This window comes from Drosophila grimshawi, unplaced genomic scaffold, assembly GCF_018153295.1.
Source record: "Drosophila grimshawi isolate 15287-2541.00 unplaced genomic scaffold, ASM1815329v1 contig_1367, whole genome shotgun sequence".
In the NCBI taxonomy this organism is placed as follows: domain Eukaryota; kingdom Metazoa; phylum Arthropoda; class Insecta; order Diptera; family Drosophilidae; genus Drosophila; species Drosophila grimshawi.
The window spans coordinates 11,386,714-11,615,785 of NW_025062889.1; the positions used below are offsets into that span (position 1 = coordinate 11,386,714).

Genomic DNA, 229,072 nt, shown 5'->3' on the forward strand with positions numbered 1-229,072 from the left:
TGCTGTTCTACAAAGTAGCAATCTCCCTGCCCCACCATTTACCATTTGATCTGTGCAGCGTCAATTTGTAGTAAAAACACGCGCGCTTTTATTATTCCATCAGGGCAAGGGCAGCTCGACAAAAAGAAAAAAACCAAGACGAAGACGAAGAAGCAAACGCAAGAAGAAGAAGAAGCCAAGAACAACAACAACAACAATATGCAGAGGGTTGAAAATAAAGGACCAGGCACAGACACTCCCTTGTGTGCCATCAGCAAATTAGAAACGTTTAGAGAGACGACCCTAAGGGTTGCTGCTGCTGCTGCTGCTCTGCTGCTGCTGGCCATGACGTTAGACACGATGTGTTGATGATGACGGCAACGCGATGGCGCAGGATAATAGCCGGGGGCTGTTTTCCCCTAACTCCTGTTGGTTGGGTGAATTTTAAGGGTCTTCCGTCCAAAACTAGTGGCCATATTGGCAGTGAAAAACGCGTAAAGCGTAAAAAGCGAAAAGCGCTTTATTGAATTAAATTTTAATTGAAAGACATGCGCGTGAATATATTTCAGCCAAATGATGATTTTTAGCTGAGGGGATTAGCCATCTATTTTCATGTGATATACCTTTGAAGTGCTTGTTAAATAATTGGCTATAAATAGTAAGCAGTAAGTAATCAATTACATCATTTTTTTGCGCTCTTGTTAACTCGAATCCAGTCATCAACTTAGTCATTAAGCTACTATCTTGAGAAAATTAAGAAAACATATATCAACACCTATGGAATGTTTATTAACTTAGTTAAACTAGTTATAAAAGCTGCTCAAGCACATTTTTGTGCAAATTGAAATGCTTTTATTCATTAATTCCTAATAAGCAATTGCAATTGCATCTTTTCTATAACTTATTTTAAAAGCAAACTTGTCACCAAACTTTATTTATTTCAAAAGTATTTCGAGTTCTGAAACACTGAGTATTAATATTAAAAAATCTTGTTACAAATCAGAATCGTACATGAAGTGCACACAAATGGCAGCCAAGTGCAGTTAGACTGCCTTTGATCAAGTTTTTATGGCTGTATTTATTGGCTTAGTTGTTGTTGTTTTAGTTGTTGCTGTTGTCGCTGTTGGTGTTGCTGCAAATAACAACTGTATGGCGACCATATAGGGAAGCAGTTATGAGCAGCAGCAGCAGCCACTGCCACAGCCACAGATCTCGATCGTAATTATGAATGATTATGCGCATGCGCTTGATGATCATGTCGAGGAACAGGAGAATGGATAGAGTGGATGGGTTGGGGAGGGGAGGGTAGGGGAATGGGTGTGGAGTGTGGAGTCGTTCGAAACCGGATCGAAGCGAGTCGGCCTCGTTGATTAGCTGTCAATAATGACAGCCGCTGACCGCCGTCGATTGACGACAATTATTTTATTGTCCGATGACAAAATATAAACGGCAATTGCAGAAATGCCAACAACTTGTTGGGGCTCCGCGATGTTAGCTGGACAACCATGTTTGGGCTAGCGTTTAACAAGTGGTAACATATTTTAGCCATAATATGCTGCTGCGACTGTCACTGTTACTTTTTTTTTGATCGTTTTATGCCCCGGCCACCCAAAGCGCCAATTGTCACAACAATTGAGCCGCCTTGCAAGACTTGGCACAAAAGAATAAGCCAAAGATCTATGGCACAATCTGCTTAAAGCAATTGGGCCAGGCCAGTATGTATAAGTGTATGTGTGTGTGTGTGTGTGTGTGTCTAAATATTTACAGGACAACAATCAGTGTTTGGCCAACAGCATGTTGCGGTCACTTCAAAAGATTGACAGTTACAGATACAGATACTCGTAGTTTGTCAACTCACAAATTGCCTGTGCACTGGGCTCATCCTTTTGTTATCCTGCCGAGCCTTATTTATGGGGTGCAAGCGCACTGCTCACTTCTAAGTCGCCGCCGGCATCGCTCGGGCCACCCGCACGTAGCAGCAACAACAACAACAACAACAACTGCAGCAGCATCAGCAGCAGCGTGAGAATATCTCTTTCCCGGAATTTTATGAACATTGCCTCTAAGCGGCGCTTGTACAGCTCGGACGTGAGCTGCAGCACTTGGTTGGGATTGGAATTGGGCCCGAGAGCTGGAATCTGGGTGAGAGAGGGAGATTGAGATTGAGCACATACAAACATTTATGGTGCTTGGCGCATGGCGTCCAGTTGGAAAACTTTGGCACTTAAATGGGCTCGAGAGCTTCATTTATGATTTCTATTATGGCCATAAATGGGACTGCCAACTGCGTGATCTGTGTGATCTGTGCGCGCCAATTTTATTAATGTTTAACCCTATCAAGTCCGGTGAATGGGCCATTATCAACGTCTCTTGATGATACTACAATCGCTGGGGGGAAGGACGTGCTGGCTGAGGGCAATTTCCTTGAGTCGAAATCCCATTGGGTAACTGTTAAGCATCTCGTGTCAGAAGGCTATCAAAATTATTACACCAAGCTTAAAGAAAAAGCTACGCCGACCCGCACCCCTCTCCAACATTTCAACAGACATAACAGCAACGCCCCTAAAAAAGCTAACTTATGGCTCAAAAAAACAACAAAAACCATAAATGAATACTGTAAACTGCAAGAGTTCGAAACTGAACTCAACTGCAGAATACCTGGTATCTCAAAATAAATGCAATTTGAATAAGATTTTTAATATACTGTGAGATTAACTGGCAACAGATTTCAAAGTTTATTTATTCATAACAGATTCTTTAATATATTCTGTGTTTTTTCGATGATTATTAAAAATAGTTAGTGATATTTTTCTAGCTCACTTAAACACTTATAAAAAGAAAATTCAGACAAATTTTTAAGAAAGTTTCTCCATTTCTGTATTAATAATGTAAATGAAAATAAGTATGAGAGTTGCTTCCAATTAAAATGAAGAGACTTCATTGGTTGCACAAATAAGTGAGGGTATACAAATTAAAACCTTTGCCGAAAAATCAAAAAGAACACCCAACAACATCACGCGCTGGCGATTCGACGAAAAACGTGAAGTTCAGATTGGGATTGGTTGGGGATTCGCAGTTAAAAAGCTGATACTCAGGAGGGGCCTCAGCTGAGCTGGAGAAGGAGACGGATACTGCATGACAGGAGGCTGGCAGTAGGTGCAGGACATGCCCCCTATAATAATAATAACACAGCACTTGTGTATTATGGGCAAAAGTAAAGGCTGCTGATGCGATGATGATGATTATAATGGAAACTGGCCACAAACCTAATAAAGCAACAAATTTTCATTTCTTAATAACATCTCAGCTGCCTTTATTGTTGTTGCTGTTGTTGTTGTTGTTGTTGCTGTTGTTGTTGTTGTTCCTGTTGCTGTTATTATTGTGTGGAATTTCAACTTATTAACCTTATGAAAAATGAAAAATCAACAAGTGCCGAACACAGACGCAATTAGCCTGATTGGTTTATGTTGGCAGAAATTGTGCAGAAATTGTGCAGAAATTGGTGAATAGTTTGACCAAAACGTGATCCCAATTTGAGTAGTTAAATGGTACAACAGTTTTGTGGGCATGAACTAACCTTAATTGACCCCCAAAAGTCATATTTTCCAATTAATCAAATAAATTAGTTTTGGCTAATCCAATTGCTTACATTTATTACTCTCGAATGATTCAGTTGCTTACCTCCAAATCAAGCAAATGCTTCAAATAATTACTTTCTTGTTGCAGGCTAATTTAATATAATTTTCATTAATAACGACTTTATAGAAAGTAAAGTGTCATTCAACTAATTGCCTTATGTAGAATGTAATTTGTTTAAAAGGTATTTATATTTTAGCTGGAAGCAACTTTTTAACTTAATGACAAATTTAATTCTCCAATTTCCACAGATTATTTTCTGTTGTTTTCGAAAAACAAAAATCAAAAACACTGAAAAGAAACCCGCTTAAATTGACTTGCCCATATGGCTAATGAAAATTTCAGCCCCTCTCGCCAAATGTCCAATTATGTGTGTGGCCATAATTCCAAGAATAGTGCTGAACATGCAGCTGGAGTCCAGGTAACGTGCAGCATGTAGCATGCAGCATGCAGCATCCACAAGCAAAAGTAAGTTATTTCCTGGCGCTGCGTTTGCTCTGTGCCCCCACATCGCCTCCCCCTGCCCATGTTAACCCTTTGCGCGCCATTTCAAATCGCTGGCGGTCAGCAGCAGGCAGAGAACATGCAACATGGAACATTCAAACGTGAATGGGCGGCAACGAGCCAAACTTGAACGCGACTACAAATGCGAACGTGAACGTGAACGATTGCAGGCCCTAAATATGAGTATATACAAGTAGTAGTCGTAGTCGTAGTGGTTGTAGTGGTAGTGGGGCAACATGGCCATTTTAAGCAGCAAGTTGGTGGTCGAGGTGGAGTTCGAGTCTGGGCCTTAAATGGGCCTCGGTTCTTTTGGCTGCCTAAGTAAGTTATAAATAATAACTGGCATGTTGTAAATCAAAATTATCAGTTTGCAAAACTGGCTCTGCGTAGCAATTGTTCGAATTGTTCTTCGTCGTCGGTTGCTCTGTCTGGGCCCAAAATGGCTGGCTGGCCGGGGTTGGCCAGCGAATTCAAATTATGGCCAGCTGGACGGCAATGCCAGACGCTGTCTGCCGTTCTGCACTGCACTGGCCTGGCATGGCCTGATTGCACCTCTAGATGCGACTGTAATTATGAGGCACTGTTCGGCAGACAACGCCTCAGGGCCGGGGAAGTAGAGGGTGCAGTTTAGATTGGGGAGTACTCAAGCAAAAGCGTTTAGCTGAGCTTTGAGGCTGATGCGTTTCTTATTGCATTTTAAATGAGACACGGGCCAATGGCTGGCATCCTTGCTCCTCCTTTCCCTCCTCCTTTGTACCTTTCTCTCTTTTCCCTACTATTAGCCATTTGATTTGGGTCGCTTATTTTGGCCACAAATCTCTCTCACAAATCTGTGTGTTTGAATCTGTGAACCTGGCTATGAGCTCATGGGCCATGACTCAAATGCAGCCTCGTTATACGTTTATTATTCGCTTATTGGCTTATTCCTTTACAGCTGTTGTTTTTCTTGTTGTTGTTGTTTTTCTTGTTGTTGTTGTTGTTGTTGTTGTTGTTAGCCATGTTGCGCATGCAATTGAGCCATGTTCGATTAATCTCTTTGATTTATGCTCACGTGCGCCGCCATCGGACCAAGCACCCCTCAACAACAACAACAACAAAAACATTAACAAATGTCGCCTGTCTGCGGCTTGCCCCCAGCACAGTCACCCAACAGTCACCCCCTCTTCATCTTCCTAGACACTGCTGCATATGTTATGCGACTTTAATTGGCGTTTATTGTGTGTGAGAGAGAGAGAGAGGGGAAGAGAGAGTGAGAGAGAGGGAGAGAGAAAGAGGGCGAAACGAGACGCCTGACTGTGCAGCGGCCTCGACACCAACCAGGCGAGCCTCAGGCTTCGAATCGCATTGGAAGAGCAGCGGGTAGGTTAGCTGGAGTGCAACTCCAAAGCTAATCCTCCACTCAAAATACATATTTATTTATATTTTAATACAAACAACACATTTATATTTACATATAATATTCCAATTAGTAATCCAAGTTCAAATTTGGCTCAAGGTCGACGTTATTTCATTGCCATAAACCAAATTCGAAAATAATATTATTACATATATGCATTTAATATGAAATCGTTTAGTATCATATTGCTATTGACAACTTTATAATGGATAGATAATTGTGGCCAACTCAAAACTGATTTCCAAACTAATAAAATACGAATCAATAAGTGATTAGCAAAATCGACTGGCTAAATGCAAAATGAAATAACATCGCAGACTTTAAATTTATTATAATTTATTTATAATTAAAGCTATTATCTCATCTTTCGAAGTTAGTAAAAATATAAATTATTTAAAAGTCTTCAAAATGTGCATTGTTGAGGGTACCTCAAAGTCAAGAATTAAAAGCTATTTCTGAATAAGTTGACAAGAAATAATTTTATTATTGTTATTATATTTACTATTATAATAATTATTTCTGTCTTCCAGTGAAGCAAGAAGTATCTCTCAATCAATTAAAAGCATTTTATAATCATTTTATTGAGTGCTAGATGGACTTTACAGAAAATACCCCTTCCATCTATTAAGTAGAGGATATAACTAGTTAACAAAACTAAGAGCAACAAGCCTTCTGAAGCTGCCCTGCTGACTTCACTTTTGCTATTTGGGAGAGCATATGAAATTTCAACACCAACGCCAGCGACTCCTTGAGTTGAACTGTGGCCAACTGGCTAGCACTCCTCTGTGCTCTGTCCTCTGTCCTCTGTCCACAATCCACAGTCCTCCCTCCTGCGTCGTCGTCATCGACTTGTACAAATGTTGTGCCATTCGAACTCGCTTCTTCGACTTGGTGTATTATATATATATATATAAATATATATTTTTTATTTTTTTTCGTTATGGAATTATGAAGCCATAAATATGAAATTCAGCACATTTATTAGCGTTGTCAAATGTCGTGGCCCAAGTTGTTATGGTTGTTAGTATTCGGATATTTGTGGTTGTTGTTGTTGTAGCCATTAGTGTTGCATATATTTTTTGTTTTTGTTTTTGTTTTAGGTCTGGCTAATGGCCCCACAGAGGCAGCCAACCAACATTGTGCCTAGGGTTAGTCACTCTCGACTCTGGAGCTTGGCGTCTATTTCTTGGGCCGAGGAAGACTCGACAGCATTTTGGGCAGCCGGCGTTCAACTTGCTTCATACAGCTCCAAGTTGAGCTTGTTTTGGCTTGTATCTACAGCAGTTTATTATTTGTTTTTTATTTTGTTTTCTTCTGTATCTTCCTCTCTTTATACACCTATCGTTTTCTGTTTTGTTTTTTACGTTGACATCAAATTGATTGTGTGTAATTTGTGGGCTGTGAAAATATATTGAAGGTAGTCGATAGTCGGTAGTGAAGAGAGCTTACCTGGAACCACACATGTCACACTTGCAGCTAATACTATTAATTTATAGATTGCATAATGTAATTGTTATTCACAAAGACTCAATGTTTTTCACATGTCATTGGAAAGTGGCTTTTGTACTTTAAAAATAATATGCTTAATGTTATAAATTTGCTTTCGATCTAAGCTATGCCTTCAGGCTGTTGCAATACATTTGATATATGAGATACAAAAAAAAACTTTTCTTTAATAATGATCAATAAAATTTACCAACAAATTTTATATTTATTCACCCACAAGCGACATTTGGATATTGTGAAAACGACGGGATAGATTTTATAAATCAAAATGAATTTACATATTTTTCATATATCGTTTTGAAAAACTTTACTTTTTGTACAGATATATGTGTATTTTTATATTAGTACTATTCGTAGCTTTCACTTCTTGAATGAACAATGAACAATTAAATGAAATGAAAAACTCCTACGCATTTTGAACGGCAAACGGAGCAATCGTTAATTCATAAAATGCAATGGCCAATAAATTATTATTATTTCACACTCGTAATGCGATAATTAAGTACATATGTGGCTACTTATAATTAGAATGTCCACTGCCCGCATTCCATGCCCAATTCCAATTCCAATTCCGCGACTCCCTTGGCAGCTCGGCTAGAATGTTAGCCAGCCAGTCAGTCAGTCAGTCAGTCAGTCAGTCAGTCAGTCAGTCAGTCATTCGAGCGTGCAGTTCTTTATGGCCAATTAAAGCAAAAGTCCGAGCCACACATAAATTGAAATTGATAAAAACAATATTGAGACTAATATTTGTTAATGAACCAAAGACGAGACAATCAGAAAGAGACAAAGGCGGAGACTGAGACTGAGACTGAGACAAAGACAAACCCGCACAATGGCCACAACTCAACTAAGAACTGGAAACTACACTCAGAAAAAGCAAAGCGCTGCAAGTCACACATTATTTAGCTTTTCCATAAACACAGTTGCAAAAAATAATAAATAATAGTAATAAAAATAATGGAAAAGTTGTAACTCAAACAGTTATCAAACATTTTCAGAAACATTCAAAACAGTTCAAAAAATTATACATTTTCTTGTTATTTCCTATTCTTACATAATTAACAACTTTGACTTATTACTTATAGACATTATTATTACAGAAAAATCTACCCTTTAAGCCAGACTTATTTAAAATTCACTGCCTATTGAATTTTTAGGTTGCGTCATCAGTTTTTTTTTTCCAAGTGTAAAGCGTGAGACTTGCAACTGATTCAATTCCGAGAGTAAAGTCGAGTCGAAGGCGTTCAGCAATTGATTGAAATCAAAGTGTAAATTGCAATTACCGCCGCAGCAATGCCAATGTCCATTGTCAATCAACGTAACAACAACAGCAGCAACAGCAGCAGCAACAGCAACAACAGCAACAACAACAGCAACAACAACAGCAGCAACAGCAGCAGCAGCAACATTAAAATGGCTGCATTTAATTGTCTCATGCGTATCTATGAGATACATCGATTGGACCTGTAACGCCGTTGCTAATGGCGATTTATGTTGGTTGGTTTGCTTGTTAATAACTTGGCTGCGCTTTGACAGTGACTGTGGCAGTTGCAAGCGTCCGTTGCGGTTCATTAGGCTCATTAAAAAGACGGCCACAATTGGAGCTGTGATCATCATTAAAACTAAATTGAGCCCGAACAGCTGACCAATGAAGTTGTAGCCCATTAGCGCGAGCAGCCATCGTTGAATCAGTCTTAGAACCGGACAACAGTGCCTGCCAGCAAGCAGCGAACCAAGCCAATTAACGCAATTGTGCGAAATGTGGGCACGTAACTGAAATCGCATCAAAATCAGATCAAAACCAACAGCCCCAAACCCCCTTATAGTTTTGTTTGCTTTCAAGCTGCATCATTAAATGCAATTAAAGACTTGCGAATCACAATTGAGTATATATATATATATATATGTATATAGATATATATGTGTGTGTGTGTGTATCTATGTTTGTTATGTGGCAATGTGCAATTTGATTTTAGCTGCGCTCATTAATTGTATTTAGCATTATTAAAGCCGCAAACGGAATTGCGTGCTCAACACTTTCGACGCACAATTGCAATGCGAATATTTTGTATATATATATATATATATATATATATATATATATATATATATATATATAGATATTTGTTTGGCTCAGTTGCTGCCAACTTACGTAGTCGCCAATTGTTAGAGTCGAACAATGGCATTTCAGTCGGTTTTCAGTTACGATATTCCCACTCAAGGCTCTCAGCCATTTAACATAGCTTCGAGTGCGGAAATCACCAGTTAGTGGAATGCCACCATTCGAAAGTTTGTATTATTTATCTGGTTTTCTTGTTAGGCCTTGTTTCTGATCAACTCAGCTGCTACTTATTTAATACAATTATTGCCACTGGCTTATTCAATACAATACTTAGAACAAATAAGCTTAGAAAACAACAGAGAACTTTGTACTTGAAAGTGTTAGAACCCAAACAGCCTCAAGGATGGGAAACTTCTGCATAACTTTAAGGAAACGAACATTAAATAAATAAATAAATTTAAATAGATTTTTAGAGTTTAGTCTACATTTTTGGAAAGGTATTTTTAAGTACTTTGGAATATTGTAATAAAATTAATGCAATTAATCTATAAAAAAAACTGACAAATTTCACATGTGGAATTAAGGATACAGTTTTACAATATTTTCCTGCTTTGCAGTATGCTTCAGTCACCACAGGAAATATTCCTTATGATTAATATCATTAATTACAGCAATTATTAGTGAAACAATGGTGTCAATATATATTGGTATTTTCCAGGTTTACTTTAATTGCTTTTCACAGCCTTCAATTGCCATCGCACATTAACATTCTCGAGCTATAAATTAGTGTTATTATTCCCAATTGAGCTTGAGCTAGAACTGGTAATTACTAATTACTAATTAGTAATTACTTCTTAGTTTGATATCGATTCAATTATGCATTGATTGCTGCAGGCATGTTGCATGTTTGGGGCCCTGTGCTTCTTGGTGCTTCTTCCAAAATCATTACCACAAACAAATCCTGATTGCCAAAGCTCTACAAATTGGATGGCAATTACGGGATTTCCTGCCAAAACAGCTGCAAAAGAGCAAAAATAGCCAGTCCAATAATCATAATTACAATTCAGACAATCGAGTTTACACGAATAACTCGCAAACTGTGCGCAATCAAAGCGAGCAATTCAAAATGCTGTGGGAAAGGCTTCTCTAATAATTTCCATTAGTGGCTCGCCTAAGTGCCCTACACCTGTCTCTCTCTCCTTAAGTGTGTATATATATATGTATATGTGTGTGTGTGTGTGTGTTTATAATATGCCATATATCATCATTATCAGGCTAAAAACATTCCAATACGCGATGGCTGATGACTTTGCACATGTGATGCAGCTCAAAGCAGTCAACACGACAGGGCCCAGTACCATGCTATGTCAAATTACCAAGTTACCATTTTGAACAGACCTACACTCAGAGAAATTCTTAGTGCACCTCGTAATCAACTCAATTAGAAAGCCTACAAGGAATCCAAAAAGCTGAATATCAAATTTAAGACTGTTTTAAGAATAGTTGATTCCTGATAACATTTACAAATATTAATTAAATTAGCGTAAAAATTGTATTTCAGTTGCAAAATGATATAAATGTTTCCAAGAGTTGAAAACTGTGCTTTATAATATTTTAATTTGAATTTATTTGCGATTTTTCTGTGAGTGTAGACGCAGCCGCACAGTGCTGGCCATGGGATTAGTAACAAACGAATCAACCTCAATATGTCGACAACTTTGTACAAACGGGGGCTGCGGCTGCCATTTTACACGCAGCCAGCGCTAATGACCAAAGCAGCAGCAGCAACAACAACAACAGCAACAACCACAGAACGGGGCAAAGCAAAGAGCAGCAAAATCCCACGAAAAGGGCCAAGTTAAGTTGGTGTTTGACGGTTGTTGTTGTTGTTGCTGTTGCTTTTGTTGTTGGCCAACCAGCCACGCAAAAGGTGGCAATTAAAATCGAATGAGCGCCGAAGCTTCCATGTTGAGCACTAATGGGTGCTCCCCGCTTCAACTGCTAACCCGACACGTTCCCCACCCTATCCCGCCCGACTCCCAGACTCTCAGCACGGAGTTTAATCGGTCCAACTGCGAGTCGGAGTCAGAGTCAGAGTCGTCGAAGTCGAAGTTGTCGTCGTGGTCGTGGTCGGAATCCGAAATGCGTCTGCCCGTCTCCGCCTCCATCTCCATCTCCGCCACGGTTAGTTTTGGAAAATGTGTAGAACTGTTTTAATGGCCGACAATATGGCCGACGAAGTTGGGAAGACTAATGCACTGCGATTAGCTGGCGGCCGAGCCGAGCACAGCAGCTTCGTCAGAAATCGAGCATTAAATTTTTTAATTAAAAATTATTCGCCGCCATTTCCCCATTTTGAAACTACTCCTCAGACATATTGCTACGCATAAATCAAGTGTCTGTTTGCTGCAATTTCTTTAGAATAACCCAAGAGACAATTACACTTTAGATCTGGTAACTTGAAACTCGCCGGCATCTGCAAGCCGAAATCTGAAAACTCAAAACTCAAAACTTGAAACAAACTGAGCCGCCAAGCAGAGGGAGATCTCTCTGAGATTTGATTTGATCTCTGCCAGAGCAGAGAATAGTGCGAGCGGAAGTCATGATTAGCTGCCCCATTATAAACACACACACAAATCTTCGACTTAACCCAAAAGTCGCTTGCCACTTATATACAATAATGGGCCACAACTTTGAGGATTATTGCGACTACTCCGCTGTATGCCTTATGTTCTCCTTAGTTTCAAGTTTAGATTCAGAGGGTTGTTGTTAGTTGAATTTTATACTGAATACTTAACTTAATTCCTAACGTTTCATTCCACATAAAAATGCTTTAAATCTGGTATTGAACAGTCTTAGATAAGTATTCATTATTTTCCATCCACTTTATATTTAAAATGAGTGTAAAACGTGTTAGTTTCTTATTCAGGTATTAACATATTTGTTTTTATAATAGTTGTGATTTAAGAGCTTGAGTACCCAAAACTTCCTCATTAACTTGGCTTGAGTACCCAAAACTTCTTCATTAGCTTTACAGTAATACAAAATAAATAAGTTTAAAGAAAGGCTTAAAGAAATATCTAGCCAAGTTTTAAGAACACATCTGAAATGAATTGTTTAACTTTTAGAAGCTTTCGAGTTTCAAATTTCGTTCTTTAGTCTAGGAAAATCCAAATCATAAAGATCTTCACAAGGTTTCTGCTTGATTTAAGTACAAAACTGGCTTCTACTTGTCCGAGTCTGAGTGTGGCTTAGGTGCAGAGACACGCCTGATGTTTTCATTTGCCGATAAGTAAGCCAACCGGCAAACAGCAACCCAACCAAAAGTGGACCTTCCTTGGACTTGGCTATTTTCCACGTAGTAGCAAATTAAAAAGGGCAAAAAAATAAACTTATGCAAATTGTGGCAACCACAACAACTGCCATGAGCCAAGAGACAATTGCAACACTGGCAACACAGCCAAGTTTATGGAGTGCTCCTCCTTTTGCTAGCCTTGTGTCCATGTGTCACCAGTCAACAGTCAGCCAACCAATATATGATGTTGTTGCTCTGCCCGACAACAACGACGACGATCAAGACGCGACGATAATAGAGAGAGAGTGCAACAGCAGCAACAACGAACAACAACAACAACCACAACAACGGCAGCAGCATTTGGGCTTCTACAAGCAAAACCCATGTCGGACTCAGGTTGAGAGCCAGAGGACTTTGGACACTGTTTGGTGTCTGCTGTGCACATCGAGAACAGATGGCATCATTTTCATCATCAGATCCGTGACTACTGCTGCTGTTGCTGCCGTTGCTTCTGTTGCTGCAACACGCACGGCCTTGCAACATCGCGCTGCGTAACTAGAAGCTCAACAATAGTTGCGAACTGGAATTGCAACTGAAAGTGGACCAACACCTTAACCAACTTCTCTGATTTTCTATACCCTCGCAGGTGATATTATAATTTTGAAAGGAGACTTCTTCGACTCCAAAGTCTATTTACATATTCCAGATTCGCATCGCTGTTGTTAGAATAAGCCAAATGGTCATGCTCCCAATTAGCTGTTATTCTTGCATGTGGTAATAAAAAATTGTAAGCTTTTTGTAGTCCAAATAACTTGATGGGTTTTTTTTGGTTCAGCTCAATGCGTTTTCTCATTTAATAAGCCCTCATGCATATTGATTAAGCCACATTTAAGCTCAGAAACAAGAAAACTCTTTACAAAACAAGTTTCCTGAAGAAATATCTTCATCAGTCTGCTCGTTTAAATAATACTTGATAAGATTTATGTGCTTAAAAAAAACTAGTTAGTTCTGTGAACCGTTGACCCAGCTTTCCATTAAAACTTGATCATAAAATATTTATAAAAATCAGCTTAGATTCAAATTCCTTTTAGAACCTTCGAAAGTTGTGCAACTTGAAACTAGAGGCAACCAAATTGCTGCTACCAAAATATATATTTAACTTTCTTTAAACAATAATTGAACTTTAGAGCTGCAAGCTGCCAGCGACTTATTCATTTGTATTCTGAGCATTTGTTATCCAAAGAGGAGTCTTAATTGGCGCTGACATATTTAAGGAGCGATCATATTATTGGCTACATTGTGTTTTATTTTTGGTTACATTGTGAAGACAGCCATTGAGCTGTCATTAAATTATGCATATTCATGAGTGCCTGGAATATTCATGACTAATCGAGGCATTTACGCACCCATTGTTTTTGTTGCTGTTGTTTTTAATGGCATTTTGTGTCTTAATTAATGTCCCAATCACAAAAGCGAACTTCCCAAATGGCTGCAACTAAGTATTTTCAAAACTCCATTTTGGGCCCGACCAGCACATCTATATACTTATGCATATATGTATAAGACAGCCTCCGGGCCCATGCCCCATTCCCTGTGCCCTACCCCTGCCTCTGCCCCTGCCTCTGACTCTGCCCCCGCCCCTGTGTCTGTCGCTCGCCCAGTTGGAGACAACTCCATGAAACTCGTTTCGTTGCACAGCACTAAATTAGTTTGCTGCAGCCTCCACCTCCGCCAGCTTCTCCACCTCCTCCTCCTTCAGCTGCCCCTTCCACAGCGACTGCAGTTCCACAAAAGATTTTTCAATACATTTTTCGTTCTTAATTTCGAATGGAGGCAATTTTATTGCCCGCCATCGACAGACGAGGATTCTGAAACTCTTCTTTTTGTTGTTGCTGTTGTTGTTGTTGTGCGGGGCACAGTTAATTTGGTCATCTTGCATGATGTTTTGATAATGCTGCTGCTGCTGCTGCTGCTGCTGCTGCTGCTGCTGCAGCTGCCTCATCTTGTCGTGGCTCTTGCCGTTGTCGTCGTCGTCGCCTTAATACCCTTTGCTGCTGATGGTTTGTTATATGGGATATGCTTCCCTGAATGAGAGAAGGCAAGTAAGTCAACAAAATGCACCAAGAAAATCGATGAAAATATGAAATTATGTTTCCAATATTTTGGCAAACAATTGATCAACAACTGACTTCTCTGACTATTCAGCTAGCTTATGGAAATAAGATAAATCTTTCGGTTTATTTATTTTAGAATCGCCAAGAATATTTGGCATATCTAAAGAACTGTTAATTAAAATATTTCATTTTTATTTTCTGGCTCAAAATAAAGTTTTTGCTTAGTTGTTAAACGGTATTTTCGAGTTGAGCATTACAGCTAAAAAAATCGATGTTGTTTTTGTTGATGGCCCTTTTGAGAAGAGCAACAACAATAACAATAACAATAAGAATAACTACAATAATGCAGACGCTGCACGAAATGCTTGTCGCCCCGAATAATTACATAAATCAGTGAATTTTAAAGCGTTTCGACTTTCAAGTTTTCAATCTGTCAATGGCAAGCGTAGATCTCCAGCTCCATCTCCACATGTATACCCCTTATATATATATATATATATATCTACTACGGGTTTAATGAGTCGTTTGCGTGCGCAGGTTCTCGGCTTTTTAACGCTGATTGTTCCGGATTTGTTGGCTGTTGGTTTATATGTGTATTTGTGTGCTTTGTTGTCTTGGGGTCATAAGAAAGGGCACAGTATTAACACCTTAAGAGAGGCCGCTGTTCCCACACACCACACAACACATCTGACGAGCATCCCACACTAACATTTTATATTTTTATGTCCGGCCAATTTCACAGTAAAAATCGCACCTACATAAAAATTGCTGCCAATCTGTCAGCGTTGCCCCAAAACGAGATTTATTAGCCAAAAAAAAATGACTTAAGCCAAGTTGATTGATTTTGTTCGTTTTGCAAATTCTCCAATAAGTATTTAGATATATATATATTTTTTTTTTTTTTTTCAGCAACATGCCACATGCAACGCAGCACATGCCACATTTCACAACCGATGTAACTGTGTGATTATTGGCCAGGTCAGCCAGCCAATCGACCAGTTGCAAGACCTGACCTGATATGGCCACTGAACAGGGCCAAAAGGCAGTTGTGGTAAGTTTTTAATGCGCTTTAAAGCCACCAACAACATGCAAATTTGTAATTGCATTGCACTCAATTTTGATTACAGTCATTCAACCATATATTGTCCAACAGATATCCGACATACCTTCAACGGTAAATGAGCTTGGTAATATCCAAGCAATGACTGCCATCAGCTGACCCCAAATCGAACGAAAGCTTGAGATGGAGACAAGGGTTGGTCTTGTGGTTGGGCTGGTTAAGGCTTATTTAATCTCTCATTTAATTGCAGAACGAAGTTAAGGAAGGAGGCAAGCAATTTCGACGCCAAATCATGTTTTCAAATTTAAAATGGTCAAACGCATTTGCTTGTTAAAATCACTTCAGCTTTGGCAAAGTTATCTTAATATCGACAACCAATTCTGTTTCGACGTTAATTCATTATTTGTTTAGAAATTCTCCCTGTCCATCTTAAGCATTTCTCATAAGTTAAAACATCTTAAATTCAGAAACAAAGAATCATGCGACATTCTCAAATCTTCAGCCAGCTCGAAAATTAGTCAAATTAAAGCATACTTTTAGGCAGAGAAACAAATGCAATACTAAAATACTGTTTGACTAAATGAAAACTTGTATTGCATACTTTTAGGATGAACAAAAAATATATCGTGCATGGCAGTCAGACAAGTTGGTCTAGCATTTTTGATTTATCTCATTTCGAATCCTGGAAATATTTGAATGCCAATCAATAGCCCTGTTTCAAAATATGTATTCAAGCGAGTTTCTAAAAACATAACCGATATATGGCTGAAAATAAAGTGCCCTGAAATAGTTAATAAAAGACAGATTTATTTCATTTATTTACTTTTATTTGTTTCCATGAGTGCACAAATGTCGAAAGTACTTTTTATGATTTGACCTTCAGTTTAGAGAATTTTTGTTAATCGTAATTTCTGTTTTTTTTTTTTTTTTGGGGGGGGGGGGGTTTGTTATTCGATTTCAATTTGTATGTTTTTATTTTTTGCTCACAATCATATGTTTAATATTCCGTCATTAAATATGTTGTATATGTAAGATATCATTATTAATTAATTATTAGTTAAATACGCTTTAAAAATAAATGTATTTCTGTTTATGTATCACCAAAAAAACAACAACACACATGCGAATTAGTTATTGTTTTTTGTTTTATTTATTTTTTACTGCCAACAGCTTCAAGTTGATTTCCTGGGCATCGAAAAGGAGGCGAAAGCGCTAAAAACTTCGAATTAACTTGAAGGATATTTGTTCGTCATAAGCGCTACATAATTACTACTATAGATACAGGGTTAAAGACTTTCGATATAGTTTCGTATTTGAATGAATTGATCAACTAAACCCAACTATCATCTCTCGTTGTGTGTGTGTGTTAGTATGTGTGTGTGTGTGTGATATGAGGACTCCAAAGTGGTGTTCTTCAGTTATGTACAAAAGAGTGGATTGATTGGGATCGAGTCTGAAGCATTCTATTTACAGAAGCAATTCGTCAACTTTGCTGCAGTATCAACTATTGCATTGCGACTAACACACATTCTATAAATATATAATACATATACATATATATATATGTATGTATGTATATATCAGTTATATAATGGCATAACATATAGTGTATAAATATGTACTGTGGTACTGGGTATTACTGGGTACTTTATACAAATCTATTATTATTATTATTAATGTCCTTTTAACCAATTCTGCGTTTCTGTTGCTTTTGTAGGTAGTTCGATTGTTGAGGTTCTCTGTCTATGTCGGGTTTGTTATGGGTTCTTTTCTTTTAGCATTTTCATATTTATTGCCACACAATCCAAATACAAGCAATTTGAACAAATTAGCAATCGCCGATCATATTGTTTTTGAAAAGATTCCATTTGATTTGTTGTATTTAAATGCGCTTGGTGAACTTTTTGTTTGTGTGTTTTTCTTTTTCAATTCGATTCGATTTGTGATTTGCGTTAGTTTTTTCTCTGTCAATTATTGTGCTGCACTGCAAATGATTTTTTTGTTTAAATTTATTCAAAAATTGTCATTATGTAAATATTTCGTATTTTGGTGTGTACTTTAATATCATGTGATTAACAACACTCTCTTTATTTGCATATATATATACATATATATATCAATGTATATATATACATATATATATATATATATAAGTATGTGTATATATGTGTATTGTATACGGTGAAATTTAATTTTGCGCTTGGTGTTCGATTATGTAAGTTGTTTTAAATATTAATTCATTTATGTCGATTTTTTGTTTTTATTTTTTTTTTGTTTTTTTTTGCATTTTTGTTTTGTATTTACAGCTAAAAAAATGGTGCAATTTTGCAGTTTCCTAATATGCCACATACATTTTTGTTTTTTTTTTTTGTGTTTTTTGTTTGTAATCATTTCTAAGCTAAGCTGTAAAATTGCCTTAAATTTCTCCGATTGTTATTTTAACCATAAGTATTTAGTTAGATGTGTGTGTGTGTGTGTGTTAATGCGTGTGTGTGTTGGTGTGTGTGTGCTTCCTTTAATACTGTATCTCTATTCGCTTCAATTTGTCAACGTTTTGTGTTTGAACTGCTCTCTAAAAATGTTGTTTCTCTTGAAATGTACACTCGCGGCAAATAATTGATTTGATTTGAATTGAATTAAAATTGTAAATTCATTTACAAAACATTGCTGCCGTCGTCTGCCTTCTTGTTGAGTATGTTATAGGTAAGTTTTAGTTTTTTGTTTTTGTTTTTGTTTTTTAGTTTTTAGTTTTTTAGGTAATACATATAAATACAATCAATGCTTGCGTACAGCTGCAAACAGCTTACTATATATAGTATATATAGAATATATATATAAGTACAGATACAGATTAAAACTTAAATGAGCGCTTCGTGATTTCTAACAAATCAAGTACAAGTAAAGTATATCGATTTAGAGTTAAGATTTATAGTTACGCGTTACAGTTTACAGTTTATAAAGTAAATTACTATTTAAAATATCTATTAAAAAAATATAATATATATATATATATGTGTGTGTGTGTGTGTATGTATGTATATACGTGTAAATCGAAATAATATATATGTGTAAGCAAAAGCAAAAGCAGCTTTGTGCACAAAATACTGTTCAAATTGTTGCATTAACAGACACAAATTGTTTATTAGACTCTCTTCTCCTTTCTTCTCTTTTCTTCTGCTGTCCACAACTTAGTCGAGCTGCTCATTTCTTAGTTGTTGTCTAAATAGTTAGTTAGTTGCTGCTACTGCTTGCAGAAGAACCAAAATAATTATAAAAAATATTATAAAATAATGAAAACATTTATCTCTCTCTTGGCAAAGGACACACACTCATTTCAATTAGGTTTACAGTTGATCTCAAACCTAGGACGTTGAATACTCTCTTCTCTATATATATATATACATATATATATATGTATGTGCATTGGATGTGTGTGTGTGTGTGTTTGGTGTGTGTATAGATGTGTATAAATATAATAATGCGTAATAATACAAACTACAGCTACGTTCTCTTAATGCTTAGACTTCTTCTGCAACTGCCTCTGCACACTGCTCTCCCTCTTTAACATATATATGATACTATATACAATATTCTATAGCTATATAGCTGCTGCCTGCCTGTTCTCTACCAAAATTGTGCTGCTGCTGCTGCTGCTGTTGCGCTTGTCTGTGGCGGCATTGTCGTTGTTGTTGCTATTGCTGTTGTTGCTACTGTTGCTGGTGTTGTTGCTGCTGTTGTACTTCCAGTTGTTGCTGTGGTTTCTTCAGCTGCTGCTGCTGCTGCTGTACTTGGTTGGGTATATCAGGAGTGTTTGTCGGTGAGTTCGGTCCAACGGGACTCGAAGAACTTGCGCATGCCATGCCCCGCCTTGCCCACAGGTGAATCATCCTCGTTGAACATCTCGCAGTTGTCAAAGATTTGGCGCACATCCACGCAAAAGTCCTCGCGACTCTTGTAGCTGCAACAACAACAACAACAAACTAAAGATTCCATACGATAATATTTGAATATGATTCACTCACCTCAAATCGTGCAGTTTCTTTTTGATTGTGGACAGATCCATGGGCGTCTTAATGATCTTGCGATATGTGGGAAACTGTTTGGTGTTCACCGGCAACAGAAATGGCCACGAATCCTCATGAAGCTAACAAAAATAGAAACCAATTACATCAATTAAACTTTAGCAATTTGTGTATTTGTTTGGCAAGGTTTACCTCCATTTCGCCGAGCAGCGTCTTGCAGACGTTGAGCTCCTTGATCAGCTTCTTGGTGGCATGCTTCTCCTTCTTCTCCTGCTTCAGCTTCTCCTTGGCCTCCTGTATGGCATGTATATTGATGGGTGGCGGCGACATTTGCGTTACACCCGCTGGCGGCGTTGGTGTGCATGTCCTTGGCGATGGCATTGCCATCAGCTGTGCCTGCTGCTGCTGTTGCTGCTGTTGCGGTGGCGATTGACAGGCCACATTGAGCAGCGCTGTTGGCGACGCCTGCAACAGCACTGGCTGCATGGGCGCCGGCAACACCACTGGCAACGTGGCTGTTGGTGGCGGTGGTGCTGGCGGTGCTGTTGGCGTCGCCACTGGCGTCGGTGTTGCTGCCAGCGTTGGCGTCGGTGTCCTTGTCGGTGTCACTGCACGCGGCGACGACATTGCTGCCACAAATTGCATCGCCTGTGCTGGCTGAGTGGGCAACACACCAAAGTTGCCACTGCTGCTGCTACTGCTGGGCGTTGCATAGTTTGTGGCAAACGTGGCGCTGCCGCCATCCTCCAGTTGCACAGCGCCAACAACGTTGTTGCTGCTGCTGCCCAGATGCGAGGCAAAGCGGCTGCCATCGATGGAGTTGTTGTGATGCTGCTCATCGTACGTGGCAGAGGCAATCGAATGCGCCGGACTGCAAAATTAACAACATTTTCAATTACAAATGATGTAAATATTATTTGTATTAATACAATTCAAATTAAACTAAATACGAACTCTTATTTGTACTTCAAATTAAACTTGGAAAATGGATCTTATTAGCTATTTATGTTGATTAAATGTAAAGTTTTCTTTTTTGTTTAGTTTTTTTTCTGTTGCACTAAAACACATTTGAAAATCTGCTTTTCATTTTGAGTTTATTTTTAAGCAATACTTCAATGGCTATTTTTATCAGTATTCAGTTTATTTAATATTTATTAATGTAGTTATAAATACTATTATATATTTGGCTACAAATCAATCCAGGATATCTGAGTAGGAATTGAAGCTCACCTAAGCGGCGCTGGCAGAGATGTCATCGACTCATCGTGCGAGGAGTTCAGCGACTGCTGCGAGCTGTGCAACAATATTTGTTGCTGCTGCTGTTGCTGGTGTTGCTGCTGCTGCTGCTGTTGGTGTGGATCGATGGGGCACAATTGTTCGAGACTGCCACTAGCTGTGGCCATCATCAGTTGATGCTTATCGTTGCCTCTGCGCTTGGCAGCTGTGCTCGCATCGCGATCCCGTCGCGATTTGCTGCTGCTGCCACCACCACCGCCACCTGCACCGCCACCAGCTGCGCCACCACCACCACCACCGCCGCTGCTGCTGCTGGCCGCGCTGCGTTTCTTGGGTGGCGGGGCACGAGTGATGCAGCCGTGGCAATACCACTTGCCACGCGGCACCTTCAATAGCGGCGGAATGTAGCAGTCGGCGTGATAGGCACGCGGACACAGATCACAGTAGATCATCTTGCCAACGGGCGAGGGACGATGTCCGCCACAAACGATGCACTTGCGCTCATTGGTCGCCTTGTTGACGCACTCGTAGCAGTACCTGAAAGCAGCCACAAGAAGCCACAATTAGTTGACACATAAATATATACACAGAAGGAACCTAGAGCGGGGTGGGGCAGGGATCTGGGTCGAGGTGGGCGGGGGGCAGGGCACAGTGCATGGCAAGAAAAACAAGATACAAGAAAACGAAAACACGACAAAAAATATGTGTGCGAGAGAGAGAGAGATGATGAGAGTGGATGAGCAGAGATGTTGATAAAGGACATTGGACATGGAGTGGAGTGAAGTAATGGATTCAGTTAAAGATTAATATTGAATTGAACTCACCAATCGCCATCGGGTATGTTGTCCATTTTGGGCTTGAAGCAGTAGGTGTGATAGCCCTTGTCGCAGCCATCGCAGAGCAGTAGCTTGTCCTCGTTCTCGCCGGACGTGCAAAACTGGCAGTTCTGTAAGGAGTTTGAATATTTGCAAGAGTTTGTAGTAGTGCCGGAACGTCGTCCATGTCTTTTACGTTTGCCGTTCGCATTCGTTTTGCCGTCACTGTCCCCGTCCGTGTCCGAGTTGCAGTCCGAGTTCGTTGTCATGTTCGAGTTCGTGTTCGTATTGGAGTTGGAGTTGCAACCGTTTTGCGCCAATGCTTTCAAATTGATTTTAATGGTAACTGCAGCTTTTGCTGGTTGCGTCTCTTTCGTATTTTCCTTTTGCTTCTGCTTCGATTTGATTGGCGTTGTTTTACTGTTGGACTGCTGCTTCTTATCTTTCTCCTTTTTGGACGATTGCTTTTGTTTAGAGTCTTGTGGTGTTTGCTGTTGCTGCTGTTGCTTCTTCTTTGGTGTTGCTTGCTTTTTGGCATTGCTCTTCCTCTTGCTAGACTTGTTGTTGTTCTTTGCGGGCGTTGCATACTTTTGTAAGTAGTTCGAGTTGGAGTTCGAGTTGGAGTTCGAGTTGAAGTTTGGGTTGCGTTGCGTTCAAAGTCACAGTTTGGTGGAGATAGAAGTTGCGTTCGTTGTAGCGGGTAAAACGGGTAAACGGATAACGGTAGCGGGTAAGGCAACAAAAGCATTCGATTTGTGAAAACAAATGGCGTGTTTATGTTTGCATGTGTTTGTGTGTGTGTGTGTGTGCGTATGTTTATGTGTGTGATTGTGATTTTGGATGTTGTGTGTATGTATGCATGTGTGTTTGGGTGTGTATGTGTGTGAGTATGAAAGCGTTAATTTCGTATTTGATTTTTGTTGGAACAAGAGAAACACCATTGAACACCACAAACAACAAACAAGTCGAAACATTCAGGCGAAAAGTGTTAAGAAAGAAAAAAAGAACAAACAATAAAAACATCGAATTAATTTCATCAAGGCAGTCAATAAATTTCTCGTTTAAAAAGACGGTTGCAAATAGCAAATAGAATTTCAACTACAGCAAACACAACTTTCTAAAAAAAAGCATGCAACTAAAAAATAAATCAAAGCTCTAAAAATTATTCAAATTATATAAAAAAAAAACACTACTTGGGGGAAAAGTTGAATGATCTTTGAAAGTTATTCAACTGAAACTATTTATTTCAATAACAAATTGTTGATCTCACATATCTCAGTGAACAGTTATACAAATTGAGAAGATTTTCTCATTTGAATTGCAGAAAAATTGCAATGAATATTAAAAAAAAAAGACTGCAGATTTTATATGAATCCATATGAAATATGTTCCCATATATAACTATATATCTTCTGCACGACTAGCAGATATCATGAACTAAACTTTGAAATACATATTAGACTTGTTAATGACAGTTGGCAGTTTAATATGAAAATAAGTTTTCTTTCTGAAAATCTGTGCTTATTAAACTTGCACTATCTGAGATCGGCTTCTTATTGCAGACGGACAGCATATCTTTGTTGTTCCCAAAGTTCACTTTAGGGAAGGTTGACTGTATTTTCGCTTAAGCCTATTGCTTAAAACTACTCACAAACTGTTTGCTTTCTTCTTTCTAACAAGAAATTAGGCAGACGATTAAAGTGAATGATTAGTGCACCTGTATATGTATATATGCGTGTGTGTGTGTGTATCTGTGTGTGTGTACATGTGTGTGTTAAGTATTTGGATGAGTACAAGTGAGTTCATTAGCGTGTTGAATGAAAACCCAAAACAAAATGACAAATCAATGAAAATGGTGATTAAAAGGTTTCCCAAACGCAATTCCAATTTTTGTTCTATTTTTTCTTTTTTTTCTTGTGTTTAATTGTTGGGTAAATAGATATAGTAGTAACAGTGGCGGATATAGGTGGTATATAGGTATAGGTATAGGGTGCCAAAGCTAAGAGATAAGCAAAAGCAGAAAACGAAACAAAAAGCAAAAGAAAAGCTGAATAAAGAAAGAGTAGAAAGTAAACTTACCGCCTTCATGATGCTCTTGTCCCATGCCACGCAGGACTCGAGCACGTAGAGAGCCATTGCCAGTTGTGCCGTGGTGTGGGAGCGAGCGACTGCGTCTCGCCACTGGACGAGACCCTTGGGTATATTCTCCACCTTCTCATCCTTGTCGCTGTCGCCGCAGTTGCTCGACGGCGACGCAGCACCCGAACAGGCCTCAACACTGCCAGCCACGCCTCCTCCAACGCCCCATGCTGCTGCCGCTGCCGCCGCTGCTGCTGCTGTTTCGCAGGCTGCGCTGTTTGGCGCTGCTGCTGCCGCCGCCGCTGCTGCTGCTGCTGCTGCCAAAGCCATGGTGCGCTCATTGAAAACGGATGCGTTGAGGTTGCCACTGTTGTTGAGGTTGCCAGACTGCTGCTGTTGCTGCTGCTGCGTCTGATGTTGCTGTGCCATCAGCTGCTGCTGCTGTTGCTGCTGCTGCTGTTGCATTTGCAACAGATAGGCAGCGGCAGAGGCAGAGTTCTGCGTTTGCGTCGACGTCTGCTGATTCTGGGCAATGACGGCGAGATGAGCATCACCCGTCTGGGAGCCGAGTGGCGGCTTCAGATAGCGTCGCTCAATGTTCGCCTCCAGATCAATGATGCGTTCCCTTATCATGGGTATGATGCTGACAAAGTCGGCCTCCGACAGCTCTTCGAGTTCGGCGAGATTCACTTCGTTCTCGCTGCGCGTCGGCAGCTGCCAGTTCTTTAGCTGCATGGAGGCACTGGCTATCTTATCCTCCAGCGATTCCAATTGCTCCAACAGTGCCAGCTCCACACGCCTGGCCACATTCGGATTCCAATCGGCTGGTCTGTCGGGCAGCATATAGTCGGCCAGTTCGCATTGGTTGTCGCTGCTCGCCGCCTTCAGCTGATAGTTGACGCCCAGCGGCTGCTCGAGTCCCAGGAATCGCATCAGATTCTCCTGGAGTTCGCGTTCCCGCAAACCGGATGGATTTAGCGTCTTCAGCAGTTGTCGCAGCTTCTGTTCGTCGTTCAGTTGCCACCAGCCGTAGCGTTGCCGTCGCGGCACATACACACCATGCACCTTATCCGGAAATCCGGCCAGTTTTACCTGCTCCAACAGACGATGCTCATCCGGGGTCATCGAGAGTGGCAATGGGATGTCGATGGGTATGTAGGTCTGCACCGAACTCAGCGACATGTTGGCTATGTTGTGATAGTAGGCCTGGGACAGTGCCTCATCCAGACGCAGCTCAATCTTGGGCTTTATCTCCACAGTTGCTGCTGCTGCTGCCGTTGCTGCTGTTGCAACAACGCTGCTGTCACTCCCCCCGCCCGTGTCCGGTGCGGCATCAGTGCGCAAACGAAAAAACGCATCCGGTTCGGTTTTGGAAAGCTGCTTCGGCTGCGGCTGCTGCTGCTCCTCATCAGTTGGCTGGCAACGATGAGGAGAACCCAGACCGTTTTTTGACACTGTTGTTTCGTTGACTTTTGCTGCAGCTGCTTTGGCTGTTAACTTGGCCAACTCGTACTCATCGAGCTTGGCCTGCATCTGTTTCTCATCGAGGCCGGACAGCGTAAAGATGCACTCCTGACTGAACTTCGTGGGATCCACCTTGCACTCCTCCATGGGTATGCTGTAGTACTGCATGTTGTTGATCAGATCCCAGGGATGCCCCTGCAACTGCAGCTGGGCACTGCAGTGCTGATAGCTGGCGTAGCTGTGCTGCAGTTCCATTGCCACACAGCCACCCTCCTCCGGCGGCAGCTCACTGATCAGCGGCACCTCGCGCTTCACTATCGAGAACCATTTGGGTGTGGTATCTTCGCTGGGATGCGTTGCTGACACTATGATGCAGTCATCCTCCTTCTTCAGATCATCCAAACCCACTGGCTCAAGCTTATCACAGTTGCCGTTGCTGCCAATGTTGCTGTTGTTGTCGTTGTTATTGTTGTTGTTGCTCATGTTGTTGTTATTGTTGTTGTTGTTGCTGAGGGTGGGTATCATCAGGCCGGGTATGGTGGGTATCTTGATCTCGGCCTCGAAGTCCGTTTTCGTCGAGATGACGGTGGGCGGTGGTCCCATCAGTTCCATTTCCGATTTGACCTTAATCTCGGGCCTTGCCACAATTGGTGGCTCTGCGGGTGGCAACACGACCTCGTCATCATCATCATCATCGCCCAGATCGACAATTTCAGGCTCCACTTTGTTAATCTCCGTCACATCGTCATCATCATCGTCATCCTCATCCTCGACTGGATTGACCGCCTGATGATTCGTTGGCTCCTGCTTGGTGGCTTCCACCAACTCGGCATCATCACTTCCATTGGCTCTGCGGCGGCTGCTGCTCCTTCTGCGCCTGCTGTTGGATTCGCTGACTGTGGCTCTTCATCTGGAACATCCTTGTCGTCCATCTTCTGCTCATTGTTTAATTTCTCATGCTTCTCATCGTCCATGGACTCGAGTGCCTCTTGATAGCCACAGATGTCATTCTGTGCCGATTCCAGGGCCTCAGTAGCGTCGTCAGAACCGATCCTGTCCAAAGCAGGCGGCCCTCAAGTGATTGGTGCTCTTCTCCAGCGCCTCCTTACAGTTGAGCGAGGCGCGCACAATCTTGTCGAGCTTCTTTTGCAACTCGTCGGCATTCAGGCGATTATCCTCGTCCTCCTCGACGTTGGTGATCTCCGAGTCCAGATCGGAGAGATCATCCTCAATGATGCTCACATCGTGGCTCTGCGTGTGTCCATCCTCATTGATCGAGTTGCGTGCGCTGCTCTTCTTGGCCTGTGGCAGCAATGACGTCATACTTGCATCACCCCCCACTACTGTTGTTTTTGTTGGAGCAGGTGTTGTGATTGCTTCAACTACTGTTGCAGTTGCAGTTGCAGCTACTCCTGCAATACCTGCTCCATTCAGCACTGGACACTCGTCCATTTTGGTGGGGCTCACTTCGGAGTTTGGAGCAGCAGCTACAGATTCAGTGTTGCCACTGTTGCTGGTCAACAATGGAGCATCTGCATCCACTTCCATGGGCTGCGTTGCCTGCTCCGTGTCAGCAGTTGTGGTTGCTGCTGCTGCCCCCGTCAACTGCTGATCCTGCTTGCTGTGCTCTTCGAGAGATTTCTCCTCGCTACTGTTCAAATCAACGCTGCAGATGCCATCCGTTGGAGCAGCTGTGCCATCAGTTGTCGCCTCATTCGAGGCGGCATTTGCCAGTTGTTTGCAGGCCTCCGCTTCGGCTGCTTCGGCCTCGGCCAACTTGGCGAGACGTTCCTGTTCCCGTTCCGCGTCGAGCTTCTGTTGGGCGAACAGAGCTTGCATGGTGGCCTCCCGTTCCGCTTGGGCCTTCTCGTAGGCCTCGATGCGCGCCTTGCGCTGATGGAGCGCCTTGTATTTGCGCACCTTCATGTCCGTCATGTACTTCTCCTTGCGCATCTGGGCGCATGTCTCCAGACTGCCATCGATCTGTCGCAGCACCGCCTTGTTCATCAGCAGATCATTGCAGAGGTAGGCCAATATCTGTGCCTTCCTCGTCGGATTCCGTGCGACAAAGGGCAGATCCTTCAACGCATGTGATAACTTCCACGTATCGTTCTCGTGCAGCAGCTTGTAGTACTCGTGATTCTTGGCCGAATGCGTCGCCGTGTCGGCATCCACCTGATGATGGTCGGGCACACGACGCTCTCGCTCTCTGTCCACGGTGATGCCGTGCATCTGACGTATCTCGCCGGTGGCCGTGGCATACAGATAGATGCGCAGTATTTCCGATACATTCGAATTGGTGATGTCCGCATTGCGCAGAGATTGACCCAGCAGCGTGGTGTGGCGTCCCGGATTCGGTACACCCGGATCCTCGATGGCACAGACCAACAGGTGGGTCATCACCGACAACAGCTCCTCCTCGGCGTCCGCATTGCTGTCGCTGATGAGGGCGTCGTGCAGATTCTGCAGCGATGGCAGCGATTCCATATCAAAGCCGAGCGTCTCACCGAAATTGTGAAGGAACTCAAAGACCATCAGGAGATCGGCCATTGCCTGGCCGGGTAGACGATTGCCAGCAATGCGCTCCAGTTCCGGCACAGACAACTCCTGCGGCAACTCCGAATCCTCGTTCGGTTTGCGTATCAACTGGAGAATCTCTGCGTCTCGTTTACGCTCCGCCATGCGACGCTCTCGCAGTATCAGGCGATCCAATACCAACTGATGCTTCTTCTTCTCACGCTCCTCGAATTTGCGACGCAACTCGAGCATTCGAATGAGGTTCATGTGCTGGCGACGACGTTCCCGTTCCTTTTGACAGAGTTGTGATTAGTGATAGGCACAAGGATTACTTAAAGGAAGATGTGGCACTTACCATTTCAGCAGCCAGCAGCAGCTCCTTTTGCTTCTGGAGTTCCTGTTGAGCACGAAAGACAAGATTAGATACAATTAATCAGCGAGAAAAGAGAAAGACAGAGAGGAAGAGTACTTTGGGCGTGCTCTGGGATTATAGGGATTGGAAACTAACCGAAGCGCAAATAGTCAGAAAGTAAAAACTAATTCAATAGTTACGAAAAGTTTTCAATAAATACATATCTAGAATATGTGTAGAATATATATTGTTATATATATTATTTACAAACTATGGAGAGTCCCCAAAAAAATATTCATAATCAAAGTATTTACAAAAAAAAAGTTTCTTTTGTGAACCAAGTCGGGACTCTAACAAAATGCAACCCACAAACCAAAAAGAGGAACTAAAATAATAAAAAAATCAATCAATTTGGCAAATTTAAAATTAATATTTGGGTCTGTAACAAACCAAATAATCTTAACTATCTGTAAAAACATTTTGCTTGTTTTTAGGTTAAGATTGACTTATAATTCCGATTGTTTAGAAACAAATATCAAATGAAATTCATTTTCAAATATAATGGACTATTTAATTATTTAATAATTAGTTTTACAATCAATCAATTAGTCCATTATATCAATGAAAGCACATCATATGCTCTATCTAAGCTTTCTTAAAATGTTTCAAAAACCAACTGCAATCGGAACTCAAACTGTAATTATAAACCAAAGATAAGCAACAGAATTACATCTATTCGAGAATCTGTTTACATATATAGCAATAGTAAAATATCCAAGGACGAAACGTAATAAAATACTACGTGAGAAGAAAGTAGAAGCACAGCGAGAGAGTGGTTGGTTGGTTGGTTGATTGGGTGGGGGAGGGTTGAGAATATGAATCTTGTTGTACCTGTTCTTTAGCTAGAATTGCTTCCTGACGTCGCTTCTCTTTCTCCTATTTAAAAAATATTACAAAGAAAATGCCAATTTCAAAAGTGAGCGAAGACTAAGACGCAAAAGACAAAAAAGAGCCTTGAATTGAATTGCCAACTGACCTGCTGCTTCTTGAGCAACTCCTCCTGTTTGAGACGATCCAGCTCCTCCTGACGCTTCTTGCGCTCCTGCAAAAGGCATGTTATTTAATAATTAAATCATACTGAATTGTTTTGGCATTTAGCTCACCTCGATGGCCTGTTGATTTTTGAGTTCCTTCTCCTTGCGCTGCTGCTCCAGTTTGGCGTTCTTCTCCTGGCGCGCCTTCTCCTTGTTGCGTGCCAACTCCTCCTTCTGCTGTTTCTTGGCATCGCGCATCGCCTGCTGCTGCTTGGCAATCTCGATGCGCTGCTCCACGTTGAGCGTTTGGCGCGTGAACACCTTCAGATCCTCCAGCCGCTTGGCCACATCCTCGTCCGTCATCCGTATGTATTCGCCATCGTTGGCATAAGGCGGCGGCGCTGGCTGCAAAAATGAACCAACAATCGCCCTTGCCGAGAAACTGAAATTCTCACGCGTCAAACTCGACGGCTGCTGCTCCAACAACTGGGGAGAGAAGGGGCAGAGAGGCAAAGGGGTTTGTTTGTTTAATATATAAAAACTTTAGTTGTTTGTTTAAAGTTGTGCAAATTTGTTGAGTGTTGTTTTGGGAGAAGAAAACTCGTTGCATGTTAAAAAAAAAAACACCTATTGACTGATTAATAACAAATTAATTTGATATAAAATTTGAAATGCCATTAATATGTTTATAGCATAATCTGTATATATATCATTTTATGGATTATATATATAAATTTTAGGCAAACAAACTGAATGTCAACAAGAATTCTGATTAATTTTTGCAAGTTGTACTGTGTCTGAAACTGGATTTAATATTTGATCTGACCTTGAACAAGAAGATAAAAAGGCTCTTGAAATGCTGTACAAACAACTAGAGCACTTTTTGTTTGTCTGCTGCTTTATCATCTTTACATGGTTATTAACAACTAAATATAAACAAAGAAATCCTCAACAAAGTTAACAAAAATCACAAGATAAGAAACTAATTCAATAAAGGGTTAGTAAACATCTTCCCAGGAATCGTGTCGAGTTTCGAGTGTGTTGAGCGTGTTGAATGTCTCAAAGTGAGCAGATCTCAAAAAATTGCTTTAAATGATCCCTACAAACTCACAGCAAACACTTGGCCAATGGTCTTCAGGGGCAGGGTGCTGCCCGGCGCATAGTAGGTGACCTCGCCACGTATCTGGCCCTGTTTGGTTAAGCCCCTGATGACGGTGTCCCGCTTCCAGCCGAGCTCCAGTGGCACCCGCAACTCGGCCACATTCAAGATGTTGGCATCCTCGCTCTCCGACTCGGAGAGACCACTCTCAGCGGCCACACTCTCCGAATCCGTTGACGTTTCCATGTGGGCATTCGCCTCGCTGAGCGCCAGTCGTATCTTCTCCTGTAAGTGATAAAGTTGTTTTTGAAACATATGCAAAGTTGACAAAAAATCACTATATCCTCTTACGATATCGGCGCCCTGTTGCAGCAGCTGCTGTGTCGCCAGCATCGGCTTCAGGCCAACGGCTCGCGATTGGGCGAGCAGCGAGGCAACCGTATTCTTCTTGGGCTTGGAGACGCCACGACCCAAATTCCGTGGACGGCCCTCCTTGTACGCCGCCGATGAAGAACCCGAACCGGAACCCGAGCCCGAATTCGATGTGCCGCCCGAGCCGATGCCGGGCATGCCACCAACACCTAAACCGGGTGATGGTGAAGCACCGCCAGCACCGCTACCGCTGCCCGAAATGCTACCACCGGGCATGCCACCATTGCCACCCAAGGCGGCCGTAATGGAGCTCAAGCTCTGCAGACTATTGACGCCATTGCCACCGCTCTGCTGTGCCTGATAATCACCAGGCAGGCCCAGCGACGATGAGCCGGCAACGGAGGAGCCAGTTGCTCCAGTTGGATTGAGAGTGTTGCTATTGTTATTGCTGCTGCTGCTGGTGCTGCTCTTGTCCGAGGGTTTCATTGACAGATTGAGTGGCGCATCGAAATCATCGATGGTTATGGGATTCGAGGCCGAGCCAATGGCACCGCTGGCCGGCATCGCACTCGACTTCAAGCTGAGATTGACGCCGGAGGCAAGCGATGGATCTGTGGTGAGGTCATGCAACTCCTTGCCGCCGCAACCCTTGCTGGACAGATTGTAGGCGCCATTCGAGGTGATTGTCGGTGGCAACTTGATCACCTCCACCCGATCACTGCTGGACTGCTGGGTATTCTGACCACTGCTGTGACCAGCACCGCCACTGCTGTGACTGCTGCTGCCGCCGCTGTGACTCTGGCCAGCGCTGCTCGTTACCATCGATGCTGCCGACGTTGCGCAGGCGGTGGCCGCTGCCTGTGCCGCCTTCGACACCTGACTCAACTGATCCATGGTGGTCATGCCCAAACCCATGCCCGACATCCCGGCTGCTGCACCCAGCATGCCGTGCAGATGTTGTTGCTGTTGTGCGGCGGCTGCCATTGCGGCGTATTCCATTTCCAGACGGGCACGCTTCGCCGGACTGAGCCCTGAATATGAAAGCAGAGAAGAAATTGCATTTGTTGTTTGCATTTCTAAATCCTTCTGCTGTTGTTGTTGTGTAAGGTGTTGTTGTTGTTGTTGCTGTTGTTCTGCTTGGTGTTGTTGTTGTTGTTTCTGTGTGGCTTGTTGTTGTTGTTGTTCTGTTTCAGAAATGGTCTTCTTGCGACCACGAGAAGTACTACCAGGTATCTTGGGTCCCACGATGGAGGACGTATATTTAATGATCTCCGTATCCGGCGGCAGACGCACACCCAACAGCGATGGATGTTCACTGCTGTCAAGAAGCGATAAAAGAGATTAATCATTGCTATTACTTAATCCTTCATCCATTTCACTTACCTGCTCATCATGGCCGCATTGCTCATGTAATCCTTGCTACTATTTTTAGAGCCATTGCCACTGCCACCAGCCAGCGTTGTGATGGGCAATTGTTGCTGTTGCTGCTGCTGTTGCTGCTGTTGTTGCTGCTGCTGCTGCTGTTGGGAGGGATGTGCGGATGAGGTGACCGTGGCACTGGGTGAGACACCCGTACTCGCTGCAAATGCATTCATTGCCGCCTGCATGCTCTGCTGTGGCGTCATTCCCAGTGCACCGAACTGTGACAGCGAGTTGAGCGCATTCAGCGAGGGATTATTCTTGTCACGATCTCGATCCCGATCGCGATCCTTGCCCGAGCCGCTGCCCGAAATGCTGGCATGCGGGGACATCGACATTCCTGGATGGATGCCGGCCAACGAACTGGAACTGGAGCTGACATTGGTCGATGACTTGCTGCTGGACATGAGGCCAGCACCACTGTTGTTGCCACCACCGCTGCCACTGTTGCCCACTGTTGCACCCAAACTCATGGCCAAATTGGATAGACCGTGAGCGTGACCGCCGCCGCCGCCGCCAGCACCGCTCGACTTTTTGCTCGAGGAACTGTTGGAGCCACTGCCGCCGCCCAGACCCGACATGCCACCCACTCCTCCCGAGCCGGAGGCCGCTGCTGCAACGGCCTGCATGGCCAACAGCTCCTTGTGCAGCGTGACCGGATCGTAAGCGGATCCCGGATTGCTGCCAATACTGCTAATACTCCCCCCACCGCTGCTCGTCATCGTCGATGGTTTCCCATATGCACTCGCCGTGCTCTGCAAAGAACAAGTATTCAAATTGAGATGGGAATTGCAAATTGAGAGAATTGAATGCAGATGATGACAAACAAAGTTAGATAAATGCCCAAGGGAAGAGTGAATATACCTGGACAGTAAATTAGATGTGAAGAAAATAACTTGTGCATTTTTTGATTTTCATGTCCAAAACACAATATATTCATTTGAAAAATCAGAAGTTTCTGGCATAAAATTAAGAAAACATTAGTTTACCTATTGATTCTAATTTGCAACAGTTAAGATTTGAGCATATGGCAAATGGAAATTCAACTGAAGACACACAATGTGGAGAAATCACTCAAGACTCACCTTGTAGCCACCATGGCTGGCGCTGCTCGTTGAAATGGAGGCGCTGCTCACCGATTGGGACATGCTGCTGGTGCCGGGCAGTCCAAAGCCATGCATGCTGGCCAACGCTGCGGCGGGATTATTGGCAGCTGCTGCGGCTGCTGCTGCTGCCGCTGCATTCAGACTGTTGGCCAGATTCTGTTGCTGTTGTTGCTGCTGTTGCTGTTGCTGCTGTTGTTGCTGCTGCTGCTGGGCGGCCCTTTTCTCCTTGCGCGATTTGTTCGACTTGCTGCTGGAGCTGTTGCTGCTGCCGCCACCACCGCCACCTCCACTGCCAGCACCAACGCCAACCATGCCAGCAGCACCACCCGCACCGCCAGTGGAGCCAGTGCCGCCGGCGCCCATGGCCATGGCGGCGGGTCCAAAAGCAGCGGCCAGATCGGGATGGGGAAACGGTGACAGGCCCGATGCCTGCAGTCGACTAAAATAGTCCTGAGCGGCCAGTTGAGCCATGGACCACCAGCCTGCAAAAGCACAACGACAGATTAGCTTATCTTTATACAAAACATATAGAAATATTAAGTTTTGGGAGTGATACTAATCAGCTCCAAACTGTGGCTTAGCTAATTATTTTAACGCATTCAAGATTTGAAGGACTAACTCATATATCAAGTATTTCTAAACAAAAAGAAGAAAAGAAATATTTGCAAATATGATGAATATATGTAATAATTCATATTGATAATTAACTGATATTAAAGTCAAGGTTCAAAAGAGAAAAAAGAAACTAAAATAATAATACTAAGCAAAAGCTAATTGACCAAGAAGCAATTATCTAAACTATAACTTAAACAAGGTAATTAGTTATAAACGTATACATAATAATAACAATTGTTTTATAGTATTTAAATATTAAAATTCGCAAAGTTCAGGGCTAAAGCAGTTGCTTGTCAATATTTAATTGAAATTAAGCGTAAAAAATTATACAAAATGGATATACTAAAAATAAATGTCAAAGCGCATAAAAGGATAATAAATTATATAATCAATTATGTGCTTGTCCATTTATCGCAATGTTGGCCAAGAGAGCCGTTTAAAGCCAGGCCGACAAAGCGTAAAGAACAACAAGCGATTTTGTTGCTCTAGGAGAGATTTCTTCAAATGAATCGCGCTTGATTTTAGACGAGACATTTGCTGTTGAACTCCACGACACACACACAAATAATACACAATTTTTACTTATTCCAAATTGAAAACTCTTATTTCTCCTCTCTTTAAAAGGCCACACATTACACAACCAAACAGGATTCGAACCTGCTTCATTTCCTGTTGCACGCACTTTTTTTCTGTAAGAAACGGCGACATTTTAGCGCAGAGCTTCAAGAGTCGCGGTTGCTTTAGTAGCCTATTTCGATATATATATTTTTTTCTTTATTTTTTTCTGTTTTTGCTTAATTTTTGTGTTTATCGTTTAACGTATGTTAATCAGTGTTGACACTTTGGCTATTTAATAGCTAGTTGTTTCCTCAAGCTCAGAATAAGAAATGAGCTTTGAGCTTTTTTTTTATGTGCTAAGCAACAATTCGGACTTTAAATTTGGCCTTTATTTTGCCTCTTTTTACTTCTGGCAACGCTGATGCTAATTTAAAGAGAGCGAAAGAGGGCAGAAAGAGAGAGGATTTGTCGATGCCGACATTTTACTCACTTGCTGGATGCAAACCCGCTAAACTGGCGGCCTGTGAGGCCGCAACGGCCATTGTGTTCTGATGATGATGGGCGCCGGCCGCTGCTGCCGCTGCCGCTGCCATCGATGAGTAACGGTCATTGGCAGCGGCAGCTGCTGCGCCCGCAGCATTTGGCAGCAGACCCAAGCCGGCAGCGGCGGCCGCATTGAACTGTGAATTAAACAGCGGATTCGATGCAGCTGCTGCTGCAGCCCCAGTCGGATCACGGCCCCAATACGCTACGAAGAAGAAAAGAGATATATAAAACATTTGTATTATTTTATTCATTATTTTTACTTACCAAAAATAGAGGCCGCATCTAGCAGTCCGGTTGGATCGTGTTGTCCGCCGCCAGCACCACCGGCACCGCCGCCGCCACCACCCCCGCTCGAGCCACCGCCGCCCCCCTTGCCAACACCATGATTGTTTGAGTTTTTGCCATCGTTGCCGCTGCCATCGCCGGCATTTTTGTTCATGTTAAAGTACAAAGTTTGCGGTTGTTTCTTCTTCTTATAGTTGTATTTCTCTTATTGCTGTATTTGCTGTTATTGTCTATAATTAGATAAAGATAAAAAAAAAAATTTTAAATTTTTATCAACATATTGTTCAAATTGCAGTTATCAAATCGAGCACTCTCATTGTTTTACTTTCTTTCGTTCTCATCAATGCTGGCAACGCTGTGCGAATGTTGTGCGCAAAGAGGAAAGCGAAGAAACATGAAAAGCAAAACAAAACTACAAAAAAAAACTACTACTACTACACACGCTACACAACTTCCACACTAATAAAAAAAAACGGAAGCGGCCGCTTGTTGTTGTAATATTTATTGTGTGCGTGAGAGCAAAGCGAATGAGAGCAAAAACGAGAGAGCAGAGACGACGACGCTCGCTCGTTCACCACTACACCTGCATATATAAGGGGCAAACAGAAACAGGAACAGTAACAGAAACACAGCGAATTGACAGCGTCGCAGTAGAGGAAAAAAAAAGATGCGGCGAAAACAAATATTAACCATTATTTTTTTAAAGAAAACGCTTAAGTGATTGCAAACAAATTCAACGACTTTAAGTTATTACACTTTTCCACTCATTAACCACAAGTACAAATCAACCGTAGCAGCGAAACATATACGAACGAACAAACACGCACAGGCTCTTCTTTTGCCGCTGCGGCGAACGATGCATACACAAAGCGAAAAAGAAAATGCCGTTCGATTTGCAGCAGTAGCAGAAGCGTTAAAACTATGAGTGAATATTGTTTTTTTTTATCATAATGCATATGTTCGGTTTGGTTTCTCTTGATCAATTTCATTCATAAAATGTTTGCAGTCGAAGAGTCATTATTGCATTTGCATTTTACACATTATGCATACTATTAAAACGCCGAGCGATTCCGCTCTGCCGACGACGACGTCACCGCGCTGCCAACGCTGCTGACTAAGCGCCGACCGAGACTCAGACAGACTGTCGGCCTTCTTTTTTTTTTAGCATATAAACAAAAAAAAGCGACGGCATTGCTTACTTGAAAAACGGCACTTTGCATGCAGCAGGCTTATTTGCTGATACATTTCACATATTTTTTACCAATTTTTTTACATCAAAAATCGACTAACGAAATTATTTACGGCCAAGCGGCAGCGAAAAGCAAACCAAATATCTGTGGGATAACGCGACGACTGACTGAGACCGAGACCGAGACTACAGAGAGAGAGAGAGAGCGAGCGAGAAGTGAGAAAACACAGTAAATGCGCTCGGCTTGCTACAAGTGGAATTGGAACATGAGAGCCGCCTTTGCCAGCCCGCCGCACGCAGCACACAACACAGCAGAGTGTGTTTAGAAGGCAATGAATGGACCGAAGTCGACGTCGACGTTAACGTCGCAGTCGACGCACTTCCACAGTGGTTGATAATTAAACATTTTTTGTGTATTTTTTTTTTGTTTTGTTGGTTTGTGTTGCGAAAAAGAAAATGCATAATATTGCGAATTAATCATTATAATGAGCAAACGTTTAGCAGCAGCACACACAGTGCCAGCCAGCATAATAATAATAAAGGTGGCGCCCATTTTTGCTCTGCTCTCCTGCCTTTTAATAACAGTTATTGCGCTTTCTTGCTGTAGCTGTTGTCTGTTTGTCTGTCACGCATCAGATCAGTCGACAGATGTGCGTCTGCTTGTGTGTGTGTGTGTGAGGGAGAGGGGGTTGCTTATATTTGAAACGGTTACGGTTAATGTTGCTCGCATAGTGTGCATAAATATTATAATAGCAGCATTAGAACGGCAACAAGAACAAGTAAATCGCTGCTGCGCTGCTCTTGCTGTTGGTGTGTCTTTTTCTTATGCTGCTTCGCTGAAGGTTTTTATGACGACGTCAACCACACAGTTGGACCTCTGTTCGGGTCAAAGCGTCGTCAACGTAGAACGTCAACGCCAGCAGCAAAAGGCTGTATGCGTGTTGTGTGCCTGTGTGCGTGTGTGTGTCTGTTGGAGGGTGTGAGCTGAGCTGAGCGCGCGCCAACAACAACAATAGAAATAACAGCTAGCTGGCGTTGGCAATATGATTCGAGCATTTATCGTTGACGACAACGTTGGGACGTCAACCGCGACGTCGACGCGCTGCCAATGAAAAGGTGCGCAGAGCGTGCGTATGTGCATAGTGGGAGGCAGAGGAGAGGAGTGGGAGAGGGGGAACAAAACGACTGCTGCTGTTATTTTTTCTTTATATTTTTTTCTTTTTTTGCGCTAACTTGACGTGTAGATGTATATATGTATATGTATATATTTTTTATTTTTCGCCCATAGCGAATGACTGACGCCGACTGCTGCTGCTGCTGCTCACTCGATGCTGCCCAGCTCACACACCTCTTCCTCTTCTACAAAACTGAGTGACTGCCTTTGACCAACTTGCCCTCGTCCCCCTCGCACTCTCCCTCCCCTTCCTATCATTGCTTTCAATATTTGTAACTGACAGAGTATAACAAATGTGAAATTCTTTTTATTGTGTGCTCGCCGCCCATCGTCGCCGCTGGCGTCACTGCCCGTCAATACCCCCCGCTCTCCCCTACCATCCATCACTGAATTTTCTTGTTTGTTTTTTTTTTCGCTTTTTTTGTGCTCTTGATTATCTCTAAGCTCAATTGCCAGTTGGATTGTGAGCATGTTTTTTTTTCTGTCTGTATGTGTGTGTGTCTTTGTGTGTGTATTTTTTGTTGTGTATCTTTGGCAAATGCCGACGCTTTGTGTTATACACACAACATCAGCAACGACAACTGTGACAATAATCATTATTTGTTGGTGCGTTTTCTATGAGCGTCAAAAGCTAATCACAAAAGCTTTTAACTATTGCAATATTTGTTCTAATTAAAAATTATATTTTATTCGTTGATGTTGTTGTTGACAGTATGCAAATAACTCTAGATTTAATTATTTACCAGCTTTTTTTGCATGTGTCATAGAAAAGTGAACGGTAAACGATATCGAGTGCAATATATGCATTGAGCTTTGAGTGCATATATAACAGTAGTTATGTATGCATGTATGTGTGTGGGTTGCTTTGATTTATATTCGCTGCTCTCTCTATCTCCCTCTCTCTTCCCTTTGACGCGATTCAATTCCAGCCGTGGCGCTTTCTTGTTACATGTACACGCATCCATACACACATACATACAAACATACATAAATATTTATTTATGTTCACTTGTTTGCGGCATTCGTTGATCATCTTTGGACTCGACGTACACGCACACACACACACACATATATATATATATTTATATATATACATCTGTAATTTTGCTGGCATTCTTGGGGATTTAGATTTAGGTACACGTTGCTGTTCTTGCCTTACTCTCTGCCTCTGTCTCTGCCTGTTATGCGTCGCGTCGCTGCCATCGTCATTTGATTGTTGGCGGCTTTTTAACGCTCCGACAATTTCCAGTTCACTTTGACTTTGCCTTTTTTTTCTGTTGTATTTGTTGTTCTTCTCATTACTCAAGTTGACTCTTGCTGAGTGCGAGAAGAAAGGGAGGAGTGCTGGAATTGAAGGAAAGGAGTGGAATGGAGTGAATGAGAGCTGCTCATACATACGTATGTAACTCTTCTTCTTCTCTGCCTCTGCTTGCTTGCTTGGTCTTCTTCTGCTTCTTCTTCTTTCTTCGTGTTCGTGTTCGTTGGTGCGAGGTTATTGACTTAAGCAAACAACAGACAGAGACAGCGATAGCGCGAGCAAAGTTGCGTCGTCGACGTCGACGTCGCGATCTTCATTTCTTTGCGCGTCTTTGGTGGACTTCTTCTGTTTTATGCCCCATTTCTGCTGCAACGATGCCCGTCTGTGTTGTGCATCGTTCTTTTTGTGCCCAGACTGCAACTGCAACTGCTACTGCAACTGCGAAGGCGACTGTGCAGCAACAAGTACAGAACAGCAACAACAACATCAAAAAACTTTGCCCTCTTTCAATTTGATGTATGCATGTGCTCCTTATGCGTGCGTGTGTATGTGTATGTGTTTCTGTAATCTTACGTTCACACCCCCTCCGTCAATCTCACTCCCTCCCTCTCACTCTCTCTCTGTCTGTCTTTCTCTATTGAACTCTCTTCCTTCCTCCTATTTATGGATTGACTTTTTGACCATTTTGCCCATTAGCAGCAAGCAAAAGTCAAGCGTTAAATCAAAATATTAAGACAAAAGTCTGTTTATTAGTTTAATACGTCATTGCAGGTGTTTGAATATTATTTAGACATGTTTATTTTCAAAAGTAAACGTATTCAATTTATATTTGCCAAATATGTTGGCAAAGAAAATAAATGGCAATGGGAAGCGAGACAAAAGCAATTTCAATATGTATAGACAGAAAGAGAGAGAGAGAGGGAGAGTGTGTGTGTGAGAGTGAGAGAGAGAGAGAGAGGGAGACTGGTTGATTGTGCAGGCGTGACAATAATTATATTTTATTTCCAAAGAAGATTAACAGATAAACAATAAATAGCAGAGCACTTTGAGACAGATTAAGTGCCGTTAAATTAATTGGTTGATTACTAATATATCTGTATACATATTTATATTTGCTGCAACTATTTTATTTGTTAACTACTTAACACAAAATTGTTAACTTGTATCACACATTAACAGAGTTCTGACTTCTGGCAGAGGACATCACTGCCAAAGAACGATTATAATTAAATAATATTAATACAATATAAATTTGCTAATAAGATTAATAGGGAGGGTAGCTACAAATCTTAGAAATATATTTAAATAAGATTAATATAATTTAAATTTGGTAAACATTTTAGTTGTCTTAAGATATTATTCTGCAAATGTGCACAGATGATTTGAAGTGAATCGCTGTTAAAACGTTTAAGTAAACGTAAGGAAAAGAAACTGTAAATAATTATAATGAATGTGCCAAATATTTTATGTGTATGTGTTAAGTAGCAGGGATTTTAGAAATTTGTAGTTTTAAATGTGCCCTCTTCTTCTTGTTTTTTCTCTTTTGTTTTACTGTTTTACTCTATACGAAGTCAGCTAGCTAATTCAGTTGCGGTTCTCGATGCTGCACAAAGAGTGAGATAAAAAAAAGAGAGGGCGGCAAATGAAGGAGAAGAGGAAGACGATATGAGGAAGGAAGAGCATGAGAAGTGGAATTAAATGAAATGGATTTTAGTGCAGCTCAAAAGCTCGGAGATGTTGTTGCTCATGTTGTTGCTGCTGCTGCTGTTGTTGTTGTTGCTACTGCTGTTGTTGCTGACTCTTCGTCGTCCACTTGTTTTATTTCATTTTATTTTTTGTGTGTTGAACACATTACTATCAAGGATATCGGTAACCAGCAGCAGCTACGTGGTGGTGGCCCGTGCTGGTTGTGGGGGCAGCGCGGCTGTTTTGGGTCTGATGGCTGCGCGCGTTCAAGGAAATTGTACAAAAAAAAAAATAAGGAAAAGGAAAAAGAACACACACATACACAAATACATACATACACATAAAATGTAAACTCTGAACCGAAACGAGAGGCAGGGGGCCGGGTCAGGACAATGGGTTTGGGTCAGAGACAGAGTCGAAAGTCCCAGCCGAAGCCCTGGGCTGTCGCACGGTTTGGCGTGTGGCTTTGCCAAGGCGAGCAAGGAGCAAGGAGCCAGTACCCACACAGAGGAAGCGAAGCCCGCGCGCAAGGACACAACTTGCGTGGGCGGCAGAATACAACACAAGCGTGTGGGAATGGGGGGGGGGGGGGGGGTTGTGGAGGCGGGCTAGGAGTAGGAGTAGGAAGAGTTGCGAGTAAAACGAACCCAAACCGAACGAAAGGCAGCGCAGCGCAAAACTAAAATTGAAACTGGCAACGCCGAAAGGGGAAAAAGGCGAGCGAACACTGAGCACCAATGCAAACTGTGTATGTGTGTGTAAGTGTAAATGTGAATGTGACAGTGACAGCAGCGAACGACGCTGGCAGAGCGCGCTAGTAGTAATAACAATAACAACAACAAACAAATGAATTTATGCGGACAACAGCAGAAGGAGAAGCAGCAGCAGCTTGCAGTTGTAGTTGGATATTTATGTAACGGTAAAATAGTTGTAGTTGTAGTTGTTGTTGTTGTTGCTGCTGGCAGGAAGCGGAATGCAATGGGAGAGGGAGAGTTGGTGGTGGAGATGGAAGTGGAATGCATGGAAAATGGCAGGCTCAAAGCGAAACGGGCTGAACGGGGACGACCCATAAATTAGAGTGACAGAAAGAGAGACAGCAAAGAAAGAAAGAGAAAGAAATTGAGCGAGCGAGAGAGCACAAGGAGTACAAGGAACAGCAGAAACCGAAACGAGAGTAAGCAAAATGCAGCAGCAGCAGCAGCAGCAGTAGCCGCAGTAGCAGTGTGAGCAGCGCAGGCAGGAGCGGAATGCGGGTGTAAAACATTGACGTATTTGCCATTTGCAACAGGAGCAGAAGGCTCGCTGGTGTCTCCCTCTGTGTGTGTGTGTGTGTATCGCCTGCTGCTGCCCACTCATTCAAACTGGAAACTCACAAGCGAGCTTCGGGGCTATAATAACAAAAACAACAAGCAAGAGTAGAGACAACGCGTAGTGCAAGTAGCACAGCAGCAGCATCTGTTCCAGGCCTGACAGCAGTTGGAGCAAGCACACAAACACAATACACACACACACACACATATATATATACTGAGGAGAGACTGAGAGGGGGTTATTTGCAACATAAAGGTGAGGGTGCACAGTTCGCGTGGTTATGGGCTTATAAGGGATGGAGTGGGGTGTTGAATTGTACAGCATGTGTGCATATGTGAGTGAGTGTGTGTTGTTCGACTCTTTGTGGCTGCACTGAATGCACCCAAATGTTATTGCCACATACACCCCCCCCCCCCCCCTCTCCAAAAACCCCTCTCACTGTCATTGTTGTTAACATTTCAGCCAATGCAATATGCGAGTGGTAAACAAGGGTGGCTGGCAAGGGACACACTATTGGACATGTTGCATTATAAGTGTACATAAATACACACACACACAGATACACATTTACATATATATGCACAACATGTGTGGTAATCCACACACACACACACAGACACACACTTCGCATCGTATCTCTAATCGCACATAAACAAAAGTTGGTAGGCGGTCTAAGCCCAAGTATGATTCCAGGGCTGCTTGATTAGAGCATCATATTTGCCACTCAAATTCTAAGAGTTTCTGCAATGTGTCAAGAAGTAGCAGGCTCCTTAAATATTTACCACACAAACAGCTTATAAGCTATTATAAAAGCCATAAAATAGATTAAAGTTCATTCTTTAAGTAAACACACTTTTAATTTCATATAAATAAAGAAAAAACAACACAAGCGAGAATATTGTTGTCTGGCCGTAAAAGCAACTGCACAATAAACAATGGGACTACCTTTAAAACAATGCGAGTTAAAGGATTGAACAACTTTCTCTGGAGCGAGAGTTAACTGGAGCAAGCAGAAATGTTTCTTTTTAAATTTCGTAACTGTCGCTCAATAAATGTTGAGATCCATAAGTGTCCAGGAAATATGCATAAGTAGGAAAGTCACAAATCTACCCCATTTCTAGTCTTCAAGTTTGATTGATGTTTTAGTGAGCTCTTAAATTTTCTTGAACAGAACTAAGCTACCCTCTCTGCTAGGGTATACTGATGCATATTATACGGCAGAGCTAATGATAATGATATATATGAAATACATCACATTTCCCGAATCCACCTTCACCTCCTCCCACACTTAACCCAACCCTTTCCATTTGTCGACTATGCACGCAAAAAGCTTTCAAATGTTGCGATTTGATTTCATTAGACAACAAATACAATTAAAATGCTTGTTGCGCATGTAATCTAATATAGACAAATTTAAGTGTGTATACATTTGTCTGACTGTGACAGTGTTTGTGTGTGTGTGTGTGTGTGTCAGAGAGAGAGTACAAACAGACCGACAGACAATTTGATCAAAACGAACATTTAATTAATGCTCAAATCGGATTATCCAACAAAGGGATACACAGGATAAAGAGCTCGCAGGCGAAAGCTTTTCTTTAATTGGTACCAGCTGTCTGTCTGTTTGTCTGTCTGTCTGTCTGTCTGTCTTCCTCTGCCTGTGCCCCAAGAGAAAGAGTGGAAAAAGCCAAAAACTAACTTAATGGCTACAAATAGCAACAATTTAATGTACATTTTTATTTAAAACTGTGTTGCAAAAATTTAATGCTCTGTTTTTAACAAGCACCTTAATACTTTCAACAAAATGCGGCAGTTTTAATGTTGACAAAAAACAAGAACAACTTTAAAAATATATACATTTCTATATTATTTGACATATTTTGAAGACTCAAGTTTTTTTTTTTTAGATAATAATATTTTATGTTAATGTGCTACGGTTTCTTAACAAATGACTCAACTGGAGTATTCTAACTTTACTGTTTTTTTCCTTCTTTTTTTCTGAAAGACCAGAAAATCTAGAATATCCTGCCCTTTTTTATCACTTGCATTCCCAGAAATGTCTAACTTATTTTATTTCTGAAAGCCCAGAAATGTCCAACTTATTTTACTTCTGAAAGACCAGAAAATGTAGAATATACTGCGCTATTTTATCACTTGCATTCCTAGAAATGTCTAACTTATTTTATTTCTAAAGCCAAAATCCAAAAAAAAAAAAAAATACTTTTTCTGTGCTCGTTTATCATTTGTATTCGCAGGAATTTTATTTTTCAATGAATCAACTAAGAGAGATGAAAATATATATTATATATATATATATATATTAGATATATGTATATATGTAGATATATGTATATAATTCCAACATGTCTGTTGTCTTTCGCAGTGTTTAACTTACCACAACATGGATCGATTGTCTCTTTAATCTGCTCTCCAATTGGAATGCTGATTCTTCAAAGCGTTTCTTCTTCCATTTGTTGTTGTTGTTGCTGCTGTTGTTTATACGTAATTTTCATATTTTAACGATTAAATTTGTCGTTCTTTTTGTTATCTTTGTCGTTGCTGTTGTTGTTTTTGTTGTTTGTGTTGTTGTTGTTTTTCTGATTTTGTTTGTTTTACTGTGGTTCATTTGTGTGTTTGGTTTTTCCTTTTTTGTTAGTGCTTATTCATTAACTTTTGAGGGGGTAATACTTTTCAAATTTGAATAATGATTTCATTTCGAATTTATTGCGGCTCTTTCTTGGCCTGGTTAAGACACACACACACACATTCACACACTCAAAGGCACACACAGACACATTGGGGAGATCAACACAGTATTTCTTCGTTTTTTTTCTCTTTTTTTTGGAATTATATTAATTGTTATAAATGATTGTTATTGGAATTTTTTATGTGCGCGCTTTTCGTTGTTGCTTTTTATTTGAGAGGCTAAAATGAAGCAGAAATGAAAGAGAATGGGGAAACCCCCTGAGTAAATATCAAATAGATTAAGAAATAAATGCGATTTTAACAACTTGAATCTTAATTATACCCTTTATTCACATAAAAAGTAGGTATCTCGACATGAAATTCGCGTTTTTTAAATTTGGGCGATACATTCTAATAATCCCTTCCGAAGATTGCTAAATATAAAATATTCCTTGGCCATGCCCACTTCCGCCCATATTTCACACAGTTTTCAAGCTTGCCTCTACATATTTTAAAACTACATTTATTATTCAGTGGTTGAGGCAGAGTATTCCGCAGTCGTCTACGCTCGACTGCAACATTTCTCGTTTGTTTTAGTTTGCTCGCGACTCGCTAAAATTATAGCGACAGCAAAAACAACAGTGATATCTATTTACGATTGTGTAGAATAAACATTTGTCACTTAACATAAATATATATATATATTAATGTAAATGTTTCCCTTATTGTCTGGCAATTATTGCAAAGGCACGTTGAAACACACACACCCCGCCTACCCCCGCACTTTAATAGTGAATCAACAAATGCAAACTCATCGGGTGGAAACTGATATTGCCGCTGCTGCTGCTGGAATAATGACAAATGCGCGCTGCACTGGAAAGAAGGCATCGATCAAATGGCGAAATGCCAGTCTGTTGTCCACTTTTGGAATAAAACAGAGAGAGGGAGAGAGAGAGAGCTGGAAATTAGAGCAGAAAATGTGCAAAAACAATAGATTCAAATTCAATGCAGATGCAATGAGAGTGTGTATGGGTGTATTGTGTGTGTATGTATTTATTTATATATATATATATATATATGTGTGTGTGCACTGCGAGGGTGACTGACGTGAAGCGGCTTGGAAATATATGTACATAAATAAAAGGCCAGAAAGCGGCGGCAAACAAATGACTAAAATTAAAGAAAAGAAAACATTCATCATGAATGCCTCAAAAATGTTCGAGTTTAATTTGAAGGGATGATGACGACGATTATTGTGATGATGAGAATGATGATGATGATGATAATGCGAAGCGCTATGTGCAATGGGTGAGAGAGAGAAAAATAGTGTGAGAAAAAGGTAGAGTCCAAGGAAAAAAATATATTAAAAAAATTACGAGACGACCGCAACTGGAACTGCAACAACTACAGCATAGCAAACATGACGAATTCACATACATACACACACACAGGCAAACACATGAAACGACGGCAATGGCCACAATAAAAACCAACGAAATAAATTCAACAATATGAAAAAGAAACACGCTGCACACGGGAATACAAGGAGCACAAGAGAGAGAGAGAGAGAGAAGCCATGGGTGAATGGGCCTTGAGAGAGAGGGGTGAGAGGGGACGACAGGCCAAAGCAATCAGCGAGAAACGGGACGAAACCGCCACCAACGGCAATAGCAGCAGCAAAACTTGAACGACAAACCGACAGACAACAGCGACAAACGCAGACGGCAACTTTTTACATACAAACAACAACGGCAGACAGACAGATGGACAGATGGGCGGACAAAACAAATGGACGGCAGCAACAGCAGCAAACAGAAAATCCCAACTAAATATCGAAATCACAAATCCGCAACAAAAATTATTGTGTTTTAGAAACACAACACGAATGAGTGAATTCAACTAACTGAATTGAACTGAGTTGAGTTGCGTTGCGTTTTATAGGTATGAGTGGAATGGAATGAGTAGTTTAGTAGCGAAACTTAACTGGCCGACTGGTAAAATTCGGTCAGTTAGATGGAGATATGGAGAGAGAGAGAGAGTGGGTGGGCTGCTGCGACATTCACGCACCTTTCAATTCTTTCTTTTGCAAGTTTGCTTTGTACAGTGGAGCAAAGCATGCAGTGCGCGATCGTCTGTCGGTGTACGACATATCTAAGCCAACAACAACAACAAAAACAATGGCAGCAGCGTCTGCGGGTCGTGTCATGCTCACATTTAGTACACACACACAAATATACATACACACACACACACATGCATAAAGGCATACACAAACTGAACTGGGCAAGCAGCAGCTACAATAACAAAAGCAAGCAAGCAGCTAGCTAAGCAAAGCAAGCAAGCAAGCAACAAACAAGAAGAAGAAGCATAAGAACAACAACAACAATCACAAGCACGACAGCGAGACATAAAATAAATGAGCGACGCTGCCGCGCAAACATGTCTCCAATGCTGTAGTTTCTGTTGTTACTGATGTTGTTGTTGTTTCTGTTGTTCCTCTTGTTGTTGTTGGTTGGTCTGCCATTGCCATGCCATTCGTTCGGCCATTCGTTGTTGTTCATTGCGCCGCTGCTTCAATTTCGTTTTTTTTCTCAACGTTGTTTCCTTCGTCGTAATTATTGATACATGAAAAATACAACAAAAATTAAGAAACGCCGACGCCGCTGCGACGTCGCTAAAGTTGACGCAATAAATCTTATTGGAGTTGCAATCGCCATTTATGTACATATGTCTGTTTGAATGTGTGTGTGTTTGTGTAGCTAATTATTGCATTGGTCAGTAACTCGTTTAAGCACTTAATAAGTAGATGGCTGAAGAAGCATAACGTAAAACTTGATTAGCTCCGCTATTTTTCACACAGTTAAATTCGTTGCTGTTTAGTTTTTTTTTTGCTCTTCATCTGTCACATTTGATACATAGTTGTTGTTGTATATTATTCACCACTATTGGCATTTTACAGTTATTAATGGCAACTGTTAAGCACAAAAGCAAAGTGACGTCGACGTTGACGCTGACTGCGAATAGCGGCGACACTTTGCTTTGCTCGCGTTTTTATTGATTTGACAATTTTTATGTGTGTGCTGTGTGTGTGTATAACGAACGTGCAGCGGCGGCTTTAGATAACTGCAAATCGTACATATGCATATATATGTGTTATGTATATGTAACAATAGCAAATAGCGAACAGCATCTCGCAGTTTTAAATCCTTTTTGCTAGTGACACAAGGCACAGCAGTGCGAGAGTGAGCGAGAGGGCATAGAGTTCACCACACACACACGCACAACTGAACTGCCAAAAGAAAATACGGTGGCCAGGGTGCACACACACACACATGCACTGAGAGAGACGCAGACACACACACACACACATGCGAGACAAACAGACAGAATTTGCTGTTTCTGTGCTCTGGCTCTGCTCTGCTCCTCCTCTGCTTTGGGCTCTGCTCGCTTGGCTGAATTCTCGCGCTGGCTTCGCTTTGGCTTTGGGCCCAAAACGATTTGGTTTTTGGGCATTTGTGTATCTGTATTTGTCGCACTTCCTGCATACACATTGTACACATTGTTGTTGTTATTGTATTTTTATTTTCTTCAATTTCTTTGCAAATAATAAATATTGATAAATACACTTGAGATGGAAGAATATTTCTACATTTGTTGCTGTTGCTGCTGCTATTGCTTGCGCTCTGCTTGCTAACTTTTGCTCTTCTTCTTCACACACACAAACACTTAAACTTTCGCACATACATTTAATTTATTTGTGCGGCGCGCACAGTAAATTTTTTGTCGTAATTTTTCTTAGCTTTGCCCGCCGCCCGCTTTTAGCTTTTTGCTTTTTTTTCCTCTTTTTTTGGATTTTTGGTTTAGCTTTAGCTGCTGCTCTGTTGTTGTGGCTTGCTTGCTTTTGCTTGCGCGACCGACGAGTTACCGAACTAAACTAACGAAACGACAAACGACACCAGCCAACAATCCAAGCCGAAGCGAAGCCAAGTGCGAAGCAGCAGCAGCGACTGCGACGCCGGCAGCAGCGAGCGCGCTGATGGAGACAGCAACAACAATAACAACAACAACACATGCCATTGGCTTTGTGGTGGGGTGGGGTGTGTGTATATGTGAAGTGTGGTATAAAGATTGAGAAGGAGTAGAAGGAGGGAGGTGAATAAAATGACGATGACGACGGCGACGACGACTGCGACTGCGACGATTATATGAGAAAATTTATTCAACATTTAACGAACATGCTTGTTGTTGTTATTGCTGACTGCTGCTGCTGCTTTTTTGAAATTGTGGGCGCAGCAGCGTAGCGCAGCGCAGCTAAGCGACAGGCAGACAGACAAAGGTGTCAGCCAGACGCTGGCGGTTGTCAGGGGCCAAAGTGGAAAGAAAGAAAGCCCCGGCAAAAGCAAAAACAAGAAGCAGAAACAAGCAAACCAACATTCATTCCAGCAGCAGCAGCAGCAGAGCCATTTGTATTGTTTTCATTTCATTTGTTTTTTTTTTTTTTTTTAAATACATTTTTTGGTTGTGCTGCTGCTGCTGCTGTTGCGGTCGTCCATTGAAGTGCTGGTAATTAAAATTGCTACAATAACTAAATCAAAATGAGCGGAAAAGGGCGCACAAGAAGAGAGCAGCTGCGAGAGTTAATGTGTGTTTTGGAGAGTGTCTGCGTGTATATGAATGTGCATGTGAAAAAGGGACAAGTGATAACTTAAGCAAAACTGCAAAAAAAAAGAAGGAAAAAAAACATAAAACACCGGGCAAAGGGAAGCGCGAGTGGAAGTGAGAAGCAAGCAAATTTTGTAAAATGTTGCGGCTTCTACTTGCATAGGTGTGTGTGCCTGTGAGTGTGCGTGTGTATGTGTGCGTGTGCGTGAGCAGTGTAACGTAATATGAATGAGGCTGGCTGGTTGCTAAAGGTGTTCGCTCCTACTGACAAGAGTCTGTCTGTCTGTCGTTCAGTCGTCTCTCCGTCTTCTTCCTGCTGCTGTTGCCGCCATGTTGTTTTTGTTGTTGTCGCTGCCAAAAGTTTTTACTGCTGCGGCTGCTGCTGCTGCTGCTGCTGCTGGTGCGGAAGCAGCGATGCAAATTGTTGAATAATGTCAAGTAAAATTGCGCGCATTATATATGGAAATGGGGAAAATGGATGTATTTGCGAAAGCATAAGACAAAACAAGACAAGACATGCAACAGCATGCACAAACCAAAAGAGGCGTGGCGTGACGTGTGTGGGAGTGTTGAGAAAGGCATATTTACATGTTTGTTTGTGTGCATGTGTGTGTGTATTAGAAATTTACATACACACATACATATAAGCATAGATCTGCATTTTGATGCCAATTGCAGGTGACGCAGATGACGACAACTAAGAGTCCTCTGGGCGAGAGAGCACGACTAGCAGATACTCTATTATATGTATTAATTATTATATGTATATTATATTAAATATATTGAAACATGAAAGTGTTTACTTGATTTTTGCATATCTATATAAATGTGTATATAAAAAGTAACAGCTTGTTTAATATGGAAATTCATTTTTGTTAATAACTTGTCAGTTTCTTAGCCGAACTTGATACAAATTTTGTAGATGTTTAATAATTGCCCCAGATATATTTAGTACTCACTAAGAAAGCTAAATCTTTAATATTGTTGCATTTATTGCTATCGATAATCGATTTGTATCGATATAGTAAAAACGTAAGAAGTTATCGATCGAATGAAATAAACTTGATTTGTGTAAGCTTTGCGCGAAAAATATCTCTTCAAATATGAAGTCCCTAGCTTATATAGTCTCTGAGATCGACTCGCCCGTTTGCTGGATTATATGTACATTAAGAGCTAGTAGTTGTTCTTTTTCCTTTGTCTGTTGCATATTCTTACAAAACTTGGTTATACCCATCGGTTATACATAGTCTTGCATAACTTGATTATACCCATTTACAATGTTGCAGAGAGGCAAATGCAGAAAATGTGCTCGACATTTTAAACGATTCGTTGCCAGTTTTGAATTTTAATCCGCGAGTAATTCATATTTCTAAAAATACTATTCTTATATATAGTTGATTCTAGACGGAAAACCATTCGATTTATTTTTTTGATCAATGTTTTTGTGGGTCAATTAGAGAACGCTACTAGTTAGAGGAATATCGTTAGTATTTTTAATTGCGCTTTTCGATTTTTGACAGTTGTAAGGGGAATACCTTTATATAGTCAAAGCTGTCTGTCTGTCAGTCAGCGTAATATGCTCCGAATAAGGCTATTACCAACAACAACAGCAATCACAACAAGAATGTGGCAACAACAAGCACTTTTGTTGCAATCATTGGCATCTGCAACAACAACTAACAAAATACAAAATACAACAAGAAAAACCAACTTTTGTAGGCACACCGAAGACAACATACCCTAAAAAACTGAAGTCCAACCACCAAAACCAATTTAATTTAACCCTTGAAATTGTAGTCCAATATTTCCAAGGAGTTGCAGTGTTTATTAAGTTAAATCATAAGAAAGAAACAAGTCCATTCAACAATAAACTGTATTTAAATCACTGACAAAAAAATGTTTCAATTTTTACACTGCTTTAAAAACAAAACCAAAACAAAAAATAAAAGAGAACCAATATCTTGAAAACTTTTGAGGGTTATCAAGCGCAGAATGTTTGGTGGGACCTAAAGGGAAACAATGAGAAGGACGACAACAACAACGATGGAAGAGCATAGTGCAACAAAAGTGGGAGAGGGAAGGATGGGGGGTTTGTGGCAGGAGCAAGCAGACAAAGGCAGTGGCTGATGTCGAACATAGTTGGTTGCCAGGCTCGTTTGTTGAGTGAAGCAGCGCAGCAGAGGGGCGAGCTGTATACACTGAGCGAAACACACAAATATGCAGAAACTGATAAGATAACTAGTAATAATTTTTAATTTTTCTTATAATAAAATAATACTATTAATAACTTCTTGGTGATATATATATATAAACTAAGATATTTTAAACATGTTTATAGATTGTTAGATATTTGAAATTTGAGTTAAGATATTTACCAAGCCTATTAAAAATATGCAAATAAAACTAATGGAATGCTAAATTAAATCATATTTAATTCGAGTGTAGCAACAGGGCTCTGGCAGGAGAAGAAGAGTTGTTGCTGCAACAGCGACAGCAGCAGTAAAACAACAACAACAACAATAACAATGTTGAATGAGCAAAAGGCGAGCGTGCCAACTACAACAACAAGGATTACAATTCAAACTTGCTCGTCAGCCAGCCAGCAGAGTTGCCAGCATGCCCAACTGCCTGCTTGGCCTGCCTGGCTGGCTGCCATTGCCGCCAGGCAAGCATACTCAACTGACAAGTGAGTGAGACGGCAAAAGCAATAGTTAGAGCGAGAGGGCAGAGGGAAGGAGTAAAGAGAGAGAGAGGGGAGGAGAGTTGGGTTGTCGTCCAGAGGAGTCGAGTCGTGCGATGCCTTCTGTCGTGCCGTGCAGAAGGTGGCATTGCCAACAACAACAAAAACAGCACTGGCTAAAGTTTTGCGCTTCCTCTCTGCCGCTGCCGCTGCTGCTGCTTAGTTGCAGCTTCGGTCAGCAGCGGCAGCAGAAGACGAAGTTGAATACTCATGCATACAAAAGAAAGAAAAAAACCTAAAAAAAAAATATATAAAGGAAAAAAAAACTGTGTGCGGAAGAAAAATTTATATAGGTACGTGCGTGTCTCCCTCTTTGTATAAGTGTGCGTGTGTGTGTGTGTGTGTGAGTGTGAGTGAGCATTGGTCTTCGCCTGTCGACATTTTTCTGCGGCCGACTGCAAAATAATGAAAAGGAACTGCGGCATCTCCTCTGCTCCTCTTTCTTCTCCTATCCTTTCTTCTACACTGCTGCTTGCTCTGCTTGTTGTTCTGACTGCGTCGCGTAAAATAAATGAGAGCGGCCAAAAAGCAGCAGCCGAAAGCAAAGCAAAGCAAAGCAGAGCAGCGCAGTGCAAAGCCAACACATAAAACAAGCAAAGCGTGCTTCAGAAGTGAGTGTGCGACTCGCGAGATACCCTGTAAGTACATTTGTTCAATACACTTTCAGTAGGCAACTCCTAAAGGGTTATACAAAGTAATAATCAATAATGCTTTATTTACTTATCTCTTAGTGTGGTTTTCCAGCCATTAATAATATTGCTATATGTGTTATATTATTATATATTATTATTACTATTTGTGGTACGAATTTTATATTTATCAGTTTTTTTTTTGGTTATCAATATCGATCTTTTTCATTAAAAATATTAAATACAATTTTAAAGTTTTTAAATAAATTCTTGTAGTTTGTTTTTGAACTATGACTGTAATTATATAAGCCATGCTACCCCACATACTTAATGTGTACAGGGTATATCAAGCGAGGTTTTTGCTTTTGTTAATTCTCATCAGAGTTGAGTAGCAAATGAGTGCAACTGAGGTTAAAGGATAGAGATAGAGAGAAGGCGTCAGACACTGGAGAGGGAGGCAGACAATAAGAGAGTCAGAGTCGCTGTTCGGTGAATTTCCTCAAAGTCCAACTAATTGGCAAGCATGTGGCAAGCGTGGCAGGCAGAACCTTGCAACCAACTAGCTGATTGCTACCAGCCTGGTCGACTTTGCTGCATTGCGTCTCAGCATTTAACTCAGTGTGGCAAGGACATCATCCACATCTAATCAAAATCTAAATAAACAATTCATAATGCAACTGCGATTGTCACATTTTCCTAGCATTTTTGCACTTGTATTTGATAAATTTATCCTTGTTATGCCGTTGCAGAGAGACTATTATGATGAAGGAGATATCTTTGACACCATAAATTAAACAACAAGAGGAATCTGTTGATTGTGTAATTTATGATGGAATTTGGAAGTCAGCAGTTTGAATTCAATCTGTAAAGCTTTTAAACTTTTTTTTATATTTATAATACAATTTACTATAGCATCGTTTGCCTGTTTGATGTCTTAGTCAAGTTCTGTGAGTGGCTTATTGTTTTTAAGATTGTCTTGGGAACCAAGTTTACCAGCTGCATATGTCACATCTCTCATCTGGAAACGGAATGAAGTCACTTTTGTTGCATGCCCCAACAGTTATTCGCTTTGACAGAAATAAGTACTTTAAATGTTTTTTTTTGTTGCTTATGCTTTGTTTTTAATAGCTTAACCGCTCAGCATATTCAAATTGAATTTAATTAATTAGTGAGTGGGTGTTTTTTTTTTTGCTTCTAGCTTAAATGGGTGAATCAACTAACACTGCTCCACACATAACCCCTCCTCGATCAACACCCCCTTAAATTCAAAGCAAGTCATGCAATTTACAACAATTTCCGCAAATAGATACAAAATGTTGAATGTCTATATATATATATATGTATGTATCTAATGCAACTACGAGCAAAACGATGCAGAGGGGGGAGAGGGGCGTGGGAGTTTTGCATATACATATGGTGACAAATGTACACAGTTCGGTTGCTCGGCATCTCAGTTGTGTTGTGCGTTTAATTTGCACAAGGGCAAAGAAGAAAACGCAAGCTGCGCACCAGATACAAGTGGCAAGACGCAAGTTGCAACTTGCTCACAGTTGCAGATACACACAGAGGCAAACAGCCAGCAGAAGTAGAAGAAGAAGGCCAAGATGGAGGTGTGGCAATGCTTGTAGCATGCAAACACAAGATACGCATGCAGCATATGCCACTTCTAGATACATGCAACACACACACACACACGAGCGAGAGGGCAACAGCAACTCGTTAAATTCGTTGGGATAACAGCCCCCTTATGGCAAAGCCACATCGCAGTCACAATCACAGTCACAGTCGGAGTCACAGTCACAGTCACAGTCACAATCAAAATCCATATCAGTTACTTTCGCCACTTGCGCCCTGTGCTACACAGCAACAAATTAAGTTTACCATATACAATAAGCAGAGATTTTCATGCGAAATGCTTATTTATGAGAAGCAAAAAGTTCAACTATTTTGATGGCATTTAAAATTATATTGAAAATCTTGTTCTTTAAATGTGAACAACTTACAACTCGTTATTATACATGAAATAAGTAAAAACTCATTAATTCAAGCATAAATTTCAGAGATTAAAAACACTTTCAGACTGAAAGCAAACTTATCTAAATATCACTATAAATGAATAAGCAATAGATTCTAGCTATGAAAGCTGCTCAAGAATATATATATATATATAAATTTATATATATAATTAATGCACTCAAAGATGTCTGCTTCAACGCGACCAATTATAAAGCCATTTGCAAGCGCATAATGACAAGTTGTGAATTGTGTTTAATATAATTAACACATTTCTTGATTACATGCATTTTTTTTCACTGTGTAACAAGCTTACACACACCCACCCTCACACTCACACACACTCACACACGCACAGGCAGCGGTTTACACTAGCACATTTGTCATGCCCATATAATGAAGTACATATAGTGTTAAGGCTTTGGGGTTGCTCTCCTCGCCTCACCTCGCCGAGCCAACCCTCTTCGCTGCTCTCCTCGCTCTCCTTTCATTTTTCCATTTTCGCTCACTCGCACGCCTGGTGCCAGAGTCAGGCAATCGCGTGTCCAACCAACAACAGCAGCAGCTGCAATAGGAACACCAATTTCAACAACAAGCCGCAAACGCGTCATCCGACCAGAAACAACAACTACAACAACAACAAGAACAAGAACAATAGCCAAGGGAATAACGAGAACAGTTTTGGTTTGCTTTTGTCGTCTTTTTCTTTGCCCAAAAAGTGGGCAGCAGCAGTAGCAGCAGCAACGAGTGGGAACAGGGCTAAAAAAGTCAGCACATCTCAATATGAAATTGCTGCAAAATGTTTTACTCAAGTTCATAAATATTTCAAAAATATTACACATATCTATGAAATTCCAACACACAGAAGAAAAAAAGAAAGGAAGTGAGAGAGAGACGGAGACAGAGAGTGAGCGAGAGGCAGACAACGAAACAAATGAAATCCAATTAAATCAAGCTAATTAAAAATGTTTTTGTAAGCCACAACAAAACACACACAACAACAACAACAAAAACAAGACAGAAAAGAAATCAACAGCAACATTTCTGCTGCAGAAACCTAAAAACGAAATGTTCAAAATCAAATGAAATATTGTTTACCGTTAAAAGTGACGCCGGCGGAGGTGGCGGTCGTCGGACACGTTACAAATGAGCACCCAACGAAACAATTTGTGCCATACACACATATATATATATATATATATATATAGATAGGCAGAGTGGGTGGAAGGCGGGCTTATAATTTGGGGACTTGCACCAATTCGCACTCATCTTTCGCATTTGCACGGCATAAATTCAATTACAACCAATATTTTCAAAGCATTGCCAACAACAATAAATACAACAACAGCCAGCAAGAAATTCAATTTTCTGTTATCCATCGATTCTATCTATCCATCTGTCCGTCCGCCCGTCCACCTGCCTGCCTCTATATTTGTGTCCCTCTTTTGCTGCTGTCTCTTTCTGTCGCACATTTAGCGTGTGATTTTTTGCACTTTTCGCTTGCAATTCAAATGTGCCTTTGCCTGTGTGTGTGTGTGAGTGCGCCCAAAACAAATAAAACGTGTGTGCCTGATGCCATTACAATACACCTTCACCTCCACCTCCACCACACCCAACTCTTGCTTTTTGCTCTTGCTCCTACTTCTCAATTCGTACTCAAACCCAACATATCCAATTAGTGGGCAGCCCCAACTGACATCAGTCAGCGCTAGTTTCGATTCTCATTCTCATTCTCATTGTTCCAACAACAGCAACAGCGACAAAAGTGTTCGGTTTGGATTTTATAGCCTCTCGATCTGCTACTGTTAACTCTTGTTCTTGTTGTTGTCGCTGTTACCGTCTGCATTCGGCATTTAGTGTTGTTGTTGTTGTTGTATGCCGAACTCTTCGCTTACGCTTATCTTCCATTAAACGACGCGTCGCCGTCGTCGTTGTTGCTGTTGCTGTCGCAGTCTCAGTCGCTATTGCTGTTTTCTGTTCGCTGCGCTTCACTTTGCTCTGCTTTGGCTTTTGGGTTTTGCTTTAGCTTGGCACATTCGTCGTTTCGATTTCGGTCACCACCCGATGCCCGTCGCAAATATTCCCGTTCCCATTTCGTACCCGCCGCGCATCTCACGACTTTTTGGAGCGCCCCAAGGTGCAACATTGGCAACGGGCCTGGCCAAACCAGACACGCCGTGAAACAAATGCCAACCACACACTCGCATCGCATATAAGCTGTCTCACTCACACACACACACATGCATACATATATAGATCTGGTGGCGTTTGCCTCTGCCTGTGTCGCCACCTGCCGTTTTGGGGGCGCAGCATTTGTCGCCATTTATTTACACGATTAGAAATCGATTTTATGCGTTTGGATAATATTTCAAATGTACAACAAATGGGCATATATATATATATATATATATATATATATATATATATATATATGTATATATATATAAATATGTGTGTGTGTGTGTTATGTGCGCCATTAAAATGATTTATGTCAAGTTTATCAGCAAAAGAGGGTTGCGAAATCGATTTGTGTGTGTGCGTGCGAGTGTGTGTGTTAAGACAACCCCAATGCAAACATTTCCAGCCAAGTGAAACCAACTTAACACAAAATACTAATAAAAAATAAAACAAACACACATTATAAACTATTATTAATTAGCATAGGCTGCAATTGCGGCTAATTAGCGCAAGCAGCGAACCGTTAACTTGACAAGATAATAATATACAATATATTTACATATACAATTGCACCAACTAACTAATGCTCAAGTACAATCGAAAAGCTTAAGACATAAACACAAATTAAGCTCCCACTATTTCTGTAATTGCCATTTGCTTTTCACACACACACACCAATTCATAAACAGGCACACATACGCACAAGTAAAAGCTAATTGATTAATAACATTCGAGTTGAAAAAGCTTAGTCAAAGGTAAATGACTAAAATGTCCAACAATAACTAGCAAACAGTGAAGCGTACTCACTTCTCCAGCCAGAGAGAGACAGATAACGAGAGAGAGAGCGAGCAAGCAAGACACAGTGTGGGGGAACTGCGAGATTGGACCGTAAAAGAAACGAACAACAAAAAAAAAAGATGGCAAACAAAGCGCAAATAAAATAAAATCCAAATTCAATCCACTTGGCGGCGGCGATGCTGCTGCTGCTGTCTGTCCGGCATAGGCCGAATACTAGCTAGCACATAACACCAAACTACCACACACACACACACCCACACTGCCAATTTATACACACACACACTCAACATGAATAACAACAGCAATTCGTGAGCAAATCTCAAATAAAAGCAAGCAGAGTCAATGACGCTTCGCTGCCGCAGTCGCAGCCGCCGCTCGTCTGTGTTGATGGATTGTGCTACACATACATACATATATACACACACACATACATATATACATAGCTACGGGCCGAGAAAAATACAATCCAGTGGAATCGTTTGGCCGGTGACTCTTTCGGCTTGTCTTCTGTTCCTTGTTATTTGCTGCCCTCCCTCCTTCCCTCTCTCACTCTTTCTCTATGACAATCAACGAGTGCACATGTATGCATGTATGTGTGTGTGTGAGTCGTGTGCCACTGCTCATGGCGTTCACTGTCCCTGAGTCCGACACCAAAAAAAAAGCAACAAAAAAAAATTACATACCCTGCGGAACGAAACGAAATGAAATGGCAGGCAGAACTTTTTTCTTTTTGTTTTTTGCTTGCTGCCGCTTGCTGGTTGATGCTGTTCTTCTTTTTTCTTTGATATTGTATTTCGTACATTTTTTGTACTGTATTGTTTGCAGCGTTTGATGTGTGTTGTGTGCGTGTGTGTTTAGTTCGAATTGGCACTGAGCTCACTTCTTAGATTCCAAAATCAACTTTAAAAGCGTTTCAATTGCATCTCGTTCCACCCTGCCATGAGTTTTGTTTCATTATTGTTGTGTGCTTTCAACTCTCATCTCATCAAACATTCCCCACCCCTTTCTAACCACATGAAGGGTATGTGAAAATAGCAAACCGGTAAAAAAAAATGTGAATTCGAATAGAAATTGTGCGTAACACCCCACATTTTGGGGTAAAATTTGACGAGCAATGCGGCCGTGTAGCCAGTTTTCATCTAAATGCTTACCTGTGTCAAGTAAAACGCCGCTGCTGCTGCTGCGACGCCAACGACGACTGCTGCTGCTGTTGCTTACTGCTGGTCTTTTTTTGCTGCGCACATTCGTGTCGCGTTTTGCTTCTCACACACATAAAATTTGGCGATTGCGTAGCTTTTGGCCTGCCTGCAATTTCCAATTGATTTTCATCGCTTTTCCCTTTTCTTTTTTATATTTTTTGCAAGCAATTTTATACGCTCAATTCACTTATTCTGCTTGTATCGCACACACACACAAATATATACCCGCACACAAACACACCGATACGGGGCAATAATTTTCGCCGTGGGCGTTTTTCTTCTTTGCTTTTTGCTTCTTGACTTTTTCAAAAATTTGTATTCTCAGCCACACAACTGTCACAAAGTGCAGCCGCCCACAATGCTAAATATGCAAGTTTTCACTAAACACACACAGACACACACACATGCATACATAGTTTGTATTTGAAAATGCTTACAATTGCAACAAATGCCACTTTGCACACACTTTTCACTCACGCTGGGCTAAATACGCGCGTGAACCGCACGACAACCGAAACGAAAATGAGTCCAAATGCCATGAGACGAAGTGGAATTGAAAGCGTCGCACCTTCGACGTCGGCAGCGCAGCGTGCGCTTATGCTCAAGAGAGAGCTGACTAAGCTCAGTTTGAGCGTAACTCGACTAAAAAAAAAACTCTTGAGTGTGTTTGCCAACTGAGCGTTATTTCAACATGCTGCTGCTGCGTGAGTGGAAATGGTGTGGGAGTTTTTTGTTGTTCTTTTTTTTTTATTATCTCTGATGTTTGAATACTAATTAAGTCTTTAAAATAAACAAATCTTTAATTATTGTGAAGGGTTTACACTGTGACTAAACCAAATATTTAAATATGAATACCCTGTAGTAAAATATCCATTTAATGAGCACTCCCGACTAGAATATTTATACGCTGAAAAAAAAATACGATTGTTTTTGGTGTTTTTTTTTTTAATATAATATTATGTCGATTTTGAAGTTTTCAGTGATAAGAATCTGTTTAAGACTTAAAAGTTAAAGGTTAATGGATGCACCGCAAAGTAACCTTTACTCTTTGCCACCTGCGTGGAGAGGCGCAACAGATTGTTGTCATTATTCACATAGTTGCCATTGAACACATCCGTGGCGAGTCTGAGCACATCGTCGCGTCCCTGTGTGCAGATCGCTGAGGCAGTCAACAACTCGTGATCCGCCAGTGGCAAGCCAATGCAATACGAGCGCGATGCACGTGCCGCACTCGCCCACATCGCATAAATGATGCTCGCAATATTCGCCACACGTTGCAACTCAATTTGACGCTCGACAACGGCGTTGCCATGCCGCGTGAACATCAAATCCACGGCCATGTGGAGACGGGCAATCGAATGCTCGATGCACTGGGCAGCTGGCTCCAGTGTGGGATGCACATTCTCCGCCAGCAGCATGCCCGTCTTGGGGCTCTCCAGGCTCGAACGGCCCATGAATTTGCCAAAGATGTGGCCCGGATGGAAGAGCGGATTACGTGATTTCCTCACGCCCTCATTCATCCTTTGCTGCAACGCGTATTTATTACTTGATTATTAATTTTATGGCATCTCAAGTGGCACTCACCCCGGCATGTTGCAGGCCCGTCAGTGCAATGAACATGCTCAGCGTGCTCAGCGATTCACCTTGGGTGCACAGCTGGGCGGTGTCGCGCAGCGCCATCTCCGCCGGCTCGCCCTGGTGCAGGCTACGCGGTCCCAGCAGACCCAGGCTCTGTGTGGCGATCGCGTGCAACTGCTGCAGCGTGTAGTATTTGGTGATCGCACTCTCCAGCGTCACATCCTGGCCGAGGAACTCGTCCAACAGCCCAGCGCTCAGATACAGCATGCTCTCCATCGCATAGATCGAGCACATCGCCTGCGACAGGTTCGCACGGGTCAACTCCAAATCTCTGCAAGAATTCAGCATTTAACATTAAAAAAATATATATTTTTAAATTTCTTTTTTATACTATTTAAATTTAATCTAAATTCAATTTTAAATTGTAATAAAACTTGTAATAATTGAATATAATTTCATTTAAATTTTAAATTCTAATAGTTGAAATAATTGACTATAATTTATAATACTAAAGTTTACAATTCAAGAATTTCAGTTTGAATTTAAGTAGATTTTAAAAGGTTGCCTTAAAAAGTGAATAAAATAAAGAATTATTTAAACTTAAAAGAAAATGTTCAAGACTCTTTTGTAATTGATAATTCAACAACTTTAACCCGACTCTAATTGAATTTAATAAGCGCATTTCTCTGAGTGTATTTGAAGCAGGATTTTCACTAAATGATCAAATAAGGATTAAAGATTAGTTGAGTATTTTGAAACGTTTCTTATCTTAACAATTAATAGCAATAATAGCAATTTGAGGCACTCACTTGATCTGGACGCCACATTGTGTGGTATCCACACTGAATGCGGTCAGCTGTTGGAGCAGCCTCTTGGCCAGAGCGATGCCTGATTGGGTGGTTCTCAGGCGGGAGGAGCGCACCAAATGCTCCGCATGCCGATTGCCCTCGTGGGCTGAGCCAAGGATCTGATCCTGTCGCAGCTGCACCTTGTCAAAGTGCAGACGACGCATCGGCGCCTCCCGGCAACCAAATGTGGCATGCAGCTCACCCAACTTGACGCCCTGCTGCTGTGAGTCAACCAGGAAGAAGGTGGAGCCCATGCCAATGTTGCCGGGCACATTCAGTTGCTGCGTCTGGGCGAGCACGAGGAACAGCTGGCGTGTGCCTACCGGAGCCGTGACCACGAAGGCCTTCTCCCCGCTGAGGGTCCAGCTGCCTGTGACGGTATCATAGATGGCCTGGGTGCCAAAGAAATCATCCTCTGGTGGCGTATACTCAAAGATCGCATCCGTTGCAATGACTTGACCCGTGGCCAACGATGGCAAGTAGCGTTGCTTCTGCTCCTCGCTGCCCAATTCTCGCAGCATATCGACAACAATCCGATGCGATTGTAGGCCAAGTGCCAGGCTTGTGTGTCCCGCCTCGGACTCACTGGCCATGAGGCTGGCGCTCCAATTGTAGCCTTTGCCATCGTATTCCAACGGCACATTCAATCCGTAGAGTCCCAGCTGAGTGAGGCTCTCCAATTGGGACTGCGACTGCGATTGCTGTTCGGCAAAGTAATTGTTGAGTGGCAACAGTGCAGTCTTCAACTGTGACATCTCCTCGCGTGCGATCACCTCCGGATATCCGAGCAGCTCCTTGTCCGTAATGCCCACAAAGAAGTTCTTCACGAGTGGTTCACGTGCCGGCAACTCCGACTGCGACGCCTCTGTTGTTGCCTCCGTTGCCTGTGGTTGCTCATCGCGTTGATTGAGGCTGCCACTGCTGCTGCTGCTACTGCTGCTCGCTACACGTTTTAATAGATAGTTTCCGCGTTGGTTGTGACTCTGATTTAGTAGGCGGACAGCACGCGAAATTAAATTGTAGCGCATCGTGAATTAGGTAACAGTGTTTTCTTCGACTCTCTGCTGCCAACTGCTATTAACATAATCAGCTGTTGGCCGTGTGGGCACTCCAATAACTTTAACATTGACTCAAAAATGTTATTAACAGCGCGCAATCATTTCAATTCAAACTATGTGTCTAAGAAATCACTTACTACAGGCTTTACTATAAATATAAGCAACAATAATTGCAGATCTCTTCTGCATATGAGAAATCTAAAAAGTGTTGCATAAAAGTATATTTCCTATTCAAAGCGGAAAAGCGGACTTTCTGCTGTTAATTACTATTAACACAATCAGCTGACAGATCGCTGTATGGTCACTCTAAGAACTTTAACATTTACTCAAAATGTTATGAGCAGCGCGCAATTTTTGGATTCAAAAGAATTTTCTTATTGCACGTTTTATTAAATAAAACCAGTATTCATTGCCGATTTCTGCTGGTTGTATTAACGCGACTAGTACAAAGAACAACAAGCTTCTGTTTGATTAACAGTATTAAGAGTCCTGTCCACAATTTATATTATTTTTTTGTTTGCATTATTTATAACTTATTCTACACATGTAAAATAAAAACAATTTTTGTTTAATTTTTGGATTAAAAACACAAAAACCCTTTATTTTGAATCATTTTGTATATTGGTGTTATATAATTGCTATTGACTGGGCACATTAAGCTCTCTACTTAAAAACAGTTAAACAAATAAAGAAAGATTGTTTTTGTTTTTCTTATTCTTTTTTTGTTGTTTAGTGTGTGATCTCTTTGTTTTTAAATTTTTATTATTATTATTATTATTAATGTTTTGTTCTTTGCAGTTTCGGTTTTCATTAGTTAGTTTCACTTTTGTTAGGTGTGTGGAACTTATTTTGTTGTTGTTGTTGTTTTTATACATTATTTTGTATACCAGCTAGATTTGAAAAATTTGTTAATAGCGGTAGTCGAGTTATACAAGTACAGTTATAGTCAGGTATCAATGGAAATAAGAGTTTTAGTTATTAGAATTTAACACAGACATAATTATGTACACACTGAGGGGCATACACTCTACATTCATATATAGATATAGAGATATATATATCATCATATATATATTTATGTATCTTTAGCATTTATTTATTGAAGTACATTTGTGGGTGCTTGAAAACTGTTTCAACTTGAACAAAAAATGATGTTCAATAATTTCCACTTGAATTCAAACCGACAAAACAAAAAGAAAGAAAAAGAATAAATATTTAATGTGTGTATTGCAATCATGTTCGAGCACTTATTGCAAACAAAACTAATTATTGTGTAAATTGCATTTGTTGTTGTTGTTACAGAAAAAAACAGAACAAAATTGTTGAATTGTATTTAACTAAAGTTCTACTACAAATAATCATTCTGATCCTCAACATCATCGTCAAAGCAGCTCATATCGTATCACAGGCACGCTTTAAAAAACACTCAATGCACAAAAGAAAAAAGAAAAAACCAAATTAATAATTTGACAACTGGCAAATTCATAGAGAATTGCCAATTGTCAATTGGACAAAAATTACACTTTTAGATCACACACTACTAACGCTAACAACAACGATCGATATGAGCTGGCCAAAACACACACACACACAGGCACACACACACACACACAGAGACACACACTTCTAATCACACACACACTTTTCAATACACCCCATTCTCTCTGCACTTTTTGTCTTAACTCGCATTCCTTTCTCAAATATTATCAGCTAAATTTGTTTGCATTTTTACATAAATATATATATGTATTTAGATACTTTGATATACTCTTTTGAGCTGTTCTCCAAAAATCATTTTCAATTGAAAGCATTTTCATTGAGCGCCCAAATAATATTTCAAATTCAATTCAGCTTTATATAAAAGAGTGTTTTTTTTTGTAGTGAAATAATTCAAATTCAATCAAACAATCATGAAACAAATTTAATCTATAGAAAAAAGATTAAAAAATAAACAAAAATAATAAAATAATTGAATTTTTAGAAACGTTTCAGGATTCTTCCATGCATTATTTATATGTGAACAGTTTCAAAAATTGCTTATTGAATCAGAACTATAAAAGTAATCTTCAACTTAATTCAGAACAGAATTGGGCTCTCATTGCACTCGTTGAAATTTGATTAGCATTCACAAAACACTCACTCGCACTCACATTCGCACTCGCACTCAAATTCTAAACTCGTATTGCATATTTATATAATTTGTTGCAACTATTTCATAAGTATTGCTAGCTGCTGCTGCTGCTCCTACCCAAAACAACGGGTTTGTTTACTGTGAGACCCGTGTAAATTGAGATATTTGTTTGTTTTCTTGTTTGTTGGCCCCCTTCACAAAGATAGAGATAGGAAATTAGAGAGAGGGAGCAGATAGACTGAGTGAGTGAGAGAGTTGTTAATCTTTAGATTGGTTTGTTCTTCAAAACTTCGTTCTCTTTTTTCTTTCTTCTTTTTTTTCTTTTTTGTTTGTGTAGCATTAAAACAAAACAATTCAAATTCAAACTAGTTGGCTTAAAAATGAGGGCTTAAACCGAATAGGGGAGAGAGGGGCGGGGGCGGGATAGTACTAGTCATAACAGACGAGAGATAGATTTTCGATTTTAGAGTTACAATAACTAATAAAGCAGTTGTCTTGTTTGTTGTTGTTGTTGTTGGAAATTTGCCTCGCTTCCCGATTGTTAACATTGCCACATTTTGTCCAAATTACAAGAGTTGATATTTGTGGCACTGCTGCCAGAGTTGCCAGCGCGCATGCAACTGTTTCCACATGCGTCGCACAAAGTTGCCACCATCACCGTTGCTGAAGCCACAGCAACAGCAGCTAAAACTGCCACTGCCACTGGCACTGCTGCTGATGCTGCTGTTGCTGCCACTGCTGTTGCTGTTGCTACTGCTGCTGCCACATGCCACGCCCATGGCGTTTAGCAGCTACTAAATCTTGCCGGGACTCTCCTGTCGCGCACTGTAGCGCGGCTCCGTTGGCATCAGCGTATCCGTCACCAGCTCATTTGGCGCCTCCACCAATCCCTTGGCATGCGCCGCCGCCGTATCGCAGTCCGTCCGCCTCGAGATCAACAGCCGTATATCCGTATGCAGCGACAGCCGACCCGATCGAGATGTCTGGAATCTGAAAAACAAAAAAATTACATTTAAATTCAATTTCAATTCGATTGTGCATCATTTAAAAGTGGGCAAATAATTGCCATAACTATGTCAAGCGAATTTCAGCTTTGTGCTGCGATATATATTCAAAAAGTGGAACTATTCAGTTAACAGTTGCTATATCTGTTTGCTATATATATAATAAATATTACTGCAGATAAATAAAACTGCAGATATATCAACTTAAGCAGTTCTCATCTAGCATTAGTTGGTTTAATATCACTGCAATTGCCTGCTCAGAAATGGATTAAACTATAAACCAAACTGATAAATCGTATATATGACAGCTATATTATCTGGTTATATACAAAATGATGTTGTTGGAATACGCTCTGCATAAGATTAATGATGCCACAACATCATTTTGTCAGTTTTTTTTTGTATCAATTCTAAAATTCCGAAATTAACCAGTAACTGCAAGATTGAGTTTAGATTAGCTTTGCTCTTTTATATACAAAGATATATATTCTCAGTCTGCAGCAATAGTTGAATAGTTGACATATATCAGAATCACATCGGTCTACTATATCATATAGCCAGAATACGAACTAGCGCTTGAATTTCTAAATAAGTTCTGATATGGAAATTTTATCTGTTATTCTGACCAAAGTAACCAGTTACAAAAGTTATTATTGATACACATCGGACTACTTATCATATAGCTGACATAGTTATAGACATATATATATATAGAATTGAATTTCATTCCAGTTGGAATTCTTAATAGGACATCCTTTTACGGTGGTTCTCTCTTGATGTACATTTGAGGCTCCCCATTGAACTGACCTCAGGTGTATGGAGTAGCGCAGTCGCTTCATTTGCTCGGCACTGATAAAGTGGCCCAACTTGCTGGTGGTGCTCATCGCTGTGGGACTGCCCGGCTCACGTTCCCGCTCCCGCACCGGCTGCTGCTGCTGCGGCTGCATAATGATGACACTGTTGCAGGGCAGCTCGTCGGCAAGGATGCGCTGCCGGATGAAGGTGCGATGCAGATTGGGCATGTCGCGCATATCGTAGGGAATGACAAACATGCGCACCACCGTCCCCATCGGATTGAGGAGCGTCGCCTGCACCGTGCCCATCAGCGGCACAGAGTAACCCTTGCGTGGCAAACGAATCTCGCACTGCAATCGGAAATGGCAAACGTTAGCAGTGGCAATCGATTTCAGCGCAGATGTGGCCAACACTTACCAGGTAGGGTGTGCTCAGTGTCTCGCCGTGCAGCTCATAGAAATAGGAGGAAGCCGAAATGGTGCGTTGTTTGGGACAAAAGACGCCAGAGGCGCCCAGTTGCAGACGGAAGCCGGCGACTTCAATTTTGGGCAGCAGACGCTTCTGCAGCAGCGACTCCTCCAGATTGCCGAGCAGGGGTCGGCCGCCAAATTGTGTGGCGAGACGCGCACGCGTTTTGAGCGGCGATCCCGCCGGACTGCACATGCCCGACTCGAGATCCTCGTCGGAGAGCTGCTCATCGGAGCCGAGGGAGCTGCGATCCGAACGATCGCTGAGATGACGCGAGCGACGCTTGTAGAATGCCGCCTGTTTGGCAAAGCGTGGCGACACCGACAATGCATTGGGCAGCGTCGGTGCCGAATACGATTTCTGCACATGCAGATTGCTGGACGATTGATGGCAGTCCGGTGGCGTCAATAGCGATTGCGACTGCGACTGCGTGTGGCCATAGCTCAGCGTGGGCTGCTCAAAACTAAACGCCAGTCCGCTGTCAATGCTGATCGGTGCCGACGAGGATGAGGTGGAGGGACTGTTGCCACTGCTGCCACCGCTGCTGCTGCTGCAGAAGATCGTGTTCAGATTGACCTTGGGCAACGCTTTGCGCATCAGCGGCGACAGCATTGGCGACGGTGTCTCCCTGTCCAGCATAATCCCATTGCAATTCAAACGCAGCTGACTTGATGCCTTGCACAACTGTTGTCCAACTTGTTGTTGTTGCTGATGTTGTGATTGCTGCTGCTGCGAATGCGACTGATGCTGCTGCTGCTGGTAATCCTGCTGCTTGAGCGGCACATGACTGATGGGCGTCTTGAACTGAACCACAATGCGCTCGTCATCCATGGCACAAGCGCCAACATCCGGCGGCGTCTGACAACGTTCCCGGTCCGCATTCAATGTGCAACGATCGATGTTTGGCGTCAGCTTGGTCGAGGCGGTCTGCGATTGAACAAAGGAGCGGAGATTAGCGCAAGGATCTATGGAAAATAATGTATATATAGACAGATGGAGATAGTACCTGTTCCACCTCCTGATCCATGCTGTTGTCATCGCCAGCATCGCCATTGTCAGTTGCTGCGCTGTTGCTGTGTCCATTTGTGCCATTCGTTGTGGAACTGGACTCTTGTCTGGCAACTGCTTTAACTGCTACAACTGCTGCAGCTGCTGCAACTGCTCCTCCACTCTTCTTGCCACTGGCAAATGTGTGTTGGGTCTTCTGGCGTTTGCACATCTGACAGCCGCTGGTTGGCGCCGCCGGCTTGGGACTCTGCTGCTGTTGCTGCTGCTGGTGTTGTTGACTTGGCGTTGGTGTTGGCGGCGTCTGCAGCAATCCGCCAGCTTTGAGATCATTATGTGCTGCTGCTTTTGGGTTGGGCTTTCGATTCTTTGGCGTGCGCTGTATGGCCTGCAGGAGCAGCTCGGCCTTGTTGCGCGGTGTGCCCACAATGAGATCGGAGCTGCTCAGACTGCAGCTGCTGCTGCTGATCGATGTCTCCTCCATTTCGGAGGCACTCGTATCATCTCCATTCCCATCCGCATCCGCATCGGCATCCTCATCCTCATCCGCTGTGCAATTGAGACAGAGCAGCGTCTTCTCGCAGCCACATTTCTGGCAGCTGCTCAGCGATGTTTGGGTGCCCGTTGATATCATCGCAATGCGACGTGGTGGCGACATCAGTGTTGGGATTAGCACTGCTGCTGCTGTGGCTGCGGCTGCTGTCGGCGACGGGAGTTGCTTGGCGGCGGCGGCATCCTCATCGTTGCCCTCGTCCATGGCGGCATCCATTTGCTCCTCGAGCGGATCATCGGAGGGTTTGCGTTCACGCTTCTTGTCGCGACGCTGCATTCGCTTGCGATACTTTTGCAGCTGTCGCTCTCGATGCCCGATGCCCAGCTCGTCCGTCGGCCCACCTGTGTCGGCATCCAGGTCCTGCTCCAGCTGCAGCTGCAGCTGCAGCTCCTCTTCGTTCCTTCTCCTTCTGTCGTATTTATCACAGCTACTACTACTACTTGTTCCGGGCGGCGTTGTGCTCAACAGTGCAATGCGTGCCCCCAGACCGGTGGGCGTGGCCGCACACATACCCCCACCCCCGGTGGGCGTACTTGCTGCTGGCCGCGACTTCCTGGACGACGTTGCTGACGCTGGTGGTGGTGGCGGTGGTGCTCGTCGACCTGTTGGTGGAGCAATGTGCGGCAGGCCACCATTGAAGCGTGGCAGACTCTTCACACAGACCGCAACGCTAAAGTTTTCCGCAATGTTCACGTGCGGAAAATTGTGTACAGTCGCCTTGGCGCTGAATCCTCCATCAGTGTGATTCCCATTCGTCGAATTGGTGGGATCGTATGGCCTAATCCTATAGAAGATGTTCAAACGTGGTCGTCGCGCACTGGCAGCCGTAGCAGCAGCAGCAGCCGCCGCCGAACTGGTCATCGTGCTGTTGCTGTTGCTGCCGCCGCTGTGTCCAGCCAAATCGCCGGCTGTGGTGCTGCTGCCGTTGGCAAAGATCACACGCCCGCTATCGTAGACAGAGGGATCGCATTTGCGCAACAGATCGCACCACGCAACGATCTGCGAAAAGTAAAGCTGGCTCCGTATCGCGCTGCACAGCGATGGCAGCGTCATCGTCGGTGGTGGCACTCTGCAAATCGAAATGGTTGCCATGATTCATTATTGATATTATTTATATAAAAATATTGGAATTGATTCTACATAAATACAAAATATATTGAAATTGATTTGTAGTTCTTTATATACATATATATATTCTGTTTCAACTGCTCCTTCTCTCCGATATCTTCTACTTGTGTGGACTTCTCTTAATCTTAACTCTAAAGTACACACTTAGCAGAAATCTGAGCCTATAAACGATTTTCAGCCTTCATTTCTCAGTTTTAATCTGATTCCAAACCAAAATCCAAATGTCTTTGGTTCAGTTTTAACACTCACCAAATAGAAATATGATTTTGGACTACAAATTCATCTATCCAAATATATATGTAACATATACTATTACTATTATTATTATTATATTGCCACATGCCATATTTATATGTTGAACACTCAACAATTTCTATTTAAGATCACATTTTTGTCTTAACTCACTTCTCCTTGCCGCTAATGATCCATTGCTCGAGCAGAATCTTATGGCCAGCGGGGCCCAGGAACACCTCGATGCAGACGGGCTCCCTGCGCGCCAAGATCGCCTCCATTTTCATGCAATGGGCACGCCAGCGGGAACACTAGCAAAGCAATCAAAGATGTCGATTAGATAATGTCAATGGACAACAAGGATTGGGATGGGGTGGCACCATTTGAATTACTCACGGTTATATTTACGTAAGACATATCACAGAAATGCTCCTCAGCGTCGGCAGACTCGCCCTTGGCAAGCCCCATCTTCCTGAGGAACTGATCACAGTGTGGCCCATGTTTGGGCCGTGTGTTGCAACTGGAATTGGTTGCGGTTGCGGTTGCATTGCCGTTCCCATTTCCAGTTCCAGTTGCAATATTGTTGCTGGCAGTGGCTGTTGATGTGGCTGCTCCCCCACCTACTCCTACTCCGACTCCTCCACTATAGACTCCTCCTCCTCCACTCATAGCTAATCCTACTGCGACTCCCTCTCCCACTCCTCCTCTGGCGCCCAACGTTGTCCGACTGCAATTGTAATCCGAGAGGCGACTTGCCGTCTGACTGACTGTTGTTGCTGCCGCTGCTGCTGCTGCAATGTCCAGGCTGAGTGGTCTCGCCTCGCTGCTGCTGGCAGTGTTGGGTCCACCACCACCACCACGCAAACAGGTGGTGGCCAGCGATTGCAGCGAGTGCAGAATGTTATCCGAGCTGGACACAGAGCCGCCTGGTGAACTGGCCGCACTCGAATTGGAACTGCTGGCAACCGCCAATAGCTGTGCACCCGACGATGATCCTGTTGCGCCACCACTTTCAATTCCAGTTGAGCCACCTCCTCCTCCTCCTGCTGCTGCTGTTGCTGTTAGATGATTGTTGAACATGACGCGTCGCACAATCTCAAAGTCGCCGCGTTCCGTATTGAGCTCATTGATGGCCAGGGAGACCAGTTCGGGCTCAACGGTCATGCTCTGTGCCGCTGGCGACAACTGACGCAGCTGGCAGAGCTTCTGCGTCCAACGCTGATGTGTGGCACTTGTGCTGCTGCTGCTGCTACTGCCGCTGGTGCCACCTTGTCTATAATCGTATCCATAGCCTTGCGAGTGATATGCTTGGCCATGGCCGTGGCTGTGGGCGGGGGCGTGTGCATAGGCGTGTCCGTAGACAGAGCGTAGGGTGGGGCTGGTCAAGGCATAGGGATTCGTTGTAATGTTGATGGCTGCCCGCGATGTTGAGGGGCGTGGCGAATGGCGACCGCTGCTCGAACTTGATGCCAACTGTTGCTGCTGCTGCAGCTGAGGCAGCTGTTGCTGCTGCTGCTGCAGCTGGTGTTGTGCGTGCAACTGCAACTGCAGCGGATACTCATCGTCGGCAATGGGTCTGCCCTCGAGGATTAGGGAGGCCAAGCCCAGCACAATTGAATTGTAATTGCTCTGCTGCTGTGCTGCCACTGCTGCTGTTGATGCTGCTGCTGCTGCTGCTGCAGCAGAACTGCCACCACCAACAACAACAACAACAGCAGCTGCTCCATTTTGGGCCAAGCCAGCGGCTGGCGGTGAGTTCGTGACGCTTGTGGGTATCATCTGGTGCTTCTTGTCTCCCTCTCCCTCTCTCACTCTCTCTCTATCTCTCTCTCTCTCTCTCGTTCCACCCCTCCTCTCGCTCACTCTCTCTCGCTCTCTCTCAAGAAGAGAACCCTCTCCCTTGGCTTTTACGTCGGCGACTGATCAACGTTCTCCTCTCTCTTTGATGTGATTTCCGACCTCGCACGCACCTGCACCAGAAGTACACTGCAAAAAAATAAAAGAAAAAAAAGATATATTAATTGTCATAGTTAATTTTTCATTATGTCTTTTTAAGTACTTTTTATACTAATTATACATAATATGATTTACAATTTTTATTTTTTTTTAATATTAATATTTTTGTATATTTCATTTGAATCGCAGCTTGTAATTGCTTGAAATTTAATAGCCTCAATTTAAATAAATATTTGAAAATTTCTTCGTGTTTTTTTGTTGCTTTTCTTTTACTACTAAATATATTTTTAGTATTTTAAAAATAATTTCATATGCATTTAAATTTAAATTTTAATTTGAATTGAATTTTAATCGTAGCTTGTAATTGCTTCAAATTAAAAAACTCTTTGAATATTTTACTGTATTTTGTTGTTGTTGCTTTTTCTACTACTTTTCAAAGTTTCTTTAATCGCAAAAATGGCATTGGCAAAAATAAAAAAAAAAACGCAGCTTGAATGCCAACAGCTGCTGCTGCCGCTGCTGTTGCCAAACTAGGTCAGCTGTGGCACCCTGTATGTCAAATTGAATTATGCTGTGAAGGTCCCCCAATGATAAATAGAATGCAATACATAAACATATTAACAACTGTTTGAATTTACTTTGACACAGATCCTTTCGATGCTATAATGGCATCTCAGAATCTCAGAATACATATATGTATATAGCGACACAGTAACACGGCCTCAATGTGGCCCAAAAAATAAAACCAGGCAACCAGGTCGTTACTTAATCAGGCAGCTGTTGCCAAGTCAGAGAATAGAACAACAGAGAGAGGGAGAGGGAGAGAGAATCGGAGAGGCAGGCACAGCACAATGCATTTGGCAACACACATGTTGCAAAAGCTGTGACGTCATTTGACAGATTAAGCCTAGCGCGCCACATGCATTTTTGTTGCTGTTTTTTTGCAATTTGCAACGTTTTTGAAGGTCAGCAGCAGCTACAAATATATATGTATACATATATTGCTAAAGTTGCGCTTAGCAACATGCAAGTGCTAACAAACAGCTGTTCACTGTTGTTTAAGCATGTGTTGCTCAACGCTGGCAACATGTTGCTACAACCATCACAAATGTCAGAGAGCACAAATGAGCACGCTGTCTCTATCTCTCTCTCTCTCTCTCTCTCTCTCTGACTGTGTCGCTCTCAGTCAGGTTGTGAACATGTTTGTCTTTACTTTTGCTTTTGATTTTTGCGTTTCTTCTTGACCTGCATACACAATATATAACTAGCGCGCGAGACGAAGCCTATCTGTGTGCGTGTGTGTGTGTGTGTTTGTGTATGTGTACATACGCAGCAGAGAGGAAGAGAGGTGAATATGCTGATGTGTGCTCTGCGTGTGTGTGTGTGTGTGTGCGCGAGTGCTGTTGGAAAACATATGATTCTTGTGTTGGCAATGTTTGCTCAGCCCGTGTTCGATTGCTTGCGCATGTGTCTGTGTCTGCGTCTGTATGTGTGCGTGTGTATGTGTGAGCATTTTTGTTTATGGTCGCTAGCACACACACAACTACACTTGGCCCACAATAGACAAGCAAGCATTCACATAAACACAGCACAGCACAGCAACAACAACCACAACAACTCGTACGAAATGAGGGCAAGCGAACAGACCAAACAACAATAACCGCAACAACAGTCGCCGTCGACGTCGCAGCAGCAGCAGCAGCGGGTTTTAATAATATTTGATTACATTATCGCTATTTCACTTTTATTTATTTAGTTTTTTTTCTCGTTATGTATTTATTTATGCATAATTTACTTTTTCTTTTACAGTAAAACAGTAAAGATTTTATTCGTGTATTTTATTTTTTGAGTAGCAGGAAAAAGTCACTCATCTTGCAAAATGATATGACGCAGTTGAAATGCTCTAACGCAAGCAACTCGTAGCGGAACCCAACGAAATGGAAACATGGTCGTTTGACGTAAGGGCAACTGACCGAGTGCGGGAATGGGCGAGAGTGAGAGAGAAGAGGAGCGCGTGTGCTGTTCGACGATGGATGTTGAATTAACGTTTTTATTTATTTTTTGTGGCAATTTGGCACACAAACGCAACATAATCAATTGCACTTTTTATTTTCATTGTGTGAACTAATTTAATTTCGCTTTGGTCGTCCGTCCTTGGCATGGTTTTGATTTCGCAAAAATCGTTTCTCGTGTCTCCGATCTGTGTGTTTGCGTGTGTGTGTAAAAATATATATTTATTTTAGCTGAATGCGTTCTGTTTATTCATCATTGCATTATATTTCTTGCGGCGTATTTGCAAAATTTGCATTTATTTAAATTTTCATATTGCATTTTGCCTTTGTGTGTTAGCCAAAAATTACGGAAAAGAAGAAAACCAATGCAAACAGCTATGAAAGATAAATATATATATACAACCACACGCACACACGTGCATATACATAGCATATATTTAGGTTAGCAAACGCTAACGCTAGATGGCGCTGCATTCGTTCAACAACAAAAACCAGTTCACAAATTGTATATTTGAAAAGCAAACAAAAGTGTGTTGCAACGTTTGTAACAAAAAAAAAAAAACATAAAAAAATAAAAGAGAAAAACAAAAAAGATCCGACACTGACGTTGTTGCCTTTCGCTTAGTTCGTTGCTCTGCTGCAGCGCTGCTTCCTTTTTGCTTTTAGCAGCCAATTTGATTATGAAATTGCGCCAAAGGCAGGCGCGCAACGGGATCGCTGCTGCTGCTGCTGACGTCTGTGTATGTCTCCCTGTGTGGTGAGTTGGTGAGTGAGTGGCGCAGTCAGTGGAAAGCAAAGCGAGCGCCAACAACGGCGGATATGGAAAGATTTCAAGCATGTCATTTTGATTTGGTCGACACCCGCCAGCCCCCATCCCATGCGTCACGATAAAGGCTTTATTAAAGCCAAATTAAATATATATACATGCACATGCTTATGTGTATAATATAAATATTTAATTTTACCCACAGCAAGCAAGAAAATAAATGTGTCATATATGGCGGAAGTGTTGCAGCAGCGACGCATCGCATCGTAATTAAGACAAGTACATACACATAAATATATACATATGTGTCTATATAAATTATATATCGCGTGTTACATCACACACACACACATTATTAATCACTCTTGTATATCTATCTCTTTGTTTTACTTGACTCATATTAAATCCCATCGCCTGGAAACGGGCTGTCCAATTACTCATACACACACAGACACACAAAAAATTATAAATGATATATGTGTGTGTAGTTAACTTGCAGATGACTTTGATTAGACAATAGAGCTGTTCAAAATCGCTGTTGACCTCGTTGTCGACCTTACCAAGTGCCCATATTACAAAAAGTACCCCAACCAATACACACATAAGCACTCGTATACATTTATTATGAGTTTGTGTGTGTGTGTGGGGGGGTGGTGGGGGAGGCGTAAGCGCAATCTTCTTTTTGCCGCCTTTTGGCGTTTCACAGCTGAGCGAGCCGTATTGCTTTTAAGGGCCGCACCTACGGATATGGGTTCGCTTTGATGTCAACTACACACACACCTACATACACATACACACACATACACATGTATGACGAGCACATATCATAGGCTAGACTAAAGCAGAGAGAGAGCGAGAGGCCATGAGGTAAAGCATTACACGACTGAAATCGTACAATTCTACACGTGTTTCACCATAGCTCAAGGTTTTCGAATGAACAAAAAAAAAAAAACAAAGGAAAAAATGAGAATATTTCAATAAATATACAATTTTAGAACTGAGGTAGCATGCCACTTAGTAAGCATTTTGGCCTTAGGCTTAAAAGCATTCAATTTCAAGCACAAAACTTATTGCGTTTTTTTTTCTTATCAGAAAAAAATTGCAACATTTCCTTCGATTTCATAAAAAGGAAATGAAAAATTAAAAGCAAATTGTTAATTAATATTTAATTACAATAGTTACACTTATAACTTATTGCATTTACTTTAAAACAAATGGCCTTTTCACTTACCTTTCGTAACTTTGTTAATATTCCATTATTTGTTGTTTGGTTGCTACAATTAGAATGGGAAAATAAATGTTATTTAATTGCAGCTGAGCAAGGCGTTATATATCTATTTACATAATATGGGGACGGGGAAATGACATTGTTCAGATAGCGCCATTATCTGTGCTCATTCAATAGGTAATAAATTCATTTTGATTAGCCAAGCACAAATGTTGGAGGAGGTGGTGAGACGGAGACACCCTGTTTCTTACACAATGCGAATAAACAAAGAGTTACACGCGGTGTCTCGCTCTCTCACTCTCTTACACAATTACTCTCACATGGCGCACACAGCAGACAGAAGAAGAACGAACTTCGCTCACATGTGCGCAGTAAATTGTAAAAAAAAACAACAACAACAACACGATTAAATTGTAAACAAACGCAAGCAAGCAAGCAACAGCAGCAGCAGCCGTCGCTTTTACTCTTGCTCTTGTTTTGGCTTTTGCTCTTCCTCCTTAGTCTGGTAACGTGAGCACGTGAGCAAAGGAGAGAGGGAGAGAGTGTGGGGTGTTTGAAGAGAGTGGTGCCAATGGTGACAGGACAACAGAGACGCATTTACTTTACTTACACAAGTGTGTGTGTATGTGTGTGTGTGAGTGCGTGCGTCTGCGTGCGTGTGTCTGTGCGTGTGCAGGCAGTGCGTTTTATTTTTAACTAAACACAAATTCTGCTGCTTTGGCAAATTGAGAACGCAGAGTTGAAGAAACGTGTCGAATAGGAGGCAAAAGCAAATGACCGCTCGTCGTCGACCGAGCCAAAGACGAACAAGAAGTAGAAGTAGTAGTAAAAGAAGAAGCAGAAGCAGAGTCCCATCAATGCTTGCCTCCTGCGCATTGGGCAGCGTTTTGTATTGCTTGGTTCGCTTTCTTGATATTTGTGTTAATTATGGAATACATGCAAAGTGTTTCCATTCGATTTTTTTTTTTGCTTACTGCTGCAACACACACAACACTCTCACTCAGCTCAGCTCTGCTCATTTACATTACCAACTGCGCACGTATAAAATTACATGAGACGCAGGCAGCAACAAACAACGCGACGCGACGCATTTTGTGTTTATTATCGTTGCTCTTTCATCGGTTTTTACAGTTTGACTGTTTTCGTTTCCCAGACCCCTCCACACCGTAATCAGTAAGGCAATGAATAAGGTACAAAATTGGCCCCAAACAGACGAAATGAAAGCAAAACAAAATTAGTTTTCAAGTGTATGTGTATGTGTAATGCTTATACAAATGTGTGTGTATACACATGTGCATGTTTGTATGAGTGTATAAATGTATAGGTGTATTTGTGTGCTCATAAGATAACAACAGCTGTTTGCTGTCTGCTTTTGCTCATTTTTTTGTTTTTATTTCGAGACTCAAATTAGCTTGACCATTTTTGGGCATTGTATTATCTATCAATGTTTATATGTGTGTGTGTGTGTGTATGTGTATATATTATTAAAAGTAAGAGAAGTAGGCGAAAAAGGTGAAAGCTGTAATAAATCCAATGGGCATTTCAAATTGAAAAGCAGTTAAAAGATTAAAAACTTTGATCGAATGAAAAGCTTTTGGTTTAACCTTGATTTTACAGCTTCTGCATGATGTATGAGTGTGTGTGTGAGTGTGTATATTTAAGCGTGTGAAGCTAAAGCTAGTGTTGCGCAACGCAGCGCGCTCTAATTGTAAAGTTCTTATCGTTTACACAAGGCCATTTTGGGTGGAAATGAGTGAGTGACGAGTGAGTGACTGAGTGAGACAGAAGAAAGAGCGCGCGAGCAGCTGTTAACTTGAGCTCTAACTACCTCGTTCTTCACACCTGCGCACCTACCCCCTCCCTCCCTTCCGTTGGTCATGTTACAGCTGATTGGCAGCGCTGCCGCCGCGCCTGAAAAGTTGACAAGCTTGATAAATGATCCACGTTGCATATGCATGTGTGTGTTGGTGTGTGTGAGCAAGTTAACTTTACGCCACAATTAGAAAATGTGTGTCAATTATATTACAACGAAAGAAAATAAATAAGAAACGACTCAAAAGCACACATTTTTCCCGACTTCACACATACATTAACATATACACACACACATAGATACACAAAAGTAATTTGTGGGAGTGGAGTAAGTGAGAGAGTGAGTGAGCGATATTTGAATTGGGTTTTGTGTTATTTGTTATACAAGCGCAACGCCAACGCCAACGCTAAAGGGGGCGTCGCATAGTCTCCCAGCGTGATTGACTGTATGTGTGTGTGTATGTCTGTGTGTGTGTGTCGTGTGCTTGAGCGATCTGCAATTATTCAACTTTGACGCTGACTGAAAAGCTTAACAGCGTGTGTCACCCATACACACACACATATATGTACATGTATGTCTGTTGTGTGTGTTTGTGTGGGTGGGCAGAAGCTTATAAGCTTTCGCTGTTATGCTGTTGTTGCTCTGGCATTATTACGTCACCAACACATGCGCAACGCACAGCTGAGTGGCCACAGCGACGTCAGACACACACACACACACACACGCAATACATACATAGGTATGTATGTATTTATGCCTACAAAATGTTGAGAGTAAATACGAACCTTTATTCCACCAAATTTGTTCACTTTTGCAACACTTTCTAGCTCAAATTTGATTGATTTGCTCGCTCAGTTTTTATTGATGACGCTGATGGCCCTCTTGCATTACTATTATTTTCAGCTGTTTCAGTTCTGTTCTGCTCATTATTTTGATATTTTTAACTCTTCACTGTTGTTATTTGTCGCCGCTGTTGCTGATGTCGCTGATGTTTGTTTGTTGTTGTTGTTATTATTGATGTTATTTGCTTTGTTTTAGTTCTCAGCGGCTGACAACGGCAGCAGCTACCCAAATGTGAGCGTAGCATTTGAATTTTCAACGGATTTGCGTTGCGTTTTCAACGTGAATTGAATCGAATCGAATTGAATTGAATTAAAGGAGGACGTTCGCTTCACACACACGCACACACACGCAAGCACACACGTATAGGCGGAGTCTTTCCTTCTCTCTCTCACTCTCACTCTATTTCTTTCGCTTTTACTGTCCGATTTGCTGTTGCTGCTACTGCTGTTTACTCTACGCGACGAGAGCGCGAACCAAAACATAAAAGAAGGAAAGAAAAAAAACAAACGTCAGCAGGCCCAACAACAACTGCGAGAGTGACAAACTTTGCACTGGGTCGCAAAAAAAGTATATATTTTGTATTGAGAAAACTTGTTCACTGTTTAGATATACTTTTTTTTTTGTTGTTTTTGGATATTGTTTTGGGATTTATTTATTTATTTTTTTTGTTGGTCTCTTGCACTTTGCTGTGTGGCACAGCCAAGTTTTTGCTTGGGGAGCTTTTTATTTTGGCTTAGTGTTGTCGTCTCTCTCTCTCACTGTGTCGATTTTGGACCTGGGGACGTTTTTGATGTTGTCGCTTGCGCGGTCGCCGCTTGAATGAACGTGAGCGCTGCCAGCAACTTTCTAAAACAGCTGAGCGAGCGAGCCTCAGCAGCAGCAGCAGTAGCAGCGACAGCGGGCAGCACACGCCAGATAAATACAAATGTACACACACACACACAGACACAACACACACGCTGACTGCTTGCTTTGTTGCTGCGCCTTGTTTATATACAACCATGTATATACAACGTGAACGTGGCTTATATACTCTTTGTGTCTGTCTGTCTTCTGTTGTGTGTGTGTGTGTGTGTTATGTATGGAAACTACGTCGTTCATTTATTTATGTACACATTTATGTGGCTAGTTTTTTTTTTTTTTTTTTGGCATGCCAATAAATACGTAGAAGACGCGGATACAAGTTTGCGCTAGCAACATATGTTGATAAGGCTGCTACGGCAACAATGTTGCTACTGCGCATGTATACAAAAATCATATGGAATTTCCAAATGTTAGAGAACGCTCTCTTCCTTCTCTCTCGCTCTCTCTCTCTCTCTCTCTTTCTCTCTCAAATACGTAGAAGGAAAAGAAGAAGCAGGGTAAAACATATGTGCGACACAAGTAAATAAGAACAAAGTAGCTATACGTGTATGTGTGTGTGTGTGTGAGTGTAAGTATTAAAACAAATTGTTGTTGGTATTCGTGATAGCGATTTAATAACAAAAGCAAACCATGCAGACACACACACACACACATATGCGCATACAACGAACCCGTTTCCATATGTTTGATGACTGCTCTGCTACTGCGCTGTTTGCTGCGCTGCTGCTGTCAGGTCGCCAAGTGCTGAATTGTTGGCTTTTGCCTTATGTATATATGAAAGATTCTATGTGTGTGTGTGTATGTGAGTACTTGTTGGCTCACTTGCTTTGCAAAGTAAATAAATAAACATGGCAGAAAAGAAAAAAAACGCATGCGCCCCAGACAACAACAAAAACAACAACAGAAGCAGCAACAGCAGCAGCAAAAAGTAAGGTTCGATTTATGTTTGTTTGCTTTATGATTTCTTTCTTGTTGCATTAATGCCTTATCAGTGGACACACGCACACATGTGCATATATGTAAATAATTATTGTATTGTTTTTTTTCACTTCTTATTTTCCCTGCGCTGATATGATTTGAGTTGATGGTAATGCGATTTCTGTTGTCTACAATGCCAGGCACACAAATATAATCACTTGTCGGTGTCGTCTTCGTCGGCGGCGACAAAAACAAACTTTAATGACCCATGAAGCCAAAGTTGGAGGACACCAAAAGGCAAACAGCAACAACAACAAGAACAACAATGGCTTCATCATCGTCATCAACATCATCATCGTCGTCGTCGACAACAAAGAGGAGTCTGCAAAGAACCCGCACAACAAACAAAGAAAACGCTCAGCGTATTTACTTCTTCTTCATGTCTGGGTCCGTTCATCTTCTTCTTCCTCCTCCTCCTCTTCCTACTCTTCTTCTGTCATCTGACCGTATGCGTGTGTGAGCGTGTGTGCATATGTGTTGGTTATGTCTGTGTCCTCCTCTTCGCCTGTGCCAAAACAGGAAAGCAGCAGAGAAATTGTTGAACCCTTGAAAATTGGGATTTGTCTGTCCCAAGGCAAATATTCAAACTCACTCAGCAGCATACACAATGAAATAAGTTATAAGAAATCTATATGTTCTAAGTATAAACAAATGTACAGTCAAACTTCCCTGAAGTGAATCACTGCAACTTTGTTAGAAAACCATGAGCAGTATTTTACACTATGGAAAGTTTAGCAGAGCAAAGCTTTGACTTTCAAATGAACCACATTGGGGAACCGCACAGAAAACCGCAACTAATATACACTAGTATATGCATATATAAAGGAAAATGTATATGTTTATGTAAATGTGTAGAGGCAAACATAAATATCAAAAATTAATGCTAATTTTCAGTAGGGCTTTTAGCATAGTTTTGCTATTTTCTGTATTTGCCACAAAAACTTTGTGAAATTTAAGCAGCTCCATCCAATTAATTGGAAGTGCTACGACATACATACATACATAAGTGCGTATGTATACATATGTACAACATATGTATGTATGTATGTATGTAAGTCAGAAGCCTGTGGGCTTTTACATTATGACTTCATCTTGAGTTGTTCAGTTTCACTGTTTGCTATTCCGACGCACCTTTTTTGGCCTATGTTGGTTCTTTTACCGTTGTATGTTTTCTTGTTGTGGAAATTTTTTTGAAAATAATGCTCGCAGCTCATTTTTGTCGTTGTTGTTGGTGGAAACACGTTTTATTTGTACTAAGTACGTACGTAATAACAACAAAAACAACAACGGAGCAAGAGACAAACATTGGTTTGTCGAGACAAAACAGGCTTGTTATCTCTCTCTCTCTCCGTCTCCCTCTCTGTCTCGATAAGCTGGCCGACGAACCTTTTTCGGTCTCTTTTCGAGGCAAAGAAATTATTTGTTTGATTCTTGAACCAAGGTCAGTCTCATAGAGACTTGAAATATTTCATATAAATCTAAAGCTGCTACCTATGTACATAAGCAAACATATACATATATACCTCAATTATATATACATATAAATATGTATAAGTGTGCACATATCAAATTTGTTTCGCCCAGGCAAGTTAATTGCTGATTTTCACTAACAATAATGGGCACACACTGTTTGTGTGTGTTTATATGTTTGTGTGAGGGGGCCATGACAAAAAAAAAATCAAATACAATGTTGCTAGCATGCGCGCTCTCTTCTTCTTCTCTCTTGATCTCCACCTCCTCTTGCTAAAGCTTCACAGCTGCTGCTGCTGCTGCTGTGTGGGCGAGTTAAAAGAAGAGAAGAGGAGAAGAGAGATGTGTTCATAAAAAAGGGCAAGCTTTGTCAGCACATGTTTGCGTGTGTATGTGTGTGTGTGTATTTGTTTGTGCGCAGTTTCTTATTTTTTTTTTGTATTGTCTTGCGATCAGCTGTTTGGCTAATCAAACAGTTGAGAACCTCTTACAAAGCAAATGTAAAAAAAAAACAACCAAATCCACCATGCTATTTAAATGTTTATCAACATTTTGTTATTAATTCTACTTTGTCTAGCAACTTTGTTAGCTGTGTGTGTGTGTGGGTGTCTCTATTTACCATAACAGAAATGGGAAATTATAGAGCACGTTTCTGTAAATGTGAAATTGTAAAGAACGCAATTGTTCAAATTGTGCTCTGTGTGTGCTTATTCTGCTTGTAAATAGGTGTGTGTGTGTGAGGGAGTCTACATTGGACTGACGTTTGAGATTGATAGTGAGCAAATATAGACGCTTGGCAGACGAGTGTTACACAAGGGACAGTGTTATATACATACATACGGATGTGCCCCCCTCCCTCTCCAACTCCAACAAATAAATGCGTAGCTGTGAGGCAATAACTCAAGTGCAACAATCAACGAGAGAAGTGGTCAAAGTCACGAAAAATATTCATATATTAGCAGGTGACTACACACACAGGCATAGATACAATGAAACACGTGTATAACTATGAATACACACACACACACAGATACTCAGAAAAACTTATGGCAATGTGTCTTATTTCAAGGTTTTCCAATTGTCTGCGAGAACGTTTGAGTTAATTAGATTTAATTATGCGGACATCATTACACAGAAACAAGAAATATTTCGTATTATAAAATCGTAATACAAATTTAATTAAACTGCGCATTAAATGGTAATGTGAAGTGTGAAAGTTAACAGCTTTCTTGTTGTTGTTATTCATTTGGAGTATAATTGTTGTTGCAACTAATCTGGCAGTAACAAAGCATTACGCACCAAATATGACTGTTAATTTTTTTTTAAGCTGCGCTATAATTTTTATCATTTATATAATTGCAACGATGACGCACTTGAAAAAAAGAAAAACATACATAATAATTACAGTAATGAGATAAGAAGCATTAGTTATCGAAAAATCACCGAGAGTGTATTTCGCTTTTGAAGTCAAAAGGCAAGCACAGTCATCTCTTCTTCTTTTTCGTCATCTTCGTCCGATGACTTCATGATTTTTATTTTTGTAAATAAATGGGAACAGCAACAAAAACAAATCGTTGTCTACTAACGTGTTTAGAGAAATTGTTAAAAGAAACGCAAATTTTATAAAAAATAAAATTAAAAAAACAATGCACACGAATATCAATCAAAGCGAAACCATCAAAGTTTGCTAGCTCCCCTTTGGACCCCACTCCATCCATAGAATTGAGTTGAAATCGTAGAACGTAGCCAACAATAACGGGCGTCTATCAAATAATAAAGAAAAAAAAAACAAGAACTAAATCCATTGCCTTAACTGTTAACTGTTATTGAAGGGTGCCACGAGACATCTACATACCATCCACTCTCTTACTCCCTCCCACTGACCACCCAACCCATTACCAATACTCTCTCTCACTCTCTCCGTCTCGCTAACTGTCAGCAGCAGCACACACTCACACAGAGAGAGACTGACGTCCATCAGCTGTCTACATTTTGGTGGGTTCAATGGGCTCTCTGGCAACGCTCAAATGTTACGCTCTTTTCTCATTTTCTTTATTTTATTTTATGTTTTTTTTTTGCGCACACGTTGTTTGTTGTCCAAAGTCATTCAACCCAAAAACCAAATAACGTAAAATAAAACGCAAAAGGAGGCGAAGCGACGGCTGCGACGACAGCAACGGGAACGGGAAGTAGCAGCAGCAGCAAGCAATAGCAATAATAACAGCAGCAGCAGCAGCGGGGTCACTGTGCGCACTGCTCTCCCTCTCTCCCTCCCACTCGTCACCTATGAAGCTTAACAACAACAACAACAAGTATCACTGGGGTAATTTCATGTTGTTGAAAATATTGCGTAGCGTGGGTCTCCCAAAACGCAAAAAGCAGCTGTTGCTGTTGTTGTTTTTGGTTGGTCAGTGTGTCCACACCCCCACCAAAAAGAAAAAAGACAGCAATAACAACTCAAAAGAACTCAGGATGTGCTCATTGAGATTCATTTAGAACTCTGCTCAGCAAACGACAGATCAACTCTAAAAAAAGAGCTGGCAATGCTTCTTATACAAAAGCCAATGCTTGTGTGTGTGTGTGTGTATGTGTGCCTGAGTGTGCGACATAACAGTAAATAAATGTAATTAGTTCAATGCATGTGGGCAGCTAGCTAAACTCGCCCAACAGTCTGTGAAGCAAACAAATAACCATAAAACACTCAGTGTGTTTATATTCGCTCCTCATTTTCAATTTTTTTTATCAGTAAAAAAAAAACTAATTTACGACTGTGAACTGTGCACAGACCTTCCCTCCACCTCCGATTTTCGACTGCTCGCACATAATCAAAACGAAAAACTGGTCTGACTATCTGGCAACATTTGATAAGCTTAGAACAGAGTGCAGTTTATTTTGTGTTATCTTCTGGTCCCCAGTCGCGGGACCCACATAAAACCTAGATGATCATGAGACTCTGCTATTTATGAGTCAGGGTTTCTGGATTATTTTTTTTTTCTTTCTTTATTATGACAATGAGCACAATTTGGGTTTGAATTTCATCAGCAAAAAACTAAACAACGAAATATTTCACTAGATATCATAGTCTGTTATTTTTTTTTATACGTGAATTACAAGCAATAATTCACGCTTGTCAATCAAATGCAATTGAATTTCAATATATTTATATATACACACACACATCCACACACAGAAACACTTAATATTTAACTGTCTAGCGTCGTTTGAGCAAAATGTTCTTTGTTGTCTGCTCGCTGCTGGCGTCGTCTTTGTCGTCATCGTCGAAAAGGAAATAAAATGAAGCCCCAAAGCGCAAGCGAATAAAATCAAGGATACCACATAGAGACAGATAGAGAGAGAGAGTGGGAGAGAGGAAGAGAGGGAGTAAGAGAACGCGTCAACAGTTTCTTTGTCCGAGCTGCGACGCTGTTGGAACGAACAAGTCTGCAGAGAGAGCGAACAAAATCAGCAACAAGAACAAGGGAAAAACAAATCCAGCAAGGCAGGCAACGATGACAGAAAAGAGAGAAGAGAGAGACTCACTCACAGCTGATTAGGGAGGAGTATGTTGATGAGCATTGAAGGGAAGGGGATCTGCTGCTGCTGCTGCGACTGTCAACAAACACAAAATACAAAATTTAAATGAAACGCAGTCAGACGTAAATTGAAAGCATTTACTTTTGCCCATATATGTATAGAGAAGAGTAACCCGTATGGGAAATATGTAGATAAATATGAATTTGTGTATGTATATGCCAGTGTGTACACACACATACATATGTTAGAAGAACGTTCCTCCACATGTATGTACGTATTTCCAGAGTAGAAACAAGTTTCAAGCTCAATAACGCAATCTTCAAAGTTCGCTTGTGAAATTGAATTTCTAACTGCCATAAATTTTTGCATGTATGCATCATGATGTTAGGCAGCTCGCCGAAAGTTCAATATAATTAAAATTCCATTTTTGATCTGCCAATAACATCCTGCATACAAATGTATAAATAAATAAATATGTGCATTTGTTTTGTTGGCAATTCTCACAGCCAGGCGCAAGGCAAAGTGAAATATGCAATCAAAATGGCCGACTTACCGTTTAACAAACGAATAAAAAGAAGAGCAAAGAACTTGCAAGGTTGCTCGTTTCTCTCGTTCTTTTTTTTCTTTTGATTGTTGCTGTTGCTTTCGCCAAATCAATTTGTTGACTTAATTATAGACATTATTGCAGTTCATTTTTATGTTTGGTTTTCTTCTTCTTTTGTTTTTGATAACGCAATTTGTTACTAGCTGCTGGCTGCTGACTTGTCTTCCGATCCGTTGCTGCTCCTGTTTCCGATTGCTGCTGATGCTTGTGATTTGCCTAAACCTCCACTTTACACACACGCACACTGTCGCATTCGCATACGCACACGCACACAGATATAGCGATGCTCAGCTGTGCTTTGTTGCCGCTTGCCCCCTCAGCCGTGCATCTAACAGCCGACAATGGCAAATTTTCGCACATCGATTATTCGGCTTCGCTTCGACTTACTATTACATATGATGATTGCTTTCGGCTCAAATCGAATTACAGAATTATTACACGCACATCCCAAACACAGGTGCAACAGTCGATTTAATGCATAATTTTCGCACACTTGTTTAAAGCGGACAGCAGGCGAGGCCCAAGCAAATAGGCGTCGTTTTTTCACTGCATTCTTTTTCTCGCATTTTGCTTTCTGCTTTCCTTGAACTTATTACGTACCAAAATACACACACACACACATACATGTATGCAGGTATGTATGTATATATAACTGTAAACGCGAACAGCACTGCAAGTTTATTGGCAAACAAAGCGGAAAACCGAACAAAAATAATTAAAAGAAAACCGAAAAAGTAAAAAAAACACGCCAATTGTTATGTTTCCTTTGCACTTGTGTTGCTCTCTTCGTTTCGTTTTCGTTTCGCGTTCACTCACTGCTCACTGTATTGTTGTTGTCTTTATTTGGGAAAATTGATCGCTGCTGCAAGTGCGAATGCCACAACAAAGTGAACCACAATCAGCGCTGCGAGCCACGAAAACCAATTTCGCTGCTGCCACAACTACAACAACAACACTTTCACCGCCGTTTGGTGTGCCTATAGCTGCTGTGCTTTGCATAATTACCCGCACACACAATCTCAAGTATAACTGAAAATGTTGATTTGTTTAAATCTCCGCATAATTGTTTATTATTTCGATAAGCCTTCGTCTACCGCAAAACCAATACATGTACAAACTGATAATATTGAGCGACGGCCGATAGATTGTGGTGGTCGGACGATAACCGATATAAGCAACTAAACAGTGTTGCGCTTTCTGCTCAAAATTATCTATGGCTGATTGGGTAACACTGAACTGCCCGCTATGTTTAAACAAAAAACTTTCGATTTTTAAATATGAACAATACAATACTCAATACACTAATATTTAAACTCGCACATTTATTTATGTACAATGTTGGCTGAGCACAACGCATTTTATTAAGCAAATTCATATCTGTTTAATAAATTGAAGCTATTTTTGCCTTCTTGGTTTAAACTTATAAACACATACAATTACTTAGTAATTATCTATTGATAGTGTAATTAAAAGCAATAATTCGGTATTTAAAATGCTATAATTAGTTTGAAACACAAGAACTACACAAATACTATATTGCATTTTTTCCGCTGACAGAATTCATAAGATTTATTTCGATTTAGATTACTGACGAAAAATACAACTATTTTTGTCACATTTATTCAACGAGAAGTTTTGGGGAATATGAAACTCTTGAAATTTGTAACGAAATAATACCCCATTTGGATTGTTATTGTTCTGCTATGTGATTTTTTATGTTATGTTTGTTTCTTATTAAGCCATAGTTCCAGTATCTGCGCACAAAAAAAAAAAAACGTAAATAGGATAGGATTTTAGAATTTCGAATTGTGCGCAAAACTTACATCCATTTTTAATTTTTTTGGTTTTTTTTGGCGGCTTGGCGTGGAATACATTTACAAAATAGACAATTATACATGTATATAGTTATAGAATTAAATGTATATATATATATACATATATATATTGGTTTTGTTTTGTTTTCATAATGTATATATAGATTTATTTATTTACCATGTGTGTGATTTGTTTTTTTCATTTTATGTACTATATATATATGTATATATATTGTATGAGAGAGTTGTGTTTTAGAAACGCTGATCCATCTGGTTTTTGTTTTGTTTTGTTTTATTTGTGTGTAAAAGACTTGCTTGCACTTGAAGGGTTATTTTTATTTATCTCTTTTCGTATCTTATTTATTTATTTTTTTTTTTGGTTGTTATGTTTATCATTTTGTGTTTGTTTTTGTCGCTTTGTTCAGGGTGTAATATACAATTTGGATTTCGTTGAGATAGTGTGCAGCCACACATACATAGAGATGTATGCATGCATGTGTCGTTAGTATAACTATAAGTTAAATGTTCTAGGTATATATATATATATATATATATATAAGTGTATGCTTAATTATGGTTTTAGCTGGCACTAAACAAATAATGACAACAAAAGAAACCGAATATAGCAACTGTTATTGGGGATATAGCCTAAGTTTTTTCACTGTGACTGAGAGGTGTGTCCGAGTGTGTGTGTGTATTTGAGTGTGTGTAGGTGTGTGTGTGTGTGTTTTGGTGAACGCTTTGTGGTTCTATCGACATGTTTAGACTTCATTAAAATCTCAGTTATGTATATATATATATATGTATATAGATATACTATATGCAATTTGCTCTCTTATTTTAAAATCAGGAAAAAATAATCAGCATGCATGTTTCCAGCTTTCTCAGTGTGTTATGTTGTGTGTGTGTGTGTGTTTTTCTTTTTATGCGTGTACAAATATTATAGGGTATACATACATACATACAGACAGACATGAGTAGGTACATTTAAAAGCTAAACTGATCGATTGTTGACAGCAAAGAGAAAAGAGAGAGAGAGGGGGTGGCAGAAACAGAAAGAACAGAGAACAGATGTCTAATAATACACATGATAAAAGCCTGTCCTAGTTAAAATAACATCCTTAGCATATCAAATAAAATAATCACAATAATTACAATGTTGAAGGGGAGTTTTAGAAACTCGCACAAACTAAATACTAAAAGTTAGCTTGGGTTCATCATTCATATCACTTAAGAACTACGAATTTCGTTACAAGTTTGTTTCTTGTTGTTGCTCAAAATATATCGAGATATCAGAATCTTGCTTCAGTTATGTTTGGGTGTGTGTGTGTCTGAGAGTGTGTTGCATGTTGCGTGTGTTTCGTGTTCTGACAATTATTAATTATTAGACTTCATCCAGCAGACCGAGTAAATACAGCAACGAGATGAGCATTAGACTCAAGAGCATGGCAATCAATACGATTGCCGAGACAGGCCAGCATCAGTCCGTGGCCGATTTGCGCATTATCCTACGAAAGCCAATGGCCGTATCTCAGAGAATCTCACAGCAGCGACAATAACGTGGTCGGTGTCCGGTTGTCACCGCTGGCGGTGTCACAGGCGCAAAGTAAGCGTGCACCTTGATATTTGGTAGGTGATTCTATAAAAAACAATGCAACCGATAATTGTATAAGCTGGGAAAATAGAGCATAGAGATTCGAGATTAGAGAATACCTTCAGTTTGCGGATGGCGGCGCGTGAGATGAGCTGGCAGTCAAAGAGCTCGATGCGTTGCAGATTGTGGCAGGACACTAAATGCTCCAGCGTGCGATCCGTGATCAGCGGACAATTGTCCAGCTCCAGCACAGATAGGCTCTCCGCCGCACAGCTGCCCGTGGTCAGATGCCGGATGCCATCATCCGTTATCAGCTCGCAATGTGATAGCGTCTGTCAACAGACAAGTCAGTTAAGTTATTATCAATGGATGGATTGGTTGATTGATGAACTCACCAGTTTCTCGAGACTGGGACAACCGGTGGCGAGATGGGCCAACGTTAGATCCGTTATCTGGCTGCACTCCTCCAAATCCATGCGCTCCAGGTACTTACAGTTGCGTCCCAGCGCCTGAAAACCAATATCCGTAAAATTGCGACAACCGGACACTTCCAATGTATTCAGCTGCTGATTGTGCTGCGACAGCGCCATCAGCGAGAGATCAGTTAATTCCACACACTTGGACACGCACAGCTTCTGCAGCTTGGGGCAGCTGGCAGCCAGCTGCCTGATCGACGAGTCGCTGATCGTCTAAATGAAATACAAATATAGATATGGTTATGCGACTTATTTATAGAGGCAGATACACAACTTAGTGTGTTTTATTTTTGTTAATGATTTAGATGCTTTAGTCAAGAATTTAGACTTTCTGTTTGTTTTTTCTAGGCTGCCAAGAAATCTGATAAATCTTTTAAATATTTCTTCTTTTTCAGCTTTAAATTTGATAATCAATTTTATATTTCATTTCATTTCAACTATTTTTCACTTGTGTCGACTGACTTTAGTTGATACTAAATAAATAAATAAATAAAAATAATCTTTACTAGATATAATTTGTATATAAAAATAACGAATACAATGGAATTTTTGCAGCTGGATTGTGCTCGCTTTTTTATAGTCTATATATATCTATATAGTTGACTAAATCAGCTTCTTCAGGCACTATATAATATACACTAAAAACGTAGTTGAATCGTTTCGATTACCTCACAGCTGTGTAGATTTAGCACCATTAGATCGGGACAGTATTTGGCCAGGCACATGATGGCATTGTCGTTAATCTGTTTACAACCTTTACTGCTTAACTTGCGCAGTTTAATGCAACCGCGAGCCAACGCTTCGACACCGTTTTCGGATATCAGATGGCACCAGGAAGCATTGATCTCCAGCAGGTTCTAAAAAAAAACAGGATGAGAAATGAGAAACTATTTTTATTTGTTATTTGATTGCATTTACCGGACAGCCATCGGATATATATTTGAGGCTATTATCCGTTATGTTGGAGCACGAGTCCAAATTAATGGCCGTTAGTTTGCTGCAGTATCTGCTTATATCCGTGACTGATATATCTGTGATCTTTTTGCACTCCGACAGATCCAAGTGCTCGATGTTGTGGCAGTGATTTGCTAGAGTTCTGCAAATGCAATTTAATTGATTACATTTTTGAAGTTAAAACTGCTAAATAATTTAAATTTAAACACGTTTTGTTACACAATATATTTAGCTTACTTGATGGACTGATCTCCCACGGACTGGCAACCACGCAGCGATAAGGATTTGAGGAAGCCGCCGCATCGTTGCGATATATTCTCAATCACAGGACCCTGTAATAAAAGAGAGCGATTGCCAGGATAAGTAATCTGATGATGACAAAGGACAATTGTTCAACTGTTTGTTGTTTTAAAGCACCTCAATATCACGTTGAAAATCGAACAAATTGATTTTCTGCCAGCTGGAACCGTCGAGAGCGAGCACATTCCAATATTTGCACACCTGCAAAATGTGTAAATCATTTATTAGATAGGTGAACAACAACAAATAAATAAAACAAAGAAAGAATGAAAGGTAATCAAGAACTTGCAACACACCTGGGCACAACGGCATAGTGAGACGACATCCAAGTAGGAGAAGACTCGCAGCAGTACCTCCTTTGGCAGTTGTTTGATTAGCTCATCGTCCAGATCCGTGGCGCCTAGGAATGTTTGCTGTGAAATGCAGAGAGCAACATGTGGCATCAATTTAAATACAACAACAACAAAATACAATATCGAGTGTGATTGTTTAATTGAAAATCTTGATGTGTTTGCCATACGAAAACAAAACAATTGACTCCCAATCTAATTGAGCCCCAAAAAAAATTCTTTAAAATAAAAACCAACAAAAAAACAACAACAAAATTACAAATTAATTGATGAACAATGCGCGGCGGAAGAGCGAGCGAGTAAGAAAGAGAGATAGTGGCACATAGAGTAATAAGAAAAACAAGCGAACAAAAAAAATCGAGGCGAATTTTGCCTCAGCTCAGCTGTTTTGACCTTTCCAGTTGGAAACGATCGGTGCGCTTATTACTCTATGGCATTTAAAGGCGTGGCGATGTTGAAAGGCAATGGTACAAAATGGTAGCCTTGATGGAAGGCGAGAGAGCGAAAGAGAAGGGGGAGAGAGAGAGAAAGAGTGATGACATATCGAGTAGGTGGAGTGGAAGTGGAGTGGAAAACAAATAATCAAAGCGAGATTCGATTTTTTTTTGTTCTTTTTCTTTTGTTTTCAATTCTTTAGTTTTGTTTTGTTTTTCTTACAGACTCCTCGTTGTCCTGCATTGCGTGCAAGTTGGTGTTGGTGGCCACTGTTCGCTGACTGAGCTGCTGCTCCACAATGCACACCTCATCGACGACGCCGGGCGAAATTGAGGACGCACTAGATGAATAACTGCTGGCGCCGACGCAGCTACTGCTGTTGCTGTTGTTGCTGCTGCTGCTGGCGTTGCTGTTACTGTTGCTGTTACTGTTACTGTTATTGGCGATAGCCATAACGCTGGCGATGGGCGCTGCACTGCCAAATGTTGCAGTGCGCCAAATAGTGGTGCAGATGCCGCTGATTAGATTTGCACCGCTGCCGTAATTATTATGATTGTTGTTGTTGTTTGCATTTGCATTAGTAGAATTATTATTATTATTGTTGTGGCTGTTGCTGCTGCTGTTGTTGTTGCTCAGTTGTAAGCTCAGATTACGATTGGCATTCGCATTGTTGTTGCTTTCGCTGCAGTCGGCAGTCGATGCTGACGCTGACGCTGATGCCGGCGTTGACGCACTAACGCTGACGCTAATAAAACTGGCGCTGTTCGTGGCCGTTGTGCTTGTACTGTTGTTGCCGCTGCCGCTGCTAAAACTGCCACTGCCACTAATACTGCTGCTGCCGCTGGGTGGACAAAGCAGTTCAATGCTGCCAGCAGCGACGCCCCCTCCTCCTCCTCCGCCACCTCCACCGCTGTCACTGCTACCAGCTCTGCCGCTGCCCGCATTGGGCGCAGCGCTAATTCCACTGCGCGCAAACATCAATTGTCACTGTATTAGTGTTGCTGTTGTCCGTTAGTCGTGCCTACGACTTTTTTTCTACTGCTGCTGCTGCTGCTGTTGCTGTTGCTGCTTTAACTCTTTAACTAGCTGTCTCTCGCTTTCGCTCACACGCTCGCTTCGATTCGGTTTATTTGCCGACGTCGAGGTTGACGTCTTCGTGTGAATGCACGATTAAATTATTCACAAATTGCGTCTTTTGGCAAGTCGCGTAGCTGTTGCCTCTCACTCTCTTTCTCTTTCTCTTACTTGTTTATTTCCGCTGATGCTTAATAACATAAACAAACCATAAGATTTATGGATAACAGAAGAGACTGCTGAGTGCAGACTGTGTTGCTCTCTTTTCCTTTATTTTCTGTTGCTGTCACGAGAGCTTTATTTGTTTTGTTTCTTTCTTTTTCTTTTAGATATCGCTGTCGCTGCACTTTTGCTCTAATCGTTGCTTCTCTTTGTGTATTTACTTTGAACTGCAGTTAACAGTTGGCATTGTACACTACAACAACAACAACATCGATTTCTCTTAGTGTTTTTTAATTTAGATTTTGATAATGCTTTATAGCAACTGCTGCTCACGTTGTGGGAAATAGAACAACAGAAATTACATATTAAAAGACATTAAAATGCTGCCCAAGGTTGACGACAACAAGAACAACAACAACCACACAGCAATTGAATTTATTTATTATGTATGCACACATTAAATTTGTATGTTTTCATAATTTTGTTTATATGGATAAATGATCTACTCGTTTGTGTTTAAATAATTGAAATGTGCGCGCCCAACTCGCACGCTTTGAGTTGCGCGTCAGACTGAATAAGGCCCAAAAACTTACGACCAGTCAATGACCATGTGCCATGCTTTTGCACGATCCCCTCCCCTCCTCCTCCTATATGTATTTAAATGTGTGGCATTCAGCTTAAATGAAAAATCATCAAAGTCAATTTAAAATGGCAATCGAACGAACGTGTCGCGAATGCCAGCTAAAAGGCGACCACAAAGAATACAATGACACAAGCCATCACCAAGCATCGGCTTGGAACTCGATGACGGAGCGCCGATCATAACTGGAACTAAGCAGACTGTATATATATATATATATATATATGTATATATAAATATATATTAAAGCGTGGTAGCTCCAGAAATTTGAATAATTCCAGTGCCAAAAAGCAAGAATGTAAACAGATGTTAAGTGTAACGCAACACTATTATCATACTGCTCTCTTCTCACACATGCTGAGAACAGTTTAGTTATTGGTTGATCAACAATCTGGCAAGGTTTATTTCATAATTATCGGATATCGATTTGTATCGATAAAAAAAAGTAATCCTAATCTGCATATGGTAAACGAGAACTTCTATTTAGTCAGACGGACATGGCTGTTGATCCTGATTACAAATATATTATTATTATTATTATATTTATGGCTTGCGTACATTTTAAATTTCAAGTCTATAGCTCTTATTGTCTGTGATCGTCTGTTGATCCTTATTAAGAATATATATATACTTCATTAAGTGGGAAGGGATGGTTGCTTCCGCGTGCCACCTTCCTTTGCGCCTGCCACAACCCTTCAAACTCATTTTCGATGGGTTCTTTGTATAAAAAAATGTCAAAACGAACATTCAAAGAAAAATTCATTTTATATTTGCTTAAGCAATTCAATTTTAGGAACTGCTGTATTTAATTTAAAGAGAATATCAATATGTCCATATATATAGCACATATATAGATTTATGTATATGTACAGTCTTGCATATGCATATATATTAATATCAATAAAGATGATTGTCACATTGAAGATCTACAAAATGCTGATTGGAGGAGCATGCGATGAGCGACAACGCTTTTAAATTAAATTGACATTTACATAGTGGAAATGACACATGCTGAATATATATCTATGTATATATATAGATGTATTTTAGATTGCCCGGGGTTGAATAGTTGAATTATAGGCACACATATCATTTCTTATATGGTATAAGTATGGCCTTTATTTGGCCTAATTGAGCGCAACTCCATGAATTATTTATGTATCAAGTAACAGAGCAACTCTTATAAATATTCATTTCTTTGCAGTTTGGATGAAAACTAAAAGCACAATGGAAAATCCCAAATTCAATCAGTGCTCAGACTTATCAACAACAACAAAGCAAAAGCAAACTGAGGAGGTGAAAATACGAATATATATAAATATGCATATAAAGATATATGTACACTTGGAGTGTAAAATAGGTGTGAAGAATCTTTTGAATTTCATGTCCAATATACAAAATATTAATTTATAAATATGGCGACATTGTTTCTTAATGAAAATCAAAGCTTGCAAAAGTTAAAATTTGAATATGTTCATTATAATAAATGCTTAAGTCAGAAGATCAAGGAAAAAAAATGAGAATTGCTTAACTAAACAAATTCTTTACAAATGCACATCATTATTTGAAATGATGAAAATCAGATAAATTTGTTTGGCAACGATGCTAAAAGCAACGTTAGTCAGCAAAATGTAAAGAATTCCATAATAAATTAACTACAAAAAATCAGTCATGCATGGTGTTTGCCACCAGGTTATTGTCTTCCCACATATTTTACTATCCAGATGTGTATATATATATATACTGCACATGTATATAGTTGTGGCACACACAACACACACACCCAAGACTCGTTGGCATAATTCTGTTTCATTGAAAATAAAGTGAATCGCAACAATTTGTGTTGCTTTATTAGGTGCACACTTTTCGTCTTGACTTGGGCACACAACGAGATGCGATGGTCACACTCATTTCCACTGATTTTTATTAAATCACAAGCATGATACACACACACACACACACAAATATATATATATGTGTGTGCATTGAAATGGATATTTAGTCTGAGAGCGTGTTTTTGGAGAGGTTGATAACTTTGATAAGCCCTAAGTTGACTCAGACACAGCTGATTAATATATCGATCAAAGAACGGTCATTTGTTGAACTGTCTTGAACTGTGCATTGTGTGTGGCGTGCAACTTGTGGCATGTGATGTTTGCTACGTGAGTGAATCTGTGTACACATTAACATCAGAGTCGGGTCGTTGTCCCCCGATTTGCTGGGTAAGGCCAAAGTACCGTTAGGAACCCTGCAATTGATTGTTAACAACAGCTCACCATATTAACCAAGGTGCAAAGGAGTCTTTTTCACTTATGAGGCTAATGACTCGAACTCAACGACCCTGAGAATGCGTAACAGAGATTTTGTTCTTTTCTTTTCAAATGGCAAAGCCGACAACTTGACCTTTGAAGAAGTTCATCGAAGGTAGTCTAACCTTTAAATTGGATGAAACTGTCTCGAAAACTAAGCTAATTGTAATTTTAATTTTAAGTTATTTTTACCTTTTTTGCTAGCCAACAAAAAATGGTATATAAAACTATGTTTTAATTATATTTACAAATTTTTATAATTTTATATATTCCATATATTCATATACATTTTAAGTTTGATATTCATTTATTCCAAGCTTCCATTCTTGACTTTTAACTCAAACCAACACAAAACTCATATACACTTTTACCTTTGGCAGCAGAGTATAAAAAAAAAAACAACAGCTGAGCAACACTGTGTGAAAAACAAACTGTAATCGTTAGAAGGTGTGCAAAATAAAAATGACAGTAAAATAGATAAGGAGAAATGTGTTAAGAGAGAGAGAGAGAGAGAAAGAGAGAGGTCGGAGTGTGTACACATAAAATGTCTTAAAAAGTAAACAAAAAAATGTACAAATAGATTTTGAATATATAACAAATCGAACGTTGTGGTTTTTATTGTTATTGCACTGATAGGCCTTAACAATATGGTATCTATGTAGTATATATGTACATATGCATTTATGTCCATGCTGCAAAACGTATATACATATATATATTTATGTGCATGAGACTGCCTGTAAATGGTTCCACGAAGGCCACAAGGTCAAACCAAAACTGGGTCAGCTGTGTGCATATCTGGGCTACATATGTACCTACACACACACACATACATACATATATATATATTTATGTGAGTGTGTGCACGTACCAATCAAAATTATGCGAGCACGCAAAAAAAAAAATAATCAAAAACAAGGCGCAATAAAACCAATGCAAAAGAATAAAAAGCGTTATCACAAAAACACTCACAGACACTCTCACACACACACACACACAGAAAAGCAAATTTGTCAATTGCAGAAGTCTTGGGACAAGGCAGACAGAAAAGCACAAAACAGCTGACGACACAAAACGGAGCACAAAAAAGGGAAAAAAACAACTATTTTCAAGCAAAGCAAGAAGACAAAAACTAGCCATGGTAATATAACGTAATGTGCACACACACACACATACACACAAATGCACACTGAGAATAAAGTATTTAGCAATATTACACACACACACACAAATAAATAAACTGCAGCGCGTACCATTTGTTTATGTTTAAAAGACTGATGAATTTCCCGTATGTTTTTCTTGTTACTGCTGCTGCTACTGCGATTTTTTTACATAGTGCACCTAGCCCACGCGCACTCTTCAGCAATAGATTTTTACACAACTAATTTGTTTGTTTTTTTTTATTTTATGAATATTTTTCTTTGCTGTGTTGTGTTGGATGCGCTGGAAAAAACCTAAAAATCACACACAACCAGAGTAAATGCAGACACGCGAGACAATGACAGCAGCAACGACTGCGACGACGATGACAGCGACTGCGACAGCAGCGTTTACATCAATAACAACAGAGCGCAGAATGGTAACTGAGCGAGCAAGCAGCAAGCACAGCTGAACAGCTGAAGCTCAATGGCGCTGCGCTCGGGTCTCACAAATGCAAGTGGGGTCACACTGACACACACACACATATACATTTATATTTATATGTGCATGCACACACACACGAACAGATAGTGCTCACGTTGCGTGCGCGGGGGCGTTGCTTGGGGGCGGTGCAATGCACCCACAAAAATAACAAAACACAAAAAGTCTCAATGAGTACGTATGCATGTGTGTGTGTGCGAGTCAAAAAGAGTGAGAGAGAGAGAGAGAGCGCAAACGGTCGACAAACAAAAACAAATGTCGGCAACTAAAAATTCCATTGCTGCTGCTTAAACTGCCGCCATCGACGCCACTCCCCGCCCCCCCACAAACAGACCATCATTTGCTCTACATCTAAAAATGCATTCACTTTTAACTGGCTGTGCACAGTGCTGCCAGACAGTTGCACTTTACATGTCAGCTGTTTTCTTTGGTTGTAATTGCCGTTCCAGGCACAAGCTAACTGTAAACGTAAAAACATTTGAATCACCACATTTGTGTCGTAATCTATTTTAAACAGTTGAGAATTGAAAACCAGAACGCAAATCAACAGAATCACTTCGCCAGCCCCTCAGCAATTAGCATGAGTCTGGCAACCATAGTGAGGAGAACGGGCAGCGGGTTGTGGGCTGCTGCACTCTGGCTCCAATTTGGCGGCTGGCGCTGACTCAAAAAAAGACTCTTAACTCTTACTCTTGCTTTTGCTCTTATGTACATTTGTCTGTATGTATGTATGCATGTGTGTGTTTGAAACTTATTTACATTAAAGACTTCAAACGCAAGAAGCTACCGACACTGGTGTGGGCCCCATTGCGCATTAAGTGGGCGGCAAAGGCAGAAGCAGCAACAGCAGCAGCAACGTCAACGAGTTTATTGCACTTTCGCCAAAGTCGCTGCTAACTTTTGTGTAAAAAGACAAACAGTGCGACACAAGTTCGGGGGTTGGTGGCAGCCACTTACACTTTTAGCAGCGGTTTGGGACTTTTGAGTAGCAAGCGGGCAGCGCCACACAAAGGCGACAAAGAACCAACTCCACCATAAAAATAAGCATAAAGAAATCAGAAAGGGAAATATGTACTTATGTGGGCATGTATGTGTATGAGCGAGTGAGTGCACAGTGGGAGATGAGCACATGATTCACACGTGAGCAAAACACACGCAACACACGACATTTTGCATTAGATTTTACATAAATGCTGATTTACAAGAAACATTTCATATTTATCATTTATAAATCATTTATTTATGTTTGGAGTTCCCATAAAATAAATATATTATGTTCAAGCATGAAAATATTCCAAAATTACAGTTACGATTATTTTAATGAACTTATATAGTTTTACTTTTATTATTATTCTTATGAATTTGAAATCAGTATCAATATCATTTACTTCTTATCTTGTTTTCTCACCCCTTCCTGCTTGAATTTATACGTTACGTTGAGTCGTGCGTGCGTGCGTGAGCGTGTGAGTTCTTGTCTCAGTCTCACAACAAAAGAACAAATACTCAACTGCATCTGTCTAGCGAGGGAGGCGGGGAGTCAAAATAATGAGTGGAAAGGGTAATCTTCTCTCTGTCTGCAGTTTACTACTAGTGCGTATGTGCGTGTTCTTGTGTCTGTGTGTATGGGTGGTGCGAGCAAACAGAAGATCAACAAATTGAATACGAATACACACACCAAGCAAATACACTTGTTTGTGCAATCAAATGGCCAATGACAGTCGAGGAAACTGTTTATTGTTGATTTTTGGCATTTATTGCCGTTTATTATTGTCGGCACTGTGCTTAAATTGCATTCTCAGCCAGTTCAGACGAGTAATAAAGTAAAAAAGAAGGAAACATTCTCCAAAGACTGGTTTCAGTCTCACACTGCCGCAAACGAGATTCTGTTTTGTTTTTCGGTTTTTGTTTTGTTTTGTTTTTTTTTTCGTATGAATGGAACTTAAGGAAGTAACTGCATTATAAGGTACGTATATAAACATGCATATGTATGTAATAATTTAATTCATACATATGTACATAATTGAAGCTACTTACATCGATTCGATGATGACGATGGTTCGAATTGGTCATTTTATGCGCCGCGAATTGCTGTCGTTGCCCTCTCTCTCTCTCTTGTGTTCGCTCTTCCTCACTCTCTGCCTCTCGCTTGCGCCGTGTGTGTGTGTTTGTGGAGATATTTTTCTTTGTTGGCCGGCCGTTACGGCGTTCCCTTCCCACGCGCGCAACAGCAAATGCTCTTCAGTCTCTGCTGTCTGTGCGTCTCTGTGTGTGTGGGAATGCGTGTATGTGTGTGTGTGGGTAAGCAGGAAATTATGCGTCGCACTGCGGCTGCTGCTGGTTGTGTTCTTGTTGTTGTTGTTGTTGTTGTACCAATTGGTAGTTGATGCACTGAAGTTCTTTGTTCTTTTACGCTGCTACTGCTGCTGTTGCGTCGTTATAATTATACATTATAACAATATGCAACTGTGTTTGAGCCAAATGGTTCTTAATGCGTAAATCCGTTTTTCCCTGTCGAGCATTTTCTCTCTTTTTTTTATTGTATTTTCGACTGTTATTTGCAGTTATTTTTATGACAAACACTATTACGTTTAAGCTCAAAGCTTACACAAACAAACAAACAAACACAAAATGATTAGATATACAATTTTTCCTATCTGTTTTCAAGCGACAATTTTCCTTTGCAAATGCAGCGTTCAATTGTAATAGTATTAAATAACGCTTGGCCACTCTTCGCACTTCTCGCTCTAACTTTGCTCTGTTTATGTTTATTTTTCTTGTGAAAATTTCGACTAGATAGCTCATAAAGTAACGATGAATCCGATTAATCGTTGCAAATCAGCTGTGTTTAGCTTGCACTCATCTCTATTGGCGATATGCACTATGCGATAAGAGCAGGTCAGCTGTGAAAGTCAATAGCCCATGTTAATCAACAGCAAATGTTGGAGTACTTGAATATTCATGAATTATTTAAACATATATATGCTCGAATTCCCTTGGTCAATCGTTTAATCTAACAGCTGTATCTAACATAATTCTGTTATATTCAATGTATCGATTAAGTGTGAGTTGGTGCGCGGTTAGGTTCAAATTTTTGAATAACATAAAGTATTTTATATATAAATTCTTAATTTTTTTTAATAAATAATAATTATAAATTTGCAAGAAAAGATTCATCTTGTTTGTTTATGAATTAGTTGGCCAAAACGACAGGGTATATCGATATACACAAAGATGCAATGGATTCCACAATTCATCGTCGCCACAGTGTGACCGTTTGCTTATCCAAAACTAGTACATTTCTGTGAGCAAGTGTCAATTGCAATCGCCTGTTGTCATTTGTCATCTTTACTTGCGAAGTGGATTATTTCATTAAATAAATTTTTAAAATGTGGCCGGTAGTTATGGCCCTTTTGCGGCGCAATGCTGTTTATATAACACTGCCGATTGCAGCCGTTGTGGGCTTTATTGGCTATAATCTGGAGGATCTCTTGTCGGACAAATACACGCCATACAGTCGTGAGTAGAACTTTAATTATATTTATAGAAAAGTGCTTTTAATTTGTCCTTTTTTTTGTTTGTGGCAGCTTCGATCCAGGAGATCCGTGTTAAGCGTTTAGCTGACGAGAGCTCAGTGGAGAATGCTGCTAAAGTGGAGAAACTGCGGTTAAATAGTTCGGTTTTAGAGCGCAATTTGTCACCGTCTCTGCAGCCAAAAACATAATCGGCGCCCTTTGGCACCTTGTTATTTCAGTTGTAATTAAATGTGGGATAGAAATTAGACTAAAAATAAAAGAAAAAATAAAAAAATTGCATCGAACTTCAATTTTATTGAAGTTCAAACTTGACATCCCTTGCGGGGATCGAACCCGCGACCTTTGGATTAGAAGTCCAACGCGCTATCCTCTGCGCCAAAGGGACAGGTGGTGGACGCTTTGCCAATAACTTATACAAGTCAAGTGGAGTTTTTACCGTAAAATTCTCGAACAAAAGCTCATATTGCGCCTGCAGGTGGCCTATGAAATAATTGCAAGAGCATTTCTAAACACATATTGCAAAGCTTTAAGCAGTCGGACTTGACGGGTATCTAGAATAATTCTGGATACAAGTAGATTTTTAAGCAGGTATGAGAACAAGGCCTCGGTGGCGCAGTTGGCAGCGCGTAAGTCTCATAATCTTAAGGTCGTGAGTTCGAGCCTCACCCGGGGCATGTAATTTTTTTTCGTTTTTCCAATAAAAATTTTAATATTTATATTGGATATTAAATGTACAATTGTACGATGAGTTTAACAAACTCACTCAATTACACAGTTTAATTTATATTAAATATTTGTTATTTTCATTTATTTTCCGCTTAAGCTAAAACAAAGGCTATTTTATTGAGGCTGCGGTCCTTTTACTGTGAGAATTGCCGTAGTTTATTTTCCCATGCGCTGAATGGACCACTCCTGCTGGCAGAGGGGACAGCGATTGTTCTGCTTCACCCACAAGGACATGCAGCAGTGATGAAAGGAGTGATTGCACTCGCCCCAAACAACAACGCAATCCTGGCGACCCAACACATCCCGCTTGTTCTCCGCCTGGCAACGCAAACACGAATCTGCAACACAAAAAACATGCACGACAAATAATTAGAGAATTACGTCACTGATCTCGAGTACACAGTGCACTTGAGGCGACTACGAGAAATGTCAGCGATTCGCCAAATGCGACAACAACAGCGACATTATCGGCTGCCAATTAGAGGCAACTCTCGAACAACCCAACACAGATGACGCAAATACTCTCCGTCCGTCCGCCTGTCTCTCCCAGCAAAACAAAACAAGTGCAAATATATATATAAGATTTTCTTCCGTCTTTTCACTGACGATCAATTTAGAGTCAAGGGGTATATCGTTTCGTAGTTAAAATTAAATTAACATAAAATGTATTCTTGCCAGTTTTTATAGACTCTGAGATCATACATAAAATGCCGAGGAATTTCAATATTATATTTGTAATCTGCAACAAAAATGTAGCTAATAATTTATAAATAGTTAAAGCTGATTTCTTTAAAAATACACTGCCAGAAAAATCGTAATTTTAGAATTTAAGTTTATTTTAGATATTAAGTTTATTTCCCGGATTGGAAACGAGTTTATGTTTATGTTAAAATGTCGAATAAAGTTTCGATTTCCGCTTCGATTCGATTTCATTTTCAGATTTCGCAATGCAATTCGATGACTGCTTTTTGTCGTTAAATCGGCACATTTTATGATTTCATTCAACAATTTGTTGTTTTTTGGGTAATTTCACATACATTCATTCAATATTCAATGAAAAGTATGTAATCCAATAAAGCGAAAGCAGATCGGGGAGCCTTTTCGTGGGAGAGGGGTCACTGACATGCCCCAAAAATAAAACAAAAAAAATTTTTTGCTTCATTTTTCACTCAACAAAAAACTTTTCTCAGAATTACTGTAAAACTTTTGTCACTGACAATGCAAAAGTGCATGATATATATCTATATATATATATCATATATATATCTATATATATGAATGTATATATAGATTGGTGTAGGCATCACCTGAGCCACTTTGTGATGCAGGTGTTGGTGTTGACATTTCAAAATCTGAATGCGTTAGCAAAAATTTATAAGTACGTACTGCCTATATTGAAAACAAAAACAAATAGTGTAATTTTATAATCTGATGTCGACTGTGATATACCCTGTACGCTAAGCAAGCCTTTATGTTTCTTTAACTCTTCAAACTACAAAAAAACAGAAACATTTATAATGGCATACTTTCCAGCGTCGCAGATTGGAATGTGCACAATGCTAATAAGAATCTACATCCAAATCAATTCCAATTTGAAACTGTTTTGAGAAATTGACGTTTTATATTAGAACTCTAAATGAGTTCAAACCAGGGTGTCAAACAGAAACTCATGCGGTTTGACACCCTGGCTCAAACAATAACTTATAAAGCAGAGAGAGAGAGAGAAAGAGAGACGAGGGAAGAGAAGAGAAAAGAAGAGAAGAGATCATGACGGCTTTATTTTGTTTTAATTTTTAATATGGTTTTTAGAAAACACAAAACCAAAAAAATTAATTGCTTCTATGACGAAGACAACCTAGGAACATTATGTGTTTTTTCTAAAGCTTTTCGATAAATTAAAATAAATCTTTAAGCAAAGAAATGCTTTTAAGCCCAGTTGTGTTTCTGCAAATTATTATAAGCTAAATACATATATAAATGTGTGTGCACAGATTTCATAAGAATTGTCAGGATGGTCAACAAATTGAAATGTTTTTTAGAAAACTTCTTTCAAGTGAAGTCTCAGTTGTGTTCAGTTCAATGTGATTTGTAAATTGCATTCATTTCTTCTGCTGATTTGGCATGCCCACTTCTTCGCTTTGTATAGGGTATTTTCGCACAACGTAAACAAGAAACTGGTTTTTGGGGGTCGTGTGTGTGTGTGTGTGGGGGGGATTCAACAAGTATACGCCACATTGGCTGGGCCGCTTTGGTTGCTGACTGAGCCAAAAAAACAAGTGATAAAACATATCCCGAATGGGCTGCAGGTGGCAAGGGCAAAATTAGTACATTGAATGAGTCAAAGAATTACATATGTATGTATTTATGTAAATATGTTGTGATTCTTACTCATATTTGGTGTGAAAAAGTGCATGTTTTATTTTGGTTTTTCTTTCTTTCTTGTTTTTGTGCATTTGTGGATTGTAATTGAAAACCAAGAACAGGAAATTGTTAACATATTTTTTCCATGAATTTCCACGAATTTTATATTTTTTACTATAGAGTCAATAGCCGATCGAGCTGATCAAACAATAACAACTTTAATTTTAAATGCGTATTAACTTTAGCCATTTAATTGGGTTTTCTTTTTGGATTTTCGATTCGATTCGGTTATTGGCCTTTCAAATAGGCCATGTAATATGAGACGATCAAAAGAATCGTACATTATTTTTTATTTTTATGTTGTGTGTGTGGGTTTTATTTTTGGGTATATGATTATGATTAATCATAAAAAAAATTCAGTTCTTGCTGCTGGGGTTTACCAAAACTCATATATCAAATATACCCAAAGATTTTTGCCTTTTATTGGCAGTTATTGAAGCATCCAATAATTAACATACTCATTGTTCATTTGATCGATTTACATATAATAACAACGATTAAATAGTAGAGCCTCGCTGCTTAAGTATATTTATGGAACAATTTAGAAGTATTCTGAGGAATTTAGTATTTCCAGTTGTTAGTTGAAATGCGATTGATTCAAGTGCCTTGGATTAATCGTAACTTGTAACTCGTAACACCTATTAAAATTCACAAATGTCAGGTGCAAGGAACTACCTTCAAATCATGGGGTTACCAAGTACGGATATTGTCGCCTAAAGGTCTGTGGATCTCTCTCTCTCTCAGGGTCAATATATTGAAGCTGCCCTTAACGGATATGACAACCGAATTGCAGTTTGTCCAACGCATCGACAGCCTTACAACGAGGTGCTTGTCGATCACAATCATTCATATAATATACCATATCATAGCTACTACAGAAGAGGATTTAACTAGACCAACCTCGTTTAGATTTCCTACACAGGCATTTACATAAAGTAGAAAGTTAAAGTTCCGTTTTGCTTTCAAAATATATAGTATTGCTGAAATGTGTAAAAACATATAAATAGTTGAATTGAAATAAACATTTCTACGTGTGAGATATTTGATGTACTAATATGTAAAAACAAAACACATTTTCTTTATCTGATCTCGAAGTAACAATTAATAAATTTTGCTGTGGATGCAACCAAGCTGAATATACCCTTATCGTCCGTCTGGTGTCTGTCGTATGGAATTTACCTGCTTTAGCAATAAAATTGGTCTAGAATATGGAATGGTTTGTAGCTGGAATTTGTATAAATACGAAAATCATATCACACCCAATGAATATTTCATCATTTGCCTTTTTATTTGTTTGGAGCTGGAATTCATCCATAATAATAATTGTCTGGGCAAGTTGAAGCCAATCAATTCAATAAACAATTACAAATACACATATGTTATATATATATATCTATCTATCTATCTATGCATGCATGTACACAAAAACTATATATATATCGGCAATCTAACGTTCTTGTTAAATCAGGGGCCGGTGCACAGTAGCACAAAAGTGCTAAGAAATTGTAAAAAAAAAAGTTAAAAATGTATTTGAAACGTAAATATTTTATTGATGAAATCTATATTGGCTTATTATGTAACTTATATTAGTAATTTGATCATATATTGATGCATATCATTAGCACGCTCTATTGATCTCTACTATAAATAAATAACACTGGAAAACTTCTACTGTAAACAATTCAAGTGCGTCATTTAATAAAGTACACAGTTTTTATACTCTGCTAGCGACAGAGTGTATTCCCTTAGAGATATTTAATACAAGTACTATTATATAACTGACTCAGACAAGAAGATATTTGATATATATATACTTGAATTTAGCTCGAGGCAAGAAGCTGCGTCGATTTGTGCTCGGTTTTCAACAGAGTATTTCGCAGTCGGCTATATTCGATTTATCAATTGATTGAGTGCAGTCAGATTTGATCAGTTGTGGGCCCAGCTAAAAAGGGGTGTGTCCGCATATTGCATCTTTCTCGAATAACTAGATTGGGAACGCGTATGCAGGGCGACAGAGTCGACAGCGATTAAAGCGGGTTAATTAAAAATGTGCATTGTCAGGCATTAATAAATAGACGGCGACAGACTGGCAAATGAAACGTGACAAATGACGTGACATAAGCCAGACTCAGACTCAGTACCCACTAACCAGAACGTAGAACTCGGAACACAGAACTCAAAACTCAGGTGATTGGCGAACAATGCAAACAAAAAAAATAAAATAAATAAATAAATTGTTGCATTTAATTCTTTTGTAGCTATCAGCTATCAGCTGTTTGCTATGACACGTGATGGCGTCATAGCAAGCAGTCTTCAACAGGCTCTCATTTGAAATTTGGGCAAGTGTAATAAAAAAATCAATTAGATCTTATCACACTTTTTATATACCCAATAACATTTCAAGTGTGTAGATAAGATGTATAGTTGTACGACTTGATTTTTACGCTACTTAAAAGAAACATTTATTTGTTTAATATATTTCTTAAAATTTTCATGATGTGTAATGATTTCTTACTTCTCTTCCAGATGATTCTAATGACAACGATATAGACTGATATTTATATAGCGTATCCACATCTGAATATTTCTAGCGTCACGGCGTAATACGTAATACACACATGCACATTATTTGTATTTACATATGAAAGGGCACTGGAAATAGAAATAGAAAACGAAAACCAGACTTGTTCAACTGGCATTTGAAATATTTTGATTGAACAAGTCGGCTGATTCGAACAGACATCTAACTATAAAAACAGACGTATGCTAAACAACATTCAAATACCGGTTTGCAACACCTGACTAGACAGACAGCCAATGAACCGGGCCTAATGCATTCAGACTCAGACTGAGACTCAGACGCGGAATATGCAAAACATGCCGCGTCTCTCATTTTAACCCCCCGCTCGCCTTATGTAACCACAACTGCCGAGTGTTAAGTTCAAGGTCAACGGGTTGCGGGTTGTGCGGGGTGAAGAGAGTCGAGGAATAATGGTTGCCCGTCTAAAATTAGCGCAGTGTTTCCTACGATAACGAGCTGAATGAGCAGAAGGGAGAAAGTGAGACACGAGACGAGAGACGAGTTCGAGCGCCTCCACAGAATTGTTATCGTTTCCATAGAATTTCATCTTATCGATAAAAAAAAACCAAATGGAATATTGGTCACATGTTATTGCACTTCTTGCTTCTACTCCCTATTTCGCTTCCATTCCACACACATCACGTTTGCTCTCTCTCGCTCTCGCTCACGCAACTCGTTTTCGAGTTAGTGTTGCTCTTCTTCTTCTGCTTGTTCTCCATCGCTTTTGCTGTAACGGTCTTGCTTACGTGACGTCATGCACGGGGGCCTGTCTTGTACACAACAACAACAACAACATAACGAACGTGCCCCCAAAACCGGCCCGCTCATGCTCTTACACAAAAATAATTGTACTCTGCTCTCTCTCTCTCTCTCTCTGTTTGCTGCTCTCTTATGTGCATCGTTCATCAGAGGCTGCGTTACGGCCTAAGAGTAATTACGAAGAGTAGAGGTATTGTTGGACTCAGGTGAAGACGCTGCAATGGCCAATGGAAATGTACACAGCAAATATACTGTGTGTGGAAAGTTATTGTTGGAGTCGTTGTTTTTCTTTTTTTTTATACTAGGAATAATTTGATCAGCGTCCATTTGTGGAAACTCGCACATGTGACACAAGTAATAGGTGTGAATATTACTAACGAACTGTTAACCAAAGAGCAGACGGGAAAATGTAATAGCAAACTGTTAACTGTTAAATGTTAATAGTGCTCTGAGAGAAGGTTTACTTAATTAACTATCTTCAGACAAACAACAAACAATTAAAATGGAGTGGAAATATTGATATTAATTATTTCAAGATATTTTTATGTAAATAGTTAGAAGCTAGTTAAAGATTGCAAAATATATACAAATTTTAATGTACATTTTATTAAAAGAGAATTCAATTTGGCATTTGCCAAAGTTTGGGCTGTTTAAAAAAGGTATACCTGTAAAACAAATGATTGAAACTGATGCCAAATCGGAAATCAACTTGACCGCATCTGTTTTTTTTTTTTGGCAATCTATTGTGAAAACGTGCAAATATCCTAAGGTATTTGAGAGGCAGAACCAGGCAATTCTGGCAAGTTCCACTTGTGGGTCGAAATGCCCAGAGTCCAATCAATGTGACCAATGTGAACGGTGAATGATCGCAGTCACATGCAGCGAGACAGAGTGAGAGAGAGCGAGAGCAGAGGACAAATGAGAACAAGAAGAAGAACAGCTACAACAACGACAACAACAACAAAGCTCTGCAAAATTGTAATTTTTCTTTTTGCTCAACATACAAAAATGAAAGAGTGTATGTGTGTGTTGGGAGAGTGAGAGAGCGTTCAAGTACTAAAGGAGATCCGCAGGCGAGCGCAGTGGGGGGAATAAGTCTTATGCTCATTGCATCCCATCTTCTGACGCGTTCGACAAATGAATGGAAAATTTCGATTTTCGTTTCGCTTTTGCCTTACACATTTGTCTTTCTAAATGTTTGTACTTCTTCTGCATACGGTATATAAATACATACATATGTATGTGTGTGTGTGTTTGTGTCGTTCGTTTCCCTCTGTTGGTAAATTTCCATAAAATTTTCCACGCAACTCTTAATGCACGCAACACACTACACATACAATTATCATTTATGTTGTCTCTTCAACAAACTTTGTTAAAAGAAGAAGCCGATAAAAACTTCCCAACTGAAAATGCCCTTCAGTGTCTTTAGCCCTCCATCATTTTGGCAGAACTAAATTCGAGGATTTGTCTCCTAGCAATATCAAAGAATATTAACTTTAAAAAACACAATTAAATTACTGTTTTATTTCCACAAGATAATCTATAAAGAACTGAATAATATTAAAGCACACATAATCGTGTGGGAATAAAGCCCCATCATAATTAATAAGCAACGTGTTTAAGTTCTTACCCAGATAATCTATAAAGAACTGAATAATATTAAAGCACACATAATCGTGTGGGAATAAAGCCCCATCATAATTAATAAGCAACGTGTTTAAGTTCTTACCCAGATAATTCCCTGCTTATCAATTGCATAACATTATTGATATTTTACATCACACTCCTAAACTTGACGGCGTGTGCCTGGACGACTGGAAGATTGGAAGAGAGTCAGTTGTTGTCGGCAAGTTTTACATAACACTGCACTGTTATGTTATGGATGTTAGTATGTAATTGTATGTAAATATTACAATTTATATTTCTCTATCTTCCATAAAGGTGTCTGACTAATTTAGTGTTAAGCAAAGTGTTCCAGGTGGAACTTACGGTTTACAACTTGCGCGATAAGCACGGCAATCGAGAAACGAGGAATGTGAGAATGCATTTGATAACATTCTCGACATTTGTTAAATAATATTCGAGCCGAGAACAATTCGGACAGACATTCAACACAGATGCAGGTATGTAATACTGTATTGTAAGGATCATCTGTATAAATATTCAATAGTGCATTCAATTAATCAACAATAGTTACTATTCATATTCTGCACGACGAACATTAAATACCCTACGACTGAGGAATTACTGTTTTAACTTATGTAAAGTCAGCATTATTCATTGGTATATTTATTTATTTAAGTAATGATGATCAAATATTGCCAGTCTACGATTAACGTTTAATATTTGACTTGTTTGTAAATATTGATTTGCTTAGCTATAAACTGACAAATGCACAATTTGCACGCAGTTTTCAATTACATTAGCATAATAAGGTATTTCAACTCTGACTACTTGTCTCTCTCTCTCTCGCCTACACACAACTGACTCGCTTCCATTCCGTTACAATTTGCTTCCAGCAATAAGTTAAGCACAAAAAATGCAGGCATTCCATATGCCGTATGAATGTCATTTGTAATGTCGAGCTGTAATTGTTACAGTCACTAACTTGAACTTAAACTGTTGTTGTTACTATTAACTGCTAGCACTTAGCAGACAATACATTGTATTATTATAACTCAAATCGTATAACTGACAACGGACGTGTGCCGTGTCTGACGGACAGACAGACAGATTAACTGTAAGGCATGAGAAAGCAAACAAAAACAGTGTTTTTATGGCATAATTTAATAGTTGTGCTTATTGTTGTTTGTCGCACGCAATTGTTATTTAATTTGGCACGTTTTTTTCTATATTGGGCTGCTGCTGTCTAATTTTAACAATACATTCTACAAACCACTAAAAATATATTTAAAAAAAAAAGTCGCAATTCAGAGAACAATAAATAAAATTAAAAAAATTACATGCCCCGGGTGAGGCTCGAACTCACGACCTTAAGATTATGAGACTTACGCGCTGCCAACTGCGCCACCGAGGCTTGTTCCTACACAGGAGCCGATTGCTTACTTGACAAGACGCCACGTGGCGGTGCTCTCTCGCTCTCTCGCTCTCTCACACTCGTTCTCAGTTATTTTCTCTCTGTTAATCTCCCTTATCCTACTGGAAGCTTAATTTATTTGCTATTTTTATACGTAGAATATAATTGCACGAAAATGAAATGTTTTTTTAAAATGCATGGAAAGTTACTAAAACACTTTTACTGCTGTCTGCTGTTGGGGAAATACATTCAATTTGAGGCTTGATACATTCAATCAGTCGTTTTGATAAATTTGTTAATTGCTGCAAATCATTCAATCAATTTTTATATTGCCACAATTTAAAATATTTATTTATTGTGTAAATTTTGAATATACATTTTTTTACGATTTTTTTTCTCTGTAACATTTTTTGCTTTAATTTAAATAAATATGTTCCAAATTCACAATTAATTGTAAAGGAATTAATTTTTATGTTTAATCAGATTGACTTAGATAAATGCCCTAAATACAGTTGTAAGTAAAAAAAAAGAGCATTCTACTTGTCATTCCAAGAATATATAGTCAACACTATATTCAAATCAAACAGAATGGCAATATTTTGGCTCATTATTATTATCGCGCAAAAAACTTTGAACTGGTCGGCGGCGTGAGACGCCTTTGACCTTGAGTGAAGGGCGCTGCTGCCTGGCGCTGCCTTTTAGTCATAAATAAGTGAATGAGTGAGTGTCTGCGTTCGTGCATCAAGAGCAAACACTTGCGTTGCATGCACATGCAGTCAGTCACATCACGCGTATGCTGACCTGCTCGCTAAGTAGCTGACAAAAAAACCCAACGAAAACCAAAAACAAAAATAAAAATGAACAAATAAATAGCAAAACAAAAAATGCTTTGTACATTCGAGCTTGCGCGCTTCTTTCCGTCTGGCTAAGTCAAAAGTTTAAAGTACGCTTCGCAATAATGTTTTCGCCATAAGTCATTGAATTATTAGTTAATATTGGCACCAACGGAAGTCTATAGTTCACTTTATGTGTTAACCTAACCCACATTCAATCACCAGCATTATCTACAGACTTCACAAAACTAGCAATTCATGTCACTTTGTACTCACCATATGTGTGTGTATGTGTATGAGTGTGTGTGTGCATGTGTGCTGTTATTTGCGTGTGTATTACTTGGTTTGGAGGCTCGTCAGTAGTCACAAAGCTCGCACGTCATATAACCGCCATCATTACATTTGCACACATACACACACACACACACATACAAACATTGCTGGGTATATTTACTTTTTTTTATATTTGTTCTTGCGCATGTATCATGTGCCAAATATTGGGCCCACGTTTTAAAATAAAAATACAATTGTTTCTAGACGCAGAGTGGCTGAGAGCAAAGTGCGGCATCACATGCTTAAGTAAATTTTAAACGTTGCTCTTTTGTTTTTTTTTGTCTGTGCAATTTTTTTGTTCGACTTCGCATACTAAATTTAGCATTTTTTGGCTACAGAAAGCATTGCGCGTACGTGTGTGTGTGTGTAAGTCGTGAGAGTAATTGCGATTCGAGCAACGCTCTCTTTTTTTTCACTCTCTCTCTCTCTGCCGATTACGTGTCATGTGCTGAAATTGAAATGATTCTGAGATCGTGCGCCGCGATTGGTTTGCCATAGATAAATTAGCATTTAATGATTTCGTAAAATTGACTTTAATTTGCCCATAACTTTATATGCTTGTGCTCTGGCAAATTAAACACAAATAAAGAAGCATTTTGGCTGACGCAATAACTGCCAATTGCATCAGCATTTTTGGCAATCTGCGCGCATGCGCTGCGTCGATTAGTGGCATCGCGACGTCAGCGCTGCGTCGACTGCAACATTTTTTCTTTACCTTTGCGCTTTTACAGTTTACATCGCAGTGTTGCTAAGTACTGCATTTTCTCTCGCCATTTGCTGTGACTGTCTCTCGTTCTTGTTGTTGTTGTTTCTTTTTATCTGCTATGGCTGCTGAGAGCTGGGAGAGCAGCCGCTGCCCGCAAAGTCTTGGGGGCTCGTCTGTTGTGCTGTGTTCGTTATTGTTGTTGTTGTTGCGCGAATTTTTGCCTTTTTCTGCTTAGTTCGCTCTAAAAATAGATAAAGCGAGAAAAGGCAAGCGAATGCCGTTGCCGATTGGCTGACTGTGATTCGAAGTTTTTGCTCGGAAGAATGAGCAAGTGGAATTTTCTGTTGCGTCATGCTAATGGTCAGTTTTATTACAATGCGCAAATATATTGTGACAATTAAAAAGAATTTCTATTAAAACAGCAGCGATAATGATTAATGATATCTTTAAACACTGCACACATAATACAATGAACACTTCATGAAGCAGCACTATTTAAAATTTGTCGAAGAAGATGAAGTACTTTATGTTCAAATTTATACCGATATAATACATCATGGTTCACTTTGCTGCTCTTCCTTTAGAATGGGCCAATCTACATTTAAGTTGAATGCACTTTCTTTTAGCATCTACTTTTAGTACCATATTTGGCAAGCCAATATTGAGTTCTCTTTTGAAGTTGCTCTCTGCACTGGGAACAGCTTTTTTTGGCTGGCAATAAAAAAACCGGTTTTGCACTCGTGACGGTGACTCGTGTTTGACCTCCCCTGCATATTTGTTGTGTGTGCAGGTGTGTGTGTGTGCGTGTGTGTGTGTGTGTGTGTGTGTGTGTGTGTGTGTGTGTGTGTGTGTAGATATAAATATGGTTTTTACTTTATTGCTTTGCAGTGAAACCTTGATAATTAAAATATAATTATAACTCTTGATCTGCTGTTGTTTAAATGTATTCAAATCAAATGTCAAGGGCAAATGACGGTCATAGGCTAAGGTGCAAATATTTAAAGCTGTAGCGATTGATACTTATCTGTTAAATACCCTGTATGAACGAAATATACAAAATATATTATCTAAACAATTTAAGTAAATTTAAACAATAATAATTAATAAATATGCCAACCGGTGTTAGACGTGATATTGAGTAAACACTATGGTAAATGAGTCACAGATTCTGAAAAAAAAAATTTCCGCTTATCTATGTGTGTAGATAAACTATATATATATATACACACACACACTCACACTCATATCTAATATAATATTTATTTGCACACACAACTCGTTGAAATGGCAGCAACAGTTGGAACAAATTATGCGGACTCATTGAAGAAAGAGGCAATGCTTCTGGCATTTGTTGAAATACATAGAGAGACGAGCCCCCCGTCCGACAATTGGGGGCGCGTTATTTGCACCAATAATAGCAGACGATGATGCCACAATTATTAGGAACACAATTGATGGGGATAGATTTTTATTGGTTTTCTTTTGTTTTTTGGCAATGAAAAATGAAAGAAGTAGCAGAAACTGGCGCAGAATCAGAAGCAGAAGCAGAAGAAGCCACGCAAAATGCGCTTCAAGGCTGAGCAGGAATTAAAATTTGCACGCGCCCTCAAAGTCAATTTAATAATATTCAATTGAAAATATGTGTAAATAGAAATCAATTGGCTCAAACAAGAAACGCATGCGAGGCAAGCAATTAAAACGACTCCAAAGTGGAGAGAGCGACGACAGCAGCCAAAACAAATCAATAAAAACCATTGATGATGGTGCCACTGTGTCGCGTCACGTCCTCCAGCCAGAGATGCCCAAAATGCGTCATAAAGCAGCGCAGCAATGAAAGCGTGGCATTTGCGGGCAGCGCAGTCGCGCCGGCGCGCACCAACCACCCGCAGCAATAGCAGCAGCAGCCGAGCAACAACAACAACAACTCCTACACCTTTGACTTTGCTCTCCACTCATCTATCATCTAATTTTGGCGTCGTCATCACACACACACACACACACGCCTAGTTTCATTCATGCCTTCTTTTCGACCTTCGCAGACTTTGCTCTCGAAAAATTCAGTCAGTTTCCTTGCTCACCAGCACACAAACACACACACACACACAAACTTACTGAGGCGCGCACAGTGGGAGAGCTATGGCGCTCTCACTCTCTCTCTCATACTCGCCTGTTTTACCGTTCAGGCAGCGAACAGTGTGTAAAAAAAGCTCGAACGAGTTTCTGTGAATTGCTGTGCGCTATATAAACGTTGCGCATTCGAGTCTCGTGCTTCAGTACACAATAGTGGATATCACATTTAGTAGTTTGTTCAAAAGGTAAAATAATTCAGCGTTCGCTTCGCACACAGCAAAAGCGAAACTATGCAAAAACTACACGTTCATTAAGAAAATAAAATATAAAAATAAAATTCAATTAAATTAAAAAAATATTAAAATTAAAGATACAAATTCAGTAAAATTGCAAAAATTATTTAGATTCGTTGCTATCGTAAGCTATTGTTATTTATTTATAGTTCTTTTCATTTTTTTCGCGCTCCAAGTTCCGGTCGTAGTCTTATAAAGTTGTGTGTGTCGCGTCGTTTTATATCTTCAACACTAACAAAATTAAACAATTACATTTGACAATAAAAAAAGTCTCTAAGGTGTCTGGTGTAAGAAATTTATGCGTCAATCATTAGTGTAAATTTATGCGCATTATTTGTAAGCGTCGCCGTCTGGAAACTAGTCTGAAGTTATTTAATGCATTAGTTTTACGTAATTTGTGTGATTTTTTTTGGCAATTTGGCAAAAGTGATGCACAACAAAAACAACAACAACACACACATATGCGAGGCTAAAACAAGTTGAAAGAGAAAAAATTGCAAACAGTCGAAACAATTTTAGAGAACGCCTGACCATGAAAAAATTGTTAATTTTAGAATTTGTTGTTGTTTTTTTTTTTTCGCAAATATACACAACAGACATGATATTTAGACAGCTAGAAAGTTGTATGCATATGCATATAGACAGATATAAATATATATATATATATATATATTGTTTGTATTTCTCGGGCATTGCAAATTTTAGAAATGAGGTTTTTGAACGCGCAAAAGTGAAAAGGTCGCAGAAGCTTTAACAGCAATGACAATGTGGGCGCCTCTCAATTGCAACAAATGACATATGTAACAAACAGGATTTGTCTTTGTTAATTAACAAAAATACAAAACAAAATATATACAGAAATAACATACATAAATTTGATATAAAAATAAATGTCCAAAAACAAATTAAAAAAAGAAACGTAAAGATACAGCTTGAAATTCGCAACGTTGCAATGTTGACAAAAGAGCCGTCACAGCAACATATTGCCTCTGTGTGCGTGTGTATTTGCTCGATGGAAGAGCGTATGACGTTCACGGCACGTGAGCACAATTTAAGAGAACGCAAGCAATTAAGAGAGCGCATTTAAAGCTAGGGTTAAGAGCATGGCGTTGTCTATATACATGTAGGTTTGTGTGTGTGTGTGTGTGTGTCTGCTCTTTATCGCAGGCCGATCGTTCATTAGCGATAGTTTGTCTGTCAGCAACAACGTTTTATCTAATTATGCGTGTAAGTGTGTGAGTCTACCGTGATTCATTACCTGTCCGCACAAACATCTATGTGCACTTTCAAGGCCAATTCACACTACTTGGTAAATTGAACAAAAAAGAAGCAACAACTAATGTAAGCCAAATGCAGCAATAACAAAGGCAGACACACAAATATATATGTATATGTATATATATATATATACAAATGTAAGTCAATCGCACAATGTTATATCACTGCTGGGCAAACCAAATAACAGAGGAGAGAGCGCAAAAGGAAGGCAGCCACAAAGGCGACAGCGGCAGTGTCGGCGTCGGCGTCGCTGTCGACGTCATGGCGCCCACGCGTCCCATCAGCATCAGAATCGGCATCAGAATCACATGACGCAGGAATAACAAATGGCACAAAACACAAAACGAGCAAAAATTGGCCCACGAAAATTATAATTAACTGTCACAGCTAATAAATAGCACTGCAAAAATATTTATATAGAGATAAGTTGGAAATTTGTAGGTGGAAAATTTTTTAGAACAGACATATTTTTGCCAACTGCCGCCACATGCCAAAAACAAAAAAAATGCAAATATAAACAACATTTTCCCCAAACTATTTTTGTGAAAGTGAAAAAAGGCGCCAAACAGTGGGCAGCGGATGTGAATTGACACAACTGCAAATGTTTGGCAATAAAAAAGCAATAAATATAAAACGACATCACTTTGAAATAAAGGAACATTAAAAATAGACTGAAAAGAGCAAATATTAAATGTTGATAAAAAAAGAATTTAAGCAATTGTCGAACCAAAAAATAAATCAAAATGTTTGCATATTTGAAGATACTTTTAAGAGCAACTGTACACAGGGCAAGAGTGGCGCGTGCTCTCAAGGACAAATAGTTGTATCTTGTATATATCTATACACTTAGTATATATATATATATATATATATATATATGTATATGTATTGGAAAGTGGGTGTGTTTCGTTCCATTCGTCGCAATAATTATTTAGGAGGGTTCGCACTATCAAAGAAAAAAACACTTGACGCACTTGATAAGACTGCAGACATAATTATAGCCAGACAGTGTCTATATAGTATATACAAACTGATTAGTTTGCACCTTTCGATTGGGTTCAAGTGCAGCACTCGTAAATTAATATGGATTTACATACACTATAAATATATATACGACTAACTCTTATCTCTTTCACTCATTGCAGCAAAGACAAAATCCAAAATACAAACAAAGAAACAACAAAAAAAGAAGCAAAGAGTAACGGGACCTTGTTAACAATTACAACAAACAAGTCGAGTCAAGTCAAGTGTCTTGTCACATATTAATAAAAGTAGCTGAACTGCCCAACCGAAGGTTACGCAAAAAGTTCAAGTTCAACATTAGCCTGGCAACAATCCACTGATAAGATGAGTGGACGCGACAATCGAGCCGCCGGCGCCGGCGGTGGCAGCGGTGGAGGTGGCGGCGGCGGTGGTGGCGGAGGCAACCATCATCATCACCATCAACCGCTGAGCAACGCAATGGGCAAATTAAAGGAGAAACTAACCAGAGCCGGTGTAAGTATTCTAATTTAAATATAAACATTTTCCATTGTTTTTGATTGTAAATTGTTTTTGAGCGACAATTTTGTTATTCTGTGTAAAACGGTGTAAAACAATTCCGGTTATGTTTTTGGATTGCAAATGGGTTACAATAGCTGATCGGCGGTGCTGATAGCATCACAGCCAACACGATCCGAAAATTTGTTGAGACCTCGTTGCCAAAAGTCATTGAACGTCTGCGATAAGCACGCGAGCACGAGCTACAAAGATTCAATTGAACAATTTGTCTTTATGGCATTATCAATTTGGAATACTCTAGGCTGACAAAAATGCGGATTTCCGAAAAATAAATAAACACTGAGCCGTCACAAGATACCCTAGCAAAAAGGCATATTTGTAAAGATGCATATTAATAATTGGTCAAAGACAAACGTCAACAACTAGTCAAGCACAACGCTTAAGGACAGCCTAATAAAAGGGATTCAAAGAAACAAGTATTGCAGCTTATTAGCCGAATAAATTCACAGAAATTTCAATTATTTATGTTTGTTAAAACGTTTATTATTTTATGCAGATGATAGTAATAATAATCATACTTTAGATAGCTAAATTTTTAAATGAAATTGTTAAAAGCGAATCTTTTACTATGAATTAGTTTGGTCTACTTCTGAAACCGAGTTATTAACCAAGAATAACTGGACTAAAATAGTAATCATTTAGTAGTCGATGAAAGTGATCAAAATTGTAAGGTAGCCAAAGACTGACGCAGAATTGAGAGCTGATCGAGCTGAGATGGGTGATAAGCAGGCAACAGCTAAATGCTGGCATTTGACCTTTGACATTGGCAAGCAGCCAAGAACAGCCTAGAATTATAATCGACGGCGAGAGAAAGAGAGAGCGGCTCAGTGCGTAATCGAGCTCTGATTTGTTGACTATATCAATGTTAATGCAAGCAAATATGTATATATATTCAATCATAATTCAACTCTAACCGCATTCAACAGGAGGAGCTGGGCTATCATCGTGTCGAAAGCAATCTGTCGGCATCGAATACGGCTACCAGTTTGGACACAATATTACCGGAGGATCCTTTCCCATTTCCCCAAGCGGCACCGCAACGCCATCCGCAGCAGCAGTTCCCATTTCTGCAACAGCAACCACAACAGCAACAGCAACCACAGCAGCAGCAGCAACCACAGCAGCAACAGCAATTGCAACAGCATCATACACAACATACACAATATCAGCAACAACAGCAACAACAGCAACCGTTGCGTCTGTTGCATGACATTGATGACGAGCAGCCGTTATCATTTCGGCCACTGCTCGAGGACGATGACATTCACGAGCCACCACAAGAAATACAACAGCAGCAACTGCAACAACAACGTGGCAACTTGCGTGCCAGTGGCAGCTTGGAATTGACGCCACTGCCACCGCCACCCACATCCTTGGAGCCGCATCGCGATCGCCAGCAGCGCAGCGTTGTGAATGAGGAGCTGCAGCGCAGCAAGCAATCGTTGAAGGGTTCGCGTGTCTCCTTTGAGAGGGCGCCGCAACAAAGCAACAGCAACAACAACAGCAAAAACAACAGCAAGACAACTGTTGCCGCTGACGCCAGCGATGACGATAGCTTTGAGGATCGGCGCGTTGGCTACCAGCAGCAGAAGGCGACCAGTGTGGATCACAAGGGCATCCTGAAGGATTTGCGTCACATACTCGCCAGCGATAATCGCCGCCAGTTTCAGGCCAAGAAGCACGTCTCGCTGGACATTAAGGGCACCCCATTTTTGCAGGATCTGCTCAAAGATTCGTCGTCGGAGGAGGAGTTTCACAAGACCCGTCGCGAGTTCCAGGGTCGCAAGCATCAGAGTCTCGATCCACGGGTCACATTCAAGTTAGACAAAGTATTACACGGCTCCAGCACCGACAGCGACGAGGAGGGCGAGGACGCCGAGCATAAGCGTCTGATACATCGCCCCAAGGACATCACCAAGCCAGTCATTATCGACCTCAAGGATCTGGAGAGCGAAAGCGACGAAGATTTCCTCAGCTCTCGACAGAATTTCCAACAGCAGCGCTCCATCAGCACCGATTCGCGCAAGAGGTGAGTCTCAAAAACTCAAACTGAATTCTGTTTTAAAATTCATGAATTAACCAACACTGTTTTTCTTGATTTACAGCCGTCGACTCTACGAAATGGATGAGATGGGCAACAAGCGGGGCGAAAATATCCGCCATGCGGTGCCCTTTGTCCGACAAATTACCGAGGATGGCAAACCCAAGCTGGAAGTCTACAGACCCACAACGAATCCCATCTACATATGGACACAGGTAGGTCAAATCGAAGCAACTCAGCTTAAGAAACTAAAGAGGCATCCAAAACTAGTCGTTGATGAATGCGCAGCTTGAATTGGAAGTGTAGAAATTGCTGCGAATAGTTTGATTATTGCAAAGACTTAAGAAAGCTAAACTCAATTTAAGTTCAAATGAGCTCGGATGAGAAGAATTTGATATACTTGTTAGGGTGACGCAAAACTGTTTAAAAATTTCAATAAGAGTTACAATTTTATGTTGTTCAAATCTAAATCAAAATATGCTTTAGCCAAGAATTTTTAACATTTTTTGGCTGTTGAAATCATGAAAAGGAGTCAAATTTTCTTAGTTAAATTACTGAAAACTTAATTGTACTTGTTTCAAGTGTTATTCAAATGCTAATTGAGTAATTTTAATCTTTGTGCTCTACAATTTTTCGTTTGTTTTGGTTCCTCAACATCAGAAATAATTAAATATTTGTAGTAAATATTTTTGGCTGATTAGAAGCATAAATATTTGGAATTTCTTATCATGTTAACACTTTAGTTAACCGAAAAATAGCAAGTTCTCGAAAAGAATCTATAAATAATATAACATAATGGATTAGTTGCGATTTCAATTGTTTGTTTATGCTTCAACGCTGACGTAGGCATCGAAAATGTGACCCGGTCTCCATTGTTGGCTTGTTAAGCTAAGCTAAACTGGCGCCTCCAAGCGAGTACTCACGAGTGTGAGTGTATGAGTGCATGAGTGCATGTGAGTGTGTGTGTGTGTGTGTGTGTGATGGGTAATGGCCTTATGAATGCCACTCAAATTGCCCATAAAGTAAATACAACAGAAACCGATTCAAGCTCGCATTCAATCTTTGAACAATTTAGAGCGCTTCGTTTGTGGGTCACCATTGGGAATAAGACGCGCGTGGCTGGGCTATTTTCGCACGCCTAGATTACTGCCACCCCCCGCTTTGCCACCCCCCTCGCTCTTTAATTGAAATTGAAATAACGCACTTAGTTGGTTACTTATGCCCCGACTAAAAATATAAACACTCACGGCACAGAGAGGGAGACAGCGAGCAACACACAGAGAGAGGGAGAGCGGGAGAGAGAGGTGGAGAGAGAGAGAGAGAGATATAGAGAGAGAGAGAGAGAGAGAGGGAGAGAGAGAGAGAGATAGAGAGAGAGAGAGAGAGGGAGAGAGAGAGAGAGAGCGGGAGAGAGAGGTGGAGAGAGGGAGATAGCGCCTTGATAACTGATGGATGAATGGATGAACGGCCTCCATAACCTACCTTTTTGATACACTTTGTGCCGGGGTATTGTAATTATGTGTGCAAGTCTGTGTAGCTATCAAGAGTATATAGTTCGTGATCAGCTTTTATAGCTGACCTGATACGGGTTTAATGACAGTTGGAATAGATCAGTCTAAAATATCAAACGGAAATTATGTCTATTCAAATTACTATAGCTGCTATAGCTGTCAGCGGAATAAGGATCATTTTCTGTATGATATTATTTCTGTAAGATATAGAGTAATATATATCATCTAAAAATTGCCTAGAATTTCCTAAGAAGCAATTAACAATTATCTCATAGGAAAACTGTCTTTTTACAAAAGAAAGATCAACATTAGACTTCGATAAGCAATCGATTTTAATTTTGAACTGAACAGCTTTAGGCAAAGAGCATCTAAACGTCGGCTTGGAGAAAGTCCGAGTTTTCAACCATGGAAGAGAAGTGCATATTGCATCTGTTCTTGCTGCTGCCTGCTGGCCAAATGTGACTTAGTTGCAATTTGCATATTAATCGAGTCGCATCTAGTTCTCTCCACCGAAGAACAAAAATATAAAACGAAAAATTAATACAAAGAAACCGCCGTAAACTGAATTTTTGCACATTTAACTCGAGAGCAAGTGTTTTGTGTGTGTGTTTACTAATCTTGAGCCGGAGAATCATTTGGTGGCACACGTAAACAGCGTGATAAGCTGATGTCAACAGCTGTGCCTCCGAGCTGATCATAATTGAAGCCGTGGCTAAAGCGTCAGCCGATGTTAAAGCTGATCTGCTGAGGCTGCTTGCTTGTAAAGCTTCAACTGAGACATAATCAATTGTTGCGCACTGGCCACCGATTGAATACACATGCACTGATAAGCCCACCCGTATCTATCAGTTATTGCTTGGCAAATATACATGCATAAATACATAAATACATTTTAGTTTATGTATATGCATATATACATATATATATATATATATATATATAGTACGTGACTGCACAAATCGCACTCGAAATTCTAACGGCCTAGCTGAGTTGAGCTGAGCTGAGCTGAGCTGAGCTTGTGTCTCTGAAATCGAGAATTGAATTCGAATTCCACTGATTTTCACTTTCAGTTCACTTTTGTCCGGCAAAGCGCAACAAATGCGTTAGTCCAAATTCAAATTCAAATTCAAATTCAAATCCATTTTTTTGCTCCCGCCCACGTTCTGTGTGTTCCGCATCGGGCAAGGCTTCGAGCAGTGTTTTTGTGAAAGGCGGCAGTGCTTGTTGCAACAGCAAGGTTGCCCCGTTTGCTCCATTTGTTGTTCTGAAAGCTAGTTGCGATCTCTGATCTCTGATCAGATCTCAGTTTAACATGAAGATCCTAATGCGTGCGGACACTCATGTGTCCTTCTCGGTGCCCATGGAGGAGCCCAAGGCCAAGTGCACCGACTCTCAGGTAGACTTGGACACAGACACAGACACCGACCTCCATTTAAATCACTGATCATTTTAATTCCTATATTTGTTTTCTCTTTCATTGCAGGTGCTCGCTGCGCTAAGCGTCTCCTTGGGCTCCCTAGTTGTGGGTTTCTCCAGTGCCTACACCTCACCCGCCCTGGTCTCCATGACAGATCGCAATTTGACGTCCTTTGACGTGTCCACTGAAGACGTAAGTTGGAAATGAAACAATATTCAAACTCAAATAACAACAGCAACAGCAGAGAGGAATTTAAGTGTGTTTTTTTAATTTAGATTTAAAATCTGCGATTTGATCCCAATTACTAAGCAGAATTAAATGGGACAGGAATTGACGTCACTGATTCCTAGAATATGTCATGATAACACTTAAATACAGCATTATATTTCTATTTGAATTATTTGCTAAAAAGGTTCTTAAATCTTTTCACATTTTGAACCCAGCGAAAACTCTGTTAAACAAAAAAATATGAAAAGAATGTCAGCATTATTTGAAAGTACACAAAATGCTTCACTCTAATTAAGTTTTATAAATAACAAATGTAATGTAAAATTTACTTGAAATGCTTGAAAAGCATGTCGAAAATTTGCGTTTTGGAACGTGTTTGTTAAGTGAAAATAGTTGGCAAGTTTCTCATTTTTATACTGCTGCGGAGGGCATATTAATTTTTTGTTGTGACGTCTACATGACACCAGCAAGAATATATATTCTTGATCAGCATACCTATAGACCTGTAGACTATAGGCAAATTCATCGTCATAAGAATGCTTTTATATAGTGAAATTTTAGAGAAGAAGAATTGCACTTAAAGTGGCTCACAAAATGTTGTCAATTTGAAAACGCTTTAGAAAATAATTAGTTGCAGGCCTAAAAAGCAACCCCTCAGCAATAAGTGCAAGCAAGCAAAACCGTACTAAGACTATTTTGTATTGATATCTTTTACAGGCTTCCTGGGTAGGCGGCATTATGCCACTTGCTGGCCTCGCTGGCGGCATTGCTGGCGGTCCACTGATTGAGTATCTGGGCAGGCGCAACACGATTCTGGCTACGGCTGTGCCGTTCATCATATCGTGGCTGCTGATCGCCTGTGCCGTCAATGTGCCCATGGTGCTCTCTGGACGCTTTCTGGCTGGTTTCTGTGTGGGCATTGCGTCGCTGTCGCTGCCCGTGTATCTGGGCGAGACTGTGCAGCCGGAAGTGCGTGGCACGTTGGGCTTGCTGCCGACGGCATTTGGTAATATTGGCATATTGTTGTGCTTTATCGCCGGCACGTATATGGATTGGTCAATGTTGGCGTTCCTCGGCGGCGCATTGCCGGTGCCGTTTCTCATTTTGATGTTCCTCATCCCGGAGACGCCGCGCTGGTATGTGAGTCGCGGTCGGGAGGAGCGGGCACGCAAGGCACTCGTTTGGCTGCGTGGCGTGGAGGCCGATGTCGAGCCGGAGCTGAAGGGTCTGATGCGCTCCCAGGCGGATGCCGACAGACAGGCGACACACAATACAATGTTGGAGCTACTGAAGCGTAGCAATCTGAAGCCATTGTCGATATCCCTGGGTCTGATGTTCTTCCAGCAGTTGAGCGGCATTAATGCCGTCATTTTCTATACGGTTCAAATCTTCAAAGATGCCGGCTCCACTCTCGATGGCAATGTGTGCACCATCATTGTGGGCACGGTCAACTTTATAGCAACATTCATTGGCATATTGCTGATTGATCGTGCCGGTCGTAAGGTGAGTGCCATTTAAAGTGACATGCCAGTCAACATGGATTACAATTGGGATTCCCCCCTCTCTCTCTCTCTCTCGCTGTCTTTGCAGATCTTGTTGTATGTGTCCAATATAGCGATGATATTGACGCTATTCGTGCTGGGCGGCTTCTTCTATTGCAAGGCCAACGGCATGGATGTGTCCAACGTGGGCCTGTTGCCCTTGTGTTGCTTTGTCGTCTACATTCTGGGCTTCTCACTGGGCTTTGGTCCCATTCCCTGGCTGATGATGGGCGAGATTCTGCCGGCCAAAATACGCGGCTCGGCGGCGTCGGTGGCCACAGCCTTCAATTGGACCTGCACCTTTGTGGTGACCAAGTCGTTCCTGGACATGATAAGTAAGCTCCTTAAACTAAGCAAACAAAATAACAAAAACAATATACCAAAACTCAAAGCAGAGCAGCAAATTGTTGGTTCAAAGGCATTTCTTTCCTGAATGCAACTCGGGCTTTGGCATTCAGATATTTCTTAAATCAAGAAATTGATTACCTATTATAAGCATGCCAAGTCTAAAGTAAAACTGAATCCGTTTAAATCAATATTTGCAAGTTCTTACTTGAAGAACTAAAACATTTTTATGTATGTCTGCATTGAAAACATGCTTGAAAAGTGTATTTGGTGCTTGATTCAAGGAATATCTTGAGCGTTATACATCTACTATATATATTTATATATCTGACTATATATCTTTTGTTCAGCTTATTAATCAACAATCATCTATTTGCTTTACAGAATTGATTGGCGCACATGGCGCCTTTTGGCTGTTCGGCGTCATTTGCTGCATTGGCATGTTCTTTGTGATATTCTGCGTGCCCGAGACGCAGGGCAAGACGCTCGAGGACATTGAGCGGAAGATGATGGGACGCGTGCGTCGCATGTCCTCGGTGGCGAACATTAAGCCATTGTCCTTTAACATGTAAACCCATAAAACCACAACTACAACTACAACTACAACAGCTACAACAGCAGAAAGCAGGATCTTGAAACGATCAAACCAAATATTAGTCTAGTGCCTTAGTGCTTAAGTTGTACAACTATCGCTATCGATATCGATAACATCGATAACGATAATTAGAGAGAGAGAGAACGCGCATGTTTTTCTTAACAAAAAAAAGAATTTCCTTTATTTCTACATATATAATTATTATTGTTATTATGATTATTATTATTTATATCGCTAAGAAACCTCCCCCCACTCCCCACCCCACGTAGTTTTTATGATTCTGTAAATTATGAGTTTAGCACTAATTCTGTTGACTAGATATGACCGAGACATGATAAAGTTTTGTCGCTATATAGAAATGACATATATAATCTTTTAGTAGATAAGCGAAAAAAAAATACTATCCAAAAAAGCCAAGAGCCCCCACCTTAAACAAAACAAAAGAAAGAAAGATATAAAACCCATTGGCTATTCGAATATTACCACAGCATGTAAAAATAATGATAATGAATCTCTACAGAGAATATCACATAAATATCTATTTAAATGACTATTGTAAAATAATTAATGAGAAAACAATATACATATAAATATATAAAACATATGAAATGAACTGTCTTTAAAGTTATCTCCATTAAAACGGTTTTGAAAAAGCCGTCGAATATTTGCATGCGACCTTCGAAATGCGTTTTACAGTTGCACAATGTCGATGCATACGATACGTGATCAATATACATATATTATTTTCTTTTTGATGCCAACTGGCGTGCATGTCATATATATAAATATATAGCTATATACTTAGTTGCACATGAGACGAATGCGAAAGCAGCAACAATCAGTAACTGTTTGTGTCGGCTTATATAGTGATCTTTATAGAACACTGGACAAATATACGTATAGACAAAGTGACCGAGTTAATCAACAGCTTGTGTCAGTGGGCTTATCTGCAGCATTACGGCAATCCAAAAACAAGTCTGGAAAACCCAAACTGCAATGCGATGATAATTAGATTAGATGCACATGGGATACTTATTACAAAGAACAAATACAATTTGTATATATACGAATTTGATTAATTGATTGAAAAACAATTACATTTCTTAAGGTTTATTATATATACAATATATAACATGCATTTTGACCACGAATCGTGTTTCCAAATTGAAATGCAGTTTTAAAAAAGAGTTCAAAATATGTTCAATGTGCACTTGCTATTGAAAATCGTGTAAATTTGGACAAAGACCAAATTTAACTCGTTTTATATTTCTTTATTAATCAAATTAGTTTTAATTTGTTTTCCTAAAGGCCTATCTGCTATCTGCATTCGAATTCCAATGGTTTCAGTTTCAGTTCACTTTTGTCCAGCAAAGCACAACAAATGCGTTAATTATTTCGTCGTTGTCTAAATCCAAATCCAGATTCTGTTTCGTGTTGAGCAAGTATTCGAGCAGTGTTTAGTGAATGGAGGTGGTGCTTGTTACAGCAAGGTTTCCGACTCCAATTGCTGTGAAAGTCTGCAGCAATCTCAGATCTCATCTGAGTATAAAATTCATAAATTCAAATTTGATTGTCATATTAAATTCGCTGTCAACAAAGCCTTTCAAATTCTTTGTTTTACCAAGCGTTGGTCAAAGGAATTGGATGATGCTTATTCGTTCAAGATACTTTTCACTTCTCTTCTACGTCCAATTGTGGAATACGGATTTTGTGTGTGGTCTCCTCAATATCCGATTCACCAAAGCAGATTGGAATCTGTGCAGAAGAATTTCATACTTTTGGCTCTTCGTCGCTATGACTGAGGTGTATTTCTTGGCACATGTTAATAGTACATATAAATCATTGAACTCTTGAAGTAAAGAGTGATATTCAAATGTATTTTTGTACGTTTTGCCAAAAAATCGAATGAAGACTTCCAACTGAATTGGACATAAAAAAATGCGTATTAAACTGGCTCATTTTACTCCCATTGCTCTACATCAATTGTGGTTGAAATAAGAAAGCGCCAATTTTCTATTGTTTGTGTTTTCCAAAAACATGACGTGCAACTAAAGTGAAACAGATACAATAACAATTAACAATATCTTGGACACTTACCCATTACTTGGACGCGGCAAATAGCGCAAATATCGCATTCGACATCCCAGCTCCACATTGCGACTGCATTCCATTTCTTCAGCGTGAACATTTTCTCTGGTTTGCTATCATCTGTTGCTCGATTGTCCACTGAGTTTTCACCATCGTCGGCCATTTCTTAAGCACACAATTTAAATAAAATATATTGTTCGAGTTATTGTTTATTGTCAGATGTGATGCTGTTTTGCTTCTTCTTCATTGTCTGCACAAACAGCTGATTGACAAGTTCCACACCATCCACACAAAACAATCACCCTGTGTGGAACAAATCGATACAAGTTTTCCACAGGGTGTTTCATCACTTATGGCGCGCAATTCAAAGCAGCCAAATGAATGAAATGCATACTAAAAGTTTTCATTGCTTGCCGCACACGCAAAGCATTACAATTGTAATGATTGCAGTTACGAAACACAGTCGTGATTAATGTGACTGTTAGCACTTGTGCCAAAAAACGAGGCCATTAAATAATTGAGCGATCGTATCTTGTACTCGGTTCGACCTGCGTTGCGTTTCAGCAATAAAACTTAAGCTGCACAAATTGCACACTTGTTGGCAATACACTGGCAATAAATAAAATTGCAAAAATCCTCAATGAACAAGAATGGATACTCTAAAATGTGCAAAACGCGCTTCATGAACAGTTAAAGAAAAATACAAAAAAAAAGAGAAAATCAAAAACAAAAATGTTGCGAAAAATGTTGATATTTACCAACTGATTAATGGCTTTGCTAGCAAATTTTGCGTTTGTTAGTTGCTTCCTGTAATTAGTTTTCAGCTATGATGCAATCGCAAATAGCGCCTTCGTTTCACTTGCATAACGAACTGGCCAAGAATACACACAGCAAAATTGCAGACACAGCAACAGCAACAACAACAACAGCAGCAGCTCTTAACTGGTTTTCAGTCAGTTTTCAATTTTCAGTTTCCTTTCAATTTGTTACGTTCGCTTTCATCGTTAGCGTGTTTTGCTTCAGTTGCTTTTCACTTTCACTGGGTATTGCCCCGTTTCCCGTTCCGCCCAATTTAATGCAATTTTCGTTTTTGTTGTTTTTTTTTCAGTGTTTCTTTCGCTTATAATTTAAATAAAAAACTTACACAATGATACAAATAAAAGTATAACACATTTGGCTTCAAAACATGCGAAATTCCGAAAAGGTGTTTTTTTTTTGTTTATCTTTTTCATTTTCTTTTTTATGGAATGATCGCAAAATCTCGCTTAACCAAGCAGCTAGTTAGTTTGTCCTCTCACTAGCTACCTGTTCTTCTCCTCCTTTCTCCTGTTTCTTCTCTTTCTCCTCCTTCTGCTCTGACTCCTACTCCTCCTCCTTGTGTTTATCACCCGTTCAACGTCCAGCTCAACGTTGCCTTGTTGCGTGAATGTGATAAGGACTCTTCTGTTAGATGTCCTTGTGTCTTCTCTCACATTCTTTTCTCTTTCTCGTTCTGGTTGTTCTTCTTGTTGTTCGTTTACTCCTTGTGCTCGCTTTCTGTGCTTTCTGGACTTTCTGTGCTTTCTTTAGTAGTGGTGACCACCGTGTTGATGGTAGTCATGATGCTCCTCATGGTGCTCGTGATGCTTGAAGATGGGAACCTCTACGGTATATTTGTGTGGCACGGGTATTTCCTTGTGAATGGGCACCTTCACCTCCGTGTAGACGGGAATTGGCTTCTCAATTGGCACCTTAACCTCATAGGGCACTGGCTTCTCGACGGTGTAGTGTATCTTCTTCTCAACGGTGTAGGGTTGTGGTACGGGCACCTTTACGTGGACGGGATATGGTTTCTCCACCTTTTCGAAATGACATATATATATATAGATATATAAATATTTCAATCATAGTAAGATATTTTCGCTTCAAGCTAAGACATACCTCAACCTTGTAGGGCTTATCGACGGGCACCTTAACCTCATAAGGCACCTTCTTCTCGACAACGACCGTGTATGGTTTCTCAACCTCAACATCGTAGGGCTTCTCAACCTCAACGTTGTAGGGCTTCTCCACCTCGTATTTCACCTCATAGGGCACCTTCTTGATCACTTCATAGGGCTTGGGCACCGGCACTTCGATTTTCACCTCATGTGGCACCTTCTTGATCACTTCGTAGGGCTGTGGCACTGGCACCTTAACCTCATATGGAATTTTCTTGATGACCTCATACGGTTCGGGTACATGGACTTTCACTTCATAGGGCTTGTCGACGGGCACTTTCACCTCATAGGGCACTTTCTTTTCCACAATGTAGGGCTTTGGCACATGGACGGGCACCTTCACGTATTCCTTGACATGCACTGGATACTTTTTCTCCACAATGTAGGGCTGTGGCACGTCCACTTTAACTTCGTAGGGGATCTGAGGAAGGTAATTCAATTTATGAATGTTGGCAAACACCTTCTTTTTTTCGTTTTGCTTTTCGCTTTTTTGACTCTCGCTAATTAATATCTTTTAGTATCTCCAATTCTTTCTCCTCTCACTGTTTTCTTTTTTTCTATTTTTTTTTTAATTTTTGTGCTAAATAAAGAAAATGAATTGTTTATTTACCTTCTTTTCAACCGTGTAGGGCACATGTTTGGTCACCGTGTAGGGCACCGGCACCTTCTTCTCAATGGTCACCGTCTTGATGTGTTCATGGTGATGATGATGGTAGTCACCCAGATGTAGGCCACGCTTCTCCACCGTCTTGCCATCATCGGCAGCGGGTGCAGCAGCAGCAGCAGCAGTATCCACTGCCTTCTCATCTTTGATGGCAGCACAGTTGGCCATTGCCAAGCACACGGCGAGACAAGGAAGTACGAACTGCAAAAAGGATAATGCGGAAATGCCATGTCATAAATATCTCTCTGTATATATGTACATTTATATGTATATTTCTATATCTATTTCGCATAGGGGTATTCCTTCACGCACACACACAGACCACACACTAAATATATACACTGTGCGAATTAATATGCTGAGTTTTACCAATCGCATTGTTGAGCTGTTGCTTTGACGTTTCACGAGGAAAACGATTACTCCACAATAATCTGTGTTATACCAATAACGAGATACAAGTTGGTACTGATTCGCTGACTTGCTGCACAAAGCTTATATACACCAAAAAATTGGTCTATCGCAACGCAATTCACTAATCTCCATTCCCCACCACTCCCCCCGTGACTTTACCTCCTCCTCGGTAAGACGACAGCAACAACAACAACAACAACTTTAGTTGCGGCTGCGCGCAAAGCACATTCGCAACTTGCTGTTATTGTTGTTGTTGTTGTTGCTGTTATTGCCGAGATACCCTGTACCTATTCAAAATGTGTAAAATGAGTATTATGCGTCGAATTGTTGTGCAAATAGAAATGATAGACACCATTTTATAGATTTATATATATATATATATATATTACCATAAGGTACTTATAATAAACTAAAATTGATCAATTGTATACATTTCATGAAGGTCGATTAAGAGACACAGCAGTTGTTAGGGATATTGTACATTTATATAGATAAAGAGATACACATTTACTGGGTATCTCTCAGTTCAGCCATCTCTCTCTCTCTTTCTCTGTCTCTATCTCTGTTCGTCTGTGTGTCGACTACACTCTTACTTGTTGTAAGTTGCTGGTGTTGTTGGCTTAGTAATGAAATGTTGGGGAACGGTGTGTGTCTTGTTATATGAACAACTCGTTTCCCAACGGGATGCCATCCAATGGACTGCTAAGGAGCCATATGTATGATATATTATTACAACAAGGTAACAGGGTCGTTATCCTATAACAATAGCTAGGAAATCGTTACACAGACCCAAATAAATAACAAACCCAAACATACACATTATATTCATATGTGCTGCCATATTTGGTAGTAGCTTTGATTTTCATGATATGATATGATATGCAATTACTGTGGCTATTATCCGATTACAGGCTTTATATAATGCATCATCTAGACATTGACATCTTGAGTTTTTGAGTTCCGTTTTGAGATACGAATGCAGACATATCAAAAAATACCCACTACAATATCATATCATATGGAAAACAACAAAACAAACAAATAAAGATTATGTAAATCATGTGGATTGCTTGCTTTGTGCGTGCTATTGACTCGGCGGCAGCAGCACTATGAAGATGTGTGGCAAGTGGCAATAACAATAAGAAGGTTAAATACAATGCGTTTGATATTTGATCCGAGACATACATATTTTATGGTCAGTATCAAATTTTATGATCGCTCGCTTTGTAATCGATATAAACATGTATCGAGGCCAGTCTTGGGTGTTGAGTAAATGTGGCTGCCAAAGGGTTAAATCTCCATCAAAATATAGGTACGCAATAGCTAAGTAAAAATTGCCAAAAACTAGCCCAAAAAAAAAAAACATTTTCAATTTGAGTCGATGTGTGGCATGATGTTGTGGCATGATCGTGATTACAGCCCGCAGGAGCTGTCAGCGTGACTCTGTATATGTATACTTTTGCGCTTTTTATGTGTTTTGTATATATTTGTGCAATCATAGTCATTAAATTGAAGAAAAAAAATAAAAGCAGTTGGCTATTTAAAAGCTAACATGCAACTTACTCTTTGTGCTAAAACGAAAAATCGAATTTAATTATACACATGTAAACATACACACACACACATAGTATGTATATACGAGTATATATATATATCGTATATATATAGTCGCTGGCATGAGGCATTAGCAGTGCATTAAACAATAATGATAAAAAATAAAAACATTTTCGTACATACAATTTTTCGAAACTCGCCAAACAGACGCGGAAGACAGTCTGAGAAAGAGAGACGGTGACTGGAAACGAGACAACAAGTCTGAAATGAACAGTGTACGAAACAGTAGCAACAGCAACAACAACAGCAACAACAAAAACAACAACAGTAACAACAACAACAAAAACAACAACAACAGTAACAACAACAACAACAATAACAACATTTACATGCCTATTCTATTTCATAATCAAACCGAGCGCCACATTTCGCGCACTAATTGCCCATTATTGCGTTTATAATTATAAATTAGAGATACTAATTCGTTATTACACTTCTTTGTCCCATACGCGCAATACTGGTTAACTACTTCGAACCGTTAACAAGCATAAATAACTGTATACAAGTAGCAACTGTCGCTTTGGTCACTGACCTTCAATTTGAGTTGGTGGATGCCTCTCCCTTTGGAGAGAGTTCAAATCTGTAAGAGTTAAGATCGGTTGAGGTCTGTGTGTGCAACAGCATTAACCTTGACCCAGTAATTAGTTTTCCCGAAATAACAGTCATTTTTGCTAGTTAATTGCGCTCAAGAGATTGTCTAGCCCTTTTGTTTATAATTAAACTTCAAGTGGAGTTCGTTTCGACTGTTCATTTTGTTTTACAGTCGAAAGTGTCTGTAAATCAGTCAGAAACAACACTACTAAGCGGTATTGAGTGGATTGTGCAACATCTTTGTGATAAGTCCTTGAAAACTGGTCAACATTTACATAAGTACGCATTGTGGCACTTATGATGAACATTTGATTTTAAATTACAATACAAGATGGCCACAATAATATAGCATATCTTCATCTTTTACAAATTGTAGTCAAAAGTGTGCGCAACAGTTGTTTGTGTTATTTAGTTTATTGTTCGCTTGATTTGTCCAAAATTAGTTGACTTAAATTAGGAGCATAAAAAGATGTCTGTATTTATATGTTAAGCCACAATAGAGTACAAAGACAGCAGATTTTTTTAAACTTGTATTATATTATTAATTTAAGGAATCTGCATTGCGACCTAGTAGATCTATTGTGGCCTCTTCTGAGCCTATAGCTCCTCATCAATCAGCTTCTGTACGTATGCGAGAATCTTTGTTGGGTTTGAGAACTTCTGTGTTTTTTAAACTTATATTTTTGCATTATGTTGATTTTACTATGCATGATAGTCTATTTGTTTTTTGCATGATGGTAGCAATTCAAATTATGTCGTGCCGCGAACGAAGCAAGTGTGACCGCATTTCTTATTCACTCTGCGCGCTCTATGCAACACTGTTGCTACGCAACTTTTACAGCACTTATTACTCAAGCGCTGCTGTCATTTTTATACGCAAGTCATTTTGGCATCAAAAGTCATTCCGGCATTTGGAAATTGGTTTGTTTGTCTTCATTGAGACGTTTTGAAAGAACAGTAAGTAATTATTTCATGCAGCACAAAAAAATATATACAAAGAGGCTTGGACGACTAATTTTCTACGTTCTTGGGCTACTTGCAGGCGAAATACAGTCATGTTTCTAACACGCTCCGAGTACGATAGAGGTGTAAACACCTTCTCACCAGAGGGCCGCCTCTTCCAGGTCGAATATGCTATTGAGGCCATCAAGCTGGGCTCCACAGCCATCGGCATTTGCACCAATGACAGTAAGTTGGGACTTATCGAATATTTAAGTGAAATATTACATTAGTATACATTTTGCAGGCGTTGTTCTCGCCGTGGAGAAGCGCATTACCTCGCCGCTGATGGTGCCAAAGACTGTGGAGAAGATTGTTAAGGTGGATGAGCATATTGGTTGTGCCACATCTGGTTTGATGGCCGATGCACGCACATTGATTGAGCGTGCACGCGTCGAGTGCCAGAATCATTGGTTCGTCTACAACGAGGAGATGACCGTGGAGTCATGTGCCCAGGCTGTGTCCACATTGGCCATACAGTTTGGCGATAGCGGTGATAGCGATGGCGCTGCGGCAATGAGTCGTCCCTTCGGTGTGGCCATACTCTTTGCCGGCATTGAGAATGGCAAGCCGCAACTGTGGCATATGGATCCATCCGGCACTTACATACGCTACAGCGCCAAGGCGATCGGATCGGGCAGCGAGGGCGCCCAACAGAACTTACAGGATAAATACACACCAGAGATGACACTGAGTGATGCCACCGATTTGTGCTTGAACACCCTCAAGCAAGTAATGGAGGAGAAGCTAAATGAGACGAATGTCGAATTGATGACCATGACAACAAGCAAGAGGGAGTTCACCATGCTGCGCGAGGATGAGGTGAAAAAGCTCATCGAAGATCTGGTCTAAAACTTAAATGCTACTCCATATTTTTACACACAGCAACATTTTGGTTATTTGAAGAAACTATATGTGAATAAAAGGGGATTATAAATCAATCTGCTTAGAAAATAACAATCATTGCTTTTTACAGTTATGGGAATAATGGGTTGTAAAGCAAATGGAATAGTATTCTCGTCGGATACACCACAACTTGGAGCGACAGGACTACATATTTCCTGGAAATGTATTGCATACTCTTGGGCTGCGTACAAAAATTACATTTGCAAACTCACGCTGCATACTTTTGGAGATGCCAGGTCAGAGCGATGGCTCACAACTATTTACAGGGATAGCTCCAAAGCTGGGCCAAAGCAATTCTATCGAACTGCATTCAAAGATTATGAGCTCATCTAAGGACCATAAAATCCTTATGTGGTCAAGCGAAATCCTGAAAATCGAATCAAATCAAGGTGCAACTCAATCGCGCTGCATTCAAGAGTTATAGAAATCCAAATACACCAAAAATGTTTGCCCGCCCAGCAATAGAAATTAATAGAATCATTTGTGTATTTTATATACAGTTGACTTTATTTTACGTATTGATTTATTTGTGTGTATATACTAACTAAAACATTTTGTTGGGGGGAGACCCCTACAATACAATTGTTTTTAAATGTCTGTATATTTATGTACTTATTTACTGTGTATATACTGTATATATATATTTATTAATTTATATGCTAGACATGAACTGTTGAGCAAATCAAACAGCTGTCGATTAACTTGGTTAATCGCATTATAAAGGCAAATCATAAAGAATTTTCATTACTATTCTTTGCTAGCTTGTTCTTTTCTTTTTCATTTCATATATATATATATATATATATATATATATATATATATATATATATATATATATATATATATTTCTACTAAATATTCTCTTCGATGCACAGACTTTTTCATTAAATGTGTGTAATACAAAAAGTTATTGAACGAAAATATCGTAATGCAAATTAAGGCGCATATGCAGTAAATCTAAAGATATTGTTGAGTACAAAAGGATGTGTGTGTGTGGAGAAGTTGACAAAAATAGTACACAAAATTTGTTAATATATATGTATATACCTATAACAATACGAGTATGTATATATATGTATATATATATATCTGTATAGTATATATAGAGCATTCACAATTGTTTACATCACACCTAGGTTTGATGTTCGCCGCCACTGGGACTGTTGGTGTTGCTGTTTGTATTGGTGTTATTGGTGTTGTTGCTGTTGCTGTTGGTGTTGTTGTTGCGCAACATGAGTCGAGATAGACTCGTATTTGGCTCGCTGAGCGAATAAATTTCCGGCTCAAAAACCGGCGGACATTCCATATTGGGATAGTCCGGAGTGGCGGCTTTTGAATCTAGAGAATTGGTGTTGGATACTTTTGGTGTTGCTGGCTCCACTGCTGCTGGCGGAGCATCTGCAGCGGCAACTGTAGCAACAGCAGCTGTTGTTATTGGTGTACCTGCTGCCGATGCTGTTGTTGTTGCTGCTGCCGCTGCTGCTACCGCTGCAACTGTTGCAGCTGTTGGTGGCGGTGGCGCCGGTGGCAATGGCGGCTGCAACGCTTCAGATGCACACAGATTGGTATTGGAACGATAACTACGCTGACTATTCTGTGTGGGAAGGATGACCTGCGAGAAGATCTCATGATCACAATCCGCATCCAGATCAATGCTGCTGGGTGAAGGCAAATGATGATGATGTTGCTGTTGCTGCTGCTGTTGTTGCTGCGGTTGCTGCTGATGATGATGGCCAAAGAGCGTGCGATGCAGCAGTGGAGATCCAAGGAAACGATTCTCCTTGGAGGGACGCGTTGGCGTCGCACTGGAACCCGACGATGTCGCCGATGATATGGACAGCTTGGAGAAGATGGGTATCGGTGCCGAATTCTTGCGATGCGCATCATATTTGGTGCCAACGATCTTATCACGCAAATCCTGATTGTATGTCTGACTCTTCTTAATGCTGTTGCTGCCACCACTGGCCATGTGGCTGCCGACGATGGCATCGCTGCCCAGCGCATGATTCGACTTGGATTTCTTGTTCAGTGGCAGGGTCATTGTCATCGGCGTGAAGGGAAAGCGTCTATCGCTGCTGCTGCTGCTGTTGGACTTGCTTTTGCTCTTGTTCTTGCTGCTGCTGCTGCTCGACGTGATGGAGTTGACATCGCTCGACTCACTGTTGTGGTGCTTCTTGCTGCTCTTGTGCAGAAAACTGGACAAGTGCTGCGAACGCAAAAAGTATTTGGGTCGTGTGCTCGTCTGCTGTTGCTTCTCCTTCTCCAACTGTTGCTGCTGCTGATGGAGCAGCAATTGTCGCTCGTACTCATTGGCACTGGTTTGCCGCGAGATGCCGTGATTGCTGTTGTTGTGATGACTCCCGCTGCTGCTGCTGCTCGTTGCCGGCTCATCGCCAAAGATCAGCTCGTAGCCAAAGTCGCGCAGTTTCTGTCCCTCCTTGGTGCGCGTCCGCTTGATGCTCTCATCATCTGGCTTGAAGCTAAACTCATAGTCCGGCGTCTTGGGCAGACTCCGGGTCTGAAACTTTGCGGGCTTCTCACCATTGCCGGGTGGCTTGGCCGCAGCACTGGCAGCCGTTGACGTTGAAACAGACGTCGATACCGTCTGTTGACTCGCATTGGAATCGGTGCGCAAATGACGATTGTGCTTCTCCACACCGAGATGGACGCGATTGTTGTACATCTCCTGGGATTCCTCGTGCTGTTTGCGTAACATTAAATCCTTTAGGGTCATATAACCCTGGATATTATTTGTCTGATGATGGGGATCCAAGGTGCAACCATCGTTGCTAACGCCGCCGCCGCCACCAGTTCCACCTGCCTTTTTGGTCATGAACGTTTTCGTTAGCGGATGATGATATTCGAAAACCTCCAGATTGGGATTGGAGGCGTGCAGATATTGATAGGGCACTTTCTTCAAGCTGGACTTGCTGCTGGGACTCTGACTCTGGCTGGGACTGGCACTCTGGCTTGCACTCTGACTGGGACTGGGGCTGTTGCTCTCCTCATCCTCCTCCTCGTAGCTCTGGCCCTGCTGCAGTGAACTAAGCGTGGGCGCTGGCGAATTCGGTGGTCCCTGGCTGGTCGACGAGATGCTGACTACCGAACTGCGACTGGAGCTTCGCGATAACTTGCGCGAGAGCGTGCCTCCCGACGTCAGCTGCTCCTGCCCCGACTTGACTGGCGGAGGGACGAGTGTAGTAGGCGGTTGTGCCGGATCATGATAGCCGGGAGTATTGGCGCCAATTTGGATGCCACAGCTGCCGCCGGGCACCTTGCGAAACGTTTGAAAGTTGGCCGTGGGCACGGGTATATCGCTGGAGCTGCTTTTGGCAGCATTGCTCTTGAAGGTGCCCATGGTGAACTTGCGCAACGAGTCAAAATAGCCACGATCATGCTTCAGACTATTGCTGCTCAGGCTGCTCGTAGGCGTGGAAGCGTTCGAGGCAGCCAGCGTTGCAATCACATCCTTCGATGCCTGCGGTGATGGTGTACACAGATTGGTGTTAATCAGCACATCGCTCTCCTCCTCGCCGGAGCTCTCGTTCTCCGAGTAGAGATCCTTGCTGGTGCAGGACTCGCTGCTCACCGCCGGCAACTTGAGCGAGGCCAGGCGCAAGAACTCCACCCACTGATTGAGTGCGTCCAACGACTCAGCGGCAAAATAGAAACTCTTCGCCGTATGATACACTTTAAAGGCGTGCGGCTTCGAATGGACCTCCTTGGCCAGCGACACTGTGAAGCCGGGCAGAAAGATGACCAGACTCGCATTGGAACTCTGCTTGCTGCGAAACCCGTACAATATCGTGTCCAGCATCACGAAGTAGATGCGTGCCCAGTAGGTGACGCCACGTAGATTCTTTGTTCGCCTGTAGAGATGACCCTGGATATCACCTGTGCCCAGGTGTTTTAGGTTTGTGTTGCGCCGCTTGGCCATCAGGCTGTGCTTCTTCTTCAGGGTCAATGTGCGCGTCTTGCTGGGCGTGAGCAGCTCACTGATCTCCTGCTCCACGGGTGCAACAATGGTTGCTGTTGCCACAGTAGCCGCTGCTGCTGCTGCTGCCGCCGCTACTGCTGCATGTTGCATGCTCGCTGGTTTGGGTGGTGGTGGTGGCACCATCGGCGGCGTCAGTTCCCTTTGCTTGCGTGGACGTGGCGGCGGCGCTGGCGGCGTCACCAGCAGAAATTCCTTGCGAGGCTCAACGGCAGGTGGCGGTGTATCGGATTCACCACCTCCACCGCCACCACTGCTGCCGCCAGCCTCCTCACAAGAATTATCATAGGCGGGCGTGCTGTGACTCTTGTCGAGACGGCCGCGACGATTCTGCTGCTGCTGCTGATTTTGGATTAGGGGCGTATTGATGGCCTCCGCCAGCGGCGGCGTCTTACGCGTAGCCAGCTCCATGGCCTGGAGCAGCTCGGCACTGGTCTCGCCGGCACAGCTGCGCAACGTTTCCAGCGCATCCTCGTCGCCCTCATCCGCAAACGGAATCGGCTCGAACGTCTCCAGTATGGTGTTCTCCACATTGCACGTAAATTTCTCATTCTTAACGACATAATCTTCCACCTTCATGTTGGCATCGAAACGCACCACTTTGCTAACGCCGGGCTTGTAGCGCTCGAGCAGCTGCAGCTGCTGTTGCGACTCCAATCCGGCCTCCGTCAGCTGCTTCAATTTGCGCGCCTCGTTGAACAGCCTCTTTGCGGTGTCCGCACTATCGCTGGCTGCCATACCGATGCATGTCGTCGGCCTGGGCGCAATCTCCAATCCATAGCCAAAGGAAATGGACTTGTCGCGAATGCTGGGCGAGCCAGGATCACAGATAGCATTGGTATTGCCGACGACGCCACTTCCGCCGCCACCGCCGCCGCTGACGCCGGGTTTGCGCTCATGCCACGAGGGTATCACCAAATGCGGATGCTTCTGACTGAGAAACTCATCGCCGCAAATTGTGTTGCGTCGCTGGAGCAGTGCTCGCGGCTTTGGATAATACAATCGCATCTCACGACTTACCGACTTGGGATCGGTCGGTGTGGGTATATCACTGCAACTGGAATCCGAATCAGAGCCGCCGGCATGCGCCTGCACCTGCTCTGCATCATCTCGCTTACGTTCCCGCTCCCCGCCCACCAACTCGGGCACTTTGACGCTTCTGCCCTCGGATTCGCTGGATGGGACTTTGGGCGCCGTATCGAGGGTGAGGAAAGTGGCACGCGGACTCGGACTGGGCAGATTATCTGCCCAGCGACTGGCCATGTTGCGTTTCTTGCTGGGCAGCCGATAGGGCTGCATATAGATCTGACCGTACATTTTGGTGTGCTTTGGTCGCTTCTTCACAGTGAGCACCACGTCGGGCAGCGCCTCGCACAGATGATGGAGCACCGTTTTGTGCTGCCAGCCAACAACGGTCTGATAGTTGATCTGCACAATCTCATCGCCATCCTCGATCTTGCCCGAGTTGTGGGCTGGCGAATTGTACTTGATGTCGGTGACCCGATGGATCCTATTGTAGCTGGCCTCAATGTTGAAGCCCAGATCCGATTCGCGTTTCTTGAGCGTCACCAGATTGAGAGAGGCGGGCTGCAGCACCATCGGATCCGAGATGTCCTGTATGATAAAGTTCGCCAGTCGCTCCAAGCGCTCGGCCGTTGCCCGAATCTGTGCCACCGGTCGCTCTGCAAAGCGATCCCTGTGCGCTATCGTCGCCAGTTCCAAGCCACAGCGCAGCACATTGCCGCAATACTCGCGATACATGTCTTGGTTCCGAAACGGCGAACGCTCCAAGTTCCCAATCAGCGGCTTTAGTGTCGCAATCGTTCGCGTTATGTCGTGCAGCATCCGCGTGTCAATCTTCGTGCTATCCGCATGATTCTTAGCCAGCTCACGGTGTAAATTGCGCGCCGCGGTGCCAACATGCAACGCCATAAACTGCAGATTATCATTTTTCAGGTGATAGTGCTAAAATGTATAAGATATCATTAATTTCTGTAACTGTTAAATATACAGCATGATGACCAATAGTGCTGTGCTCGAACGTGGACAGTAGTCGACAAGGCTTCAACTTTGTGTGTTCATTTGGTATGTATAGATATATACATAAGAATGTTAATCAGTCCATCATAGTTGATACTGATAGTTAACTGACAAATTTCAGGCTCTAATTCCAGTTTAAAATTAAAATTACACCAAAGCAAATTAAATCCAATTTAGGATTATTTTTATTTTCTACTCCTTGTCCCTCAGTTGACAAAAAAAAATGGCAAGCACTTGTTGGCTACCGCTGGAACACAATTCTCACCAGCACCTCTGATGCATTTTGGACACACTTACAAAGTTGCGCAGGTTTTCAACGGCTTCAAGGACAATTTCCTGACGGCCAATGGCCTTCATGCCCAAATTTTCCAACTCATATGGCCGTATATTAAGCAGGGCTCGTCCACCGATATTGTGTTTTGAAAATTCGTATAAATAGCCTTCCATGGACTCGTCGAGACCTTTTTGTGGGGAAATACATTAAATATTAAACGTACACAAATTGTAATTACATTGAAAATGGGTTGTGAAAGGAATGTGGTTGTTGTTGTTGCTGCTGAGTTGTTGCTGCACTTTTCCTTGACCTGTTAATGGGAGGGATCCATAGATTTATTTACCTCTGATCCAGTCTGTTACTTGGTCGGGCGTCCATTCTGCTATGTTTATATAGGCCATACTAGTTAATAGAAGCACCAGCAAAGCACACAACTACTCCATTTTAATTTCGACACAACATAAACAATTGATTAATATAAAAGTTTTTGTCCACAGCCAGGGCTGGCAAACAACGAAGATATCTGATATTGTTGCGTCCACTAGCTGCATTCGAGATGGTACGATATTTGGGTAACCGCTATCACTGGATCACCGTTCATTAAATGAGTACATCCTTTCAAAAATTGGGTCCGTTACTGGTGCTCGCTCGCCTGCTAAGCAATTATCTATGAAATATTGGTATATGGCTGCAGCACATTTCTGATATTCTGATATTTCCGTTCAGAAGTCAGAGAAATCACAGTTTCGCATCCACAGGCCGTACTTTAGATTTAGTGTTGAAAATGATTAATACTGACAAATCATCTATCGGTTATCGCAACTTATTGACCAACCACCACAAAAGGACAGCTGAGTGCTTATGCATATAAGTGTTGAGTAAACATTGCTATATTTGCATATGCCTCTGAGAAAAACAGCTGAGCAAGGCAATCCCGAATTACCATTTCATATAATGCTTCAATTGCTTTAACTTTTAATAAATGTATAATTTATTCAATTACTATTCACACATTACATACAGTTACAGAGCATGCACCATGGCCATTTTACAGAAACAACGCAACTGCGCACACATTTTTCAAGACCTGCGACATGTGTACACGATAAATCATTCACGTTGAGAGAGAGTGAGAGAGACAAACGTCAAAGTAATCACCGCGTGTTTTCTTACGTTCTCCACGCATTGCAATTGCAGCCACACGGAAAACTGGGGAAATATGTCTGCAACCCAGACAAAACAAATCAAATTTTACAATCCAGCGAGTTCCGCGAGTTCCGACAGGTAAACACAAATGCATTTGAAGTGAAGTGGTGATAATAATGAAGCTTACAAATCCACCAACCAACAAAATTCATTCATCACATTTTAAGCAGTTGAGCACGCAATAAGAAATTCGCTTAATCACAGCAGCAACGTTCCCATGTATGCAGATACTCACATGCATGTTTAAAGAAATTCATATACATAGATTTACATAGATATAGACATACACATACATATTGTATATCTATATCTATATATATAAATTAAGCGTGTGATACAGCGTGGTTCTGTTAGATATCTAACATACATGTAAATATATACACACACACACATATATATATATATATATGTACATATTCTCGCATACGTACGTGTATGTCAAATTAAATTTCATTCGCTACTGAAATTCGACGTCGAACGTCGCAGCAGAGCGCTGCAGCAGAATTAAAAAAAAACCAACCAACCAACAGACACAAGCAGAGTTATAACGCAACGAAGCAGTGAACACAACAATAACAACAACAAAAGGTAGCTGCTCTACCTTTCGGCTGTACCTTTGTCGACGTCGTCAGTTGCTTAGCTCTGCGAATCGACAGCCAGACACTCTGAAAAAATAGACAGTTCCCCGATTGCGATTTCTTCACACGCACTTCACATTTTTCAGTCATTCTGCAAACGCGCTTGCTGTCTGATTGCTTCTATATTTTAGCCGACGCCGGCAATTTAAATTTCTGCAATACATTGATATAAAGAACAACAATAATATAAATAAATTATAAAAATTAAAAATAATAAGCACGCTATTCAAAGCGCCAGTAAAAACACATCACATGCGAAATCTGCCATCGCCGTAGTCGTCGTCGTGTGCGTGTGGGAGTGTGTTGTATGTGTGTGTGTGTGTGTGTTTTTGTACGTGTACGTGCGTGTCTGTGCCTGTGTTTGCGAGAGTGATTGACCCATTTAGCAAGTAAAATTCTGCTACGTCGAATTTTGACTCCTTGCCTACAATGAGCAGCATCACGTTTTTATGCAGTAAGACGAATAATAATAATAACAACAACAAGAATAGCAGCAAAGATGTCGCTACTAATGGAATTTCAGCCTCATCATCTTCACCAGTATTTGCTTCTGCCGGCTTATTAACACAAACAACAACAGCATCAGCAGCACACCACCAACAACAACAACACCAGCTACAGCTGCACAACCAGTTGAAGAAGACGAAGGTGAAGGCTGCAGCGAAAAGCAACGGTCACAGTCACATGTAAATCATTTGCATTTTTATTCACATATTCTACATATTTACAAAATGTATGTGCATATATGTAAATGTTCATATGTGTATGTTGTATGTCTATCTATCTGTCTATGTTTTATCATCTGTATGGTTGTTTCTTTCGTATATATTTGCCCAGACCCACAAATGCATACATACAAACATGTGTGTATGTGTGTGTGTGCGTAAAGCATGCTCTAATTGTTCTGTTGTCACTGCCCAGTTTTTGTTGCTGTGTTTAATTAACGTTATTTTTAATATCGTTTATCATCGTGTCTGTCTAAATCGACTGTGAGTCGTCGTCGGTTTGGAATTACAAAAATAAAAAGAAGACTACATGTATGTTCATACAGTCACACACAAATTATAGCGTCAGCAAATGCTGCTGCTGCTGCTCTTGTTTCAATATGGCTGCGATCAAGCCACGTTTGCAGCTCTCTTCTCCTTTTCTCTTAAACATTTCTTTCGTCTTGCACAAAATGTGTATTCGTATGCACTTTTCTCCCATTTCTCGCTCTTTGCACTCTATGTGTGTGTCCTGCAGACCTGCCAACCTGTTGGGCGCAACACGTGAATCGAGCACGTTGCGACGATGTCCCCTTTCCAATCCATTCTGTTTCTCACTGCTGCTGCTTCATCAATGCTGCTTACTTGTGTACATCTATATATATATTTATGTATGTATTTGCTACAGACGTAGTTGAACTATAAATAACAAGCAAAATTGCCGCAGTAGCTGCAGCAGCACCGAATATTCATTAGAAAGAACTTCTTTGTGAAATTCACTGTCCGCACGATGACTTCATAATGTCGTACATATGTATGTGTGTACGATTAATATATGTATAAATGTATGATTGCAGTTGGCAGATGCTCTCATCTGAAATAGCGTCCCATTGTCTGGCTGAATAGAGTGTGCATAGGTTATGTGAGGTTAGTCTAGCCAGGTCAATCAGGGATGGCGAATCTATGACGTCATAACGTGTGCCCACTTTTATCGCAGCGTAATTAAAATAATAAATAAAGGAAAGCAAATAATTATTGTATCGTTCTTAACTTGGATAAGTGAGTTGCTATCAGTATTTATATTTAAGTAACCTTATCGACATTCGCTGCACATGCATAATTAGGGGATTTGCATTTAACAAGTGAACTTATTAAATTTCAGTGTACTTCAGTTTATTTGTCGACATTTATTCACTCGCATTCATTTTTATGGTGCATCTGCTTTAATTCAGGGAACGTGAAGATCCCTATTTACTTTTGTGGCATTCTCACATTCTTTTCTGAGTGTGAAATCATTTTCGCATATATCTATTTACATTTGTTTTTGTTGTACTTTGGGGCACTGTCTAGACTGTGAATATGGAAGACAAATAAACAGGCGAAATATATAATTTGGGTGTCGGTTTGTTGTTTATTTTCTCTAATATTTATATGTAGTCTATATATTTTGTTGGACATGCTCTCGAAACTCTGAGGTCAGCAAAGGAAGGCAGTTAATTGAAACAGTTGCTGCTCATATTAATTACAATCAATTCAAATTAATTGAAATACATTGCACAACACAAAGATACTCTACTTTTGTCTGTGAGTATAATAATATGCAATTGTATTAATTGCACTGCGTATATATGAATGTAAATTCCTAAAGTAAAGCATTCAATAAGATAGAACAGAGAATAAAAGAAGAACAATATCGAAATTTCACTATACATTTTGAAACCGACCGATTTTTAATGACATCTTGTTAAGAGCCTATAAATAAATGGCATACATAGTGAATGTGATCCGCAAAAGCTATTAAATAAAAACATCGCTATATGAAACAGAGATCCGATCCAGCCGACTCCAAAATATGTGCTATCTTTAATAATAAAACGATTATATTCCAAATTTCATCAAGATTGTTATAAAACTAGATTGGGCTAGGAATGTTGATCAAATGTAGATATGTATTGGGGTCGACGACCTCTTTGCAAGCGTATAACAATCAGTTCTTCGAATTTAGCAACAGTCATAGAAATGCGTAAGACACTTAAGCAAAATTTATAGATAAATTTGTTTATGGATTAAACAAACGTACTGTAATCAAAACATTAATCTAGTTAGTCATCGTTTATCCGGTGATTTCGTACAAATTGCGCATTTTTTCGTCTTATGCTGATAACTATAAGTATATATACATATATATATATAAACGTGTGCAATTTTGACCATGATGTGTACACAATTTCGTTAGTCGCTTAATTTACGCTCTCTTGCAATCTTTATGATTAGCACTGGAACTGCTTTTATATTGAACCGAAAATGACCGATAATGTTTTAATTGTCTTTTTTTTTTTTGGTAACAGAACTACAGCTAACTGATATATTTTTTGTTTTGTTTGTTAACTTATTTAGCGACGATCGGTCGGATGCAACAGAACCGATATTTATTGATGCCACCGCAACGGGTGGAGAGCTCAACTGCTGTCCGGCATCACCGACAACGGTGCCGGCGAAATCGTCACTGGAATCGCCGATGCGAAGATCGGCACGAAGACAACGCACCACATCCATTGGCAATCAAACGACCACAGCCAATCCATCCGAATGCATAATACGGGCCAATAATCGCACTATCTATACAGCCGGAAGACCGCCATGGTACAATTGTGCCGGACAGCAGGTTGAACCCTTTGTCATAGGTGCGTCTGATTTATTTGACTCCCCATCTGTTTCTCTATTAATCGTGGTCAATTACTTTTCAGGCATTTGCGGTGGCAGCGCATCCGGCAAGACGACCGTCGCTGAAAAGATCATCGAGAGCCTCGATGTGCCATGGGTGACCCTATTGTCCATGGACTGCTTCTATAAAGTGAGTGTACTTAGATTCTCGGCGCTGAGAATGCAAATCAAGTACAGTCTCTAAACTCATTGCCAGATCCTAAATGGGAAGCAGCATGAACAGGCACTCATCAACGAATACAACTTTGATCATCCAGATGCTTTCGATATCGAGCTGCTTATCGATGTCCTTACCAAACTGAAGGAGGGCCGCAAGGTTGAAGTGCCAGTTTATAATTTTGTGACGCACGGTCGCGAAAGCCAGACGGTGAGTATCCCACAAACTGGAGAAGGTTATTCAACTTTGACAATTGATTTCCCTTTCTAAACAACTGACCATTTTTTTTAACTGAAATTATTTATTACATTAATAACATATTTATATAGAAAACCATGTACGGTGCCAATGTCATCATATTCGAGGGCATACTCACATTTCACAGTCCCGAGGTGCTGAAGCTGCTCGACATGAAGATATTTGTAGACACAGATCCGGATATCCGTCTGGCAAGAAGGCTCAAACGGCAAGTGTATTTTTCACTCAAGTTGAGAGAATGGGAATAATCTAATTGTGCATTTACAGTGATATCTCGCAGCGAGGACGCGACCTGAAAGGCGTGCTGAAGCAATACCTGAATATGGTGAAGCCCTCATATGCTAATTATATAGCGCCAACAATGGCGCATGCGGACATAATCGTGCCACGAGGTGGCGAGAATACAGTGGCCATTGCCCTGATAGTGCAACACGTCCACACCCAACTCCAACTTGTAAATGAGATTTGCATTATTATTATGCATTTGTATAATTCGACTAAACCTTGATGTATTTTAGCGCGGCTTCAAGCTTCGCGAAACGTTGGCAAATTCGTACAAGGATCAGCCGATGCCTGATTCATTGCATTTACTGCATCCGACGCCACAGATCAAGGGTCTGCACACATTTATACGCTGCAAGAATACGTCGCGGGATGAGTTCATCTTCTATTCGAAGCGTCTCATCCGACTGGTGATTGAGTATGCGTTGAGTCTGTTCCCCTTCAAGACGACGCGTGTGGAGACGCCACAGGGCGTCCTCTACGAGGGGAGGCGTATGGAGTCGCGCAAAATATGTGGAGTATCAATTCTGCGAGCCGGCGAGACCATGGAACAAGCCGTCTGTGATGTCTGTAAGGACATACGCATTGGCAAGATTCTCATACAGACGAATCTGAAAACTGGCGAGCCGGAGCTGTACTATTTGAGGCTGCCCAAAGACATAAAAGACTTTAAAGTGATACTTATGGATGCCACGGTGGCCACCGGTGCTGCTGCAATGATGGCCATTCGAGTTCTGCTCGATCACGATGTGCCCGAGGAGAACATCATTCTTGCCTCGCTACTAATGGCCGAGATCGGTGTCCATTCGATAGCCTATGCTTTTCCCAGAGTATGTAACATTTATTTAAATACTAGTTTATTATTAATATTGACTATAATTGATATTTTCGTTGTTTTCAGGTTAAAATTGTTACTTCTGCTCTGGATCCGGAGATAAATAGCAAGTTCTACGTTATACCGGGTATTGGTAACTTTGGCGATCGCTATTTTGGCACCGAACCCTCCGACGAGTACTAAGTTTGGGGCCAATGCTTAATATTCCTAGGCTTAAATAAATGCAAATCGTTACTTAAATTATCAATTCAAGAACTAGCGCCTTGTATTTTATTATAATGTCTACTGATCTACTGATTTAACAATCGGACGAGCAGCTGCAGCAGGAATGCGACGGCGCCAACTACTAAAGCTATGCCTATGTAGCGCTCTCTCCGACTGCTGCTGCTATTGCTCTTCGTTTCCAGTTGTGTCTGTTTCGTGTTGGCGCAACGTGTCCATTCCTGCTCCTCGTCCAATATCTCACCCATCATACTGAACTTGCTGGAGGATGTGATGCGGACACGTACACGCGTGCCCAGCAAATTCTTACGCATGGGTAGCAGCACTTGCTCGTAGCTCTTGTTGTGTCCCACATAGTGCAGTTTATCGTGTGAGATTTCCGTTACCAGCACCGTATATAGTTGACCCTCACGTCCCGCATACGGCTCGTAGCTGTAGAATAGATCGGTTAGACGTTTGGTGCGCTTCTTTACTAGATTCGCCGGTATGCGTTCCATTTTGGCAGCTGGTGTGCCCGGTCGCGGAAAGAACTGATTGATGAATAGGCTGGGAAACTGGTATTTCTCGCACAGCGTCATTGTCTCCTCAAAGTCTTGTTCCGTCTCCGTGGGAAAGCCACAAATAATATCGGTCGCAATTGTCAAGCCCGGCACACGAGAGCGCAAAAAATCGACCACATGCTCAAAGTCCTTGCGACAGTATTCGCGCTTCATCTCACCAAGCACTGAATCGCTGCCGCTCTGTGAAGAGTTACAGGATATAGTTATTGTTATAGGATATATATCTTACTGGTTACCTGTACAGGCACATGGAGAAATGCGTAGACACGCGGATGCTGCAGAACTTTGGCGACTTCTTCGAGATGCTCTAGAATATAGGGGGGATTTGTCATGCCGACGCGCAGCATACAGTGCTCGGGTATAACCTCGACCAACTGCCACAGCAGCTCTGGCAACGAGCTGCCAATGTCACGTCCATAAGCGCCCGTATCCTCGGACGTAAGCCAGATTTCGCAACAGCCCTCGTCAAAGGATTGACGTGCACGGTCGACGATCTCAGCGGGGGGATAGCTGGCGAGGTCGCCGCGGGCATGTTTCGTTTTGCAGTAGGTGCATTGGTTGAGGCAACCGCTGTTGATCGAGATGATCTCGATGAGCGGATTCTTGCGCACCTTCGGTAGGGATAAGGGGGCACCGGCGACTCGACGCCCGTGCACCTTCTTGTTCTGCAGCAGGCGCACGCTATGCCCCTTTAGCGTCTCCTCGACCACCTCGACAACGCGATCGATTTGCTGGACACCGATTACCGATAAGCCACGGAGATAATCGGACTTGGGGGCACCCTGGGGCACACAGCCGGCGACAACAACATGCTTGCCATTTCGCATGCCCGCCTCGATTTCGTTGCGGAACGTATCTTCCGAGGGATTCTTTACAGTGCAACTATTTAGCAGCCACAAGTCCGCCTCATTCTTGCCACTCAGTTTATAGCCAAATGACGCCAGTTGGCCGGCCATGTACTCTGAATCCGAATTGTTGTGTGCACAACCCCAAGTCTTCACATACACCTTCTGGGTGCCAGGAATAACACTCTCGTGGATGATCTTCTGTGGCTTCGTCTCTTCCTTTTCGTCATCGCTTAGCGTTGGTTTAATTGGCGCTCGCTTCTTGGCGCGCACTGTGACATTCTTCTTGTTCTCATAGCGGTCACGGGGTTTAATATCGTCGGCCGATATTAAATCCTCGATATCGTCAATATCGTTGCCCGGCAAGTCCGACTCAAATTCCATACTTGGATTTTGTTATTTGCAGCACGTGTGCGCATGCAGGCAGTCAGCTGTTTACATTTGACGAATCAATGTGACCAAAAAATGTTTTTGTGGGGTGTTGAAAAACGAATAATTGTTGACAACTAAGGAGCTGGGTTTTAAAGTTTAAGTTAATACGGGTCTGAAATGCCCTTTAGGTTATTATTTTATATAACAATAAATGTATTACGAGCTGAAGGTCATAGTCCGAGCACATAGCTAACTATTTTTTTTTATATAGTATTAAGTTTCATTAACAGACATGAGAACCACCCGACTCTAAAAATGAATATGCCGCAAATTTTCAGTTTCACTATACTTTTGGCATCTTATCAGCATCGAAACGCTATCAACGCGGAGACAGTGACAAGTTCCATAAGCACACTTTAACCCGAATTGCGGCTATATTGCTAATCCGGCGTTTGTTACGATGATACACATTAAATGTAAAGATACCAATTTGGACCCGATTCCAGTAAAGGTGAGTGCGGTTGTTTCCATGTACACACACACAACACACGTTTTAAGCCCAACACACACCTACACATATTACATATAAATATATGTATCTATAGATTGGCATCATTGGTGGCTCTGGTCTGGATGATCCCGATATCTTGGAGCAGCGTCAGGAGAAGGTAATTGAGACACCCTACGGTGCACCATCGGATGCGTTGATCGAAGGCGAAATCGGTGGGGTGCAGTGCGTCCTCCTCGCCCGTCATGGACGCAAACATGATATTATGCCATCGAATGTTAATTATCGTGCCAACATTTGGGCTCTACGTCAAATTGGTTGCACACATTTGATTGTGTCCACCGCCTGCGGTTCGCTAAGGGAGCACATTCAGCCGGGTAATTTAGTGGTGCCACATGACTTTATTGATCGCACCACGAAGCGACAACAGACGTTCTATGATGGTGAGCATGCAGGTGTCAATGGCGTCTGCCATCTACCCATGTATCCGGCTTTCTGTGAGCGCACTCGGAAGACGCTGCTCGATGCGGCCAAGGAGCTGGAATATGCCGCCCATGACAAGGCAACGATTGTCACCATAGAGGGACCACGATTCTCATCTCGCTCGGAGAGTAATATGTTCAGGCAGTGGGGCGGTGATCTGATCAATATGACAACCTGTCCGGAAGTTGTGCTGGCCAAGGAAGCGGGCCTATTATATGGCTCGGTGGCAATTGCCACTGATTACGATTGCTGGCGCATGGGCTGCGAGGGTGTCAACGTCCAAGATGTGCTCAGGACCTTCTCCGAGAATGTGGTGAAAGTGAAGCGTATCTTGGTGAATGCTGTGGGACGCATTGCCAAGGAGGATTGGTCCGAGGATATTCTAAATGCTAAGGTATAATCGAAATTTTTAAAATGCCACAATCGAGTGTAATAAATTCTCGTTTTGAATTTGCAGCAATGCGTCTGCAACAATACCATGTCCGGTGCCATGTGACGCTTTTTAAAGCTATGCACCGAAATAACCAGAGACACGATTAGCCGCCGGAAGCCGGTCATTCTGCCAGCGTACCCAAAGAAGAACTCCAAGAAGCGTCTGCCAAAACTTTTATCCATCTCCATTACCTATGAACTAGAATCAGGCCGTGGCCCCAAAGAATTCACCATCAAGCCAGAAAATCAAACTCAATTCCAAACAAAACGAGAAACACAAACTCCGGCAGCTGCGAGCGCTTCAACTTAAACTAACATATCCCGCACAACGACTACATTAATTAATTGAAATACTCTTAAGGCATTTGGCTTGTGATGTTTTTTTTAGTATATATCTCAAAATGTTTGCCGAAACTCAAATAAACCAATCACAAGAGGCGTACGCAGAACGTTGAAATCTATTTGAAAATACAAATTTTTAAAGCATACTCTTGGGGTCAAAAATTAAAATCTACGATCTAAAAACCAAACTCTTAAGAAATGGCTTACAAGGATACAGCTGAAATATGAGCATTTTTTTACGCAGAAGTATGTTCGTACTTTTGAAAGTGTATTCTACTTATTATCGCTTTAAACTATATATTTTCATAAATTAAAAATCAGAAATATAATCAGAATGTGTTAACTTTAGGATGCTGGAAAAGTTGTCAAATGTCTGAGGTAGTTTCGCGAATTTTTTGAATTGAATACAAAATCGAAATCTACAATTCTCGAAATAATATTATTATTACAAAATAGAGGAGCCGCCCATTAGGAATTGGGTGCGCATTAAATAGCTGAATAATAGCAAGTAAAATTATCGTCGTATTGGTTTTACTAATTGTACAATTAAAATTGGAATTCGTTTTGCTTTGCGTGTGGTGTTTGGCTTAGGGACACTTGCGCTCCACTTGGCTCTTGCCAGCCTCCTCGTACTCCTGAGACGATATCCACATCTGCTGAAAGGTGCCAATGCTGGCCAATATTGAGCCACCAATCCAGGCGCCAAATCGTCGCTCCACACTCCCATTGGCTGAAATCATTTTTAAGCGTGTGTTCGAAGGTGCGCGTAATTGCAGATCCCGATTGAGTCGCTCGGGGAAGCCTTGCAGCAAAGTGTTACCACCTAAAAAGCAGCCACATAATTAATATAAACTATTTGGTATTTGATTTATTATACCTGTGACCACAACGGAGCCGAAGAGTGACAATCGGACATCGGCATCGCACATGCCAACGCTGGTGGAGGCCAGTTGTCCCGCGCCGAGCATCGCATTGTCGAACAGGCTCTCGGCAATTTTGAAACGCTCCGATCCGAAGTCCTGATGATAACCATTGGGGAACTCATAGTGGACCATTGGTATTTGGGAGGCGACACGCTCATCGAATGGATTCTCCAGCACCTGCAGCACATTCATTTGAAAGTCCTGCATCATTAGCTGCACCATATAGTTCTGCCACGACGACGTGAGATTCTCCGGCAGTTTCCGCAGTGTAAATCGGGCATTATCGCGCTCCTTGACCACATCCTTGGAGGCAATCTTATACACGGGCGACAAATCAATGTTGTGTTTCTCCAAATGTTGCCGGCATTGTCGCGATAGAAAATCACCGCCAAGCGGCGACTTGACCACAGCCTGTGACAGCACATAACCCTCGTGAACGGGCACCGCCGACGTGTGTGTGGCGCCACTGTCCACCACCAGAGCGGTCGCACGTCCGCTGGAGAAGGCGGCGAGCACAGCGTTCTTTACCAGAAAGAATGCCGGCACATTGTATTTCTCGAACATGAGCTCCGTCAGCTTCTCGCGATTGTTGCGCACATTCCACGATGCCTCCGAGAAGAGCACTGGATGGTATTCCGACTCCGATTGGATGACATTTGCGTACGCATAATCGATAACCTTCTCGAATAGCTCCCAGTTGTCAATCATGCCATCCTTCATATACGTCTGCACCTCCATTTGCGCTCGAGGCACGTTCACATAATTCGTGTCCACATAATATTTTCGCGCGTCGGCGTCTGAGCAGTAGAGAAAGAGAGAGAAGGGGTAGGGGAGGGGCATGAAATTGTGTAGAATGAATGGGCAAAATTGTACTCACTGTTTGATGTTACGTTGTTATCTGTTTTGGTCTCTGGATCGAGATTGGTGTCGGGTGCATTGTTGCTGTTGTTGCTGCCACTACTGCTGCCGATGCCAACCACAGAAGGTATTTCGGCTTTGGGCGAATCCTCTTGAGCGTAGCCCACGCGCAGCGAATGATGGCCGGGATCGAAGACTAAGGCGCCAATCTCATCGCCGCCATACAACATTGTGCCGCCACTCATCTTGGCGTTATATTTTCACCTTTCTTACTGCTTTGTCGCACTAAAATAATGTGCAAAATGTGTGTAGATTGTGTATCAAATCACCGGCAGATGCCTAAAAACTAGTGTTGCACAGCGCGCCAAAGTAAGCAAAACAAAAAGACAACCCTGAAATAAGCGAACTTGTTTAATTTTTGTGGAATAATGCAATTTATTTTATTATTTTTTAGCATCTATAATTAAAAGCACAGCTTTGTGTATATGCAATTAATAATCAAACGAAATGAATAATGTTATTGGAAGCAACTAGTTCGCTGTTGATTAATGTTGATCTATCGGTCGGAATGTCCATCTCAAAGGTCGCCAAACATACGAAATGTACGATTGCTACATTAGGAGCATTCAAGATAAAATTATTAGGAATATTTTGTAAGCTAAATTGAAACAAGTTAGAATACTCTAGTCGACTAGTAGATGCCCTATAAATGTTTTTAAATGGCACAGGAGGCTTGATGAATATGAAAATACGAGTATTTAGTAAAATCGGCTCAGCATTGAATGCTGAAGAAGAATATATACTCTATAGGGTCGACATTTGAATTTATTTCAAATAACAAAATTACAACAGCAATTGATGAAGAAAACTAAATTGAATTTCAAAAGTGTTAGCTTAAGTTAAATTTTTGATTTAATAGAGTAAATTTAGAATGATCCTGCTGCAGCTGATCAAATATGTTTTCATTCGTAAATCCAGGGATGAGGGTCAATAATACTGCAAAAATACTAAAAAGCCGAAATGCAAGTGGAGTCCATCTCTAGAAATGGTTATCGATAGTGTGTTCCGCTACTTTTGTACTCGTTTCTTATGATATTCAATAATGAGCGCCTGATTTAAGGGAAGAACAGGAAAGTCGTCGCCTAAGAATGTGTTATTCAGAATGGACAACGAAAGAGTGGCGGATGTATTCCAAGTGGAGATCCATATCGGCAATATAAATTCGAATTCTCAGATAGTGCTAAACGATCTTCGCCTGCTCGAATTGCTCCACAAGTATCCGTTTCTATTCGGCAAAGCTTTAGCTCCCCAGGCCGACAAGGATTATGAGGAGTGGTGCTGGAGGGAAACAGGCAAGGCTACGATGACTTAAAGCTCCGTGCTCCTTCTCCGTTGAGGAGCTCCAGTGGCGTTGGAATCTTCTGCGGCCCATCTGCCATCTCGCAAAGGCGAGCCAGGCGAAGATTATGTGAAAAGAGTGCGAGTGCGTCTAAAGCGTTTCAGTCTCGGTGACTATCTGCCCCTGGCGAGCTTCCGGAAGAGCAGCACCAGCAGCTCCGCAGCCTATTGTCTTTAGGATGCGTCTTTCTTTAGTTTTATATCAAATGCACAATAAGTTTATTTAAAAAATACATTACTATAAATTACAACTTAAAGCTATGTTGTTTTTTTCTTTCGTTTTTTTTATCTAATTTGATTTTGCAATATTTACTAAACAAAACAATTTCCAAAACAAAATAGTTAAATACAAAATAAACACACACACACACAAAAACATTGCTCGTTGCCCAGCAGCAGCAGCTGTCGGTAAACATTTGTTGTCCCATATACGAGAGATATAGGATATATATGTATATATGTAGGATGTGGTTCCTTTTTATCTCATTCAAAACGGGCGGCGAGCAAGGAACTTGGCTGTATACTTGTACAATGCATTTGTTTGCCTTTCTACGTATATATGTATTGGTTTTCTTTCTGTTTTCTTTTTTATTATTATTATTATCATTATCAACAAGAGTTACAAGAACGTAGTAAATCAACATGTCTACAAAATACAGTCCATGGTAATAAAAAAAAAACAGCGCAGCTCTAACAAGTTAACTAACAAACAACAAAGCCACACAAAACCCAGCAGTCAGTCAGTCAGTCAGTTTGATGATGATCTGGGTTCCACAACACTGTGGCATACTTTCAAATGTGGTAGGTAGGGGGAGGAGCGGAAGGGGGCACATATCCAGTCTAAGCATTTAAAAGAGCTGATCCGCCAAATTGCCAATAAACGTGGTGAGGTTCATTGAGGAACCCTCCTTGAATTTCAGTCCAATCGTTTTTCCGTACGCCTGTATAAAGATCGCTCGCACAGCATTCAAACGCTGCTTGCGTCTGCAAAAAGGACAAAGGAAATCGAAATAAATATTCGACTTTTCTATATAGTCAAGTTAAGTCTTACAAATTTATGCTGTGCTTGGAGGAGTTGTTGGCGGCGGCGGCGGCGATGCCATTTCCCACATCTTTGGCGGAAGAGGAACCGTTGAGGAAACCGTGCGTGTTGTTGGTGATGCTGCTGTTGCTGTTGTTGCTATTGTTGCTGCTGCTGGTACCGCTGGGCATGTTGATGTTGTTGCTGCTGCTGCTGTTGTTGGTGTTGCTGCAGTGATAACCATTGCCTCCGTTGCACATTGGAATGTTGTTGTCTGCCGGCGTCAGCTGCTGCTGCTGATTGTGTTGTTGCGCCACAAAGCGCATCATGTAACTGCCATTAATCATGGAATCAATGGAGCCAGTGTCCGTGACAACCTGCCAGCTCCCATTCGACGATGTCGACTCCTGACGCTGCCTCGCATTCGAGCCAGGCACAGAAATGGGACTGGTACGGGATCTGGTCAAAAGTATACACATAAATATATATAAACAGTAACTACTTTAAAAATGTATATATTACCGCTTTGGATTTGGCGATCGGCTGGTGAGTTGATTAAGGATTGATGTTGTTGCTGCAGTTGCTGCTGGCGTTGTTGTTGTTGCTGTTGTGGCATAGAAGTTATCTGTTATCGACATATCACAGTTGGAACAGTTTGAGTAGCTATCGTTGCTATCTTGATCGAAGGCCAAAATGTAATCCCTGCAAGGTAAAAAAAATAAAAGATTCAATTATTAGTGAATCGCTCGACTAGCAGATACCCTGCACTTAATTGTTTAACTAACTTTAGTACACATAAAATGCTTCGAATTGTAATTTGTGTCATATGAAATTTTTACAAATGAGATGATTAGTTGATAATTAGTAAGATGTATATTTAAAAGTACTCTTTGTAGTCGGATATGCCTTTTTCTGCCTGTTACATATTTATTATTAAACGCTTTCATTTCCTTAAATTAACATTTTAAAGGCAATTAAGCCCGCCCAATTGTATCTGGGCTCTACAATAAAAATTATTTGTAGTGTTAGTCAAATACAGTAAAAATGCACGAACTTTTTTAACTACATTAAGTTCCTTTTACGGATTTATCCTCACTTTACCCTATTTAAGTCATTGCTCGTTATTTATTTACTACCATTATTTGTGCGTGCTTTTGCCTTACTCATAAATCAATATGTATAACTATTTAATTCAAGGCACACGTTCAAGTTGACAAATATATTATATATATTTATATATAGAAAGTTTGAGTTGGCGAATTGGAAGTTAGTTTAGAAAGCTGGACAAACAAGAACATTAAAATAATATTTTAATGAATCGCTTAATTCTGTTAACAATCGATTCATTAATGATGTTCAATCTAGTTGAATTTGGATTGTGTTGAGTGTGTGTTGTAGATAATAATTCAATTGAGATTTTCAACTCACTCCTTGAGGGGCTCATCGTCGCAACAGTCGGACTTGATGACGATGATGCTGCTGCCGCTGCTGCTCGATGTCTTGGTGCGTTTGCGATGCTCCACAATGCTAAACTCCTCGTCGGTGATGAACTTGAGCACGTGAAAGCAAAAGAACATAATGTCCTCGCCGCGCTTGAGGCGATCGGGCAGTTGATGGCCAAACAGATACCAGTCGTACGCCAGTGTAAAATATGCCATTTGCAGGGCGTTCAGCGATTGATGAATGAGGCCATCGGCCCACAGCGAGAGACGCACCAGGGAGACGAAGAGCGGCGTCCGATCCCAGCCGCTGATGCAGTGGATGAGCAGGCCAGAGTTATCCTCCTGGATGTATTTGAGTGTGGCGCGCAGATAATTCTGTGTGATGGTGACCAAATCCCAGTCACGATATTCGGGCCAAATGATATCGATGTCGGCAGCGGGTCCCAAATTGGGTATATTGATGTTGGCATCGTTGAACGATTGCTTCCAATTGTAGTGCAGATTCTTGGCCATGTAATTGTTGTCCCGGAACTTCTTGAAGAACTCACAGCCCGGATACGGCAGCGATAGTAGATTAAAGCTCTTATAGTGCTTGCTCGGATCGGCCTTCTCCGATGAGGAGACGCTATAGAAATAAATGTTCATTAATCACTGCAACTGCAGCACATTCTCAGACGAGACTTACGCCATAAAGTATTTGATTTTGCGATTCTCGACCATGAGGTCAACAATTGTGGACACATTGAGCGTGTGCAGCAGCTGAATATCGCTCTTGATGACCTCGTCATAGCTGAACTGAGACTGGGCCGCATCATTGATGTGATTGATTAGCGATTCGTCTGTCGTATCCGCCTCGTTCTCCTCGCCATTTGGTGCCGCATAATTGCCGCTGAGGCAATCGTAGGCATAGTCCACCACTTTGCGTCCATATGTCTCCGGCATGACGGAGAGGGTGGCGGAACGGCAAATGTATTTGCCACGATACATAATGACAGGAACGGCGAAACGCTGCCGGCAGCGTGCATATTTCGCCATGGTGACCAATTCCCGCATCCGCTGAATATCGTACTGATCTTCATAGATGGTGTTCTGTTGCTGCACGGCAGGTTGTTGCACCGCTTGCTGCTGCTGCTGTTGCACCGATGGCTGCTGCAACGTTTGCTGCAATGGATTGGCAAACGTTACAAATGCCTGAATGCCAACGCCGCTGGCTGAACTGTTGTTGATAATTCCGGTGCCGCCGCCATTGCTGCAGTTGCTCCCTGCACTGCTGTTCAATGGTGTCGCTGTCGCAGTCGTCGCACCCGTTGAACAACCTCCATTTCCAAATCCATCTGCTCCCACTCCGACTCCCAGACCAGTTCCAGCTGCTCCATTGCTGGGTATTAGTGTTTTGGCCATGTGGCCATGCTCGAATTCCGGTATGAGTATGCGACCAGGATAACGGGGACTGAGTAGCCCGTTCGTATTGTCCAGCTCGATGAGGCTATAGTCAAGCTTGAACAGAAATTCGCATTTTTTTGAGATGCCATACTCCTGGAATGGGGGGAAGAGAGAGAGAATGAGAAATTCGCTGAATTAATATTAAATATCTCGCATAGATTAGATTGTTGAGCATGTTTTGTATTCAAAAAATAAAAATAGCATTTAAAAATAAACTGGGGAAAAAAGGCACGCGTTTCACAAATTAAATAATAAATGATAAGCAGAGCTGTGAGATTCAATTAAACGCCTTTGGACCTCGCACTCTGGGGGTTATCTTCCATATAAAAAAAACGTCAAGTAACCATTAAATTGTCAATTCCTGTTGTCAAATTTCCATTAACAAATTGTACAACAAAAAAATTTTTAACGCTAGATTAGAACGAATGAAAATGGAACACGCTGTTCGCAGATCATTCTCAGTTCTCACGACTCGTTCCATTTCATCGTTTCCAACGGCAACTATTGCAATTCCAACAGCGAACAAAATCTACAAAGCAAAACTACAATTTATTTCTGATACGCATTGCAATTGTGGCAAAAAGCGAAAACACATTTATTAACGCCAATCTGGGAAAATTGTAAAGGTTGTTTAGCCAACTAAAAATAGATTACAACAAGGCCAGAGGGGAATGGGGAGGGCCCAAACATCTATCCCAGACGACGACGACGACGAACTAGATAATAAAAAGGAACTAATACACGCACAAGTCAAGCCAGCTAAAACCTTGACAGAAATGGATGCCGTCCACCAAACAGGTTTTAAGCGCAACAACAACAACAGCAAGCAAAAAGCATAGCAAAGAGAAATGCGAATAAATGCAAAAACAAACACGTATCGGAAACTGCGCAAAAAAATAAAAATAACTGCGGCGTAAACTAGCAAAACAGCGAATCACATACCAAAACAAACATGGCAAAAAGATACGCCCACATACACACAAATTGTATATATATACTCTTGCATGTGTGTGTGTAAAGAAAACTATGCAGAGCGAAACAAACGAGCAAAACAACTAAATCGCAATTACTAAATGCCGCTAGGGGCTGTCAATGTGTGCGCATGTATGTATGTGCGTGTGTGGGTTTTTCGGTGAGAGTTTTGTGGTAGAGGCTGGTGGGCTGGTAGGCTGGATTAAATTCAGTTTGTAGTGTTAGAAAGTTTCTGCGGCGAACGTCGGCACAAATAATTTGTGTATGTGCGTGGGCAGCGAAAGAACAAGAAATAATAATTGTTGTTGAGCAGCTGTAGAAATATATGCACATACAATTATAGGTAATTATTATGTAAATATTTTCTCAACACCTACACATGTCACACAATAGTTGGTTGTTGTTTACATTAGCTAAATGAGAATGAGACAAACGTCTTCTTTCACCAACAATGTAAGTGTGAAGAGAGGCGCAGTCGCCAAGGAGCGTCATTGTATATATGGTGTGTGTGTGCACATCTTGGTGTTTTTATCGGCAACTTGTTCGCATCATCTCGCACTGTAAGTGTGAGTGAAACAGTGAGTAGAGGAGGGAAATTGCTACTTGCTCAGTTTGTTGCATTTGTTGTTGTTGCTGTTACACTCGCTCGCCTCTGTTACAAGCACGAGCAGATTAGCTTGTGTGCGTGTGTGTGCATTGAACTGCTTGCTTGTGCTGTTGCGCTCATGTTATTGTTGTTGCACTTTTTGTACTTGTGTACTGTGTACTTGTTGTTGTTGTGTAGTGCACATATTTATTTTCTTTGTAAGCACAGCATGCATGCAGCTGTAGGGGACTGAGCTTTTTTCGCTGTGCGCCTGTTAATAAGGCGCTGTAAAACTTAAAAACAACAAACAGACGCGAGAGCGCGCGAAATCAAAATAGTTTTGCAGACTATTGTGGTTGTTGCTTTTTTTGCTTTCGCTCTTTGCGATTACAATGCAATAGTTTTGCTCTTGCAGTTGCAGTCGACGTCAGCGTCGTCGTCGCTGTTAGCAGCGATCAGCATCGACTGCTGTTGCTTTTGCTGCCGTGACCCAAAAAAGAAATACAATTTAAGACGAAGACTGCTGCTGCTTACAACATTCGCGTCTTGTCTTCATATATCTCAATCTCTCGCTCTTCCTCTCGGTGTCTCGCTCACGCCAGGCTCTTTGGCTCAGGCAAATGCAGTTTTCTTACAAACCCGGATTTTGAAGACTTTGCCAGTGCTGGGCAAGCAGAAACATACGCTGCTGCCTGCGACACAGTTAAGTTTTTTTTCTTTGCAGCGCCGCGCTGCTGCGCTTTCTGCAATCAAGAAACCAAACAGCACCAACAGCAACCAACACCAATGCGACAGCAACAGGGACAACGACAGCAACACCGACGCCATTATAGACCAAGACCAGGCCAACAGCAGCACCAGCAGCAGCACTGTTAAGAAACCAGAAAAGAAATGAAAAGAAGAGAAAAACACAAAAAGGCAGGCAGAAAATATACATTTCTCGTTTCGTTTGGCTTCGCTGCCATTTTGGCAAAGGCTTATCAACGGGCATCTTATATACATATGTATATATGTATGTATGTATTTGATTCATGCATATTCATCAATTGACGGGACACGGAAAATGGGTTTTCTTGAATGAATTATTCACAGGGCAGGCACCACTGAAAAACAAGTTGACATCGAGAGTTCGGGCCACTGACCACACCTCGACTCGAGCATGCATTCTGTTAAGTTCCGTTGTTCTTGCTTTTGTTGTTATTGCTGTTGTTGTTGTTATTGCTGTTGTTGTTGTTATTGCTATTGTTGTTGTTATTGCTGTTGTTGTTATTGCTGTTGCTGTTATTATCAGCCTTGCTTTGCGTTCAAAGACCCCAACAACAGCAGCTTAACAGCCAAACACGTTTTCGTTAAACACTCCTCTCTGTGTGTTTATAGTGTTGGGAATTTGTTTTTTCTTCTTCTACATATTCAATTTTGTGAGTAAACAACACTATGCAAATTCTTCAACAAGTTCGTTAGTAAATAATAATAATAAATTATAAGCTTCAGCCTTTGACTACTAATAGTTTTATCATTTGGTATATTTATGTTTTTTGTAAGTTGAACGTTTACAAAAAAAAAATAATAATTTCAGACTAAGCAACATATTGAATATGCACCATTAGTTTTATTAATATGCAGTTGGACAAGGTCATTTTCTAACATAACATTTACAGATTTTTGTCTCTACAAGTAGACAACTAAATTTGACCATGAATTAAAAAAGACGAGCGATCTTCCCTATGAAAGCTATATGATATAGTTGTCTCCAATGAGAATTTTTGGTCCATGATGATAGATGGAACTGATGAATTAGGTCTGGATAACTTTGTAAGCAAACAAGTAGTTTTAACTAATGTCGTTCCTATCATTCGACTCCAACATATATACTATCTACAGCCAAAAGACGAATATACTCCAAGTTTCATCAAGATAACTTTAAAACTAAGGTAATAATATTGTATGGGTTAGTAAACCTGATCAAGATATATAATATATATTCAATGCATTACAAACTTTACAACAAAATTGTAATTACCTCAGCATGCGTATAAAGACTGTAAATAGTTGTTTAGCAGGAAACTGCAATCTTGCATACATATATGGAAATATGCATTGCACATTGAACATGAGGCTTTGTTTTAATTATTTGAAAGCAAATGACATCAAGCTGAGGTCGTTTGCAATCAGGAAGAGTTTTCGGTTTCAATCTGACAAGTGTTAAACAGTCACACACACACACATACATGATAAACACGAGCAAACAGTGTATGTATGTGTGTGTGTGTTTTTTTTTCAATTTGGTATCCGATCACAGTCTGCTTTTCATGTTCGCCTGGCAATCAGTTCATCCAAAAGTCCCGCAGAGGTCATTGTTAACGATGCCCGTCACTGATGATGATGATGATGAGCTCCCATCATTACTACCGTAAATATCATTTGAATTTTGTGAGCGTGTGCCACAGTGATGGTGCAACATTCATAGGGATTGCTTAATAAATATTGCCTACTAGTTGCGGAAACTAATTTAGTAGTTAAATAATCATTAAATTGCTGTATACAATTAGAGATAGACAGCTAAAAAAGTAAGCAGAGATATCGGTGTTTTTATCAAAATTTGTATTTAATGGATTGTTGGATGTGGAAAACGGATTTGAAATCGGAACAGCAACATTACCGATTGAAATGCAATTCACCCTGATTAATTTATAATTTAATATAAGGCATTTTTGTGCTAAAAAAAAGAAAAACATTTTACTTGAAAATAATAATACCTAATAATCAAAATATATTTATAAAGTTTATATTCCCATGAATACCCGTATTCGCTTCAGCTATATATAATAAACTTCAAATAGTTTGGCAACTGTTCATAATAATAAACATAAATAATTATTGTCGACGAGCGTATTTAATGCTTAAAAATACAATTCAGCTGTGATGTTTGTTATTTTGTTCCATTTCCTAATATATTTAAAAGCGAATTCAAGTTCATAATGAAATCTTTTAATGGGTTTTTGTTGTCCATCAAAGTCACGCCAAGCACACAATTTCCCATTGCCAGCTTTGGCATTGATTAAATTTGATGTGTTAAGCCCAAGCGGCAAACACATTCCACAATTCTGTGCGCCCAGAACGAATCTCTCGTTGCTTTCAACAATTTGTGGCCGATAGATGTTAAAGAAAATCGCTGGCCCGCCATTTAAATTCTTATCGATTTTATCTGCTCGCTAACAGGCATTCAGGATGCAATAGTGAGCAGTCGAAGCATTATTCTCATTATTATCAGGCGATGGGGGAAAAGTTTAGCAGGAATCATTCGGCTTCATCATGCGAACCCAGCGCTCAGCTCTGTGTCTGAGTCAAAACTCAAAATGCCCGGTCAAAGCATCCAAATCCAGGCGACGGTCCCTATTTACTGGAAAAATTGGAAAATTTCACAGCAATCGGTTTCGAATCGACCTCGCTTGCTGCAACAATAAAAACAACAACAGTTCCAACCAACTACACACCCACCAGTGCATTTCCAGCTTCAAGCCATCAGTTTCAGTTCCTGCTGCAGCCACACACACTCTCTGCCTCCTCCCTCCCTCTCTATGTCCCACTCTCTCTCTATATGCCGGTCATGCGCCTACGCATTGAGTTGCAGTTTGCAGTTCCCGTTAGCATTTCTTCCAATTGGCAACCGCCACGACTTTCATGCGCACCTGTCCCAAGTGTCGTCTCCAATTCGAACAACGCACGTTGCGGCAACAGTTGTCAGCTGCCACTGGACAAAGGCAACAAACAAGTCTTCTAACACAACTAAGCGACCATCAATCCAAGGCCACATAACTTCCATGCCCGAAAGTTCATGCAACAGGCAATCATAAATGTTCGAGGCCAAAATCTCATTTGCACAGTGGGTTTAAAGTTAAAGTTACGAAAAAAAGAAACTAATAAAAACATTGGCACTTTTAGATTACCAATGCAGAGCTTTAAAAAGATACGATTTTCTTCATCTTGGGCAGATTATGAAATATGCTTATTTTCGATGTTGCTGCATGGAAACTCTTCTAAGGATAACATCAAGAAGGCTCCAAAGTAGCTGGAGATCAACTTATTTCACTTACAGTACAGCTGAAGCTCAAGAATGAGAAGGAGCGGACAATATAACTTCATTCATTTAAGGGAAATAATAACTTTATTTAATTATTAATTTAATTTCCTATTCGTAATATAGACCTTTTTAAAAACTGTTAACCATTTTTAATTAATCAAATAAATAAATATATATAAAAAAATTTGGGAAAATAGTTTTGATTTGCACCAATCATGCAAAGGAGCCATTTTTATCTGGCTTTCGGTCGATATAAGACACTGAAAGAGCTAGACTTTTAAAATTATATTATAAAGAATAATAACCTTTACGTAAAGAGATTTTTCAGGTTGTAAAAAATTTTGTTTATAAATAAATTTAAAAAAAAAAACAGTAATGTATTTCTAAGTATGCAAATAAAAAACACAACGCTTTAAATGGTATAATTTAAATACAATTAAGCACAAAGCAAGGCAGTTTATCATTAAAAATTTCAGATTGCAATGGAAGTAATTTGATTTGCTTATATCCGAAAATGATTAAGCATTTTTGCAATAGTTTCCAGTTTGAATTATACAGCAATAATTTGACAGTGTGCTACGAACGAGTTGCAAGTTGCAACGACTGGAAATCATTGCCTGTTTGATTTATGAGCGCCTGTCCGTAATTTCCATGTCGCCCACACAATGACAACGGTACAGTGGAGCAGGCGCGAGAGATGAACGCCACTGTGGCACTGTGGAGACTCGCTAAAAACGTAGTTGCATCCACACACACAGTTGATGCCAGACGGCACAGGCGCACAGCAAAGTGCAGCAACAGCAAAGCATAAATAAATGCCACGTCGTCGTCCTGCGCACTGCACACAATTCCCCACAACAATGGAAAGAGCCCCTTAGCCAGGCCACACTGTGACATCACAGCTGGCTGGGTTGTGCTGTGCTAGATGGGCAGCATGCAACCACCCCCAAAAACAGGAAACAAAGTTGAGAACATTGCAGTCCGGGAGCGTAACCAGCTGCTGCATACGCTGGCAATATACATAGCCCCATCGAGAGAGACTATTAAACTATTAACTATTTAATTTAATCTAGCTATTGATCTGTAAGCGAGTTGTCTGTAAAAGGTTAACAACCAGTAAGAGTACCTTCCAAATTTTGTTACTCTATATATACATATATATATTTATATTATGTATAAATATCCTGAAGTAAAGTCACCAGCATATTGTACTTCAAATTTGCTGACTCTAGCTTTAAAATTGTAAGAGATGTGTGGTTGTATCGATTTGCAGTTATCGATTTATCGATATCACAGTTGCCGATAAGCAGATCGAATCTTTGACAAATATATACATTCAACGTTTCAAGGAATATGCTCCAATACCTTCGTTAACAGCGTATAATAGATATACATGTGCAATTTGTGCGTGGGCGTTGCAAATGTTTCTGTTTCGTTCCGTTTTGTGCAGACTGGAAGCGATTTGGTTGCAGGAAGTATACACAAAAACAAGCCTGCTACATGCAGCTACCTGCAATCGCAGTAACAGTCGCATTCTCAGCTTGCCTGGGCCAGGCCAGCAAACATTTTCAATTGCGCAGTTTTTGTTTTTTTTTATAAATAAATGTTGTGCAAAATCGCTTTTTGCACAACAAACGAAGAAAGTAAAAATATTGAAGAAAACCGAATAAATTTGCTGAATGGCTCTCGAACTGGAGGATCATTTATTTTTTGCTTTTCTTACCCTGGTGGCTCTGGAATTCTATAGCCTGATGCATTTGCTTGCCATTTTCTTCAACACTTTTGGCATGTTGCTGACCACCATCAATCTTTGGCTACAAACCAACAACTAAGCAACAAAAACAACAACTGATAAATAGAAAAATAATAATAACAACAACAACAGGTGGGTTGCTGTGCAGTGTGCAAAAAAGCTGAACAAAGCCAGAAAGTGAAATGAGAATATAACGTGTACTATGTAAATATATATATAAAATATATATAGACTTATCATATATATATATATATATATATATATATATATAAATATATATATCAAAATATGATAAGTCTGTTCAGCTGTAGCTATTTTAAACTGCTGGCCAGCAACAAACATAATTTTCATTTTTGGCGCCCACTCGAAAGATATACAACACATGAATGTGGCCCAGTCTCGTCTACGCACACTTCAACAATTATGCACTGACAAAAAAAAAATGTGTAAGTGCGTAATGAAGGCAAAAGCATCGCTTAATCAGCATCAACATAGTTTATTACATTTTAATTTTACTTTAATTTAGCTGTTACTTCTTTATTATTTTTTATACTCTCCTAAAATTAGTTCTAGTTTTAATTCTTAACCCTATATTCAATAAATAAATACAAATTTTGTATTAAGTTGATTTTTTAGTTATATTTTGATATTTTTAATATTATGTTTTTGGTTTGTCTTATATAATTTTAATAAAACTAATTTAAATATACAAAAAATAAATAAATGATATTTTCACTTTGAATGCATAAGTGGAAATTTTAAATATCCACTTATTTTGTTCTGTGTACACACACTGTACAAACACACACATACGGTTACTGTTGTTGTGCCTGGGCTATGCCAATTTCAGTGGGTAAGGTTGGTAATAGAAACAACCAAAATGCAAGCAAAAAACAACAAAACAAAACAAAAAACATTTTTAAAGCAGTAATAGAAAAATATGATACATTTTAAATGTAAACAGGTACAGTAAACACTTGATGGTTGATACAATTCAGTGCCAAAGATCAATTGAAAACTATATTTTTAGTTTACATTTTGTTTAGGTTTTTTTAATTGCTTATTTTCGCATTATTGCACTTTCTGTTATATTTTTGCTATTTTTTTGCCAGCGATTTTTTAATGAGCTTTTGAAGGTTAATATTTAATCGGGTGTCGCCCTGACAACAGCTGATTAAAGCTGATTGTAAACAATTCTAAATTGTTGACTTTTTTATTATTATTATTATTAAATTTCTGTTTGAGATAGGCTGAAATATAATATATAAATATATTATTATATATGTATTCAAATGCTCAACATATTGCATTTGTTTTGTCAACATTCCTAAACGAACTAATTTTTGCAATTAACAATTTTTCAAGTCCAGTTGCTGCCTAATTATCAGAACAAACAGTGCTGTTGCTTTAGCCTTTTTTCGGTCAGATCTCTGATTTTTATCATGAACCAATTAAATATAGAAAAAAAGTATATAACGCTCGTAAGCATGTCCGATACCTTAAAGTATATAAATTCTACATTTGTAAAGATATAAGTTTATAGTTGATATATTATATACGTAGACATATTATTGATCAACTGTACAAATTCGATTAGGATCGGATAAGAAATGCAGATAAGAAACAACAAAATGTATTTTCAAATAACATCAAACTACTTTCTCGATAGAAATGATTTATATGATACAGAGGATTTTGGCAAACATCATTTTAATAGTTAATAGTTAGTTATTCATTCAATCATTAATAAACTTAATTTTAAAATGTGACCTGTTTTTATTATTTTCCTATTTCTATTGCCCCAAAGTCTCTATTTCGATGTTTACCTTCTTCCAATATTAATATATATTTGCAAACATTCAATCAGTTTTAGCTTTTTTTTTTATGCAATCACAACATATCCGAACAGATGGCGGGCAATGAGCAGAAAGACGCCTGGGCTCAGCGGATGAAAAGCTTTCAGACCAAACAGGTGGACATTAATCGCATAATAATGAAATATCTCATAACAGGTGGGTATAAATATACATATACATAAATATATATAAGTATAGGTCCCCCCATCAATTATACTTATCGCCTTATCGTTCAGTAGGTCATTCAAGTCCCATTATCGCTTTTTTTTCTTCTAATTTTCAACAATCAAATCTGAAATTTCAATAATTTTCCACAAATTTCTTTCTTTTCTTTTTTTTGTTTATTTTTAGTTTACGAAATTTTAAATTACAAATTTGAACAACTGAACGATGATGGGACTTGTGAGCCACAAAACGATGATAACAATTATGAACTACTTTACTATTTGGGACTCAAACCGAGAACTGAACCATGGGTTCAATAAAAGATGGAGTGGGAGACAACTCTCGAGAGGATTGAGCAGAGGTGCAAGCAATACCTAAATTTGGAATTTATATTTGACAGACGGCTACATGGGTGCAGCGCAGAGATTCGAGGCGGCGGCCAAGCTCCAAGAGGGTGGACTCCAAAACACCCCGGATCATCTGGCTAGGGTCAAGCATGCGGTGCGAGCGGGACAGTTGCAGTATGCCCTGGATCTGGCCAAGAAGCTATATCCTAAGCTGTACGAGAGCGACAACTACATGTACTTTCACATGCAACAGTTACGTCTCATCGAGCTGATTCGGGAGAGAAAGCACTTAAATGTGGGGACCAATGCCAACTCCTCCTCCTTTGTTAGCTCGGATCCCTTTCAAATGGAGCAGCAGCAGCAGCCAAGTGGATCGCAGCCCAGTTGCCGGGCTGAGCAGATTAGCAGTGAGCTGGATTGCATGGCGATGATTGAGAACGAGCAGGCCGCTTGCATGGAGCCAAAAATGATGTTTCTGGTGAAATTGATACTCTGGGCGCAGGGCAAACTCGACAAGGATGGCGTTGGCTGTGGCCTCGATCTGGAGTGCGAGGACTTTGAACTGGAGCTGAGGCGTGCATTGCAGAAGAAGAGCAATTAAATGAAATTCAACTAGAAAAACGAACGATTTTTTGATCATTGATCACAATAGGTTATGATAATATTAACTAAGGCCAAAACAACAGGACGAAATCTGGTGTCGACTGCTATACTATATAGAAATGTAAGAAAAATGTGGAATGAAAAAACCTACCTATATTTATATAAATGTATATGTGTACAAGTTACAATTTTTTTTAGATGTGCTTAAATACGATTATTAAAGTTCTTGATGTGCAACCAACTAATTTAATTGTTTTTCATTTCGGCAAAAAGACGGGTATATTCCAAGTTATATATATAGATGTAAAAGAAACATACACTTGTAGACCGGTGTCCGTCCACCTTAAATGCTATTTTAATTAGTTTTAGAAATTAGTTTTGAACCGTATATGGTATATAGTATATAAATAAATATACACTTTGCATTCGCTTATGTAATTCGCCTGGATGGGTCGGACTTTGCCATATCTCTCTGAAATTGACTGTGACTGTGACTCGTCGAGTGGATGTGGCGCTTATTCATTATGCAAGGTCGAAAATAATTATAATCTAAAACGCAAATTTCTTGCTCACGTGCCGCCATCAAAGCTATAAATACACTTTTCTTTAATTACAAACAAAACAAACGCAGATAAATAAAATACGACGAACGGATAGAAAAAAACAAATACAAAATAATAAATAAATATAAAAAAAACACCCATAAAACAAATCCACTGAGAAACAGAACATTTCAAATTGAAATGCAGCTCGCAGTTATCGTTAACTGCATTTTTCAGATAAGCAACTTAATTTTAAACAAAGTCGATTAATTCTACGGGTCTAACAAAGAAAGACTCAGGCAGGTTGAAGAATTCTTATACTCCTTGGCCAAAAGGTAGCGAGTATATTAGACTTTGAGTAGTGTTTGTGTTCGTTTGTTGCTAAATGTCAAAGTAGTTTTTATCTATCTGTCAATCAAGGACAAGAAAAATATTGGTTTTGAAAATCGGCTCGTGTAAATTAAATAATAAATCTAAAGTAATTTGATCAGTTTGATATTGTTTTTCGTTTCGTTTTCAACTAAAACTAATAAAACCAGATCGTGTCGATTAAGCAATCAGAAACCGATGAAAATTGAACAGGTTCTAATTCCATCGTCAGAACTATTGGAATTATTTATTAAAATTATTGATATCCATTATTATTAATATTTATGATAACAACTCTTTAAAGCTTCGTCTGAACAGTGCGCTTAAGGAAAATAATAATAATTAATAAATTATAGAATTTTTATTAAACAATAATAAAAGATCATTGAACTTATTAAAGGTAATTTGTTTTTGTATTTTAATTGGCGAACGAGGGCATTTCTTACGTATTTACCTTTACATTTTTGTATTCACTGATAAGGAAAACTATTTGCGTTGAGAAGTAGCAAATGTTTGATAAACGAACATTCTCAAACGAATACTAGCAACTGCTGCAACAAAGTAGCAAGCAGGCAGCCAAGACAAATATTTACGTTCAAGTTGAAACGCATTTCTCATTTATCAATTGAATTGATTGCAAACCGCTTGTCGTTTTTTATGGTTTTGTTCAAAGCGTGCAAGTTTCGCAGAGGGGCTGAGGGCTATTACGTATTTTTTTTTTTGTATTTTGCTGCTGTTTGCGGTTTTTATTTACATATCTAAATACTCTCTCACTCTCTCTCTCTTTCACAGACACATATGCACAGGCCACACTTGGTCTTCAACGCACGCACACACATGCAAAACGTATCATGTATGAAAGTTTGTTGTTATTGTTGCCGGCTAATGCTTGCGGCCTGTTTACATTCAACGTTAACAGAAAAATTTTAAGCAAAAATCCAACAGCAAAAAAAAATGTATGCAAATTTTAGAGAAATTCATTTTGCTTAGAGGCGCTTGCATAGTTTTATTTGTTTTTTAGGTGATAAGTTCACATATCTAACATTTTTAGCACAATTTAAAACCAGTGTGCAGCGAGAAGTAAACGGTAAATATTTGAGTAATGAGTTGAGGGCTGTCAAACAAATAAGTCAAGTGCGTGTCAAACAATTTGTTGTTCTAACTGCACATTGACTACACACACCCACCCACAAGCATAACCGTAACTCGAAACGAGGGCAACGCAAAGAAGCGAAGCAGAAGAGGAAGGAGAACACCCCAAAAAGTCGCACAGCATGTCAAGTAGTAGAAGAAGAATCAGCAGAAAGCCACTCAAGCATGTTGTTGTTGAGTGAAATAAGTCTCTCGAGCTCATCGATTTCTAGTAAAAGTGGAGCGGGGTACAAAACGGATTTTATATGAATATTGGGGCGCGGCACCCAAATTGTAGCGCAAGGGGTGAAGCGAATGAGGGTTGGGAAAGTATGTTGACCAGCTTAAAGTCACTGTTAAAAGTGAACTTTGAAGCGGTCACAGCATAGCAGCGATGTTAGTGCAACTGTTATTGCTATTAGTTACTGTTATTGCACGTGCACGTGCGTTTCAATACATGTGTGTATGTTATGTGCACACATACATACATGTACGTAGATAATGTCACAGTGTGGTGAACTTACCGTTGTGCCTTCCTCAAAGGCCACCGCCTCGAATGATTTTTTTTCGAAAATTTCTAATAGATCGTGTAAATCCTGCTGTGTCACATTGACCATTTCGTTTAGCGTTATGCTGCTCATTTTTGCGGCGCTGCATTTACCGTACGTTTTTTTACTCTTCTTTTTCTGCTTTTCTTTTGTGGGTGTCGCGTTCGTCTATGTAAATTATATGTTTGTGTTACGCACACTTGCACACTTTACTTTTACTCTTCTTATAATTTTTTGCACACATACACAGACACTCAAAATATATAGATAAATATGCACAGTAGATTAAAGCAATTCCAACTTGCGATTAGCTCGAATTTGATTTTTATTTTCTTTCTATTTCTTTTTGTGGTGTCTGCTTTAATCTGCTTTCAATGTTTGCTTGTCAACGCCTTTTTAGGCTCGAATGCGACGTCATCAACTTTAGCCGCGACGTCAGCAGCGACTTTGGCATCACAGCGCAACGACGACGACGACGAACAAACGAACAAGGCAAACAACAATCTGCACACGAAATGGAGCAAATTTTGTACAATTTTGATTCATTAATTACGCGCTAGCGTTTTTACTATATTTATTTAGTTTAATTACGACGTAAATAGCACACACAGCGAACCGAACACAACAAAACTCTGAATGCGTATGTGTGTTGCGTGTATGTTTATTCGACTGCTAAGCTAACATTTTGCAAACATGTTATTTAACAGCCAGTGGCAAGTTTTTTCGAATAAATACCAACACTGCTCTTGCATGCAGCTCGACAGAAAATGCGTATTTCTTGCTCTTGTATAAACAATATTTTTTATAGTTGCCGTAAAGGGGAAACTTTGAGCTGAGTTTGCTTGATAACATTGCCATAACAGAGCTTAAGCAGTGCCGCATCAGCGGCTAATGTCAAAATACTAGAGCTGACACACAGTCGATAATAATTTCGATAGCAAAACAACAGCGTGCTAACAGTGTGCCACACTCTACAACAAAATCGAGTATTTACTATGGGTAGAACAAATAAATTTATTTATCTGCATTTTGTACGACAATAACAGTTATTTTGGAATCGGGCACTAGCAGAATTTCATGGCATTTTGTGCGAACTCTTAGCATTCGCAATTCATCAGTGGGATCAATTTTGTCCATTCCACGCTCCATTCTGCCGCGCAGCTCTTGAAATAAACCAGCAAATTTTACCGAGTTCTCAAATTCCATGGTACTCTTAACCGGATGACCGAGTTCATTTATAACCACAATATCGCGAATATTTTTCTTTTCCTGAATGTGTCTGAACGCTTCTTCCACATAGCGAATTGTTCGAGGTGGCTTCAAATAATTCTTATTAAGCAATTAAACTAGTGAAATTTAATTAAATATTACCTTTGCTGGTGGGGTCTTGAACATATTTATCCAAATTAAAAGTCGGTCAAAATTTTGTAATCTAGTTTTTTTGGTTGTCATGACAAGTATCTAATGGTAACGGCTGTTTTATAGGTTTGCGGGTCAAATCATATCGTGCAGTATGACCAATACTTGGATTGCTTAAGAAATGTGGTCATTTTCAGATTTATATTTAGTAGTGTTTGAATTTCCTTTTTAAAATAATCTTATAATTTAAGCAAGTGAAGTGCTAATAAATTTCAGTAAATATAATCTTACAGCAAATACCAAATGATTGGTATTTATTTTGCGATTATTTGCGTTAATTTTAGTTTTCGCATACTGGTCACACTCCGCTATCGAACAAACAAAAGTTTATTTTCCTTTTTGCAATATAGTCATTTTGTTGACGACAAACCGAAATTCTTAGTAAAAATGGTAAGTTTGTTGAAAAAATGAATTATTACAGTTAAATCTCAAATAATATTGACAGTCTCAAGAAGTAGAAGAGACGCTGAAGCGAATCCAAAGCCACAAGGGAGTCGTCGGCACAATTGTCGTCAACAATGAAGGTGAGTGAAATACAAATTAAATAAATATATATATAGATATGCATATGGGAAAGTAACACAATGTTTGGCTTATTAGGTATTCCGGTGAAGTCGACGCTTGACAACACGACAACCGTTCAATACGCTGGCCTGATGAGTCAACTGGCAGACAAGGCGAGAAGTGTGGTGCGGGATTTGGATCCATCCAATGATATGACATTCCTGCGAGTTCGCTCCAAGAAACATGAAATAATGGTTGCTCCCGATAAGGACTTTATTCTTATTGTCATACAGAATCCAACTGATTAAATGCCCATCATTGCTTATAATTGCTGTAAACCTTGTATATTTATTAATCTTCATTATACAATGATTTCATGCATTTGGAGGAAAATTTAATTAAAGCTGTTTTTTCATAAATAACAATTGGATGTCACAGCTGTGATCTCATTGGGAGGCGTAATAGCAATAATAACATTTGCCTTATTGTTATTAGTAGTGGGCAGCACTGTTAAATCCAGTGGGCGATGAGAAACGAAAAAGTAGTATTTAAATATCGATAAGTAATTGAGCTTGTATTATTTTTTTAAAGATGAAAGCCAATTTTTAATTCGTAGAGCTAGATCATCATTCTCTCTTTTAAAGTAACCACCACACTAAATTAATGTTTTTGTTGCACTACTGTAAATAAATACTATACATGATTTGCAAATTTTAATATATCCGACAACAAATATCGATATAGTTTCCTATCGTAGAAAGCCCCATCAATTTGGAAATATCGAGAGGATGTCATCTCTGTAACCTCAGCAAGTCTGTCGACAAGTCGTGTGTGTGGTAGTGGTGAAAACTTATAAATCGGTTGGGGAAAAATGCATTTAAGAAATCGTTAAAGCAATAAATCCAATAGCCAATAGTGTAACAAATAAATACAAACATCGAATAAAACGCTCACACACAGTGTTCGCGGTGTGCCAAGCAAATCCAATAAAATAATTACAAAAATTTAACAAAGAATAAGGTAAATGTGAAATTGGGCGTGCAAGAGTAAAGAAAATGGCGTAATCACGCACTCAAACCAACAAACGGCAACCCAAACGGAATCTACGCCAGTCCCCAATCGGCCAGTCAGCATTAAATGGTCGTTCCTTCTTTCAATATTTGATAAAAAAAAAAAATCCATTAACTACACATGTGTGTGTGTACATGTGCTTATATATATATATAAATATATATGAAATTGGTGTGAGTGTGAAAAGTTTTAATAAGCTTTAAATGTGAGCAGCGTAAGCGTTTTTCAAAGCAGCTTTGTGCAGCCATATTTGTTCCGTGAAAAATGAAAATGATATGTACACACATGCATACATGCATACATACGTATATATTTATCTACATATATATAAGTGATACACGTATAAAGAATTAAATGTTAACGAACGAAATAAAAAAAAGGTATCGCTTCGTATCAGATCGTCGTCGTTGTCCCGTTGTTCGCAAACCCAAGCAATTTTCAACGTCGATACATTGTGTGTTATGTACAAATGTTCATACATACATACGTACTTTCAATATCGACGATATGGCATCACACACAAGAGCGCACACGCATACAAAACACAAACACACACAAGCAAGCACGCACGTAGTACGTAGAGAGACAATGTGTGTGTATGTATGTCTCGCCAACGGCTGGCTGGCTGACTGGCTGATGTATATAACAGAGTTGAGCACATAAGGGCTGGCTCAATTTATAAATAAGAAGCGAAGCATGTGCTGGCTGCGCAGCAACTGCGCTGCTGCTGCGACTGCATTGCAGCGCAAGGGATTTTATTACGTACAGCGTTGAGTGTTGTTTTTGTTTTTGTTGTTACTGGTTTCGTTTATATTTTTGGATATTTACATATGTATGTACATGTGGCCGTACGTGTGTGTGTGTATGTGAGTGCATCTAGGAGAGCTCCCATTTAATGCATAACGTAAAACGCGACGCCATAGAAAACAATCTAACTGTTTGCTTTAACGGTCCAATTCTCATTCTCTGCCACCCGCAACGCGTAATCCATGAATGTTTTTTCTCTCTCTTTTTTCCCATTTTGTCGCATTTCACTTGCTCACACACACAAGCAAAATTAACAAATTTACATATGTGGTGCATAAGGAAAGGAGATAAGGAAAAAAAAGTGCCGTTGCAAATATGTGGAAAGAGAGCATCTGTGATGGGAGAATAGACGGAATAATCAATATTAATTGGTGTTAAATGCAATACTATTGTGAACAGTGAACAGTGAAACCGTGAATCATATTGGAAATATAAAAATCAAAGCGAATAATAAACACCGTTTCCTCGAACTAAAATGACTGAGATATTATGACGCAAAAACTTAGGTTTTTATTTTTATTTAAGTTAGTCAGCATTGAAACGATGTTGAAAGGTTAAATTTTGTGTTGATGGGTGTAAAGGGAAGGGAAATTGGTATGAAGAAGCAGAAACATAAATTGCTATTTTTACTCGTGTCACTTGAACATTGTCATCGCTTAAAGTCCAATAATAATAATAGCAAATAGCGGCAATAGCGTAGCAAAATTCCTTTCGTATTTTGCCAATATCTTATCGCAAATAGGGTGTAAATAATGTACATAATGTCTATCTATCTATATATTATGTATTTGCACAAAACACACTACACTACGCAACTAATTAAAAGAAAAAAATATCAATCACTACAGAAGAGAATTGCGCATTGCGATTTTTTTATCGAACGCCAATATCGCAAATTTTTGTGTAATTCGATGAGCTTTCGATCTGCTGCTACAGTTGTATGTGTATATATTGATATATGTGTGTTTAAATAGTAATATTGCTGGTGTATATATTAATATATAATAATATATAAAGGAATTTTCAGTTAAATATTTTTTTAAAATTAAACTAACTTTCAATCGGCCGCAAAATAGGTTCCTCAGCTAATTGTAGTCAACGTCTAAATTGCTATACACAAAAAAAGGGAAATTTCTCATATTTAAATTTAAATTCCAAAACAAAGTACTTTTCAATTTTTTACTCGTTATTTGTGATTTGTGTACTAGCATTGTATTTAGTTTATACTCTGTGTGTGAGCCTTCATCAAAGGGTATTCCCAGAACTGCTCTCAGCAGCTGGCTGCTTTTCTGTTGCTGCACTCGCTTCTTCGATCAAAAGTGACCGACATGCGACCGACTTCTTAGCCTGCTGTCTGTCGGCGCAGCAGCCGCAGCATAAAGAAGAAAACAGCCAGCAGCAGTCGCTGGCAGAACAACCCCAAAGAGATAGGCACACACACACTCACACACTCGCAGACACACACATAGAATTACTCTCGCATAGAGGCGAATGTTGTCCCAGCAGCAGCAGCAATTTTCTTCCCTTACTCCAAAATTTTGTTGGTATTGAAACTGGTTTTCATCCCCGTTGTGCAAACTTGGTTTTTATTTCATTATTACTGCGGCATCAACTATGGCTGGAGAAATGAGTCGGAATCTGAATCTGCCACCAAATTATAAAATTGCTGCTTCCTTAAAAAAAAAAAACATTTTTCTTATTGGTTATCGATTACCAAAAAAAAGCGAACAGATCACCAAAAAATATCAATTTATTGTTATTACTATCCTTTATTGTAATAATAAAAAAACAGCAACAACAATACCAATAAAACAAAAATCGTAGATTTCCGGGTAGCTGGAAAAAGGCCAAAATGTCAGCACTGATTCGACGGAATGGTGACGCTGGCTGCGAGTCCAGCGAATACAAAGTAATCAAATTTATTAGCTAATTGGCGGAGTGAGGTGGAGGTACCGAGGAGGGTTCGTGGCTGGAAGATGGAGATTGGAGCATGTGCGTGCTCGTTCTCGTGGTGTCTATAGACCCGAATCGTTTGTCAGATGATAAAGCTCGCAGTATGCACACGTAAAATCAGCATTTTGGCCTACGTGTCTGTGTATATACTTAATATTCATACATGTGTGCGTGTATCTGTGTGTGTGTATATATTTGCAATGCGTATGTATGTACATACACACATACATTTATATATAAATTGCCGTGGCGTTATCGCTCTATGATGGTGGTCCGAAAAAAAAAACAAAATAGCAAAAATTATTTTTGGCTTCGTTTTTTTTTTTTTTGCTCGACACCATCAACAAACAACAACACGCAACGAAATTGCACAAAAATATACGATTGTGTCTATAAGGTAGATTTATGTTGACCGTTGTGCCAGGGATGCAAAAAAAAAAACCAAAAAAAGCGTAGATTCGTGGAATTTGCATTGACGAAGGATATTTTTTGATATGGGTAAACAGCAAATATTCCAAAAAATGTATTTGTCGTAAATGTTTGCTTAAATAAAATTGTAACTGGGTCAGCTTTGATTTTAAACAAACACACCAATATATATATGTATCTCAACATAACTATTTAAAAAATTTGCTGTGGTTTTTCTTGTTTATTAGTTGCGTTTCGTTTCGTTTATAGTTCAGCAAATCAACCGGTTTTCGTTTCAGGGAAGGAACGCTTGTGAATTCGCACGTTTGTTTGCGGCTGTGTTTTTGTGTTTGTGAATTGATCGAAACATGTTTTATAACAGCTGGACAAATATATGGGATCATTTAGATCCAACACCTGCCGGAACCCCAACCAACATCCAATGGCCTGTTGCGGTTAGTCCCGGAAATTATTCTGCTTCATTTCTCTGTTTCGCACAGCAACTGAACTTTGACCCAAGCCACTTGTTTTAACTGCAGCATCCTCAATGCAAAAAAAAAAAACGAAAACAAAGATGGCCGCAAAAAATACCTGCAAAGTGAAATTCGCTAAAATTCCCAAAACTACTGTGGCAAAAATTCCAAAATACGAAATGCACTTGTGTGCGTGTGCGTGTGTATACTCATGCGTGCGTGAGTGTGTATGTGTGTGTAAATGTATGTGTGATTATGCTCTCATTTTAAAAGAAACGACAAAACAAAGCAGAGCAGCGACGCTGACGACCTTTTTATTTACTTTTTGGCATAGGGAACAACAAAAAAAAAAGAAATGTAAACGGGGACTTGAAATCTGAGTACGTTGAACAGATGTTCAGAAATGTTTTTCGTGCACAAAGAAGATTTCACCAAGAAAACGATTGGAATACATGTTTATGTATCTTATTTTTTGGGATCATGCAAGTCGCAAGGAAATACATATAAACATAAGTGTTCATGTGTGTGTGCATTATGAGTGCATTTTATATAAATCGGTGTGTCTGTGTGTGTACGTGTGTATGAGAAACACAATGCAAAGTGTGAAACAAGAGTCTTTTTCACATACTCACATACCTGCTTCTTATTTTATTCCAGGTAAATCGACGTCGACGACAACTGAATACCTAAAAGCAACAATACAACAACAACAGCAAGGGGCAACATTGAAGCAGCAACAGCAGCAGCGGCACGCAGAATAAAGAAACAAGGAAACATTTGCACACAGCAAGCAGCCGAAAACAACAAAAACAACTACGCCAACACCGACAAGAAAAACCACTTCAACAAAAGAGGATAACATATTGAAAGAGCTGCGCCACACACACACATATACATATACATATATGTATATATAGGGAGCTGCTAACTTACACACACACATACACACGTGCATGTGTACGTGGGAAAGTAAACCGACATCTTTTTACGAGTTTTGCAATTGGGCAAAAGAGAGACAGCAGAGGGAGAGAGAGAGAGTGCAGAGAGAGGAGAGAGAGCTCCAGCGAGCTTAAGCAGAGCAGAGGGCTAGGGCTGCAGAGCCCTTTGATAACGCACGCACTCACACACACACACACATACATACAGACAGGCGATCGAGTGAGCGCGACTTGAAGAGAGCCGCCTGAGAGAGAGGGAGAGAGAGACTACGGCTCAGTGTTGCCCAACAACCGTTAATATACAAACGAATTTGGGAATCACAGCAATCGTGAAAGTGCGTCGACGTTGTCTTGTCGTTTTGTCATTCGTTGTGCGTGAGCGTAATTCAACACTTGGCACACGGCCAGTGTTGCCACACTGCAAACAAAGAGCAAGCAAAACCAACCAGTAACAGAGACTCACACTCACTCACTCACCTGCATTTACGTAAGACAAGTGCTGCCAGACAGCTGTCAAAGCTGCACGCAGAAGCGTGCAAGAAAAGAGAGAGAGAGAGCAAGAGCGAGAAGCAGCTAAATAAATCCTTGCAACAGACGACGCAGGCGACAACACCCAAATGAAAACGCTCGTACTCAGTCCCGACGATCTGCAGAACTTTAACAAGTTCATCTACGATCCGAAATCTGCTGCACAATTGGCCGCAAGTGCGGGCGCCATTGCTGCCGCTGCCGCCGCTCATGGACACCATCATCATCCAGGTGGGGGAGGCGGAGGAGGAGTGCAACTTGTTGCAGCAAGCAACGTTGCGTCAGCTGCAACAGTGCCCGTCACCCAAGTAGTGGGTGGCACAGTGGGCAACGCGAGCGGCGCCAACAGTGCCAATAAATTAATGGCACTACACTACTATCTAAACCATCAGGGCAACTATGTGGGCGTCCAGGCGCCAAGCCATGCAACACAGCACCAACAACAACAGCAGCAGCAACAACAGCAGCAGCAGCAACAGTTGCTGGCACAGTCGCAAACGCAGCTGAAGCAGTTGCAACTGAAACAGCCAACAATACATCAGCATCAGCAGCACATCAGCTATCATCATCATCACCCCTACTACCAACAACAGCAGCAGCAACAGCAACAACAACAACAGCAACAACAGCAACAGCACAAGGTGCAACAACAAAATCATTTGCCTGTCCATGCGTTAAATCAAAACTCTAATTTCTCGGCGGCCAGTTCGAGCACTGGCGGCACTGCATCCAGTCATGCGCCCACCCAGCAATCCAATGGCTCCAGCATCTCACCCACAATCATCAGTCATCCATCACATGTTCATCCACATGCCCATCCCCATCCCCATCCACACGCGCATCATGCACATCATGCGCATCATCAGCAAGCGGCGGGTGGAGCAACAGTTGTTGCCAGCAACAGCAATATTGCTGCCGCAGCAAATGCCTTGTTGCGTGCGACAGCTGCAGCAGCAGCAACGGCTGCCACAACAGCAACAGGAGCGGGTGCAGCAGCAACAACGTCGTCTGCCGTCTCCTCATCAGCGTCGTCATCATCCTCGTCGTCATCATCATCGGCCTCCTCATCATCGGCTGCCGGAGCATCCTCGACGGCGTCGACCACAACCGGCTCTGCCAATTGTGCCAAGAAACTGAAAACGGAACCGTTGCTCTCGCAATACAATCAAACGGAGCGACTGAATTTTGCAAACACGTACATTGTGTGGAGCGAGGAGCACTGGCGCCGTGTCGTCTTCCACGATGAGCGACGCTTCAATTTGGATGGGCCCGATGGCTTCTCCTATTACTTCCACGATCTGCGCAACTATGAGCGAACGTTGTCGCAACGGCCGCGTGGCAACTCCGTCTACATCTACCTGATGATCTGCGTCGGTGGCGCCATCCATTTGGATGTCTCCTCTGCCAAGCAGCGACCCGAATCCTGCATCGAAGCCATACTCCGCGAACGGCCCAATATCGTTAGCAAACTGGGCGGTGGTGCTGCAGGTGGAGGAGGACAGAGTGCTGAGTTTGTGCTGCAGGATCACAATTGGATGTCGCATGCGTTGCCCACCGCCCAGGAGCTGCTCAATGCCGAGGGACTCAAGACGCAAAAGTGGCCAACGATTGCCCACGATCTGAACATCATGGAGAACATTTGGGGCTGGCTGATACGCGAGGTATTCGATGGTGGTCGAAAATTCTCGCGCAAAGATGACCTCATCTTTCGCATCAAGGAGGCGTGGTCCCGGCTGCCGCTCGACCTAATCACGAACCTGTACAGCACGCTGCCCGAACGGATCACCGAGCTGTATTACACTCAAGGTGTGTACACGAATTGTTGACAACCGACGCCGCCAAAGGACGTGCGAGGGCAACAACGGGAACAGGAACGGGCACAGCAGCAGGAGCACTTATCAAACGAGGCAGGATGGGGCAGAGAAGGTGACTTCATTATCTGCTCCACACCAGCAGCAGCACTCCACCACACGTGGCAGCTGACTCTACTGTATACAACATCAACAACAACAAGAACACGCCGCATTATTATGTTCTAAAGGCAAATAATCCCAGATGGCAGAAAAATTTACCTTTTTTTCGTACATTTAACTTGACATTTTTTTTGTATGTATAGCTTTAAGATGCGTGTGTGTGTGCGTGTGTCTCTCTCTGTGCGTGTGTGTGTGTGTGAATCTGATTATGTATTTGCAATCTGCAATCTGCAATTTGTAAGCGTGTGTCCGTTTCCAGCTCTGTTTATAGTTATGTGTATTTAAGATTTAACTAACAAAACAAACAAAATGCGAGATTTGACCGCAGGCGCCGCCACAGCAGTGTGGCAACGCTGGCAACAACCTCACCACACCACACAACATAACTCACCACGCCGCAGCCAGTGTTGCCAATGCTTTGTAATTAGTGTTCTCTTATGCAGTTCTACACAAACTGCAGCAAAAATAACCCAATTTTAAATATTTAAGGCTTTAACTTTTAGTTGTCGTTTTTAAACTATAAATACAACCCCGCCCCCTCCTCCTCCCACCCCGCTTCATTATCCAACCTATTTAGTTACAAACAAAAAAAAAAAAGAAAAACCAATTTATTTTAACTTTGAAACTTAACTCATTTTGTTGATTGTTTTTAGTTATGCGAAAGTAGAAGGAGAAGTTAAGAAAAAGAAAGAAAGAAAGAAAATGGCGAACAAAATTAATGCAAAGCGAAAAGAGTAAAATAAACTTGTAACTAAAGTATTATTTGTAAGGCATAGTTTTTTGTTGTAGCAAAATACACACATACAAAAACTAAAACTAAAATCCTATCATGTAAAATTGTTTACGAACAGAAATAATAATTAAACTAATTATCAATGTAATTAATACTTATTAAAATTTAACAAAAAATATTTAAAAAAAATAATAAAAATAGAGGGGCAACAAAAGTGTTACTTTAAGGTAAAAAAAACAAATCAACTAATTTGGTAATAGCACTCAAGAGAGTAATAAAAAACAAAAGAGGGATACATTGTGAACAATTGAAAACATGCTGAACATATTTAGAAAAGTCAACTAATCATTTTTTGTCGCCTGATCGATCCTACGGAAAACGACTCGAGCAGAGGAGTCCCGCTAGTGATGACAACCTTTTTATCGATAACCGATGGCTGGCACTTCGGCCGTTTTTGTGTTTTTTGGATAAAGGGAGCATTATCGAGTACCAGGAAATACCTATATAAATATACATATATAGATATTAACAAAGTACACACAGACATATAATTACACTATACAATTTAGCATATGACGAACTGAACAAAATAAACAAATAAATGCAAAACATTCGATTGCAGGCAAACTAATCATAATACCTAAATACAAACATACAAACAAACATGAATAGAAACAAGAACTATGCAGAAAGAATAGTATTCATCCCACATCCCTCTTGGGGGAGGGGCAAACTGAAACTGAAACTGAAACTCCTCTCAACTCAACTTAGAATTCAGCAAATTATGTGATTTTCCCTTTGTTTTGCTTTTTGCAATGAACTCAAAATGTCAAACAAATAATAATAATACAAAAAAACAGCAGAAGAAAACATAAAACAAATCAACAATCTTTATACATACACTTAATACATAATATACAAAAACGGAATTATTATGATTAATTAATAATGAAAATGCAATTACCAATAAAAACTACCAGCAAATACGTAAAAATAATACAAAAATCAAGCGATCTTTTATTTATTATAAAGTTTGCATATGGGAAATATAAATGAATGGGGAATTCAATCAGATTATTGTCTCATTTCTCGTATATTGGGATTTTAAGATTTCCACCTTGCGGCGAGGGAAATTCCCTCAAAAAATTCCCAAACAAAACTGGCAATTTGCATTTAAAACATTTTATTATTTAAAGTGCGTTATAAAAATGTCGCTTAAAATCAGTTTCTACAATGCGTAGCTTATTGGCGAAATTAATACTCTGCTTTTGGAATATGCAAGCAGTCTATAAACTTGAATTGCGAGTGTGTAAATATACATACATAACTATAAAATCCATAGACTATTGGCACGGCTAAAAATCGCATTAGTGGAGTGTAAATTTCTATATATAAGTATATATATATTTAGATATTGTATTTTTATTATTGTAATGTGTAAACTTGAGGCACTTTCAAATACAGTTCAAGCAAATGGGAATTGTGCACGCTAAGAGTGTAATACATATATAGATATTTATATATCAGTTCATATTCATATTTTGTGCGTATTTGTGAAATACTGTTTTGGTTAATTTTGGGAATATTTAGGCTGGAATAACGCTTCGCACACAGGCCGGACTGCAGAAGGGCATGTTCTGTTTGACGCAGAAGCGACCGCCGATCAGCGACTTGGCGCACTCTAAGCCCGCACAGACAAAGCAATTGCTGTGCCAGTGAATGTCCGCCCAGGCGACGCCCTGATCTGACGGACCAATGGGCAGCTTGCAGCTCTTGCAGGTGCCGGCATAGAACTTGTCGTAGCACTGCAGGCACAGCGGCATATTCGACTTCTCCTCGGGTATATACTGTTGTCCGGCTAAGGGTTCGTCGCACTGCAGACAACAGAAGTGCTTGATGTGATAGGTGGCACCCTCGGCGGCGGTGTATTCCTTGGTAAAGATCAGCTCATCGCACGCCTTGCAGCGCGGTATCTTCAGCTTGATGGCCAGATCGCGACCACAGTACACCTGGCCATGGTGGAAGAAGTACACCAGATCTGCCAGTAGTTCGCGGCACGTGTGACACTTGAAGCAGCCCGGATGCCAGGCAATCTCTTTCCCAGCACGCTCCGTCTTAACGGCCACCTCACCAAACTCAATCGGCAAATTGCAGTCGCGACAATTGAAAGTGGACACAGGAGCAGCCAACGAACCCGTTGAATCTGTAAAAGTACAAGAGAAGCTAATTAGTCAGGTGCTTACTTCAATCAGAGTGCAAAGCTATCTATCAGAATATCGAGCAAAATATTTTAAGATGGGGAAAAACTTCCAATTAGTTCTGGTAGGATTAATCAGAGGGCGCAAAAAAAATCCAAAACATTCTCTGGAATGATGAAAATCACATCAATTTGTTTTGTTGACTATGCATAAAGAAGGATTAGTCAGCAATATGTAAAGAATTCTACATAAAATTAACTAAAAAAGCAGTCATGCATGGTGCTTGCCACCTATTTTAGTGTCCAGATGTGTCTATAGTTACCGATACCATGTGGATAACAACGAGGCCCACATAAATTGCATGTTGCATGCACTTGGAATTCTCAACAAATTGATGCAGTTGCTAAGATTGAAGCATACTCAAAAATAGTTTGGAGTATTTACGATTGGACAGGCTGACGGACAAGCATATTAAGCTGATCTATCATATAAACAGATGGTATCTGAGATGTCTAATTAAATGCCTTATAAAATTATAATAGCCAGATTATGTGCTTAAAATAGGCTTCAACTAATGAGCAACATTTTGCCTATTTTCAATGCCGATTTCTTGCAGTGAGCGAGCATTTCCAAGTATTCGCATACATTCGCCTACTTTTCGCAGCTTTCAATTAGTAACTTTTATATTTTTAGACTTGTTGCTCACCTGCTGGTATTTTATCGTCGCCCAGCTGGAGTTGCTGGAACTGGTCGGGCATGCCGGCGCAGCTGGGATACATGTTCATGTGCTCGATGCCCGGAATCGTTGTGAATTTGCCGAGGCTGGCGTTCAGTTCCTCGCCCGCCTGGCCCGGAGTCGTTGGCTTCGAGTAGAAGCCGGAATCGTGACTGGCCGAGTTGGGCAGCAAATCATTGCCATAGCTAATGTCGCCAGCACCGCTTGCTGCCCGCATGTCCGCAAAGAGTTTGTCGATGTCGTCCAGGAGTTGCTCATCGTTGAGCAGCCAGTCGTTGACCTGCTTGAGCGGCTCCAGCAGCTGGCATTGATCGTGGCGAATGCCCTTTTCTTGCAGCGTCTGATAGAGGCGATTGTAGTAGGGTGCATTGGCCACAGCCGACTGCAGCATCTGTTTGTCCACACCCACATGCTCAAGCTGTGCGCGGATGCTGGGCGCCAGTCCCGGCAGCTGTTGCAGATTACCAGTTGCGGCCGGCGTTGGGGCAATGATAACCGATGCTGCGGTTCGACCGGCACGCGCCTCCTGCAGCGCCTGCTTCAAGGGTTCCGCCTGCACAATTTGGGCAAAGACCGGATCCCGTTCGTAGTCGATGTGCGCAGGCATCCCGCAGTCATACAAAATGGTGGAGACGCCTCCAAATTTAACACGCCTCATCGGCGTATCCTGACGCCTGTTTTCCCCAAAGCGTGCCAGGACCGGATTCTTTGTGGGCAGTGGCGAATGGAATGGTGTGCTTGGCGAGCATTTCAATGGGGATGACGACGACGCCTGCGTCGCTGGTGGACACACCGTATTGATCTCAGCCCTGAACTGTGGATTGCTCACATATTCTTTGCGAAACTCAGCAATGGGTCCCAGTCGAGCATCGCGGGATATGTTGAGGTTCTTCTCCTGCAATTGGGCTTAGATTAAGACAAGATTGAGTCTCGAATTGTTGCTCACCTTAAGCAGACCCAGCAGCTTATCATAGATGACGCCATGGGTAACTAGACTCTGCATCTGGGCTCGATTAATGCCCAGCAATTTTAGCTTGGTCTCCGCACGCAGCGCGGGCTGCTCATCAAATTCTGTGGTGCAGTCGCTCAACGGCTCCGAGAAGGCGACCAGCAGCTTGGGCTGAGCATTCACCGCCTGCTGTGCGCTGAGCGCATGCGTCAGCTTCGGATTGGATAGCAACTCCTGCAGCGTGGCATCCACTTGCGTCGGCAAACCTAGAGCAGTCAACAGCTTGCGAACAGCAGCTGGCGGGGATGGCACTGCCTGCATGCCGATGGAGCCAATGTGTTCCACTTGGCCGTGGCCCAAGCGACCCACGCGGACAACGATGCCTTGGCCGACGCACTGCTCGCGCAGCTTCTGCACGTAGAGCTGCAGTTGTTGTGCCTCCGTTTCGCTCAGATTGTCGCACAGCGCCGCATCCAGATCGTGTGGCGGCACTTGGAATTCCAGCTGCTGTTTCCGTTTGAGTGCCGCATCACTGCCCGTGACGGGTATTTGAGCGGCACCCAGTTTGTCCATGTAATCCGTGATGACATCGGGCGATGCATTCGGTGGCACCCATTCAACCTGCACCTGCTGGTTGGCCAGTGCCTTGATCTTGATATCTGGCGTGGATTAATGATATATATTTATATGGGAGTCAAGTCAGCTTAAATGGTCTGCTTACATGCTGGCTTCGCTCGGATCTGGCCGAGAATCTCGAACTGTGCCCAGCCGGTGTCGTCATCGGTGCACAGGTGCTGATCCTTGCGGCACATGCAGTTGCGGCACACTTTCCGCCAGAAGTGCAAATCCAGTCCTGGACATTTCTCCTTGCACTCCCCGCAGGGTGCTCCGGCTCCGGATTCGTGTCCCAGTTTCGAGCGTTTCAACAATTCGCGTCGACTTTCCAGTTTCGATAGCCATTCGGGTGCGGTGGGGGTCTCCACGCACGAACCGGATTTGTCATTGCTTGACATGCTAATGACTTCAACTGCACTTTTAAATAAAAAACTAAGCAAATAAATAAAACTTTGCAAAGACAAAGCAAAAAGCAGTGTGACCAAGCACAGTAAACGCGAAAATACCAAAATGTATAATTCTGGAACTGGGACGTGGAGTTCATTTCGTTAACCATGGACACTTTCCAATTAAAATCGAAAAGTCGAACTCAGCTCTATATCGAACTTGGTCTTGCGAAAATACCATACTTTCGAGTAGCATAGTTGAGCAATGACACCAACCAGTGTGCACCTAAATCGAAAAGTGAAGAGAATGTATATCGAGTTCGAAAGCGGAGACAATAAAGTAATAAGTTCGAAAAGTACATGGTTTCGAACAGCCTGCTTAAGCAAAGACCCCAACTAGTAATAAAATAAATCGAAAAGTGTCAGTCGGAACAGTGATGTATTTCGAATTCGAAAACACTAAAATCGAAATTATTCAATTCGATAACACCATTGATTTGAACAGCAAAGACACAAACCGCAGAGGAACTAAATCGAATGTATTTCGAGTTCGAAATCACCACCATCGTTAAAGCCAGGAAGCGAACACTTGTTTTCGTTTTTAAAACTCGAAAACAAGACCATGGCTGGAATGTGAAATCGATTTCGTTGAGCTTAGACTCAAACAAGACTTTCCAGCGCATGCAAAAAGTCCCACTCAGCTGATTTTCGAATTGCGAATTGAAGTTAACTTGGCTGCAGCTCTCAGGCTCTGTGCATTGTTTTTCGCAGTTGTGCAGCCCTGGCTCTAACAACCAAAACTAAATTGCCAGCCATTGCATAAAAAAACATACCGTGCAGAAAACTTAAAAATTAAACGCCATACATTGTAACCATATATAAACGGAATATATTGTGCATATTGCTGGAATAAAAGTGTGGAGAATAAAGTGCTAAAGCGCCGTGATCACAACGCATATTTGCGAAACTCACAAGAAAAATGCAATAAATGTATGTATGTATTTGTGTATGTGCATGTGTGTGTGTGTGTGTATATATGTATAAGTAGGTGGCAGCAACTGCGTCCCACGGAAAAGTGAAAGTGCAGCAGGCGAAACAGACAGACGGACAGACTTAACTAAAGCTAAGCTGAGCTGTGCTTGAAAATTGGCAAAAAACTAAAAAATGCCCAGCTACAATTAAAGAAATCACCAGCTTTTTTTTTACCGGTCTCTCATTTTTGGGCAACAAATTGACTTTGAATTTCTCGTACGGTGGTTGTTTTTGCCCTGTGTGAGCGCGTGTGTGTGTGTGTGTGAGTGAATTGTAGGTAGGTTTGTTGCTTGTGGGAGGGGGCGATTGAGGGGGGAGCTGCAATTTGAATTTGAATGCGTTTATGAAAAGTGATTAAGAATTGGATTTATGCAGGGGTTGTTGCCGCTGAAACGACAGCTCACATTTGATGTGTGTATATTAAATATATATTTATATATATATATATACATATACATATATATCCATATTTCACAATTATTCCCTTTTAGCTGATTGTGTGTATGGGGGTCATTGATTAGTAGCCAAAATTGAAAATCGCTTGCTGATTGCCATTTAATTGACCCACAAACATGAGCGAAAAATACGACGGCAACGGCGATTATTCCACCTACAACGAGGATGAGGCCAATGAGTACGGTGGAGGCGGCGGCGGATTGGGTGGAGGAGGAGTTGGAGGCGGTAAGACGCGCGGCAAAAGTGTTGGCAACAGCGGTGGAAGTGGTGCCCACAACGGCGACAGTGGCATACACGATCATCATCATGGCGGCGCCGAGGGCAGCGGCAACAATGTCCAGCTGAACGAGAAGGCCAGCGAATACATACGCGACTGCATGGCCGAGAAGAATCGCATGGATCGCAAGTTTCCCATTGCCGAGAAGCTGCTCGAGGGTGGTAAGCCATAATCAATATAAATATCTATATAACAGACACATATACATTTGAAATCGTCTCCATTTTGGCAGAGATCGAGAAGGTGCAGACGACGGGTCGCATCCCATCGCGGGAACAGAAATATGCCGACATCTATCGGGAGAAGCCGTTGCGTATATCACAGCGGGTCTTGGTGCCCATACGCGAGCATCCCAAGGTGACTAAGAAAAACGAATAAAAATTGTATATGCAAAATGTAAAGGGATCTTCAAGGAACTCTTCGATTATACCCATTTTATATGCCTATACAAGTGTAAAATTAATCTAATCATATTGCTGTTTACAGTTCAATTTTGTGGGCAAGCTGCTAGGTCCCAAGGGCAACTCGCTGCGTCGCCTGCAGGAGGAGACGCTGTGCAAGATGACTGTGCTCGGCCGTAACTCGATGCGTGATCGTGCCAAGGAGGAGGAGCTGCGCAGCTCCAAGGATCCAAAGTATGCGCATCTGAACAGTGATCTGCATGTGGAGATATCAACAATTGCGCCCCCTGCAGAGGCATATGCGCGTATCGCGTATGCAATGGCCGAGCTGCGAAAGTATTTGATACCGGATAGCAATGATATCATACGGCAGGAGCAGTTGCGCGAACTGATGGACAGCACCAGCATCAACGATGCCGAGAACACCACTAGCAATGCCAAGAACACGTACAAGAAAGTCTCGCACATGCAGAACAGTGGCGGCAACGTTGGCGCCAATGCCATGGGTGGTACGGGTCCGGCCAATTCTGTGGCTGGTGCTGGTGGTGGTGGTGGTGGGTCGGGCATGTCCAAGAATGTGTCTCATCACGGTTACAGGTGAGTCCATATCCCTTAACCTATGCAAATTTCTGTTCAACTTGTTTTAATTGTTCATTGGCAGAGGCTCACAGCAGTCATCGTTTAGCAAAAATGTCCTGGCACCCAAACAGAAGGTCATGTCCATTTTGGAGAAGGCCAGAACTGCTATGGATGAAACTTACGGGTGAGCTTTTGCTACTTATCCCAAACTACTCACTAACCAGCTTGTCTGACTTTCTTGCAGTCGCGGCTATGACGATGGTATATCCTATGATCTGCATCAGTCCTACGATGGCTACAGCTATCCATCACATGGCGGGCATGGACATGGCCAGCATGGTCCGCCCACGAGCATCCTGGGCGGCGTTGGCAACATCAGTGGCGTTGGCGCTGGCGGCGGAGTCCGTGGCGGACACTATGAGACTCAAGATTATGAAACGGATTATTCGCGGCGTGACTACTACCAACACTCTCCGGGATATGCAGGTATCATTGATGGGCATATATAGAAATATATTGAAATGTGTATAATAATATTAATAATACTCGATTTTTATAGGTGGCGGCTCCGTATCGCAATCGAATCCAAATAACGCGGCTGGCCTAAATTCGAATCACAATCGCAATCATGTTAACAGGTGAAATTTGCTGGGGCCGAGCAACACCAGCAATAATGTAGATGGTGTGAAAGGAGGCGGCACAATTAGTGCGACAAATTCAATGCCGGATACCCACAAACCGACCGTGAAAGCCAAATCAATTGTTAAAAGGAGCAGCAGCAGCAGCAGCCGCAGGAGCAACAGGAGCAGCAGGAGAAACACTTTCAGGCCGAGCTATTATAAACACGAGTGCAGCAGCAACAAATACAACAACAATAACAACAAAAGCGACTGTTTTCAGGTAACAATTATTGAGAATTGCGCAAGCGTTCAAATAACTAATGATGAACATTTTAAGGAGCAGTATCAAATGCAACATCAACCACAAGAATCGTCGAAATTGGGACAACAACAAGAAACACAACAAGAAAAACAAAAGCAAACACAACAAAATTACCCACCGCACAACAATAACAACAGCAACAACAACAACAACAACCAAAACCACAACAACAAACACAATCACTTAATCAGGAATAAAATGAATTCCATCGATGTGACCATGACGACATTTTCAATATCCTATACACAGAACCAAACGGATTCGAAATATGGCCAAAAGAATGCTGTAGCTGCCAGCAACAACAACAACAAAGACAAGAACAATTATACATTATGCAGTAAAATCCAGAACAACATGCCAAACAAGCAGAACAACACAACAACTAGAACAACAACAACAACAGCAAATGCTACAACTGCGCCCAGTATGCTATTAGTAAGGTATTAAAAATGCAATCAAAAGAGCACACTATATCAAAATGACACTGCAACAACAACAAAAAAAACAACAACAACAACAACAATTTCACTTGTAAAGTCCAGTTCCGCACTCCTCCTTTGTTCCTTGCACAATCCAATCCAAATCCAATTTTGTCACGGCTTCTATATGGAAATGTTAATACATAGACAAATTACATGATATCTGCTTCAATATATACCATTATATATATATATATATACACATATTCAAACGTACATTTAATCATAAATTTGAAAACATCATGGACAACTATTTATTTGCATTTACAAAAGATGAAAAGCCGTCGACTTTCAGACCAGACACATTTCTCTAAATACAACTTGCATTTCTTACAGCCCTTCGCTTCATATTCGTGAGATTCCGTTCTTGCCAGTGCAGTTTTTCTAATCACATTCAAAAAATCAAACAGATACAATAACTACAACAACAGCAACAACAAGAACAAGAACAAAAACACCAACATAATAATGCTAAACAATAACAAGAAACAAACAAATCGAGAGACAACACCACAAATACTTTGTACACTAAGAGGGATGAATATTTACAAACGGAAACCTTAAGATATATACATACTTATATAAATACAAACATATACATTATATACACTTAAATATATGATATATTTTTGAGTGCAAGGAAATCGTTGGATGATAATGCAGCTGGATCTACAAATTGAAGTTTTAACTTGGGTGTTAGCTGGTGGGACGATGGACAATTTATGTCAAGGATATATTGTCCGGTTTTTTAATATATATTTACACAAAGAGCAAAAACATCTTTAAGATAATCGTATTTAAAGTGCGTGCATTAATAACTAAAATTATTAAAAGATATAACCGTTAAATAATTAGATAAGCACAGCTTCAAGCTGGCTTTGATACTTTGATATTTATAATAACAATAAACATAATACTAAATACTTATTACAAAAAAATATGCTAAAAGAACAAAATGTAAACCTTAATCGAATACACAAATATATATATATATATATACTTCTCGATCTCCAGATTTGAATTATGTTATCTTATCAAATAGTTTCAATCTAATGTATTTCCTGAATATTGAATTGTTTTATGCAAGCAATAGACTCAAATCGATTATTATTGTAAATCTATGATTTTTATTGGCATTGCAGAATCTCCTTTTTAATGACAATAGTTTTAACATTTTTATTCTGGAGATGGGATGTATATATATTAATGAACATATGTGTAACTAACGCGCAGTAGGGCTGGAAATCTATAAGATTTAATTACTCAAAACTATATAATTGGGCACACTTAAAATAAATAAATATATCTATATACATACAGAATTTAATATTTACATTCGAATAACAAAGGAATTAAATAAACGAATAACATAAAAAATATAATGATATTTATATATAAAAAATATGACTAAAATACTCATAACTTAAAGTACATATTTATATATTAATCGGAGATTGTGAGATGAAGAAATCCCTATGTGGATAATGCTGCAAATGATTACTTTATTGAAACGAACAAAAACAAAAAACAAAAAACGAAAAAGAAAACAAACTAAAATATTATAATGAAGAATTACACAATAAGATGGGGAGAGTATGGAAAAGCTCAAATATGTACTTTATTTTCAATTGTATTTTCTACTTTACTTAAGTTCTCGTATTTTAATCATTTATACTTTGTTTTTATCTCCAAATTGGAAATTTGAATGGAATTTCAAAAATATATAAAAAACAAAATCTTAAGTCTCCTGGCGGCCTGAAAAATAAATTTGAAATGATTACGTATGTTTGTGCCAAATGTAATTCACAACCGATAAATAATATTGTCAAAAAGAAACCCGTTCTTCAAATTCGGTGTTTGATCATTTTTTATACGAGTTGAAATTAAGTATTCTATGTTATCGTACTTATGAATTCCCTCTACTTTTTAAACTATAATTTTATATAACTTATGTAAGCTGAGCTCCAATGGATATGAATATAACAATTCTTATCTATTGTTAATGCAAACATAATGAAAATCCGATAAAAATGATAAATGAATATCTTGTCCAAAAAAGCAAATTGTTGCAACTAAAGAAAAACAGTAAGAGACATTTACTTATATAACAATGTGAACGTTAAATTGTTGAAAACAATTAAAATTTAGATTATAAAAGAATATCAGTAATACGAAAAAATACATTCATTTATTTCAAGTAATATTATTGTTATAAATTATACAAATTATGAAACATACATACTTAAAAGACGGTTCCCAAAACCAAATTACAGAATTTAAATTATATCTATTAATACTTAAATGGATGGTAAAAAGAAGTTTAACAAAATCACAAACCATTTCAATACAAAATATATAATATTCAATACTAAAATAAATTTCCCCGCCCTAAAAACAATAACAAATATGAAGACAAACGCGAATACAACTAAAATATTGAGATATTCTCATTAATTATTTCATGTACAATTAAATAATACAAATTATAATAAAAAATATTTTAAAGTATATGCTGAAATTGAATAGTATTTTTTATGGCTGTGAGCTTTTCCTAAAAGGGGAAAAGAGTTTATGTTTTGAAAATGTTGCTCGAATGCGAGTGATTTGAAATAATCCCATAATGGTAAATTATGTTAATCAATTTATTTCAATTTTTACTTTGTAGGGTTGCAAATGAAATGCACTTATAGATGCGAAGGGTTGAAAATCGTTGGCTATAATTGATGATCAAAATTGTCTGATGTTAATTTGCAACCCCGTGCCCGCACGTGCCCCTTTCCCCTTACACTTTTTAAATGCTACGACTGTTTTCATTGTTTTTTTAGTGTTCCTAAGCCTGCCATTGCTCGCACTTGCTACTTGCTACGACACGTGCAGCGAGGACACGAACCAAACTACTAAATATTAGTAGTTTATTAAGCAGCTTTATTGGAAAACTTTGAAATAAAAGAAATGCATATATATTCATATAATGTATACAATTTATTTATTTAATATAACTTAAATTAGTTTTTATATTGCTTCACAATAACTGACTAGAGTAAACAACCTTAAAACCTACAATTTCCATCAATTGTAGTAGCTATCCCATTTTTATATTCAGGATCCTTTTTCTCTTTTACTCACAATGAAATTGCAGTAAATTGACTAGAATGAACTCCGATAAGGTCGGATTTGAAGGATGGTGTGCCACATTATTATTTTCTTTAGGCCTGCAGCAGTCCATCGCTTTGGCCAACTAGCTTGCCCAGCAGCGCCTTGTACAGCACGGATTCGGTGGAGATGCCTTCGCTCTGCAGGAAGAGCAATGTTTCCCTGGCGCACATTGCGAATCCCAATGCCTCTGCCTCAGTGCGTCGACCAGGCGTTGAAGGTGGCCGAGGATTGGGTGAGAAGTTAACAGCTGCCACTTCGGCATTCAGATCGACTTCATCTTCGTCATCGCTATTGAGCTCACTGGCCTCACGCTCATCCAGATCGTGCTCGAATGAATCCAGCTCGGACTGCAGTTCCATAATCTTTTGCAGTGCCTCGAGTAAAATGCTATTGGGTGCAGCAGCTGCATTTTGGATTATGGATGGACTGTTACTACTATTCGACTCCTCCGGCGGTGTATCCGATCTCGCCTCCAGTTCCAAGCGATGTCTCTTCTCCGCTGTCGACTCATTGGCCAACTCTTGCTGCCGCTCCGCACGTTTGCGTTTCATAATCAGTTTTCCAGACATGGACGAAGAATCCTCTTCAGTTTTGTGTATAGTTTGGTCTTTGGGTTTAGGTCTTTCGGTAGCGCGACACAACCGTCGTTCACCTGGCGATCACAACAACTGAAATGTTGAATGCACCCCAGCGCAGGTCGAACTGTTGCAGCACAGTGCGATCCTGCTAAAACCAACCCCAAGCAGACAGCCGAGCATTAGGGGATGTGCCGAGAAACAAAAAAAAAACAGAAAGCGAACGAAAATTGTTGCAGCTGTTTGAATTTTTGTCGGCAGCTGAAGCGGGAAGGCAACAGGATACTATCGACTACTGACTACTGACTGCTGGCTAGCTGGCTGGTTGTGGCCAGGCTACAGGATATTGTGCTGCAATCGAAAATCAACCCCTGACAATCTGCTCTCTAACTGCAGCAGCCTGCTGCTATCACGTCCCCTCCTCGTTCCTCGTTCCTCGTGTACCTTTCCCTTTCCGCTTTCCTCTGCCGTTGTCTCGTGGCTGTTCCTGTTCCTTTCCGGCTACCCTCACTCTGGCATACTCTACTGTGCTAGCGGGCTATGTCGTGTAGCGCATTTGATAGTCTGTATTCTCTACAGCGAACATTTGCAGCTGGCACGCTTCACATTCGAATATCTCTTCGATTTGTGCCCCTCCAAAGTACGCTTTGACCTGCCATTGTCGTGATGATAACTGAACACCTTATGCTACACTGTTCAAAATTCTTGGCACAGTCTAACGCAAAATTAAGAAAATATATTTAAATATTAAAATTGCCGTATTTTATTTTTAATTGAAAATTTGTAAGAAAAGTCTGATGCAGTTGCGCAAAAGTATGTAACAGGCAGAAGGAAGCAGCTCTAACAGAATAATACATTTATATTCGTGATCAGCAGCCGAGTCAATCTCTCGATCAATCTCTAACCGTCTGTGTCTCCGACTCAATTGATATTACAGATTTTCCAATTTGAATTATCATTTTGCTTGTTAATGCAACACAAATTAATATACATTGTCACATTCCTGTTTATCAAATTGTACTAAATTAAAAATCAAATTAACTCATATTGATGTAAAATAAAATAACCTGCTTACAAGATTTCTTAACTGCTGCAATTTGTTTTCCTCGTAAGAATAATTACAGCATTTATTGAATTTCTTAAAGTATTACACTTTTTCAGTAATATACTTAGTTATATAGTTTACAAGATCAAACACATTTCAGTGTGAAATCACAATTTTCACATTCACCAATATTTAAGCTGCTGAATATTTCTCAGTGTACTTATATAATACACATTAATTTTTTTTGTTAAATATAGATCATGTAGTATGCATAATATATAAATGTATATATTTATGAAAGCATTTTTTTCTTATATTAATTAACAGTTTCAAAATAATTCGAATTTTAAGTAGACTCTCCCGCTTATAGGGTGTTAGCGCAATCAGGTTGTTCTCTTTGCAAAAAATATACAAATATAAGTAAAACGATCTCAGTAATCTGCTCAGAGTGAAAGATTTTAAATTGAAATTTTATAAAGTCAATTTGCAAACGATTTGAGTCCAGTTTGTGAGCAGATCGTGTGTTGAGTGCATGTAAGCGTCATGAGATGAATATCACTTAAAAGTCAAATATATAGTCACCGCAAGATATTTAATTTCTATGTAATGTGGATAATTCGTGAAAATAATAAAAGCTTGAATTGCCTGCATGCCAATAATGATAAGCCTCAGGTTATAGATTGAGATAACCCCAATTTCTCAGGAACATATATAATAAATACGTGTATGTTTTTGAATTCTTAATAAATTCACAGTTCAGATTGCCAGATTTTTATGTGTTTGCCTAGCAGATGTCTTTGAAACTAATGAACTAAGTTTTGTAACAGGTCTTAAAAGTATAAACTGGTATGCACATTGTAGAGTAATTGAGATAAAGTATTATTAGGGTATAAATACAAGTACTTACCCATGAATATAGGCATACGAAAGTCGTGTAAAATATTACCATACTCTAGGCAATGTCTGGTTTGCGATTGCCATCAATATCGACTTTAATTATGAATATTATTCTCTATATTTTAACTAAAGTAATTATTTACATTCTAGTCTCCATTATGCGGATGTGGATTTTAATCTCGTTGCTGGCTTTCAATTACACAATTAAAGCTAATCCCATCGCCGACATAAAACCGGCCCCAACTGAATTCATTATCCTGCACAATAATGATATTCACGCAAGATTTGAGCAGACGAATAAAAATGGTGGCACTTGCAGCCAAAAAGACGAGAGTAAGGATAACTGTTTCGGGGGATTCCCACGTATTGCCCATGAGTAAGTTTAAGTGTGTTTAATATGTGACATTTAACCAATTTAAATTCAATTTCAGAGTGCGAAAATATCGCGAGGATGCGAAGAATGGAGGAATTCCTGTACTATTTTTAAATGCAGGTGATATCTATAGTGGAACTACTTGGTTCTCGGTCTTCAAGGACAAAATTGCCAGCGCCTTTATCAACAAAATACAGCCAGATGCAATGGTGAGATCTTGCATCAGATATTTAGAGCCACACTTAATCCTTACCTACCATTCTTGAAGTCCCTCGGCAATCACGAATTTGATGTGGATATTAAAGGTCTGGTCCCATTCCTCAATGATGTCAGTTTCCCCGTGCTGGCCGCCAATGTGGACATTTCGCAAGAGGCCGATTTGGTTGCTACCAATAAATTAAGCAATTCGACTGTTCTGGAAGTAAACGGAACTAAAATTGGTATCATTGGTTACTTAACGCCAAAAACTAAGGAAGACTATATATTTAAAGTGGAGTTCCATGAAGAAATCGTATGCATCAAGTGAGTAACTGTGCCAGGGATTCATCTATAAGTCAAATTTCTGAAACAGCTTACAAATATTTCCAGTGCTGAAGCAAAGAAACTGAAGGAGCAGGGCATCAACATATTAATTGCCTTGGGACACTCTGGCTATCTGAAGGATCAGGAGATAGCTCGAGACTGTCCCGACATTGATATAGTCATCGGTGGTCATTCGCACACCTTCCTGGATGCCAATCAGCCCGTTGCTGACAAGGACGACACCAATCCTGAAGCCGTGCGAGGACCCTATCCCACCACAGTGGTGCAGCCAAGTGGCAAAAAGGTGCCGGTGGTGCAGGCCTTTGCCTACACAAAGTATTTGGGAAAGATACACGTGCAGGTAAGACTAAATCAACAAATATACAGATATATATAGAATATATAGATATAATAAAACCAATCAATCGATTTTCAGTTCGATGCTGAGGGCAATTTAATAGAGATTAATGGATCACCGATACTGTTGAATGCGTCCGTTCCCCAAGATCAGGATCTGTTGGACTTACTTGATGTTTATCGCCCAAATGTTACGGCTAGTGCTCAACAAGTTATCGGCCACACCAAGGTGTTTCTGGAGGGCGGCAGAATTTGCCGGCTGAGAGAATGCAATCTGGGTAATCTGATTGCCGAATCCATGGTTTATGCTCGCATGATGGAGAATAAGGGCGCCTGGACTGACTGGACAGATGCACCCATTGCTCTGATTCCTGGCGGTGGTCAGTTTAAAAGTTTATGCCACATTACGTACACTATTTAACATAAGCGATCTCTTTTTAGGTATACGTACCTCAATCTATAAGAACAACGAAGGGACGATTAGTTTCAGGGATATGGAGGAAACCATTCCGTTTGAGAACAAGTTAGTGATGACGCGTATCACGGGCAAAACATTGCTCAACGCCTTGGAGCACTCTGCGACAGTTAGGAATACGGATTCGAACGGAGGTTTCCTACAGTTTGCGGGCATTCGAGTGGAGTACGACTACGCCAAGGAGGAGGGGCAACGGGTGACATCCGCGCTAGTCCGTTGTGGCGAGTGCACTGTACCCGAGTACAGTAATCTCAATGCAACGGCCTACTACAAAGTAGTTGTACCGAACTTTATTCTAAACGGAGGCGATGGCTATACCCTTACTGAGTCCGTTGATCCTGTAACAGAGTTATTGGAAAAAGACGATAAGGGTGCACTTCAACAGTATCTGGAGAGTCACAGCGTTGTCTATCCCGAAGTAGATGGTCGTATTGTCATTAAGTAAATAGTAAATATATTTATGAATTCAATATGTAAACAAATCATCTAACAGATACTGAACCCAGCGACGAACAGCTAAAGGCTCTTCATGACGCCCCCAATAATAATCATAAATATTAATTAATTAATTTCAAGCTTTACTTAACTTTATATACGAGCAAAAAAATTAATTAATTTGTGACCTTCAGCTTTCTAAAAGTGTACTTATTTAATTAAACGATCTCTAATCGTGTTCAGTGAGACATAACTGAGTCAGAGATTATATAAACAAATCATCGCTTTTCGTTTGCAGGGTTAATAACCCAACCGGTTTGTAAGCATCTGCTCCACCCTGATCGGATAAACATATGTATATTGTTTAAGTCTACATAAGCTGAGTAATATATTGGCAGAGCGTTTTGTAATCGAAAGAAATTGATTTAAGTGACTAAAACAAAATGGCATGTGATTAAAATATATAATAAAATATTACTATGTTAAATATTGCCTTTTTCCAGATCTTGCGCAAATGTTTATTTGGAAGAGAGCCCAATAAATAAATAGTTTGCAATGTCAAAGCAGATATCTATAAATATGTATAACATAAATGATTTATGTGCCTTATTAACTGACAGATGAATCCACATTTCTTAACTGGGGTTTATTTTTTTTGTTTATTATTTACAATTGAGCAACAATACATGACTTTGTTATCATATTCATAAATAATTTTTGAATAACATCTGTTGATAGCTGAAGTGTTCTACACTTGCTGTTGTTCAAAGGAACTTGCATTTTTTGTATTTTTGGAAATGTTAGGCAACTTCAATGTGTGGCTGCCACTTATTGCGACTTTGACATATGGATTTTGACACACACAAACATATATATATATATATATATATATGTATATATATATAAACAGCACTTTTTAAAAATATTACAGTAGCAATATTATATGTATATTTATAAATGTGTTTTTGTGTTTTGTTGATATTTGCGTGGGAATATCACGTTCTGTTTGAGCAGCTGTCTGTTATATAACAAACCCTATACGATTGATGTATGTACACTTCAAAAAGAGCACATATCATTGTAAACGTATGTCCAGTTCAAATATTATAGAAACCGACTTTGCCTAAGTCATGTATTCCACACCGGATTAATATTATTTTTTCATAAATAGATTTTAATTTTGAAAGGCTTTTGAGTTGGGATTTTTCCCAATTTTAAGCACTTGTACTCTGAAAGCCTATCAATATATTTATTAAATTACGCTTTAGATTACTTGTAGTAATTTTATTAGTCATTTTAAATACACAAGTTCGTTAATCAGTCCTGATATCATCTTAAGATAAGACATAAGCAGCTTGAGTAATGAATTAAAGTATTTAAATGTAAGACTAAAACTTTGTGTACTTATTTATTAATAAAATTGTCGTTTTGAGTACTTTTAGTTGATTAAATACTTTGTGTAGTTATTTGATTAACTTTATTTTAAGTACACAAGTTCCTTAATCAATACTGATATCAACATTAGATATAATCTAAGCATCTTGAATGATGATTTAAAGTATAAAGTGGTTTTGTGGTGTTATTAACGTTCGAAATCCTTGTTAAAAATCTAGTTAACACATTTTTCGCTGAGTGCATATTTCTGCACGTGTATGTAAACGCATTATCTCCGATATGTAAAACAAATAATAATAATTCAGAAATTGCGATTACACGTAAACGTATGAATTTTTGTTGATGAGGTGTGCCGCGTGCACTTGCTGCTACCGCTTAACTCCAGATACAACGGTTCGAGATTTGGGCCGAGTGATAAGAGCAATATGTGGGTGTCCTGGTTACTGATAACAGTTCGCAATAAAGAAGAGATAATCACAAATGGCAATTAGAGCCGTACTGCTCTCGTATCTGGCAATACAATAGAGCTATTAAAAATCATTGCCATCAACTTAAACTGAGCCAAAAAAAAGAAAAAAAAAAACAAACGGAAAACAGAAAACAAAAGCATATGCAGCAAAAAAGAGACAATCACAAACCTCGCACAACTCGTATCGCTCAGCGAGACGAAAAACAAAAAACGAAAAACAAAAAGCGAAAAAATAAAACCAAAAAAAAAAAAACACAAAAGCAAAATGCGGTATTGAAGTAGTTGTATTTCGGTTATAGCCGCTGTTCCACGACGTTTTCGGGCCAGTTTGTTAGCGGATTGTGTGTCGAGAGCATCGTAAGTAGTACGAAGTAGCATTGCCTATCCAAGCGAACCGTAAACGTGTGCCGTGTTTTAGTTTGATTGTTAACCAAAAGCAATTTGTATCGCATTCTTAATACTACTTGCCAGCTGTTATCGTGCATAATGCCAACCTTTACACTTGTTCGCCTAACTAAGAAAGCGAGAGAGAGAGAGAGAGAGAGAGAGATAGAGAGAGAGATCAACTTCTTTCAGATTCACATCAGAATGTAGGAAAGAGAAACAGAGACACAGAGAAAGAGAGAGAGAGAGAGAGAGAGAGAGAGAGAGAGAGAGAGAGAGAGAGAGCGCGAGAGAAAGCGAGAGTGATTCTTCATTCTTCGTTAGCTGCTAATTGATCGGCTTAATAGTCCATAACAAAAGTAATCACATTTTTCTTTATTGACGTTAAGTGCCCGTCCGTCCACATATATTTATGTCAATTCCGAAATATGTACGTGTGATTGGAAGCACAAATAATATATATGTATTAAAAGGGACCACAAATCATTCCATGACAGATCTCTTGTATTTCAACGCAATTCGACGTACTTCGTATCTGGTACATGTGTTAGCGATATGCCAGCGATTAGATTTAGTACCTATTATAAACTCAAAAAATTGATTTGTTTTCGCTGTTAGCTGATAGCGATTCATTTGTTAATGAAACGACAAATGAATGTACAGATTGTTCCACAAATATCATATACACACTTTTCTGTAATATGATTAAGATAAAAGATACAAAAATACAATAATTATTACAGTTGCGATCAAAGATTACGAGTAAATATTTCGTATGTATTTATGCTATATACCAGTCAAGCTGTGCTAAATCGAACCATCATCAAAGGTATTAATAATTTCTGTTTGCGAAAGTGTCGCTTAGTGAAGTTATAAAATATTGTTATGGATACCAAATTGTATAGAACATTCTTAGAAAAGCTGCTAGTGCATATATATATATATATATAATTAAATATATATATATATATATAATTAAATATTTATGCATATATACACTTTGTGTATATCTTATCTGTATTGAATAACCACTCATACAATTCTAGATCAAGAATGGCTTATCAGCTGATAATCGTGGCATGCATTTTCCTGCTGAGTCAGACAATTGCCAATCCGATTCTTCAGCCTCGGGCCGTTGCCACGGAGCTGATAATCCTGCACAATAATGACATGCATGCGAGATTTGAGCAGACGAATAAGAATGGTGGCACTTGTTCCCGGGAGGATGCAAACACCGACAAATGTTACGGAGGATTCGCTCGCGTTGCCTACGAGTAAGCGAAGGGATTCGATTAACACTGGAAAATTGCATTCATTCAAATCCGATTTCAGAGTGCGCCAATATCGCGAGGAAGCAAAGAACGGAGGCACTCCCGTATTTTATTTGAATGCAGGTGATACGTATACGGGCACGGTCTGGTTCTCGGTGTTTAAGGACAAAATTGCCAGCGCTTTTCTTAATAAACTCCAGCCGGATGCCATTGTAAGTTTCAGCAAGATAATCAATTAAATTTATAACAAACTACTCAACTATTTTGCAGTCCCTTGGAAATCACGAGTTTGATAAGAACGTTGAAGGCCTGATACCGTTCCTCAATGCTGTGGATTTCCCCGTTCTGGCCTGCAATCTCGATTTGAGTGATGAACCCGATTTGGCAAATACCAAAAAGTTGGCCAACTCTGCAATTCTAGAGACAAATGGTGTTAAGATTGGTGTGATTGGTTACCTCACTCCCGATACCAAGAATCTTTCCTTCCAAAACAATGTTAAATACACAGAGGAAATCGTGTCTATCAAGTAAGTTATACTGACTGATTTATACATATGTTTTCTAAATTTATAACACCTTGCGAATATTCACAGTGCTGAAGCAAAGAAACTGAAGGAGCAGGGCATCAACATATTAATTGCCTTGGGTCACTCTGGCTACCAAAAGGATCAGGAGATAGCTCGAGACTGTCCCGACATTGATATAGTCATCGGTGGTCATTCGCACACCTTCCTGGATGCCAATCAGCCCGTTGCTGACAAGGACGACACCAATCCTGAAGCCGTGCGAGGACCATATCCCACCACAGTGGTGCAGCCAAGTGGCAAAAAGGTGCCAGTGGTGCAGGCCTATGCCTACACAAAGTATTTGGGAAAGATACACGTGCAGGTAAGACTAAATCAACAAATATACAGATATATATAGAATATATAGATATAATAAACCCAATCAATCGATTTTCAGTTCGATGCTGAGGGCAATTTAATAGAGTTTGACGGATCACCGATACTGCTGAACGCTTCAGTTACACAGGATCAGGAACTGTTGGACCTACTGGAGGTATATCGTCCAGATATCACGCATCTGGAAGAAACGATTGTTGGCTACACCAAGGTTGAACTAGAGGGCGGCAATGTGTGCCGCCTGAGGGAATGCAATCTGGGCAATCTCATTGCGGATTCCATGGTGCACGCTCGGGTTTTAGAGCTTCCTGACGGAGATTACTGGACTGATGCACCAATTGCCTTGCTGCAAGGCGGCGGTACGTTAACCTTTGTTTGTAGAACGTTATAATATTTGTAAATCTAAATGCATTTCGTTCCAATACCAGGCATTCGCAGCTCTATTGAGAAGAACTCAAATGGTTCAATTACTGGCAGCGATATACTTACAACACTTCCGTTTGAGAATAGTTTATATATAACGCGTATTACGGGAAAAACACTGCGAAACGCTTTGGAACGGTCGGCTTATGTGCGAAACTTGGACTCGAACGGAGGTTTCCTACAGTTTGCCGGTATTCGAGTGGAATACGACTACGATAAGGAGGAGGGACAACATGTGGTATCCGCGCTAGTCCGCTGTGCGGAGTGCAATGTACCCACATATAGTCATCTGAATGAATCGGAAAGCTATAAAGTAATTGTGTCGGAGTTTCTCTTGAATGGAGGCGATGGCTACAAACTGGTCGAGGATGTTGAACCGTTCACGGAACTCTTGGAGAAGAATGACCAGTCTGCCTTTAAACAGTTTTTGGAGGCGCGGCATTATGTCTATCCAGAAATCGAGGGACGTATTATTATCGGAACACCCAAAGATTCGGCAGCTAGCATTATGGGCTCTGTCGTTTTAATTATGCTGTCCTCTCTGATTACGCGATTTTTTAACTAGTTACAGCACTGTATAGCATAAATCTTGTAGCTTGAATTTACACATTTAAATGTGAAAATAAATAACCCAATGCCCTTATTAGATCTGTAGCACAAGCAAAACCATGCCTTTTGCTAGTTTCATTTCTTGATCTAAAATGATACACATGAGTTGCAAATTTCACATCTATTTGCGGCTCATGTGTGTCGTCAATATGTGTCTAGTATTTATGTGTAGCATAAGTAAATATATAGTACTGTAGGAACAGTCGCCACCGTCGTTTATGTGGTCGAGAATATTGTGAGAAGCAATCGTAAACAATCACAATAAGTGCGAAGCTTTTAAAAGTTTTTATTTGTATGTATGTAAAATATGTAAATAAAATAAATCAAAGTAAATACATTGCGGTTTATTCAAATATTAATTCTCTACAATTGTAGAGAAATCCAAAAAACAAGGTTTGATTTTTTTTGCCTCGTAAAATTCGTGAAATGCAGCGCATAAGCCGAGTGTGTGTTGATTTGGCGAGTCTGGAAATGTGTGCGGTTTAAATTAAAGTCCTTTTCACAGACACTTTACTTTAATTTCCAAGCCAATGCACTTGAGAAATGCGACGCCGTTCACTTTAATTTAAATCTCACGCACAACGACATTGATTCAAAAAAAAAAAAAATGCCAACTCGTCGGCCAGCTGCAGATACAAAAGCGCCAAATACAACAACAACAACGAGTTCATTGTATGCATAAGCATATTAGGCGATTATCTACGATCGCGTGATAACGATAACGTGATCGCAAGCGAAAGACAGACAGCATTGCAAGAGCGTATCTAAATATGCTGCACTTCTTCTATTCTCACTCCATCTCTCACTCTGTCTCTCACCCCGTCTTTCACTCCGTCCCTCACTCCATCTATCACTTCGTCTCTCACTCCGTCTCTCTTAAGCACACACTTTTACAAACAGTTGTTGGGCACTGCACTGCGGGAAGTGCAAGTGTCTAGCGAAAATCTTTTCTACTCTCTCATTCTCATTCTCAATTTTATTCGCAGCTCTCACGACTCCTCTCCTCCTTATGCGTGTGGGTGTTGCGCTCTCATTAATTGCTGCTTCAAGTGCCTAACAAAAATACGATAAGTGACAGATCAGTTCGCAGGAGAGAATCAGCGTCGCGAATTCGGATGTCGATGTTGGTGTCGGTGTCGACATATCTCTGTCCGATTCGAACATAATCCGTTTAACTGGCAGTGCGGCTGCAGACGTCGTTGGAAACGGTTGACTCGCTGGCAGGTTGTGTTTTGTGATCTTGGCAGTTGTTGTGCGTACTACGTACTAATAAAAAAAAAATGGGAACATATGCTTAAATTTTTGTGGAAGTGTGTGTGTCTCCTAAGTTTACTTAACTTGGTTTGTTGTGGCTCTGTTTCCAGGCAACTTGTCATTTTAAGGTTTTTACAATCGATTTGAATCTGCAAATTGTTACTGCTCAATTGTGGCACACTCTGCGAATGAGTGTGTGTGCATTCACACTTACTTATTTACCAGACAATAATGCATAGTGCTGACCATATATGGTATCTGCAAAAATAAACAGACTCTAGTTTTGTTGCCAATATCATTAAAATAATTGCTTGCTGTTTGCGATTGTTTATTTTCAAATTGTCATTCATTGTTGTAAAATTTGCGTACTCATTCTGAAAGTGTTTATATTCAATTATCATAATTTGCTTTAGGTTATATCTCGGTTGAATGAGTTTTCAAATTGTGCTTAATAAACAAGTAATTATAATATAAAAACTCGGGTGTTAAAAACGTGAGTTAAAATAATTTATATTTGGACGGTTTGGAATTTCAATCTGAAGTTTAATAAATATTCGCGAGTTTTTCAGCTGCTTAAAAATTTATAAACAGTTGCAGTTTAAAAAAAATGTAATTTTTTAAACAAAATTGTATATGCAGCTGAGGTGTTTTATTACCTTCTCCAAATTGAAGTCATTGACACGCACACAAAACATCTTGGGGAAAAATTTGTTATGTAAACAAAAATTGAATTTGTGAAAAACCACAGTCAACTCTTCGAAAGTCGTTTGTCGGTTCGCTTTTAAACATTGACCATCCGATACATAAATATCTGAAGATAACTCGTTTGATGGGAGAGCAAGCCAAGCACTTAATTTTATATGGAGGCACTTTGGTACCTACTTTCAAGTAATAAGCAAATCATTTCTCCAAATATATATCAGTTGTGAAGCAACCAAGCATCTTTCATTTTCGAACAAACTCCATAAGCTTAAGTAAAACCTTACATTTTTTTTATTATGTAATAAAGATTTGATTAATATTACTGTTTACTTGACTGCATTATTGTATAATTGCCGTGTCGATTGTATGTAGCTCGTTTGTTTTAACCGTCATGAATCGGAAAATCTGTCTAAGCCATATAAATGAAATAAGTGAATTCAGTTTATAAGCTAATTACCAAGAAATGATGTAAGAATGTAATATAATAGTTAATTGGTTGCTTAAGCAAAGTGTCACGTTCGCTATACAATTAAATAAACTAGAATATTTCGAGATATTCTATCAGTTTTAAATGAGTTTAACTGTCAGGCTCCAAACGCTAGACACACATGGAGGTTACCAGATACTCAGATAGTGTTTTTCCCTCATTTTGTATAATTAAAAATTGCCCTGTGCAAATCAATGTGTGAATATAAATCTTGATTTGGTCGGGCAGGCAGCTCGTTATATAATCGGAGTTAGTTGGATTGGATCGCAGTAAATAGCATTGAAATAGTTGTTTAAACATATAGCTTTTGCATATATATTCTTGATTATAATTACTACTCTGGTTCTCAAGTTATCCTAACCAAACTCATCAGTTATGCATGGCTTTATGATCCCAACATTTTGATTAAAAGGTTTAACATCAGATTACTATAACAAATAGCTCCCCTAGAAACGATTGGTGGCTTGCCAAAGATATCAACAATTATCTATACATAATAACATTATATTTAGTTACTATAATTATAATCCCTCAAAACATGCATATTTAAGATCAAATTATTTTTCCTTATTTTCCTCCTTCAGCTTCAGCTCGAAAATGATTGCGAAATGGAGAATTTTGGGCATCGTATTGCTGCTTGGAAACAGTATAGCTGCAAATCCTATAGCAGTAAAACCCGTGGTGGCTACTGAATTTATCATACTACACAATAATGATATGCATGCCCGATTCGAGCAGACGAATGCGAACAGTGAGAAATGCCCGCCTGAGGATGTCAGCAAGGATAAATGCTTTGGTGGCTTTGCACGTGTAGCCCACGAGTAAGTGAACTACGAAACCGAATTATAAATGTACCAAATGAATATTATCTCATTGCAGAGTTGGAAAATACCGATCAGACGCCAAAAATGGAGGGACTCCCGTGTTTTATTTGAATGCTGGTGATACGTATACGGGAACCGCGTGGTTTACAATCTTTAAGAATAAAATCGCCAGTGATTTTCTCAACAAACTGCAACCGGATGCTATGGTAAGACCATAAAATGTAGACTGTAATTAGCATTATTCAAAAAATAGTTTCAAAACTGTAGTCCCTGGGAAATCATGAGTTTGATGAGAAAGTCGAGGGTCTGATACCCCTCCTGAACGATGTGAATTTCCCCGTGCTCGCCTGTAATTTGGATCTTACTAATGAGCCCGAAATGGCTGCCACTAAGCATTTGGCCAATTCGACAATAATTGAAACAAATGGTACTAAAATTGCTGTAATCGGATATGTGACGCCAGATACGAAATTGCTTTCATTGAAAAACAATGTGGAATTCAAAGAAGAAATCGTTTCTATCAAGTAAGCTGGCGACTTTGATTTTGCAAACTGGTTTGATTCTTATACACTCACCTACTGTATCTTCATTATACTCACAGTGCAGAGGCGGCAAAACTGAAGGCTCAAGGCTTCAAAATAATTATTGCCTTGGGTCACTCTGGCTATAAAAAGGATTTGGACATTGCGGCAAACTGTCCGGAAGTCGACATTGTTATTGGTGGACATACAAACACCTTCCTTTTCAATGGAGAGAAACCAAGTGTGGAGAGTATTGATGGTCCATATCCCACGGTAGTTACTCAAAAGAGTGGAAAACGGGTGCCGGTAGTTCAGGCATACGCCTATACAAAGTATTTGGGCAAGTTACATGTGAAGGTTAGCGGAGATCTCATATACCAATAGAAGTGAATAACCATATATTTTGTTTTATTTTAATTGATAGTTTGATAAAGATGGTAATTTAATTGAATTCAATGGATCGCCGATACTACTCGATGCGGCTGTGCCACAAGACGAGGAAATACTTAGGCTATTGGACCAATACCGGGTGAATGTTACGGCCCTAGAGGAGTCGATTGTGGGCCATAGCAAGGTGTATCTGGAGGGACGAAAGATCGCCTGCCGTTCCGTAGAGTGCAATATGGGAAATCTAATCACCGATGCGATGATCTTCAGTCGAGTATTAGAAGATCTGGGCGGTGATTATTGGACAGACGCAGCGATTGCTCTACATCAGGGTGGAGGTAAGGCTTATTAAATGTGCATAGATAAAATTGTATAAAATGTTTCTCTTTATTCCAGGCATACGTAGCTCAATTGAAAGGAAATCCGATGGCATTATCACACAGAGCGATCTACTGACGGTCCTGCCCTTCGAGAATGATCTTTATGTGACGAGAATCACAGGCAAGGCGATTAGGAATGCCCTCGAGCATGCGGCTGCAGTTCGATATAAGGACTCCGACGGGGCATTCCTGCAGGTATCCGGTATCCATGTTGTCTACAATCCGGATATGCCCGAGGGCCATCGTGTGGTCTCCGTAGAAGTGCGTTGCGCCAGCTGTTTGGTGCCGATGTATAGCAGTTTAAATGACTCCTCCTACTACAATGTGATTGTGCCTCAGTTCATATTTGATGGTGGCGATGGCCATGTCATGATCGATGCATCCAATCCGGTGACGATGCGTATGCAGAAAACAATTCTTGAAGCTGTGCACCAGTATCTCAAGTATCACGACTTTGTCTATCCGGCAGTGGAGGGACGTATTGTGTTTAGAGGATCGGATGACTACAAATCGACAGCATCGTCCATTAGCATGATGAGCTGTGTGGCAATGATGCTCTTCTCATTGATAGTCAGTCGAGAATTTTAAGAAATCGCCATATAAATATTTCAATATTAATTGGTATTTAAATACTGAAAGCTTTTTAAAATTATTTTGAAAGAAAATGAACAAGCCATTTACATAAGCCAGTATTAATTGGTATTTGAATACTGAACTCTGTTTGTAACTATTTTTAGTTTATATGCTAAATTCCTTTTGTTCTATTGTGTGAGAAATATTTAAATCTATTTAACTCTGCAATTTCGAATTGATGACCAGTATTTTACTTATAATTTGTAATCTAATTTAATCATTTAATTTAAACAAAGTTTTTATTCGGCTTAAACCTATATTTTGAGCAGAAATACAAAATAAATTCATATTTGTATTTGAAATCATGTTATAAATATATACCAACTCGTCGGCCAGCTGCAGATATAAAAGCGCCAAAATACAACAACAACAACAACGAGTTCATTGTATGCATAAGCATATTAAGCGATTATCTACGATCGCGTGATAACGATAACGTGATCGCAAGCGAAAGACAGACAGCATTGCAAGAGCGTATCTAAATAAGTTGCACTTCTTCTATTCTGCACTCACTCCATCTCTCACTCTGTCTCTCACCCCGTCTTTCACTCCGTCCCTCACTCCATCTTTCACTCTGTCTCTCACCCCGTCTCTCTTAAGCACACACTTTTACAAACAGTTGTTGGGCACTGCACTGCGGGAAGTGCAAGTGTCTAGCGAAAATCTTTTCTACTCTCTCATTCTCAATTTCATTCGCAGCACTCACACTTCCTCTCCTCCTTATACGTGTGGGTGTTGCGCTGTAGTGCGGCTGCGGACGTCGTTGGAAACGGCTGACTCGCTGGCAGGTTGTGTTTTGTGATCTTCGCAGTTGTTGTGCGTACTACGTACTAATAAATTAAAAAATGGGAACATATGCTTAAATTTTGGATGTGTGTGTGTCTCTTAAGTTTACTTAACTTGGTTTGTTGTGGTTCTTTTTAGTTATTTTGCCTCCATCAGCTTCAGCTCGAAAATGATTGCGAAATGGAGAATTTTGGGGATCGTATTGCTGCTTGGAAACAGTATAGCTGCAAATCCTATAGCAGTAAAGCCCGTGGTGGCTACTGAATTTATCATACTACACAATAATGATATGCATGCCCGATTCGAGCAGACGAATGCGAACAGTGAGAAATGCCCGCCTGAGGATGTCAGCAAGGATAAATGCTTTGGTGGCTTTGCACGTGTAGCCCACGAGTAAGTGAACTACGAAACCGACTTATAAATATGCCAAATGAATATTATCTCATTGCAGAGTTGGAAAATACCGATCAGACGCCAAAAATGGAGGGACTCCTGTGTTTTATTTGAATGCTGGTGACACGTATACGGGAACCGCGTGGTTTACAATCTTTAAGAATAAAATCGCCAGTGATTTTCTCAACAAACTGCAACCGGATGCTATGGTAAGACCATAAAATGTAGACTGTAATTAGCATTATTCAAAAAATAGTTTCTTTAACAAAACTGTAGTCCCTGGGAAATCATGAGTTTGATGAGAAAGTCGAGGGTCTGATACCCCTCCTGAACGATGTGAATTTCCCCGTGCTCGCCTGTAATTTGGATCTTACTAATGAGCCCGAAATGGCTGCCACTAAGCATTTGGCCAATTCGACAATAATTGAAACAAATGGTACTAAAATTGCTGTAATCGGATATGTGACGCCAGATACGAAATTGCTTTCATTGAAAAACAATGTGGAATTCAAAGAAGAATCGTATCAAGTAAGTTGTCGCTTTTTTTCTATCATAGTAAATTTAATAGTCATGGATTGATGATGAAATGACGGAATTAAATATATATAAATATAAATATTTTCGACTTTGATTTATTATTTCAAACTAGTTATTGATTTATCCATTTGGATTATCACTTTCAGATAAAAAAGGGACCTACTGGTTTTCACTTTTAATTTTATACACTCCCCTTATCTTCATTATACTCACAGTGCAGAGGCGGCAAAACTGAAGGCTCAAGGCTTCAAAATAATCATTGCCTTGGGTCACTCTGGCTATAAAAAGGATTTGGACATTGCGGCAAACTGTCCGGAAGTCGACATTGTTATTGGTGGACATACAAACACCTTCCTTTTCAATGGAGAGAAACCAAGTGTGGAGAGTATTGATGGTCCATATCCCACGGTAGTTACTCAAAAGAGTGGAAAACGGGTGCCGGTAGTTCAGGCATACGCCTATACAAAGTATTTGGGCAAGTTACATGTGAAGGTTAGCGGAGATCTCATATACCAATAGAAGTGAATAACCATATATTTTGTTTTATTTTAATTGATAGTTTGATAAAGATGGTAATTTAATTGAATTCAATGGATCGCCGATACTACTCGATGCGGCTGTGCCACAAGACGAGGAAATACTTAGGCTATTGGACCAATACCGGGTGAATGTTACGGCCCTAGAGGAGTCGATTGTGGGCCATAGCAAGGTGTATCTGGAGGGACGAAAGATCGCCTGCCGTTCCGTAGAGTGCAATATGGGAAATCTAATCACCGATGCGATGATCTTCAGTCGAGTATTAGAAGATCTGGGCGGTGATTATTGGACAGACGCAGCGATTGCTCTACATCAGGGTGGAGGTAAGGCTTATTAAATGTGCATGATAAAATTGTATAAAATGTTTCTCTTTATTCCAGGCATACGTAGCTCAATTGAAAGGAAATCCGATGGCATTATCACACAGAGCGATCTACTGACGGTCCTGCCCTTCGAGAATGATCTTTATGTGACGAGAATCACAGGCAAGGCGATTAGGAATGCCCTCGAGCATGCGGCTGCAGTTCGATATAAGGACTCCGACGGGGCATTCCTGCAGGTATCCGGTATCCATGTTGTCTACAATCCGGATATGCCCGAGGGCCATCGTGTGGTCTCCGTAGAAGTGCGTTGCGCCAGCTGTTTGGTGCCGATGTATAGCAGTTTAAATGACTCCTCCTACTACAATGTGATTGTGCCTCAGTTCATATTTGATGGTGGCGATGGCCATGTCATGATCGATGCATCCAATCCGGTGACGATGCGTATGCAGAAAACAATTCTTGAAGCTGTGCACCAGTATCTCAAGTATCACGACTTTGTCTATCCGGCAGTGGAGGGACGTATTGTGTTTAGAGGATCGGATGACAGCAAATCGACGGCATCACCCATTAGCATTTAATCATTTAATTTAAACAAAGTTATTATTCGGCTTAAACCTATATTTTTCATATTTGTGTTTGTATTTGAATTCATGTCCTTTTTTCTACAATTTGCAATTGACAACTAAGCTAGCCTGGAAATTTATTTAAAAATTATTCGTATTCCAGTTTGTGCTTTAACTCAACACCTATTCGAATAAAAGTTGGTGCTCTATTAGGAAATATAATATATTTTGTAATGCGAGTCTTAATCCTGTTTCTCAGCTTACCTGTAAGAGTTATTATAAAAGGGTTATTGGTTTAGCACAAAAAGAATGGAGTCACTTTGCAAATATCGTTGGATTTGCATAATTATTTTATTATTGATAAAACGAGGAATTGGCTTTAAGTTAACCGTTGTACACAACAATGATATGCACGCTAGATATGATCCCATGAAGGGTTTCAGTGAGAATTGCCGCAAAGGAGAAGACGAGCAGGGATTGTGCTTTGGGGGCTTTGCTAGAGTAAAAACGGCGTAAGTTTCTGTCATGTTCATGAAAATACAATATGTCATAATATCTATAACTATTCCATTTGTTTTTTTTCCAGTGTGGAACAGATACGAACCGAGCGTACGACGCTGTTTCTAAACGCTGGCGATACTTTTCAGGGTACACCCTGGTATACATTGTTCAAGGGCGATTTGGCAGCCGATCTAATGAATATGCTTAACCCAGATGCAATGGTAGGTGCTCCTTGAACTTGAACTTCAATACATACTATTAACAAGGAATTCAGTCACTTGGCAATCATGAGTTCGATGACAAAGTCGAGGGCTTGCTACCATTTCTCAATAAGGTCCAGTTTCCCGTCGTTTGCGCCAATTTAGATTTAGCAAAGGTACCCAAAATGAAAGCCATCAAGAGTTTGGTAAACTCAATCATTATTACAAAATTCGAAATGAAAATTGGCATTATTGGTTACTTAACGCCCGAGACCAAAACTTTAGTTGCATTAAACGATGTGGAATTCTATCAGGAAATACCAATGATTAAGTAATTACTGTATTCAATTAGCTGTATTATTGAAATCTGATTTTATTGTATTTATGTCAAGTGGCGAAGCAAAAAAACTCACAAAACGAGGAGTCAAAATTATAATCGCTCTTGGACACTCTGGCTATCAGATGGATCAGGAAATTGCCTTGAGATGCAAGGATGTTGATCTTGTCGTCGGTGGACATTCGCATACGTTTCTTTTCACAGGAAGTCCGCCGCACAAGGAGAAATCGGCGGGCAACTATCCAACAGTGGTTATCAGATCAAATGGTCAGCAAGTTCCCGTTGTTCAGGCCTATGCCTTTACAAAATATTTAGGCGTACTCGATATGGAGGTGAGTTTTCGAAATTGATAAATGTTAATATAGAATATATCATATCTATAGAATGAGAGCAAAGCTCTCATCAAAGAATCTATTTACTGTAATATATTATTTGTTTACGAAATAGTTTGACAATGGAGGCCGCCTGCTCACATTCGATGGTGCACCCATTCTATTGGATCGCACAGTGAAACATGATTCTCAAGTCAAGGCTTTTTTGGACAGCAAGAGGCAGGCAATCGAAGAGCTTGAGGGTCAAGTGGTGGGCGTAAGTAAGGCCTACCTAGATGGCGATGGCTCTCATTGTCGGACAGGTGAATGCAATCTCGGCAACCTTATCACAGATGCCATTGTCTATGCTCGTGTTACTGAAAACTTGGGCGGTATTTATTGGACGGATGCGTCAATAGCGTTATACAACGGTGGCGGTATGTAATCCATTTTTATATGTCGTGTTGCACATGAATAATTATAAATTTGCGATAGGAATACGTGCGACTGTCGATTCGGGAGTTGAGGGAACTATTACGAGTGCGGATATTATCACGGTGTTACCATATAAGAATGAAATGATGGCCACCCGGATTATGGGCAAGGATCTCATCAAGTCACTGGAGTATTCGGCATCGTTGCGCAAAACATCAGCAAGTGGGGGATTTTTGCAAGTGTCTGGTATTCGATTTATTATCAACTACAATTATCCGAAGGGAAAACGCATTTCATCCGTCTATGTGCGGTGCTCCGAATGCAAGATTCCAAAATATGAGAATCTACATCAAGATGATTACTATTGGGTAATAGTTAGCAGCTATCTTTTGGGCGGAGGTGATGGTTACAGATATTTAAAGGACGCTAGACATCCACAGATCAGACCGCTGACACTTACCGATACCGATATATTAACCAAATATCTTCAGGAGCACAAAATTGTTTATCCCGCAGTGGAAAATCGCATAACTATTGTGGGGAAGACGCATCTCCGTAGCTCGGCAATCCAAATACAGGCTTCACTCATTCCATATGTTATGTATTCGTTATATATTCTTGCGCAAAGTCGGTTTTTGTAATTTGTGTAATATATAACTAGTGGCTACTAGTTTGGAATTATGCTCTAGAAATATATTAATATAAAAGTGCTTTCCTTCTTTTTTTTTAATTTCATGTAAGCCATTAAATTAGTAAATACCTAAAGTGGTAGATGTGAAGCTTTTAGATTTATAAAAGCTTGCAGCTTCTACTGATATTGATAATATTTGTACAGATCGTTTATATTTAGTACATGCCCGACATATCTTTAAAATTGTGATTTTTATTGCAATCGGTTAAAGCGACAAAGCTTGTGTTACTGTTCCGGAATATATATTTTATGGATCATTCAATACAGATTTCTTAGCCACTTTAAACGGGTTCTGATCTCTCTAATCTCTCCCATTTTTACCAGTAATGATCTGTTGGGACAGAGAATCTATAGCGTGTCTTTCTTTTGAAACGTTTGGACTCTTAAACGCTGCCATTAATTGACATCAATAGTTAAAGCAACGTCTAAGTAAGCATGTTTGTAATATGATCATCTTTGTCTGAGCTTTAGATCATTAGCCGTCTGATGCAGAGTTTCGCCAGCTTAACTTTTTTCCCCATTTTTCTTTATTTGTTAATTACTTTAGTCTCAGGGTCGTCGTACCGCCAGGTTGTGCATTGACCCTCCACTATATTATGGCGCCCTTGGGTGTAGACAGGTGTGTGTGAGTGTGTTTTCCTAAGCTCCACTCTGTAACTGACACGCACTGATAACTATGCTCTCCACTCTGCTCTGCTCTGCTCTGGTCTGCTAGATTAACGCTAAACTTGGCCTTCTTGGTCAGTCTTGGCCTTTGTAAGAAGTGTATGTAAAATCTGATCGGCTTGCCTAAGTAAATAATAAATCTTGGGCTCATCCTTTACAGCTCACTCGATGTGATAATGCTAACTCAGCTACATTTTCCATTAAGACAGTTCAGGATAATTTCCGTTGCAGTGCTTTGACTTCGCAACAGCTTCACATAAAATAAGTGTAGGACAATATTATTCCCTTGTTGACCGGTATTAAATGGTCGTTTCTATGAAAGCTATATGATATAGTAGTTCAATATTAAATTTTAATATAGTAATATACATATATAATAGGTATGGTTCAGGTATCTTGGTAAACAAAAAAGTTTTTCACACAAAAAATCAACTTATAATATCCTCTACAAGGGTATAAAATAAACATTCACATAATAAACGAATATTTATATAGTACATTTTAAATATTTTAAATGCATATATGCTTAAGTATATATACAAAAAATAAAGTCTGAACTCTGAACTGATAAGATTCTATTGCACTTTGGTCTCAATAATGAACACTCGTAATAATAAAAACATTTGCGAACTTTTTCAGCTAATTATTTATTATTATTTAAATGAGATAATTAATCAAATTTGAGTTGACATTTCTGTGTTGTTAATTAATCTAAAATTGATAAGCAGTTGCTATTAGTTTAGAGATTGTTTTGGCTACTGCGCACTCAACTGATCATGCCGAGGGGGCCCTTGTCAATTTGTCCCAGTGTGTATTAGAGCCGTAAGCGTTGAGTTGGGGCCCTTGTCTCAGTGTGGCTACCGGCGTGTTCCACTGATGCTGTTGTTGCTGCTGATGTCGTGAGAACTCGACATATTACATTACATATCTATATATATATATATATATTGTACATGTACACTTTGAGCTTGGGCTAAAGGCAGCAACTGATTTGGTCGTAGGCGACACTAACACAGTCAGTCAGTTTGTTAGTCAGTCAGTCTTTCTATCTAGTAGCAGGCAGCAGCCAGCAGCCACTCCAGCGGTCAATCATCATGGCCTAAGCCCCTGGCAACTGGCAACTGGCAACTGTAATTATGGCTTAAACACTGTCTCGGTACTTGATGTCAGCTGGGCTTTTGGATTCTCGCTTCTCCGTTCTTAGTTCTTTGGCTGGGCGGCGGTCAAGTGCAGAATCGGGCATTTTGCACGGCACTTTAGCTTTCAGCTATCAGTCATTCAGTTAGTCACGGTTCAAAGAGGTTCTTGAACTTACCCACACTCACATTCAAACACTCACACCCGCATTCACATTCACATTCACATACACATTCGTAATCGCATCCGCAATTCGCATTCGCATTTGTAGTCACACTCACATTGAATAGTTGGCTAAAATGCTGAGATGTTGGCGGTGGCATTTCAATTACGCAAATAGACTCGCCACTATTTATGCTAGTGTGTGTGTGTGTGTGACTACACTTAGCGAAATATGGAAATTATTGTAGGGAAATTGGATAACCAAACTCTTGAATTATAAATATTCAAAGCATATATTCAAGGGGAAAAAGAGTTAACAATTCAAGCCCGATAGTACTTGAGATTTCTCTGAGTGTACACGTATGAGTGAGTGTGTAATGACTCTGTCCGTGCAAGAAAACAGGCCTGTGCCCATCTGTCGGATCGTCAGCTTGCCACAACTAGGTATAAGAATTGTATAATCGTCTCAACTGTTTTTGCTGCCCATTTAAACGGTAAAAGGCAACTTCCGTCTTTGAATTTCGTATTTTGATATTCGCTGCACTGCAAAAAAGCCCTAATAGCCATATTAGTTTATTGCACAGCGAGAAAGAGACAGATAGAGAGAGAGAGAGAGAGAGAATCTGTGTTCTGTGCATCCATTGTGAGCCAGTTTATTCAATTTGAGACACGTTGCAGATCATGTAGTCAGTCGTGTTAAGTATACTTGGTAGTAGTATGTAGACTAACAACTAACAGTTAAGAGCGACAAATTAGTTTAAATAATCTTCATTCAACGCGATTTTCGTGTTGGCCTGTTGCAGTTGTTATTTTAGCTTGGCCTTTAGTTGTTAGTGCTGTTAGCTGTTCCTGTTGGTCGTGATTTTTGTGCCCAGTTCGCTGGAAACGCTGAATTGGCTTCACCTTTTGACATGGAATTCGAAATGACGTGAATCACACAAAGAAGAACTCAAAACTTTGTTACTGCTATTGCTATTGCTGTTGTTGTTGTTGCTGTTGTTGCTCAGACATCATCGACTTGGGCCAAATTTGCCTCGTCCTCATTCTCTTTGATTGCCAGCTAGTTTTACCAGCTTTACTGTGCAACCATAGCCCATTAGGCACCAGGCAACTATCATTGGGAATGGGGCATCGGGCATCGGGCATCGGGAATCGGGCATGCGAAAAGCTCATTTGCCTCGTTTGTGTCTTGTGTCTTTTTAGCTTGGCTTAGTGATCGAAATTATTTACCGTTGATATGGTTATGGTCAAGGCAAAAACAAAAGAAATCGCTTGCTCGCTGTCAAAGCGTTCAATAAGAATCAGCAAGATCCCAGATAATATACCCTAGCATGCAGATATAACAACCTTGTCACGTTTTTTGTAACGCATGAATAAGTGCATTTATCAACTTATGAGCTGTATACATAAAAAATACATATTGAATTAAGATAAGAAACATATCTCATATATCTATAGCTGTGGATATATAGGCAAAAAAGTAACAGATTGCAGTAAAGATTAGATACAAATATATATATATAAGTAATGCTTTTGAGAGTATTCAGCTTTGCTCAATTCAAAACTGTGTAATGTATTTAATGATCTTTTCGTTATTTAACTAAACAGATAAAATCATAATTAGATTTGAAACCATTTCGATTTACAGAAAAAAAAACATTTTCTTATGAATTCCATTCAGCCTGCTTTTTAGAGCACATCACTTATATTTATATTTAAATAAACTCATGAAAGAAGGCGATCAAAATTGGATCTGTAATTTATATCAACTCTATTCTAGTGATAGGAGTCTATATAATTTAATATCCACCTTAATATGTATCGATTGTATTTTAGTAGAATATTTTGCGGGAACAAAAGGGATTTCAGCTGATATTAGAATGATTACTTCGCAAAGTAAATTTCTGTCTATAATAAATATTTGTAAATATCTTGGTTAGGGCATCTAAACTTCGACAGCGTCAGAGTTCATATCTTTTTCGTACAGCATTGTCTGCAATTTAGTTCGAGTTAATAATTCGTTTGTTATGCTAAGCATTTATTGCAAATACTGGCCGCGATTCCGCATATTTTAATAACTTATTGCACAGAATTCGATGAGGCTGTGCATATGAATTTATGTATGAATGAACCGGAGGGTCTGTTCTGGTTTGTTTATGTGATTTTGTGGGCTTGGCCCTCACGACACGTGGCCTAAGTGCTGGCCAAGATGCAAATGCTGATGACCTTCGTGGATCAAGGACACGATAACTGAACAGCGTCCACTGGGATGGGATAGTTAGGCGAAAATAATTGTGGAACTGCTGTTGCTCTTGTCCCAAAATCAAGACATTGGATTTGAAATCATGCATGTGGAAATATGATGTGGTCTTCAGAACAGTTTCAGCTTCAACTTCAGCTCGATGTCATTCCTGATGGCAGTAAGAGATCCAGAAAGACATCCGTATTCGGTTTGGGTACACTCGAAGAAAAAATAATGGTATTCTAAATTCAAGTACAATTGGAAGAGGACAAAACTCCCCAAAAGAATTACATAGTTGATAAAAATTGGAAAATTAAATGAAATTGAATTAAATTAGTATTAAATTTAGAATATTTAATTATGCATATTATACAGGAAATTGAGTTAAACAAATCGTGGAATAATATTCAATTAAAAATAAATGTATTATTCATATTAAATTGTATAAAGCGGATTGTGCATTAGTGATTAGTGCCTTTTAAAAATATCAATAAAATAAAATAGAATTTCTACAGATTTGTATTTTAGATAGTAGGAAATACTCTTTGCAAATCATTTTGAAGCAAGTGTTAAAAGTTCAAGTTCAAAAGCTTTTATTAGTGAATAAAGCGCATTTTATGTAATTTTAAAATAATATCAAGGGTGATTATTGAGTATTTAAAATAAGTTTTAAAGTGAGTAGAAGATCTGCTTGAAATAAGATGATTTACACAAATTTTTTTTGATTATTTTTTTTATTAAATTTTTTTTATGCAAGTGTAAAATGCTTAATCCTTTGACTTCATGCGGAAAATCTACCTGCATACTATTAGTTGTTGTTTTTGTTTTTTGTTTTGCTTGAAGCCATCCCGCTGGCTTTTGAATAGGTAGCATGCCATGACCATGTCATCATCGTCATTTCTGAAGTTGACGCTAAAGTGGTTTGTGAATATACTGGATATACAGGAGCAATGCACGCACCTGAGAGATACAGATTCAAATTTTTATTTACACCAGTGTGTGTGTGCGAGTGTGTGTGTGTGTGTGTGTGTGTGTATTGGTTAGTTTGCAAAAATAAAGCGAACGTTGCCAGCTCGTTGCTTGTCTGCGTGCTGTTGCCAAAGTCCGTTTGCAAAGTCGAGGATTTCTACCAAAAGGCGAATTAAATTCCTCAATCTTGTGCCAAGTTTATTTTTAGATCCCGAACAAGTCACTGCGAAAACTAGCAATGAAATAAAGCAGAGAAAAAAGGGATACAACAGCAACAGCAACAGCAACAGCAATAACAACAGCAACAACAACAACAACGAAGATGAAGTCGAAGACGAAGACGAGCCAACAAAGCAAGCACAAACACAAATGGTGAAGATCACAAGATCAACTAGAAGCTGCAGCAGCCGTGGCAGCCGTTGCAGCCGTAAAAAAACCCAGCGAGGAAGAGCAACATGTATAGATGGATATGGATGAATGCTGTTAAGACGAAGGCCATCCAAATAGTTGCCTTTAGAGGGTAAACTCCCAGCCCCATCCAGCAGCAGCAGCTACAGCAGTAAATCCAGATAGCGAGGAGCCAACTGACGCGACGCGGCGGTCACATTAAACTGAATGCGTCGACAGGCGTCAGCGTCAGCGTCAGCAGTGGCAGCGGCAGCAACAGCGGCGTCGGCCCGGCGGCAGCTTCGACAACAGCAGCAACCAACAGCAACAACGTCAATAAACGTTACACGTAGGGCGACCCAAAATCTTGGTGCGTTCCTCGATAGAATTTTGATTGCCATACGCACGCACAGTCTCAGACATGGGTGTAGTCAGGGGTTGGAAGAGGTGGTTGCCCCTCTTGCAACCCACCACCCCCAAATCTTGAACGAAATAAGGTTTTCTAAAGCAAAGAACTCTTTGAACTTTTCAGCAAATATTTTTGGTATTCAACTTAAAGAATATATATTATTGAACTACAAATTAATCAAAGCAATTTTTTTTCAATCCAGAAAGTTTTTCTTAATCGAAGAAATTTTTAATAATGATAACCGATGATAGCCGCGAAAATTTTGTTGATTTGAACAACTAGCTAATTAATTAGAGATTATGATCATAAACTTATTCAATTATAATTGAAAACATATGATATGTTCTTTGAATTTTTACTACATTTTTTTGTTTTGTTTTTATTAGTGTAACATAACATAAAAGATGCATTTATTAGCCATTTAAAGTGGATAGTTAGATAAAGTTTATTTTTCATGACTTATGAAGTTCTTCAAAGTTTTTATGATGTACGTTGCATGTGATGGGTTGCCCAACCCCCTCCCCCAAACTACTTAAAACTCTGGGTACGCCCAAGGGCCCCAGCTAAATCTTAGGCTAAAACTTAAGCTGCTGCCACGGATTCAGTGCCAACTTTTTTTTTGCTGCTGACGCCCAGCAGCAGTCAACAGCCGCCTAGATTCAAGCTGAGGTTAAGCCACAGCCCTTTCGGACCCTACTACTAAGTACCCGTCCCACAACCATAGTCATCGCGATCGCCATCGCCATAGCCATCTCCATTGGCAGTGGTCGGCGATCGAAGGAGGGCCTGGCAAAACTGGGAAAATTAATGCATTCCATTTCCCATGACTGTTAATCACCTGGCCATTATTATATTTACTCGTATTCGCTGCTTGTATACTATAATTATACCCCACACACACACTCACCAAAACCCAGCTATCCCGACCATCCAGGCCATCCACCTATTTACCCATCCATGTGTCGAATTGGATTAGCTATTGATTAAGAAGACCCTGCGGACTATGGGACACCATGAAAGATGCCACAGTAAATAAATAATGCTAGCAAGGCGATGGTGTAATAAATTAAAACGAATAACTTGGCCCTTAACTCATCTTTTTATTTTTAGCCTTATTCCTGTTAAGCCTGAAGCGAAAAGAAAAATCGTCAACAACCTAAAGATTCTTATATATAATTATGTAATTTAAAAAGAAATGAGAAAGATTAGCCAAACTTAAAATATTCTTAATAAATTAAATGTGTATTTTCATTTAAATTAAAATAAAATAATTAAGTCATATACAATTTATTATAACTCAAAACGAAACTAGAAATAAATAATTGTTAACATAAATTATTAATTATAAAAAAAGAAACTTATTTCTTATATTAATATTAACTTGAAATTTAAATTCGTATTCTTAGCCAAATGAATTTTACATATGTAAGTAGTAGTTATGAAGGTTTAATGGACATTACCATATTATATTGCGGGGCTTTTTCGTTCTATCTTCTTGCAACTTGATGGCATTTTTGTTTGTTGGTGGGGGCACCCGCAGAATTATTGTCAAAATGCAAAAGAGAAGATGATTATTACATTTCACGCTTCCAGGCAGGGATCGTAAAAGCCGAAACCACAAACCAGTCGAAAAGACGAACGATGACTGCGACGTCGACGGCGAGTACGACTGCGACAGCGACGCTGACTGCGATAGCGTACCAAATTAATGGAACCATCGCGCAGGGCTGGAGCTGTAGCTGTAGCTGTGTTGCACGGGCAGGTGGAGTGGGGGGAGGGGAGCGGAGACAAGACCAGGTAAGAGAAGTGGGACCAGCAGAACCTAAAACCAAGCCCGACGTTGTGGGAGAAAGAATAAAACTAACAATGAACAGCGGACTGCGACTGCGGCTGCGGCTGCGACTTCGACTGCGACTCCCATTGGAATGATGGGCAGCAGCGAAGACGACGTGCAGTGTGTGTGTGTTGGTGTGTGTGTTGGCGTGTGTGTGTTGGTGTGTTTGTTGTTGTGTTTGGTATTTTGGTTTTGGCCCGCTTGTCTGTACCTTTGCAGCGATGGCAGCGTCGCGGCTTTATTGCGCTCTTTGTCTACCAGTGAGTTCTCGGGCCGCAGCGAAGAAGACCAAGAAGTCACATCAAGCCACACGATCGCAAGCACGCACACACCCAAACAAACACACACACACACACACACACTCACACACATACAAACTGATACACGCACAGCGTTCCAAACGTTCCTGGGCTGGCAATCACACATCCACGAAATGCGCAAATAGCAGTTCGGCTTTTGGGAATGGAAATGAGTTCGGGTTTGACTGTGGAATCGAGCTCGGGTTAGTTCTTGTCTTTTCTTTGCTGCTGGCCGCTACACTCAGAGAAAAAGATGTTAAACTGTGTACTTCCATCAAGCCCACACAGAGAATGCAATTTTTATTTCTAGAAGATTTTTTGTAACAACAAAATATCACTTTAAATATGTTGTTTTCTTTAAAAATATTATATATAAATTAAATACTGATAATATTTTTGATTAATGATTAAATTATCAAGAATTAAAACGTTTCACACTTCACTTTCCATTTAAGCAGCAATTGATATTTAGTATTGTAGAAAATCAGTTGGAAGTTCTATACCATTTGTTTCTCTGAGTGCACTGTCACATTTATGTTGGTGTTTGTATTCTTTGGCTTGCTGCTTTCCATTGCTAGCTCATTCATTCATGGTCACACATATATGTGATGCATATGAATTGGCCCTAAGGCCTCTGTCCGCCAATTTCCTTTTTAAGCTAACAACGTGGCCCTCTTCACGACATTTACCATTGTGTACTTGGCCAGGCAACAACCGCACTAAACTCCGAACCGAACACTATTTAGCCGAAAGACATCAAGTTCTATTTGTGTGTTCAGTTAGTGCAAGGATTCCAGACGCCTTCAAGTGTCTGTTTCTGTGTCTCTCTCCCTGTCTGTGTGTGAGTGTGTTAATTTATTTGTGAGTGTTAGTGTGTGTGCCTGTGTGTGTGTGTGTGTAAGAGTTGTTGGGTGCGAGTCATCGTCCATCGTCCATCGTCCATCGTCGTCTCAATTCGTGTCGTGCAGCGCGTATTGGAAGAGGAAGTTCACACTGTGACTGGAAACTGGAATTGGAAGTGTTGGCGTTCTGTTTCTTCTTCAGCTTCTTGACGGCTCGCGGTTGCGTGATATAGCCTGGATATCAGTCAGTTCAGTCGAAGGCTTACAGTGAACGCGTCGAAAAGTGCCAACGGTTGCTTCCTCGATCTCAACAGCTTCATCGCGTTCGTCGTTATTATAACCACTTGAAGTAACAACCATGGCCAAAATCATTTTGTTTTGTGTGCTCAGCCTTTTGGCATGCGCTGCAGGTTAGTATTAATAAATACATCAAAAGGCTAATCATAACTATTATTATTAAGAGCTTCTTCAAAAAATCGAAATTTCATTTTATTAGATTTCAGAATTTCAAATAACATTTCTTCTTTACAATTCTATATTGAAGTGACAAAGAATATTTGTATATTGCTTGATGAATGAAAAGAAGTAAACAGTTAAGAAACAATGATTTTCATATTTGGAAATTTGAGTATAATAACCAAATTACATTGATTATTATTATTATAAGAATAAATATATGACAATTTTAAAAGTTACAAGATAATTATATAATAAGGCTTAGAAAGATATTTAGATATTCACAGGGGCTCATAGACAATAGAAATGGATAAAAGAAATCACATCATTATTTTGTAGTCTTTCGAAGTGTTTTTATTTTTCTTTATTTACTTGGGAAATTTTGCAAACTTTGACTGGATTATTAACGTCTTTCAACTAGTTTTTGTATTCATTTGCTAACTTAAAGCAGTTTTCTGCTTGTTGTTTTTCATTAATGAATTTTGTTCGTTCTCTCGGACTACATCTTTAGGCGATCATTATAATAATGATTGTGAATAATCATTTTGCCTGGCAACCGGAGGGAATTTTGGTGCCAACAAATAACTAGGCTTAGCATCATTTGATTACATTTGCGCCTCGAGCTACTTAGATCAGGATCTGAGCCGAGTACAACCAGAACTGACTGCGACTCTGACACTGACTCTGAGTGCATCATTAGAGACGTGCTAGATTCGTGGTTCTATCATCTACCTGTAGCGGGATCCCCTCAGCGAATCGTAATTACCTCGAATTATAGTGCTCAAGTGGTTTTGGAGACGGCAAACTGGGAGTGCAACCAGAGAACAGTTCAATTATTGTGTTGGTCGATGGAAGTTTATGTTGTTCATTTCCAAGTCTAAGCCTCCAATTCATAGTGGCTATTTTTTGTTTTGATTTGGACTGATTAATTCAATCAGAGTTGCGAATCCATTCGAAGCAATTGCATTTCCTTATTGTAATTACTATTATTATTATGAAATTGTAAGCGAAGAGAGAATCGTTTTTTCATGATCTACGAGGCCTGTAGCATTTTTTCTAGTTTTATTTTTCGATGGTTTCTTGTGCCTTAAAAATTCGATATTTTTTTTCTCTCTTTTTCTTTACTTTTATATTAATAATAAAATAAACAAAATATTCAAGTATCGGTAGCTAGCTTAATCCTTAAACTAAGAAAAAAATAAATATCTGAATAAATTTAATACAATAATTTTAGGGAATCTGCTCTATGTCATTCTTAATTTGATAGTATATCATTTACAGTCGGTTTAATTACCAATATGAAACTGCATATTCCTTGACATATTCCACTTGACAAAAGAACGCAGACAGAAGATATACATTGTATTATTAATGTGTGTGCCTGTCAGTCCTTCGTTTACTTAATGAAATCAGAAGACTTTGACTTCGTGTGTGTCTTGCATTTAAATCGCCGGAAATAATTTCATATACAAACACTCACACACACACTTGGTCGGACATACACATACAAAAAGACAGATAGTCGGACAGACAGACAGACAGACAGAGTGGCAAACATTGGGCCCTCTGAGAGTCGATATTTAGCTACACATAAAGCATACTCGCTTACCTATCCATGACAAGTTCCATAAATAGGCAACTGTCCGCCGAGGCAGTCTTCCGTTTTAGCTGCGGGGCACCGATTCAGAATCGAAAACGAAAATGAGTATCTTCGGCATCGGAATCGGCATCAACATCGGCATCGGCAATCGTCATAGGGTGTTTGTCTTTAAGCCCAACACAAACACACACAGTGAATACGGTTTGTTGTTGTATTTGTTTAGCACGCTCCGACTGACTGGCCTAAACAGAGGACCCAAGAGAGAGAGAGAAGGAGAGAGAGAGAGAAAGAATAAGAGGGATGACCCTTCCAGCTACCTGTTGCCCCATGTCCGAAACCCAAAGCATTTAAGTCATTGTCATCTTGAAGATCGTCTTCTTAATGAAAGCATAGCGATTATATAAGATGAAGATGAAGATGGAGATGAAGATGAAGAAAAACCCCACAAATTATAAAGAAAATAAAAATCTAAGATTCAGTTACTTTCTTTCTTGGTGCCCTCTGAGCTAATTAATGTCATCAGCGCCATTATTTTTCATAGGATTTTACGTAATTAGCTTTTGTATCTTTTGCATCTGTATCCGTATCTGCTTCGGCCGGGTCAGAGACCGTTAAAGCTTCTGGTCATCATCATCATTAGCAGTGAAATGAATCATCCAGACACATGAAAACAATCAACAATGACAACAACTCCCCAACGACATTCCAGTCCAAGAGTCCAAGAGTACGGCTCTTTGCTTTTATAGACATGGTTCTGTTTTGTCATTGGTATTGCTCGTTTTGGTAATCCTATTTAATGATATTTACTTTGAATATCTTTTGTCGGCCGATTACGCATGCGATGCCGAAAACCGAAACCGTTACGGTTACAAATTGCGATTACTCAGTATTCAGAGCGGTATCTGTCTCTCTATTTGGGGGGAGTTCATTGACCACAGTAGACCCCTAGTTCCCCAATTTTCACAGTCTGAGCATTAACTAATTCTGTTTTATTATTTCTTTATTTTTGGAATTGGATTGGTCTCTTTGTTCTTCTATTCTTATATTTATACATTTTTTTTGTATTTTTTTTTTTGTTTTTGTGGTTAGGTCAACGCATTACGACCATACATCTGGATGGTGTGCAGTACTTCATTAGTCGGATGAATCCGTACTCCCCGGAGCTGAACTACTTCCTGGCGTATCAGTATTGCCGATCGCTGGGATTGCAGCTGGCCTCGTTCGAGACCAAGGAGAAGGCTGAATCGATGACCACGTATCTGAAGAATGCCGGTTATGGCAATTATGATTTCTGGACATCCGGAAATCGCTTGGGCACGGGCATGTTCCTATGGATGAGCACCGGACTACCGTTCAATGCGACCTTTGATTTCTTCGAGAATTCGGCCGATGCCATCCAGGCTGGACTGCTTGATCCCGTCGATCACAATAGCAACACTTCGCCGCAGCGTACGGCACGCGACAGGTAAGAGATCCCTGGATGTTCTCATCCTTGTTGTCATCGCATCATGTTTCAGTTTGCAGCTACTTGAGGCTACCTTAAACCATTTCATGCACTTTTTTCTTCTCTTTTCTTGTTTATGTTATTATAGCAGCAGTGGTGCCGAGAAGGGTTGCGTCATCCTGAAGCAGCCGACGCTCAAATGGATGCCCGAGGACTGCTCGGCCGTCAAGGATTTCATTTGCGAGCAGACTCGTTGCTATTATTACAACTATGGCAGCATTCCGGTCTCGTCTGCGCAGGGGTAAGGACAACTAGAGAGAGAAAGAGAGAGAGAGAGAAAGAGAGCATGAGGCGCCACTAAAAACAAACACGATTATAAAAACAAGCAACAAAAAAAAAAAAACACAAAAATCAAAATAAAAATCATATATATAAACTTAAATCAAATAACTGAATTACAATAACAATTTACCCCTTTCTTAAGTATAAACTCATAATAAATCGCTATACGAATGCTAAAGTTTCACTCTAAGCGAATGTCCTTAATTAAGATAAACAAAAACAAAAGCAAAAACAAAAAACAAACAAACACACACAAAAACGAATAAACATACATATATTTATAAACACCTAACGCAATTGAGCAAATTGATAATAATACGTGATTAATCAAAGTTAATTTAGTTGACCACAAACGAAAAAAAGAAAAAAAAACACACACACTCAAAATTACACGATTACAAAAATGGAACAAAACGCTAACGAAGCGTTCAGTTCAGAAAGTAATACAAAACTAAATCAAATAGGTGAGCTAAACCCCAAATCGTTAAACTATACAATTTACTACACACAAACACACACATATGCAGATTCTGGAAATCGGTTCAGAATCTGGATATCTGTATCTATGTTTAAATACCTAATACAGAAGACTAATGCGCAGCTATCAGCCTATTACTAACTAAAAGTTCACAACAAATCAATTCTCAAAAATAACTGAAAAAATATCACGAACAATTTTGCAAAGAAAATACAAAATGAAAACTTTGTGCAATCAGCTAGGAAAATGATGAAAATGAAAATCGACAATTTCAAATCTGTGAAACTTGAGAAAAACATAATAAACTCAAAGCAAAAATTGGTTTTAAAAATGAATTAAGACTCATTAGTTTCCTTTGCCGTTTGCACAAATATATTTTGGGGCCATTTGAGCGCCACTTTCGAGACTCCTGCTAAAAAGTGGTGGTTTGGGGCTTAGCTTTTCCATAGTTGTTGTTGTTGTTGCCAATTGCTGTTGTCACCAAGATTTGTGTTCAACTAACTAACTTTAGCTTCAGACTCGCTCTTTCGCACTAACCCAATAATGCCAAGCTCGCTGCTAGTCGATCGACATATGTGCACACATATCTAACTATACATACACTCAGAGAAAAAAACCAAGTCAATTTTGTACATCAAGTATGGAAATCGTAGACCAAAGAACGAAGTTCTAAAACTA

The 229,072-nt window shown here is 40.2% G+C and overlaps 28 protein-coding genes and 3 non-coding genes across 45 annotated transcripts; 16 read left to right on the plus strand and 15 right to left on the minus strand.

Moving 5' to 3' along the window:
* Nucleotides 1–19,286: 19,286 nt before the first annotated feature.
* LOC6560922 lies at nucleotides 19,287–44,258 on the minus strand. Its single transcript, XM_043216352.1, is given in 20 exon segments — nucleotides 19,287–19,510; nucleotides 19,575–19,696; nucleotides 19,767–20,445; nucleotides 20,805–21,347; nucleotides 21,635–22,212; nucleotides 23,705–25,969; nucleotides 26,008–26,200; nucleotides 26,202–26,544; nucleotides 26,677–27,976; nucleotides 28,041–28,082; nucleotides 28,929–28,973; nucleotides 29,074–29,139; nucleotides 29,201–29,557; nucleotides 30,183–30,455; nucleotides 30,522–31,860; nucleotides 31,926–32,716; nucleotides 33,047–33,549; nucleotides 34,731–34,988; nucleotides 35,051–35,301; nucleotides 44,082–44,258. Coding segments are annotated over 19 exon segments (10,029 nt in total). The 5' UTR covers nucleotides 35,226–35,301; nucleotides 44,082–44,258; the 3' UTR covers nucleotides 19,287–19,353.
* Nucleotides 44,259–59,509: 15,251 nt separating this feature from the next.
* On the minus strand, nucleotides 59,510–62,103 carry LOC6561318 (complex I assembly factor ACAD9, mitochondrial). The gene is made up of 3 exons (XM_001986454.2): nucleotides 60,978–62,103; nucleotides 60,175–60,499; nucleotides 59,510–60,116 (listed from the first exon to the last, which is right to left on the minus strand). Exons 1-3 carry the CDS (start codon nucleotides 62,042–62,044, stop codon nucleotides 59,592–59,594), a joined length of 1,917 nt encoding a protein of 638 aa, XP_001986490.1. The 5' UTR covers nucleotides 62,045–62,103; the 3' UTR covers nucleotides 59,510–59,591.
* Nucleotides 62,104–64,986: 2,883 nt separating this feature from the next.
* LOC6560854 lies at nucleotides 64,987–71,256 on the minus strand. Its single transcript, XM_001986455.3, has 6 exons — nucleotides 69,786–71,256; nucleotides 69,564–69,700; nucleotides 67,479–69,099; nucleotides 66,422–67,399; nucleotides 66,017–66,354; nucleotides 64,987–65,195 (listed from the first exon to the last, which is right to left on the minus strand). The coding sequence occupies exons 1-6, from the start codon at nucleotides 71,166–71,168 to the stop codon at nucleotides 65,000–65,002; spliced, it is 4,653 nt and encodes a 1,550-aa protein (XP_001986491.1). The 5' UTR covers nucleotides 71,169–71,256; the 3' UTR covers nucleotides 64,987–64,999.
* A 16,204-nt stretch (nucleotides 71,257–87,460) lies between these two features.
* LOC6561293 (F-box/LRR-repeat protein 20) lies at nucleotides 87,461–99,989 on the minus strand. Of its 3 annotated transcripts, none has more exons than XM_032734649.2 (9): nucleotides 99,241–99,989; nucleotides 90,892–91,008; nucleotides 90,713–90,796; nucleotides 90,533–90,627; nucleotides 90,260–90,437; nucleotides 90,010–90,198; nucleotides 89,261–89,554; nucleotides 88,985–89,197; nucleotides 87,461–88,910 (listed from the first exon to the last, which is right to left on the minus strand). In XM_032734649.2, the coding sequence occupies exons 1-9, from the start codon at nucleotides 99,274–99,276 to the stop codon at nucleotides 88,803–88,805; spliced, it is 1,314 nt and encodes a 437-aa protein (XP_032590540.1). In that variant the 5' UTR covers nucleotides 99,277–99,989; the 3' UTR covers nucleotides 87,461–88,802. The 3 variants fall into 3 exon arrangements, with proteins under 3 accessions (XP_032590540.1, XP_032590541.1, XP_001986492.1); XM_032734650.2 differs by lacking the exon at nucleotides 99,241–99,989 and adding an exon at nucleotides 96,819–96,963; XM_001986456.2 differs by lacking the exon at nucleotides 99,241–99,989 and adding an exon at nucleotides 91,603–92,891.
* Nucleotides 99,990–100,577: 588 nt separating this feature from the next.
* On the plus strand, nucleotides 100,578–101,029 carry LOC6560761 (small integral membrane protein 12-A). Its single transcript, XM_001986457.2, has 2 exons — nucleotides 100,578–100,722; nucleotides 100,791–101,029. Exons 1-2 carry the CDS (start codon nucleotides 100,593–100,595, stop codon nucleotides 100,925–100,927), a joined length of 267 nt encoding a protein of 88 aa, XP_001986493.1. The 5' UTR covers nucleotides 100,578–100,592; the 3' UTR covers nucleotides 100,928–101,029.
* Nucleotides 101,030–101,051: 22 nt separating this feature from the next.
* Trnar-ucu lies at nucleotides 101,052–101,124 on the minus strand. The gene has a single exon. It is a non-coding gene; the product is annotated as a tRNA-Arg (tRNA).
* A 216-nt stretch (nucleotides 101,125–101,340) lies between these two features.
* On the plus strand, nucleotides 101,341–101,413 carry Trnam-cau. The gene has a single exon. It is a non-coding gene; the product is annotated as a tRNA-Met (tRNA).
* Nucleotides 101,414–101,519: 106 nt separating this feature from the next.
* On the minus strand, nucleotides 101,520–127,312 carry LOC6560839 (RING-box protein 2). The gene is made up of 2 exons (XM_001986458.2): nucleotides 127,112–127,312; nucleotides 101,520–101,803 (listed from the first exon to the last, which is right to left on the minus strand). Exons 1-2 carry the CDS (start codon nucleotides 127,263–127,265, stop codon nucleotides 101,622–101,624), a joined length of 336 nt encoding a protein of 111 aa, XP_001986494.1. The 5' UTR covers nucleotides 127,266–127,312; the 3' UTR covers nucleotides 101,520–101,621.
* Nucleotides 110,191–110,263, minus strand: Trnam-cau. The gene has a single exon. It is a non-coding gene; the product is annotated as a tRNA-Met (tRNA).
* On the plus strand, nucleotides 116,927–125,367 carry LOC6559185 (facilitated trehalose transporter Tret1). Of its 2 annotated transcripts, XM_001986459.3 has the most exons (7): nucleotides 116,927–117,273; nucleotides 118,263–119,365; nucleotides 119,442–119,592; nucleotides 122,372–122,497; nucleotides 123,251–124,036; nucleotides 124,124–124,409; nucleotides 124,804–125,367. In XM_001986459.3, the coding sequence occupies exons 1-7, from the start codon at nucleotides 117,124–117,126 to the stop codon at nucleotides 124,989–124,991; spliced, it is 2,790 nt and encodes a 929-aa protein (XP_001986495.1). In that variant the 5' UTR covers nucleotides 116,927–117,123; the 3' UTR covers nucleotides 124,992–125,367. The 2 variants fall into 2 exon arrangements, with proteins under 2 accessions (XP_001986495.1, XP_032589789.1); XM_032733898.1 differs by lacking the exons at nucleotides 116,927–117,273; nucleotides 118,263–119,365; nucleotides 119,442–119,592 and adding an exon at nucleotides 121,956–122,284.
* Nucleotides 127,313–128,431: 1,119 nt separating the features above from the next.
* On the minus strand, nucleotides 128,432–130,173 carry LOC6560653 (probable serine/threonine-protein kinase kinX). The gene is made up of 4 exons (XM_001986460.2): nucleotides 130,115–130,173; nucleotides 129,692–129,946; nucleotides 129,023–129,502; nucleotides 128,432–128,940 (listed from the first exon to the last, which is right to left on the minus strand). Exons 1-4 carry the CDS (start codon nucleotides 130,121–130,123, stop codon nucleotides 128,668–128,670), a joined length of 1,017 nt encoding a protein of 338 aa, XP_001986496.1. The 5' UTR covers nucleotides 130,124–130,173; the 3' UTR covers nucleotides 128,432–128,667.
* A 3,039-nt stretch (nucleotides 130,174–133,212) lies between these two features.
* On the plus strand, nucleotides 133,213–134,301 carry LOC6560654 (proteasome subunit alpha type-5). The gene is made up of 3 exons (XM_001986461.3): nucleotides 133,213–133,318; nucleotides 133,404–133,549; nucleotides 133,608–134,301. The coding sequence occupies exons 2-3, from the start codon at nucleotides 133,417–133,419 to the stop codon at nucleotides 134,210–134,212; spliced, it is 738 nt and encodes a 245-aa protein (XP_001986497.1). The 5' UTR covers nucleotides 133,213–133,318; nucleotides 133,404–133,416; the 3' UTR covers nucleotides 134,213–134,301.
* Nucleotides 134,302–135,336: 1,035 nt separating this feature from the next.
* Nucleotides 135,337–141,074, minus strand: LOC6559497. Its single transcript, XM_043216372.1, has 4 exons — nucleotides 140,918–141,074; nucleotides 140,598–140,761; nucleotides 135,710–140,225; nucleotides 135,337–135,637 (listed from the first exon to the last, which is right to left on the minus strand). Exons 1-4 carry the CDS (start codon nucleotides 140,973–140,975, stop codon nucleotides 135,399–135,401), a joined length of 4,977 nt encoding a protein of 1,658 aa, XP_043072307.1. The 5' UTR covers nucleotides 140,976–141,074; the 3' UTR covers nucleotides 135,337–135,398.
* Nucleotides 141,075–141,434: 360 nt separating this feature from the next.
* LOC6559212 (uridine-cytidine kinase-like 1) lies at nucleotides 141,435–147,630 on the plus strand. Of its 4 annotated transcripts, none has more exons than XM_032735320.1 (9): nucleotides 141,435–141,858; nucleotides 142,874–143,104; nucleotides 145,520–145,806; nucleotides 145,870–145,976; nucleotides 146,043–146,213; nucleotides 146,333–146,469; nucleotides 146,529–146,715; nucleotides 146,780–147,373; nucleotides 147,445–147,630. In XM_032735320.1, exons 1-9 carry the CDS (start codon nucleotides 141,794–141,796, stop codon nucleotides 147,559–147,561), a joined length of 1,896 nt encoding a protein of 631 aa, XP_032591211.1. In that variant the 5' UTR covers nucleotides 141,435–141,793; the 3' UTR covers nucleotides 147,562–147,630. The 4 variants fall into 4 exon arrangements, with proteins under 4 accessions (XP_032591211.1, XP_032591210.1, XP_032591212.1 ...); XM_032735319.1 differs by having other exon boundaries at nucleotides 141,683–141,858; nucleotides 142,856–143,104; XM_032735321.2 differs by lacking the exon at nucleotides 142,874–143,104 and having other exon boundaries at nucleotides 141,686–141,858.
* Nucleotides 147,614–149,454, minus strand: LOC6559213 (threonylcarbamoyladenosine tRNA methylthiotransferase). Its single transcript, XM_001986464.2, has 2 exons — nucleotides 148,397–149,454; nucleotides 147,614–148,340 (listed from the first exon to the last, which is right to left on the minus strand). Exons 1-2 carry the CDS (start codon nucleotides 149,387–149,389, stop codon nucleotides 147,669–147,671), a joined length of 1,665 nt encoding a protein of 554 aa, XP_001986500.1. The 5' UTR covers nucleotides 149,390–149,454; the 3' UTR covers nucleotides 147,614–147,668.
* A 270-nt stretch (nucleotides 149,455–149,724) lies between these two features.
* LOC6559458 (S-methyl-5'-thioadenosine phosphorylase) lies at nucleotides 149,725–151,261 on the plus strand. Its single transcript, XM_001986465.3, has 3 exons — nucleotides 149,725–149,888; nucleotides 149,983–150,762; nucleotides 150,826–151,261. The coding sequence occupies exons 1-3, from the start codon at nucleotides 149,838–149,840 to the stop codon at nucleotides 150,862–150,864; spliced, it is 870 nt and encodes a 289-aa protein (XP_001986501.1). The 5' UTR covers nucleotides 149,725–149,837; the 3' UTR covers nucleotides 150,865–151,261.
* Nucleotides 151,262–151,656: 395 nt separating this feature from the next.
* On the minus strand, nucleotides 151,657–153,271 carry LOC6560525 (actin-like protein 6A). Its single transcript, XM_001986466.3, has 3 exons — nucleotides 152,943–153,271; nucleotides 152,020–152,862; nucleotides 151,657–151,965 (listed from the first exon to the last, which is right to left on the minus strand). Exons 1-3 carry the CDS (start codon nucleotides 153,166–153,168, stop codon nucleotides 151,730–151,732), a joined length of 1,305 nt encoding a protein of 434 aa, XP_001986502.1. The 5' UTR covers nucleotides 153,169–153,271; the 3' UTR covers nucleotides 151,657–151,729.
* Nucleotides 153,272–154,507: 1,236 nt separating this feature from the next.
* LOC6560795 (myotubularin-related protein 14) lies at nucleotides 154,508–171,853 on the minus strand. Its single transcript, XM_001986468.2, has 6 exons — nucleotides 171,157–171,853; nucleotides 157,470–158,320; nucleotides 156,771–157,409; nucleotides 155,865–156,044; nucleotides 155,373–155,801; nucleotides 154,508–155,305 (listed from the first exon to the last, which is right to left on the minus strand). The coding sequence occupies exons 1-6, from the start codon at nucleotides 171,271–171,273 to the stop codon at nucleotides 155,170–155,172; spliced, it is 2,352 nt and encodes a 783-aa protein (XP_001986504.1). The 5' UTR covers nucleotides 171,274–171,853; the 3' UTR covers nucleotides 154,508–155,169.
* On the plus strand, nucleotides 165,728–168,831 carry LOC6560956 (glucose-induced degradation protein 8 homolog). Of its 3 annotated transcripts, none has more exons than XM_001986469.2 (3): nucleotides 165,728–165,751; nucleotides 167,487–167,631; nucleotides 168,041–168,831. In XM_001986469.2, exons 2-3 carry the CDS (start codon nucleotides 167,529–167,531, stop codon nucleotides 168,586–168,588), a joined length of 651 nt encoding a protein of 216 aa, XP_001986505.1. In that variant the 5' UTR covers nucleotides 165,728–165,751; nucleotides 167,487–167,528; the 3' UTR covers nucleotides 168,589–168,831. The 3 variants fall into 3 exon arrangements, with proteins under 3 accessions (XP_001986505.1, XP_043070927.1, XP_032590165.1); XM_043214992.1 differs by lacking the exon at nucleotides 165,728–165,751 and adding an exon at nucleotides 166,555–166,583 and having other exon boundaries at nucleotides 167,529–167,631; XM_032734274.1 differs by lacking the exon at nucleotides 165,728–165,751 and having other exon boundaries at nucleotides 167,603–167,631; nucleotides 167,827–168,831.
* Nucleotides 171,854–172,183: 330 nt separating the features above from the next.
* On the minus strand, nucleotides 172,184–172,722 carry LOC6559074 (dynein light chain roadblock-type 2). The gene is made up of 2 exons (XM_001986470.3): nucleotides 172,552–172,722; nucleotides 172,184–172,497 (listed from the first exon to the last, which is right to left on the minus strand). Exons 1-2 carry the CDS (start codon nucleotides 172,630–172,632, stop codon nucleotides 172,195–172,197), a joined length of 384 nt encoding a protein of 127 aa, XP_001986506.2. The 5' UTR covers nucleotides 172,633–172,722; the 3' UTR covers nucleotides 172,184–172,194.
* A 200-nt stretch (nucleotides 172,723–172,922) lies between these two features.
* On the plus strand, nucleotides 172,923–173,441 carry LOC6559075 (dynein light chain roadblock-type 2). The gene is made up of 3 exons (XM_001986471.3): nucleotides 172,923–172,989; nucleotides 173,045–173,123; nucleotides 173,200–173,441. Exons 1-3 carry the CDS (start codon nucleotides 172,987–172,989, stop codon nucleotides 173,409–173,411), a joined length of 294 nt encoding a protein of 97 aa, XP_001986507.1. The 5' UTR covers nucleotides 172,923–172,986; the 3' UTR covers nucleotides 173,412–173,441.
* A 455-nt stretch (nucleotides 173,442–173,896) lies between these two features.
* On the plus strand, nucleotides 173,897–182,130 carry LOC6560186 (polyhomeotic-like protein 1). Its single transcript, XM_032734075.2, has 2 exons — nucleotides 173,897–174,123; nucleotides 178,473–182,130. The coding sequence occupies exon 2, from the start codon at nucleotides 179,371–179,373 to the stop codon at nucleotides 181,105–181,107; it is 1,737 nt and encodes a 578-aa protein (XP_032589966.1). The 5' UTR covers nucleotides 173,897–174,123; nucleotides 178,473–179,370; the 3' UTR covers nucleotides 181,108–182,130.
* A 1,031-nt stretch (nucleotides 182,131–183,161) lies between these two features.
* LOC6560187 lies at nucleotides 183,162–186,958 on the minus strand. The gene is made up of 4 exons (XM_001986473.2): nucleotides 186,592–186,958; nucleotides 185,868–186,529; nucleotides 184,892–185,816; nucleotides 183,162–184,190 (listed from the first exon to the last, which is right to left on the minus strand). Exons 1-4 carry the CDS (start codon nucleotides 186,881–186,883, stop codon nucleotides 183,574–183,576), a joined length of 2,496 nt encoding a protein of 831 aa, XP_001986509.1. The 5' UTR covers nucleotides 186,884–186,958; the 3' UTR covers nucleotides 183,162–183,573.
* A 686-nt stretch (nucleotides 186,959–187,644) lies between these two features.
* On the plus strand, nucleotides 187,645–193,545 carry LOC6559820 (KH domain-containing, RNA-binding, signal transduction-associated protein 2). 2 transcript variants are annotated; one of them, XM_032734762.1, is made up of 9 exons: nucleotides 187,645–187,861; nucleotides 188,395–188,797; nucleotides 188,869–188,993; nucleotides 189,123–189,634; nucleotides 189,699–189,800; nucleotides 189,861–190,102; nucleotides 190,176–190,516; nucleotides 190,580–190,998; nucleotides 191,374–193,545. In XM_032734762.1, the coding sequence occupies exons 2-7, from the start codon at nucleotides 188,476–188,478 to the stop codon at nucleotides 190,256–190,258; spliced, it is 1,386 nt and encodes a 461-aa protein (XP_032590653.1). In that variant the 5' UTR covers nucleotides 187,645–187,861; nucleotides 188,395–188,475; the 3' UTR covers nucleotides 190,259–190,516; nucleotides 190,580–190,998; nucleotides 191,374–193,545. The 2 variants fall into 2 exon arrangements, with proteins under 2 accessions (XP_032590653.1, XP_032590654.1); XM_032734763.1 differs by having other exon boundaries at nucleotides 187,676–187,861; nucleotides 190,574–190,998.
* Nucleotides 193,546–194,243: 698 nt separating this feature from the next.
* On the minus strand, nucleotides 194,244–194,762 carry LOC6560855. Its single transcript, XM_001986476.1, has one exon. The coding sequence runs from the start codon at nucleotides 194,760–194,762 to the stop codon at nucleotides 194,244–194,246; it is 519 nt and encodes a 172-aa protein (XP_001986512.1).
* A 1,574-nt stretch (nucleotides 194,763–196,336) lies between these two features.
* On the plus strand, nucleotides 196,337–199,002 carry LOC6560856 (protein 5NUC). The gene is made up of 8 exons (XM_001986477.3): nucleotides 196,337–196,347; nucleotides 196,861–197,086; nucleotides 197,142–197,292; nucleotides 197,352–197,605; nucleotides 197,672–197,966; nucleotides 198,042–198,342; nucleotides 198,404–198,878; nucleotides 198,931–199,002. Exons 2-8 carry the CDS (start codon nucleotides 196,869–196,871, stop codon nucleotides 198,935–198,937), a joined length of 1,701 nt encoding a protein of 566 aa, XP_001986513.2. The 5' UTR covers nucleotides 196,337–196,347; nucleotides 196,861–196,868; the 3' UTR covers nucleotides 198,938–199,002.
* Nucleotides 199,003–201,021: 2,019 nt separating this feature from the next.
* On the plus strand, nucleotides 201,022–204,359 carry LOC6560857 (protein 5NUC). 2 transcript variants are annotated; one of them, XM_001986478.3, is made up of 7 exons: nucleotides 201,022–201,093; nucleotides 202,167–202,394; nucleotides 202,453–202,603; nucleotides 202,662–202,918; nucleotides 202,985–203,279; nucleotides 203,355–203,652; nucleotides 203,722–204,359. In XM_001986478.3, exons 2-7 carry the CDS (start codon nucleotides 202,174–202,176, stop codon nucleotides 204,279–204,281), a joined length of 1,782 nt encoding a protein of 593 aa, XP_001986514.1. In that variant the 5' UTR covers nucleotides 201,022–201,093; nucleotides 202,167–202,173; the 3' UTR covers nucleotides 204,282–204,359. The 2 variants fall into 2 exon arrangements, with proteins under 2 accessions (XP_001986514.1, XP_032590179.1); XM_032734288.2 differs by lacking the exon at nucleotides 201,022–201,093 and adding an exon at nucleotides 201,764–201,949.
* Nucleotides 204,360–206,393: 2,034 nt separating this feature from the next.
* On the plus strand, nucleotides 206,394–209,567 carry LOC6560728 (protein 5NUC). Of its 4 annotated transcripts, none has more exons than XM_043214583.1 (7): nucleotides 206,394–206,467; nucleotides 207,353–207,589; nucleotides 207,648–207,798; nucleotides 207,860–208,116; nucleotides 208,194–208,470; nucleotides 208,538–208,838; nucleotides 208,897–209,567. In XM_043214583.1, the coding sequence occupies exons 1-7, from the start codon at nucleotides 206,409–206,411 to the stop codon at nucleotides 209,466–209,468; spliced, it is 1,854 nt and encodes a 617-aa protein (XP_043070518.1). In that variant the 5' UTR covers nucleotides 206,394–206,408; the 3' UTR covers nucleotides 209,469–209,567. The 4 variants fall into 4 exon arrangements, with proteins under 4 accessions (XP_043070518.1, XP_043070522.1, XP_043070533.1 ...); XM_043214587.1 differs by having other exon boundaries at nucleotides 206,415–206,453; nucleotides 208,897–209,566; XM_043214598.1 differs by lacking the exon at nucleotides 206,394–206,467 and adding an exon at nucleotides 206,964–207,037.
* An 888-nt stretch (nucleotides 209,568–210,455) lies between these two features.
* Nucleotides 210,456–212,702, plus strand: LOC122322443 (protein 5NUC-like). The gene is made up of 6 exons (XM_043214600.1): nucleotides 210,456–210,692; nucleotides 210,751–210,901; nucleotides 210,969–211,230; nucleotides 211,450–211,721; nucleotides 211,789–212,089; nucleotides 212,147–212,702. Exons 1-6 carry the CDS (start codon nucleotides 210,469–210,471, stop codon nucleotides 212,665–212,667), a joined length of 1,731 nt encoding a protein of 576 aa, XP_043070535.1. The 5' UTR covers nucleotides 210,456–210,468; the 3' UTR covers nucleotides 212,668–212,702.
* A 60-nt stretch (nucleotides 212,703–212,762) lies between these two features.
* Nucleotides 212,763–215,146, plus strand: LOC6560310 (protein 5NUC). The gene is made up of 6 exons (XM_001986480.3): nucleotides 212,763–213,164; nucleotides 213,239–213,374; nucleotides 213,428–213,684; nucleotides 213,746–214,022; nucleotides 214,138–214,438; nucleotides 214,497–215,146. The coding sequence occupies exons 1-6, from the start codon at nucleotides 212,962–212,964 to the stop codon at nucleotides 215,075–215,077; spliced, it is 1,755 nt and encodes a 584-aa protein (XP_001986516.2). The 5' UTR covers nucleotides 212,763–212,961; the 3' UTR covers nucleotides 215,078–215,146.
* A 9,248-nt stretch (nucleotides 215,147–224,394) lies between these two features.
* LOC6561085 lies at nucleotides 224,395–227,879 on the plus strand. 2 transcript variants are annotated; one of them, XM_001986481.2, is made up of 3 exons: nucleotides 224,395–224,484; nucleotides 227,220–227,595; nucleotides 227,723–227,879. In XM_001986481.2, the coding sequence occupies exons 1-3, from the start codon at nucleotides 224,433–224,435 to the stop codon at nucleotides 227,877–227,879; spliced, it is 585 nt and encodes a 194-aa protein (XP_001986517.1). In that variant the 5' UTR covers nucleotides 224,395–224,432. The 2 variants fall into 2 exon arrangements, with proteins under 2 accessions (XP_001986517.1, XP_032590910.1); XM_032735019.1 differs by having other exon boundaries at nucleotides 227,726–227,879.
* Nucleotides 227,880–229,072: the final 1,193 nt, after the last annotated feature.

Coding starts and splice junctions, on each gene's coding strand:
- LOC6560728 (XM_043214583.1), top strand. CDS start 206,409: ATGGGAGAGCAAGCCAAGCACTTAATTTTATATGGAGGCACTTTGGTA. Junction 207,590..207,647: donor TTTGCACGTGTAGCCCACGA/GTAAGTGAACTA, acceptor ATCTCATTGCAG/AGTTGGAAAATACCGATCAG. Junction 208,117..208,193: donor GAAGAAATCGTTTCTATCAA/GTAAGCTGGCGA, acceptor TTATACTCACAG/TGCAGAGGCGGCAAAACTGA.
- LOC6560795 (XM_001986468.2), bottom strand. CDS start 171,273: ATGAGCAGCATAACGCTAAACGAAATGGTCAATGTGACACAGCAGGAT. Junction 156,045..156,770: donor GACGATGAGCCCCTCAAGGA/GTGAGTTGAAAA, acceptor TTTACCTTGCAG/GGATTACATTTTGGCCTTCG. Junction 155,306..155,372: donor TCCAAGCACAGCATAAATTT/GTAAGACTTAAC, acceptor TCCTTTTTGCAG/ACGCAAGCAGCGTTTGAATG.
- LOC6560187 (XM_001986473.2), bottom strand. CDS start 186,883: ATGTCAAGCAATGACAAATCCGGTTCGTGCGTGGAGACCCCCACCGCA. Junction 185,817..185,867: donor AGCTGCTGGGTCTGCTTAAG/GTGAGCAACAAT, acceptor GCCCAATTGCAG/GAGAAGAACCTCAACATATC. Junction 184,191..184,891: donor CGACGATAAAATACCAGCAG/GTGAGCAACAAG, acceptor GTACTTTTACAG/ATTCAACGGGTTCGTTGGCT.
- LOC6560186 (XM_032734075.2), top strand. CDS start 179,371: ATGAAAACGCTCGTACTCAGTCCCGACGATCTGCAGAACTTTAACAAG.
- LOC6560761 (XM_001986457.2), top strand. CDS start 100,593: ATGTGGCCGGTAGTTATGGCCCTTTTGCGGCGCAATGCTGTTTATATA. Junction 100,723..100,790: donor CAAATACACGCCATACAGTC/GTGAGTAGAACT, acceptor TGTTTGTGGCAG/CTTCGATCCAGGAGATCCGT.
- LOC6560956 (XM_043214992.1), top strand. CDS start 166,560: ATGATACATTTTAAATGTAAACAG. Junction 166,584..167,528: donor TACATTTTAAATGTAAACAG/GTACAGTAAACA, acceptor ATATCCGAACAG/ATGGCGGGCAATGAGCAGAA. Junction 167,632..168,040: donor AATGAAATATCTCATAACAG/GTGGGTATAAAT, acceptor TATATTTGACAG/ACGGCTACATGGGTGCAGCG.
- LOC6560854 (XM_001986455.3), bottom strand. CDS start 71,168: ATGATACCCACAAGCGTCACGAACTCACCGCCAGCCGCTGGCTTGGCC. Junction 69,701..69,785: donor TGTCTTACGTAAATATAACC/GTGAGTAATTCA, acceptor TTGCTTTGCTAG/TGTTCCCGCTGGCGTGCCCA. Junction 66,355..66,421: donor CACTGAGCACACCCTACCTG/GTAAGTGTTGGC, acceptor TTCCGATTGCAG/TGCGAGATTCGTTTGCCACG.
- LOC6560310 (XM_001986480.3), top strand. CDS start 212,962: ATGGAGTCACTTTGCAAATATCGTTGGATTTGCATAATTATTTTATTA. Junction 213,165..213,238: donor TTTGCTAGAGTAAAAACGGC/GTAAGTTTCTGT, acceptor TTTTTTTTCCAG/TGTGGAACAGATACGAACCG. Junction 213,375..213,427: donor TGCTTAACCCAGATGCAATG/GTAGGTGCTCCT, acceptor CAAGGAATTCAG/TCACTTGGCAATCATGAGTT.
- LOC6560857 (XM_001986478.3), top strand. CDS start 202,174: ATGGCTTATCAGCTGATAATCGTGGCATGCATTTTCCTGCTGAGTCAG. Junction 202,395..202,452: donor TTCGCTCGCGTTGCCTACGA/GTAAGCGAAGGG, acceptor ATCCGATTTCAG/AGTGCGCCAATATCGCGAGG. Junction 203,280..203,354: donor TGGGAAAGATACACGTGCAG/GTAAGACTAAAT, acceptor ATCGATTTTCAG/TTCGATGCTGAGGGCAATTT.
- LOC6559213 (XM_001986464.2), bottom strand. CDS start 149,389: ATGGAATTTGAGTCGGACTTGCCGGGCAACGATATTGACGATATCGAG. Junction 148,341..148,396: donor TTCTCCATGTGCCTGTACAG/GTAACCAGTAAG, acceptor AACTCTTCACAG/AGCGGCAGCGATTCAGTGCT.
- LOC6559185 (XM_001986459.3), top strand. CDS start 117,124: ATGAGTGGACGCGACAATCGAGCCGCCGGCGCCGGCGGTGGCAGCGGT. Junction 122,498..123,250: donor TTGACGTGTCCACTGAAGAC/GTAAGTTGGAAA, acceptor TATCTTTTACAG/GCTTCCTGGGTAGGCGGCAT. Junction 124,410..124,803: donor GTCGTTCCTGGACATGATAA/GTAAGCTCCTTA, acceptor TTTGCTTTACAG/AATTGATTGGCGCACATGGC.
- LOC6561293 (XM_001986456.2), bottom strand. CDS start 92,358: ATGTTTGCGCGCAGTGGAATTAGCGCTGCGCCCAATGCGGGCAGCGGC. Junction 91,009..91,602: donor TGCAGGACAACGAGGAGTCT/GTAAGAAAAACA, acceptor TGCATTTCACAG/CAAACATTCCTAGGCGCCAC. Junction 89,555..90,009: donor TAAATCTACACAGCTGTGAG/GTAATCGAAACG, acceptor TATTTCATTTAG/ACGATCAGCGACTCGTCGAT.
- LOC6559820 (XM_032734762.1), top strand. CDS start 188,476: ATGAGCGAAAAATACGACGGCAACGGCGATTATTCCACCTACAACGAG. Junction 189,801..189,860: donor GCTATGGATGAAACTTACGG/GTGAGCTTTTGC, acceptor ACTTTCTTGCAG/TCGCGGCTATGACGATGGTA. Junction 190,103..190,175: donor ACACTCTCCGGGATATGCAG/GTATCATTGATG, acceptor CGATTTTTATAG/GTGGCGGCTCCGTATCGCAA.
- LOC6559074 (XM_001986470.3), bottom strand. CDS start 172,632: ATGACAACCAAAAAAACTAGATTACAAAATTTTGACCGACTTTTAATT. Junction 172,498..172,551: donor TCAAGACCCCACCAGCAAAG/GTAATATTTAAT, acceptor AATTATTTGAAG/CCACCTCGAACAATTCGCTA.
- LOC6560839 (XM_001986458.2), bottom strand. CDS start 127,265: ATGGCCGACGATGGTGAAAACTCAGTGGACAATCGAGCAACAGATGAT. Junction 101,804..127,111: donor TTGCCGCGTCCAAGTAATGG/GTAAGTGTCCAA, acceptor TTTGTGTTGCAG/ATTCGTGTTTGCGTTGCCAG.
- LOC6559075 (XM_001986471.3), top strand. Junction 173,124..173,199: donor AATTGTCGTCAACAATGAAG/GTGAGTGAAATA, acceptor TTGGCTTATTAG/GTATTCCGGTGAAGTCGACG.
- LOC6560855 (XM_001986476.1), bottom strand. CDS start 194,762: ATGTCTGGAAAACTGATTATGAAACGCAAACGTGCGGAGCGGCAGCAA.
- LOC6559497 (XM_043216372.1), bottom strand. CDS start 140,975: ATGGCCTATATAAACATAGCAGAATGGACGCCCGACCAAGTAACAGAC. Junction 140,226..140,597: donor TTGAAAACCTGCGCAACTTT/GTAAGTGTGTCC, acceptor TATACATTTTAG/CACTATCACCTGAAAAATGA. Junction 135,638..135,709: donor AACAACAGCATCGGCAGCAG/GTACACCAATAA, acceptor CAGTGGAGCCAG/CAACACCAAAAGTATCCAAC.
- LOC6561318 (XM_001986454.2), bottom strand. CDS start 62,044: ATGCGCTACAATTTAATTTCGCGTGCTGTCCGCCTACTAAATCAGAGT. Junction 60,500..60,977: donor CAATGTGGCGTCCAGATCAA/GTGAGTGCCTCA, acceptor GAATTCTTGCAG/AGATTTGGAGTTGACCCGTG. Junction 60,117..60,174: donor CGGGCCTGCAACATGCCGGG/GTGAGTGCCACT, acceptor TACGCGTTGCAG/CAAAGGATGAATGAGGGCGT.
- LOC6559458 (XM_001986465.3), top strand. CDS start 149,838: ATGATACACATTAAATGTAAAGATACCAATTTGGACCCGATTCCAGTA. Junction 149,889..149,982: donor TGGACCCGATTCCAGTAAAG/GTGAGTGCGGTT, acceptor ATGTATCTATAG/ATTGGCATCATTGGTGGCTC. Junction 150,763..150,825: donor AGGATATTCTAAATGCTAAG/GTATAATCGAAA, acceptor TTGAATTTGCAG/CAATGCGTCTGCAACAATAC.
- LOC6559212 (XM_032735319.1), top strand. CDS start 141,794: ATGTCTGCAACCCAGACAAAACAAATCAAATTTTACAATCCAGCGAGT. Junction 145,807..145,869: donor GGTTGAACCCTTTGTCATAG/GTGCGTCTGATT, acceptor ATTACTTTTCAG/GCATTTGCGGTGGCAGCGCA. Junction 147,374..147,444: donor TAGCCTATGCTTTTCCCAGA/GTATGTAACATT, acceptor CGTTGTTTTCAG/GTTAAAATTGTTACTTCTGC.
- LOC6561085 (XM_001986481.2), top strand. CDS start 224,433: ATGGCCAAAATCATTTTGTTTTGTGTGCTCAGCCTTTTGGCATGCGCT. Junction 224,485..227,219: donor CCTTTTGGCATGCGCTGCAG/GTTAGTATTAAT, acceptor TTTTGTGGTTAG/GTCAACGCATTACGACCATA. Junction 227,596..227,722: donor CAGCGTACGGCACGCGACAG/GTAAGAGATCCC, acceptor ATGTTATTATAG/CAGCAGTGGTGCCGAGAAGG.
- LOC122322443 (XM_043214600.1), top strand. CDS start 210,469: ATGATTGCGAAATGGAGAATTTTGGGGATCGTATTGCTGCTTGGAAAC. Junction 211,722..211,788: donor TGGGCAAGTTACATGTGAAG/GTTAGCGGAGAT, acceptor TTTAATTGATAG/TTTGATAAAGATGGTAATTT. Junction 212,090..212,146: donor TGCTCTACATCAGGGTGGAG/GTAAGGCTTATT, acceptor TCTTTATTCCAG/GCATACGTAGCTCAATTGAA.
- LOC6560525 (XM_001986466.3), bottom strand. CDS start 153,168: ATGAGTGGCGGCACAATGTTGTATGGCGGCGATGAGATTGGCGCCTTA. Junction 152,863..152,942: donor TAACAACGTAACATCAAACA/GTGAGTACAATT, acceptor TCTACTGCTCAG/ACGCCGACGCGCGAAAATAT. Junction 151,966..152,019: donor CGGCTCCGTTGTGGTCACAG/GTATAATAAATC, acceptor GCTGCTTTTTAG/GTGGTAACACTTTGCTGCAA.
- LOC6560654 (XM_001986461.3), top strand. CDS start 133,417: ATGTTTCTAACACGCTCCGAGTACGATAGAGGTGTAAACACCTTCTCA. Junction 133,550..133,607: donor CGGCATTTGCACCAATGACA/GTAAGTTGGGAC, acceptor TACATTTTGCAG/GCGTTGTTCTCGCCGTGGAG.
- LOC6560856 (XM_001986477.3), top strand. CDS start 196,869: ATGCGGATGTGGATTTTAATCTCGTTGCTGGCTTTCAATTACACAATT. Junction 197,087..197,141: donor TTCCCACGTATTGCCCATGA/GTAAGTTTAAGT, acceptor ATTCAATTTCAG/AGTGCGAAAATATCGCGAGG. Junction 198,343..198,403: donor TGCTCTGATTCCTGGCGGTG/GTCAGTTTAAAA, acceptor ATCTCTTTTTAG/GTATACGTACCTCAATCTAT.
- LOC6560653 (XM_001986460.2), bottom strand. Junction 129,503..129,691: donor CCTACACGGTTGAAAAGAAG/GTAAATAAACAA, acceptor TACCTTCCTCAG/ATCCCCTACGAAGTTAAAGT. Junction 128,941..129,022: donor ATAAGCCCTACAAGGTTGAG/GTATGTCTTAGC, acceptor CATTTCGAAAAG/GTGGAGAAACCATATCCCGT.